The 227,308-nt window shown below is 39.8% G+C and overlaps 3 protein-coding genes, 1 long non-coding RNA gene and 2 pseudogenes across 26 annotated transcripts; 3 read left to right on the top strand and 3 right to left on the bottom strand.

The window, feature by feature from the left end:
* Positions 1-6,831: 6,831 nt before the first annotated feature.
* CD86 (CD86 molecule) lies at positions 6,832-87,290 on the top strand. 18 transcript variants are annotated; one of them, XR_012495960.1, is made up of 8 exons: positions 30,395-30,546; positions 41,202-41,254; positions 47,055-47,393; positions 49,692-50,000; positions 52,687-52,839; positions 60,384-60,429; positions 78,635-80,143; positions 85,556-87,290. XR_012495960.1 is itself a non-coding variant. In XM_074331090.1 (7 exons), the coding sequence occupies exons 1-6, from the start codon at positions 6,974-6,976 to the stop codon at positions 60,413-60,415; spliced, it is 900 nt and encodes a 299-aa protein (XP_074187191.1). In that variant the 5' UTR covers positions 6,832-6,973; the 3' UTR covers positions 60,416-60,429; positions 67,597-68,061. The 18 variants fall into 18 exon arrangements, 16 of the variants coding, with proteins under 16 accessions (XP_074187191.1, XP_074187209.1, XP_074187199.1 ...); XM_074331090.1 differs by lacking the exons at positions 30,395-30,546; positions 78,635-80,143; positions 85,556-87,290 and adding exons at positions 6,832-6,987; positions 67,597-68,061; XM_074331108.1 differs by lacking the exons at positions 30,395-30,546; positions 78,635-80,143; positions 85,556-87,290 and adding exons at positions 6,832-6,987; positions 62,106-63,419.
* Positions 12,591-13,224, bottom strand: LOC109435886 (large ribosomal subunit protein eL15; annotated as a pseudogene).
* LOC141571195 (histone RNA hairpin-binding protein pseudogene) lies at positions 20,619-31,109 on the bottom strand (annotated as a pseudogene).
* Positions 87,291-103,284: 15,994 nt separating the features above from the next.
* On the top strand, positions 103,285-170,351 carry CASR (calcium sensing receptor). Of its 2 annotated transcripts, none has more exons than XM_019714025.2 (7): positions 103,285-103,739; positions 141,893-142,319; positions 144,654-144,960; positions 148,983-149,867; positions 159,256-159,486; positions 166,024-166,147; positions 167,446-170,351. In XM_019714025.2, exons 2-7 carry the CDS (start codon positions 142,135-142,137, stop codon positions 168,936-168,938), a joined length of 3,225 nt encoding a protein of 1,074 aa, XP_019569584.1. In that variant the 5' UTR covers positions 103,285-103,739; positions 141,893-142,134; the 3' UTR covers positions 168,939-170,351. The 2 variants fall into 2 exon arrangements, with proteins under 2 accessions (XP_019569584.1, XP_019569585.1); XM_019714026.2 differs by lacking the exon at positions 103,285-103,739 and adding an exon at positions 103,758-104,072.
* LOC109435883 (uncharacterized) lies at positions 149,948-227,012 on the bottom strand. Of its 5 annotated transcripts, XR_012495954.1 has the most exons (6): positions 204,522-204,648; positions 185,303-185,436; positions 182,291-182,370; positions 180,538-180,671; positions 152,329-152,490; positions 149,948-152,218 (listed from the first exon to the last, which is right to left on the bottom strand). It is a non-coding gene; the product is annotated as an uncharacterized LOC109435883 (long non-coding RNA). The 5 variants fall into 5 exon arrangements; XR_012495953.1 differs by lacking the exons at positions 180,538-180,671; positions 204,522-204,648 and adding an exon at positions 224,266-227,012; XR_012495950.1 differs by lacking the exons at positions 180,538-180,671; positions 204,522-204,648 and adding an exon at positions 213,090-213,221.
* Positions 204,466-219,644, top strand: CSTA (cystatin A). Its single transcript, XM_019714034.2, has 4 exons — positions 204,466-204,604; positions 208,562-208,728; positions 215,869-215,970; positions 218,846-219,644. The coding sequence occupies exons 2-4, from the start codon at positions 208,663-208,665 to the stop codon at positions 218,972-218,974; spliced, it is 297 nt and encodes a 98-aa protein (XP_019569593.1). The 5' UTR covers positions 204,466-204,604; positions 208,562-208,662; the 3' UTR covers positions 218,975-219,644.
* Positions 227,013-227,308: the final 296 nt, after the last annotated feature.

Below are 227,308 nucleotides of genomic sequence, written 5' to 3'. Positions count from 1 at the left end.
CATTTTGTTTATCCATTCATCCATCAGTGGTTACTTGGGTTGCTTCCATCTTCTGGCTACTGTGAATAATGCTGCTATGAATATGGAGGCAAAGCTATCTCTGCAAGACTCTGCTTTCAAGTCTTTTTAGTATATATCCAGAAGTAGAATTGTTGGATCATATGATAATTATATGTTTAACTTTTTAAAAATGTCTACTGTTTTCTATAGCATCTGTACCATTTTACATTCCCACCAGCGATACACAAGGGTGCTAATTATTCTACATCCTCACCAACACTTGTTATTTTTTGTTTTTCTTTTGTTTAGTTTTTGTTTTTATCCTTTTTTGACATCCTAATGGGTATGAGGTAGTATAGTATCTCACTGTACTTTTATTTACATTTCCCTAGCGATTAGTGATATTGAGCATCATTTCATGTGCTTACTGGTCATTTGTGTATCTTCTTTGGACAAATGCCTGTTCAAGTCCTTTTGCCATTTTTGAATTGGGTTGTTTATTTTTTGGTGTTGTTTAAGGAGTTATGTAAATATTCTAGATATTAATCCCTTATCAGATACATGATTTGTGAATATTATCTTCCACTCTATGGTTTGCTTTTTTTACTCTGTTGATACTGTCTTTTTATGCACAACATTTAAAAATTTTTGTGAAGTCCATTTTGTCTGTTTTTTCTTTTGTTGCCTGTATATTTGGTGTCATATCCAAGAAATTATTGCCAAATTCAATATCATAAAGCTTTTGCCTATGTTTTCTTCTAAGATTTTTTATAGTTTTAGGTTTTACATTTTATGAAGTAAAATTGACAAAGGAAAATTGTATATATTTAGCTTGTGAAAATGTGACTTTTTAAAGGTGTACAACACTATGATTTAATATATGTATATACTGTGAAATGATTATCGTAATCACATTAATTAACATATCAATTACCTCACATAGTTACCTTTTCTTTGTATGTGGTGAGATCACTTAAGGTCAACTCTCTTAGCATATTTCAAATATTCAATACAGTATTATTAACTATAATCACCATGCTGTACTTTAGATACCTAGAACTTATTCACCTTATAACAAAGTTTATACCCTTTGACCAACATTTCCCCATTTCTCCAATCCCCCATCTCTGAAAACAACTGTTTCCCTCTCTAATTCTATAAGTTCAAATTTTTTAGTTTCCAGGCTGCCACTCAAGGTGAGGGAGTAGATAAATTCTGTACTTACCTCCTGCCATGACCACATCAAAATGACAACTAACCTAGAACAATCATCATTGAGAATTGCCTGAAGTCTAGCTAAACAGAAGTTCTATAACTAAGGACATACAGAAGAAGTCACATAAAGACTGGTAAGAGAGGCGGAGATGGGAATGGGCTGGCACCACACCCACATGTGGCAGGTGAAAATCAGGAGGGATACCTCAGTTGTGGAGGTCCCTCTGAGGAGTGAGGGGTTCCAGTCCCACATCAGGTTCCCCAGCCCAGAGTTCCAGTGCCAGAAAGAGGTTATTCCATAACTTCTGGCTGTAAAACCAGCTGAGATTGTGGCTGATTGTGTCTTCTGGCTGAGTGAGACAAAGAGCTGCTGGAATCCCAGGCATTCCTCTTAAAGGGCCCAAGTAAGGACTTATTTGCTGATGGACTCACTTGCTCTGAGTTCCAGCACTGGGGCTACAGTTCTAATGGCACCAGGGACATATGTGGAGGAACTGAGTTATCTGCCTTCAGGTGAGGGCTGGAGGTGCAGCGTTCTCCCAGGCAGAAGTACTAACAAAAAACATTGTTTCTTTGTCAAGCCCTCCCCCCACCCAGCCTGCCTGCACTGGTGGGGACCATATCTGTGTCTCCATCAACCTAGCTAACACCACCATTCACCCCACCTTGGTGATTCCCTGGGATCCTACCTCACCCAACTTGCAGGTCAACATAAGCTTCTTAAAGTGGCCTTTCCATTCAGCCTCTCTTGGGTCATGCTGCAGACTTTTCTAAAATCTGTGAAAGGTTCACAAATCCCAAATAAGCAGCATCTTGCCTCGTAGTGTCCCATACCTCTTGCTAAGCAGCCCCAAACTCAGCACTACGGGCAGCAGACCTCAGTTCACAGCTTAGCTTCTCTCAGACATCTCCAAGCCTAGCACCACTGGCAACTATCTGCAGATCACTTTGTAGCTCATACTGAGTGACCATAGGCAGGGCACAGGTAGTAGCTTACTTTGGCCTGCACCAGAGCCCCTCTCCCCCAAGAGGCCCCAGAATCCACACACCTGGTGGTCAGCTTCAGACTACACCAGAGAACAACCTCCACAAATGACACACTCAAAGGGCAAATTCAGCAGACACTAGAGCCCCACTAAGGAGAATCCTACTTCACAGAGTCAGCCCCTACACAACAGCTCATCCACTGAAGTCATGGCCAGTCCTCACACCCAATCAGCCTGAGGGTCAATCTCTCCGACTGACTTGCCTATAACCATCAATATTCAACTACAACATGGCACACACAGCCAACACAAGGGACACACATGGAGCTGGCTGAAGTGACCAAGGACATTGTGCCAATGAGCACCACAGGACACCTACTACATAGGCCATTCTACTAAGACCAGGAGACATAGCAGATCTACTTAATACATAGAAACAAACACAGAGAGGCAGCCAAAATGGGGAGACAAGGAAACATATCCTAAATGAAAAAACAAAGGTCCAGAAAAAGAGCTAAACAAAATTGGGACAAATAATCTAGCAGATGTAGAGTTCAAAACACTGGTTATAAGGATACTCAGTGATCTCAGTGAGAACTTCAACAAAGAGATAGGAAACATAAAAAAGAACCAATCAGGAAAAAAACAAAAACACAACAACCATAAATAAAGAATACAATAACTGAAATGAAGAACACATTAGAGGGACTCAACAACAGATTAGATGAAGCAGAGGATCAAATCAGAAATTTGGAAGATACCATAACAGAAAACACCCAATCAGAAAAGAAAAACAGGAATAAAAAAAAAATGAGAATAGTAGTTTAAGGGGCCTCTGGGACAACATCAAGTGTACCAACATTCACATCACAGGAGTATCAGAAGGAGAAGACAGAGCAAGGAATTGAAAATCTATTTGAAGAACTAATGACAAAACATCCCTAACATGGTGAAGGAAATAGACATAGAAGCCCAGGAAGCCCAGAGAGTTCCAAATAGATGAACCCAAAAAAGTCCACACCAAAGCAAATTATAATTAAAATGCCAAAGGTTAAAGACAAAGAAAGAATCTTAAAAGCAGCAACAGAGAAGTAGTTAGTTACTACAAGGGAGCTCCCATAAGACCATCAGCTGATTCCTCAACAGAAATTTTACAGGTCAGAAGGGATTGGCAGGAAACATTCAAAATGATAAAAAGCAAGAACCTACAACCAAGATTACACTACCCAGCAAAGCTATTATTTAGAATCAAAGGATAGGTAAAGTGCTTCCCAGACAAGAAAAAGCTAAAGGAGTTCATCACCACCAAACCAATATTACAAGGAATCTTAGAGGAACTTTCTTTAAGACAGAAAAAAAAAAAAAAGATTAAAAATATGGATAATAAAATGGCAATAACTACATATCTATCAACAATTAAATGTAAACGGATTAAATGCTCCAATCAAAAGGCATAGGGCAGCTGAATGTATAAGAAAACAAGACCCTTACATATGCTGCCTACAAGAGACTCACTTCAGATTGAAAGATAAACATGACTGAAAGTGAAGGGATGGAAAAAGTTATTTCATGCAAATGAAAATGAAAACAAAAGCTGAGGTAGCACTATTTATACTAGAGAAAATAGACTTTAAAACAAAGAAGAACCCAGCAATTCCACTTCTGGGTATTTATCTGAAGAAACCCAAAATACTAACTCAAAAAGACATATGCATCCGTATGTCCATTGCAGCATTATTTACAATAGCCAAGATATGGAAGCAACCTACATGTCCATCAATAGATGAATGGATAAAGAAGTGGTACATACATACAATGGAATATTACGCAGCCATAAAAAAGAACGAAATCTTGCTATCTGCAACAATATGGATGAACCTAGGTATTACGCTAGGTGAAATAAGTCAGACATAGAAAGACAAATACCATAGGATTTCACTTATGTGGAATCTAAAAACAAAATAAATGAACAAACAAAACAGAAACAAACTCATAGATACAGAAAACATTTTGATGGTTGCCAGGTGGGAGGAGGGTTAGAGTTTGAGTGAAAAAGGGGAAGGGGTTAAAACACACAAATTGATAGTTACAAAATAATAATGGGGGTGTAAAGTAAAGCATATGGAATATAGTCAGTAATATTGTAATAACTATGTATGGTGTCAGATGGGTGCTAGATTTATCAGGGTGATCACTTTGTAACTTATATAAATGTCTAATCACTGTTATGCACCTGAAACTAATATTATATGTTAACTGTAATTAAAAAAGAAAAATTTATCAAAAAAATTTTTAGATGCCATATATGTGTATAAGTGAGATCAGACAGTAGTTGTCTTTCTGTGTCTGGCTTACTTGACTATGCGTAATTTCCTTGAGATTCATCCATGTTGTCTCAAATAGCAGCATTTTTTGCTTTTTTATGGTGAATACTATGTGTGTGTGTGTGTGTGTGTGTGTGTGTGTGTGTGACATTTTCTTTAATTCATTCATCCATCAATGGACACTTAGGTTGCTTCCATATCTTGGCTATTGTGAATAATGCTGCAATAAACATGAGAGTGAATGACAGGTTCTCCCAGCGCAATTGTTGTCTAGGTGAAGAGACAGATTTCTAGTGCTTCCTACTCAGCCATCTTTCCAGAATCCTCTCTATCACCTGTTATTTTCAAACCTCATTTAAAATAATATAAGTAATATATTTATAATAATTCTTTCTTAACATTCTGATCTTTTAATTTACAATAATTGTCTAGTCTTATCTCTATATGTGTAACTAGCTTTCAAGCTAAGGACTTGTTTGTTTGTTTTTTTCCAATCATAGCTTCTCCATTCTTAGGGTTTCAATTTTAATTCAGTTTTATTATTCTAGAGCACATCTTTAACTAATGTATTTTCGAAGGTTATCTTGATAGTGATTTGTTTTGTTTTGTTTTGTTTTGTTTTATTTTTTGTCTGCTTGGTAATCTATTTCTATTGACTTTACCCTTAAGTGGCATCTTATCTAGTTAGGAAATGTTATTCAAAACTGTGCAGACTACTCAAAACTATGTAGATATAATTCTGTGGTTTTCTGACATTTAGAGTTGAATAAGAGGCCACACTGGCTTATCTTTCTCTGCAGTCAGCTTTTTTTTAAAAAAGATTTTATTGGGGAAGGGGAACAGGACTTTATTGGGGAACAGTGTGTACTTCCAGGACTTTTTTTTTTTTCCAAGTCAAGTTGTTGTCCTTTGAATCTTAGTTGTGGAGGGTGCAGCTCAGCTCCAGGTCCAGTTGCCGTTGCTAGTTGCAGGGGGCACAGCCCACATCCCTTGCGGGAGTCGAACCAAACCGGCAACTTTGTGGTTGAGATGACATGCTCCAACCAACTTAGTCATACGGGAGCTCAGTGGCAGCTCAGCTCAAGGTATCATGTTCAATCTTAGTTGCAGGGGACGCTGCCCACCATCCCTTGAGGGACTCGAGGAATTGAACCGGCAACCTTGTGGTTGAGAGCCCACTGCCCCATGTGGGAATCTAACCAGCAGCCTTCGGAGTTAGGAGTATGGAGCTCTAACCACCTGAGCCACTGGGCCGGCCCCTCTGCAGTCATCTTTTTAAATTTGTTTTTTGCTTTCTTTTCTTTGGAATTTAAAATGTTCACAATATTTATCTGGTTGAAAATTCATTTTCATAAGTCATTTTTTTTGACAATCTGAACCTTTTGAGTTCCTTAATAATGTCCTTTTTAGTTCATATGCAGAAATTTCTTTTCTTCTGATAATAGTTTCTGCTTGATGAACTTTATGCTTTTCTCTTAAGTATATCTCTTAATTTTAGAATACTGCTTTTTTCTTTTTTCAGGCATCTATTTCATGCAGCTTCTCTTTGACCACTTTAGTCTTTGGCTATAGTAGTAATGAAATGAAAAAAGCAGTAGTTTTGTTTGCCTTCCTTGGTTGTACAGCTCTCGCAGACGGACATCCTGCTTTCCTCCAAAGTTCAGTGAAATCTTCCTCCATTTTGGTGGTGGAAATCAGCAGGGGAGGCCCAAGAATGCTAACATGTATTAAGGACATATTTACGCAGAAGCGAAAATAGAAACACAGGGAGAAAGAGTGATCTGTGCTATGAAGTGTTAACTGAAGTCCCAAAGCCATTCTTCCCTTCTTGGAGCACCCACTCTCTGTTGATTCCAAAGCTCCAAGACAGAGAAGCTTTTAAAAAAATTGTTATCAAAGACATTTGACTGCCACTCAAAGGTGAGAATTATTGAGCTGCCAAAAATTGTATTGTTTGTTGGTTTTTCACTGCCAATCCACATCCGTAATAAATCACACTTTTTATTATCTTACCAAAATCTGTAGAATGCTCTTTTATTCTATTTTATAGAGACAGAGATTCCCACCCCCTTCTTTTTAATGATCATATTTTCTAGATTTTCAGAGGGAATTTCTCGAGGGGGTACTTTTACCCCACCTCATCTTAATGGTGTGTCTGGAACTTAAGCCACTGAATTAACATTTAAAAATATATTTAAACCTAAGTCAAAGAATTCAAATGCAAGGAATGGGTTAAATTTCTTCTACAAGTGTCAGCAAAATGACAAAAGACAAAAGAGGAACAGCCTTTAGTAAAGAAAGTTACAGGGTATACAGTCATTGTGGAGGAAGGCTTTCACAGGCGAGGAACGTATTGCCCCTCCTTCCACTTTAACTCGGATTAATACACATAGACAGACAGACAAGCAGGGTCATCCCAGACGTTAGCCAACAGCAGACGCAGCCAAGATGGATTTCCGATGGTGAGTGATATCATTCTTATTATCCTTTGAAATTCAAATTTGAGTTAAGTTACCTCAGCGGCAGGCTGAGGTTGACGGTACTGCTCTCATTTCTGTCCTTCCTGCCCAAGAGTGCTAATATGTATTAAGAACATATTTATGCCGAAGCCAAAAGTAGAAACATCGGGAGAAAGAGGGGTCTATATGAAGTGTTAACTGAAGTCCCAAAGCCATTCTTCCCTTCTTGGAGCACCCACTCTGTTGATTCCAAAGCTCCAAGACAGAGAAGCTTTTAAAAAAATTATTATCAAAAACATTTGACTGCCACTCAAAGGTGAGAAATATTGAGCTGCCAAAAACTGTACTGGTTGTTGGTTTTTATAAAGTGATTAATTTTGATTTTGTAAATTTGTTTCAAATATTTCAATGTTGCAGTTGTTGATTTTAAGAATCATGAAATTTTGAAATGTCTGCATAAGTAGGGCAAATGATAGTGAATAAATTTTGTGTATACCAAGGTCAGTTTGGCCTGGGGATGGGATAATGAGATAGAGAAGGTAGAAGAAGACAAGCCAAGGAAAAGGAAGAGGAACGAGGAGTTTAAGAAGAAAATGCAGAACCCAGATGATGAGTCACAAACAGGCCATGGGAGATTCTGAGCAGAGTGAGGTAGTGGAAAGATATAGAGTAATTCAGTTACCTCCTGGTAGTGAATGTGCTGCGTGTGCTGTGTACTTTACTAGTGTTGTTTCACTGAATTTTAATCTTTGCAATGACCCGCAGGCAGATACTATTATCATTGTGTTCTATGAATGAGATAACTGTGGCTTAAAGAGGCTAAATAACTAGCTAAGGTTCACACTGCTCGTAAGGAGTGGAAATCTTTCTTGCTGCTTTGCTCTACGCCACAAGGTTTCTCCATGCCCTAGCAGGCCTCCATGGCAGTGACTTACTGGCAGGGGTCACACCCATTCTTCTCTTAGATGGTGGCAGCTGAGGTCAGTCATCATTTATTATTGCTCTTTGAAAATCTAAGTTACCCTAATTTACCTTGTGCTTCCTAGTTTGGGAAACAGCTTAGCTGTTTTCATTTCAGAAGATTAGAATTTAATTTCCAAGTAAAGATTCTTTTCCCTCCAGTGGAATTTTGAAATGTTACACATGTATAAGAAAATTTTTTCAGAATTTGTAATTTTTGTGGGACCATAGAGGAGGTACCCCTTAATTATGTTAATACTGCCTGCAGATATCTATAGAACCACAGGCATCTGTCTATATTGTTCTTGTTAAGATTCTCTTTGTTGCGTAGTGTCTGAAAATTGATCATGAGCCGGAAATTTTAAAATATAAATGACCAAATTTTAAAATATAAAACTAAATAATGTTTAGTTTTATCTTAAATAAAAGAAATGCAAATTAAAATGGTGAAATATCATTTTTCTTTAATCAAAGTGACAAATATTTTGTTTAAAATGAAGCAATCAAGCAAAAATCTTATCTGTTTCTAAGGAAGGGGGAACATGTATACCCTCATTACCAGCTGATGCCAATATAATCTTTCAAGACAATAATCTGGTGATACATATTAAAAGCCCTCAAAATGTATATGCCTTGTAGCCAAGCAGTTCAACTTTTAGGAATCTATTGTAAGGACATAATCATATATGTTTGTATGGTTTTAGTGACATGGATGTTTTTCTTGCCATTGTTTCTAATAGGAAAAACCTTAGGAACAACTTAAATGTCTAAATATAGGTAATTGGTTAATTAGGGAACATCCATAATGGAATACCATGCAATTATTAAAACTTCTATTATAGAAGAACAATTCTTACGGTGTTTGGCTTAAGAAAAAACAAAGCAGAATATACAGTGCTACTACTTTTATATATGATACCTGTCTATGTACAATATTAGTCAGAAATACAGATTATTTCTATTGTCTACTTTGTGTTTTTAAACTTGGATTACATCTATAGACAGGAAAATAAAATTAGATATTTAAGAAAAAGAAACCAAATAACTTGTAATTTGTAAAATTCCATTGTTAGAGCTTTGGCCCTTTGTCTTTAACTTTCTGTCTCTTCACTCCTCTTCAAAATATACTCACTCCTAAAAGGCTTGTTTTCATAGAATGTTGTATGTGGAGGAGCTTGGAGCACTCATTTCCTTATTTTAAGATGTGATGGCTCTAGAGTGGGAGCAAGAACAATGTAGTGGTTGAGTGGCCTCACGTTGGAACCTGAGTGCTGAAGTTTGAATCCCAGCTTCTCTCACTTTCCAGTTGCATGACCTTGGACACATTGTTTAACAACTATAATTCTTAGTTGTCTGTATAATCAGGATAATTGTGGCTTGTCATAAGGTGGTTGTGAGATTTTCATGAGACAATCCATGTAAAGTGCTTAGAACCTTGCTCTGATAAGTACTCAGTAATTACCAGTAGTTGTTTTTAGAAGAAATAGAGGGAAAGTAGTTTGTCCAAGATTACACAACTACTTGATGGGCATGCTAGGACTAAAATTCAAGGCTTTCTTTGAGCCTGTCAGGACAACCCCAGGCTGGGCTCCAAAGGGAGCTGACCTGAAACAGGCAGAGCCCAAGGCCAAGGCCAGCCACTTCCAGGGAATGACTGATCACAGTGGAAAACCAAATGCTGGAGAGGAGGAGGAAGGCTAAGGAAGCTGAGAGCCAGGTTAGGCGTAGAGATAAAGCCAGGAGCAAAGAGCTAGTGCAGAAGGGAAGAGATGCCTCAGAGACACTGCTGAGGCTTTTAGAGACTATCAGCTCTAGGCTTCATGGGGGGTCAACATGGTTTAAAGCCTCAAGTTCTGGGTGAATAAATAGACAAATACTGTGCCTGGGGGAATTGCAACTCTAGCTGTGAGAAGATGCCTGATGGGTAGTGATAAAAGAGGATAAGGTGGGAACTGGGAGGGATCAGGACCAGGAGCCCCAGGCATCCAATCATGATTATCCTAAAGTCACAGCCTAAGTTTAAAGAGTCATAAACAAACAAAGATAATGATAAGCTTTGCTTTAAAACATTCCTCTGGTAGCAGAGTGCAGAACTGATTTGGGGTGACAAGGAGATCTTTTAGAAAACTATTGTAATAATCCAAGAAGAGGTGTTGAGGACACGAAACTGGGCAATTAGTGGTGGAATCAGAGAGGAGAGGATGCATTTGGAAGATTTTTAAGCTCTAAAATTGACAGGATTTGGGTTTTGACAGATGTGGAGCTTGGAAGGAGAGATCTAAGCACACAGTGGCATCCTTTGCAAAATGGGGAGTATAGGCAGTGGATTGGGTTTGGGCCAGGGGCAAAGAAAGGACAGAAGTTGAGGTCATTTTTTTAACATGCTGAATTTGGGATCATGTGGAGCAGCTGGATGGTGACATGTAAGTAGATAAGTGGATACACAAGTGCAAAGCTCAAGAAAGAAGTATGAGCTGGAGTAGGCCCTAAGAGTCTTTAGCATAAGTACAGCAGATAGTGGAAATTCTTCTTGTGGGCGAGATCACTAGGGAGAGGGGATGGTGGAGTGAGAAGTAGCCAAGGATGGAACCTGTAAAACTTTGACATTTAAAGAGGTAGATGAGGATGAAGAGTCCAAAATAGACACCAAAGCGGGACTAGAGATTGGAGCAAAGCAGGAGAAAGTGATGCCATAGAAACCAAGGGAGGAGAGAGATGCAAGAAAGATGAGGACATGTCCATGGAAAGACAAACCATATTTACATTGAGCACATGAGATATGACAGAAAAAGGGATTCTAGGGACTAAGTGTTAAGGGTTAAATTGTGTCCCCTAAAAATTCATATGTTGAAGTTGTAACCCCTAGTACCTCAGGATGTGATTGTGTTTTGGAGATAATCAGATTAAAATGAGATCATTAGGGTGGCCCCTAATCCAAGATGACTGGTGTGCTTATAAAGAAGAGGAAATTTGGACGCAGAAACACGCAACACACAGGGTAGTCACAGTGTTAAATTCTGCAGAAAGGTGAACTAGGAGAATGACTGAAAATGTCAGTCCAGAAGCCTTTGATGACCTTTGCAGAAAACTCCCAGTGAAATAGAAGGAGTAAGATCTCAGGGAGCTGAGAACATGGAGACAGCAGATAGATCCCCACTGCAAAATGTTTGGTGATGAAAGGGGACCTCGTCACTGAACCAAACTTACCTCTACTGTCTATAAAGAGCCACAAGGAACCAGACGTAGAGTCTCCTCTAACTTAATACTAGCTAAACACAGGAGAGAAAAGTCAATACTTCTTATTCTACCCAAAACTGGTTTAGGAAGGATTTCAGGAAAAAAATATTTTTTTACAGCATCATTTTACATGCTGGGTTTTGGTACTGACACAGATCCATTCTCTTTTGTTAAACCATAAGAACGTAGTGATTCAAGGCTTCTCAGAGATGAATGGAGAAGTATTAAAGCATTTTCTTAGAAAGCTTTGAAATCAAAATGAGCCTAAATTTTTCTTTCATAGTCTCAGGGGTATTATTGGTCAAACAACCCAAATGTCACAGTTCTATATTAAGGGTTCAAATTAATCAGATTTGACTAAAAGATGTAATAAAAGACCTAATAAAAATAAGGAACACGTTGTTAAGTAGACCAATTTGTCAACGTCAGCCAAAAATTAACCACGGAGTAAAACCTGAAGTAAATAAATACCCGAAAGATAAACCTAAATTGTCACTTTCCTCTTAGAACTATTTTCAACCAACCAAACAATCAATCTTTATCAAGAACCTAATAGTTTTTGTTTGTTTGTTTAGTTTAATAAGCATTTATTCCTTTAGTTGAACAACCTTTACACACAAATAGATGGTTTAAGATTTTTGACTGGAAAGGAATTTGGGTCTCAAGAGGTTTTATGAGTATGCTACATGTTTCCTGGAAATCATTTAACTGAGTCTTTCAGTATTCTGCAGATTCCGTGGAGTAATGGGATTGAATCAGGAGCCTCACCTTTTGTCAACCTCAGTAGTAGTATTGTGGATTTTGTTTAGGTTAACCAGGATTTGTTTCATTTGTAAGAGAACCCTCTTGCAATAGGATTGTTCAGGTTCCCTAATGGTGGCATTCTTTTAAACTTTTCTCCTTTCAGAAGCAGCAGCTATGTAAATAGAATATTAGGTTAAATCTAAAAATGTGGGCTGCCTAGTGAACTTTCATTTTTCTGTGTATGATCCTCAGAATGGATTAGGATATCCTTCACATTTCCAAGCAAAATTCAACTTAAAATGCCCTTTTCAAACTCTAAATAATAGCCCCTTGAGAGTAAACCAGCAGAGCGTTGAACTACCCCAATAAAGCTGTAGGTTTTATCACATGCACCAACAAATTTACATGCCTAGTTCTATACTCCTCTTTCACAGAATTTATTTTCCACCTATTAAGCCAAACAGCATTTTAAACACTGACATATAAACTCCCTAATAAGTTAAAGCAAAGATAACAGTGTTTACCTTATGAGAAACACAATATACCATCACTTATAGTCTTCAAGCATTATTGCACTTTAACTTTCATAATTTGACGTGCATTCATGAAACAATCTGCAGACGACTAGTTTTAATAGACAAATAAAGAACACTTTCAAGCAGACATGACTGTCCTTAATTGTTTATTAGGTAAGAATTCTACCAACATTACTCGTATTAGCAGTAACGGTGGAGCTGGAGAGTGTTGCGCCTTCTCCAAGCCGCACAGCGAGAACCACTAATAGTGTGGTGGTACTTGTGGCCCTTGCCAAGGCAACTGGCTCTTGCGGCCTGCAGATGTTCGCCATCGCATCTCCCTGTGTGTGTGATCCACTGGGTGTCAGGCTAGCTTTATGGTTTGGATCAATGAGGATAACCTCAAAGAATTTGTACATGAAATCTTCACCAACCCAGTAAGAATTCAGGACTCTCAGAGCCCCACGGTGGCATCCAGTTCTCTCCTTGGCAAGAGATTGAAGGCTTTGAGCAAACTTCAGCTGGTTAACATCCTGATGGACAGACTTGCCATAGGTCACACCCTTAGGAACTGGGCGTTTGCGGCCACCATGATGCACACGAATCTGATATATGACAAACTTGTGTGGCCTTGTATCCCAGCCTGGGTGCTTTATCTGCTGGGTGGGGCTGGAGAGCATAGAGAGCTGGTGGTATGGCCAGTAGCACATCCTGAGAAGAAAGCACATTATTACATCGACTGCTTCTTCCTCCATAGCTCCTGGATGTACCTCTAAGCGCCCATCTTGGCTTACCTGATGGCTGTGGCCAGATGGAAAGGGAAGAACCTGATACTATTAAGGCACTGTGAAGAATGCAGAAGAAATAGCAACATGTAGTTTTTATAGTCTAATTAGCAATAAAAACCAACAATTATAAAATGACAAAAGCAATCTAATGCAATTAATAATTAAGTGATTTAACAAATAAATATAAATGTCAAAATATATTCATTCTCACTAGATGCTAAAGAAACAACAATTAGATATTTTCATTTATCAAATTAAACAGTAAACAAACAAACAATCCAATTAGAAAATAAGCAAAAGATATAAAAAGACATTTCCCCGAAGGGGATATACAGATAAGTAAGCACAGGGAAAGATGTTCAATGTCATTCACCATTATAGGAATTAAAATAAAAACCATAGTGAGATATCACTACAAACCCCTCAGAATGACTAGAATGAGAACATAACCCCGTTGTAAGCTGAGAAGCATCTGTACAAGCAAATACCTATTCTGGCCACTGCCTATTTCTCCATGTTCTACCGTAGTAATTTTTTCAGTTCATTCAGCATTTTTTTCCCAGGCACTGTGCCACCCAGTAGTGATAGACAAAGATGAGTAAACATGATTGCTTTCCTCAAGAGGCTCAGTTTAGTGATAAATATATCAAATGTGGTGATTTCTTTTATAACAGTGAAGTGTGTGAGGTTCCAGGAACACAAAGGTATCTGTTTTCCATTTGTCTATTGACAGTACTGTGCCTTGGGTAAGTGCCAGAGTGTTGAGTCAGTCAGGCTGGTTTCAAATAATTCACTGATAAGTAGTTCTATATTTATTAGTAGTTTTATATTGATAAATAGTTCTATGTTTATTATCACCTTGGGGAAGCTCTCCAAGTTCCCTGAATGTTAGTGCCCCATCTGTAAAATGTGGCTACTAGTACTTACCAATGCCATGAGGGTTATAAAAATTTATAATGGATGTAAAGTCTTGTGGAAATAAAATATTTTAAGCTTCACATTCTTTTCTTTAAAATCTATTATTTCCTATATTTTGAATTAAGTCTTAATTTTCTTTAGCTCTTCCTTTTCTGATTCATTTCTAGCAAATAGATTCCTACCTATAAGAATCTGTGGTAGACCTCCTAATTGCAAATAAGAGAAGGGCAGTTTCAATGAATGTGAAAAGGAAAGCTATTTACAATCTATTTTATGTAAGGGTAGGATGCCAAAAACATTAAAATAAAATCCCGTCCTATGATTGTTAATCATACGAGTGTCTTCATAAAGCTGTCTGTGGAAACTCCTTGGTAGCCTTCTGGGCTTCAAATATTTTATGTCTGCTATGTCTGCTTTTAATTTTTAAAGACTTTTTTACTCATTAGTCATCATGGGTAACGTATTCAAATTTACACTTCTAATTCTGGAAGATGTATAAACTACCATTTTTCTTTATTATAAAAAATGCTTATTTCTCTTGCTCTAATAATTTTACTTTATGGATCTAGAAATTAAATAACAAGAGAGATAGAAACAGATATGAGCACAAAAATGTTTATTACAATATTATTTAATATAATGAAAAATAAGAACCTAAATTTTTTTTTTAATTAAAGTTTATTGGGGTGACAATTGTTAGTACAGTTACATAGATTTCAGGTGTACAACTCTGTATTACATCATCTATAAATCCCATTGTATGTTCACCACCCAGAGTCAGTTCTCCTTCTATCACCATATATTTGATCCCCTTTACCCTCATCTACCACCCCCCGCCCCCCTTACCCTCTGGTAACCACTAAACTATTGTCTGTGTCTATGAGTTTTTGTTTCTCATTTGAAGAACCTAAATTTTTGACATTAGGTGAATGGTTAAGTATATTAAAAATGAAGTTGATAATGACATTTTACTGACAGAAGAAAACATAAGTTTATGAAATTAGAAAGAAAATAATGCATAGAAACAAGATAGTGAGCAAATATGTCAAAACAGTCATAGTGGTTACCTCTAGATGGTGGGATTACAGAAATAGGGTTTTTTCTTTGACTGAAATTGCTAAATCTACAGTGAATTTACATTGCTTGGCTAAGCAGGATGAAATTGAGTTAAAAAGTAATCTAGTGGTGAGGTATAGACTCTAAGTCAGGAGTGGCAAACATGAAATACCTACGGAGACCCTCAGATAACAGAAGTGAGTGATGCAGGCCTGTGGTTTATTATACCCGTGTGATGCATGAAGCATGGAAGCTGCAGACAAACCCTATTTCGAGTGATGCTGCTGGTTACCACTCTGTTGTCCTGTATGCAGGAGGGTGATTCAGCACAACCTACTCTGATTTTTCAAGAGAATTCAGAAAAGTAGACTTATAGGTGAAATCTGGTTTTTACATATGGCATGCCTCAATACCTGGATGGATGGGGTTGGCCCAGGCCACCAGTTTTTACTTCTGACTTGTGTTAGTGCCATAGAGGTTCAGAGGAAAGGAGATAATTGTGGATGGAGTGCTTTAGGAATATATTATATTCTAGGCTGTAGTGAATCAGAGCTAGAAGGGAGGGGGTCTGGGAATATTTGTTTATTAACTTATTCAATAAAATTTTATTTAATGTTGAAAAAATGAAGATGAGTCAGATAGAGCTCCTATTTAGAAGCTATTAAGAGAGGAGGTTTCACCATAGCTAATATGTCTTACCACATGGCAGGCAAAATGTATACCATATTGCATCACGTATTATTTCATTTAATCCTCACAACTCCAGGAGGTAGCTACTATTATTAGTTCCCATTTTCCACGGGTGCAAACTGAATCTTAGAGATGGTAAGTAACTTGAGCCAGGTAACAGAGCCAGGATTCCAGACCCCAGTTTGATTCCAGATCAAAGCTCTAAACAAGCATATTATATATTATGGGAGATCAGGGGAGGATGAGATTACTCTTAGCAGCAGAAAGATTTATACATGGAAAGATTTGAACTTGGAGAGAGCTGTTTTGGGTCAGAGTCTAAACAAGCTCTGGCAACCAAGTGATAAAGGTAAGAGTGAAGGAGCCATTGGTCTGGGGCAGAGGTTGAAAACTAAAGGCTGGTAGACCAAAAATAGTATATTAACAGACAGTAGTCTTTACAAATTAAAAATAATTATAATTATTTTCCAATACTTTAAAAACCTGGAGAAGCCACATAAATTTGGATTTCCAGCTCCTCAGGGAAATCAGAATACCTGGTAACACTGGGCCCACATTCCCATATGGTAATGACTGGTGAACCTGGCAGAGGCTGCTCGATTTCCAATGGGGTATAGAAGTTCTTCCTTTCCCACGTGGCCTACTTTGCTCATTTAATTTCCTGCCAGGAGCCTTTAGGCACTCAAGCTAGTTAAAAGCCTTGGTCTAGAAAGTGAAGCATTAGCATGCAGGAAAGAATAACCAAATGGAACAAGGCAGGTGAGAGCTGGGAGTGCAGAAGCTAAGGGTGTTTGAAAGTACGGACCCAGAAAGACACTTTCTGAGGATGCCAGATCCTAACGCAGAGGTCGTTGATCTTGTTCCCACCTAGTTGGGTTGGAAATGGTCCCAAGATCTTTGCCTGAGGATTGGAAGGAAGTAGACTGGAGGTGGCAGGGACTTGTCTGAGGGCTCAATGGAAAAGATAGAAATTTGAGGGAGAATTTAGACCGCAGAGAGTAAAAACGTTAATGTGACCATTCAGTGATTCACCCACGGTTCTATTTCCAAGAGAATTTTCTGGCTTACTAAGTATTTATGGTTGCCTGGAAAAAAAAAAAAAAAAGTTAGTAAGAATGAAAACGAAAAACCTAAACCTGGTTTCTTTAATGCCTCTCAGTGTATTTTCACAAATATAGGCAGAGTGATCCCTTTACATACTACTTAGGTATTGATCTGAGGGTCCCATTCAGTTCTGGGGGGCCTTAGGAAAAACATTTCCTTAGATTAAAGGAACTTTGAACAGGTTACTTACTTCTCTAAGCCTTGGTTTCTTCCTCTGTTAGAAGGTTTAATAGTTTCAAATTTTCACAGGGTAAGGATTAGGTGAGTGAATGGAGCTATATGAAGTACATGTCTCAGAGTAGGAAGGAGTAAGTGATTGCTGTGATGAGCAAGGATGGCGCTAGAATCCTTATAGTTGCCTCTGAATCCTTACAGTGACCATGTGAGCTAGGTATTATTTTCCCCACTGAAAAATAAAGTGAGGAAATTGAGATTTAGAGAGGTTTAGAAACTTACGTTGTCTGACAATTTAGTTCGCGAACTCATCCTAGAAAAAGTGCTACATACCTCAGTGCTGAATATCACTATGGTTACCTTTGAAGTACTCCCCTTGGGAGGCTATGCAACAATACCAGCACCTAGTCCACCCTTCAAAGCAATTTTGGAGCTCATTTTATGGAATGGCCTTCAGAGCTCTCATCGTATTACCTTGATGTCCTGAATGTCATCAAAATGTCTTCCTTTTAATATTTCTTTTACCTTTGGGTAAAGAAAGAAGTTATTGGGGGCCAGATCAGGTGAGTAGGGAGGGTGTTCCAACACAGTTATTTGTTTACTGGCTAAAAACTCCCTCACAGACAGTGCCGTGTGAGCTGGTGCATTGTTGTGATGCAAGAGCTCCTTTGGAACCATTTTTGCACGCACCTTTCTCGTGCCAAGATTTTCAGTTAAGATTTTCCTAACTGTTTCTCTATCGATGTTTACTTGGTCTGCTATGCTTCTCTCAGTCAGCTGATGATTTTGACGCACAATTTGGCAAATTTTTGCTCATTACTGGCTGCCCTGACCTCTCTTTATCAGTGACACATTCTCTCACCTCAGAAAAAAGTTTAATCTATTTCTACACTGCCATTTGCTTCATGGCATTATCCTCATAAACTTGGACTAACATGTCCCTGATTTCACTTCCACTCTTGCCAAGTTTAACAAGAAATTTAATGTTTGTTCATTGCTCTAATTCAAACTCAGACATTCTCGCGACAGCACACAAAACATGCAACAGCAATAATGAAGGCCACTCAGCAAGACATCACCTCATGTCAACACAAACACAGCTGTGAGACACTGATATACCAAGATTATGAAACCTTACCGAGCTGTTTGTATAGTGTTGCCAAAGTAAACGCGCGGTGGCAAGTTCACAAACGTAATTGTCAGGTCTCATGCTCAAGGTCACATAATCAATAAGGGGCAGAGTGGAGAGACTTACTCAAAAAGTCTCAAACCACACCAAAAAAGTATGCTGACATCTATCTGACATTCCAAGGATAATCATATAACATTCTTGGATAGAAATTAAAACAGTTTCAATTTATATCCTGCTAAAACCTTGAGGTCACCAGCCGTGTGTTCCTGGGTAAGTGGCCTAACCTCTCTGAAACTTAGTTTTCTCATCTATAAAAGTTTCTGTGTTTATTGATAGATTCAGTGAAGTAATGCATTTGGAGTACTTAGCAGTATACTTAGCTTATAAGCAATCAGCTAACAGATATTAATTTTACTAACACTTACTAGACCTGTTACTGTACCAGGGATGCAAAGGGGCATGTAAAGGGGAATGCAACATGTTTCCTGCCTTTGTGGAACTCAGGACCAGACAGCTATAAGAGCAGTGAAATTTTAACACAGTTAGGAAACTATTATAATGGAAGAATAAACTATGTGATTTGGGAGGGAGAAAGATATAGATATGGTGAAAAGAGGAGGGAATGATGGCAGGGAAGGTTTCAACTGTGAACTGTGGAGTGACCTGGATCTGAAAGGAAGAGTAGGGTTTTACAGACAGAGAAGGCAGAAATGAGATTCCAGGCAGAAGGAACAGTTTGCGCTAACTCAGAGAAGGCATAAAGTCTAAAAGTTCTGGGAGGATCAGGAAATAGTGAACAGTTCAAGTATGCTAGAGGGTAAGTTACATGACTTAATTAATAAAAGCAGAAGATAAAAAATTGGATTCAGGCTGTGAAGGGCCTTGTGTGTCTTGCTAAGAAGAGTGACCACAGCCCATGAGGAACAGAGAGCAAGTCTTTAAAGCAAGAATGTTTTGTAATCAGATTGTTTTTGATGAAAGACAGTAGCAGGGTAAAGGATAATGACAGGAAACCAGACGGGAGCCTATTGCAAATAGTCTAGACAAGAGGTGACGAAGACCCCAAAACTGGCCGCTGATGAATTGGAAGTGGGTGGCGAGGAAGAGAAAGTGAAGGGTGACATCAACACAGTGTGTGAAATCCAAGTTATGAAAATGGCTTGGTCCCTTCTCGCCACAGTCACCCCCAAAGGACCAAAACAAAAACAAAGAAAACCTCTTTTAAAAATAATCTCTTTTGTTTGTATGCAAATAAGGCATGCATAGTGAAAATGCAACTCAAGTGAGATGATGACAAATGCAATATTTTGTCTCCAATCCATGAAACACAAAAATTGAATGGGTTTACTAGTGCTGTCCTTAAACATTCCAACTCCTCACATTAAAAGTGTAGCCAAGTGCAAGGCTTACGTGTGATTATTTTCGATCTTAAACCAGATTTGAGGAAAGCTTTTTAAGGCCCTTTTCAACAGAGGCTATCCATTCCGTACATCATGGAAGAGTAGGAAAAGCACATCTTGTTTTACTGGAAAATTTCTTTCAAAACTCCTCTGGGGTTGGACCTTTGGAATCTTACAGATAAAAATGTGCAAAGAGCGCTATAAAAATTACACCTCTGTGGTTCTGCACCACCAACTTGAAAATTGCAAATCAAGGTTGATAAATGCATATTTTAAGGCTTCTCAGAAGTCTTATGTGCATTGCTTTTGGTTGCTAAGATGCCACAGGGAAGTGAGCCTTTGGGTGTGCAATGACCCCACCCTCCACCCTGTTGTGAAATGGAAGCTTCAAAAAATCCAGTGGTTTTTTTTTCAACAAGCTTAGTCATATTGGCTGTGTTCTGTATGCCCCAACCTATTTTATTTTATGTTGTAGTGCATATTTTATTTACCCTCTTAAATAAATAGTTTGCATAAAAAGGTGCTTTCACAGATCTTCAGGCCTTCCTAAATTTGAAATACGCTGCCATTTCTTAAAATGTGTTAGTTTTGTTATGTATTATAGTCCATCCTTTACACACATAGGAAAAAATATGGACTTAACTCTTCAAGCAACTTCTACAATTAGAATATTACCTCGTTTTATTTCTTCTGAGGTTATAAAGGAAACGGCAAATGTCAGAGGCTTTGTGAAAGAATGACAGTTTCTCAGAATGCGTAAGTGCATACCCTTAAGCAAATGAGTCACTTAAATTCAGAGATCACTGTCTTCTGAATTTGAGTTTAATGTTCCCAGTTAACAGGAAAAAATTGCAAATCAGATACTTTGTTGAATCCTGAATTTGGTATCAATTTTTAAACTTGCTGCAGTATGTATTTCACTTATCTTGGAAATGTTTTACACGGTTTGTTATTTGTTAACTAATAGGATAGCTCTTGTGTAAACTATCAGGAAATCCTGAGATTGTAAGATTGTATTGTAAGCCTTGTGGAATAGCTAGAGTATAGAATTATTAAATAAAAATTAAGGATCACTTAGTTTACCCTTCCCTTGAGTGAGTTTTCTCTATTGTGCCATCCATGACTGATGGTCATGCAGACACCATGACCATTTAAAGCAGGGGTGTCCAAACTTTTTTCAACGTTTTTCACCAAGGGCCATATACGGTAAAATACACAAACAGCCGGGCCACTCACTCTAGGTGAAGTACGTATTGCCTTACCTGGTTTATTTAAGTAAACTAAATATATTTTTGGAATTTGCTGCAGGCCAATTAAAAATGGATTGCGGGCCGCAATTGACCCGCGGGCCGCAGTTTGGACACCCCTGATTTAAAGTATGAAGTGAAGGAGAACCGATATCCCTATTCCTGAGATGGAGGGCCTGAGGAATTTTTGTTTTGTTTTAAGGTTCTTTACTTTTTATTTTTGCAATGTCATTCCATGCAAAAGCAATAGAAACATAACAGTCTTAACAAGAAGTTTACAATTGACTATTTGAACAGAAAATCTGTGTACATTATCATTTCTAGCAATTTTACATGGTAAATTGATTATAAAAAAAATATTCTTTCTAATCCCTCTGCTGCCTTAACTCTTGGAATAGTATTATTGGTAGAAAGCCCACCTAGTACTATTTACAAGTATCAAATTAAGACTGTATAACTTATATAAAATCTATTAATTTAACCGCTCAGTTTAATATCTTTGATTATTCAGTGCTCTGTGTGAGGGGAAAAGCCACCTTGGCATATTGACAAAAGGCCAAAAATTAAGTTTCCATAAAGATATTCAAGATATCGCCTTTTAAGAATATTTAGTCAGATACCAGTAAAGAAAGCTGATGCTAGTTTGGCCCTGTCAACACAAGGTTAAACCCAAACTAGCCACCAAACAAGCGGCATCTTGTGGAACAAATTGCAAACACCTGTGGAAACAAGTTAACGTGTGCTTGTTGGGTTAACTTGGAGGACGGTGGAGGTTAAGCAATTACGTTTGTTGCAAGATTGTTTCAAGTTCAATTTTCATTGGATTTAGTTCTGTTTACGATTTGAAACATGCAAAATACACTCACTGTACATAAAATTGTTTCTTAAGAAAATAAGGCAAGAACAATTCACCATGAGATAATAAACTATTAACAGAAACCACACAGCACAAATGTATAAGGCATGCATGGCTGGCTCTCCACCTAGCCAGGTAGAGGTCATGTGCTCTAAGTGGCCTCCACATGGCACCAGTTAGCTCATGGCCCAGAAGTCTTTCAAGGGTTCAGTTAAATAAGCTTCCAAGTCAAACTTGTCCTCCACTTGGCAATTCACATTTCTGACTTTGGTGAGTGTGTCAGGATAACATATCAAAGTTACCCTGAGAGCTGGTCTGCGACTCAGGGCTGCTTTCCGTGGATTCGGTCTCCATTTCTCTGAGGTCTACAGGATGTATGTCTTGAAAATCATATCCTTCTGCAAGTGGAGGATGCCAGAAATGCAGAGCCACCTCGCAGAGTTTGAGCTGCTGGTCCCACAATGGTCCACTATACTCCTTGAATTTGTTGGGGGCCTTGGGATGAATGATAGGTTGTCGAAGGTGTCTTGGGACTTCTTTAATGCAAGGATCACAGGCGATGGTGTTCTTTCCATAGTTGATTTTCTTCTGTCTTTTCATCAGGACACTCCTCTGTCTCCAAGACGATAGGCACTGCCGAAGTAGACGCCCTCAAATCAGAACTTCCCGATGATGATTTTCTCTCTCTTCCAAAGTCATTTATGAGGAGTTTCCTTTTTATATTTTGCTGTTTCTTTGTTAGTGCTGGCCCTCATTTCATCTTCTTCAACTGCACTTCCCCACTCTGTACACCTAGAATGAGGCTTTGGGCCTCGGGTGGTAAAGCTGTTGGGTCTGTGGTCGCCTGCTGGCTTCGTGGCGTTCTCAGCTGTCCACCGTCCTGTGCCTGCGGTCAGCTCTGCGCTTTGGCCCCTGCTTCCATCCCGCCGGTGCTGCATGGGCTGGCGTCTCAGTCACTGAGGCTCCGGTACCTGCGGGGCGGGGACGGGGAGGGGCGGTTTGCGGGCGGCAGGTTATGGCAGCCCACGCGTTCCCTCTGGTGGCGCTGACATACTGTTGCGGGAGTGGGAATTTTTTCTTAATTATGGCCTACATGACCTAGTTAGAATCTACCTCATGCTCTTAAGATGGTATTTAATCATTAGGACGTCATGCTTAGCTGATGTTTATGTTGAAAATCACTTGGTGGCAAGTACCTTGACATTACTCGATTGGTGTAGGTCTCTTACACTCACCTGCAGGCTCTGGGAGGGTGAGGGCCCTCTGTTTTTGCTCATCTTGGCTCCCAGGACCAGCCCAGGCCCACAATCGGGGCTGGTCACGTATTTGTTGAATGAATGAAAGCAAATTAAAAAGTAGAAATTCCAAACGGTGTAATGACATCTGTGGATGTTAAAGTATTATTGGGAAAATGGGAAATAATACTGAGATACAAAGATGGATTGGAACAAAGGTCAAGCATAAAAATGTGTGTGTGTGTGTGTGTGTGTGTGTGTGTGTGTGTGTGACTAGAGTCTGTAGGTACTACCAGTTCCCATGGATGTGCTGGCACCACCCCTGCAGCCCCGTTCATGAGATGTTTGTTCCCAGGCAGGCAGGCAGGCAAGGTGGGAGGGCTGCTCTGAATGTGGTCTTGCTGCTATAATCCTGGTCTCCAGTGTCCATGGTGTGAATTGTGAGTCTTTCAGTTCTGCAAGCTGTAGTCCTTTCCTGGCTTAGCCTTGTTTCTTGACCTGTGGTCCAGTTCCCTGTTGTCTCCTGGAGCCTGTCCTCCAGTAATAGACCTTGTTCTACAGGAAGAAACAATGAAGTGTCTCTGCCCACCATACTCTGGTTATCACACTTCCCAGAAACTCCTGATTCTGGGGGTGCTGCAGCACACCCTCACCCCAGTCTGCCATGTCTCCACCAGACCACGACCCCTCTCAGGCCCTGGGTATGGGAAGCCTGGCTCCTCACTTGCGAGGGGGGTCCCTAGCCTGAGCTCTACCTACCCCCACCTTCCTCATCTTGCCCACTTGCTCATACCCCAGCTCATCTAAAGGCTACAACCATCCCCTCTACATCAGTATTCCTTTTTCTGAAAGACATACATCGTGAAGCTTACCCTCTAGACAATTTTTTCCTTAACCTCCTTCTAATACGTGTTACTGTAATCTTCAATCTTCAGTCCAAGCAAATGATTTTGAGAGAAAGATCAGACAAGAATCTTTTGCATTCACTTGATAGAAACTTACAAATAACCATTGGTGTCCCTTGCCTTTCAGACTTTTCCTTAGAGGACATCGAGGCAAAGGCGTGTCACTGGGTCCTAGTTTCCCTGTTCAGGAGTTGATTGAATACAAGTTAAGAAAAACTACATATTGCCTCTTCTTTAGCATGCATGAATGATAAGCGTGAATTTGCATCATGAGAAAGTGAGTAAAAGAAGGTACCCCAGGGCAGTTAGGGAGATTGAACAAGCCAGCCTAGGACAAGAGGGGAGCCTGTGCTACAGGTTGGAAGAGTGAGGGTCTCTTCCTATCTCGGTGACTCACTTGTAGGATATAAATACTGAGGCTGAAAAATTTGGGCTCAAAGAAAAAGACTCAACTGACTGTAATGCTTAACTGTACAAAATTTGCTTTTAAGTGTACGTCAAGACTGTATCTCCCCCTCAAAGAAAAAAGAAACTTACTACATTTCTAAGAATGTTCCTCCAGAAACATGGAACTGAAAGCTATTTTTTATTGATCTGGCTCTTAGAAAACAATGGGGCTTTTTCTTTAATTCACCTAAGGAATTGACATAAAAATCTATGGTTCTGTACCAGAAAGCTGCAGAAAGTGTCAAAATAGAGGGCAGAAATACAAAAGTGGAGATTTTTTCATATTATATGTATGGCATTTGATTAAAAGCGTGTAACATGGAGAAGTGAAACTTTGGACTGTGAGATTGATGCTAATTTTCTTACCTACTAGTCTAGAACCCCTCTAAAATGTCACATCATTAATTTAGTTACTTTACCAGGAATCAGTGCATGTGGTTAGTGTGTGTAGTTTTTCTTTTAATTAATGGATTTTATTTTTAGAACAGTTTTAGATTTACAGAAAAATTAAGCAAATAGTACAGAGAATTCCCATATATCCCCTTCTACATGCAGTTACCCCTGTTATTATCATCTTGCGTTAATGTGGTATGCTTGTTACAATTAATGAACCAATATTGGTACATTATTAAGTAACATTTATATTTTACGTGACGTTTCCCTTTCTGTTCTACAGTTTTGTGGATTTTGACAAATTTATAACAACATATGCACCATTACAGTATCATAGAGAATAGTTTGCCCTAAAGATTCCCTGTGTTCCACCTGTTCATCTCCCCTCACGTCCCCTGGCAACCACTAATCTTTTTATGGTCTCCATGGTTTTGCCTTTTTCAGAATGTCATCTAGTTGGGATCGCACAGCGTGTAAACTTTTCAGGCTGGCTTCTCTCATTAAACACAGTGCTTTTAAAGTTCCTCCATGTCTTTTCGTGGCTTTATAGTTCATTTCTTTTTATCGTTGCATTATGTTCCATTGTATGAATGCACCATAGTTTGTTTATACACTCACCTATTGAAGCGTATGTTAATTGCTTCCAGTTTTTGGCAATTATGAATTAAGTTGCTATAAATATTTACATGCAGGCATCTGTGTAGACATAGGTTTTCAACTCATTTGCATAAATACCTAGGAGCATGATTGCTGGATCGTATGGTTGGCTTATGTTAAGTTTGGTGAGAAACTGCCAGAATGTGTTCCAAAGTGCCTATATCATATCATTTTTTTTACTGCTATAAGCACCAGCAGTGAATGAGAGTTCTTCTTGTTCCACATCTTCGTCAGCATTTGGTATGGTCAGTTTTTTGTATTTTTGCCATTCTAATGTTTGTATAGTAGTAGCTCATTGTTGTTTTAATCAGCGATTCCCTAATGACATATGATACTGAGCATCTTATCATATACTAATGTGTCATCTGTTGTGAGGTGTATGATCAGATCTTTTGCCCATTTTTAAATTAGTTGTTTGTTTTTTTATCTTTGAGTTTTAAGAATTCTTTGTACATTTTGGATGCTGCTCCTTTATCAGAGATGTGTTATTGCAAATATTTTCTTCCAGTCTGTGGATTGTCTTTTCATTCTCTTAGCAGTTAGTATATTTAGGTTTTAAGGAGAAAGGGTTCTAAAAATACAATTTTACAGTAGCAGTACAAGAAAAATTCCATAGCAAATATTTTATGCCCTCTCTCGGGTTGTGTTAAGGAACCCTGTCTGTGGACCCCGCAGAGTTTCATTAAAGGGGATGAGTCGGGTCCTGGAAGCTGTGATTGACTATCCTGCATTATTAGAGGTTGTGCAGCAGGGCTGGGAATGAAAACAGGAACCAAACCTGAGTTGTAGCGCTTCCAAATTAAGAATAATTTGGGAACTGTGTTTACAGTCCAACCCAAGGCCCCCTGGCCTGGATTATACTAAGCATAAGGTATGAATTTCTGCCCATGAATCCAAGTATGTAAGAGATTATCACTTTTTTGTTACCTTTAGCCTAATCCACCTCTGAGCCTCCGTTCGGCCATTTGGACGGGAGACTCTATCTTCATCGTATAGGAGAGCCTTTCCCCTCCTGCAGCCCAGTCAGAAATTAGGAAGCTTTTCCACCTGGTGCCTAGAAAGTGGTGGAAGGGCCTCAAGTCCCAAGTCTGTCCTGGTAGCCATTGGCACCCTCACTATCTAGCCCATCGAGTCTGTGAAGTCTGGCAGCTCTCTGCCCCACGCCATAGTGGGGAGTGAGATGATCTACTGAGGCTGGGTCCCCTGAGCCCAGGACACCTCCTCTCTAGGCATGAGCTTTCACCCCTGAAGTTGTTATCCCCTGGGGAGCACTGAGAAGGGGTGTGTGGGTTCCACTGCTCACAGGACCCACACACCTCTGCCCTTCTCTTATCTTGCCTCTCAAAAGTACTCTTTTCTCTGATTTTTTAAGGCACTTGTATTGTCTCTTCCACAGGCTTTCACAGAAGTACCTTTGACTTTAGCTTTCTTCTGCTTTCTCCCCTACAAAAATCCTTGTGTCAAGAAAGCTCAAAAAAAAACCACTAATTAACCTTTCAATAAATAATGCTGCTACAATTATTTGTGGAAACTATTTTATCCTGTACGGAGACCACCACCAGCACCTGGAATACTTTTAGACTGCCTCTCGACCGACCACTGGCCACAGGAAGCCATTTATAGATAGCAACAAATACATGGCTGGAGTGGAAAAATTCAGCTAAGTGTTTAGATGTTTCCAAATGCCTACAGTTTTCTAGTTTTGCCTCCCAGAGTCGATCCTAACTACTCCTGGGTGGTCCCAGGGGAATCTCTCCTGGGCAACGTTGAGCAAGGACATCTGGAAGATATCTGTTTCCCCCACCCAGCTACCATCTATAGCCACTCCCCTCCTGCTGCTTTTCCTTAGAGCCTTGGCTTCCTCAGACCTGAGAACATCCGGGCGTGAGGCACTGGAGGAAGCCGCCCCACACAGACAGTAGCTTTCTGGTTCCCAGCAACTTCCTCCTTGCTAAACACAAGGAACCGACCTTGATTCTATTCTGCCTCCTCTCAGCATTTGCTACTGTTGATCACAGTTTGACCACTCTCTCTGTTCTTGGCTCTGATGATCCAGTAAATGCCTCCTTATCAGATTTTCAAGTGGCACAAGGCTTGGAGGGATGACTAATACAATGGATGATATATATGAGATTCAGAGTAATTTTGATTGGCCCCAAACACTGACACAGAAACAGTATGGGGTTAGGGTTTAGTGATCTGACTTGACGTGTGAAAAAAAGAAACAAAACCAGTTATGGTCAGCTCCCAGTGCAACTGTTTACAGGTTAATTTGATTTCTGACTCATTCATGCAAGTGAGCTTGTCATTGCCAGTTCTATTCTGCGAGCCCTCTCTGCGAAAAATTATGCTGACAGGCTCAGGGAGGTGCGTGGCAGTGGGCAAGCCACCAAGTTGATGAGGTCTAGAGACCATATCATATGAGGAACATTTGAGAACAGTGATTATATTTAGCTGAGCGAAGAGACTACGAAGGACATTTATAGCATCTGCATTCAACTATTTGGAGGGTTTTATATAAAGGGGTAAAATAATACATATTCTGGTAGTTCCAGAAAACAGGACAGGGACAACTAGATGGTATTCATGGGGCTGGGGAGTGAGGGGTGGGAGATTTGGGATTATTACAAAGAAGACCTTTCTCTTATAACTCTCTTATCAGATAGTGGGTTTTCCAACAGAAGTGAGAAAACAAAGGTTGGATATCCATCGAGATGACATCAAAGGGGTCCTTGTTTGAGTGAGAGACCACAATGACTTCTCAGGTCCCTTAAACAACTTTGCAACTCTAAGTCACAGAGGAAGAGAATTCCGTGACACCATGTCATCCTTGATTTCTGCTGCCTGGCTCACGGCATTGGGGGAGGCTTCTTTAAGAAGAAACTGAAAGGGAGAAGGGATATGGAAAAGAGAAAACAATAAAACAACATTTTTTTTTTTTAAAGAACCTACTATATGCCAGAATCTGTGCTAGGCACTACGTATATGTCATCCTATTTAATCCTCCCACGAAGCGTATGAGATATTTAATGTTATTTCTATGTGGAAACTAAGGCTCAGAGAAGTTAAGTGACTTCCTTAAGAACACACAGGCATTAACTAGTGGAGTTTGAAGGCAGGTCTGTGTGATTCCAAAGCCCAGTGTTATGTGTTAATTTTACTCATCCTTTATTTGTGGAAAATTATACTGTTTTTTAAAAAAATATTACTAACATAAAGATTCCTTTTAAAACAAGTTTACTTAAATAAAGGTAAGAGAAAAACATTGTATAAAGAATAGTACACATTTTACATGGATATGAAGTGGTACTAACAGCTAGAGTGACTGAAGTTTCAGAAATACTATTCCAAATATTTTGATAGCAGGATTTTCCAATTTAACCTATCTTTCTCGTATATTTTGACTGCTGAGTACAAGGAAACTTGAAAACTAAGTTGAATGTGAATTAATTCTCCTGTACTCTGATGGGTGGGTAATTTCACATGTTACAATAAGGAAACCAAATAGACCCTTTCAAAAAAAAACACCGATATGATTGTGAAGTCCAGAGGAAAACCTCAGGTGCGGCCTATTTGAATAAAGGATGAAGTTTGAGGGGAAGTGATGACCCTGTGAGTCAGGGTGCAGGCCCCACCTAGAAGCCCTACGGGTTTGAGGGGCCCTGGGTGGAAGGTGATGGGGTTTACAGCCCTGTTTTAGGAAGAATGATCATTACTTTTCCAGTGATAGAAGGGAGATCTTTGTGGAAAGGTCAAATTGAGAATTGGAAAGTCCAAAAAGAAGGTAGGAAAATAATTATGAAGATGAGCCGCATAGCGTGCTCGGTACCAGGTGATTTACATGCAAAATCTCATTTGTTTTTTTTACAACAATGCAGCCAGAAAGCTATTACATTTCATAGATGAGAAGACTGAGACTGAGAGATGCTCAGTAACTTGCCCAGGGTCCAGTGATCAACTCAAGATTTGACGTTGGACCGCCAGTTCCAAAGCTGGACTACTTCCTAGGCACCACTTGCCCTTGTTTCAGTGAACCTGCTCAGTGCAAACAACAACAGCTTTCACTTTGTCATTTTTAATTTCTCCAGCCCTGCAGGGCATCTAGCCTGAAAAAGAGCAGGGTAGGCATGCTTGGCACTACCTATCTCCTGAACTCAAGTGCTACAGACTCAGAGGCACATAACTGTCCCCCACACTGATCAGAGGGCTTTGCAGGGCTTGATCAGGTCAGAAAAAGAAGCCATGCATTTGGAGACAGGATTATATATTAAAGCCTGTCCCTGCTGAAGCACTAGGCTTAGAAAAAGTCCACTCGGCATTCACACACCTTTCTCACTTCTGCTTTGACTTGTCCCCAGACTCAAGAGTACCACCCACTTCCAGGAACCGTGGACAAAGGTAATAGAAACATTCTAGATGAGGACATTGAGGATTGGATTGGAATAATATGAAAATAGGAGCTGTATGTTAATTGGATTGGAATAATATGAAAATAGGAGCTGTGTATGTTAATTGGCTTCTAGAAGGATCCGTGGAGAGGTACTCAATGAAAGATTTGGGGGGAAGGTGGCAAGTGAATGACCCGGTCTCCCTGTTCTGTCTGGTTGAGGACTGTCTTGCAGCCCTACTGAGCCAGACAGAGTGTCTGGCACGAGGCTGCCCAGTAAAACATTTGTTGAACTGAGCTATGGGTCTTCCCTCTGGTCCCTAAAGGCTGCACTCCTGGATCTGTGCATCTCTTACAGAAGGTATAATGTTTGTGGCTGGGGCTCTCTTTGGGGGGTTTCCTCAGGGCTTTACATTCAATCACTCTCTGAGAGTGCATTCACAGTCATTGTGACCAGTGGAATTGCCCACCTGCCAATCTTATCTAGAACCAGGGCCCAGCCCTCTGTGGTATTGTTTTTTTCTAGTAGTTCCCCTTTCTGCAACTTTCTGAGTTCTGGCTTCAGCCCTAACATTATTTTCCTCTCTGCAAGGAGTGTTAGGAGAAATGCGGGTCCTCTTCACTTATTCTTAATCCCTTCCTTCTGTGTTCTCGGGAATGCCACGAGGCTTGTATCTCTGGTCTCTAGGAGCTGCGGTGGATGGGCATTTGTGACAGGTATGTTCTTATGAAGCTTGTATGCCTGGGGAGCGTGGTGTGGGATAAAGCTGCATCGGGGGAAGACGTTCAGAGGTGGCACTGACGGCCGGCAAGGGAGTGGGTAGGAAGGAGTGTGGGGTACATTCTTAAAACCTTTGACCATCAGGCTCCTTTCTCAGATTGCCTACGTTTGAGGTAGGACATTACAAAAACATGTCTCTTCCAGCCAGAACCCTTCCTCTGCTTTTTTCGTGAGCTAAGGGACAGGACAGGCAGGAATAGAAGGCACCACTTACCAAACAACCAACAGCCTCTCTTGACCTTAGAGTGCTGGGGACTCCAAGTAGCTCTGCTCCAGGAGAAGCTATCCAAGGATACTGGCCCTGCCTGAGCCTCTTGTGCCAGTGGGAGGTCCAGAGGATGGGGGCAAAACACACAGACTCTGCAGTGGCCTCTGCTTTCTTCTTTGGCTTTTCCCTTCTCCGGTCCAGAAACCTTTCCCCATTTCCTCTTCCCCAATATTGGCCCTTCTTGGCACCAGAGATCCCAATGGTTCATTTGGAAAGAAATAGGCTTAGGTCAAAAAAGAGCCCAAGCGGTAGTTTACTGTGTTCTGTATACCATGAACATATTTGCATTTGCAAATAGGCTTAAAATAGTGCCTCCACTAATAGTTATTTAAGCTTCTGGAGATACAGGTGAAAATAATTTTTGGCCAAGGGAACTTCCCACTCCTCTCAAATTGTTATAAGTAAGGAGGGGACCTATTTTGCTGATATGCAACCTCAATCTGGGGACTAAGGCTCTGGACTAAAAATGAGTCTATTTAATTATGCGCACAAGTTCATAGTTCTATTATTATGTCTTCTGTTTGCTGCTGCAGATACCATTCATGCTATGTGCATTAGCTGTCCTGTATGTAATGGAAGCTGTTATAAATCTCTGTCCATGCGTGTGCTCTAAATATATTTGTTGGGTGCTTACTATGTCCCAGGTACTGGGTTTTTAACAGGGAGCATAAAAGTCATGATCCCTATACACTTGAGGCCTCTAGTCCAGTGAGAAAATAGTCACACTAAAAATGTCTGTATAGCGACAATACTTTGAAGGGAAGGAAATGGTTCTTTGTGATTGTGCTCACTGTTTAATAACGATGTCTTTGAGCTTGATTTTTTGGTTCCTCTGGTATCCCTGGATGGCCGATGTCCCTTTCTGGTGGAGGTGAGGGTTGGATTTTATGGAAATGAGGCAAGGCAGAGTAGGGTGATGTAGGGGGAAAGGTGAGCCAAACCAGATTCTTTAGGAGAAAAATCAAGGTTCAAATACCATGTTTCAAATATCATACAGAGGTGGGAGTTGAGTTTAGGGGTCTCTGGGCCAGGAGGTTGAAGCTATGAAGGGGCAGAACTAGAGCAAAACATATCTGAAACAAGCAAGGAGGGTGGTGGGGAGGTTGCTGGATGGGTATCCAGAGTCCAGGCAAGTGCTGACAATTCACCTTTCGTGATCTGGCAGATAAGAGTGTTTGGGAGGCAGGAAGGATGGATAGGGCCATAGGCTGGGTACACAACCTTTATTGGACTCTTATCCTCATCCTCATCTCCAATCTAATATAGAAACTTATTTCTGAACTATACATCAGCGTATACTCAGACTGAGGTTTGGGAAATAGACAGATGCCCTTTGGAATATGTGTCGAGGAAGAAAAGTATGTCTTCAGTGCTTCCTATCTCCCTGTCAAGATGGGAAAGGTCCCATTCCCTCTTCTTTTCCCTCCTTTCCTTTCTGAATTCCATTTCCTATTTAGATAAATTAACTTGAACTTAACATTTAATGGCTAAAATCAAGAACCATTTCTCCCTTCCAGCTAGCATTTGCATTTTTACAGGGGCTTTCAAAAATACCTTAACCCAAGGAATGAGTAATTTGGGAATTCCAAGCCCAGGGTAGGGCTGGTACTTGAAATGGGGAGAGGGGGACGCCCCTCAAATTGTGCCCTTGAAACATTGGCTTTCTCTCTTTGACCATGATTCTAGTTCTGAGAAAACAGGAAGGGGTTCCCTTAGGGGGCCAGGATTGGCCTGGCTGCCTAGTGAGTTCTGTGGGTTTTATTCACAGCAGGCAGAACCCTTGACTGGATGTGCACAGACTCAGAGTACCTGTAAAACTCTGCATGATGCTTACCCATAGGTACTTTTTGGCAAAATGGAAGAAATGTTTTCCAAAATCATTGGTAATTTGAAAAAGGCATGCTCCTTAACTCAGAAAGGTCTGATTCTAGATATGATGAGGAGGAATGGGCATCTGTCTGTATACAGACTTGCTGTGGATAATAGGAAAAGCTAAATGCTATTGCCATGCTATGCTCCTTCTTCTGCGCGAGTGAGGAGAATCAACTCTTAATTTCAATACTCTAGTTACCTCCAATACCAGGGGTTGGATAAAAACATCCTCTGCTCCTTAAGAATCTGCAGACACATTTCTTGTTTGTATACGTTGGTGCAAAAGTAGTTGTGGTTTAAGATGGTCATGGGGGTTTGAAAATTAATTTGGGGAACGTACAGAGGGATAGTGGATGGGGGGAGGGGGTTCACACAGTGTGAGGGATATAAATGATAAACGTCTAAGTTTTGCTTTGTCTTGTGCACCTGAAACTAATAAAAAAAAAAAAGGCAAAAAAAAGTAGTTGTGGTTTAAAAGGTGATAGATGCAAAAACAACAATTACTTTTGCACCACCCTATGCATCTTTGATGCTGTTCCTTTCATATCTATGTGGAAACACTGTGCTCCCAAATGGGTGAGTGAAAAGACAGCTCATGAAAGGAAGGCGTTGTTAGGTAAGAAAATTCTCCACAAATGGAAGCCCAGGGGAGTTTGCTCGAAGAAGGGACTGGAAACCAAGTCAGATATATGATCCAGTCCGAGTTAGACGTGGCTGGCAGGGGAGCTCAAGTAAAGCAGAGCTCAGGATGGGTGACAACATATCTATAGCCAATCATCTCATGTGTCCACCAGACAACACGAAGCATTCATGTTTTCATCAATGCATCACTCACACTCATTTCTTTCTATTTCTGCCACTACCATCTTAGACCAAATGGCCATCTTCTTTCAATTAAATGACTGCAGTAGCCAACTAATTGATCTTCTGGCATCTATTTTGGCTTCCCTACTATCCATTTGCTGCACAGTAGCCAGAGTCATTTTTTAAAAATGCAAACCTGATTGTGTCACTCCTCTTCTCTGCTTTAATTTCTTCAGTTTTCACATTGCTCTCAGAATAAAGACCAAAATCCTTAACTGACCTATAAGGTAAGTATGTTTTGCCTCTTGCTGACCTTTCCAGCCTTGTCTCCCACCTCTCTAGTCATTTTAGCACATCAGCTTTCTGCCTCAGTGCCTTTGCACATGCTATTTCCTTTGCCTAGAATCCTTCCAAGCCACCCCCAACCCTACACCTACTTTGAACCTATTCAATCTGTTCTGTTTGCCTATTGGTGAATTACAAACTGCTCCCAAATTTAGCAGCTTAACACAATGAATATTTTACTCTCTCACACACAATGTCATGGGTCAGAAATTTGGACAGGTTTCTAAGTGATTTTTCTGTTTCCCTTGGCATCATTACGGTCACTTGGTGGAATGAAGCTAATGAATGGAATAGTCTAGAGCTGCACTCTCCAATTCAGTAGCCACTAGCCACATGTGGCTACTGATCACTGGAAGTATAGCTTGTGTTAATTGAGATGTGCTGGAAGTGTAAAATACCCACAAGATTTTGAATATTTAATGCAGAGAAAAAGAATGTAAAATATCCATTAATGTTTATATTGATTCCATGTTGAGGTTACAATGTTTTAGATATATTGGATTGAATAAAATATACTATTAAAGTTAGTTTCACCTATTTCTTTTTAATTTTTTAAAGTGGCTACTAGAAAACGTCAAATTACATATGTAGCTTGTGTTATATTTCTATTGGACAGTGCTGACCTAGAGCAAGGTTACTTTTTTCTACAAAAGGCCAGATAGAAAATATTTTCAGTTTTGCAGCCATATGGTTGGTCTGTGTCACAGCCACTTAACTCTACCATTGTAGTACAAAAGCAGCCATAGACAATAACTAAATAAATGGGTCTAGCCATGTTCCAACAACTTTATATATAAGTATAGATGGTGGCTAGATTTGGTCTGCAGGCTGCAGTTTGCTGACCTCTGATCTAGAGAATCCAAGATTTTATTCACGTATGCCTGGTGGCTTGTAGAGATGGCTGGAAAGATGGGCTCAGCTGGAGCTATTGACCCAAAGCCCTACACATGGCCGCTCCAGCATGGTGATCTCAGTGGAATATCTTACACAGTGGCTCAAAGGCCCAGAAAGAGTATTTCATGAAAGACAGAAGCTGCGAGGTTTCTTATGATCTAGCCTTAGAAGTCCCAAACCTCCCTTCTATGCATTCTTTTGATCACACAAGTCTGTGAGGCCAGGCCAGATTCCAGAAGAGATTAAATTCCACCTTTTCATGGGAGGAGTAGCAAAAAATATGTGTCCACCTTTAATCTACCACATCATTCTTCAAATCTCAGTTTAGACTAGTCATATTGTAGGCTCTCAAAGTACGATGACCCTCTCCTTTGTAGCACTTGTCACCATTATAATTTTACATTTATTTGTGTGATTAGTTCATCATTATCTAGTTCCTCTACCAAATTGTAATCCACTCTATAAAGAGGAGCTGTTTCTGGTTTTACTCATAATCATATTCCCAGCATTTAGCACAATGCCTGGCTCAACAAATATTTGTTGAATGAATGAACAATATTATGACACAGCTTGTCAGCCAAGTAACTGTACTAATATTGATCCCACATTTCCCCCTACTGCTCTCAAGCATACCCTGTGACACCCTGGCAGAAGCCTTGTGAACATTCAGGTACATTCCCAGCAGCCTTCTTATTTTGCATTTCAGAAACTTTATAAAAAAGGAAATAAGCCTACCCGAATCCTCCCAGTACCTTAAAGGTAATCACAGCTGCTCTAAAGGGATAGCTTCAGATTCTGGTGGTCCGAGGAGTAATCCATGCAGCGTTCACACCAGAGGCCAACCAAGACCCTGGGCAGCTTTGACCCCTCCTCCGTGTCACTCTCCTCTCACCAGGCTAACAGTGCCAGTCCAGCGAGCCTGCCTTCTCCAGTCACAGTGTGAACTGGCGAAGACAAACAGCCAGGCCCTGAGACCGGGCCCTGGTGGCTCTATTCCTTGTGGTGTCTCCTGCTTTGTTTGGAGCAAGGACTGTTGTATATGCTGAGGGAGATAAGCATGGCTATCTTCGACACTGGTCCTGCAGCTTGAATTGTAGTTATTTGTGGACCTTATCTTTCTTTTTAGTACTGGGTAAGGGACCAAGGCCTACACATCTTTACATTTGCCCACAACCCCTACAACAAGCCTGACACTGAGTAAATTCAGTTAATGTTTGCATGAGAGATGGTCTCAGGGACACTTCCGAAGACACCAGTACACTTATCAGCACTTTTTCCTGGTACCCTGATCACCACTTATATTTTAGACAAAGTTGCGAAATGGGGAACATTTTTCTTTGTTGCTCCCAACTTCTGCCTTGGAATCCTCTCACTTCCTGCGTCGTCATGTCTGCACTTCCCTGTCTCACCCCGTTGCTGGTTCCCACCACTCTACATCCCTTCATACTGCCTTTTGCCTGAACTAGGTCCCACGTGTCCTTCAGACCTGAGACACAAAAGATCCCTTCTTTATTCCCTGCTTTTTCTGCCCAAATACTATTTCCTCAGAGCTCTCTTGGGTGAGGCTTAGCTGGGACACAGTCACGTGTGTCTGGAGCTAAGCCCACACCAGGAAACTGATTATCTGTCCAGGGCTGGAGGGGAGACGAGCATTCTCTGCCTGGCATATAATGGGTGCTCAAGCAGTATTTGTGGAATGAATGGAAGGTCAGCACAGAAACTACCCTGATACAAAGGGATACTTTTGGACCCCTCCCACCCCCATCCCAGCCTGTTTCCCTGAATATCACACTCTGATTCCAGGAGCCACCTTCACAGTTGGCCCTGGGACTGTACTGCTCCCCTGTTACTCTTAGAGTGGGTGGAATCAGAATCCTTTCCACTTGCTGCCACAGCAAACTGGCTGGCACTACGTCAGTCTTTAAAAAGAACACAGTGGGTTTAAATCTCAATTCTGTCATTTACTAGCAGGGTAGCTAGAGCAAGTTCCTTAATTTCTCCAAGACTCTATTTCTTCATCTGTAATATGGGGGCAAAGAATCCCACCTTATTGTGAGGACTAATAGTATAATTAGTCATTCAGCTGACTCTCACATTCTATGATGAGCCAGACATGTAACGTAAGAGAAAGTGGTGTACAGTGGGTACTCTTCTTTGGTTTCTGAAGTGAACCTCCAGCTATACGGAGGCTGCTCATTTCAGGTTGTGACCAGTTCACCCACTTATAGACCTTATGCTGCTCACAGCTGACAGAAATCTCTCAAAGAATCTCCCCCGCAAATTCTTAGGTTCTTTCCTCTCCCATTCCCCTTTTTGCTCTCTCCCTCCAAAAGCCAGAGTTTCTTCTTCTCAGGCCCTCTGGAGAGAGCTGTGACTGGTGCTTGTGGTTGAGAGTCCATTCCTGAGGGAGCAGTGACATTTCTGTTCTCCTTGAGAGCCAACAACATTGAAGAAACTGGCTTGCTAACCCAACCCCCCACTCACTCACACAAACACACACACACACACACACACACACACACACAATGGCTAGAATTGAGAGAAATTCTTCGCTCGGGCATTTATACTTTTTATAAAAGAAGATCATGTCGATCACATGTACTTTAGCACCATATTTTAATAGGGTCTCCGACAAACTAAGTGTCCAAAGTGTTATCCAAGACTGTGCATTCTCCAAATTAATGTTAGTGACGATTACTAGGACTGTCACTGCTGGGCCAGGATTTTGAAGAGGGACGTGAGCACTGTCCCCAGATCCTTGAAAGGCTTTGGCAAAGTGTGTTAGGCTTATTCTGGGTAGTTTCATAGAAGGTCTCCAGTATCAACGAGAAGAAGTTCAGAGGAAGCAGTTTATCACTTAGTGGAGAGCGTTTGCAAATAGAGAAGTCAAAAAAACAGTGTTGACTTCCTCGTATACCCGCTGCTCTTCCCCCCTGAAGGACATTTATAGGCCATTTATCCAAGATTTCCTAGGGCTAATAATTTCATGTCATTATTGGAATTCAAGGTGATTTGCTCAATTTCTAGCAAAATACAATTTGATTTTGTCCCCTTGTTCAACACATGCCCGGAAATAAATACCTTTGATTAGGTCAAACATGCTGGTTTTTGGTTTGCAAAAAATGGGAGCGTCCTCTATTAGGTGGGAGTTCAGGCTCAAAATGTTCTCAGTCCTGAGATTCTATGATAAATAGGATGGTGGTGGTGATTTAATATGAGGAAGTGGCCAGAAATCAAATGGAGAACTCTCTTTCCGGGCTCTGTCATTGAGTGGTGTCAGCTTTGGCCCAACAGACAATGCCCAAGCTCTGAAACCCACTGCAACCCCTGGAAGGGAGGGAGAGAGCCGTCAGGAGGGTGTGAGGCTCAGCTGCTGAGCATCTAGATTGTGCTTTAGCGACTGGATGTATTCGCAACTCATCACCACAATGCACTAATTTTCTAATTAGTTACTAATTTGCACTCATTTAAAAAAAAAATAGAGAGCTCCTACAAATTAGTAAGGAAAATAAGAAAATGGCAAAAGACCCAAATTAAAAGTCGGCAAAAGAAATATATAGACAGTCATGGAATAGGAAATACAATCTGATTCCAGGATGGGGAGTTATTGTGTATAGAGTTTCATTTGAAAAGATGCTGATGCTCCTAATAAAAGAAATTCATTTTAAAATTACAGTGAGAACTACCTCACACCCATTGGGATGATACAAAAAAAAAAGTGTTAGCAAGGATATGGTGAACTTGCATCTCTTGTGCACTGCTAATGGGGTTGTAAAATGGGGTACAACTGCTATGGAAAACAGTATGAAGTTCCTCAAAGAAATTAAAAGTAGAATTACCATGTGATCCAGTAATTCCACTTCTGAGAATATTCCCAAAAGAAATGAGAGCAGGGTCTCGAAGAGTATTTGTACATCCATGTCCATTAAAGCATTATTCACAATAGCCAAAAGTGAGAAGCAACTCAAATGTCTAGCCACAGATGAATGGATAAACAGTGTGGTGGATAGATAGATAGATACATACATACATAGATCTAGAGATAATGTTGAATATTATTCAGCCTTTAAAAGGAAGGAAATTCTGACACATGCTACAACGTGGATGAGCCTTGACTACATTATGCTAAGTAAAATAAGCCAATCACACACACACAAAAAAATACTGTATGATTCCACTTTATATGAGATACCAAGAGTAGTCAAATTCATGGAGACGGGGTTGGGGATAGAGGAGAATGGGGAGTTATTGTGTACAGAGTTTCAGTTTTCTTGGAGATGGAGGATAGTGGTGATGCTTGCACAACAATGTGAATGTATTTAATATCACTGTACACTTAACAAACTAGTAAGATGGTAAATTTTATGTATATTATACTACAATGAAAAATGGTTTTTAAAAATTAAACAATGAGATGTCATTTTAACCTTCTATTGGCAAAGATCACAAATTAGAAAACATACTATGTTGGCAAAAGTGGCATGAAAATAAGCACACTCATGTTTTGTTGGTGGGAAACACAAACATATGATCTTGGAGGAGAACGATTTTTCAATATTTGTCAAGATTAAAATTGCAATTACCCTTTGACCCTTTGGTCAAGCCATTGTACTTCTAGGAAGATAGCCTACTCCCACATATATGATTTGACATATGATCGAGGTTTTTCATTGCAGCAAAAGACTGGAAACAACCTCCATGTCCACTGATAGGAGCAAGTAAAATAAATTATTACTATCCTATAGAATACAACAGAATAACATGCAACTGTTAGAATTAGGATACCCAGTATATGCTGATACAGAACAATCTCCAAGGTAGTGGTAATTATGCAAACATGTATATACTGTGCTACCAGGTGATTAAAAATAAAATGAAAAAAAGAATACGGGTTTATCTTTTCATTTTGTTTTGCCTAAAATAACTGCAAATAAAGGCAAGAAACTGTTAACAGCTAACAGTTGTCACTCCAATTATGTCTATGAGGGAAAACTAGACAGCTAGGGGACCATATGCAGGTATAATGTAGTCAATTTTTGTAATTAAAAAAAAGAGAGAGGTTATAGTCTAGAAGGGATGAAACATCAGACACTTTTTAGACCAAAGCCCTGCGCTGAATGATGTGGGAACAGAGGAAGGGTGTCTAGCATAGACAGGGATGGGATCTAGCATAAAGGGCCCAGGGATGACTTCTAGACAATCCATCCCCAAGGAAGAAATTTCTGCTATTGGGTCAGGAATAGTTGTGCATTTTCTCTTTAGCGTTGGTTTGTTTTTATCTTATAGACAGATCTATAAATTAATTCACCAATTAGGTTTTCCTTTCACTTTGGCTGTTAGAAACTACAAGCCATACTCATTACCTGCACCATGCATGGTGGGCAGATTTCTATGGTAAGCATTTAGCATTTACCTTGTACTTGGCTCTATTTTGTATTCCTGCATTTGGTTTGCATTTCTCCTGTTTCTAATATTGGTCATCTTTCCTTATTCTATGCCTGTAAGCCTTTTTGGTCTAAGTTGGGATAACTGGGTGAGTGCAGAAAGAGGGAGGCAGGGAGAGGAAGAAAGAGAAGACAGAGGTTAAAAAGCAATGCCTATCATTTTCCTCAGCTCTGTTATAAAGTGATACTGTAGTGCCGTGGTTCTCAAAGTGGGGTCCTTAGACCAGCAGCGTTGTCATCACCTGTGAGTTTGTTAGACATGAGTTTCACCCAACCTACTAAATCAGAATCTCTGTGGATGAGGCCCAGGAAACTACTTTAAGATACTCTCCCAGAAGATTTTTATGCACATTTAAATGTGAGAACCACAGAGAAAGCAAAGGAATGTTGATTTCTAAACCTAACCATTTTGCATTTGCCCCATCATACCCATTGTATCGGCCAAGATAAGCAATGCTACTGTGATAAACAATGCAAAAAATTAAAAAATCATTAGCTTAACACAATAAAAGTTTATTTTTTTGTTCATGTCACAGTCCAGTATAAATCATTGGGGCTGGAGAGAGCTGTCTTGTTTTTTGTTCCGCAAACCAGCTTCCTTTTAAAGTGAGGCTTTGCCATCCCTTAGGCCCTTGGACTCCTCCTCTGAATCCTCTGCATTCAAAAGGCAGGGGAGGAGGGGAAGAGAGAGCAGTTTTAATGGCAGGTCTGAAAGTAACATCCATCTTTTCTGCCCGCAATTCCATTGGTGGGAACCCAATCACATGGCCTTTCTAACTGAAGAGGAGGCTGAGAAATAGGGCGTATCTTTGGAGCTAGGAAGGAAAAAAAATGACTTTGGTGAACACATAGCATGGTTGCTGCCACACCTATGGACCTGAGTGAATCCCAAACTCCACTTGTCATGTTTTGGTTTTTGATTTCATTTTCTAATCACATTTTCTTTTTTCTTTTTTCGCTTTAGCACTATGGAACTGAGTGGTACTCTCCTTGCGATGGTCTTCTTCTTCTTCTCTGGTAAGAAACTTTGGCTTTGTAAAGTCCTAGATTCCTTCCACTGTCTCCTGATGAGTCTGACCACTGCAAGCCCCCGCCCGAGACTTGGCCAGGTTTCACTCACTTTCTAGTCAGCGTTGCACAATACCACATGAAAAAAAAAAAAAAAACTTTTCTGGAGAAGGAAACATCATGATTGGGAACAGGTGTCTTGGCTGATGGCAGGCCTAGCCTGGGATGGAGCCCTACACCCTCTGTGCATCTTCCTCCTCTGCCATCTCATACCCATGGTGCAGTATTCACAAAGTAGGGCACACATATTTGCTCCACACATATTCCCTTCTGGTCTTCTCTGTTCCCATTTCTGGCATTCTCAGGCTTTTTGAAATAGCTGATGGGCTTCTAAAAGTCTCCTTCCATTAGGGAGCATTGGTTTCCATGTTCCCTACCTTTCCTCTCCCCTCCTCTGTCTTTCCCACCAGCCAACACCTGTAGATCATACTCGCCACTGCTTGTTGGGAGGAGCAAAAATCCCAGCCCTGCTACTACCTACTTCAGTGACCATCAGCTAGTTGCATCAGGTGATTTACCATGAAGCTAATGAAGCTGAGCTGCAGGGTTTCACATTTGCACAAGCTCTAGCCAAAGCCCTCCAAGACTCTATGAAGGGCCCTAGCTGTGTGGTCACGTGTCTCATGCTTTGGCAAAACCTTCAAAAGTAAGGTATTTTAACCACAAGTTAAGACCACTGCCTCTCTTTACTGCGACTTTGCTCTTCATCACGTTCTCCTTTTCTTGGGTGGTGTTGTAGTAGGCATGGGCATTTTGCACTTGAATTCTTCATTCCTTTTCTTAAAGAGCTCCTCCCCACCAAAAAAAAAAAAAAAAAAAATTAGAAGTGTTAGGCCTCACAGAACTTGTGTCCTCCCTGTTCGCGGCTCCTCTCTGAGTTTCAGTTTCTTCATCTGCTAACAAGTTGGTGGGGTTCCTATCACACATCCTATGACTGGGTGTTTTTAGTTTCTCCTGTCCCAACACTTCGTGCTGCTCATTGTCCCCACCCTCAGCACTGAGAGGGAAGCCATCCCACACGCACATCCTGGTGTGGGGCAGACAGGGAGGGTGAGCCTACAATTCAGCTACAGCAGCACGCAGGCTGACCCTGACTAACCAACCCAGCCGGAAGTTCGGCTCTGGCTGTAGTACCATCTTTCCCTGAAAATAAGACCTAACCAGAAAATAAGCCCTAGCATGATTTTTCAGGAGGACATCCCCTGTATGGAAGCCCTACTGCATCTTTTGGAGCAAAAATTAATATAAGACCCAGTCTTATTTTCGGGGAAACACGGTAGTTCTAGATCTCAGCCACACCTGTGCAGACCCACTTTGGGTGTTTTCTATAGATGATTCAGATGGTTACAGACACCAGCAAGTGGGGAAACCATTCACCAAGATAGAGGACAGGAACGTTTGAAGGGGAGGAAGAGAGTATCTATTGCTATTTAAATAGCAGTATCGAGCGGGCAATTGGATATGGATATCTGGAACTCTAGTGAAAGTTTTTGGCTGGAGATAAGCATCAGTGAATTATTAGTTTATATTTGGCAGTTGAATCCATGGAGATAGAGGACAAAAGTCAGAAACAGTGTGGAGACTAAGGAGAAGATCAAAAGCAGGCACTCGAGATAATCATTACTTAAGGAGCAAGCAGAGAAAACTGACCAGGAGGTCAGAGACTGGGAAAGAATAGAGTTTCAGGGAGAGATGGCCAACAGTTTGATATTCAACAAGATTAGGTCTGAAAAGCTCTCTGCTTTGGGAATGATAGGGAGTCACTGACCAACTTTGCCAGGGAAGGTTTGGCAGAGGCTGGGGACGAAGGCAGTCATTGCTGCTTACTCTTCCCTGGAGCCTGACTACAAGAGAAAGACAAACTAAAAGCAGTAGCAGAGGAAACTGCTGAAGTCTCTGCTGTGCGAAAGGGAGGGTGGTAAGCAGAGTGAGCAGCCCAGAGGTCAGGTTAAGTGGAACGGGAGACAACAGGTTTGTAATGTCATCAGTCTGAACAATTGAATGACTTCCTTCAGGAGTGCTCAACCATTCAGTTGTAAGAACAGATATGTAGATCTAAAGTAAAGTGTTCTTGAAATAAATTCTGCACAAAGGGACAAGTTTATTGAAGTTGCTGGCAAGAGAATGACTGAAAAAATACACTATCACTGTGCTGTCCAATATGATAGCCACTAGCCACATGTGGCTATTTAAATTACTTAGAACTAAATAAGGTTAAAAATTCAATTCTCAGTCGCACTAGCTACATATCAAGTGCTCAGCTAGTACAGTGGCTGCTGACTACCATACGGGTGAGCACAGATGTGGATCACGTCCATCGTTGCACGGTTCTTTTGGAAAGCCCTGCACTGTAGGGTCTAGACTGGATCAAGTCGAGGTCTTGATGAAGTCAAAGAACAGACATAGGTGAAGTAATGAAGCGCAAATCTTGAAGGAGGCTATCTTGTGGACAGAGACAGGTACATCGAGGTTTTAGATTCTTAGGGCAGAGTTATTCTTGGTGATAAGATTCACAGTCATGTCATGGGAGACGGGCTGCTAGTAGAGCCTGTGGATGAATCTCTGAAGTGGAGAAGTTTCAAGAACTTTGAGGCAAGGTTGCTAAACTCATCCATACTGAAGTCACCCAAATAGATAGTAATAATTGGTTGGAAAGAAAGATCTTGCCTCCAATGCCAAAATGCTCAGTGAGCAAGGAAGTATTGACAAATGAAAGGCTTTACTAGGCTTCCAGGGGACCTAGTAAAGCTTTGGAGGAAGTTTAGTAAAAGAAGAAAATGTCATGAGTACAGATAAGCATAGTACTAGGAGAACTAGATGATCCTTGAATACATAAGACGTGCATGTGGGAAAGTGGCCAGGGAAGACTCAAGTCCCAGGTCGGGTCAGAGACTGGGTTAGAAGACAAGGTTAGAAGACTCTAGTTTTTGTGTGACATTCATACAATATATGACTAAAGAAGTCCTCAAGCATCATTTGAAACAAAGTCTTCCAGCTGATTTGGAAGGTGTCTAGATGGATTCTTGAGTGCCCGGTTCCTGACATCATCATAGCCCCCAGTTATAGCTAGACCCAGACCACATGTATTACCCAAGAGCTGGGGAGCAGACAGAGTCTCAATGCTGACCCATCACTGCAGTCCCAGTGAGTCCAGGACCTGGGTGGCCTAGGGTCTGGTGTTAAAACAGGGGAGGCCTAAAGCCACTTAGGAAAAATAGACCTTGAGCTAAATCTTTCCCATATGTCAGAGAAGGGATTAGCATGCGTAGCTCTGAGTGACGTCATGGAAGCCAGTGTTTGGGGAGGAAGTATGGAGTATAAATTGTGAAATACTTTCAGTTCCATTCAGAATGGGCTTCAGAGTGATTTCCACCCCAGGGTGAGAAGAGAGGGTTTTGCTAGAAAAATATTGTTCCTGTCATTTTCTCCTCTGTTCCACTTGGGAGGCAGAGGTAGAGATCTCCTACTGCAGCTTCTCAAACTGGAGCTCTTATTAAAATACAGATTCTGACTCAATAGGTCTGGAGGTGGGGAGGCAGAAAGTATGCATTTCTGACCAGTCCTCCTCGCCCACCCCCTGATGTCCATGGCTTTAGAACACAGACCACACTCTCTGTTGGTAGGTGAGGAGGGGAGCAGTTAGATGGGCAGGGGGAGGAAAAGCCCTTATAATCCTTGGGAGAGGGGGTCTGGGTCAGAGAAGTTAGTCTATGAGTGAAGAGAGTAGGTGGGAAGGAGAGAGAATACTGTGAGACTCAGCAGAAAAACAACCATAGATCAGGAAGCCAGAAGCCAATGGCGAAGTCATTTTCAGGCCCAGAGGGCACAGATGACCACTGAGTGATAACAACCTTGACCGTTAACTGGCAGAATTTCCAACTCTGTGTTTGGTTTCTCCATTAGGTCATTTGCCCTATATCATATGGCAAGTTACTGGTATAACCAGAATCAGTTTCCCCAGAGATAGTGCTAGAAGCTTTTACAGTAGGTGGCACTCTTACCTTATCATTCAGAGTTTAGCAAAGGAATAGCAGGAGCCTCAGGATTGTCTTGAAAGGTAATTACTGAATACAGTATATTTTCCTTAGGTCCCCCTTTCACTGTTTCAGATACCCAGGTAGATTTTCCCACCTCTCTCCTCTATGGGAAATGTATCCTGTATAGATGCTGCATTTTATACTTTTAAGTGCTTCACAGGATTCTACTGAGCAGAATGCAATAGGCAGTGATTCAAACTTGTGCCAACTCTCACTGATGCCTGGAGTCCTCTTCCCTTTGAGTTCAAGACCACTGCCAACTCCCCTGATTATTTGCTCTCACTGGGCCACTCTGCACACAGTTCAGTTTAGCCAAGTGCATGGCACTGTTATTTGTCCTTCTACTTCCTCTTAGAAGAGAAGCTCATTGATCAGATCAATTTAATTTCTTCTCCTACCATCCTTCAAAGAACACCTCAAATGAAACTCCTCTCATCTCTCTCGTCAACCTACTCCCCTTTCCTCCTTGGTATCGGCACCCCTTTACTGAAGTTCTGAACGATGAAACTTTATTTAAAACCCACCCTAACTTCCTCTTCAAGGTGGCATCTAACATCATATTAACTAAGAAATAGCATTTCCCCCCCTAACTCTGCACTTCTCACCCACCACTAATTTCTTGGCCAAGTCTTTCTGTGACCTAAAATAAGTCCTGCAAAAACCCTATAATCAATCACATTTAAGAAGTTAGGTGGCCCAAATCCCTTCCACAAACTCTAATATGCCCTCAGGTTTCATCCCTTTCCCTGAACTCTCCCAGAGACTCACCTCCTTCAGGGGTTGTAAAAATTTCCAAGGCAATGCATACTGGGAAGAGCAAGTTTGTGGTAATAGGGATTTCCCCAATACTCCAAAAGCACATCCTGACCTTCCCATCTATGATTCATTACCAGCATTTCATTCATGTCCAGCATTTCATTCATGTGCCTTAAATCATCTTTGGCCACCACAATCCCAAAACAACCATCACATTTGCCCAGTTCTCTTTCTGATCCCTGAAAGAGCTTAGAGAGGTCACTGAGATTAGAGGCATTGGGTGACTATTTGTGTCATTTCCAAACTGTTTTATATCCTTAGGAGAGCTGGCCTTGACAGCAGCAGTCATGAGGGAAGCTCTATAAAGGGAACTATTTGAATTTCAAAGGTATTACTCAATGTCATGTTCAACTATTGAGGCATAATGAAAAGGGGGATATCAAATTGTTACCATTATCAGAAATCTTTCCACTATAGCAGGCCAAGGAATCAGGGGGTAGGAAAGAAAAGGGAAAACTTTTGGAGATGGTGTAGAAGTAACGGGGCCTGTAACAGCTACGGTGAAAAAAAATCAATATTCAGATTAAAGGAAGATAGCAGATAAGTGAGTTGTCCAACTGCTGGTTTTCCCTATTCTGGGATTAAATTCACAGGACCCTAGTACTGGAAAGATCCTTAGAATAGTTAGTTCACCCCTTCATTAAGCAGATAAGGAAACAGCCTCATAGCAGTTGCATTTGGATCAGGTCGCACACATTTGGTTAGCAGTGGAATGAGAACAAAAGTCCTCTCTTCAGATGCCAAGATGTACGCACCATCCCAGAGTTAAACATCTGCTTCTTCAATCTCATTACTGACAAGATAGCATTCGGGTATTGTAGAAAGAGAAATGGAGTTGTTGTTTTTCTTCCTTCTTGTTTCCTTCTTGTCCAACCTTTCCACCTTTCCTTTTTTAGATGCTGCTTCCACCATACAGTATTTGGCATATTTCAGTGAGACTGGAGACCTTCCATGCCACTTTATTAAGCCTCAAAACACAAGCCTGGATGAGCTGGTTGTGTTTTGGCAGGACCAGCATAATCGAGTTCTGTATGAGCTATATAAAGGGAAAGAGAAGCCGGAAAATGTTAATCTCATGTATAAGGGTCGCACCAGCTTGGACCAGGACAATTGGACCCTGCGACTCCACGATGTTCAGATCAAGGACAGGGGCTTGTACCAATGTTACGTCCATCGCCAAGGGCCCAATGGACTCGTTTCCATCCACAATAAGAAAACTAACCTATTTGTGCTCGGTATGTTGTCCCCGGCATGTTCCCACCCATGGCACTTCTAGATGACACTGCGATGAGCAGAGAAACATTGGTGGGGGAGGGGGCAACCTGTAGAGAGAAGGCAGAGGACAGCCATTTCTGGGAAGTCCACTTGAAGGGAGTGCAGGCTTTGGGAGTAAGGAACTGAAAGTCCTTTGTACTTTTTATAGTTTGCTTCTGAAGGATCAGTAAGAATCTGCTTTGGGGACAAAAGAGCTAACTGAACAAAAGGAACATGGGTAATTTGGCTATTACTAAGGTTTACATAACCAGATAGGCCTCAAATCTCTTTTACATTATTTTTTTTCCCTTGATCCAAGATTTCTTACCCACTAAATCTTTGGCTGGAGCTCCTAGAGAGGGTGACAGCTAACTAATTTGGGTTTTCCCTTCGAGCTCCCAAAGTTTGCTTATGAGTTGTTTGCTGCCCAACCATGAGCCTGGTAGACAGAAGGGAAATAACCCAATGCACACAGTCCAAACACTGGCAAACCAACTCCTCTGTTTCTCCAGCCCTTGAAAAGCCCAAATGTCACTACAGATTTTTCTAAAATTATAATGTAGTAAAATTAATTGTTTTTATTTTGGTGTACAGGTCTGTTAACTTTAACTTAGGTATAGATTTTGTAACCCCCACTCTAAACAGGATACACAACATTCGCATCACCCTAAAAACATTTCCTCTTGTTATCCCTTTATAATCATACCCTTGCCACACCCATAACACCTGTTCTGCATCCTGTAGGCCTGTCTTTTTGAGAACATCATGTGAATGGAGGTGTTAAGCTTGTAACCTTTTACAACCAACTTCTTTTATTCAACATAATGCCTTTGAGATTCATTCAAGTTGTTGCATGTAGCAAAAGTCTGTTCCTTCTGATTGCTGAGTAGCATTCTGTTGTTTATTCACTCAACCCATGAAAAGAGATTGGATTGTTTTCAGTTTGGGGCTATTATGAATAGAGCTTCTGTAAACATTCCAGTACAAGTCTTTGTGTGAACATAAATTTTCCTTTCTCTAGGGTAGATACCCAGATGTGGGATTACTAGAGCCAGATTAATTGATGGACCTGGAAAACACAGATTAATACCAATTCCTAAACCACAGGGTAAAGCAGAGGCAAAAATAGGAATAGAATGAGGAGTTACTCCCTTTAAGCCCTGTGTGATTCAAACTAGGCTGCAGGGCTTTTAGAACCTTTAACCAAAGTCTCAATCAATGTTTTGACATTTCAAAGTGTTATAGAGGAACATGATGTGTTTGGGGGGGGGGGGGGCAGTGACAATCATTTTTGTTTTAATAGTTTTATATTTATTTTAATATGTATTAGAAAAGCTTTAACTTATGAAACCTGTAATTTCACAGCTATTGCTAATAAGACTATAATGCAGGAGCCTTCTACCTTCTACAGACCACACATAGTACAAGCAGAGTGAGTGGTTAAATAGTGTGTTGATATAGCAAAACTTGTAAAGAGGGCATGCAAGTCACTGAAATTTCAGCAACAATATACTAAATTACAGTATGTAGACCCTGCAAACAACCTAGTAACTATAGGAGAGCAAGGATTTGGCTGGCAGAAGGGGCTAGGTGCCAGTAGTCCATAAAAACCTGAATGGCAAACAAGGCAAGAGCAGCTCTGTGTTTATCAAGATCATACATTTTTTCCTAAAAATAACTGGGTTTGCCCTTCATCTCATCATATATGATGAAGACACCTTGACAGTCATGCCCCAAACTAGTATTTGGAATTTCTAAATCCAAAATCCCCATCTGCCCACTTACTACCATCTTACTTGAGTTTCTGGAAGATATGGTCCAGAGCAGGCCAGCACCATGAACTCTGTTAGTCTCAATCCTTTTCTGCTCTCTTGGTCTCGCTGGAAGATACCGCATGGGACACTTGGATCCTAAAGTCAGACCACTTTTCCTTCCAAAGACTTTATTCCCTAGAACAGTGGCCTCGTTGTAAATCTTCGGTGACTCAATTGCAGCCCTCCTATCGCTCAGAGAGCATCCCCTTGATTTGGGTAAGCAGGAAGTAAGCATAGCCCCAAACTCCATTATTGAAAAATAAATGTGAGGTCAGTATATGGCTCTCACCATGGGCTGAGGCCCACACTTTAAACACCCCAAGGCTCCCAGGTATGCCCCAGAGAGTTCCCAAGTCAGGTACCTAGTTATTTGCTCTTCTTTTCTAGATACATCTAAATGTAGACTGAATTTCTTTCTTTTGTTTTGTTTTGTTTGTTTTTTTTGCATCTCTATTCTGCTTTCAGCTAACTTCAGTCAACCTGAAATCAGCCTAGTTTCTAATAGAACAGAAAATTCTGACAACATAAATTTGACCTGCTTATCTACAAAAGGTTACCCAGAACCGAAGAAGATGTTTATTGTACTAAACACTGAGAATTCAACTACCGAGTATAATGCTGTCATGAATATATTTCAAGATAATGTCACAGAACTATACAACGTTTCTGTCAGCTTGTCTCTCCCAGTGTCTCCTGAAGCAAATGTGAGCATCTTCTGTGACCTGGAACCTAAGCTAACACAGACACGGCTTCGCTCCCAACCTTACAATATAGGTAAAGCTGCTTCCTAAGACTATTTCTTTTATCAGGTATTATATACAAATGGTTATGGCAGATCGTCCAATGTCCCGAGCTTACCAGGAAACTTCCAACTGAGCCATTTGATACTATTAGGAAGGACACAGACAGAGAGTTCCTGCTTCCTCTGAGTGCTGCAGGGGCCAGGAGGCTACGAACTTATGGTGCACTTGAGGAAGCATGTTCTTAAGCCCTGAAATAATTGATCCAGTTTTTTGGGGCTACCTTTGGATAGAAGATTCTGAAATTTAGGTCAAAAAATGCAGTATTCCTCCTGGCTAGAATTCTTCCATTTGTTCCATTCATTAACACACACACACACACACACACACACACACACACACACACACACAACATGTGTACGTACATACAGCACTTGTTATGAGCACAGACATTGTTGGTTGCAGGGCTGAAAACTGAAAGGTAGAAGGCCCTTGAGGACCCTCTAGTAGAATCAGAACTCCATGATGTACACATATGAAAAACTGGATTTTAAAAAGATTGGTTGGAATCTAAATTATATCATGTGGAAATATGTGACTAAATTTGAAAACAAGAGTGATTGATAATCAGTTCTATAGGCAATCAGATGTAAGCAAGTTCTTTGAGGGCCTGGGAAGTTTTCCTAAAAGAAGTGGGATCTGATAGCGCAATAAAAGAAATAATTGGCTTAATAAGTGTGGTGAAGTGATAACAGGTATTCAGACTTGTGGTGCCTTCTTGAACAGGAAGAAAAATTCTGACACAGCCTCCAGGCTTAGGAAGTGAGAGGGCCACAATCGATGAGCAGTATCTAACGTGGGCACAGGTGGTGGTGGTAGGCATCAGTATATATGTGTTAAGGAAAGACTCAGAAGCAGAAATTCTTGTGGCGGGTTGATAGTGTAGTATGGAGACCAGTCCAGCTGGAGGAAAGGGTTGAAACTAAGCAGTGTCTGCTAATAGAAGCCTGCGTTTTAAAGTCACGGCTTTGCGCTTGAGGGAATGCATGCATATTTGAAACCCCACTTTTGATTAGCAGTAACTACAAGATTTTTTCCTGGAATAAAGGCCCTCTGCCCCGACACTTGTCCAATTACTGCTTGTTCTGATCCTGACCCCTCGCTGCCCCTATTTGCCTTCTGCTTGCATTGGCCCTTGTCCAATTATGGCCCTTGGCTTTGTCCCCTCCTAAATCACCCTTCCCAGTCCGTAGTCCATCCTCCGGCTTTGCTGCCTCCTCACTCCTGAGGTCTCATGGTTCAAACATAACTTGGCCCGTGGACACATTCTTATGTATAGCCTCAGGGGCCAATCCTACCAGCCAACTTTACTAGTGGGCCAATCCTCTCTCCTGGTCCTGATTTCCTCTGCTCAAACACCTCTGCCTCTGAGAGTCCAGTAAATGGTGAGACCCCCCCAGTCTGTCCTGGTTGCTTCTACTGTAGCCTCTCTTGGCCTAGTAAGAGGCCTCTCCCAAGCTATCCCTGAAGTTCAGCACCTTCTTGAAGCCACCAGTATCACCACACATGATATGCCATGGCTCCCACAGTCTATAAATGAATAGAGCCTGGCCACCACTATAGCCTCATCATGACTCACCTTTCTGCTGCTTCTCAGATATTGCCCAAACCTTCCCAGCTATACCATCTTCAGAAACGTTTCAGCTCTAGCTACCTCAGGAAGACAAGGCTTGCCTCTCTGTGTCCCTATTCTAGGGCTTGATCAGAAGAGGTTAGACCCTGAGTCAAAGAACCTTTTTGGATATCAAAAGGTAGAGGTCTCCATGTTAACAAGCATAACCCCCATTTATTAGGAATGCCAAACAGGCTCAAGTAGGATAAACTGGGACTCAGAAAGTGTTGAATAAGATCTGCAGTGCCAACAACTCCTTAATGTCTCATGAACAGGGATTGGGTCCACAAATTGCAGCTAAGTTAATGGAAGGTCAACTGGTCCTGTCTTCCTAAATAACTACTAGGACTGTTTCCATAAATGTTTATAGAGCAGACCACTCTCTCTAAGTTTTTGCCCCAAATCCTGTTTTTCAACTTCCTAGAGACTTATGAGTCTCTGTGCAAGGAAGTAAGTCAGTCTTGACCTCCCAGGAGCTGATTCTGATCCTGATAACTCAGAGCATGAGGAGATAGCAAAGTTTTTCTAGTAGGTGAGACATGCTGAAAGCCATGCTTGAGGAAATCTGCTGTGGAAAAAACTAAACAAACGAAAAAACAAAACTGGACATAGGAGGCCTATGCGGAGGCTGTTATATTTGTCCGGGTGAGAGGTGTCTGGAACCTGATCTAGAGATGATAGTGGCTGGAGGAATTATTACAAGGGAAACGTTTGGACCGGGGGCTGAGGGAGCAGGGCATCACGCAGATGACTGTACATTCAGAGCCTCAGCACAGATTCCAGAATCTAGGGCCAGGTGGATCCTCTTCTGGATCACAGTCATCGTCAACCCAGCTCCGGGAAGGGAAGGGAGCTCAGTCCAGGCATTTGGCCAGAGGCACTGGCTTGGTTCTTAGTTAGCTGCTGAAGACCCCGTGACTGGGATTTCAGGCTCTTCTGTCATTAGAGCCGTGGGGAGATGCTGGCATGTAAATAATAGAACAGCAGTAACTATAAACCTTTTATAATCAACCTTCCTGGCTGATTGAAAACTTGTGGTCATTTCTAGATGCAAAGTCACGTAACACACGCCAGCTTTTCACAGACCATGGCATCCTGATTACAACTCTACCTGTACTGTTGTCCATTGTGTGCGTGATGGTGTTTTCTCTAATAGTAAAGAAAAGGAAGAAGAAGCAGCCTGGCCCCTCTCATGAATGTGGTGAGTCAGTGCTTGTTCTCTCTGCAGAGTGCAGATACTTCCCTATCAGCTGCCTTCTGGAGCTCATTGGCTGAGCCCAGACTGGCAAAAAAGTCAGCAAGTGGTTAGAGGAAGAGGTTTCCCCTCAAGGTTTGGAAGCCATGTAGATGGGACTCAGCAACTGATAATGTTCCTCTGGATTTCTAGGAATGGCAACATTTCTAACCTCTAAGGTTTACAAATATACTTCTGGTTTCCAGACAAAGCGGATTATTCCTTGCTTTACCTACTTACTTCTTGAGGTTACTGTGAGAATTCAATGAAGGAAACTAGTGAAGATACTTCTAAATGTTAGTGATTAGGGATCTGGTGGTGTTCAAGTAGGGGAAGTGAGGAGCAGAGCGTTAGATAACCATGAGATTCACCTTCTCATCTCTAAAAGTCTAGGTTTCCTGAGAAATAAGTTAGGTGAATTGTTCTCCCCTGATTTTTAAAAATAACATTAACTTTTGGTGATTACCAAGTATTACACATCCATTACCAAATACATGGAAAGTAAAATCACCAATAGTCCCACTAGTAAGAAAAAAATTATTATGCTTACAACATTTTAGTGTGCCTTGTCCAGATTTTTCTATGTATAAATGTATGTTATTTTTCATAGGTGGAATAGTATTATAAGGACGATTTTTTACAATTTGGATAGTATCACTTTTTTATAGCTTTCTTGTACAAAACACAGGAAGAAAATATTCAATGTCATTACATATCATTCTACAGCATCATTTTAATTGGCTGTGAGATAATCTATTACGTGGATATCCCTTAATTTATTTAACTAACTCCATATTGTTGGACACATGTGTTGTTTCCATAGTTTTCCCATTATAAACAGCATTGTATTCATCAGCCTCCCTACATCTGTTGTAAAAGCGGCCTGTGTTTCACGGGGTAGGGGTGGGGGGGCACAGTGATTCCTTTGTAATAATCCCATGCCTGTATGTGGTTTGGGCTGGTTTGAGTGAAGTTGTAAGACAAGGTTGGACTTTATCTCAGTAATTGCCTCCAGTAGAAGTTTGGTTGGTGTTGATAATTAAGGTAATCTTCTTACTCACTTATGGTAAAAAGTATTAGATGAGTAATGCTTCTGGTCAGCACCTTATTTAAGAATTCAGTGTACTAATTTTAAGATCCATTGAGAAAACAGATGAATGGTATTAGCACTCATTCATTTCATCCTGCTGTATTTTAAAAACAGAAAATTGGGGAGTGATTACCCAATTTCAATAAATTAACACCAAGCATATGACAGAGCAGTTCACACTGCCAAAGTAAGGGGTGTGCTGAGAAATTTCTAGGAAGAAAGTGTAAACTTCAGAGCACAGGATCAGATGCACTGATGTACTAGACTTGTCCAGGCTTTGACTTTTCAAGGTGAGAGTTTTGAGCTTCTCTTTCTTTCTATCTTATGGCCCTTAAAATTGGCTAAATGTGTAGAAGCAACCTTCAGCTTGAGAATAAGCTGTCCCCTAAATTTGCTTTTACACTGGAATGGTTAGCTTACAAATGAAACAAAGAAGAAGGGATGAAGAGAAAGAGAGTAAGAATGTTTCTTTCCTCAATAGGCAATCAGAGAAATTCAGGAGACTAGATAAGGGAGTTAAAGAGGAGGATGTATGTGTACACATGAGAGAAGTTGGAAGGGGGTGTAAGAAGCTATGTGTGTATATATGAGATGGTCAGATTGAGCTATGAGTGGTAAAAGGCAGAACAGCACAGCACACGTATGACCCCCAAGAATGTGATAAAGAATACTGGTAGGAAAAAGTTGTTTGGTCAGACAGTCACCTGTGCCAATGAGTTTGGTCAAAGAGAAGAGCCTTGATATCACTGGAGCAAAGAAAATATACCAAATAACTATGACATGTGGATATGATATATTTGTAAGTTTGGGTTCTATAACTTCAGCAATGTCTGAATTTGCTTTGCCAGTGACTACCTCTGGCATTGGCTATATGATAAACAGAATAATGCCCCCCACAAGGTGTCCATCTCTTACACCCCAGAATCTATAATATGTATCTTACATAGCAAAAGGGACTTTACATATGTGATTAAGGTACTGACCTTAAGATGATGACATTACCCTGGATTGTCCAGGTAGACCCAATCGAATCACATGAGTCAGAGAACTTTCCCCACCTTGGTTAGAAAGGTGAGATGGAAGAAGGAGAGATCCAAAGCTTGTGACAGGCTCAATCCACCATTGTGGGCTTTGAAGATGGAGGAGGGGGCCATCAGTCAAGAAATGTAAGCAGCCTCTTGAAGCTGAGAAAACTACACACATCCTTTATGAACATAGATGCCAAAATTCTTAACAAAATTAGCAACTAAATTCTAGCAATATATTAAAAGTATGATATGTCATGATAAAGTGGGGTTTATTCCAGGAATATGAAGTAGGTTCAACATATAAAAACCAAGCATTAGAATTCACCATATTGACAGACTAAAAAGAAAAACCATGTGATCATGTCAAAGGATACTGAAAAAGCACTTGGCAAAATTAATGCCCATTCATAATTTTAAAAAAGAAGGAAAAACTCTCATAATAGTAGGAATACAAAGGAACTTCCTCAACCTGATAAAAGACATCTACTAAACTTTTTCAGTTAGCATCATATTAATGATAAAAGACTAAGAGCCAGCAAGGAAATGGGGATCTCAGTCCTACAACCGCAAGGAACTAAATTCTGCCAATAGACAGACATGGAAGCAGTCAGGATCTATCTACAGAAACACAAGCTTACTGATAACAAGTAGGAATTTCTCCAAAAATGGAGCTTCCTCCTAATCCAATATTAATCTTTTTCTCAGAGGAGATGGTTCTCAAACTAACTTGGTGTCAATAATCCTTTCCAGCATTTGTTCAGTAATTATAGTGGGGTTTTTTTGCCTCAACCATACATATTTACCCTGTTTAGGCTGTTAAATTAATAAAAGGGAAATGCCATGGTTACTCTAGCTGGTTTCTAATCTCTCTTCTCTCTTTTTGTTTTCTCAAATAAGGCAGATAGGGCATGAGAAACTGTAACCTTGAATTACTGTATTTTCCTAATCAGAAGCTACCCTGTCAGCTTACCCATTGGGGAGATAGACTAAAATAGCTCCTCCTGAAGTTTTACTTCCTCTTTTGGGTCTTGTGTGACTGAAATCTGTATGTAATACTGCCTTAGCAACCAACAGTTTTTACAACTTGCCTCCCTCCACCAAACCTGAAAGAGTCTCAGCTCTTTCAGGAATGACTTCTTAAAGGGCAAGTGTCTTTTCTCAAATAAATCATTTCCACCACCATTTAAATAGAAACCTTCACAGGGCTTAAAAACTGAAAGTTGGTGATATCATCACACCTGCCCTTCAAAATGATAAGTTTGTAATTGAATCCAAAAGTTTAGACCCAAAAAAATAAACAAACAAACAAACAAAAAAGTTTAGAACCTGTGTTTTTATTGTCTGCTTTTACTTTAACATAAAAGTTTTTTTGTTTGTTTGTTTTGTTTTTGTTTTTTATTGGTGATGATTTTGTCATGGCTATAAAAGGATGATTTAATTATTCTGTGTTGGTCTGCAGACATCTGAAATACTCTATTTAACTATAAGTACCATTATTTTTAAGAGGAAGATTGGCAAAAATAGAACCTGACCAGATTTATTATTTCTGGAAGCACAGTCAAATAAGAAATAGGTCAAGTAACCAAGGAAACTTAGCCAGAAAAATACCTTGGAGAGGACACAAGTACTGCCTTCATATATTTGAAGAGCTGCCATAGGGTACAAAGATCATATTTAACTGTGGCCCCAAAGGATGTCTCAATGGATGAAGTTTATAAGAAAGTGTAAGGAAATAAGAGACTTTTCTAATAATTAAAGCTCTTTTTAGTAGACAGAGACTTCTCCTTCCTCACATGAAGGATTAACTGCTACAGGAATTGCACTTCTGCCATAAACAATAGAAATCAGACAAACTACATAAAACAATTGTTTTCAGACATTGGACAATAGGCTGCAGAAAACCGTAGTCCCTGAGAGAAGAAAAATGATGAAGTGAGCCCTGTGATTGCCCCCAATTTACTGCCTAAAGCAGTATCCAGGCTGCTCTGAAGGTAGGGGGAGCCCTGATACCAAAACTAGAAAAAAAATTACAAGAAAAGAAAACTACACACATCCTTTATGAACATAGAAGCCACAATTCTTAACAAAATTAGCAACCAATTTCTAGCAATATATTAAAAGTATGATGTCATGATAAAGTGGGGTTTATTCCAGGAATATGAAGTAGGTTCAACATATAAAAACCAAGCATTAGAATTCACCATATTGACAGACTAAAAAGAAAAATCATGTGATCATGTCAAAGGATACAGAAAAGGCATTTGGCAAAATTAATGCCCATTCATAATTTTAAAAAAGAAGGAAAAACTCTTATAATAGTAGGAATACAAAGGAACTTCCTCAACCTGACAAAAGACATCTACTGTGCTTTTTCAGTTAGCATCATATTAGTGATAAAAGACTTATTGCTTTCCCCCTAAGATCAGGAATAAAGCAAGGATGTCACTCTCACTATTTTTCTTAAATATTGTACTAGAGGTCCTAGCCAGTGCAATAAGTCTAGAAAAAGAAATAAAAGGCATACATATTGAAAAGGAAGACGCAAAACTCTCTTTTTTTGGAAATAATATGATCATGTTTATAGAAAAGCCTAAGAAATCTATTAAAAGCTATTAGAACTAATTAAGTGCAGCAAAGTAACAGCATACGAGGTTAATACACAAAATCAAAATGAATTGTATGTCTATATACTGACAACAAAAAATTAGATCCTGCAAAAAATTTAAATACCATTTACAGTATCATCAAATATTACTAAAAGCTTGGGAATACATTTTTAAAAACAAACATAAGAGTTGTATACTAAAGCTGCAAAACATTACTGCTTAACAGAAATTAAAGTGACCTGAATAAATGGAGTTATATTCCATGTTCATGGATCAGAAGACTAGATATTGAAATACCAGTTTTCCCTAGATTTATTTATGGATCAAAATCCTGGCAGGCTGTTCCATGAAAATTAAAAAGCTAATTCTAAAAGTTATGTGGAAATGTAAAAGACCTACAATTGCCAAAACAATTCTGAAAAATAAGAACAAAGATGGAGGACTTAAACTACCTAATTTCAAGATTTTCTATACAGTTATAGTAATCAAGTACAAGAGTAACAAAGGAGACAACAGTTTGGAATCTGAAAAGTAGATAGATGGATGAGTGATAAATAGCAAGGCGTGACAGCCAAATCTTATCTGTCAGTTGGAAAACCCAAGAAACAACACAGTTTATACCCCAGAATCATCAAAAGCAGCTGATAATCAATCAACTGAACAAAATGGAGAGTCAAAAAAATAAACTCATTGGGGTAACCGGATGGCTCAGTTGGTTAGAGCGTGGTGCTAATAACACCAAGGTTGCTGGTTTGACCCCCACATGGGCCACTGTGAGCTGCTTCCTCCTTAAATAAATAAATAAATAAATAAATAAAATACTAAAAAATAAATAAATAAATAAATAAATAAACTTACATGGTCAACTGATTTTGACAAATGTGCCAAGGTAATTCCAGGCAGAAAGGATAGTCTTTGCAGTAGATGGTTTTAAGACAGTCAGATAGACACACAAAAAAGTATGAACCTAGACACCCAAAAAATAACTTGAAGTGGATCGTATATCTAAATATAAGAGCTAAATTTAAAAGACTTTTGAAAAAAAAACATAGGAGAAAATCTCTGTAATCTTACCTTAGCCAAATCTTAGATAGGACACAGTAAGCACAAACCATATCATTAAAATATAAAATTGATAAACTGAAATTCATCAACATTAAAAATGTTTGCCTTGTGACTTTGTTAAGAAAATGAAAAGTCAAGCTGCAGTCTGGGAGAAAATGTTGCAAAAATGTGTATCTGATAAAGGACTTATATCCAGAATATATAATTATATATTACTACTCAGTAATAAGAAGACAATCCACTTAACAAAAGGCAGGGAGCAAACTTGAACAGATACTTAGAATAAGCAATATAAATGACCAATAAGCAGTTATACAGTCGCAACAGCACTAATTATTAGGGATATACAAATTAAAGCTATAATGAGATACCACTACACACTCACTAACATGGCTAAAATTAAAAGGACTAATAAATACCAAGTTCTGGAGAGGATGTGAAACAACTAAAATTCTCATGCACTGTTATACAACCTAGCAATCCTAGATATTGACCCATGAGAAATAAAAACCATATATCTACACAAAGGCACACACCCAAATGTCCATAGCAGCCTTCTTTATAATACTGAAAAGCTGGCATCCTGAATTTTTATCAATTGGTGAATGGATAATGAATGGTGGTATATTCATAAAATAAAATACTGCGAAGCTATAGAAAGGAATGGACGAGTGGTAAAAAGCCACAGTGTGGATGAATTTCAATAGCATTATGCTGAGTGAAAATGCCAGGGCACAAAAAGATTATGCATTATAATGATCCTACTTATATGAAATTCTAGAAAAAGCAAAACTATTGTGACATTAAGCAGATCAGTTGTTACCAAGGGATTGGCTGGAGCAAAGGAATTGATTGGAAAGGGGCAGGGAACTTTTGGGGCTTATATAAATGTTCTGTGTCTTGGTAGTTACATGACTGCATATATTTGTTAAACTCATCAAAATCTATATGGAAAATGATTGGATTTTATTATATATTATTTATATCTCAATAAAGCTGATTATTTTTTAAACACATATGCACGCACACACATGAACTACCAATGATGTTCAGGAAATGTTCAAAACCATCAGGAATGTTGTTGAGAAGATTCCAATGGTCCTGAAATTCCTCCATGGACACCCAGGTTAACAACTCCTGCTGTAAGGCTCTGAATGGGGCAATAGCACTGTCACAACAGTCAACCTAGAGGAATTTACACCCCAGGTTGCGTCAGTAGCTAGCCCATACCACTAGCAACTCAGGCTTTGAGAAGTCTAGCCAGCTACTTGGGCCCATCCACATGACACTGTGTATGTAGTATTTGGTAGTGCCAGCTAGATGACCCATTGTGGTGTCAATATCTTCAAGATTTCCTTTTCCTCCTAAACCTTGCTTTCAGAAAAGAATTGGAAACTCTTTTCCGATCACTAAATGATTGCTAAAACCAAATGTGTTACCTGTCCCAGTAGCGTTTTTATTTTAGCAAAGAGTAGAGCTGTAAGTGAAAAACCTCTTTCCAACATTAGAAGTTTGGGCACAGTGAGCAAAGGAAGGCATTTGCTTTTTGGATGCAAGGTTCTCCTTCTCACTGCCTGAAATTGCGTCAAGTAACCATCTATTCCACATATAAGGTTGCAATGATTTTTCTCTGAGTCCTAAAACTGTGCAGCCTTTTCAAGCTTTCCTTCTTTTAGTATAAATGGGCAATACATTTTCTGAGGTTGTTTTGGTCTCTTTCAGAAGTCATCGAAACGGAGGGGGAAGAGAACTAACAGGCCAAGCAAAGGTGAGTCCTTACCCTACAATATTGTTGAAAGTGGTCTGCTTCCCAGAGGGTCTGTAACTTGATTAGGCTTAAGTCTGAGACATACTGAGACCTCAGCAAATGAACTAATGGAGAGGGAGAGAAAGTGAGACTAGATAGGACCTAGAGAAAAATGTCCTAGCTGTAAATGGATGGCAGGGTGTCCCATGCACAGTGCTCAAGGGGCATGACAAGTTCAGTCATAGTCAAGTAAAAAATCAATACCACAGTGGTCTGATGTGGTGCATCTTATTCAACATGGTAGTCCCAGTCCCTAGCACAGTTCCTACTAGTGGATATCCTACATATGTGGAATGAATAAATGAATAAGTGAGGAGTGATAACGTGTTCCCTCTAGCCTCTGTGTCTTTGCATCTGCTGTGTCCTCTGATTGAAATGTTCTTCTGCCACTTCTTTACCTCATTCTTCAAGTCTTGGCTCAAGCAGCACTTTTTAAAAATTTCTTCCCAAACTAGATTATGTTAGCCTAGTATAGTGTCATGTGAATCCCTGTCATTTTTCTTCATAATACCAAGTATGTTTACATATTTGTGTAAATAGCATATTAAACTCTATAAACTGAACTAAATTAAACTCTATAGAGGGCAGGGATCATATAGTTAAGCTCATCATTGGGCTGCCAGCACTCAGCACAGTGCCTGGAATGTAGTAAGTAAGTGCTCAATAAATATTTGTTGGAAGAATGAATGTGTGCATAAAGGAATGCACAAAGATTCCTGGTGATCAGTCCTTTTACAACATGATGTGATCAGATTGTTCATACCTCCATTTTCCTCTGAGAAACTGGGCTTATCAAGAATATCAGGGTTCTGGCTGCATTGTCATGGGGTCAAACAACCCTCAGTGAAGAGCGTCGTCACAGAGACACAGTTAGGACCCCAGAGTGCCAAGCACTTATCTGGATACACTAGCCACTGTGAGTCTAGGGATCTTGGAAGGTGCGCCTGGAAGCTGAGGTCTGGCCTGCCCTGTCAGTCTCAGGTCAGAAATGGTGCAGAAATGCCTGCAGAGGGAAGGCAGCAGGGACTCAGCACACAGCAGGGGCAGGCCTAGAGAAAAATAGAGGGTAGTCATTAAAGGAAGCATGGATGACACTTCTCCACCTCTCTCTTCATAGTTTGCTTCCCCTTGTTGCTATGGCCCCTTATATTCTGCCCTGCCATCGAAATCTAGAAAAAGAAAGTGACTCTACTGTGAAATCTCACCCAATTCTCTTTTCTATTTTTTTTTTTTTTTTTAAGAGTAGAAAACCATGTACCTGAAAGATCTGATGAAACTCAATGTGTTGATAACATTTCGAAGACAGTCTCAGGTGACAAAAGTGCTAAACATTTTTAACTAAAGACTAAAGTCCATTGGATTATATCCATTTTTGATGTTTTCAAGTTTTTGGCTGAACTTTTCATTGTGTCTCTAAACAAAATATTACTATTAATAATAGTGGGGACTCCAAGATGCCTCCCTAGAATGCCAGCTCTGCTCCATCAGGAGTAGGTTTTAACTGCTTCTTTTAATTTCAGAATTTGTGGGCCAAGCCCACCTGACTGGCTCCGAGCTCAGGAATAATGTTTAGGACTAACACCTCCTGTTTCAGATTTGGCCTCTTTTCTTAATTTTATAAATTATGTTTTCTGTAGAACTCCCATTTCCAGGAACAGTGACTTTTATCCACCGTGAATTCTAAGATAGTGAGTGCCTCAGTCCATCTTGCACACCTGTGATTGACCACCTACCTCTTCAGTCTGAGTGGGAGCTACAAACTTTACGGCTTTATAGGGTTAATATTAACATTTTGAAATATATTTGACTATAATAATGTAAATACACATCACTATAATAATATAATTACTATGCCCTGAGACAAATCCATCTGCTAAGGACTCCTTGTCCTTCTGTGAGGGTCAGTCAGTAAGGATAGCAGTGGCCTAGTGTGCTGATGACAATGAACAGACGAGCTCAAAATTTGGGAGACTAGGAGAGACGGAGCTGGAACCAGCTCTAGACCCTGGAGCCATTTCTGTATGGGTTGTTGCTGATACTGAGGAAGACCTGTGTACCTAACACACTATTGATAAGCCTTAGCAGAGAGCACTGGATTGTGCATCGTGAGCCCTACTTCTCTTCTTTAAAAAAAAAAACTGACGGAGACAATGACCTGGGACAACTGTGCAAGAACCAACGGACAGATCACAATATTCAAAAGAGAAAACAAAGAAAGAAAGAAAGATCTTGACCAACAGAAATGTACGTGCATGTCCAGTCCGTCCAGTCCTTCAACACGCCTTGGGACAAGCAACAGATGGACAATCTGTCCAAATGGACATAAAACGGATAATAGTGTCCTGGGTGGTTGGTGAGGGGTTGTGATGATACCCAGGATGCTGTGACATCTTACCTGGCTGGAAGCAAAGCTTGGGAGAGCAAGCCATCATCTTGATAATGGGATGAACGGAAGGAGGCTTAGGACTCTTTCAATTAATGGCCGAGAGATAAAGAGCTGGAGTGAAATTAGGAAGACCAGGATGTAAATCATCCAGAGGCTGATTTAACCTGCAGGTGCTCTAAGGAGATATCGGCTGGCCCAGAACAATGTTAGTGAGTTTGCGTCTGAGGATTGTCTATGCCCATCATTCTCAATGACTGGAAAACTGGGTGCAGGAGAAGAATATACTAGCCCAGGGGAAATGAGTTAGGAGCCCCTCGCTTTAAGGCAGCATCACTGAGGGATGGAGCAGCCTTAGCCCAAACCTAAAGAGAACTTTGGGAGGCCAAGCTATAGTAATAATTCTGTAGGCCATAGAGGGCTATAGACAGCTGTGCTAGCCATGCTCGTCCTTGTAACATTACCAGTTGTGTGTTCTACCCATCCCCTGCCTTCTTTAGATTCTAAGCATCTTGTTAGTTCCTAACATATTTTGTACCAAGTAATTCTCAATAAATTGTCAAATTGATTTCAAAGTCTACATTTTCTGCTTTTACTTCAGCAGTACTACTCAACCTTGATAGCCTGATGTACGAGGTGTGTCTTCCTAATGTACGAGGTGTGATCAAACAACATGGTAAATGTTTAAATAAAAAAAATTATTACAGAAAAAGGCACATTGCCATAATCCCCCTCAAAATATTCCCTCTCACTTCAAATACACTTATCCCATCCTTCTTGCCACTTTCTGAAGCAGTTCTGGAAATCCTCTTTCATGAGTGTCTTTAGTTGTGCTGTCATGGCTGCCTCAATATCCTGAATTATTTTGATTTTGGAGAAGAGCCAGAAGTCACACAGTGCCAGTTCCAGTGAATAAGGTGGATGAGGACACATTGTAATGTTTTTATTTGACAGAAATTGCCATATACCACAAGTGATGTGTGACACGGAACGTTGTCGTGATGGAGGATGATTTATGGCACACTTTAAAACATACCTTCTCTCAACTGTAGCTCACACCTGACTGACTGCACCAAACAAGTTGAAACTTGTCACACATTGTTACCTGTTACTACAGTTCAACGTGCCATCTCCCATATTGAAGATCACTGCCTTTCTGTTGGATGGCACTTGGCAGCAGCATTCACATTATTTGCTAATCACAATGGAAAGACTCTGTGTCACACATCGCTTCTGGTACAGCAATTTCTGTTAAACTAAAACATTATGGTGTGTCCTCATCCACCTTATTCACCAGATCTGGCACCGTGTGACTTCTGGCTCTTCCCCAATGTCACAATGACCATGAAAAGTAAACGTTTTGAATCCATTCAGGACATCAAGGCAGCCACAACAGCACAACTAGAGACACTTACGAAAGACACTTCAGAAAATAACAAGAAAAATGGGATAAGTGTGTTTGAAGTGAGGGGGAGTATTCTGAGGGGGGTTAATGGCGAAGTATCTTTTACTGTAATAATATTTTTTAATTTAAACATCCACTGTATTTTGTGATCACACCTCAAACGTTCTTCCTCTTAACGTCTCTGTGGTAGCCACATTCGCCAGTCACCCTAACTAGAAGCCTCTGACTCATCTCAAACCCTCTCCTCTTCCCTTTCCCCTAACCATTGTATGAAAAGGGGTCTAATATAATTCTATGTTTATCTCAGTAGTGAGGCATAAAAGATCCAGTGAGAGCGATTGTTTCTGAGGACAACTGGGAAATGTGGAGTTAAGGAAGGCATAACTGCTTTTCAGTTTGTAACCTTTTATACTATGTAATTTTTAAATTACTTGCCTGTGCATACACTGAACAAAGACTAATGTGAAAGTATTCCTTGAAAATACCTTCATTATAGAATAAATTTATATAACTATAGTATATATTTGAATTGCTAAGAGAGTGGGTCTTAAAAGTTCTCATTATAAGAAAAAATAATTTGTAACTATGTGTGGTCATGGATGTCAACTAAACTTATTGTGGTAATCATTTCACAGTATATATATATACATATATATGTATATATATATGTATATCTCAAATCATTATGTTGTAAACCTAAAATTAATACATTATATGTTAATTATATCTCAATTAAAGATAAATAAATACTTGCACAGGAATTCTGGAAAAAAAGAAAGCTGTCCAGTCTCTGTGAGGGCAGGGATGTGTCCACCTTCTTCACCAATGGATCCCAGACACCTAAGATACTGCCTCAAAACTATTTGTTTAAAGATTGAGTGAAACATTAATATGTCCTCTGATAAAAACATCCCTCCTTTGTATATTAATTTCTCTAGACCTTCTGTGTTCCAAATCTGGGGAAAAGAAAGCCAAGGATGATTAAAAGAGGTCCTTAGGTTTAATAATAGTAGTATCATTATCGGTGTTTACCTACCTTGTACTGGGGACTCTTCTAAACCTTTAAATTCATTATCCCATTTAATCCTCATACTGACTGTGATGTTGGTATTGGGATACGCTGTCCATTTTGCTGATGAGGGAACCTAGGCACAAAGCAGTTTACCCAAGGTCGCTAACTTAGTAAGGGGCAGAGCTGGGGAAATTTTGTGAAGCGTCCCCCTCCACTCCTTTATTTCCCAGCCTCATGCTTTCTGGCCATAGAAGAGACAGCGTTTGGGTTGGTTGCAGATTGAATTCCTGTACCACATCTCACACTGTACTACCTCAGCCCTCCAAGCCCTCCAGAGGACCCACGACGGAGTTTTCCAGAAGACATTCCATCATCTCATAAGGCCTGACACTGTGGATGATAACGCACATGATGTGACCGGGGAAAATGAGTTTTTGGTCAGAGGGAAAGTGAACTACAATTGCTGCCTCCAAATCCTGCCCCTCCGTCCCTGCCCCTTATTGTTCTTTTGCAAATCACCCTCCTTTCTTTGCCATTATGAAGCCAATTTCATCCATTCAGTGCCCTCACATTTATTAACACAGGCTAGAGAGCACAGCCATCTCTGACTACTGCCCTCCAACTCTCAACACCTACTGCCCACCTCCATCATATTGCCACATCTGGTCATCACCAGGCCAGGCAAGGATCCCTCTAACTTTAGCATCCACCCCTTCTTTCCTCATGCCAAGAACATGACAATCACCACCCAACTGACCCCAGTCTGCTGTTTCTTACCCCACATTCTGTGTGAAACATAAAAAAGGAACAAGGCGGTATATAGTAAAAGGAAGATCTTCACATTCTTTGCTCCTAACCACACAGAGGCAACTCCAATCTCCAGCTTTTTATGCATCTTTCTGTAGACACACTATGCCTACATATAATAAGGGTGTGTGTGTATATTGTGTGTATACATATTCATATCTATTGTATCAGTTTTCAATTAATGCCAGCATGAATGGGGATCTTATAATAAAAGTGAGAGTCCATTGTCTTTCACCATGGCAACCTGTTCACTCCAGGAGGAAAAACACATACAAATACAGAATCCCGCACTGTTCTTAGACACAAATTTTCAAACCTGCCCCAATCTGAACAAGTTATACCATAGGCCTGGGGGATAATAGTTGCCCTAAGCTGGATCTCCTATTTCCTGCATTTCATAGTTTGTCTTTCTTGACTTACTCCCTCACTTTGGTTGTACATATGCACCAGTAGCTTTCTGAAAAAGGATATGTGAGAATTTAACGAGATTTTGTATATTCGAAAATGTCTTTGTCCTACTCTTCTACTTAATCGATCATTTGGTTTGGTATAGAATTTTGGGTTAGAAGTTATTTCCATTGCCTCCAGCTTCTAGTTGCTCTTGAGATATCTGTGTTTTGACTCTTCATCTTTTTATATGAAAGCTTTTAGGACCTTCTCTTTATCTTCACTGTTCTTAAATTTTGTAATGAAGTCCTATTCATCCACTGTGATTAGCACTGTGGTGGCCTTTTCTATCTGGAAACTTACATCTTTCACTCAAGAGAAATTTCCCTGAATTGTTTCACTGATTATTTTTCCCCTCTGTTTCTCTAATCTTTCATTCTAGGATATTGGATTTCAACGTTGGATCTCCTAGGCTGATATTCCTGTTTTCTTATCTTTCTGTCCTCTTTTCCATCTTTTTGTCTTTCGTTCAAATTCTTAAAGATTTCCTCAACTTTATCTTCCAAAGTTTCTGTTGTGTTTTTGAATTTCAGCTGTCATATTTTCATTTCCAAGAGCTCCTTTTGTTCTCCAAATGCTTCTTTTTTCCAAGGAACCTGTTCTTAATGGTTGCAATGTCACCTCTTAGCTCTCTAAAGATATTAATGATAAGTTATTTGTTTAAATTTTATTTTTCCTGCGTTGTCTCTGTAGCCTCCAAGTTGTTTCTTCCTATTTGTTTGCTTTGTTCTATATCATCTATATTATCTATGTTGGAGGCTTCCTCAGAGGTCTGATGATCCTTGATTGTTCACAATTAACAGTGAAGAACTAAAAATTTGTTTGGAGGATCTGAGTCCATAAATGGACTTGCGAAATTTAGCTATACTGTAAAGGGGTCTGGGTGGGCCTATATTGGCAAACAATCTTTAGTTCTTTCCTCTTGGGCTGGTAGTTTTGCCTGTAAGGGAGAAGTCTAGCAATCAGCATTTTGGGAACCAAATGAGAATAGAGAAGGGTGTGTGTGTAGTAGTAGTGGGGTCTCTGTAGTCTTTATTCAGTATCCATAAATTTACTTAATCCATGTGTTTTCAGTATGGTGACTCCACCCCCAAACATGTGAGATGTCTCTCAATGTGAACACTCTCGGCTTCACCTCTTCCAGAGAACAAGACTTCAGACTTCTGCCCAGGAGAAGGAAGTTGACCAGCTGCGTGGCGTGAGAAAGGACAGCTCAGCTCTAACTGCTTCTCAAACAATCTTTATTCAGTCTCCTTTATTTTGGCCCTCATCTTTCACCCCAATCTTCACCCTCAATTGGTTACCAGTCCTTCCAGTTCCTGAGATTTTAGATGATTCTGGGGTGTATATTGTGTTGTTTCTTGGGTTTTCCAACTGACAGATAAGATTTGGCTGTTCTGCCTTGCTAAGTGATTTATTGCTCATCCATTTACCGTTCAGATCCCAAATTGTTGTCTCCTTTCCTATTCTTGTACTTGTTAAATTTGTCTCTTTAAATGGAAGTATTTAAATATTAAATATTAAAAATATTAAAAAATATTTTTTCTTTAGTTTTAGTGGAATTTCAGGATGTAACGGAATTAGATGTGTATTAATCTACTATCTTACCTGGAACTTCACTACTCAAATTTTTCAAGAGCTCCACCATTGACTGCCTTCAGCCTAAAAATCCAAAGTCATCAACAGTGTGACTCAAAACGAACTCAATTCTTTTCAACCTTATTTTCCCCTCTTCTTTTATTGGCAAAACATCTACTAATCATTTCCAAAATATAGCTTATATTATCTGTTTTGTTTTTTAATTTATGCTATTCTGGAATATTTCTCCCTGTCTCCCTCTGCATATCACTCTCTTGTTCATCGTTAAAGACCAGCTCAAATACCTCTGTTGGTCCACGTATCTCACCACTACCCAGGCTACACACAATTGACACCATATCCTTGTGATCAAAGAACACCCTTTCCAGCAATCATTCATTCCTGTCCCAACACATTCTTTTCCCACCAAGCACCATGACCCTGTCCATGGGCCAATTTATAGAGCAGTTCCCGGTTTCCTCAGGGGACCTCCAAGCTACTGAGAAAGCACGTGTTCTTCTGTTGTGCACAGCCTTAGTCCTAAACCCCTTGGTCTGGGCAGTCATGCTCTACAGGCCAACTTCTCCCCCACAGGCTTAGCTTTCAACCACCCAATTGCCTCCTGCCCTTGCCACCATTTAGCCTTGACAACCAGCTTCTCCTCCCAGTTTGGAACTTTAGTTTCCCACTCTTAACTGTGACTTGGATGGACACTGAAAAAAAGCTGCCTCTGGCCACCAGGATAATCATCCCCCTCACCCGTCTCAGCCTTCAGAACCCATTAGTTTGGAGTTTTCATACCAGACCTGCTCTTCCCAGCCAACAGGAAACAGAATTCATAGAGTACGTGGTCCTACACAGTAGGTTGAGATATGCCCTGCATCTACCTCTCAATTTCAGTAGACATTCTTATTAACTAAAGTAAAAGCTCTTATTTTGTGAAATCAGGTAATTTTAGAGCTTAAAAGAAGCTAAACAGCCCTTGTCCCTCATGGGGGACTGATGGAGACTGGTTACCACAGGAATTAGGAAGCAGGGTCTGGAGAAATAGGAAACAGAAAGCAAAGACTTAACGAGGGTGGGGTGGTATCAAGCTAAAAGCAGAATAGAAAATGAAAAATGTTCGTTTATAGCAACATATCTGAAGCTTGCTACACTTTAAGTATCAGCATGTAGCAAAATGTTTCCAATTATGTAGGCAGTTATCTCTGTTCCTTATACATTTCTTAAGAAAATATTTTCCTGCAAACAAGTATTAAGGATGAAAGGCACAATAATGAAGGAAACAGGAAAGAGATCAGAACCAGTAGTTTTCACGTCTGAAGAGGAAGCACATAAGATTTCCCACTTTTCAAATTATTTCCTATTAATCTACACTTTCGATTGTGGTGATTAGTAAGTTTTTTGTGTTGTTTATTTGTTAGTGGACAAGGAAAGGGAAATACATCTCAATATTTGTAGGACTCTATAACTATACAGTCTAAATCAGAATCACAGAGGTGGAGGAACCATAGAGGCTGTGTCTTGGGTCAAGGCTGTCTACTAAGGATGTTTTCAGAGGAAACTGAATACCCTAGGCTTCCTCCTCCTGCCATCAATTATGTTGTTTCCTAGTCATATGTACACAAGAACAATGAAGTACTTTTTATAAACAAGTGGAACTTGACCAAGATTAGAGTGCTCCATACTTTCTACATGTTTTTATTATAAAACATATCCTCTCAAAATATATATGAACTTATGTCAGAAAGTAGCTCTCCATCCTGGCATTGGTGCCACCTCAATACTACTCATATATGGCATGTGGCAAAGAGGCTTCTCTTCCCATAATCTGGTTGTGTGTCATTGTTTCTGAGACTAAAAGCTGTGAACTCATTGGTTTCCTAAATATATATAGTACTGAGTAAAAAGTCACTAAATTGTCCTAACGGTCTATTAGAAATGGAAGAAATGTAGAATGTAGAAAGCATCCCTTTTATGTTGCAAACGAGAGGAGAGAGAACGGGGATTCACCAAACATCAAAGAGAGCCATGACCAGAACTCAGGTTCCCGATCTTCAGACCAGGGTGCTTTCCACCTCACCGTGCCCCTCTCCTCTTCCTGTTAGCTGGGAGAGCTGGGAGGTGGGAGTCGACAGAGTATAATGCTGCAAGAGCATAGACTTTGGGTCTGAGAGACCTGACATGGCTATAGTTGGCATGTGACCTTGTGCAAATTTCTTAATACATGTCTGATTCTCAGTTTCCTTACGTGTAAAATAGGGTTAATATCTATATACCTAATGGGATCAAGGGCAGTCCAAAAGATATGGGGATTATACAGTTGAGAAGAAAAGAGGGTGGGGAGGGAATGGGAGGAGAGGAGACGGGAGGGGAGGAGAGGAGCCTCAGCAAACATGTAATTGTTTAGTTTGTTACAGCAGGGTGGGGCTGGGAATGGGGAGGGAGCATCAGTAGTGGGAGAATGAGAACAGGAAGCCATCGTGGAGTAATAGGGTGGGCATGGATTCTTTCATATAACCCTCAGCCCAGAAGTCCTTCACACCCTGCTGAAAGCCAGAAAGGCTCCTACAACTCCTGCTACATCAGCTTCACTGGAAGAAGTCTCTCAACATCTCAACCCAGGGACTGGAATGATTCATGCAATCACCCTAGGCACATGAGACTTTTCCATCCTTTCTGTCTGAGGCCAAAATTATCTTTCTAAGACCTTCCTTATCTTCCTTTTCTCAAGATTATTTCCAGACATTCCATAATATATACTTCTCTGTCATGGTAGCAGAGAGCTCTGTCTTTACTAAATATAACAGGAAATTCTAAGCAGTCAGGCTGAGATAAAAAGTGGGTCTCTCATGAGCCAGGAGCTCCCAGCCAAGATTTTGAAAGATGTCTGTCTTAGAGGGCAGCCATGCAGAGGATGGTTTGTTGGTGGGAAAGGGTGTGCAAATTAGAGGCAGGGAAACTATCCAAGTATGGCTTTTCTAAGGAGCTGAACTAGGAGAAACCTGACATTTCCAGATTGGATGCTGGTGCCCAGGCTCATCAGAGCTGGGCCAAGTAGACTCTACTACAGAAACTGATCCAAATGACAGAGAAATGGGAATTTAAGGGAGTCGCTTTAGGAGACATGGATGGTAGGAGTTCTCTGCACTCAGAATGAGAGGAAAGAAATCCTAAAATATGATGTCGAAAAGACTAGATGATTCAGGCATAACTGGCAGACTGAAACTAGTATTATACATCACACTCTCTGATTTAGTCACCAAGGTGAAAAGATCTTTTTCTATATCATAGACCCAGCATGGGGTTAGGGCAAAGGTTAATCTCAGATGGAGAGACCAGAGACACAGAGCTGGAAGCAGGGGCTCTTTGCTTCCAGATCACTGGCTACCAAATAATTAAAACTCTTTCTTAAATTCATATTTGCAACCAGAGCGTATAACTGAAGCTTAAAACATGCCAGGGTATGCTTGCCGTGCTGACTGGGGCACAAACTAGTTATATGCTGTTTCCACCAGTCCACCTGCCACTTTTTAACTGCACACATCAAGTATTTGCCCTCAGGAATCAGGCCTCACAACCTCTGTAAGAACAGTTGAGCTGTGTCCCCTTGATGGGAAAACATGAAGTCCATTCCATTAAAAAAAGAAACAGCCAACCCAAACAATCAAATCAATTGTTTCATATTTTTCTTTTTTTACCTATTTAGTAATTTTTCCTCTAGCTTTCAATTTATTTGTTGAACTCTCTTAGAATCTGAGTTTGAGACTCTCATTATCAACTAGAAAGAAAGAAAAGGAATGCTTTTTTTAATGTTAAAAATAAATCTGTTCCTGTGTCCAAACCAGCCATGCATAGTAACATGTGTGAATGTCCTCAGGGTTTAAATAGCCTTGGATGGAAAAAAAAAAAAAATACTGTAGCAAGACTTAAAGAAACAAGATGGCAGATTAATGAGAATTTTAAGAATTTTCATTCTCCCTGAGTAATTACTTATATCCGGAACTTACTAGAAATGATTTGCAGCAGGAAATATAGGTAAACCATGAAGAAGATCTTGCATCAGGGTGTTAAGCATTGGAAACAATTGTGAAATCTTCCCAAACCTACGTTAAGGAAGTGACACTGTACCATGGTCGCTGCCATCATCATCATGACCAATATTTATTGAGCATGTCATGTGCCAGGAACTGTGTTAAAGAGCTTACATGTATTATCTTGGGAAGAAGTTAAAAAAGGCTGTATCCTCTTGCAGAAGTTTAAGAACTCTTTTTTTTTTTTAATTTTATTGGGGAATATTTGGGGACAGTGTGTTTCTCCAGGGAGTTGTCCTTCAGTCTAGTTGTGGAGAGCGCAGCTCAGCTCCAAGTCCAGTCGTTGTTTTCAATCTTTAGTTGCAGGGGGCGCAGCCCACCATCCCACGTGGGAATTGAACCGGCAACCTTGTTGTTGAGAGCTCGTGCTCTGACCAACTGAGCCATCCGGCCGTCCCTCTGGAAGCTCAGCGGCAGCTCATTATGTTCAATCTAGTTGTGGAGGGTGCAGCTCACTAGCCCACATGGGAATAGAACCGGCAACCCTGTTGTTCAGAGCTCGCCCTCTAACCAACTGAGCCATCCAGCCGCCCCAAGAACTCATTTTAAGAAGAGAAGAGAGAACCCAGAAAAAGCATAATGAAGTAAGGTAGTATGAGAATTTAGAGAAGATTTTTTTAAATTATGAAAGCAGCAGAAGTGTATTTTGTTATATTGGGACAGGATGGGAGGTGCAATGTGGACCTCAATTGTCCTGCACTAAGACTCTGGTATAAATGATCATGTGAAGAGAATGGTCGGGAAAAAATGGTGGTGCTCGGAAATAATTTATCCTAAAGAAAGAGAGACTTTAGGCATGGGTGTTTGATTCAGGAATCATGGAACTATTGTCAACAGGAGTAAGTAGATTTTGAGGAAAACAGAAAATCTGTCGCTCAGCATATTGTCTGATTGATGTTTAACCCTAAGATGGAGCCAGTCCTAAGAAGGCAGATCCAAGGAATCGGTCATGGTGACGTCAGGCAGGCTCCTCTGGCCAGCCCTAAAACAAACGTACTCCAGGGCTCTTCAGTTACATAAGCCAATAAATTGTTCATTTTTCTCGTTCCTCGTCCTTCTCTCCTCCCACCCTTTTTTCCCCCTCAAGTTGGTTTTATTCCTTAAGTCAGACTTTCTGTTCTAGACAACAAAAATATTCCTCATTGGTACGTCATAGAACAGAAAAGCCTGGGCCCAGCTGAGTCCAAATGCACAATCAATGTTTTCAGACCACTCTCTTTCTCTCTGTAGCTTTATTTTTGGTTTAGATTTTCTTTGCATGTTGATCTCCTTTCCTATTACAGGCAGATTCCTTCCACACAGCTGGGAAAGATGGCCACAAGCAGCTCCAGCTTATGTTGTCCAGAGCATCTCCTCTGTACCTCCAGCAGAAATATCCTTGAGAGAATGCAGGTTGGGCTTGTTTGGGTCACAAATTCACCCCTAAAGCAATCACTACAGCCAGGAATTTTTGACTTTATTAAACAGTTGGCCCAAGTATTGTTCTCCCCTGCTCCCTCCCCCAAATTCTAGGGGAATGGAGTGAAACCAAACTTGTGGTTGGTGCCTCACCCAGGTCCCCTCTACCTTAGCCAATGCACCCATTCTCCAGATGATCTCAGTGTTGACTGATAATCCGCAGCTGCACTCTGTCTGAGATTTGCCCTTAGTCACATAGGAACCTCCTCTCCTAATTCTATCTTTATTTAAAATTTGATTTTGTGTATCATGACTTTTTGGATTACCTTTAACTTATTTAAAATATTGCATTAAAATAGATTACTGAGTTTTTTGGCAGCCCTCAAATTTTACCCTGTTCATTCACCCTAGTCCTGGCCCTGGCTAAGAAGCTTTCCTCCAGCCCTCTGTCACCCCTTCCAGGGACAGGTGTCAGCCAATAATTATCTGATATATGGGTACAAAAGGTTGGCCCCTTGCCTCCAAATAGGGCTAACTCTGTAGCATAATTTGGTTTCTAGACCTCTTCACCTCAGATCAGAGTCTCCAGCTAGACCACATCCTTGCTGGTTTTCTTCCTACCCTATTCCTGACTGCTTCACTCTTTTCCTGAGAGCATTCCTGGCAAGTCACTTGGATAAGATTCTGTTTTCAGCTCTGCTTCTACAGAACCCTACACAAGCCAGTTGTCACCAGGAAGGGTCCTAGGAAGTAAAACCTAAGGGTGAGATTTTATAGTTGGATTCCTCACCAGTTGGATGACAATGGGAGGTAGGTTTTTATACTGCCTGGATGTTGTGGGAGGTGATTACTAAGACTTACCTGTGGTGAGCTGTAATGGGATAGAGGTACAAGGGGATGAACTAACTGGTACAATGTCCTAGCATGAAAGTCACTTGGAAATGTCTTAAAAATTCCTACACTCAGACCCTACCTAAGACTAATTACATCACAATTGTTGGGGGTAGGACACAGATGCCCGTGTTTTTAGAAGCCGTTGTGCTGACAAAGTTTAGGAATGACTGTGTCAGGCCATTGAAAGGAAGGGAGCAATAGCCACTGTGGGAAGGAAGGACTGTGGGATCCAATCGTTCTTGGTAATCACTATGGATTCTTGGCAGAAAGAAAAATCACAGCTCTATTAACCAACAACTTTCAGCAGTGAACCAGCCAGATATCCCCCTGACTGCATTTGAAAAGATGCTCATTTCCTGCAGCCAGAGGAAGACACAGCTGAAGATTAGGCTGAGGATTTAATGAGAACTTTGAATCGCCTAAGCCCTCTGGGCCTGCAGAAGTGACCAGATTTACTCTTGTTGGAAGACAGAGCCCTTCTGCTGCTTAATGGCTATAAAGAGGTCACAAATGAGACTGTGCTTTACAGGTAGGGTTGCTAGTAGATAAAGTGCAAGACGCACAGTCAAATTTGACTTTCAGATAAACAATGAATATTTTATAGTATCCTAATCCTGTATTTTATTTGCTAAAACTGGTAACTCTATTTTCAAGTCTCTCCTTGCCCTCTTCACAGTCTTCCCCCACCTCCCACTGGCTACTAGGTGCTTAGTTAAGGTCAAGTCCCAGCAAAACCTGACTGGGACAGTACCAGGCTTGCTCAGGAATGAGAGAAAATAGAGCTGCAGGACTTGGCTAGCACATACCAGCAGGAACTGGGGAAGTAGGCCTGTGAGTGACTCCTGGGGGTGCTGGATCAAGGGATGTGGGCGGGGGAAAAATCTAAATAAGGGATTTAACACCTGCCTGCAAAAGGGACCTGTGTGATACTTCTAATACACCACTGGGATGGTGCTTGAAGATTGGAACAAAACAGGCCCCGTAGTAAATGCAGTAGAAGGGCCAGATCTGCTATGGCAAACTGTGCAGTAAAGGCTCACAAGGCTTAGAGAAGTGGGAAGGCTGGAATGGGCATACATACACCTGGAAACCCTACCACTGTCTATGTTTCTCAGGAGGGCCTGGGAGATACTTCATTGGTCAAAGCGGTAAGAAATATGCTGGTGAGAGAGGGACTTTCATACATTGTTCAAGGTCCCGTAAAATCTGTTGTTTGTGGGCCAGGACGGACAGCAGAAGATGCTGTTACAGAAGTGGGCTTTACAGTATCAACAGGGATGACAAGCTTCTGGAATAACCAGAGGCCAGGGGTAGCACTTAAACATTAGAGGTAATGGGCATAATTAATGTAATGGGGAATAAGCAGCCAGGGGCTGGCTAACCTACTGAGATACCTACGGGTGGCTCATAGAACGGGGCGAGGAGATGGGCTACCATCAGGGGTCCTCCTTAATATATATAATTAAAAAGGATCAAGAACACATGAAAAGGATACTGAGCTCACAAGCCCACTATTCGCCCCAGAGGTCGTCTTTATTCTACCTTTGTGAATCTCCCTTTTCTTGTTTGATTTATTGTTTTCCAACCTAAGTCAGCACCCTAAACAATATAGTTTAATTTGCCTCAGTTTTCAAAGATTTGTACTGTATGGTTTTTGTGTTTGTGACTAACTTCTTTCACTTAATAATGTGTTTGTGAGATTTCTACGTATTGTGTGTGTACCAATAGCATCTTCATTTTAATTTTTACATCTTTTTACTGAGGTATATAATTGACATACAACGTTGTATTAGTTTCAGAAATATTAGTTTCACAATCACTGTGTACACCATGATTTGATACACGTGATACATGTATGTATTGCAAAATGGTCACAACAATCAGTCTACTCAACATGCACCACCATCCTTCGTTACAGAATTGTTTTTGCTTGTGAGGAGAACTTTAAGATCTACTCCCTTAGCAACGTTCAAATTTGCAATACAGTATTATTAACTGTAGTATAACTGTAGTCACCGTGCTGTACGTTACATCCCCATGACTAATTTATTTATAACTGGAAGTTTGTACCTTTTAAGTCCCTTCACCCATTTGCACCCCCACCACACTCCTAGGCCCCCAGTCCTCTGGCAACCAGCAGCGTGTTCCCTGTATCTATGTATCTTTGTGCTTGGTTTTTGTGCTTGTTTGTTTTTGATTCCACATAAAACTGAGATCATGTGGTATTTGTCTTTGGGATAAGGCCCTCAAATTCCATCCATGTTGATGCAAATGGCAAGATTTCATTTTTTCTATGGCTGAATACACACACACACATATATATATAAAATCTCACAACTTCTTTATCCAATCATCTGTTGATGGACACTTAGGTTGCTTCCATGTCTTGGCTATTGTAAATAATCCTGCAATAAACACGAGGGTGCATGTATCTTTTCTAATTAGTGCTTTCATTTTCTTTGGGTAAATATCCAGAAGTGGAATTGCTGGATCATATGTTAATTCTATTTTTAACTTTTTGAGGAGCCTCCATACTGTTTTCCACAGTGGGTGCACCAATTTACATTCCCACCAGGGCACAAGCGTTCCCTTTCTCTACATCCTTGTTATCTCTTCTCTTTTTGATAATAGTCATTCTGTAAGGTGTGAGGTGGTATCTCATTTTGGTTTTGATTTGCATTTCCCTGATGATTGGTGATGCTAAGTATCATTTCATGTACCTGTATGTCTTCTTTGGAAAAATGTCTATTCAAATTCTCTGCTCATTTTTTACTCGAAATGTTTGGGGTTTTTTGCTATTAAGTTTTATGAGGTCTTCATATAGTTTGGATCTTAGTCCCATATCAGATATATGACCTGCAAATATCTTCTCTCATTCAGTAGGTGGCCTTTTCATTGGGTTGATGGTTTCCTTTGCTGTGTAGAAGTTTTTTAGTTTGATGTAGTCCCACTTGTTTATTTTTGCTCTTGTTGCCTTTGCTTTTGGTGTCAAGTAAAAAAGCATCACCGAGACCTGTGTTAAGGGGCTTAACACCTACATTTTTCTTCTAGGAGTTTTATGGTTTTAAGTCTTACAGTCAAATCTTTAATTCATTTTGACTTAATTTTTGTGTACGGTGTAAGATAGTGGTCCAGTTTTATTCTTTTGCATATGGCTGTCCAGTTTTCCCAACACAATTTATTAAAGAGACTGTCCTTTCCCCATTGTATATTTTGGCTCCTTTGTTGTACATTAATTGACCTCATATATGTGGGTTTATTTCTGGGCTCTGTATTCTGTTCCATTGATCTATGTGTCTGTTTTTATGCCAATACCACACTGTTTTGATTACTGTAGCTTTGTAATATACTTGAAATCAGAGAGTGTGATGCCTCCAACTTTGTTGTTCCTCAAGACTGCTTAGGCTATTTGGGATCTTTTACAGTTCCATATGAATTTTAGGATTGTTTGTTCTATTTCTGTGAAAAATGCCATTGGAATAGTGATAGGGATTTCATTGAATTTGTAAATTGCTTTCAGTAGTATAGACATTTTAACAGTATTAATTCTTCCAATCCATAAGCATGGAAAATCTGTGACTTCTTTAATTTCTCTCATCAATGTTTTGTAGTTTTCAGTGTACAGGCCTTTTACCTCCTTGGTTAAATTTATTCCTAAGTATTTTATTTTTATGCAATTGTAAATGAAATTGTTTTCTTAATTTCTGCCTGATATTTCATTATTAGGATATAGAAATGCAACAGATTTTTGTATATTGATTTTATGTACTGTAACTTTACTGAATTAATTTATTCTATTAGTTTTTTGGTGTAGTCTTTGGGGTTTTCTATATATAATATAATGTCATTTACAAATAGTGACAATTTTACTTCTTTCCAATTTGGATGCCAGTTATATAGCACCTTAATTTTAATTGTTCCATATTATTGCATTGTATGAATATGCTATATAGGATAGACTTAATGAGCCGTGTAACCAGGAAAGTCATACATGGCTCCACACTCAGAAGGGCCTGTTCTTAGTTTAATAACTTTATCTTTGAATTTGAGTTTTGTTATGAAAGTCCAGTTGAACAGTGCAGCATTTTCTGGGGGCTTGGAGCTTTGGCTCAAAAGTGATCCTACCTCCTACTATTTTCCTGGAATAGGTTCTCGGTCAACCACTCCCCACCGCTGGAACCTCCTTCTGGATGTCTCCCTCGCATCCCCATCCAGCACCTGCTGCTGCCCTGTGCCCTGTTGAGGGTCTGTGTGAAGACACAGAGAGGGTGTACCTGGGATGTAATATGGATCAGTCCCTGCTCCAGGCTGGCAACACCATAGCAAATTCTGAATTGATTTGGGTGGGAGGGGTGGGAGGCAGGTGCGAGCCTTTCATCCACCTGTGCTAGGAACCTAGCATGTCCAGGCATAGAGGTTGTAATACTCTGTGAGTTGGAGTGGTGGGTGGCCCATGGGAAGGGGAGATGAATAGCTTCTCTTTCTGAGTCTAGGTCTGGCAGCTGGTGGGAGGGGTAACCCAGCATTTGATGAGTTTCATGACTGCACTGGTGTGGAGTCATGAGGTGGGTTCCCCAAGTGCCTGGGAGGACCTACGCTTGCCCCAGGAGTATTCCTGAGCCCCATGAAGCATGATATTAAATAGCATATCAAAAGCACCATGACATGTGAAGAGAGACCACAGAAGAAAGGAAAACGCTTTCTCCCTCCTTTTGGAGCAAGGCACCCACATTTTTATTTGGTACTAGGCTTGACAAATTATGTGGTCAGCCCTGATCCTATAATTTGTTTATCCATGTACTATTTAAATCAATTTGTATAATTTACAAACTATACCCATGTAAAAATGTATAATTAGATGCATTTTGACATATTTATACACCCATGAAGCTGCTACCAAAACCAAAATTCAGAACATTTCCTTCACCCCCAAAAGATCCTTCATGCCCTCTGCAGTCAATTTCTCCTTCCATCCTCGGCCCCTAGACAACTGCTGATCTGCTTTTTGTCATTAAAGATTAGTTTATAAATCATAGTATGCGTGCTTTTGTGCATGGCTTCTTTGACTCAGCATGATTTGGAGAATCCACTTATTTTTGATGGACAGTTGAATTTTTTTCCAACTTGGGGCTATTATGAAGAATACTGTTGTTAATATTTGTTAAAAAAGAAATAACAGGCCAATAAATGGGGGCTATAAAAAGGGAGTCATTAATCCCCATGATAGCAAACCAAGACTTAATTGCAATATTCAACCTCTGCCAGAAATGTGAACTTTAAACAGTTAATCTGGAATTTCCTGATTAGCTCTAGTAAGGTAATTTGCATAATAAGACCCCTGTCATTCCCTTTGCTCCCCCAATAAAGATCACCCACCTGAAACAATCCTTTCTGTTGTTTTGCAAATAACTCCCTTGCCCCACCCTCTTTCTGCCTATAAAAACATTCCATTTTGTACAACGCCCAAGTAATGAATCACCTAATAAAGCCAATTATATCTTCAAATTTACTTGGTTGAATTTTGTTTTTTTAACAGATTTGGTGGCAGTGATGAGATCAAAGGAGACTTCCAGCAGCTTCAGGGACAAGGAACACAGGGATGGCACCCACAAACCCTTTGGAGGCCATAGTCATTCTCACCATATCTAGGGTCATTTGTAAGTTCCTCTCGGTTTTGAGCTCCACTCTTTGCATTTAAGCTCCTGATCTAATTGATTTTCCTTTACAAAACAGATCAGATTGAGCTGGTGGACGGTTTTGCCTGGAGCCCAGTTGAGCTGGCAGATGATTCTCCCCAGAGCAAAGCACCTAGCCTTTCAGAAGGCAATTGCCAGGACAGTAACATCTCTTGGTTATTGCTGATATAGCAGAAAAGCCCAGCCCTTGGTTCTATTCCCAGACTCCACACTAGAAACTGGGTTTAGTCTGCAATTCCCAATTGTTTGGAATCCTTCCCCAGAGTCTATGTTGGGAACTGTTGGTGAAGTGGCAGCTGCAGTTTTTGTAGAAGCAGTCCACAGTTCCCATTCCTGGGGTTTGCTGGTTCAATTCTTTCCCCAGTCCATGGTTCCACAGGAATTGTTGGTGGTGTGCACGCAGCCTTCTTTTGTCCATGATGCAGTAACATCTCTTGGTTACTGCCAATATATTAAGGTGCACATGTCTGTTTGCCTTATTTTGTATAGATAAAGGTGAAGAAAAATGGGATTCTTTATATCCCAAAATTTGAGCCTGCCACCTTCTGGCACACCTGTTTAACAACTACAGTCCCAAATGCTGCAGATATGTAGCAAAATGACAAAGTATTAATGATGGTCATTAAGGGGAACATTCCAATCAGGCAGAATTGTTCATTTACGAAATGAACTTGAGAGAAAAGGATCCCAGTTGAACAAAAATAAATGGGATGCCTACTTTAATTGGTATGCAGAAGCTTACCAAAGATTTCTAGATTCCAAAATAACCTACATTGAAAGATTCATTGCAACAGGCTAATAATAAAAAAAATTAAAGACACGAAAGGTATTTAAGAGATCTAACCAAGATGGTGGCATAGATAAATGCTGTGCTTGCCTCATCCTGTGAACACATCAAAATTACAACTAAATTATAGAACAGTCAACCTGGAGAAACACCTGAAGTCTAGCTGAACAGAAGTTTTATAACTAAGAATATAAAGAATAAGCCACGTCAAGATTGGTAGGAGGGGCTCAAAATGGGTTGGTCCCACACCCTCATGTGGCAGTTGAAAATCGGGAAAGATATCTCAGCCACAGAGGTTTCCCCTGGAGGAGCAAGGGACGCCAGCCTCACCAGGTTCCCTAGCTTGGAGTACTGGTGCCAGGAAAAGGAGCCCCCAAAACATCTGTCAGTGAAAAATAGTGGGAATTCCAACTGTCCGGGTGGATGGAAGGCTTCAGGTAACCCAGATGTCTTCTTAAATGGCCCATGCAGGCACTCATCCTGGGCTGCAGCAGAGGGGCAGTGATTGGGGACATATGGGAGGAGACTGAGTTGTGTGACCTCTGGGCAAGGACTGGAGGGACAGTTGCCATGTTCCCTGTGTAGGGCCCTTCTCCCATGCAGCCAGCAGGTGGGTGCCATCTTTCCTGAGCCTCTTTCCCATGCCCATGGCCAAATCTGAATGAGAATCTGAATTGGTCTGGTGAGCTCTGATTGCTCCACCCAGGTGACTCACTGACATGCCACCACACCCAGCTCCTTACTACAGGAGGCTTTATCAGTGGCTGAGCCAGCAGGTTGCAGCAGGCCTTGGAGTATCCTGGATTTTTACAGAGCTACTAGACCCAGTACTGATGGCAGCCATCCTCGGTTCATAGCGTGTCCTGTCCCACGAGCCTCCAGGTCCAGCACAGGCAGCAACCAACTGTGGATCACTTTGTAGGTCCTACCAGGTTCTCAATGGCTGGTCACAGATCATGGCAGACCTGACCCTGCATTGGAGCCCTCATGAGAGGCCCCAGAACCAACATACTTGGAGGTTGGCTTCAGACCACAACAGAGCACCACCCAATTAGCCCCACAAGTGGCATAGCCAAAGGTCGGTCTCAACAGGCACCAGAGCCCACTAGAGTGAATCCCACTCCATAGGGTAAGCCCCTCCCACAGCAGCCCGTAAGCTGTGAATGTGGCCAAACCCCACTGCCTTTCAGCCTGAGGGTCAATACCACCCACTGATGAGCCAACAGCAATCAAGGCTCAACTATAACAGGAAGGCACACACAACCCATGCAAAGGACACACCTGGAGCACCCAGCTCAGGTGACCAGGGAGACTGGGCCCCTGGACCCCACAGGACATCTACTACATAAGGCCACCTGGCAAGACTGAGAGACATAGCAGATCTACCTAATGCAAAGAAACAAACACAGAGAGGCAGCAAAAAGGGGGAGGAAAAGAAATATATCCCAAATGAAAGAACAGAAGAAAACTCCAGAAAAAGAACTAAATGAAATGAAGGCAAGCAACCTACCAGATGCAGACTTTAAAACAATGATTATAAGGCTGCTCAAGGAACTTAGTGAGAACTTCAACAAAGAGGGAGCAAGCATAAAAAAAGGACATAGAAACCATAAAAACCACTCAGAAGTGAAGAATACAATAACTAAAATGAAGAATGCACTACAAGGAATCATCAGCAAACTAGATGAAGCAGAAGATCGAATCAGTGATTTGGAAGACAAGGTAGCAAAAAACATCCAATCAGACAGTAAAAAGAAAAAAGAATCCAAAAAATGAGGATAGTTTAAGAGAACTCTGGGACAACATCAAGCATAGCAACATTCACATCATAGGTGTACGAGTAGGGAAAGAGAGAGATTCAGAACTTATTTGAAGAAATAATGACTGAAAACTTTCCTAACCTGGCAAAGGAAATAGACATACAAGCACAGGAAGCACAGAGAGTCCCAAAAAAGATGAACGCAAACAGGCCCACACCAAGACACATTATAATTAAAACAGCAAAGGTTAAAAATGAAGAGAAAAACCTAAAGACAGCAAGAGAAAAACAGTTAGCTACCTACAAGGGAGCTCCCATAAGACTGTCAGCTGATTTCTCAATAGAAACTTTGCAGGCCAGAAGGAATTGGCACAAAATATTCAAAGTGATGAAAAGCAAGTACCTACAACCAAGATTACTCTACCCAGCAAGGCTATCATTTAAAATCGAAGAACAGATAAAGAGCTTCCCAGACAAGAAAAAGCTAAAGAAGTTCATCAACACCAAACCAGTATTACAAGGAATCTTAGAGGGAATTCTTTAAGACAGAAAAAATATATACATGAATAATAAAATGGCAATAACTACATATCTATCAACAATTATTTTCAATGTAAATGAATTAAATGCTCTAATCAAAAGCATAGGGTGGCTAAATGGGTAAGAAAACAAAACCCTTACACATGCTGTCTACAAAGACTCACTTCAGATTGAAAGACACACACAGACTTAAAGTAAAGGGATGAAAAAAGTTATTTCATGAAAATAGAAAATAAAAGCCAAAATCGGGGGTAGCAATATTTATACCAGACAAAATTGACTTTAAAACAAATGTTATAACAAGAGACAAAGAAGAACCCAGTAATCCCTCTTCCTGGTATTTATCCAAAGAAAACCAAAAACACTACTTTGAGGGGATGTGTGCGTCCATATGTTCATTGCGGCATTATTTACAGTAGTAAAACTGTGGAAGCAGTCTGGGTGTCCGTCAATGGATGAATGGATAAAGAGGAGGTGGTACATATATACAATGGAATATTGCTTGGCCATGAAAAGGAATGGGTTCTTGTAATCTGCGGTGGCATGGATGGACCTGGAGGGTATTGTGCTGAGTGAAGTATGTCAGAGAAAGACAGATGTATGTGATTTAACTTATATGTGGAATCTGAAAAACAAAATAAGCAAACACACAAAGCAGAAACAAACTCATAGATACAGGGAACATTTTGATGGTTGACAAGCCAGATGGGAGGGGGGTTTAGGGGACTGGTGAAAAAGGGGAAGGGATTGAGAAGTACAAATTGGTTGTTACAAAATAGTCATGGGAATGTAGGGTATAGCATAAGGAGTATAGTCAATAATATTGTAATAACTATGGTGTCAGATGGTTACTAAATTTAATTGTGATAAATGGGAGGAGGATTGGGGGCAGGGTGAAAAAGATGAAGGCATTAAGAAGTACAAATTGGTAATCATGGGGATGTAAAGCATAGGGAATATAGCCAATAATATGATAATAGCTATGTATATTCCTGTGTGGGTTCTAGACTAGTCAGGGGGATCACTTCTTAAATTATACAATTGTCTAACTACTATGCTGTACACCTGAAATTAATATAAAATAATATTGAATGTCAGAAAAAAGAAAAAATGCAAAAAATCAATGATTTTTCTAAATTAAGGAAAATTAAGTACAAGGTTAAAATATAGTTTTAAAAAGGTATTTAAAACAAAACCTAGGCCTCCTGCATTACACCCTCCTAACGGTCCATTATCAAAACACTGGCCCAGAAATTGATGTCTCGGTTGTAATTTATCTAGGACACTGGAGAAGAGGTTGTCCTCAAAGGTCCTATGCAAATTCTTGAATGCCTTCATATCTACCTTCAAAGGACAGCCCCCTCACCCACCACAGGAGCCCATCCCAAAGTTGATGGGACTCTTCTGAAATTTTCTGGAAAACTACTACATTATTCCCTTAAACAGCCACAGGGAAACAAAAATTAAAGTTAATGGGATTGTGCAGTACTGCCAGAAATATTTACTGTCTGTCCTGGCTAGAACCTGAAAAGATATCTGAAAGGATTTAATAACATTTTGATCAGAAATTTGGTCAAATTGGAAGATAATATTCAGAGCCTGATAGGAATTTTTTTTTTTTTAATGCCTTCTTCCGTGCTAAACTATGTACCCAGAGGGAAAGAAACATTCCAACAGTAGGTAGGTAGATGGTGCGTCAGTCCCTTGATGTTTTCAGGCCGCAATCCAGTTGTTTGGGGAACTGGATACAACTGTCTTTGTCTTGCAAATCTCTGCAGGGTCAGAGGTGTGGGTCTGGTGGTTCACAGTTCACCTGCAGTGACCTTTCATTGCCAGACTTTTGCCATCCTGATGTTCTTACAACATGGCAACAGTCTGCTCCAGAAGTAGAAGATTAAGATGGGTAAACAGTGGCTGTAAATTAAATGGTCAGGGTTATGGAATACAGCCTTCTGCTGATGCCTTGTTGACTCATGCTAGTACCATGTTTCCCCCAAGATAAGACCTAGCTGGACAATCAGCTCTAATGCATCTTTTGGAGCAAAAATTTATATAAGACCATGTCTAATATTAGACCTCTAATATAATATAATATAATACAATGTAATACAATATAATATAATTAACATAATATAATATAATTAATATAATACCAGATCTTATATTAAATTTTGCTCCAAAAGATGCATTAGAGCTGATTGTCCAGCTAGGTCTTATTTTCGGGGAAACCGGTATGACCAGCTACTGTAAGTCTTTAATGTCTTATGCTCACACCTATCATCAACAGGTGAAAACTTCCCCAGATCCCAATTTGAAGGATTGTATTCATTACAGTCTAGAGCCTGGTGACAGTATTCTGAAAGTATCATCAGGGGAAGACAGCCCACGAGCCCCATTGGAAAGACCCTTACCAAGTACTCCTGACCACTGGCATGCTACAACTAGAAAACATTGAGTCATGGATACACCTCTCAGGCTGTGCCTGACATCTGGTCCTGTAGATGCTAGAGACGTCCAAATCAAATTGATGAAGAAGGGAAGACTGCTTCCACCCAAGACGGAGTATCAAGACTCCAACCTTAACTAAACATGAAACACTTTCTCCTTTCCTTTCCTTTACTCTAACATTGGCCTGGAAAGATAACACCATCATCTGTTTCTCCCAGGCTATTGCTCAAGGAGGTAACATTTCCTATTGGTCAAGTTGTCAAAGATTCCGATTTATCCATAATTATCTAGCTCAGATTTGTCCCCACTCACTAAGAGAGCTCAACAGCAGCACCATCTTTACAAGGCATTTAGGATGACTCTTTGTTTCAGGCTAGGACATTCTCTTCCTATATACACTAAAAACTTGACTGACCCCTGGCTTAAACAGGTAAATGCAGCAATTCCTGTGAATAAGTCCATTCACAGTGCCACCTTGGTGAAATGGTTTGTGCCCAACAGGATTTATCTTTGTCTGTGGTGGCTATCATTCTCCTTGGGCCTATGAATGCTAGATAGCTGGTACACAACCAGGCAAGGCCTCTTAGCTTATCTAACTGTGCCCCTAACTGTTCACAGATGAACTGAAACTGCTCATTGGTCAACGCCCCTGAATTTACAGTGTCAAGTTAGAAAGGATTCACTTCCTTTGGCAGGTCCATACTTCCCTAGTCAGGAATAAATACAAATGAGTCTATCATAAGGAAACTCTCCTTAGCTCTTGAAAATATTGCAGAATCTGCTGTTAAAGCAATAGCTACATCCCCAAATCCTTAGATTCTCTGGCCAAAGTTGTTCTTGATAATGGAATAACCCCTGATTATCTTTTAGCTGAGCAAGGAGATGTCTGCTGCGGCCAACATCACCAGCTGTACCTGGATTAACACTTCAGGGAAGTTTAAATACATGTTCACAGCGGCTAACTACTAAGCAAATGATCTCCCTAGGATTGGAGTGCTTAAGAGGGAACAAGAGAAAGCGACAGCCTTGAAAGTTGTGAACCTGGGGGTCTTGGCCTGAGAATGTTCCAAGATTTAGCAAAATATTGTGACCTACGAATACCACACAGAGGATCCACAAAAGCTGCAAGACCTACCTAGCCATAGCTGAGACTAACACTAATGCCTTAATTTTTTGTCACATGTCTCAGGCTGAGAGATTAAAAAGGGGGAAATTGTTAAAAAGGAAATAACAGGCCCAAGATGATAGCCCTTATGATAGCAAACTGAAACGTAATTGCAGTATTCAACCTCTCCCAGAAATGTGAACTTTAAACAGTTAATTTGAAATTTCCTTATTAGCACTAGTAAGGTAATTTACACAATAAGACCCCTGCCATTCTCACTCCCCCCAAAAAGATGACTAGGCCTGAAACAATGCTTTCTTTTTTGCAAATAGCTCCCTTGCCCCGCCCTCTTTCTGCCTATAAAAATCTTCCACTTTGTACAACTCTTCAGAGCACCTTCCTGCTTGCTAAATGGGATGCTGCCTAATTCATGAATCACCCAATAAAGTGAATTAGATCTTCAAATTTACTCAGTTGAATTTTGTTTTCTTAACACGTTCTTATACAGATGTCCTTGTACACATGTACACAAGTGTCTCTAGGGGTCACACATAAGGTCATGGGATATGCTTAGCTTCTGTTTTGTTAGAGAAAGCCAGACTATTTTCCAAAGTGGTTGTGACAATTTAAATTCTCACCAACAGCTATGACAATTTCTACTGCTTTACATCTTTGTCAACTCTTGGCATTATCAGACACTGTTAGTATTTCGTTTATGGTTTTAATTTGCATTTCTCTGACTACATGTTTTTACAGAGTTATTGGCTTTTATATTTTTCTAGAAAGTTGTCCATTTTTTCTAACTTTTCAAATGTATTGGCATAAAGTTGTTTACAATACCTTGGTATCCTATTAATGTGTGCAAGATGTGTAGTAATGACTCCTTTTCATTCCTGACATAGGTTATTTATACCTTTATTTTCCCTCTCTCTTCCCCCACCCCCACCCCTTTCTCATGCATGCCCTCAGGTTCACCAGAGGTTTGTCAATTTTATTAGTCTTTTCAAAGAACTATCTTTTGGCTTTGTTGATCCTCTCTATTATATGCTTGTTTTCCATTTTATTAATTTCTGCTCTTACATTTATTTTTATATTTACGTATTTATTTATTTATTTCTACTTTCTTTTGGTCTATTTTATTCGTTTTCTAACTTCTTGAAATCGATGATTCAGTCATTTATCTTCAAGTGTTCTTCTTTTCTGATCTACTTACTTAAGGTTATTTATTTCCTTCTAAAAACTTTAACTGTCCCCAAACTATGCTATGCAGCATTTTCATTATTGTTCAGTTCAAACTATTTTCTAAATTCCATTATATGATCCGTAGGTTACTTATAAATGTGTTTCTTATTACCTATACATTGTAAATATCCTAAATTTTTGTTTTTTTAACCAATTTTTAGCTTAACACGTTGCGTACGGCGGGGTTTAAATCCCTTGTGAAGATTCTCGTGATCCGTATGCAACGTGTTAATTACATTGTGGTCAGAGAACATGATCTTCATGATTTGCAGTCTTTGGTTTTTTTTGTGACTTCTTTATGGCCCAATATATGGCAAAAATTTTAATATGTTCCTTATAGGTTTGAAAAGGAAATACTTTCTGTAGTTGTTGGGTACAGTGTTCTGTGTATGTGCATTATGTCAAATCTGTTAATCACGTTAGTTAAGTCATTTAAATCCTTATTCATTTTTTGTATTGTTATTCTGTCAATAACTGAGAGAATTTTTAAAATCTCACTATAGTTGTGCATCTTTCTATTTCTTCTTGTAATTCTATTAATCTTTGCTTTGTATATTTTGAGACCATGTTATTAGGAGCATTATAAATTTTAAATTGTAATATCTTCCTGATGAATTCAGTCTTTTATTGTTGAGTTATTCTCATTACAATCCAGGTGTTCCTTGGCTTGTGGCTGCATAACTCCAATCTCCCCCTCCATCTTGTGTCTGTGCCTTCTCCTCTTCTGCCTCTTATAAAGACACTTGTCATTAGATTTAAGAATCTGGATAATCCAGATTCTCATCTCCTAACGATTTCATCCCACCACTTAATTACATCGACAAAGACTCTTTTTCCAAATAAGGTCCCATTAAAACTTGGACATACCTTTGGAGGCCACCACTCAACCCACTACGCTTACCATCTTTCTTCTCTTGTGATTGGCATCTTTTTTTCTTGAATCTTGTTTTTAAGGAAGGGGAACTTCACTAAATTTGGGCTATTTCCAATAGAAACCAACATCCATACCCATACTGATTTTCTCTCTCCCCTCTCAATCATTACCTGATCACCACTCTCCACCCTTCACCATTCAGCACATCCCCTCTGAGAGGCAACCCCTGGTCTTTCTCTTTTAGGATAGAATGGTTGCCATTCATTCATTCATTTGTTCAGTTAATGCTTACTGAATATTTACCATGTGCCAGGCACAATGCTAGGCCTTGGATATACAATGGTGAATAAAGCAGACAAGACCCCTGCCCTCGTGGAACTCACACTCCAGTGGAAAGAATATACATTAAACAAGGTATTAAACATACACACTCATTGCATATTGTAGGAAATACGATGCAAATGAAGAACAGGTTCTGGGAGAGAGAATGAGTGTTGGAGCTTCACTGTACCTGGCTTATCTTCACGACAGCTCTCATGATGATTTATTCTGATTATCTGATCCCTTTGGCTTTTATTCCTTGGCTGCCAACACATCTTTTGTCCACACCATTTCTCTCAGCCATCATCCCTAACAGGAATAGACTCAGGTTTGACTCCACTTCCCTCTTTCCTGACCACCTTGCTGACTTAGCATGGCATGAGTCACTCTTGCTCTGAGAGACAAAGTTATGAGGAAAATTAGCCAACAAACAGGTGACAGAAAAAGAAAACTCCTAGCGTAAGGGATTTGGAGCTTGTAGGGGTGGAAAAATCACTCTGGAGTTGTCAGATGAACCTGATCCAGATAAAATACTCTGTGCTTAGATGAACAAACAGATAGTAAAGTAAATAAAAGTACAGTTTGAGCCCTGTTTGAAACAGTGGCATGTAAATGCCTCCTATACCTAGAGATTGTGTCACAAAAACAAATCTAAATATGTGGACTGTGAAAAAATAGAAGACAGAATACGCAACCAATGAATTTACATTTTCCCTCTCACCACAGTCTGGAAAATAAATCATTATATCCTTGGGGTTTCAGGATCTTAGAAGAAGTCCTAAAATGACAGGAAAGGACCTTCCAAAGTCTTCCTCAAGCTCAGGGCCCAGCATTTACAAACAAATCTCCGCCCCATCAGCTGTTCAGTCTTAGGTAGATTGTCTAACCGTACTCTGCCTCAGTTTCCCCATTTGTAAAATATGTAATAATAATGGGGCTCTCAAGGGGTTTTAATGCTTAATATATGGTAGGCATTATAATATTATAATATAATTTTTCCAGCACCCAGCTCAGTGCGAGCACATATCAGGTGCCCAATATATATTTTATTGTTTGATTAGCTGTGCTTTTATTATTGGGGCCTCTCTCAAATAGTGAGAATGTATCTCTGCAATAAATGGGTAGGTGTTCTCTGCAGCCGCACAGAGGCTTTCAGAGGCCTGGTGATAGGTCTGTGAAGAGTGACCCAGAGGCATCCCAAGGCAGCTGAGCCCAGCTAAGCCCCCAAGCCTGGAAAGGAAGAGACGTCCTCCACTGGTCCAAGTGCCTTGCTGGACCTATTATCTTCCACCTCCCTAGGCAGACATGATCAAGAAGCAGAGAGCACATTGGATATTCGTTATTTAAATAAATATATAAAAAGCTGGGTAATGCTTATGAACATTCTTAGTCAAGCTTAGCTAAAAGGAAACTCAAGCTGGCTAGGAAGGCTTTGCCAACCACCTGCTCAGCATAGAAGGTAGCATAGCATTAGCTTTCCCCAGCAGGACGTTGCCCCGGTCCCTGGCCCCACACCAGGATTCAGAGCTCTCTTTCCTGACCAGAGTTCTATCTCACACCCTGGGGTCTTTTGTAACCTCACCGTGTTTTAATTTCTCTGGTAGAGCAGCAGAAACTATCTTCTCTATTCTGTCATCTGCTTCACCAACCCCAGATGTAAAAAGCCAAATCATGAACTATAAGAGGATGGGGTGGGGCCCTGCCTGCAACGTCCCCACTTTTGGCTGCTTCCCTGCGTGTTTAATGAAAACTTCAGCTCTGCAGGGACTCTGCTCATGGGGGCCTAGTACCTCAGGTAAAAAGCGTCTCAGTCTGAACTGCACTAGCTCCCAATCTACGAAATGGAATAAGAAGGAATTCTCAGGGAAGAAGAGAGCCATTCTGCAGGACTGTCTACCTGAAAGGGTAAGGTTCATCCTATAAATTTTGATGGAAAATTTGATGGACCCAATCAATTAAATCATCTAAAATTTGAGGAGATTTGTTTCTACCACAAATTAAAATAAGGCCAGAATTTTTATTCTCAAAAGAGCCTGAGCCACTATTTGGAAAGGAAGGTTGATATTTATTATTATGGGTTTTTTAGTAGTCAGCTGACAACAATTTTAAAAATCGAGAATTGAGACAGAATTAAGCACTCAGATATGAACTTAGTCCATCACAGTTAAGGTCAATACTGTACACTGGTTAATCTTGGGTTCACAAGCTGTGGGGATAAGACAGAGAAAAAAAACATTTATTTCCTGAAAGCTAAGAACTAACCTCCCTCTCTAATCCCAGACCGCATTATCCTGATAAATAAGGAAGTTGTGCTTATTAACAGGCGCTTAATAAGATTGCAGCCCCTTTTAAATATCCTGAAGACACTGGCCGCTTTCCTCTCCAGCAGTAAACTGCAGTGAGCAACTCAGGGTCATTTCCTGCTCTTCCTTGACTACCCGCTGCAGCCTGCAGACATGGCTGACCAGGGCAAAACGCCACGAGTCATCTTTCTTCCAACACATGGATATGAGAGCAGCACCATTTGCAGGAAAGCTCAATTTTGTTTTATTTTGTCTAATGTGGTGCTGGGACAGAACAGGCTGTCCCTACTCCAAGGCTGGAGAATTTAATTTCCTCTCTTGCCTGTGGAAATGTGATCAGCATATAACCCTAGTGAAGCACAGAACATTAACATTAACCTAAGATGGTCCCTTAAGGCCCTCCCTGGGTCACTGGAGACAGCAGCGCTGTTCCTTCTGGCCGAACCCAGGTCCAACCTCAGAACACAGAGCTCTTGACTAGCCCCACCAACCACAGTAGGCATGTGTGATTAAAGCCACCATGAATTTCCTTAGTTGAAAGATGCATATTATTTTTTCAGAAGGAGAGAAAAACACATTGCTATTTTACTGTTGGCACCAGAATACCATTGAGGGAAGAGAATTAGATCTAACAACGGTAATGTACATTCATTTTGATGCTCTTTTCAGTGCTATTTTCAAATTCCCCTGTTATCTCTAACCCCTCAGTAAGTGTCTAGTATAGACAACCACCTTGTACTTCGGAAGTCTTGGGGAATGAAGGAAGAACGGTGGTGCTTGTGTGGAGTGAAACACGGGGGAGAGAGGACCAAAGCTGCAGATGCTGAAAGACATGGTAGAAGCACGGAAGCAGTAGACAGGCAGGCTGCAGTGTAGACAAACTCAGAGAGAGGCAGACACAAGAGAAACCTGCAGAGAAGGGGCCAGGGAATGGGGAAACAGGCAGATGGGAATAAAGGACCTTGGGGCTGTTACATGGAAAGAGGCTTTCCAAGCAGTAGACATTTGTTTAACACACCTGTTGTCATTCATATTCATTTAGTACCCTGACTTTTTTGCAAAATGTAATCTCAGAAGCACTTTTTAAATTTTTTTTATTTCCATTTACTTAAAGCTCATCCGTGATGATGGATATTTGCTATGATTATTTTGTATGTGCATTAGAATACACGAAGTATCTTTCAGAAAATTTTTTTTCTTTTTCTAATTAAATTTATTGGGGTGACAATAGTTAGTAAAATTATACAGGTTTCAATTGTATCATTCTATAATACCTCATCTATATATCACATTGTGTACTCACCACCCAAAGTCAGTTCTTCTTCCATCACCATATAATTGACCCCCTTTACCCTCTTATATCACCCCCCCATCCTCTGATAACCACTAAATTGTTGTCTGTGTCTATGAGTTTTTATTTCTTTGTTTATCTTGTTACTTTGTCGCTTTCAGTTTCATATATATGAGAGAAGTCATATGGTTTTCGACTTTTTCTGTCTGACTTATTCCCTTAGCATAATAATCAGAAGCACTTTCTATATTAATAATATATTATCTTCATAAATATCATTTTCAAATGGTGTCATACTAGCCTATTAAGTAGATTTGCCATGAATGATTTAATATATCCCTATCTTTGACTTTTAAATAAATTCAAAATTTTAGCTATTAAGGATGATGATGCTGTGAATATCTTTGTATAAAAGCTTTTATCAGAGGATAATTTCCTCATGATAAATTACCAGTAATGGAATTTACTGAGTCAGATGGTATAAAATTCTCAAACTTTTGATAAATATTGGTAAAGTAGTTTTTTCTTCCATCAATACTAATGAGAATCCCACTTTCTCTGCACTTAGCAAAGCTCTCTATTAAGTCCTACTTATTCTCTGTCTCTGGAGGGAGACTGTAAGACTGACGGGTTTTTAGAGGCTACCGGTACATTCTAAGATATTGAAGTTGCCTTCCAATTAGGCTATGTCATTTAAACTCACACCAACTGTGTATGAAAATACTCAATCCTCCACACTGTCTGCAACCCTGGGTACTATAAAACTTAAAATAACTATTTTTTTGGTCAATCTGATAATCAAAATATCTTATTATTTTAGTTTACATTTCCACAACTGCTAGAGAGGCTAAATATCTTTTTATATTACTAGCTACTTACATTTTTTCGTCTGTGAATTACCTATTCACATACCTTGCCCATTATTCTATTAGATTGTCCATATTTTACTTGGTGATTTGGAAGAGGCCTCTAAATACTACCAAATTATATTGCCTACTATTTATCTGAAAATATTTTCTTCCTGTCTTCTTTGTTTTTAATGCTTTTTATTGTACAGAAATTTTTAAGTTCTGTATAATCAGATCTGTCTTTCTCTTTCGGTAACTGTTAGGAGGGTCTTACCCATCCCAAGATTATAAATATATTCTCAGAAGTTTTATTCTAATCATTTTGTTTTTTAAATTGGCTACTTAATCTACATGGAACTTAGTTTTGTATATGTTGTGAAGTGTGATTTTATTTTATTTTTCCAAAAAAAGGTTAGCAATTGTCCATTTATCACAAACTGAATCCACAGTCTTCTTGGATTTAGTTTCACAGTCTCTAATTATTAACTTCATAATAGCTTTTGTTCTACTAGAGCAAGTCACTCCTTGATATTTTTCCTGTTTTAAAATTTAATTAATTTTCTTATATATTTACTTTTGTACATACACTTTAGAATCATCTTGAAGAGAATTATTTTTAAAAGCAATTGATTTGTTATTGAGATTATACTGATTATATTATATTAATTTGAGGATAAGTTATTATTTATACTAATTTATACATTATAAATTATAATTTGAAGATAAATAGTTCCTTGGTAATAATATTAAATCTTTTTATGCATAAAATGGCATTACTCTCCATCTATTTATTTGTTTGGACTACTTTTCTATTTCTTCTATTTTTATTGATATCGAATATTTCACTTTGTCTTGATTAAATGTTTTAATAAGAGTTTTATTGAAATACAATTCACATACCATAAAGTTCATCCTTTTAAAGTATATAATTCAGTGGTATTTAATATCTTGATAGCATTGTGCTATCTAATTCTAAAAGATTTTTATCACTCCTGATAGAAACTCCATACCCATTAACTGTCACTTTCCATTCCTTTCCTCCCCCTGCTCCTGGCAATTAATGATCTACTTTCTGTCTCTATGAAATTGCCTATCCTGGACATTTCATATAAGTTGAATTATATAATATGTGACCGTTTGTTTCTGGCTTCTTTCACTTAGCTTAATGATTTCAATGTTCACCTATGTTGCAGAATGTTATCAGAACTTTACTCCTTTTTATGGCCAAATAATATTCCATTATATGGGTTTATCACATATTGTTTATTCATCAGTTGATAGACATTTATGTTGTTTCCACTTTTGGTTATTATGATAATGCTGCAATGAATGTTTGTGTACAAGTTTTTGGTGAACATATGTTTTCAATTCTCTTGAGTATATACCTTGGATATAGGTATATATGCTTATACCTATATATATACCTGGAATTAGTGGATCATATAACTCTATAACATTTTGAGGAACTGCCAAACTGTTTTCCATGATAATCCATTTTCACCAGCTATTTATGAGGATCCCAATTTCTCTATATCATCACCAACACTTCTTATTGTCTATCATTTTGATTATAGCCATCTTAGTGAATATGAATTTGCCATCTTAGTGAGTATGAAGTTGTATCTCATTGTGCTTTTGATTTGCATTTCCCAAATGATTAATGATATCGAGCATCTTTTCATGTGATTATTGACTACTTATTCCTGTTTTATTCTAAGAGCTTTATAGTTTTAACTCTTATACTTAGGTCTATGATATATTTTAAGCTAACTTCTGTATGTAGTGTGAAATCGGGATCCACCTTCATTGCTTTGCATGTAGCCATCCTGTTTTTTCAATATCATTTGTTGACAACACTACTCCTTCCCCCATTTAATGGTCTTGGCACCCTTGTTGACAATCAGTTGACCATAGATTCATGGATTTATTTCTGGACTCTCTGTTCTATTCCATTGATCTGTATGTCTATCCTTATGCCAGTGCTACATAATTTTGATGATGACTATAGCTTTGTAGTAAGCTTTGAAATAGAGAAGTGTGCGTCCTTAACCTTGTTCTTCTTTTTCAAAATTGTTTTGACTGTTCTCAGTGCCTTGCAATTCCATATGAATTTTAGAATCAACTCATCAATTTCTACCCCAAAAAAAGTCAACTGGGATTCTGACAGGGACTACATTAAATCTGTAAACCCATCTAGGTTGTATTGCCATCTTATTAATATTAGCTCTTCTGATTCATGAACATGGGATGTTTTTCCATTTATTTAGGTTTTCTTTAATTTCTTTTGCCTATGTTTTGTTGTTTTCAGTGTATAAGTCTCGCACTTATTTGGTTAAATTTATTGCTAAGTATTTCATTTTTTGATACTATTGTAAGTAGAATTTTTTTCTTAGTTTTATTTTCAGATTGTTCATTGTTTGTGTATAGAAACAACTTGGTTTTGTATATTGATCATGTATTCTGCAACCTTCTGGACTCACTTATTCATTCTTATAATTTTTGTACATTTTGTAATATTTTCTACATATGTCATGAAGATAGTTATATTTCTTTTTTTCTGATCTGAATGCTTTCTATTTTTTTTCTAGCCTAACTGCCCTCACTAGAACCTCCAGAACAATGTTGAATAGAAGTAGTGAGAGCAGACATACTTGTCTTATTTCTTATCTAAAGGAAAAAAATCCAGTCTTTCACCATTATGTGGATTTTTCAAAGATGCCTTTTATCAGGTGGAGGAAGATCTCTTCTATTTCTAGTTTGTTCAGTGTTTTTATTTTCACAAAATCATGCTGTATTTTGTCAAAAACTTTTCCTGCATCTATTGAGATGACAATGTGGTTTTTGTCCTTTATTTTCTTAATATAATGTATTACAATAATTGATTTTCAGATGCTAAACCAACCTTGGATTACTGGGATAAATCTCACTGGTCATGGCATATAATCCCTTTTATATGCTGCTGCTGGATTTGATTTGCTAGTATTTTGTTGAGAATTTTTGTTTCTATATTCATAAGGAATATTGGTCTATAATTTTCTTTTCTTGCAATGTCTGTGAATGATTTTAGTATCAGAGTAATACTGGCTTGACAGAATGAGTTGGGAAGGATTTCCTCCTCTCCTCTTTTGGAAGAGTTTGTAAAAGGTTGGTGACAATTCTTCTTTCAATATTTGATACAATTCATCTGTGAAGCCATCTGGGCCTAGACATTTCTTTGTAGTACCTTTTTTGATTACTAATTTAATCTCTTTACTTATTATAGGTCTATTCCAGTCTCTATTTCTTCCTGAGTCATTTTTAGTAGTTTATGTCTTTCTAAGAACTTATTCATTTCATTTAGGTCTACTTTTTTTATTTCTGTAAAGTCAGTAGTAATCCTCCCTCTTTCATTCCTTGTTTTAGTAAACTGCGTGTTCTCTCCTTTTTCTAATTAGTTTAGCTAAAGTTTTTAAAATTTTGTTGATCTTTTCAAAGAACCAAATTTTTATTTTATTGATTTTCTTTATTAGTGTTCTATGCCCTATTTCCACTGTAGGCCTTTATTCCTTCCTTCTGCTTGCTCTGGGTTTAGTTTGCCTGCTTTCTTCTGTTTGTTTCTCATGCTGAAAGGCAAGATTTTGTTTTGAGATCTACCTTTTCCTTACAGATGTTTACAGCTATAAATTTCCCTCTAAGCACTGCTTTATCTATATCCCATAAGTTTTCGTATGTTGTTCATTTTCATTCATCTCAAAGAATTTTATAATGTACCTTATAATTTATTCTTTGACATACTGGTTATATAGGAGTGTGTTGTTTAATTTCCACATATTTGTGATTCCCCAAATTTCTTCATGTAATTGATTTCTAATTTCATTCCATATGGTCAGAAAGCATAAGTTGATTCTATTCAACAGTACTTATGACATGTGTTTTATTCCAGGAACCGTTCTGGGCATTGGGGATAAAGCAATAATCAAATAGACAAAATCTCTATTTTCACAAAGTTTGCATTTTGTAAGAGAGACAGACAATAACACATAAATGTATATGTCAGATAATGAGGTGATGATGTATTTTAGGGGGAAAAATATGGCAAGGTATCAGCAACAAGCAATTAAGAATGAAATTTTTAAAGGATGCCAATACAATTACATCAAAAAGCATCAAAAACCTAAGAATAAATTTAGCAAAATATGTGCAAGGCTTATACACTGAAAAGTATACATTATTAGTGAGAGAAATTAAAGAAGACTTAAATAAGTGGGAGAATATGCCATGTTGGTGGATTAGAAGTCTAAATGTTATAAGGATGTCAATTTTCTCCAAAATTGGTCTAGAGAGTCAATGTAATCCCAATTAAAAATTTACTGGGGTATGTCTGTGTGTTGACAAACTGATTCTAAAAATTTACATGGTAATACAAAGGTCCAAGAGGAGCCAAGATGATCTTAAAGAAAAACAAAGTTAAAAAATTTACTGTACCAGATTTCAAAACTTACTATAGTCACAATAAATAAGACAATAAATAAGGGTTGTATTTTGAAAAAAGAATAGGAAAATAGACCAATAGGATACAATAGAGAGTCTAGAGACAAAACTACACATATATGAGCACTTTATGACAAAAGTGACAAACAAAACAGGAGAGAAAGGTTGATCTTTTCAATAAATGGTGACAAGTCAATTGGATAGTCATTGGAAAAAAATGAAAATTGACTCAGGATGACTGTAGACCTTAATGTAAAAAGCAAAACAGTAAATCTTCCGTAAGTAACACTGGAGAATATATTCATGACTTGGTGTCGGCGAAGATTTCTTAAGCAGAACCAAAGCATACTAACAATAAAAGAAAAGACAGAAATTAGGCTACATTAAAGATAAGAACTTTTGTTCATGAAAAGACACTACTAAGAGAGTGAAAAGGAAAACCACAGAATTATAAAAGATATTTCCATTATCAATAATTGACCAAGAACCTAGAATATTTTTTAAAAGCCACTTATATATTGATAATGAAAATGAGAGATAATCCAATATTTAAAAGGGGTTGGAGGAAGGACACATAAACGGATATTGCACTAAAGAGAATATCCAAATAGTCAATAAACATATAGAAAGGGACTCAACTTCATTGGTCATCAGGGAAATGCAAATTAAAACTAGTTAATGTGATACCAGTGAACAACCATAAGAGTAATAAATAATTTTTTGAAGATAATGCAAAGTTTTGGTAAGAAGAGGAATAAATAAAAACTCTCAATGACTACTGGTGGAAATATAAATTGGTATGACCACTTTGGAAAATTCTTTGACAATATCTTCTAGTGCTAAACATATGTATACCTTTTAACCCAATAATTCTACTGCTACGTATTGCCCAACAGAAATGTAAGCACATGTACACCGAGAAACATATACAAGAATGTTCATGGGAATGTTATTCATAATAGCTAAAAACTGAAAGCTACTCAAATGACCAATCAATAGTAAAATGGATCAATAAATTGTGATATCGTCATATGCTGGAATAGTACACAGCAATGAAAAAGAACAGTACTGAACAATATGGTTGAATTTCACAAATTGTTGAGTGAAAGAAGCTCTATGTACCTAAAAGAGTATTTACTGAATGATCCCATTAGTATAAATGTAAATAATCTATGGTGCTAAAAGTCAGGATAGTGGTTATCTTCTGGGGGTTTTACAGAATGGAAAAGGGTATGGCGCTGGTCAGATTGTACATATTTCTAAACATATGTTATACTTCAATAGAGTTAGTTAATTAAAATAAAAACAAGCAAAAAAAGAGGCCCCATTTGAGTTTTTTAGAGTATCCTGAGAGAGGTTAGAGTAAAAAGATGACATGGGATACAAGTGAGAGTGTGAAAAACCCTTCAGTAATAAAACAGGTGACTGGGAACCAAAAAGGAAAGAAAGCCAATAAGAAGTTCAGAGTAGCTGGATTCCTTAAGTGTTTTAAAGAACAAAGTACTTAATATTCATTTTTAAGTTGTTTTTTGTGCTGCAATTTGCTCTAACCTCTCTGTGACCCCATTAACTCCACCCTCAAATTGCTCTCAAACCATCAGTGAAGTTTTTAACACTCTAAAAAACAGTAAAGTGGGATAAAGAAATAGTAATGGAGTGGGGAGAAAGGGGGGCAATGCTATTAGGGGATAGACATCCCAAAGGAATGTCTCTCTGAAAAGGTAACATTTGAATAGAGAGCAAAGGAAGTGAAGGAGAGTATTCCAGACACAAAAGTAAATGCAAAGACTCTGAGGCATTATATGCTGGACACTTTGAAAGACCAGCAAGGAAACCAGTGTGTGGAGCCAAGAAAGCTTGTAGGAAATGACATCAGAGAAATAGCCAGGGGCCAAATAATGCTGGCCTTTATGGGCTATGATTTTACTCTCAGAGAGATAGAAAGCCATTACAAGCAGGGTTTTAAGCAGAGAAATGACATAATTCAAGTTGTTTTAAATGTATAGCTCCAGTTGCTGTGGGAAGAATAATAGACTGTAAAGGGGCAAAGGTGGATGCAGGAACAGGTAGGAGGTTTTCTAAGAAAGGTGATGCTGACTTGAATGAGACTGCTAGTGGTGGAGATAGGGAAAAGAGGTTGATTCTGGATGTATTTGGAAATTAGAGCCAGCTAGACTTGCTGGTGAATTAGATATGGAACATGAGGGAGAGAGGCATCAAGGATGCCTCAGGAAAGAACTTTCTAACCCAAAGAGCTCTCTGACAATTGAATGAGTTTTCCCTTGATGCAGTTATTCTAGGGGCGGCAGTTATTCCTTCAGAGGGCTCTTCTTCCTCTAGCTTACCTGCCAAATAAGCTCCTAAGAGGTTTTCTGCCCTTACAGGTCATAGGCCCAGGTGACCTGTAAGATAGTTCATGTGCCAAATATTCTGGAACTTTAAGGCAGTCAGACCATGGTTCTGTACATCATAAATTTTTAGCCTAAATGGTTGCAAAGTAAATTTCCTACACCAAATTAACTTTTTAACTGTTGTGTACCTTTTTCACCACACGTGTGTTTTTATACTGGTCAAAATGGGTTAGAATGAACTGCAGGGGCAGATGCTTTGGTATAAGCAGACATCGTGCAAAGTGATGCCTGGGGGTGGGAAATGCTGATGTGTGAAAGGAAGGAGGAGCAGCCCCATCCTCTTGCCCTTAGGGATGGTTATGAATAGAGGCTACATCAGAAGAAAGTGTAATTGTAGAGTAAATAATTGATTTGTAAACAAACACTCTAACATTTTCAAAACCCCAGAATGTTATCTCTTCCAAAGCAACCGCCTTGGGAGTAATCTGCTAATGCTCCATAAATTATACAGTTGTCACAGTGCTGTTCTTGCTCAAAGCTTACTTGGAACTCTTCTTTGGGGTTTGTCCTGGAAATGAGTTAATGTAACTTCCTCCAAAATCCAGTGTCTCCAGTGGTCAGGTCCCTGAGAAGCTGAGCTGTCAAGGATCTCAGATTCTCCTAGTTGGCAGGAACGTTAAAGCTTCAACCCTAGCTGGTGTTTGACCTCCCATGACGTCACTGGTGCCAAGCAGGCATCTAATCTGGGGCAAACCTTGGAGTGAAGGGAATGTGGTTAACACCCCGAAAGCAACACTTTCACATCTTTCTAGATAGCTCTGATTGTCAGAAAGATCTCATTCATTTTGAACCCAACTTGCCTCACCATACCTTCCATCCACTGGTCGTAATGGAGTATGGGGCAGTATTTCCTATGTGCCACCTCCACCATTTTGCCATTTTTGTCATATCCAAATATCACTGGTCCTATTAGTTCTTAATATCTTTCTTTCATTCACATTACCCAGTTTTCACACATAAGATATTTTACTTTAAATGGAAACTACATCACCTAGTAATTGGAAAAACTGTATCAGTCAGAAATGAACAGCATAATGAATAATATCAGAAAGAAGAGAAAGTGATGATATTAAATTCTACTTAGGAAGCGTTGCCTAGCAAAGGTGCTGAGCCTGAAGCAGGCTCTCTTTGTTAAAACAGGAGATTAGCAGATGTTGAGAAGTGTAGAGACAAAGTACCACAAAAATGATACTTCTTCCTTGACATAACCCATAGGCTCAAGAGAACGGAAAAGGGCATACATTTTTCATCACGTGATCCACTGTTATTGAACCTCACTATATGTGTACCACTCAAAAGCATCTCCTATACCCATAGTGGGAGATGTACACACTGGGACCCACTGGCGAAATGGTCAAGCACCTTGGCTGTGGTCAAGCTGATCAGATTCAGGTGGTAGTTCTGTCACCTCCTTGCTGCCCAAGCCTATACACCTTAACCTCTGTCAGCTTCAGTGCCTTCATCTTTAAAATGAGAGTAATAGTAGCTCTTCAGAGTGATTCTTTCTTTTCAAGACATTTGAGCATTATATCCAGGTTGTAAGATGAATATTGAAGAGTATAAATTCAGCGTAAGACTCCAGGTTTGGGGCTGAATTAATTCAGCCTTTGGGCATTCATCAGGCTGTGCTTGTAGCCAACCAAAATCTCTAAGCTATTTTGATATGTTCTGCTACTGAACCAAATCCCCCATTGTGAACTCGTATTGCTGGGCATTTGGGCCTGAGGGAGAGCTTGGCGTTTATTCTTATTATAATAACTAGAGTTTCCCCTTCTCTTTAACCTGAACATTTGTTCAATTCCTTCTACCCTGCATTTGAAGGGAAGGAAGTCAAATGGGCAGAATTGCACTATGATGGGGATGGATGTGAGATTCCAGGTGTGAGTCTGCATTCTGTTGAAACATGAAAATGGAAACTTTTGGCTCAGTATCCGCTATGTATCAGGCACTTTCCTCTAGTGTTTCATTTAATAATCCAAGAACCAGTTAAGGTAGGTGCAATCCCCATTTTACAGGGATGAACTCTGTATTTTTACTTGAAGTTATTAAGCATGGTTAACCATGCAATTTTTTACTTTCTTGGCTTAAAATTTTGTGAATATTTTACCTACTTTATCATGTTGCTTCATCTCCCTCTCCTTTTTTTTGCTTTTGCTTTATAAATACTCCCTCTTTGTTCTAAAAACATTTTGAGATACTCTTGCCTTGATGTTTATCATTTTAACGGTTGTATAATATCCCATTAAGTTATCCTACCATAATTTATGTAACCAATTTCCTATTGTTGACAATTTGGCTCTGTTTGCTTTTTGTGGTTTTTAAAATATTATTATTTTCTGTAATAAATGATCCTATTATAAACATCTGCACGACTATTATTTTGTTCTGGAAATTTCCCCAGGAATGGAATTACTACATCAAAGGGGATTTGTGGCTGTTTATAGAGACTAGCAAATTGGTTACTCAAAGGAGTGTGTGGTATTTGAGAGTAAAAAGAAAAATCTGGTTTTCTACAAAAGAAATGAATTTTCCACTTATTCATAAAATATTCGAGAGCTTGCTAGGTAGCGGGCGCCATGCCAGGGGCTGGGGACAGGGATGAGCACGGCAGGCCGGGTCCCGGTCTTCAAAGAGAGCACGGTGGAGTCTGGTAGAGGCAACGACGCGCTCCAGGTGCCTGCCTCTGGCCGGGGTGGACCGCGCGCCCTTTGGCGCAGGCGAGTGGGAGGTTGCTGTTTGCAAGCTCCGAGGTCTCGTAGAATAAGCAGCGCTTGAACTGAGTCTTACAGAATGAGTAAGAGTTTTGGCACGGGTGTTATATTTATTTTCCTGTGACTCTCTGGCCTTCTATAAAAAAAAAAAAAAAAAGAATTCCCATTCTTGGCCCAAAGAACGTTGGCGGATTCGTAAGCCCCCAACGTCGTAAGCCTCTTTATATCTCCAAGGAGGAGGAAAGGGGGTGTCTTCGACCGCAGGTGCAGGATTTGTGGTCCCGGAATTCCTAGCGCGGCACCCGAGAGAACAGGAGAGGACCCGAGTTGCAGAGACAGCCGTCCCCAAGGAGCAGACCCGATGAGTGGCCCTCGGGGGAGGGAAGACGCGCCCTCCGCGCCAGGCTCCTGAGAAGTCAGTTCTGCTGGATCTGGATTGGGAAAACGGTAAGGAACTCGGAGCGGCTCGGGGTGCAGGGTTAGGGAGCCTCCTACGAGTGGGCTCCGAGGGGAGCGGAGACTGGCAGTCGCGGACCCCGAAGGGACAGGCGGGCGGGGAACCGCAGAGGGGCGGAGCTCTGAGGCCCCGGCCGCGGTAGCGGCCCAGAGGGTCTGCGGGGGCTGCTGTGGCGGGACCCGAGGGCGGGCGGTTCTCCGAGATCGTGACCTTGGCATCCGGAGCCGAGCCAGCGCGCCGTCCTAGCTCAGCCACGAGCCTATCCTCGTGGAGACACACAGCCGGCGCTGCCCCCGGTGAGGGAGCCCAAGCCTGAATGCCAGGTAGGACCAGGAGCCGCGAGGAGGGCGGGCAGAAAGCGCCTCAATGCGGGAGGGGCAGTGGTGGGTCTGGGGGCTGCGGGCTCGGGTGCCAAACGAAGGGCACAGGCCGGAGCAGCTCAGCCCTGGGAATACTGGGTGCGAGCCGTGGGGCAAGTCAAATTACAAGACCGAAGGCTTCCCAGGCGCAGGACCAGACGGCTCAGTGACCCACAAGCGGTGGTGGGTCGCCCTCACGGATGACCGGGAGTGCGCACTGGGATAGTATCTAATGTCTGTGCCTGAGCCTTGTTTCTGCCTGTAGTGTTATTAGAAAGAACACCCTTTCCGCGTGTGTTCACAAGGGAGCAGGCAATTTTGTAGTGTGTGTGCATATGGAAGGTAGGGCCATGGCCTGAGTACCCATCCTGCTGGGCCATGAGCTCTTTTGGAGGATCCTTGGGTCAAACCTCCAGGTGCTTTGGGGACCTTGTCTCGTTGACACCAAATTAAAGTGTCAGTCCCTGGCCTTACTCACCAATCTCCATATTCCTCGGTGGGGAAAAAAAGAAGAAAAAAAGTACCAGATTGATGGAGACTATTATTATTTTTAAGTTACTTTAAAATTGTAATTTCAAAAGATGCATATGGTTTTAAAAAATCAAATAATACAAACGTTTATCTTTTACAGAAAATGCCTATACTAGCATTTGTGTCTATTTATACCTCCCTTGTCTTTTTTACCCATATCGTTTCCTACTCTTCTTCTTCAGTCCCCTCCTTTTGATTCTGTATTCCACCTTCTGCTTAATGAAAGTACCAGTAGAAAATGACGTCATCACCACTGCCTACATCCCTTAAACTCCAGTATTCCCCGCTGGCACCACCCCTGCTGTCTTCAAAGTCTTTCACTGTGGTGGCCCTTGGGGTAGGGAGCCCACTACCAAGAGGGCATTTCATTTACTTGCCTTAACTTTCCCAGCAAGTTGAAGAAAGCAGCGTTGGGGAAGAGTCCAGGAGGAGTTCTGTACTATCTGTTCTTTTCCTTAAACTGGAATTTCCAAATGCAATTTAAGTAGAGTCTGGTACTGAGGAGAATTAAAGGATATTTCCTAAAAATGCTTAGATTTCCAAAAATTAATACTACACTGGTTTGGATTCCTGAAAGCAAAACTTTACCAGTTACACCTTTCTATTGCCCTCCCCCGCCTCCAGAACCAGCAGGGGCACCCATAGGATTTTTCCTCTGTAAGAACTCGGAGGGTGGAGGTTTTATACTTGTGAAGAGGCTCAGGGCCTGTAGCTTTGAGGTGGTGGTGGTGGGGGGTGATGTAAAGGAAGGAGTTAGAGAGGTGGAGGGAAGTAGGACAGGGGGAGCAGGCCAAGACCCCTGAGTGGAGAACAATCCGGGGCACAGGGCCCTGTCGTTCAGAAACCACCACCAGATAATTTTGTTGCCAACAATCATCACACTCAACTCTTTTCCAAGGTTTTTTCTATGCAAAGCCAAAACATACTGAGAAGTGGAAAAAAATCAGCAAATAAACACATTTTTATATGATAAAATAGAAGTGGTTTAAATTACTTTTACTGAATTAATAAGTTTCTTAGGAGCTGTGGAGAGTGTCTAAAATAACCTAATGGCTACTTCAGTCACCACATTTTTCTTTATTTTGTTCATTTTTTCATGTTGCATGACCTTGACTTAGATCCCACACATGTCAGAATATTCAGGTTGATTAGAAGCTTCCACTTCTCAGAAGCCTTTTTGAATGGGAGGTGGGGAGGGGAGGGGAGGGGAGAAGATTTGAAAATAAACACTGATCCTTGTGGTAAGGTAGGGAAGTAATGATGTAGAATGGACTGAGTATCAGCTTGAGTCTGGTAAGGAATCAGGCATAATTCTTAAGAGAACAGGAAAATGAGTGAGTAAGAGGTAAAGGAATCATTCATCATTCATTCATTCAAAATATTTATAGAGTGCCTGGCTGTGTGCCATTTACTGGGGAAAGAAAGATGAATAGAACCAGGCAAGGTCTCTGATCTCCTGAAGTTTACAGACACTTTGGGGAGGCGACCATTGATAAAAACAACTAAGTGTTGAATATGTAATTACAAACTAAGTTAGCTCTCCAAAGGAGAGAAATGAAGTTCTTTGAGGTTGTCTACGCACTACACTGCAAGACCAAGGAAGGCTTTCTCAAGGAGATTTCCCTTGAGCTGATATTCAAAGGTAGGTGAGAATGTTGGGAATATATATGGTTTTGAGGTAGGACCAGAATGTATAGGTTAGGAATTGCATTTGGCTGCTACCGTGTTTCCCCAAAAATAAGACGTAGCCAGACCATCAACTCTAATGCATCTTTTGGAGCAAAACTTAATATAAGACCCAGTCTTATTTTAATAAAATCTAAGACTGGGTCTTATAATATAATACCTGGTCTTATTTTAATATAAGACCTGGTCTTATATAATAAACATATATAAGACCATATTAATTTTTGCTCCAAAAGATGCATTACATCTGATGGTCCAGCTAGGTCTTATTTTCAGGGAAACACGGTAGTAACCAAGAAGTTTAGTTGCCATGTGGTGTTTGCCTTACGGCATGTAGCTACATGTAGAATTGGCATTTCTGGAATTTAGGGAAAGGATGTTTTGTTATCACAGTATCCCTTATGCTGTCTTGAGTTGGTCATGGTTTTCCATTGCTGTTTTTCTTTTAAATTAAATGTTTAAGTTAACTTTATTCTTATCAGTCTATTTTATTGTGCATAATAAAATATGTGCATTGTGGTTCAACTGTGAATCATCCATACTCTCATTACTAAGGTAGATATGTATATAACTTCCATATCAAATTTAGTGTGTATGGTGACAGTTTATTGTTATAACTGAGTACTTTCCTACGTGAAAACAGGTGTGACAGGTAGACTAGAATATCTTCTCTCCACCCCTAAAGCTGCATGTACCTCTTCAGAGTTCCATATACAGTCCTTCAGTAAAGAAATAAAAACTACTAATTGCATTGATGCTGTAAGGAAAACTAATTACAGCTCACAATGTAGTGCATGGGGTGCTCTGGCCAAGCAGCACATTTCATGTGCAAACAAATCTTTTCATTCATTCAACAGTATTTACAGTAAACCTTCTCTATGCCGAGAATTGTGCTAGATACTATGGATAAAATGAGTGAGTAGGACAGTCCCAGCATTCAAGGAATTCATAGAAGTCTAAAAGCAGGAGACATACTCATCCATGTAAGGGGAGGAAAGTATTGTGGTTGCTGTAATGGAAGCATAATTAGGGTACAGCGATGCACAAAGAATGGAATGATCACTTCTACTAAGGAGAGGAGGGGTTGAACAAAGGAAGAGTTAACACTTGAGTTGAGTCTTGAAAAATAAAGGGGAGAGGGCATTACAGAAGAGGGATTTGTGTGCAAAAACAAAAACAGCAGCATGAAAAAGCATGTCAAAGTCCAGGACCTGCTAGTGGCTCAAAGAGTTGAAGCATAAAAAACAAAAAGGGGCGCGTTAAGAGAGAAGGCTGGAGTGGTAGGTAGGCCAGGTCCCAGAGAACCTGCATGCCATCTCATGGATAGCATGATGGTTAAAAGATGCACTGTAAGGTCATAGGGACCCAGGTTTGAGTCATGGCTCTGCCACTTTCTTGATGTGGGGCCTTTGTTAAATAACGTGGCCTCATTAAGTAATAGTAATGAAGGTTGTACCTCCCTTATTGAGTTGCTGTAAGAATTGAGATAAATCATGTAGTACCTGGCACAGATTGTGCACCCAGTTATTGTTGGCTATTATTTTCATTATTTATCCTTGGGCAAAGAAGCCACTGGAGCGTTTTAAGTAGAGGAGTGACTTAGTGAGCGTTTTGTTTAGAGCACAATCATTCTGGCTGCATGTGGATGCTGAGTTAAAGGGGGGTAAATTTAAAGCAGAAAATCTACTTAAAGAGATTATAACCATTGAGATGATGGTGAAGATATGAATGATGGTAGCCACGATACTGGCCATGGAGACAAAGAGACAAATGCTTGAGATGTGTGCGAGGTGGACTCCACTGAGCTCAGTTACTCATTAGATCCCACTCAGTTAATCCCCGAACTGGGATTCTGGTCTGTCATCCTCTGGTTCTATCATCCAAGGGATCTTAAGATAAACAAAAGAAAGTCGGTTATCAAGTAGGACTGGGGAGCCAGTATCTAGGAAGTGCTTATGTGAGAGGACTTAATGAGAGGTACCAAACACGCTGTCTTTCTAATTCAGAAGACCCCTTGACAACTTCTATCATAACATAAAATAGGAATCTTAGTTGATCCATAACAAATAAAATTCTCTCTTTCTCTCTCTCTGTCTCTCATCTCTGGGAGGCTTTTAATTCAAGGTAAATGAACATCAGATGTCATGTGCTAGCCATTGTCATAAAATGGCACATATAACCCTCACTCATGCCTGGTAGATTTGGTTCAACTCTTGCCTGATACTAGCCTGATTGAATTTTTTTCTCAAGTGTCCTCTCACAATCCACTAAGCACTGGCTGAGGTGCCTTTGTTAAAGCCAGTGAGAATTAGAGGATTTAGGTAGTCCCTATTTTATAATGCAGTGTAGTCTTGGTAATCACATCATGCATTCACAAGACGGAAAATAATCCAGACGTATGTGATAGTGTTTGCTGAAAAGTTGCTGGGAGCTTTATGCCTGTTTCCCCCAAACATGGATCCTGGGAAATGCTGATTGAATGTAGTGCTGGGGTTAGTTGCTTGAACAACTGTATCACTATTCAAAGCCACAGAAATGAAATGACATGATAATTAGGCAGAGCCAATGAGTGAGGTGGCCAAATGTGAAATGAGGAAAAATAAATTCTGCCTGTGCCACGGACAGCCTAGAAACTGGATAAACGTGGACTTTCCATCTCTCTGACCTTTGGCAACATATTTAACCTCTCTGAGCCTCATTTTTTACTGGTGGATATTCTTTGATGTCTGTAAAACTGAGGTAATGTCTCCTTCAAAGGGTGGTGGTGATGGTTAAATATATATATGGAAAGTGCTTAAACACAATGCCTGGCATAGGATGGGTGCTTAACTGGCCGCAGTGCTTTGGCTCAACTGTCTCTGAGGTCTTTCCTCACATTGAAAAAAAGCAGGAAGAATAAAGATTTCTTAGGGTAGTTAATCTGAATTAATTGGCTTTTATGTTTTTCTCAACTGTGATTGATTTTTTTCCTCTGAGAACCAGGGTGGAAACCTGTTTTCCTCCACCCTCTGGGAATGCTTATCCATGACAATGGGGGCAAAGGTAATATGATACCTGCAGAGAGGGAGCTAATTTTAGCTATTCTCCTTTCAACAATCTTTCACATACACGCAAGCAAAATTACTAACAAATAGAAAAATGAAGCGATTTGCCTTTTTTATCCTGTGTTTTTTGTTGGTGGAGTTTCTAACAGCAGTTTATTTCTTGTTTTTCATGTAGAAAGAAAGAAACAGGCTCAAAGAGATTGTAAATGTTCCCTTCAATAATCATAAGCTCTTTTCCCTTAGCAAAAAATTCGGTTTTTCTCCTCTTAATAGAAGTTGATAACTGAAAGAATTACCATATCCTCCATACAGTTTTTCTAAATATTCTGTAATTTGACAAAAGCCTTTAGTTTAGTTCGACAAACATCACTTGAGCTCCAGCTGCATACTAGGTGTTGAGTCGGCATCGTGAACTCAGACACGCCAGCCGTGGTATCCCAGATCTGTAGTTTGGTAGCCCTTGCAGAAGAGGATGGGTAGGGAGAGGAGGAGAGATGGTGCCAGTTGACTTGGGAGAGCCAGTGAGTGGGGAACGCTCAGACCACGGTTCTCCACCACAGCTGCAGACCAGCAGTCCATCAGATCATGACGTCCTGCAGGTCATGTTCCAGGTGTGCTCATCCCTATGCCCCAGGCTGGTGCCACCTGAGCCCTTTAGTGCTAAGTGTTTCTCAATTTAGAGATCAGGAGAAAAAAATAGTGAGGAGGCCAAGTGCCTTCTATTTCTGCATTCTTAAAAATCCACTATTCCAAATAAAGATTTGCTCTATGCAATTAGCTGATTTTCACCCTTATCTTTTGAGAGGCAGCGCAGTATAGTGGTTACAAGTCTGGGCGCTGGAGTCAGCTTGGCCCTGTGTCCCAGCTCTACATTGTACTAGTTGTGTGACCCTGGGCAAGTTGTTTCACCTCTCTGTACTCCAGTTTCCTTATCTATAAACTGAAGTGACTAATATTACCCACCTCGTTGGTGATTAAAAGACTTTACGTAAGCTAATAAACATTGTTCAGGTTAATCCAGCACAGTTACTATGTCTTATTCAATGCTAAAACCCCAGAATTTAGCATGGAGCTTGGTACACTGGAGAAGCTGAATGAATGAACAAATCTTGATATGTAGGCTGATGATACAGCAGTCAGTGATTGACAAAGCACTTACGTATCATTAACTCACTTGATCCTCAGCATCTCAGGAAATAAATAAGGGAAATGGGCATAATAGGTACCATCACCTCCATTTTACAAGTGAAGAACCAGGGCACGGAAAGGTGGAGTGACCTGACAAAGAAAGCACAATGATAAACGACAGACGTGAGTCATGCTCTTAATTCCACTTAATTTCTAGCCCTATGATCTTCTCACTACCTGGCTGCCTCTCGATGTTATGCAGGTTTCATGGAACTAAAAGAATGTCCACCAGCAAAAATGAACACACATAACTATTTAGCTTTCTGAAGAAATGAACTTTTTACTGTAAATACACCCAGTCAAATTGTAACTTCAAGTTAAAAGTTGAAGTTTGGAAAGTTTGTATTTTGGGGGATGGGGAGAAAAGCAGAGGATATTTTATGGGAATGAGGAAGTTCTTTCTAAGTGTGAAAGTAGCAGAGAAGCATGAAGGAAAAGATTACAGATTTTGTTACATAAATATTTAAAATACTTATATACAAAACGTCATAATTAAATTAAAAGGAAATTAAACATTAAAAAATGCAGAAATATGCCAAAAGGTTAAAAGTTTCAATATCTAAAGAGTTCATAGAATGTAATAAGAACAGAAGACCTTAGTTTCAAAAAAGTGGGCAAAGGATGTAACAGTTTTCAAATGAGGAAAAGCACATGGTTGATGAACATATAAAATATTTTAATTTTACTTGAATGAAAGAAACAAGGATTGTAAAGATGATATACCAGTTTGCTTATCAAGAATATTAAGACTTTAACGATAATACTAATGGAGGGGGATAAAATGGTTTCCCTCATAACAAATTATCTGGAAAGTAATTGCCTTAAAATTGTTTATAGTCTTTGACCAAGGAATTGAATTTCTCGGCCTCTATCCTAAAGAAGCCATTAGAAATATGGTTTTACACGTATGCCCATGCCCAAAAAGAAAGAAGATATATAAGAAACTATAAAGAAAAAGTGCTTGGTGCTATTGAATGACCAAAATAACTAAAGTGCTGAAGAAGTGTAACAGAAATCTAAAAAAAAAAAAAAAAATTTTTAAATAAAGAGACTTATGCCTAAAAATATTCTTCACAGTGTTTATTTATGAAAGTGAAATGATTAAGATTCACGATAGCCACAGAATATAGTCACAGAAAGCAGGATAAAAAGTGGTGTCAACTCAATCAAGTTTTGCTGCTAATAAAGTTACAGAAAACCTTTAGGTTTGTAGAACTTCGAGGATTTTGGAATTATAGGTCTATATTGATTCATTTAACCCACATAAACTATGCTGTGGGTACTCTTGTTATCCCCACTGTATGGATGAGGAAAGTGAGGCATGGAGAAGTTTCCAAGGTTACAGGGCTAATATTCATTTTTAAAAAAAATCATTTTCCATAGGTTTACTTTCCTTGCAGAATCTCTCAAGTTCTCTTATGAATTAACCCTCATGCACATGTGAAAAATTGAGATCCATGCTAACTGGAGTCAGGTGTATCTTCTTTGAGCTAATCTCTTGGCCAAGGACCTTTTCCAAATCCTCCAGCCTAGGACTTTCAAACTTTAAGCTGGGGTATTATTGACATGTAGATTGCTGAGCTCCACCCCCAGAAATTCTCATTAAGTAGCTCTGGGGTGGGGCCCAATGCCTGTAGTTGTCACAAGCTCCCAGGTGATATGTTAGGTACCCTGCTCTAATCTATCCCTTTTTCAGTTTTTATCACCCCTCACATTGTCCCTTTCTTATGTGAACATTTTCGTTTCTAGAATACTTGTTTTTTTATATTATTCTCCTATCTTCTCATTTCTATGCTGTGCTTTCATTTCTAGGAATAGTGTCATAATAAAATTGTCTGTTACTTTCTAAATACTTATCATGTACTAGAAATTGTGCTAGTGCTTTATTTTTATTATTTTTTCATCTTTTCACCAACCCTGAAAGGAGGGTATTATTATCCTTATTTTAGGGATGAGAAAACTGAGGTCCAAGGACTCCCAGCAAGTGGGAGAAACAAATCCTCTTTACCCCAAAACCCAGGCTCTTTCCATTTTACTGTCCCGCCCTTCTCACATGGTGGTACATGTCACCAGGTCGCCAGTCTACATGCTTTCTCAATCCTCCCTCAGCCTTGTAGCTATGGCCGGTGAGTGTCGAATCTGGAAGCCCCTTCTCTACTCATCACCTATCCCCATCCCAGCTAGGCCTTCTAGGCAGGAAGCATTACCAGCTCTGCCTGTCCACAGCCCACGCTGCACTGCGTCTTTTGTTCTTACCTGGCCATTTACCTTATGTGTTTCCTTTTTTCCATACCAAAGGATTTGTCTTCCTAACTGGATTTGGAACTCCTTGAATGCAAGGTTCATCTCTGGCATCTCTAGGTCCCCCTTGAAAGAGCCATGGTGGGGACTGATTGCCTCTCTTACCCCCCTTCCTACTTTTCTCCCTCCCTATCCTCCTATCCCTACTACTTGTCCCTTCTTGTCTTGGTGAAATGAAGCCACACCAACAAGAAGGCAAAACACGGCCAGGTTTGAGCCTCCTTAATTCCCACCCCTGCGTTGCAGCTGTGGGTGGTTTGCAGCATTTGCCCTGCTGTTCCACAATATCGTGAGGAGGAACTTTCCATGAGGCCCTGCACTTGGCACTTGGTTTTTCTTGAGGGTTTCCAGACACCCCTCCCCTCCTTCTGTATTTACTCAAATTCCATTTCCATTATTTTACTTCCCAGTTTCACTTTGCGTCCTTGTCTTTATTCAAGTATATGCCAAGAGCTCTCACCTGCCCGTTCCCAGCTTGTGTATCTGTGGAGCTACTTCGCCCTGGTGAGGTCTGTTAGGACCAGTATGGTGGGACACATTCATTTGGGCTGTACACTTTGGTTATTGTTCTCCCCTCCCGTCTCCTCCCCCTCCCCCACCTTTCTCTCCCTTCCTCCTCCTTCTTGAGGTCATTATTCCTGTTTATGATTTGGTGGTGTTATCAACCCACTATGACAGCTTACAAATCTCAGGGCTTGTAATCTTCCTTTTGTAATTTTCCCAAAACTTGTCGTTGTCTCCTTGGAAGGGGTCTGATGAGCAGCTGGGCCTCATAGTCAAAGGGTGAGATTTTCCATAGTGCTTTCATTTCCTCCGTTAGTGCAAAAGTGCTGGTTGTGTTTGGGTTACAGCCTCGTGTAGCTGCTCAGCTAAACTGATGCCATCCCTAGTACATAATTCCAGATTCAATTAGTTTTCTTGTTTAGAAGGCTTTTTTTCTAACCCACATTTATGAACCAGCCTTGTGGTCGTCCTGATGCTTCCTTTCGGTGTCTCCTGGGATCTGAATTTTTTCTCTTTCGTGCCTCATTTCATGTGCTGTTCTTGGTAGCATTCACGGTGAAACAATAGTGGGGAAAAAACCATTCTGAGGAATACCATTAACTGTTCCTTTAGTGTTTACAATGTATTAGGCAATGTGGTCAGCATTTTTATGCCTTGTTTTGTTTAATCCTATCAAAACTTTTACTTAGGTATATTCCAGTACAATGGGAAAACTGAGGTTTAGTGAAGTTAAGTGACTTGCCTGTGGTCTCATGACCAGTAAGCAGGACAGCCTAGATTCAAGCGTAGGTCACATAATTCCAAAGCCCATAGTCAAAATGTAGTTTCTGAGAGCTTTCTTCCATCCTTTAAAAATGATCAGGGGTGTCAAAAAAAGTGTATACAAGTAGACACTTTGGTCAACGTTGCTCAAGCAATAGTTCACCATAATCACAAGTGTCTGTGTCTATGAGTTTTTGTTTCTTTATTAACCATTGTCACCCTAATAAACTTTAATTAAAAATTTTTTTAAAAAGAAGTGTCTGGATGCTGATGGTAACCCCTATGAGTACCTCTTGTAATTGCAGAAGTCACACGTGACTTGCATTTATCTTTTGTTACAAGTATATATTGAGTATTACAATTTTAATAGTTTTCCTTTCTTAAAATGTGTATACATTTTTTTTGGCATCCTCTGTATAATGATTTAGCCGAAAGCTCTCTCATACACGGCTGTGACGGTGTAAATGGATACACCCTTTCTGGAGGGCAATTTGGTAATCCATATTAAAAGCTTTTGAATGTTCTTATCCTTTAACAATTCCCATTCCTGAGTTTTTACTAAGGAAATGATCATTAATATGTGCAAAGATTTAACCTAAGGAAGTTCAGGGTGGCAGTATTCATAATATGAAAAATTTGAAACTGGTTCCATGTCTAACAGAAGGAAATTGGCTAAATATAGTGTGATACAGAGAGACAATGAAATATCACATATTCATTATAATTTATGTAGAAAAAGAATATTCAGTGACATAGAAATGTGTTCTTAATATAAGAAGTAACATACTGTAGGATTTCCAATGAAATCCATTTGTGTAAAAACAGATAGTACAAAACAGATTCAAAGAGAAATGATATAGAGCCAGAGACATAGATATGTATGTGGTATATGTAAAAACAATGTGAAGAGTTGTGAGATTAAGGAGATAAAATTCAGACCAATTTTTATTTTCTTCTTTTATCTCTTTTACTATGTAATAATTACTTTTTAAATTGACATCGAGGGTGTTTTAACTTTTTGTTTCAGTTTTGTGTGTTTTTTTAATTGGAAAAATGTCTGGATGTTGTTTTGAAGATGTAGAGTCCTTGGAACTCCATCTTGGCGATTCCCTCTGTTGATGTTCTTATGCTATCGATTTCTGGGCTTGTTTTTGCAGGGCTGAGCTGGGGAACTGATCATATGTATTGCAAGTATTAATAGTTGCATGAAACAGCTTTGTCTGGCATTTCATATCCTTGTGTGATTCAGGTGGGAAAATCACAGCTTACTTGATCCACATCTAAACTACACTAAACATCCCGAGCTAAACTAACTAAACGTCCTCTCCACGCCCCACTGCTACTTGGTTTTGTGACTCCAGCAGCCCCTATATTTCCCTCTAGAGTAATAGCTATCTTTGAGAACCCTCACTGATACTGTAAAGGAAATTTCACACTTCTTTCTTTCAAATTATAGATCTTTGACCATTGTTCACATTTACCAGTGCTCCTATTGTATATTTATAATTTCCCTCACCAACAAGCATTTGTACAGACACTGACTTCTGTGTTCTCAGTTTCTTTAATGACTTTGTTTTCTTAATGCAGGTTTTTATTAGTCTTTTCCTTTTGACCCAGTGTGCTTTGGTTTCCTGACCAGGTCAACTCCCAACTGCCTCGTGCCATTGACTCTTATCTGTTCTCCTATACTCACCACCTTACCTCCCTTCTTTCAGGCCTCAAGGTGTCTTTGAAAAGTTCCTTACTCTTGCTTCAGCTTTCTTGCTGCTCTCATTGCTTTGATCATCTCTCTGCTAGCTTCCTTCATTGACTCCTTCATCGACCCCATTTCTGTTTTAAGAGAGCCCACCTATCTGTCTTTCATCTATTTATTCTCCATTCAGCTGCTAATTCTTAGTCTAATCATTGCAGCCTTTGATTTAGGCCTTCCCTGAAGCTTTTTTTACTTTAAAAACAAGTTCCACAATTTGACTCCTGAGGGGCGCAGAGCTTACTGACTCATGTCTTGTTTTCTGTTGTTGTTGTTGTTTTTAGGGCATACTCAATTGTGGAAGGAATAGTTTAACCTCAGAAAATAAAGTGCTAAAACAAAATATCAATTAGCATTCCCTCTATTAAAACAAATAATATATTTAAAAGCAAGTAATCTTTGAAAACAGCAGTTATCCGTTACTAACCAAAAAAAAAAAATAGAAGAGTTCGCTACAGATTTCCACCTCTAGGAATGAATCATAAGGAGATAATTGGACAAATGTTAAAAAAGTATTAGAAAATAGGTTAATTGAAATGTTGTTTGTAATAGTAAAAAAGAAAGAAATATCGTAAATGTCCAGCAGTAGACCACGATTGGTTGTGTAAATTTTGACTCATATATACCATGAACCACTATGAAGTCACTAAACATGATTATTATGTATTTATGACAATAAACACATATTGTTGAATGAAAAAAACAGGTTGTAGACAACAATGTGTAATATGATCCCATTTCTGTAAAATTGTATATGTATGCATATATATAGTCACCAAAACGAGGTCTCTTGGTGATGGACTTTTGGATGATTTTTAATTTTATGTTTCTTTTCATTTTTTTATACTTTTCAACATTGCTTGTGTATTTTACAGTTAGCAAATATTGTTTTTACACCAAAAAAAGTATTCTTTTTAGTAAATTTTACAACAAACTTTAATTTTTGATTGTTCATTTTACGTTTCCCTTACATTTTGCTATGAAAATATCAAATATTGTTTGCTTTTTATTATCCACACTCACCCAGGACCAGATGCCTTCTCTGCTTCCGTCACCCTGACCACCCAGCCTTGTTCTGCACGCTTTTACACCCTCACTTTGGGAGACATCTATTTCCGCTATTGCATAGTCCTAATTGTTGTAATAGGAAAATTTTCTCCTGCTATGCTGGAAACCTAAGGCATTGTTGTACAGTTCTGATGTTTAGAAAATTCTTCCTTACATCACAACAAAATTTATCTCCTTGGAATTTCTGTCTGTCTGTTCAGTCCTATTCTCTATACCCACCAAAAAAAAAAAAAAAAATCAAAGACCTCTTTCTTTCAGCATCCTGAAAACCTCAATCATGTCCCAAGTAAGAGTTCTTTTCTCCAGGCAAATCCTCATGGTTAGTTCCCCCTGTTGTTTCCTCCTCATGGCTTCATTTCCAAGCTTTCATTGTCCTGTTTGTCTTCTCTGGATATAGGCAGACTTGTCTGGGTCCCCTTCTCTAATAAACATTCATACTAGAGATAATATGTAATATATAGGTGTGGTTTAAAAAATAATAATAAAATGAATACCTATGTGTGTACCTATAATCCAGCTTAAGAAAATTAAGTCTTTGGAATCCCCGTGTGCCTCTACTCAAGTATATCCTGCTCCCTCAAAGAGGTCACCACTCCCAAATTTGTATTTCACATTCCCTTCCTTTGTAGTTTTATGACATATATGTGTTTAGCTCATTATGCCATAACTTGGGTTACTATAATGCACATTAGTTCATATGCAATCTGTAAATAAGGGAATTCTGTCAGAATACACAGAAGTCACATTGTTTATATGAGATTTCCCCCCCATATAAATGTTCTGTACCACTAACGAGCAGCAAGATGGCTGCAAAGTGCACTAACACAGCTGAGTACAGCAAGCTGTGAATTTCTGTCCACAAAGCTCATCCATTTCAAGTTCTTCCTCTTGTCTCACTGTGACCTTGAACATTGCCTGGGAAGTGCTTGTTACACAGTTCTTCCTGATCTTTGGATGTTTTGTCCTAAGACTGCTTCCTCAACCCTTCCTTAAACCTTCTCCTAAGAAGCTATCTTCCTCTTTTCTGTAAGATGAATTTTCATATTTGCAGTAGTATTTCTTTATTAAGAATGTAACGTATCTTCTAATTATCCTAATGTTTTATTAGGATTTTTATTGGTTTTATTAATATTCTGGTTACAAAGTCATGTAGAATTTCTGTGATTTTTTTTCCATAGGAAAACAACCCATAATCTCAGTTATTTTTAATGCATCGTTTTTCACGAGAGCATTTTTTATACATATATCACATTATATCAGAAATGCTTGTATCCCTAAACAATGCATTATTTAATTTGCATTGTTTTGAATTTTGTACAAATGGAGTCATGCTCTTTGCATTCTTTTGCAATATGCATTTTTTTAAACATTGTATTTGTGAAAGTAACTCAGGTTAATGACAATAGCTGTGGTTCATTCATTTTCACTGCTGTGTAGAATTTCATCGTATGAGTGTACCAAAATTTATTTATGTATTTTCCTGTCAATCAGTAATTGGTATTTGCAGGTTCGTGCTGTTATGAAAAAAATGCTGTTATAAACATTTTTGTACGTGACTCCTTGGCACATATGCAAGAGTCCTCGGGCAATCTACCCAGGGTAAAGGTGCTGGACTTAGGGTATGCAATCTTCATGTTTACTAGACAATGTAAAATGGATTTCCAAAGTGATTTTGCCAATTTAAACTTCCACTATTAGCGTATGAGAGTTCTCATTTATCCACATCCTTGCCAACAGTTGAGTTACTGCCAGATTGTTGTGGTTTTAATTTAATTACAGGTGTGTATGTGTTTCTTTCCTTGTCTATTCATATTCTTTTTCTCTATGAAATGCCTGTTGATGTCTTTTGCCCATTGTTTTTCCATGGAGGTTTCAATTTTTCTTTCAGTAGGAATGCCATACTATTCCCTTTTCAGTTACATTGCTGCACTTATCCTCTTCCAGTTTGCAGCTTGTCTTTTCACTTTATAGGATCTTTTTTGTGAACAGTAGTTCTTCGTTTAATAAAGTTGAATTTATCATCTTTCATTGTTTGCACTTTAGTTTACTTTTTTCTTTCCTTCGTTCTTTCTTTCTTTTTTTTTTTTTTTTGAGGAGGGCGCAGTTCACAATAGCCCATGTGGGGATTGAACCAGCAACCTTGCTGTTTTTAGCACCATGCTCTAGAGCTAATCAGCCACCCCTACTTTACTTTTTTAAGAAACATTTCCATATTTGAAGTTATAAAGACATTTCTTTACTGTTTTTTAATAAAATTTGAAATTTTCTCTGTAAAGTTCTTGCACATCTTTAGTTCATTCAATCCTTAAGAAAATTAATTTTTTTCTATTATAAATTGTACCTATTTACAAAATATATATATTCTGTTATTGATGATTAATAAAAATGCAGTTGAGTTTTATATACTATATATCTGGAAACTTTGCTAAATTCTCTTATTAATTCTAATTACTTGTACGTAGAGTCTAAGATTATCATGTTGACTGTAATGAATGATAATTGTATTTTTCTTTTCTAACTTTACACTTTTGATATCTTTTTGTTATGCTCCTAAACTGGCTAAAACCACTGGAAAATGATAAAGAGAAGTGAGATGGGGCATCTTTGTCTTGTTTCTGATTTTGAAGGAAGGGCTTTTAACATTCGATCATTTAGTGTAGTGATTGGCACCTCTGGCAGCCAGTTGCCATGTGTTTTGGAGTGCATTGTTCTCATACTTGATTGGGAAATGCTCAACTCTAGGTCAGCCTTGGAGAAAGAGGCAAGATTGCATGCTTTAGATCTAAATTACTTCGGCTACATAGTAGGAAAAAGGCTTCTGCATGTAGTCCACCCTCTGTCACTAGAGTTTGACATTGGGTTTAGGGCCCAAGCCCCAGCTAATATTCTCTGTGCTTGCATTTTCTTCTGAAACCTAGAGGGCAGGTTTCCGGTAGTTCTGAGTCCCCAGCCAAAAACCACTTCCTAAGGCAGTGGAGTAAGTAACAGAATCATACATGGTTGGACCCCACCCCAGAGTTAATGACTCAGCAGGTCTGGGGTGAGGACTGAGAATTTGCTTTCTAAGAAGTTCCCAGATGATGCTAATGCTGCTGGTCCTTGAACCACACTTTGAAAAACACCGTCCTAATGTTCTCTCCTTAAAACATCCCAACAGTGGATAGTCCAGAGACCATCAAACAAAATTATTAAAGTGCCTGAGAAGGAATGAGGAAGATTGCAAAGAATGCCAGCAGCTGCCTTGAGTTCCACCTCTGGAGAGTGACAGATAGCCACCTCCAAACACGGGAGAATGGAAGGAGAGGGAAACATGGGAGAAAATAGGAGATTCGGAAAAGAATGATGGAGGGAATTCATGGGAAAATATGAAGGGAGACCACAAATAAGCAAATACATCAGGTGGGGCTGATTATTCAGTTTACATCCCACAAAGAACATAGAGGGGAAGAATGACAGTGATACCTGTGTAGCTTTGGGGAGGGGAAGTGACAGGACAGTCATTTAAGCAACTGCTCCTTGTGAAAATCTAGTCCACGTAGAGATGGGCCTCTGCCAAGTAAGACAGTGAATGCTGGATAAACCAGAAACCCATGCCCTAGGAGGTAAGAGAATTAATGTAAGCTTCCTATTAAGCAGATAAACTGGATTTATTCTTAAAGTAGAAAAGAAAAGGGAAAGTAGGACAAGCAGACAAGGCTTAAAGTAAAGTCATGTTCTTCACAGCAGGATCTACAATTCCTGCCAGAGCCTCTTTGACTTGGGCTCAGGGCCAGCGAGGTGGGACAGGAAGAATCATGCAAGGAAGAAGAGGTTGAGGCCATTACCTGTTGGATGGAAAGCAACATCAGAGATGCCAGGGAGAGCCAAAGTCTAACTCTGCACATGGGGCTGGAATCATATGATGCTTTTGATACTGGTTTTTTTCTACTCATCAACAGTGTGAATAAGCAGCTAAAAAAAAGAAAAAGTAGGAAAGGCATAAGTTCTCCATTCCCCTTCCATATCTGCTGCCAGCCATCTCCCTGTTAAGGGCTAGCTGGCTCTCTGTGACATCATGTATTAAAGCTAACTCTGGTTTGATAATTCACGTCCAATATATCAGAGCTGAAAGAAATGGTAAAGGATCCTTGCTGGTCGAGTTGGTCCCATACAGTAGGAGTGGCTTGCCAAAGGTCAACCAGAGTAACTGCATTCATTTATTAATGCTTTATTTTACATATTTGTCAAAGAAGTATTTTACGTATTTGACTGTTTGATTCAATTAATTGACTTTTATTAAAACATATACCTATATCAATAGCCCATATTTGTTCTATAAAATCTGAAAAGCTTGCCTCAGATATATATAGTATCTTACCTCTGGGTAAAAACTCAAGTAGCTTCATATGTGTAAGTGTATAGAAACCAATGAGAATTATACTTCTAGGAAGGGTTTTGATCCCAAAATAGCTACAAACCATTTTTCAGCATTTTCAGCATTGTTCTGTGATCCACTGACTCTTGTGAGACTAAAGGTAAAAGCACTTTAAGTTCCAAGAAAGATAGGTGCAATATAAATTCAAGATAGTTCTGAGAAGTGCAGATTCTTCTAGTGGGACATGCAGCTCTCATATCCACACTCACCCAGGGCCAGATGCCCTCTCTGCTTCCGTCACCCTGACCACCCAGCCTTGTTCTGCATGCTTTTACACCCTCACTTTGGGAGACATGTAATTTCCACTGTTGCATAGTCCTAATTGTTGTAATAGGAAATTTTTCTCCTGCTATGCTGGAAACCTAAGGCATTGTTGTACAGTTCTGATGTTTAGAAAATTCTTCCTTAAATCACCCCAAAACCTATCTCCCTGTCTGTTCAGTCCTATCCTCCATACCCACCTAAAAAAAAAAAAAAGTCTAAGACCTCGTTTGGCATCCTGAAAACCACAATCGTGTCCCAACTAAGAGTTCTTTTCTCCAGGCAAATCCTCAGGGTTAGTTCCCCCTATTGTTTCCTCCTAGTGGCTTCATTTCCAAGCTTTCATTGTCCTGTTTGTCTTTTCTGGACATAGGCCAGCTTGTCTGGGTCCCTTTCTCTAAGACTGAGATATACATATACTTGGAGACATACCACATGTGAAGTCTAGACCACAGCTGAGTGTGGTAGGACTCCCTCCTGGGCCTTGTTAACAACCCACTGCTTTAGCAATCACTTGACCTTGCAGCTCATATATTGCCTATAGGTACTATAGACCACCACCACCACCCCTTTTTTTTTTTTTTGCTATTTGGATACAGTTGCTAAGTCAGTGTCAAAAACACCTATCTGAGTTATTGAAATCAACATTGATTCTTTTATCTGCCATTTTGACAACTTCGGCAAAGAGAAGTCAAAGATAATCTAGAGTGACTTGGGCAAACTGGTTCATGACTATTTCAACTGTGGTTTCTAAGAGGTGCAAGACCTCCACGTGAAGATGTATTTCTCATTTCTTCCATGTGGTTGCTCCTCCTGACCAGGATCTGCTCATTGTCCTGGACCTATATCAGTGCATTGTCTGCCCACATTACCTCCTCAATACCTGACGCTGTGTCATCCCTTGTTTTTGAAAACTCCAAGTTGACTTTTGGAAGTGCCTGCATTTTTGTTGTGGTTGTTGTTGTATACTATTTTCTTATCCCTCTGATCTCTGTGCCAGATTCTGTCGTTTGCTCTTTTAGGTTTGTTGAGTCTACTTTATGACTCTGCTTTCTTATTTTCTACCTACAGTATCCACTTGAAAATTTCTTAAAGATTCTTTGGTGGTGAATATCCACTTTAATCATGTAAGTCTTTGATTCATGCTGTCTTCTAAAAACAAATGCTTTCTTCAGAACTTTAAAACTATGCCACAGTAGCTTTATGTTACCTTACATTTGAGGGTGCGGGAGTGGAGAAGCAGTTTCTGAGCTGGAAGAAAATCTAGTTCTCCATCTCTCATTTGTGGGGCTCAGACAAGAGGATGGAGACACAACATTACTGTTTTCTCTTAGCTCAGAATGTTCATAAACCTCATGGGGATAGTGGGGCTGGGTGGGAGGGGGGACCGGGAACATCAATATCATCTAATGCCACAAGTTGAACACTTCTGAGTTGCTACTCTAGCCCAATAGGGAAAGGTGTACTGCCATTCAGGTAAACTCAGTTGTCATTCACTTTGTACTTGGACAGCATAGGAATGCTTGACAATCTAGACTCTACTCGTTAGAATTTAGCCAAATAAAATCTCTCTTGGTTGCTAAGGAGTCTTTGGAATGAAAGTGACCAAGAAAAGACCATGTTCTCTGACTAGACACATGGCAACAGGACAGTAAGACTAATTCCTTATTTGAAAGCACCCATTGCACAATACTTTTTGCTGACTGGACCAAGGGTCACATGAAAGTCCATGATAAATGACTTGCTTTTCTTCAGAGTCATTTATTAACCTCAGGAGTGTGGCATGCATCACCAAGAGACTAATCGGTGCCATTGAAAGGACGTAAACCAGAGTTTTCTGGACCATAAAGGGGAAGATGGAAGAAAGGAGGGAGTGGGTTTATCCTTGCCTTTGCTACCATCCCAAACATGGCTGCCTACCACCTTGAATAAGAAATGGATAAAGAGTCTTTGCCTACACATATGAGAAAGCTGGGCCATACTATGATTTTAGCCCTCTGCCTCCAGGAGTGAACCAAAGGCACAACTGGAGAGCTGGGCTATGCATGAGGCACAAAACAACTTATTTATTTAGTTGACTTTTTTTAAACCAACATACTGGTGTGTGTACAATTAAATGAGTGTGGTCTCCTATGTAAAGTCCCTTGAAAAGCTTTTCATTTTTTCCATGATGTTTCTGTTGCTCAAATGATTGTTGGGGAGTTGGGTGAAAGAAAACACACATACACACACACACATGACAACCACCTATATCTTACAACTCAGAATTAGCTACTGTTAATATTTTGGTATTTTTGCTCCCACTAGTTTTTTATTTAAGAAATCTCTTTCTACTCTTTCTCATTAAAATGAAACATGGCTTTTTTTTTTTATAGAGATTGCAAATAATGTAGAAAAGAACAAAAATGAAAAGTTTTTTTTAAACACCTAAAAGTCCATCATTAATGTTTAGTGAACATTATTCCAGACATTTCTCTATATATCCCATTCGAATTTTGACAAAGTTTACACCTTAGAGGAAGGATTTGTTTTTTGGAAATAGGTCAAAGTTGCCGGGAGCAAACAAAGTCCAGTGAATAAGGTAATGATTAAGCTGAGTAACAAGATTTTGGTGCCAAGTCAGGTGTAATTGGTTTTCTTGGACAGCTCAGAAATTGGCTCCAAGAGAGGCACCCATGTCAGAAGTGTTCTGAGCACCCACAGGGACTGCCCTCTAAGGGGCTCTCTCTGAAGGACGTGTACATGGAGATGGAAGAAGCCTTGGAAACTATAACCTCTAGAACGGTGCCAGGTCCTTATCTCTGTGGATGCTCAGGTCCTTATCTCTGTGGATTCTCTGTTTGCTCATCTTTAATGGGATGTTCATAATATCCACTTTTCACAAACTGTTATGAGAATCAAATTAAGTCATAAACATGACAGTTCTATTGCAAACTGTCAAGACCTATACAAATGTAAGGCACTATTATTTAAATGTGTTTGTCAAATCAGTCTTGTTTCTTGATGGGCACACCTACAGACGCAATCACTCCATAGATAGCCACATCATCAAATCATCAGTGAGTAGGACTATTCTCTCCCCTTCTGCTCTCCTTAGGCTACAGGTGTAGCCCTTCACAGCTGCCTTGCCCTTGACCTTGTGGTCATTTTACCTGATTTTTCTAATACCCAAGTGTAGACAAGGGAAATCAGAGACGGGAAATCCAGAGTGAAGGGGGAATCTGTTAGGGATACAGTTTGAATGACCACTGCTGGCATTTCTAGCTTTCAGCACTGAGGGTTGGGGTGAAGGGGTCGGATGAATGATTTCAGTCTAGTGTGTCTATTTTGGAATTTTAAAAGGATCTGATCAATTTACTGTTTACCTGAAAGTTCTTTTGACATTCGAAACTCATCAACTCATCTTTCACAGAACAAAGGAATCTGAGACCTAGAAGATTTCTTAGGAGTTCCCATGATCTATTAAAAAAAAAAAGGAAGGAAGACTTAAAACTACAGTTACCTCATCTATAAAAATGGGGGTAATAATAACTGTACCATCCTAATAGGTGGTTGGGATGACTAAATTTCAGGCACTAGTATAATCTGGCACATAAAACTGCTCAATAAATGTTAGCTATTATTTTTGGTGCCATTATTAATACAAAGATTGGAATTTATGACTCTATAAGTTAGAAAAGCATCAATATATGCCATCTGTGACTTTGACACACGAAAGAATGTTTCATCAATAATGAGCTACTGTTACTAATATGTAATTTATGGATATAATTTCACCACTTGTAAAATCTGCATTTTTATTTGTATTCATTCATTCATATATGTATTGAGTGTTTGCTATATACAAAGTGTTGTGACATCTACTGAGATGTAACAGTGAACCAAGCAGACATTGCCCTCATCCCCATTACTTCATTACTGCCTAATGAAGAAGACAATCAATAAACAATTACGGAAATGAGTATTTGATTATAACTTGTTGTAAGTGCCATGATGGGAAAGTATAATTCTATGAGGTTGTGTAGCTGAGTGGACCCCATCTTGTGTGGATGGATGGGGAATGGGAGGGAAGATTCAGGGAAAGTTTCCTTAAGTAAATGACATGTGAGCAGAGAAAGAACAGGACTAACATAGCAAAGAGTGAGGAGAAGCCATTCCTGATTTAAGGAACAACAGAAGCAAAGGCCATCAGAAAGAAGCCATTGAAGTGATTTAAACAAGGACATGAAATGACCAGATCTCTGTATTAAAAACTCACTCCCAGTGCAAGGAGAAGAATGGATTGCAAGGGAGTGAATGTAGGAGATAACGTAACAGGCCATCACAGCAGGCAAGAAAATTAACAGAATGACATTAGTTTTGTCTTCTTAACTTTCTATTTTGTTTGCTGGGTTCTTTTGTTGGAGATTCTACAATGCACATTAGACTGTTAAAGACGTCCTTCTGATGTAAGGGTCAAGAACACGGTTCTTACTATGACCTGTAAGGCCCTGCCTGGGTTAGTGCCCTTCAGCCCCAGCCTCATTTTCTGCTCCACAACCCATCACTCTCCCTACTCCAGTTGTGACTGACTATGTCCTATTCCTCCCAGCCCAAGGCCTTTGCTTCTGTTGTTCCTTAAATCAGGAATGGACTTCTCCTCACTCTTTGCTATGTTCGTCCTGTTCTTTCTCTGCTCACATGTCATTTACTTAAGGAAACTTTCCCTGAATCTTCCCTCCCATTCCCCATCCATCCACACATGATGGGGTCCAGTCAGCTACACACACTCATAGAATTATACTTTCCCATCATTGCACTTAGAACAAATTATAATCAAATACTCATTTTCTGGAATAGCCTCTAAAAGACAACAACAGATTTCAGAGTAGATTCTGCAAAGTGAGGTAATGGGGACTGGAGGAGGCCCTTGGGAGGGTCCATTCCCAGCTGGGACAGTTCGCTTGGTCTTGACCTTTGGTTTTCTCATTTACTAAGTAATTCTCAAGGCTCCACCAGCCCTGATAGCCTAGGTACACAGCGTGTATGCATACAGTTCCTGGTAGCTGGCCCATACCACTTGCCTTGGAGAGATTCAGGAAGCAGGGAGGTTGTCTGTTGAGCACATCACTGCATCATTTCTTAAAGAAAAAAAAAAAAAAGAAAACTGTTTTTCAAAGGGCACCTACATGACTCTGCGGCTGTGTCAATAGGGCTACTTCAAAGTAACATGTCCTTCCTGAGGGTGAGGAAAAGTCTGAGGAAAGAATGGATTAGAACGGCCAGTGGAAGAACACTGAATCGGGAATCTGAAATCTGGTTTCAGCTAAGGCTTTGCCAGTTACCAGTTGTGTAATATGGGGCCAGTCACTGAATCCCTGGAACCTGTTATCATGTTGTTGTTGCTGTTGTGGCTTGTTTTCAGCATCCTGGGACTAACACTAGTAATCTCTTCCCCATCTAGCTCACAGGGGTGTTAGTAATGCTCCATCTTTTCTTCCTATGTCTATTCCTATTTTTAAAACAAATTGGTTTCACTGCACATCCTGTTTATAAGTTTGTTTTTTAATTTATTTAACAGCATAGCATGAGTATTATCCCATGTCTCCTGGTCGTTTTATGACGTTTTAAACGAGCACACAGTCTTCTATTATGAGACTATACCATCTTTACATGCCAGTCCTCAGTTGTCGGCCGTGGAGTTCCATTTTTTGCTGTTAAAAACAGCGTGACCATGTCCAGAGAAAAGGAAGGAATCTGGGCTCCTCAAATCGAGGTCAGACCTCTTGTGTTCTCCTTATATAGAGCCATTTGTCTCTGGCTGGAATTGACACCCTGAAAAACAGAGTGACTGAAGGGCAGGTCACTTAGAAGACAGGAAGGGGCTGAGTAAAGCAGGGCAGGGATTGTGTCTGTTTATTGGGGCTGATGTGACAGGCAGTTTTACATGTGTTAGAACAACCCTATGAGGTAAGGTTAGGGCTGAAGTGAATCCATGCTCACAGCTACCAGGTTCAAAGGGGAACCTGACTAGGAGGGGACCAGAAGCAGCACTGTGTCACCCTCTCCTATGCTTCACCTCCTCTCCTCCTCTCCATCAGATACCCTCCCCTCCCTCCTCCTCCCCTGTCCACACCTTCCATCGCCCAATGCCCCACTGCTCTTAAATACATCCCTCAGATACTCAGCCTGTTTCCCCGAAAATAAGACCTAGCCAGACAATCAGCTCTAATGTGTCTTTTGGAGCAAAAATTAATATAAGACCCGGTATTATATGTTATGTTATGTTATGTTATGTTATGTTATGTTATGTTATGTTATGTTATGTTATGTTATGTTATGTTATGTTATGTTATGTTATGTTATGTTATGTTATGTTATGTTACATTATATAAGACCCAGTCTTACAGTAAAATAAGACTGGTCGGGTCTTATATTAATTTTCGCTCCAAAAGACGCATTAGAGCTGACTGTCCAGCTAGGTCTTATTTTCAGGAAAATACGGTATTTATCCTTTCTGGAATTCTCAATCACATATTTAGCATTTTATTCTAAATAATCTAACTCGCAGACTCTTAGGGTCACCCTAGTTGATTTACATAGCCTTGCCTGTGTACAATAAAGTTCCTACAAGAAAATTATTATTAAAATTTAATAATCCCACAATACCATGAAGATATTCTATGCTAAGTGTATATTTTATTGTAAACAATCTTATATTTAAAATACACATTTTTACATCTGCTAAACACTTTTTGCCAGCCTCTATGCTTTTCCCTTCCACCTCCAGCCCACTCTCAAAATCAGGACACACTAGAAAGAAAAATTTCCTACTGGAGTGACTCTGTGGGGTTTATTTGCACTTCTATTAAGGTGAGTTTCTTTGTTTATTTAATAACAGCTGTGGCAGTGAGCAGGGCCCCTGAGAGTCTACATGCTTCCCTGCCACTAAGCAGTCGGTAATTGAAATGAGGGAGTGAGCTAGAAGACTCTAATATCCTTTCCAAATTTAAAATTCTATGTCATTCGGACATAGTATTTTAATGTTCCAATGGGACGGATCTTTCTTTTGTGGTTTACTTTCTTTTGTAAAAAGTTTATACACTAAAAATTAAAAATAAGCTTCCCATTCTCTACCTAAGTAAACTCTATGAAGTGAGAGGAGCATTCACATTCTACACCTAGAAATGCTGAACTACTCCTAGTCTGGCCGTGTGCTCTTGGCAAGCTGCTTCACCTTTCTGAGTCTCAGTTTACCCGTTTGTAAATGTGAGATTCAAACTAAACGTATCCCGGTGTTACTGGATTCTAATTATGTATTCATTCTGGTCTTAAATTATCAATAACCCCTTGAGGAACCTAGAACTTTGGGACAGGATCCTCTAAGACGGGCGAGGCGCACAGGGGCGGCGGTTCCGAGGAGTCGCCCGCTTAGCCCAGGCAAGCACAAAGGCCGAGGCCCCTCGCCAAGGCCAGAGAGGGCCTCTACGCATCACAAGTCAAAACAACCTCTCTTCCCTGCTGACGCCATGGCCCAACTAGGGCTGAAAATCGATCTGGGATCTTTCTGCTCCAGCACCGCCGCCCGCGCAGATGCGGGCGCGTAGACGCGCAGGCTTAAGGGCGGAGGGCTGCGCAGAAGCGGCAGGCGGGGCTGCTGACCGCAGAGAAAGGAGCCGGCTCCCCGAGGCCACCCTGTCCCGGCGTCCTCCCCTGGCCACAGGACAGTCGCTGAGCCCCCAGGGGTGGGAAGGAGGAGGGAGACCCTGTCTCTAACAAGGGGAGGGAGAGGGGCCACTTCGAAGCCTGGCGCTCTACTGAGGCTCCTCCTGCACAGAAAGGACCTCCGCGGGACCCACCGGGCTGTGCTGTCCGACTCAGCCATTTTACAGACGAAGAGACCAAAAACCAACGAAGGGAGCAGCTGGTCCCAAGGGGGAATGGCAGAGCAGAGACTAGGACCAGGGTCTCCTGACCCCTTCTCGTCCTCTGTTCCCTCCACCGGGTTTCTTCAGCTAAAGGGCTTTTTTCTTGGTTGCTTCACTAACATGATTCCAGGTTGTTACATAGACCTATCAGATTGATACATAAAAGATCAGAGGTTTGCACATTTGAAACCTGAAACCCATCTCTCCCTGTTGAAGCTACAGCACAGCTTCCTTGCATATACTGCTTGCCATCGATTCAGACCCTTTGCAGCTTTCTGAGTGCCATCATCTTGCCTGTGGTGACCTAGGGATTTCAGGAAACGTCCTGATTATGACCCCATTGCAGAAATGTGTCATACAACTAATCTCATCCACCCTGTGCACAGCATGCAAACTGCATCTCAGAGGGTGCCATGTATTTAATCTAGCTGTTGGGGGACTTGCCTGGCTTTTTGCCCCGGTCCAGTCTCATCTTCATACATTTACTGTTTGAAGGTAATCATGTTATAGGTGAGCCAAACCAGGTGCATTCTGGGAGCAGAGAGAGACAGCCAAGTGACTGTTCCGCTCAATTCGAGTAAGGGTTGGGGATCACTATCATCATCATATTAAGAACTAATGTTTGTTGAGCATTTACTATGTGCGAGGCTCTATGCTAAGTTCTTACAAGTATTTTTTAATATAATTCTTACAGCAACCCTGCTATTGTTATTCCTGTGCTACAGATGAGGAAACAGAGGCACAGGAATTGAACAATTTGCCCCGAGTCACCAACTAGTTGTTGTCAAAGCAAAGATTTGATTCTGGGTTCATCCAAACCTGTGCCTTCAACTGTTTTGCCCTGTTTCCTCTCATGATGGAATAAACACTTTTGGTGTAAGGGAAAGGCTACTAGATGAGGAATGAGGAAACTTGGCTCTACCTGTGTGGGCAAGTCACATAACCTTGTTTTTCAGATACATGAAACAAATATGTGCACATGTGCTTTTTTCTGGGAAGAGCAGCCAGAGTTTGCATCAACATCTCAGAGAGATGCATATGCCCTCCGTGCCTACCACCAAATATATAAACTTTCTGGACTATCTCATCTTTGCAGCCTTTGTCATGCCAGTCTACTCTACATTCTCTTCCAACATTTTAATGATACAAGAAGAGCTTCAGACTCCAGGACCCCTCTCTGTTTCAGGGGTGTGAAGGGCTCCTGGCTGCACGCTGGCCTTTCAAGCACACCCGCATGTTCAGATAGCAATCACAGGAAGGATGAATGTTGGAATGGGATCATCAAATTCATTCTCCACCTACTTGCAACACCTCAGCATTTTTCCATTAGCCTATCGTATTCTTTACTTGCAACCAGACTCTATGTTTATATAGAGGCCCCAAGTAAAGCTTTCAGAATCCTTTTTTGATTGTACTATAAAAAGAATTCTAGTGGTAGAGTCTCCACTGGGCTTGGGGATAAAGCATCCATTCATGATTGAGCATCTGCTGTGTCCTGAGCATACAGCAGTGAACGAGATAGACCAGATCCCTGACTGCAGGGAGACTCAGAGGGACTTCGGCAAGGAAGTAGTGCTGGGAAGACTCACAGAGCACCTAGAGCATGCAGGAGGGGCTTCCTTGAGAAGTGGTGAGATTTGAGCCAATCCCTGAAGTCGGACTGGGAATTAATTAAGCAAGAGGTGCAGGTCAGAGGGATGGAAGAGCATCCCAAGCAGAGGGAGTAGCTGTGGGAAGGGCCCAACACAATAAAGAACCTGGCTGGTTGGAGGAGCTGAGGAGATGGGCAGGCTGGAGCGCAGCAAGAGTGAGAGTGGTGTATTGTCTCCCTACACCTGCAGATGAGGCTGTTGCAGGAGGTAGGGCCAGTGTATGCAGGGCTCCCAGAGTCAAGAAACATGGGTCCCAGTACCAGCTGTGACATTAATTGGCTGTGTGACATTAACAAAGCAGGTAACATCTCTGATCTTCCATTTCCTTAACTTAAACATGAGAGATGTTAGCTAGATGGTTTGTAAAGTCCTTTTTGGCTCCACTATCCTGTGACTTTGTGACTTCAAAGAAAGTGAAATGGTCAGTGAGAAAAAGAAACTTGGCCCCTGATATCCGGGAGCTGGGAAGTACTATTATCAAGGCCCTTGTGTGCTCCTGTTGAACATAAGCAATTGCATACGACATCAAAAAAGGCCACTCGGACTGCGATGGATAAAGACAAAACTAAGACCACTCCACAATCATGTCTGAACACAGACAAAAAAACATTAACATTGTCCAAACCACAAAACTAACAAAGTATCCTCCTATCCTGGCTCAGACTAATGACTACTGCTTCTTTATCAATTACAGCTTCAGCCTCGCTCTACCTTCTCCACCTTGCAGGAGTCGAGGAATTGAACTGGCAACCTTGTGGTTGAGAGCCCACTGGCCCATGTGGGAATCAAACCGGCAGCATGGAGCTCTAACCGCCTGAGCCACCAGGCCGGCCCCACTCTTAATATTTTGATGTGTATCCTCTTAGTCTTTATCATAATTTAAAAAAATTTTTTTTTATGCTGAGGTGATAGGGTTGGGAGAAAAGCTAGAAAATTGTGACTATGTGGTTTAGGATGATGGTTTTGGGTGGGAGAAGCAAAAGAATGAGATGCAAGAGGGGAACATACAAGGAGGGTACTGTTGATGTTCTCTGTTTTGGATGGTAGATTCTCAGATATTTATTTATTATTAAAAATAACTTCATAAAGAAATAAAAGTGGTTGAAGGTGGTCAAAAGGTACAAACTTCCATTTATAAAATAAATAAGTCATGGGATATAATGAAAAGCATGTTGACTATAGTTAATAATATATTGTATATTCGAAAGTTGCTGAGAGAGTAGATCTTAAGAGTTCTCATCACAAGAAAAAAAATTTATAACTATATATGGTGATGGTGTTAACTAGACTTATTGTGTGATCATTTTGCTATATATACAAATACCAAATCATTGTCATATTCCTGAAAGTAATATGTTATGTCAGTTGTATCTCAGTTTTAAAAAGTAAAAATATATCTATAAAATACTAGAGAATCAATGAACAATGAAACTAATTTAAGTAATAAAACCACTCAATGAGGTATCAGGTTATATAATCAACATACAAAGATCAATAGCTTTCATGGAACAAACAATAACCAGCTGAGGACATAACGGTAAAGAAAGCCCCATTTATAATAGCAACAAAGATGATTAAATACCTAGGAATAAACTTGACAAAAATGTGCAAAACCTATAAGAGGAAACACTCCTGAAAGACACAAAATTAGAATTGAACAAAAGGAAAGGCATCCCTGTTCTCGAATAGGACAACTCAACATCATAAAGATGTGAGTGTAACACAATCCCAGTAAAAATATCTGCAAGACTTTTATTTTTGTTTCATGGAGTTAGTCAAGTTGATGCTAACGTTCATAAGGAAAAGCAAGCATTCGGGAATAGCCAGGAACACACTAAGGAAAAAAAACTACAAAATACAAATTGGTAGCTACAAAATAGTCACAAGGAATGTAAAATATAGCACACAGAATATAGTCAATAATATTGCAACAACTATGTATAGTGCCAGGTAGGTACTAGATTAATCGGGGGGGTCATTGCATAAATTATATAAATATCTAACCACTGTGCTGTACACCTGACTAACATAAAATAATATTGGATGTCAACAATAACTGAAAAAAAAGAAATAAAAATTACAAAGGTGGACTAATTCTGCCAGGTATTAAATCATGCTCAGTCCCCATAATTAAAACACAGTGCTACTGCCACAAGAATAGGTGTACAGACCAATAGAGTAGACTAGAAAGTCCTGAGCTAGATCTAAGTAAATATAGAAATAATAAAGGTGGCCTCTTAAATCACGGAAGCAAAGATGGGCTTTTAAATAAATGTTGCTGACCAATTAAACAGCCACTTGGAAAAAAAATAAAATTGGATCCACATCTCTCACCACACACAAAAATAAACTTGTCACTGATGAGGAAAATAAATGTAAAAAAAAAAAAAAAAAAGAGAGAAAATAATAATTAGATAGAAAATAATTTAATAAATTAAACTAGAAAAAATATGGTGAATTCCTCTACAAACTCAGGGTAAGGAAAAGCTTTCTAACACTGACTCAAAATTCAAGGGCAATAAAAGAAATAATTTATAAATTTGACTACATAAAAATGTTTTTTAAAATTGCATGGTAAAATAAAGTCAAAGAACTGCCAAATTAGAAGAAAACATTTGCAGCACATATCACAGATAAAAGGCTAATATCCATAATACATAAAGAACTCTTCAAATTTGAGAGGAAAAGGACCAAAACTCTGATAGAAAAATGGGAAAGAAATACAAATAGAATATATAGATATAGCTATAGCTATAGATATAGATATATTCTGTTTGTATATAAATAACTTAATAAAGAAATAAAAGTGGACCAGGCATAGACCAATGGTGCAAATGTCATCAACCAAGGATTATGATTAATCCAGTTTTATGCACCTGAGGTCCAATTAAAACTACAAGAATTCCCATAATAGATTTTATGCTATGATTAAAAGTAAGTTTGGTCTTCTGGAGACCTAAAATGACACACTAGGGTACACTGACAAATCAGAGAAAGAAAGAAAGGAAGGAAGGAAGGAAGGAAGGAAGGAAGGAAGGAAGGAAGGAAGGAAGGAAGGAAGGAAAGAAAGAGACTCCCATTTCATCATTAACCTCACTCAGTTTTTTCAATGAGTTCTGAATTCCAACTCCTACACATGATAAACTTGGCCACTATTATGTAAACACTGATGTGTCAGAAGGTTTCAATGTGAACCAGATAAACTTCCCAGGTCCCTTCTACCTCTAAGATTCTATATTTTTAGATGGGTGACCTGATGTACCAAAACAGTCTGCTTAAATCTACCCACTCAGTTAATGAGGCAAGAATGACTTTCCCAGACCCCTTCTTCCTAATTACACAAGAAGTTTCACCTGGGGATACTTCTTATTGTCCTCAACAAAACTCCAGATTTATGTATTTGTTTGTTTTTCTGTTTATGTCCTATCATTATTTATAAAAATGAAAGATTTTGGAAATTGGGGTGAAATAAGAGCAGGAAAAAAAAGTAATACCATCAGTAATATTAAAAACACAAATATGCACATGTTTGGTTTCTATCTTAGCTAGAGCTGGGCCACAAATTTGGTTACAGATTCCTAATAGTCAAAGCAGAGAGGGAAACAGGAGGTAGGAGATTAATAATGCCTATAAAATAATTTGGGCCAGTTTTTCCTAGGAAGACCAGTATTTCCATTTGTTTAGAGCTATGTCCTAATGGTATGCTGGAGCAGGCTTCCACTGCTGCACGAGAGCCGATCGTTAAATAGCAAAGATTTTTGCCAAGTTGGTTGTTAAACCGTTGGTAGCGTGAAATGTGCCATGGTGGGAGTATTCAACAAACACTACAAATTAGGGCATGTTTTTTCCTTTGGTTTTGTTTGTTTGTTTGTTTTGCCTTTGGAGAGTTGGTTTACCAACACACCACTGCATGCTCCAGTGGTCCTTGTAAGGGGCCACTTTGCAAGGCCAGCGTTGCTACAATTGGGAGGGAGAAAGGCTTAGTGTGCAAGCTCGTAGAGTGCCACAGAAACATCCCCTGGGAGAAGTCGGAATATATCCTCAAGACCAGCCTGGTGTATGCATCAGCATTCACCTACCCCACCTCAGTCCTTCCTTCTTTCCAGTACTACTCTCTGGAATCTCAGACTTGGGCCTACAAAAAAACATGCCATGCCCAGAGAGGGGCAGGCATAGCTCTCCATTCAAAAAAATGCATCCAGAGTCTGGGAGCGGCTCCAATGAAGGATTTTTACGCTTTCCATTAGGTCAGCACTTCCCAAGCCTGTGTCTCCCAGCTTTGTAACAAGTGTCCCTGGAGCAAGAGGGGGGAGGTGGAAGCGTTCCATGCTGAAGTAAATTTGGAAATGAGTAGGTTACTATTAAACAGTTCTCTTTACTGCAGGGCTTCTCAGAGCCTTTGGGAGGAGACCGTGCCTTTGTGGTACAGAGTGCACATCAATTCCCACACTTATTTTACCCTAGAACAGTTTGTAATGGCACATCTCGGGACACCAGATGGAAAATACACCACCCTGGGTCGTCAGCACTCGTTGGTGATTTTTGAAAGGCAACACCAGGACATTATTCCCCAGAAATATCTCTTTCCTGTAGGGCTGGAAGCCCTGGCATTTTTCTTTATGACAGCATGAATTGAATGTCTTTGCTTTCCACCTGAACCATTTCATTAAGCCTGTGGGTATCCACACATCCATCAGCAGAGCTTACTTAAGGGAAACGTTTCAGGATAAGACATTTCTTAGTTTGTGACTTCTGTCCCCAGGAACTCACTGGTCATATCAAAGCCCAAAGGCAGCATACATTTCAGCTCACAAGGTTCGGGAGCAGAGAATATGCATTTCTTGTTATTTTTTAACCTTGAATTTTCACCCCACCTCAACTCCCATTCTATTTAGTTTTCTGTCTTTTACTTTCTTCTTGAGATAGTTTCATAAACTCCTAAGATGGTTTATCGTGCTGTCACTCCACACGTGCAGTCATTCACTTAACAATCATTTAGGATACCCCTCTGCTTTCCAGGCCACAAATGGGATAGACCAGGCCCTGTCATCAAGTAGTTCATAGTCCAGCATTCACGAATATTGGTTTTCCTCTCCTCCTTATCTTCTTTATGTGCTTTGTCTTGGCTCCTTCTCCCTACTTCACTGGGTGCCCCATGATGTCCCTCCTCACCCTCATTCATCCTTTCTCCTCCCTTCCATGAGAGTTTTTTCCAAGGACTAACAGGAACCCAGCTCAGCTGGTTTTTATCACGCTCCTGTCCTTGCATTTTTCCGACTCAATTAAGCCATTACCAGGGCTAAATGAGGCATGGACTCTCCAAAAGTCACACCTGTTGTCAGGGAGATGGAGGGTAAGAACCTTTGCAGCTGGCGGGCAGACGACAAGCAGGGAGGCAGCCGAGTGTGACCAGCAGTTTTTGTTCCCCCAGCGCTGAAAGAGGGCCCTCATTTTAAAACAAGATGCCCCTTGCTTTAATACAGAAGGAATGAAGTCTGACATAAAACGGATGGTCACATTGGTGATGACAGATGTGATATCCCTAATTTTTTGGCAAATGTACACCAGGTGCGTATAAAAACCCACATTGTGGATGTGTGCTCAGCAAGAGGTAAAGAAAGCTGTAACCAGAGCCAGGTACACGGGGTTTGGTCAAACTTTCTCAGGGTTTTCCCTGTCCACCCTCATTAAAACATACCCGCTTCACCTTTCTGCAAAAGTAGCTTCACACCTTACTGTTGGTATTCTTTATGATCAGTGTGACAAAAGAGGGAAAGAGTACAATCAACCAGAGACAGATCAGTGTACTTCCCTATGAAGAGAAGTGATCTCTAGTGAAAATCAATTTTGGTTTCATAATCACCTCTTTTTCCAGGCAACCCAGAATTTTTATTTCTGCCATCCAGGGATTGAGAAATCGTAACATTTGAACTTGCCGTGCCTCTGATTTACTGAGTGGTTTTATATTCCAAAGGTCTATGCCTCAGTTTTCTCTAGTTGAGATGTGGGCAAAAATCATTCTGCCCTAGAATTATACCATTTCCAAAAGTGTTAAAGCCCAGGGTTGATTTTACTTTGATGAAAATTGAAATGTGCATGGTTGACTCCTAACCTTGCCTTGCTATCCTCTGTTAATTTGTCCTTTACTCTGGAACTTGTATGAGCCATCCCAACTTGTTCAACAGATATTTTTTGAGCATCCATTTGATACCAGGTTCCTCATTTGATGCTAGGAATGCAACTGTGATCATGATGAATCCCTGCCTTTAGGAACTTTTGGTCATGTGGGGTGATCCCTTCCCTGTTCTGTCCTAGAATTGTCCAACCAGCCCCTGGTTTTTACTGGTCATGCTTCATTCATTCATTCTTTCATTCATTCATTCAGCAAATACTTGTGGAGCGTCTACTAAGTTCCAGGCACTATGCTTTGTGCCAGGCTACAAAATGAGGCACCACCCTCTAGAAGCTTCCGATCCCCCCTGGAATTAATTATCTCTCCTGGCGGCCACCAGAAAGAACATCACTCTTCCCTCTGTGCTCCCTCAACACGTAGTTCATGCCTCTACCGAGCATTTGCATCACTGTAATTATAAGACATCTTCCTGTCTCCTTTTAAACCAGGAGCAACTTGAAGGCAACAATCTCAACTTTCTTTCCTGAGTGCCTTGCACTCCCTGGTGTCTACCACGTAGAGGAGCTCAATAAATGTTTTTTGAATAAATAATGTATGAGTTTACACAAATCACAAAACTGTGGAACTATAGACCCCTCTGCCCTGACCTCCAATTCCACATCTCTTGGATGAGGAACTCAGTGATCAATAACCTGTCAATACTGAAATGCTCCTCATGATTTCAAGGACCTTCTAAACATAAACATGAAACCAGCTGGTCCATGGGTCATTTCTTCTTCCAAATGTACCTGTCATTGAGATAAAGAACAAATAAAGCTTTAGCTTGTGTTTGCAATACATTTTTTTTTCAGGAGGGCAAACATAATTATATGTGATTTAAATGAAATAAACTTATAGTAAGGAGCAGAAATGAGTTTATTTGTGACTCATGGATAAATACAGTTAATATAGCCACAATAAGAAAAAATATAACAACAGTGGTTTAATAAGTGAGAAGCATTTTTTCTCTGTCATATAAAAATCCAGGCACAGTCTGGTATTGAGGTTCTGCTCCATGAAATCCTCAGCTCCTGGCACCATCATTCCCTAGGATATGGCTCCTGGTTCAAGATGGGTTCTAGCTGCGACATTCACCTCCATGCAGCAGAATAGAGGAATGGGGGGATGAAGAGACAAAAGACAAACACCAACTCTCTCTTAAACCAAGTTTCCTGGAAGCTGCCACAGGACACTTCAACTTACATCCCATTGGCCAAAACTTAGTCATATGACCACACATAATTATAAAGGAAGTTGGGGAAAGTACTCTTTTTATTTTGAACAACCACTTATCCAGCTAAAAATTATTTTACTGTGGCATAAAAGGAGTACAGATATGAGGGATACAATTAGAAGTCTACCGTAGATACTAAAACTGAAGTGTTAGTGATTATTCAAGAACTTTTGTATTCTAATAATTGCAGGCTGAAATGACAATGACAAACTCCAACTCTTAATCCACTCTGCTATCATCATGCTTGGTACCACTCTAGTTGTCCATATCTAGGTGGTGGAAGAAGTAAGGGAGAAAGAAAACAAAGCTTTTGCAACAAGAAATTTTGGGGTGAGGGTGATGTAATGGCAACAGGAATGAAAAGGGGAAGGCAGAGTGGAGAGAGGTGGGAGAATCAACAGAAAAAAAGTGAATGGATATAGGAGGAAAGGGAGAGAGAGGATTTAGCATGATTCTCAGCTTTGAAAGCAAATTAGACCCTGGTAATTGGATTAAAAAGGGTGGTTTGGAAACTACATTAGACTGGTGGCATTAACTACTGCAAATTGACATGAAATCTCTCCTTCATCTGTTATTTCTTGCCATGAATTTCCTCTTGAATAGACTAATGAAGTTAATAAACCTCTCCAAGTAGTTAATCTTTAACAGGAAAAATTTAACAGGTCTTTGTGACTTACCCTAGCCAATTATAATGTTCCCTCTCCTAATTTAGTGCACTATATGGGACTCCTTAAAATTCTGAGTTCTTGAGGCATTCTTAATTCAAGTGCCAGAATTTCTCACTTGAGTAAGCTGACTATTTGGAGAATCTATTCCCTCAACTAGAAAGTAAAGTTGGTATTGCCCTTTATACAGTTGTAAAGTTTAAATATATTGGATGTGTAAAGGACCTGACATCATGAGTGGTTCAATAAGTACTAGTTTCTACCTCCTTCCAAAATTCTTTTTTACACATTCATTCAACAAACATTTATTCAGCAGTTACTATTTCAGATACTATGCTAAGTGCTGGGAGCAACGTTGAATTTAGTCATTGAAAACAAAGTTACAATACTTTTTTTCTCACTTCTGAATGTTGAGGTAAATTGTGATCCTCTACACCAGTGTACCTGCCCCTGGACTGGGAATTCTGAGGACAGGGAATGTGCATGTGTTTGTTACCTTATATTCCCGGGCCTTAGCACATATACTTACTATATGAATGACTGAATATCTGACCAAGGTCCAAGGAATGAAGCCAAAAGCAGGACTGGAGTCAGAGAACTAGGATGATTGTGGAAGTTCAGACATTATTGGAGGCAATTCCATGAATATTGAATGTCTGCAGGGGTGTTCCTTCCATATGGGGCTCAGTACCCTCTTCTAGAACGCTGTTGGAGATCCTAAGGGAAAAGAGGGAGTGTATGACAATGTTTAAGAGCTTAGGCTCTGAAATCAGACATCTGCACATCTAATTATAGTAAAGTGTAATAAATCTTCCAAGAAAGGAACTCCAAGTTCCAAGATGTAATAGGCTATTACAGGTGGACCTGCCTGGTCTGAGTGTTCAGGGAAGGCCTCCTTGAAGAGTCCTGTACATTGCTGACTGCACAACTGAGGAGTTAGCATGAGTGGAGAAACAGCCTATATGCCACTCCCCACGCAGTAGGTATGGCTTGCCCCAAGACTGTGTCTGCCCCAGAAGCGTGCTTTTCTCCACTCACACAAAGGCTCCACAATTCTCCAAGCCATGCCCCCAAAGTTATGGATATCTGAAAGCTGAAAGATAATGAGATGTTTTCCAGACAAAGTTTAGGCCAGAGGGACCAATAGGGGAGCAGTCTGGGGAATTCAAAAGTCGCCTGGTGTATTTGAGGAACTGAAGAAAGTTCACTATGGCTGGAGTGTGGAGTTCAAAGTGAAGACTAGCAAGAGTAAAGCCGGAAAGGTACTCGTTACAGCTGGCATTTTCTATGAGTTTACTAGTTGCACTGTGCTAGTGGATCTCCGTGCATTATGTTATTGAGATCACAAGAGGTTAAGTGACTTGCCCAGAGTCATATGTTAGGAAATCGTAGAACTATGATTCAAAGCCAGGATTAATTCCAGAGCCTATGCTCCAAACAGTTTGTTCCATGGCATCCAAAGATTTGCAAAGTGGACTGACTGCAAAGGGACAAAGCTGGAGGAAAGAGCACCAGTTGGGAAATAGTTGCAAAAATCCAGATAAGAAATGTTGGTGGACTTAAGATGGCCTTGGAAATGGGAAGGAGTGGATGGATTCCAGAGAGATTTAGGAAGTAGAATCTACAGGAGTTGGTGGTGGTTTGAATATGAAGGGCATTTATGAAGAAAGGGAGGAGGCAAGGATGATTTCTTATTTTGTGTCTTTGTGAACGGCCTGCCATTTGCTGAGATAGAAAATGGTGAAGGAGGAACAAGTTTGGGAGAAAGTGAGTTTAGAGCCTGTCGAGTTGGAAGCACCTATGGGACATCCAAGTGGAGACGTCCAGTTGATGGTTTGATGCTTGGGTCTGAAACTCAGGAGAAGCTGTATTGTTAGCTGACATCAATATGTCATTGGTAATTTACCCACAGAGTGAGTGACAAGAGTGTGGAGTGAGAAGAGCAGAGCGTTCCTACTAAGACAATCAGGCTAAGCCAAAGGACGTTTTCTTAGATCCAGCTGTTGAGCTTTGCAGAACATTACCCGACTTTTGATTTATCTGTGTCCTTTCCAAGAACTATTCTTCAGAGGTTTATGGTGTGTCATATTATAAACTGCAGCCAGAAACCTGTGATGAGGAGGCTCAAAAAGCGGGGCTATCATAATAAATAATGAATAAGTGGCCTTTTGCCATATGTTTTTGTGATTTAAAATCAGATTTAAACTTAATTATGACTCATTTTGTATTTTCTATAAGAACCTATGTGCTGAGTAAAGTATCATTAACATTATTATTATACAAGGAATTGTTACTGCTATGCCAGTTCCATGCATTATTTACACAGAAGAATGAATGAGTTTAAATCCAGTGGCAACATCAGTGGAGGCCTTAGCTGATCAATGGCCTCTTTAAAATGTGGCCTTCATAACCGAACACAGTCCTTCTCCCATATGAGCAATTAAGGTTTCCTGTATCTTCCATGAAGTGCTATAAAAATGAGATTCTAAGCCAGCCTTCTCCACCTGCTACCCTCAGCCTCTCCAAATAGAAATTCTGAACCACCTCTGTTGCAGTCATCGTAACAAGATGGTAAATCCTGAAATAAAGAGGCCATTGATTTAAACCAGCTTAGTTGAATTCATTCTGTCTCTCTTTCCTTTTAGAAAGCACCACAGACAGTCTCTACATGATGTGGCTTCGAAAGACTCAAGGACCATCCACCTCACTAGTCTGCCATGGAGAAGGCAGAAATGGAAATTCAAACACCACGACTTCCAGTCTGTTACTAACCTCTCTGTAGACATGTGCCCCCACCACAGGGAGTGAACTGCACCAAGGGGGAACGTTCTTGGGGCCCCCGAACTTCCAGCATTCCTATCTCTCTCCCTGAAAACAAAGCAGAACTATGGCACTTTATAGCTGCTGTTTCATCCTCTTGGCATTTACCTGGCTCACCTCTGCCTATGGGCCCGACCAGCGAGCCCAGAAGAAAGGGGACATTATCCTCGGGGGGCTCTTTCCTATTCATTTTGGAGTAGCAGCCAAAGATCAAGATCTAAAGTCAAGGCCAGAGTCTGTGGAATGTATCAGGTAAGGGAAGGAGCCAAGTCAAAGAGTCTCTTCTCTTCTGGGTGGTTGGATGGTTGGAGAAAAGCTGTACCTAACCCCAAATAATTTTTTGTTTTCAAACTTCGTTCTCTCTTTTCAAAAATAGTGATTGATAATCATGCTGAGGCTTATTATCCCCAACTCCCACCACCATTTTTTAAGGAAATTTTTCCAAAAGTAAAATGTCAGTGATACTGAGTAGAAAAATCCATAGCCTGTTGGAGCATGTGCCTGGTAACTGAGTCATCATCGTTCACCAGGAAACAGTATTGCTTAATGGAAGACTAAGTACCTAGAAGGAAATTAATTGTAGGTCTTTCAAACCTGAGTAGTGATATTTCCCACTGACTGTAAGTGCCCCAACGATCAGTAATAGCTGAGTATTGGCTGCCTCACTCTTATTTGTTTTTGAAGGATTTAGAGTTGAAAGAAACCTCAGTGGTTGGCATGACCCAGGCATCTTCAAAATACCCATAGCATTTTTAGAACCACTCCCATTAGAAAGTCTTTCTTATAGAAACCCGAAATCCCCCTGCTAACAGAGAATATATCTAACACAGATGGAGAAGCACGGAATCCATCTTATTCGACTGGACCCTTTTTGGCCATTTAATGACAGCTAATGTATCTCGTTGAATCATTTTTTTTTTTTTTCCAGGCCAAATAGTCTCAGTTTTTAAACAATTACTCCATGACATGACTTCCAGACCTCTCACCATTCTGGTTGCCCTCCATCTGATGCTCCCTAATTTATCATGACTCTTAGAATGTGGCATCTAAAACAAGGCACAATTCCTTCAAATAGAATCTGATTTCTGCAGAGTACAGTGGGCTGCATATCACCTCCCTTAATCCAGAGACCATTACTGTCCCCCAAGTTTTGACCCATCTTCTAAGTGAGAATAGCACATTCTCTTTGAAATGTGCGACTTCCAAAAGCGATCCAGCACTTTTCCTTGGTCTTCCTGATAGCTGGAAAATGAAAATAAAAACTAGGACTGTTCCAACAAAACTGGATTTCTGTTTATGTTCTAATGAGAGCTCACAAATTTGATAAAATGTTTCCATGAATGCAGAAAAACTAAGTGCAGAATTCCACTGATGTTGATTACATCCTCTGCATAGCCCTTGTGGACAAATATCCTCTTTGTTGTACTTTGCTGGACAGAGTTGTGCATGTGCCATATACACAGCTAAGATCAAGCAAGAAGCTTGACCTTAAATAAGATAGATTTTTAATTATATTAAACAAAGACAGCAAAATCAGTTTAGCAGCATAGATATTTTATGTAATCAAAAATTCTGTACTATCTCTTCATAACTTTGTAGGTTTAAAACAAATAATTAAATAACACACATAAAGGAAATGACTAAGAGTAAACATCACATTGAAAGTGTGACTTAGATCGGGACCTTTAGGAACCTAAACGACGCGGTGGAGTAAAACAGATTGTATTTCTCACCTCCTGTCACTGAGTTCAAGTGGTGCAACCTACGCTATGACGAGAAAGAACCTGCGGAGTTGTTCTGGGCACTGAAACCCTGATTCCGCACATTTAACAAGCCCTCACTCTGAGCCAAGTCGTAGGAGAGTGAAAATTATGGCACGGACCCTATTTCTCTTTGTTAATATGCTTGTTTTTTATTCAAAACAATGCTTTTTGAAAAGCAATCTATGCTCATTTTTTAAAAAATAGAAAGTGTCAATAAATCAAAGGCACACAATTTTAAAACTCATATTCCACCACCCAGAAATAACCACTGTTTGTGAACAGCCTTTCTATACATAATATATTTCTGCTTGTTTACAAAGTTGGCATCACTCATTTCCCTTTCCAATTTGATCTCCAGGAATGTCATGGTCTAAATTTATGACTTTGAAAATCTGAGATTATTCTTAGGCTCCCACATATTAAAATCATAATCTATTTATATTTTCCCTGGTCCTTTTTCTTTTTAAATCTCTGTATTACTTTTACTAAAGTATCTTATATCAGCAACGTCAAGTTCTTTGCTGGATAAGGCAGATACAAATTACTCGTTCTGTTACTATTACCAGTCTTCATCATTATTGCTCCCTAACGCTGTGTGAGGCACCATACTGAAAATTTTGCATAATTATCTCACGTTCGCAGCCACCGTATGAGGTAGATCTTATCCCCCTTTACGGAGAGGACTTTGAGTCTCAAAGAACACAACATCATGAAACCAAAAAGTAACAGACGCACGATTTCAGCCCAGCTATGCCCAGTCTTTACTCTAATGGGGAGGTAACCAGAAAGCCTCCCATTTTCTTCCATTTCTTTTTTCTTCTAGGTATAATTTCCGGGGCTTTCGCTGGTTACAAGCTATGATATTTGCCATAGAGGAAATAAACAGCAGCCCGGCCCTTCTTCCCAACATGACGCTGGGATACAGAATATTCGACACTTGCAACACCGTTTCCAAAGCCTTGGAGGCCACCCTGAGTTTTGTGGCCCAGAACAAAATTGATTCTTTGAACCTTGATGAGTTCTGCAATTGTTCACAGCATATCCCTTCTACTATCGCTGTGGTGGGAGCAACTGGCTCGGGCATTTCCACAGCGGTGGCAAACCTGCTGGGACTCTTCTACATTCCCCAGGTACCCAGGCCTTCTTAGATGGGGCAATGTGGGCAGGGGGCAGGAGAAGCTGGTTCGGAGGACGGCCATGCCCTGTGTCCGCACAGTTTGCTCTTTTCTTGTCTCTGGCTTTCCACAGACACAAAAGACCTTTTCATTAGTTGAGGCACTGGATCATGACCATTTGGGATTTCTGAGACCCCAGTGTCAACATCAACTGACCTTCACAACTCTCCCAAAATTCATTTAAACATACCTTATATAAAACTTTGTATATACCTTTTATTTCTTTATTTTTATACCTTGCATAAAACTTTGTCTTTTTTCCCCCCAAAGTGCTCAGTTCTTTATTTTCCAATCTATTCTTTTAGTAAATGACCATTCACTGCCTTTACTAAAAGGAATGAGACCATATGATGTAAATCCAGCCTTTCAAACCCCAAATATGTCCCTCATCCTGTTCCATTAAAAGTCTCTGCCTCCCTATCCTCTCGTTGAAAATTTAGCTCAGAGGGAGGCAGAGCCTATTTTCTCACAAAACAGGAACTTCATCACTATGTTGCACATTCTAGTACTGGAAAATATCCTACTTCACTCAACAAATATTTCTGGAGTGTATATGAAGAAGCATTTCCACCTGGCAGGAACTCAGCCAAGGTGGGGACATGTCTGCGTTTCCAAATGCTAAGAATTCACTGAAACAAGTGCTTTAATAAACATTTGTTCAAATTTGCATATTTTTTGCATGAAAAAAAAGACAGCAAACTCTAAATGCCATTTTATAACCTGATTCCACCCCCTTTAACACCATAGAGCAAACCTTTTTTCATGTTAATATTTATAGATCTATGACATCATTTTATAATACTGAAAAATTGGAAACAACCTAAATGTCCGTGAATGGGAGAATCAGCTCAATTTTGATATATCCCTTATGTCAATTTTTAAATTAAATTATAAATCACACTTTAAATTTATTTTTTGATGTCTAATATTTAGAATTTATAAAGTACCCTTGATAAATTCACATTTCTATGTTGCAAGGTCTTTTTTTCCTTGCTGATAGCCATTATTCCTTTATATACATGTGACAACTGAGAAAATCTTGTCACCATTTCCCGAATCCTTACTTCTGGGAATTAAAGGTGTTTCCCATGGGGAAGCCCTGGCTCTGTAAGTTTTCTGCTAAAATGATCTAACAAAGCCCATTATCAGCAAATGTGTTGGGCAAGACGCAAATATTAATCTTTTAAATTTGGCATATAGTGCAATATTATTTTAAATATACAGTACAGTAGGTTGTCATTATCCCATGGCCAACAGGCATAAGACATAATTGTCATCAAGTAAAAGAAAATGTAGGGGAAGGTTTTAATGTTTTGTGGTTTGGATGAAAGATTAGGTTAAGTTGAATTTAAATTATAAAAGTGATGAGATCACTATAATGACTATCAGTCAAATTAATGTAATTATACCTACAGCAATGGTTCTCTGCCATGGCTGCATGTTGGAACTATTTGGGGAGATTGAAAAATACTGGTGCCTGGGTTTTACACCCCAGAGATCCTGGTTTCATTGATGTGAGATGCAGCTTGGGCACTGGGAGTTTTGAAAGCTCCCAAGGCAATTCCAATGTGCAGCAGAGTTGGGAACCACTACTCTGCCAGCTGGAGTCAGAAACCCAGTGTTATTTTTTATGCCACTCATGCCACCAAGTGGATGGAACAAGCAGACCAGCTAAAACAAGTTGTGGTTAAAACAGTTCTCTGAATCATTCATGAAATTCTCCCCTCTTACAATAAAAAAATTTTGTGTGTTTTTAAGGGTGTTTTTTTGGGGGGGTTGCGTATGAAGTGGTGTTTATCCTCAAACTTGACAAATATTATAAATGCACTCTTCAAGAGAAACATATCCATGAAGATATTTTTGTTTTGTTTTTTAAATTTCTTTCCCTTTAAAATCCTAGTTTTCAAAGATCAAGAAGTAAGCAGTGATGGATGTATTTACAAAATGCCCAAGTAGGTTTTCCATTTGCAAAAACCTGATTCAGGAGTCTGTTGTTTGGGTCTGCAAATAGAGGTCTCTAAAAAACAATAACATCTCAACAAATTACTTAATCTAACTAATCTCATGAACTTCCATGTAGAGCAAGAAAATCTACTGTGAACTTCCATAGTAGAGCAAGATCTTTCTTTCCTGATCAAAGAAAAAAATCATCAATTTCACATTATAACTTCCAAAATCAAAGCTCTTGTTAGGAAAAAGTTCTTTCATTATAGATGATGTAATACAGAATTGTACACCTGAAATCTATGTAATTTTACTAACAATTGTCACCCCAATAAATTTTTTTTAAAAAAGGGGATAATACATTACAGGATTAATAAATGGTAACTTTTGAAAAAAAGAAAAAAGAAAAAATTTTTTCATAGACTAATGCCTTTTATGTTTTTGATGTAGAAACTATTCATTGATAAGAAGGAACGTATTGAAATAATTCATTTTAAAACACTGAACACAGAAAATTAATTGTTTCAATTGATAAGAAGTACTAAAATGGCATTCCCCCAAATTTCTTCACCTTGGTTTTCCTAAGAATTTTTAAATCTCTATAGAAAACTGGAGAACAAGAGATGTTAAACACTCCTTTATTACCTAGAAGGAATTCCATTAAGTATAAAAATGCTTTGTTCTTCAGAAGAAATGGTCCAACAACCTTGAGCTTCCTAATGGGTGAGCCAGGACACACAGGAGTACTACAGATTGGCCAAAACCTGCCAAGACATTGATCCTTTCAATGTCTGAGATGTACAGGTGGGGCTGAGGCTGGTCAGAGACATACACACACACACACACACACACACACACACACACACACACATACCAGGTTGGTCAGCCTCCTCCATCAGCCCCATCTTTTCTGTTAGCCACAATGTGAAAAAAAGTTGGGAAGCTCTGCACTAACAAATGCTTTACATAATATTTGGATACTTCTTCAGGCAATGATATTTCACCATCAACAGTAGAGCTTTCTTTCTTTGGTGGCCCACATCCATGCTCAAATGTAGAACTGGCTATGTCTTAGAAAGTGGAAATACATCTAGGCAGCTTCTCCAGGGTTCCTTTTTAGCCCCTCTGGGTTTTGGAGACTCACATCAAAAGCCTGTCAAGAGACCTCAGCCATCACTTGAAATTGAACAGAAGGCAGGGCTCTCGATGGTGATTGAACCAACCCACTGAGAAGCCAGGAGAGCAAAGGATATTTTCTTGTCTGTATTTAATGATGTAGATCATTGTTATTGTGGTACAGAGGAATTGAGCCTAATGAACCTAATGGCTAATTGAGCCTAAATAATAAACACATCTTAGGAATGACTGCAATTGAGTGTACTTATCTATAGTACTGTGGGTGGGAGAGGGGAAGCAAGGGGAGGGAAGAGAGTGAATAGCTGGAGACTAGAAACAGACAGGAGGAGAAAAACTAGGCAGACTAGGAAAGGGGAACCCCTCGGGGCTCCTCTTTAGACCTTAGCTTCATAACCCAAAGGGAACCTGATTCCTACCCAAAGTGAGTCATGGATGGAGTGTTCATCACAGTAAAGGGGAAGCTACAATGTTCACATCAGAGCCTGGACCCAGCAGGCAGAAGATATGTACGTGGGTATATTGTAACCAATGAATCAGTACAGAGGAAGTTAGGAGAAAGTATGGAACAGTGCATAAGACTTTCCTTGAAAGGACAAATAGATCCTACTGTTGGGTTGACTCTAAGGCCAGATTCATTTTTGAAGGTAGCATTGTGAAGACCCACCCATTGGGAATTAGAATGCTCCCCAATAGACTGACAGGTGTTAGGGAGTTCACACTGGAGAGGAATAGATTCTGGTTGTCTTCATTCACCCTTCATCCTGTCTGCAGTAAACAACATGTTTGAAAAATTAGATTAATGAATGTTCAACAAGCCACCACCACATAGCCTTGAGGTTCACGCGGCACCTCACTCACTCATTCATTCTGTGTTCTGTGTTCGGTGTTCTTTCCAGGTCAGCTATGCCTCCTCCAGCAGACTCCTCAGCAATAAGAATCAGTTCAAGTCCTTCCTCCGTACCATCCCCAATGATGAACACCAGGCCACTGCCATGGCAGACATTATCGAGTACTTCCGCTGGAACTGGGTGGGCACAATTGCAGCTGATGATGACTATGGCCGGCCAGGGATTGAGAAGTTCCGCGAGGAAGCTGAGGAGAGGGACATCTGCATTGACTTCAGCGAACTCATCTCCCAGTACTCTGACGAGGAAGAGATCCAGCAGGTGGTAGAGGTAATCCAGAATTCCACAGCCAAAGTCATTGTCGTTTTCTCCAGTGGCCCAGACCTTGAGCCCCTCATCAAGGAGATTGTTCGGCGCAATATCACTGGCAGGATCTGGCTGGCCAGTGAGGCCTGGGCCAGCTCTTCCTTGATTGCCATGCCCGAGTACTTCCATGTGGTTGGAGGCACCATTGGATTTGCCCTGAAGGCTGGGCAGATCCCAGGTTTCCGGGAATTCTTGCAGAAAGTCCATCCAAGGAAGTCGGTCCACAATGGTTTTGCCAAGGAGTTTTGGGAAGAAACATTTAATTGCCACCTCCAAGAAGGTGCTAAAGGACCTTTACCCATGGACACCTTCCTGAGAGGTCAAGAAGACAGTGGTAGCAGGATAAGCAACAGTTCCACTGCCTTCAGACCTCTCTGTACTGGAGATGAGAATATCAGCAGTATCGAGACCCCTTACATGGATTATACACACTTACGGATATCCTACAATGTCTACTTAGCAGTCTACTCCATTGCTCATGCCCTGCAAGATATATATACCTGCTTACCTGGGAGAGGGCTCTTCACGAATGGTTCCTGTGCGGACATCAAGAAGGTTGAGGCTTGGCAGGTACATTCTTCACTTGGATAGCAGTTCTCTTTGTAATAAAGCAGAGTTGGGCTGATCCAGGCAAGACAGATAAAATGGTTACTTCAAAAAGACAATATCTAACTAAGGTCACTAAGTGTAGCTTTGGATTCAAATTGCCTATTCAAACATCTGAGCAACTGACTTCTGAACAATTGATAGTAATTTAATTTGATCATCTATTTAAAACCTTGCCTCAACTGTTCTTTAGTTCAGTGGTTCAGAATATCTAGACTGTGGCCCCTAAAAGTTTGTAATACCCTGGAACAGATTCAGTACTGAGTGCAGGATGTTTTTCTAATGCTAAGTTAAAGATATTGTTCCGTGGTGAGTAACAAGTATTTGTTAAGTACCTATTACGTTCCACTCACTAAGGGGCATAAAACTAGTGCTACTGTGTTTAGCCACCACTTCTGCCATTGTATTATTCACAATATAATGTGCTGGACCACCTGAGAGGCCAACTAAGCTTAGGACACAAGCAAATCAAGGGAACAGAAAAAACTCACCTTAAAAGGATTTGATATTGGATATTTCAAAAAGAAGTAGTTACAATAGAAAATAATCAGAACTTAAGTGGAATTCCAACATTCATTATACTTTAGTCTTATTTTATATTTTTGAATTACACATAGGAGAGACATGATCATTTTTTTCGTTTCATAGAATTTCCAAAGATAAAAGTCTGAACTGACTTACATCGTTCATAGCCATTCATGTCTTACATATATAGTCTTGATTTCTTTATTTTTTTATTTTTGTTTAAGTATAGTTGGTATACAGTATTATATTATTTCCGGTGTACAATATAGTGATTAAACATTTATATATCTTACAATGTGATCGCCACACTGAGTGTAGTAATCATCTATCACCATCCAAATGTATCACAATACTATTGACTATATTCCCCTTCACCTTTTCACACATTCCCCCCTCCCACCTCACCTCTGGCAACTATCAGTTTGATCTCTGTTCCATGAATCTGTTTTTGTTGTGTGTTTTTTGTTCATTTGCTTTTTTTTTTTTTTTTTAGATTCCACATATAAGTGAAATAATACGGTATTACTCTTTTTCTGTCCAACTTATTTCACTTAGCATAATATCCTCTAGGTCCATCTATGTTGTTCCAAATGGCAAGATTCCATTCTTTTTTATTGCTGAGTAATATTCCATTGTGTATGTGTGTGTATATATATAGGTACATATCTATATATATATCACATCTTTCTAACTGAAGAAAATGAAAACACTAATTTGAAAAGGTATCCGCTAAAAGATAGCCCCTATGTTAATTGTATCATTTTTTTACAATAGCCAAAATATGGAAGCAAGCTAGGTGTCCACTGATAGAAGAATGTACCTTAATTTTTAAATCAGATGGAGTTTTACACTCCTTTTGTATTTTCCTCAGTTCTAGATTGACCTATGGAGAGAGTGCATGATAGCAATGGTGGGAGGGGGCGAATCCCTGATTTGAGTTGAATGATTCAGCCTCCAGCTTGTGATCCCACTCCCCCATGTATAATAATACTAGCTGCATCATCTTAGGCAAGCCACTGCTCTAAGTCAGCCTATCTATCTGTAAAATGGCCCTAATAGCGATCCTGTTTTCCACCCAAGATTCTTTTGAAGATGACATGAGATGATATATGTGACAGAAATCTGTAAATTTTTAAGCTCTAAACAGATGGTGATTATTATAGTAGGATTTCAATATGACTCTAATTAATCAATTAATTAGGCAAAAAATCATTAAAACAGAACCCAATCACCACAGACTCTTGGAAAAAGATACCAAGAAACAAAAAATGTACCACCTGTGTCAGTCATTTTAGGGATCCTCATGAGATGACGACTGACTGTCTAGGCTGGTAGAATGAGCCGGGACCTGTAAGTTCTGAGCCCTTCTTGTGTGGGGAAAAGAAATCTCACTCAGATATCATTGTTTGCTAAAGTTTCTAATCACTATGAGGTACTTAGTTTCCTTCCTTGCACTGCATCACACACACACACACACCCTTCATTAAGGCAAAGAGGAGCTCTAATGAAGGTCAAAGGCCAACAAGACTTCAGAAGCAATGATGCTAAGGTGTGGAGTTTTGAGAAGGAGGAATAAAGGGGCAGTCTTTGAGTAAATATTATTGTCTTTCCTGTCTTCCCTTCCATGTCCCCTGGAAGGAGGACTCCAGCTCTTGAAAAGCCTGCAGGACCAGGGTGGGGTGGAAGGGAAAAGAGGCTTCCAGCGGGTAATTTGACAGTTCTGCTCTTCAGTGATTCCTCTCCCAGACAAGGAAGTAAGATCCAGATGGTCAAGATCAAAGCTTGGACATCTGAGAACAAAGCCAAGAATTAGGCTGTGCTCAAGACTGGGACTTTTAGTTGCATGCAATAAGAAAACCAAACCAACTGGCTTAAACAGAAGAAGGAACATTATTAGTACCTCATAATACTGAAAATCTCAGAAGTATTCCAGGTACAGCTCAATGCTTTCATCTCTATTTCTTTGTTCCTTATTTTTCAAGGTTAGCAGTTTTCAGCCTCGGTAGCAGCTCCAGGTTCATAAAATTTTTACTGCTCAGCTCTTCTTATTTCCCAGGATCTCCTGTAAAAGTCCCAAAAGCCACATTGATTGACCAGTCCAGAGCCACATATCCATCCCTAAAGCTAGGAGGGGAGTCCTCCAAAACTACGTAGACGGAGAGTAGAGCAGGGAATGGATCCCAAAGTTAAATCAGGATGCTGTTACCAAAAGGAGGAGGAAAGAGAAGCAAGCGGCCAAAAGCAAAGTGTCTGCTACACAGACACCTCAGCTGACCCTAGTCCAAGTAAAGATGTGACCTCCTGACTCACACACGGTCTGGCACAATTCATCCAGAGGAAACAGACAGGAAAATAAGGTCAGAGCTCTGGGAAGGAATAACATGTGGGCACTGGCCAAAATGTCCTGTGTGCTTGCAGTACGTCTCCTTTGAGCCTCAGGAATGCAAAAAGTTGGGTGGGCATTCTGGAATTTAAGATCTTGGCCATGTCGCTATCTACCAGAAGATGGACCAGCAATGAGTCACACTCATTATGAAAATGTACATGGAAACCCATCACCCATACAATCTATACAATCTAATCCAAATATCTCAGCCTGGAATTCCACCCCACTTTCAATTCTCTTATAAGCTAACCTGACTGGCACCTCCCCACAAAGCACTAATTAGATTTTGGCATAGTATTTTTGCTTAGGTACTAGCCCACAACTGAAGAGTCATCAATTTTTGTCTCCTGTATCATGATCCACCACAAACTTTTAGCTCTTTCAAAATTCACTCTCTCCTGAAAATCTTTTCAAATCATATTCCCCCACATACACTCTGACCATTCTTTCTTCCTCATCTTTGCCATTTATGTACCCAGCTTAAGTTTCCACAACTCTTCAGTTGACTGAAATAGATTCTTATTAATTCAACTTCTGGTTAAATAAGATCAATTACAATTTTGTTGTGTTGACCTTTTCCCCCTAAAATTCATCAATCAACTCATATGCCTTAAAAGTAACACTAACAGGTAATTTATGAGCAAACGACACAATTCCCTCCTGGCCTCCATGGGAACCCCAAGCCCTCCTCGCACTGCTCCTCAGCTATCTTCACTCTGACTCCTCCACTGCAGTACTCTAAGCTTCCTGAGAGCAGGAACCATGTCTGTATTGTTCAGCACAGTGTCCAGAACAGCTGGCACCTGAATGTATGCAGAATAAATGAACCAATGAGTCGCAGTCTAGTTAATTTGGCCTGACAACACTACCTGGATTCCTTTGCAGAGAATGGTTCAACCTAACAACCCATCCTGTAATTGATCACTGCGGCCAGGGTATTCTAGGCTCTGATTGGATGGTGATCAGGGTGATTCTAGGCTCTGATTGGATGGTGATCAGGGTGATTCTAGGCTCTGGGCCATATGCCCAACAATCAAGTTTGAATGGAACATCATGGAAGTAAGTATGGAACTACCTTCTTCCTTCTCTCACGATGATTGTGCACAAGACACGCTCCTCACCTTCCTCCACCTTACACCAACCACTCAGTAGACAAAAAACAGGCAGGTATCATGACAACCATGGTAATAAGAAAAGCCAAACAAAATTAATCTTTCCAGGAATTGCTGGTTCTGTTGAGGGTTGGGAGAGGGTAGATGAATTGGGTTGAGAACTAGAGGAGATGGAGGAGAGACAAGAAAATATGGCTGAAGTTGGAAAAGGAAATTGGTCCAAGATTTTCCCTACACTCAGCACAGGAAGTGGGCAAGAAACAATAGGCAGGTTCCTTATCTGTGTGAATTGTATCTCTTTATCTGTGTGAAGAGGGTGCTTTGTGCATCCCATGCCACTTTCCCTCTGGCTAAGAAGTGATGCCTTGTGTAAGAGCTGGAAATCCTAGACAAGAGTGGGGGATTTCTAGTTTCTAGTCTTGGCTTAACTGAATTGACCCTTAAAGTACCAGCCAATGGGTCATCCCCATATATACTTATACTGAGCAACAGTTTGAGTTTAGAGGGAATATTCTAAAAGACCACAAGATGGAAATATTACCACATCAAAGATAATATGTGACCATCTGAGTGAGTGCATGTTATACGTATTAGTCCTTTTTTCAGTATGTCTTCCTCATGGTTTAGTTTTCCTTGTGAGCCTGTTAGTCTTTTTGTGTCCATATATTATCTCCTGCATTTGTCTTTCTATTAGCTTTTATACTTTCTCTTCCCCTTTACTTATTTTTTCTTTTTCCTCACATTCCTCCCAAATAAAAATGTAATTTAGAAGCATGTCATAGTGAATTATAATCTCAAGTAAAATTTCATATTTTCTTTTTTAATGGAACTATTAGTTCCTTCTTTTAAAATTGTAAAAGAATGAGAGTGTTCTCTCTGCAGGAAATATCTCAGTTATGTAGCTTGTCTACCTTTCTTGGTATGTCAATGATTATCCGTTTAAAGATTCCCTATCATTGCTCTTAAGAGTGAAATTGTTTCCATCTCCACCTTCCCCGTTATGCCAAAAATTTGAGGATCAAATGCAAAACTTGCAAGTAAACATGGCAAAAGAAATACTAAAAACGTCTAATGAGATGACTTAGAGATATGACTTAGTAAACAAATAATTGATTATTAATGGAGAAGATGAAATTTTTGACTCAAAAAATTCAACACTCATGATTTTATTTACTCCTGTGCTATGAGGATGAAACACTACAGTACCATGCAGGATAGGATTTGAAGTAAGGAAGACAATAAAAGATGTCATTCGATATGGATGGGCCTTAAAGCCTGGAGAGGATTTGTGGAAAGGGTCTGCTTCTTGGAGAAAGTGTCCAATGCAAAGGCAAACATACCCAACAACATAAGTGAGTCACAAAACATCATGTTGAGCAAAATTAGCCAAACTTAAAAAAAGAGTACATATTGTATGGTTCCATTTATATGATATTCTGTCTCTAATGATAGAGAGAAAACTGAGCATCAGTGGCCTAGGGCTGCAAGTGGGGGTGGCAGTGACTGGGAAGGGACATCAGGGAACATTTTGGGGTGATGGTAGTAGCGGTTACACAGGCATATACATTTGCCAAAAACTCAGAACTATACTCTTAAAATAGGTATCTTTACCCTATATTTTACCCTATGTAAACTATACCTCAATAAAGTTGATTAAAAAGAGAAAACAATGGGAAATCCCCAGGGTGGGAAAGTACAGGCCTTTCATGGAGATCTGGATGTCATTCAGTTTCAACCACCTTTCCGGTTACGACCTCTTGTGTTGTCGCAAGCATTAGACATCCCATTTTTAAAATATGTCCCTTTTCTCAACCTCAGTTTTACACTAGCTAACCTGTTGTAACTAGAGATAGACAAATCAATAGATAGACTGTCTAATCTGACTCCTGCACCTGAGTAGGTAGTATATAGTGCAATGATTGAGAGTTTGGACTCTGGAATCAGACTAACTGGATTTAAATCCCAGTTGCTACCTAATAGCTTTATGACCTTGGTGAGTCACTTAATGTTCCTGTGCCTCACTTTTGTCATCTGAAATAATGGAGATAATGAAACATAAATTTATTAGGAAGATAACACTAGTTAGTATGTATAAGGTGTGTAGGATATCTACTAAGTGTTCAGCAAGTATTTGTCTTGAGTGTTATTCTTTTGTAGGTGAGGAAAGTAAGACCCAGTGAGGCCAAGAGATTTGCCCAAAGTCACATGTCTAGCCAGTAAGAAAGGCAACGTCTGACCCAGGCAGTCTGTTTCCTCATGAGGACAAGGTAACTGTTAAAAGAACCACGTGGGCATGTGCTTTCAAGGGGGCTGCCAGGTCAGCTGATGATTTCATAGTGAAGATACTGGTCCCTAGCCTTTCACCCTGGGTGTTCACCAGAGGCAACCGATTACCCTGAAACTCTGCTTCATACACAGACACAGAAAGAAAGTACAGTGTGCAAATAAATCAGAGTGGACACAACTGACCAAGTTAGGTGTTTGCCCATCTTGAACACTATTGTATCTCCTTCCCTAAAACACTGCTTGATTGGCCTATATTGGTTGCTCAATAAATACTTGTTGGATGAAAAAATAGCTAAAGGAAGAGAATGGGACAAAAGTAAATACTGAGAGAAGACAGCGTTAAGTGGATGACAGTAGGACAGGACGTGGATACAGGCATAGGGAAGGGAGAAGAAGGTGAGTGGTCTCAGAGTCGTTGGCAGAAAACTTTCATAAAATAAAACCGCAATAATTTTTTTTTTTAAACTGCAATAATTCTGACTTCATAACTTTGGAACGAAATATGCTCCTTCCTTATCAGTGAGGTAAATGACTGGGAGAAAACACCATTTTGGTAAGGATGTTAAGAGTATAAACAGGATTATTGAGAAATAATGATCCGGAAACCACTAAATTTTAAATTCCTATTTTTTTTAATTGGCATAGGCTTTCTAAGAATCTTTATCAGGAATAGTGTATTAGCCTAATTCATACCAATGAATATGCCTAAAAGAAGAAAAGAAACTATTTTTTTTAATCTGGTTTGGCTTTTTGTTTTTAATTTAAAAAAGAAAAAAGTAAAACTGGTCCTTCGTGCAATTAGTCTGAATTAACTTATTATAGCTAATTGAATAATTCTGAGTTCTCTCTGTGTTAAGAGACTTCCAGTCTTTCATTTCAGCTGTTGGTTGCTTCCTTCATTTTCTGGTGTATTCCTGTCATTATTCTTATATGGAACAGTTGTTTTTCGGACTTACCCTTCTCTTCAGGAAACTCTCTGCTCTTACTACAACATTATTAAGCTCTGGTGATTCCAGCTTCCCTTTTCCTTAACAAAGTGGTGGAAGTTTTATAATCAGTTTTTCCCCATGCTTTGAATGTTTACTGAGAATTAAATGTATGCCCATAACTGAAAAATATGACATGCAAAATATAGTATTTAGCTGCAGCTTTCTTAAAAGACCACAAAGGAACTATTTCCCCAGAAAAATCCAAGACTCCTCTTTTGCCTTTGTGAAGAGAAAGTTAACATTTTATCCTATGAAAACTATAATTCTTCTGATATGTCTACCCTACCACTCTTAAGTAAAACCTTTTAGGACATTTTAGAACAAATTCTAAGATGTCCCTGTTTGCTTCTTTGCCTGTTTGTTTGTTTTAATCTGGAAAGTTTATTTTTCTTTTTAAAGCAGAACACAAGAACACAGATTACAGTTACACTTCAAAGAGAGAAACTGTTGGCCCCTTATCACATAGTATAGTTTTAAGTATTTTGCTTTTCAATATAGAGGTTTAAGTTCCAACCAATTATATGAAAGCCTTAATTTTTATGGTTCTCAGTGGTAAGTTTTTCAAAATGTGAATCACTTTATCTGAAAGTTCTTTTGTTTGTTTGCCTATTTGTTTTTGTTTGAGTGTAGAACTTATTATAGATCTGTATATTTTCCGTCTGAATCAGCCTATTTCAGCCCAGTTGCTCTTGTTAGAACCTCCTTACAATGTTGTAGCCATAGTGAGAACAGACATTCTTGTCTTGTTCCTGATCTTAGGAGGAAAATCTTTCACCACTAAGTATGACGTTACTGTAGTTTTTTATAGACGCCCTTTATAGGGTTGAGGAAGTTTCCTTTTATTCCTAGATTGCTGAGCATTTTTATCTGGAATGGAGGTTGAATGTTATCAAATGCTTTTTCCGTATCTATTGAGATGATCATAAGGTTTCTCTTTTATAGTGTGTTAATGGAGTCAAATATTAAACTAACTTTCCATTCCTGGAATAAACTCTACTTTGTTACAGTGTGTTTTCCTTTTAGTAAATAGCCGGGTTTGATTTGAGGTATAGTAGAACTGAATGCCCTGACACTCACAGGCTGGACCATGTCTCTCTCTCTCTCAACTCCTCAGTGACCCCTGGCACCAGGCAGGTGTAGCATAAAAGATCAGCTGCCAAGTGCCCACTACTTCCTCTTGACCCATGTCAGGGGCACACAGAAAGCAGAGCCAGGAGCCTCATGAGGCTGCAGTAGAGCACAGCCGTTAAGAGCGCAGGCTTTGCATCATTTGCCAGCTGTGTGATTCTGGGAAAGGTACTTCCATTTTCTATGTCTCAGTCTCCCCATCAATAAAATGGGATAATAGTACTATTTGTTGTGAGAATTAGATTATATGATGACTATAAAGTATTTAGCCTTTTTCCTCAAAGGTAGTAAAATGTCCAGTAAGGTTTAGTAATTATCATCATTACTTTTTTTGTACAACGGCTTTGTGACCCATAAAACCCTGTAAAAATAAGGGATTGGCCCAGACTATTACAACAGTTGTGCCAGGACTCCACCCAGAGCCTCATTTCTTTCCTTCTTCCACTCGCCTATCTGTGAATTTTGGCAGCAAGACACCTCTGCAAAAGCAGTAGGATAGGGAAAGATGGTGCAGAGCGTAAGAGCAGCTAGAGCCTCCGCTCCTTACCCAAAGCCCTTCTCAAAAAATGTCAGGAATGGGCTCTGGCTTAGCAATGCTGCCCCTCCAGCTGACGGTACACCTACGGCAGCCTTGAGTTGGCCTGTGGTGAGATGTCTCCCTTTTCCTTTCCTGACTTCAAGAAAGTGTTTCCTACCTAAGATACAATTTGAGTGCCACGTAAAGCCCCTGGCTTACCAGGGCTGCCACTAACACATACCAAGTACCCTAGTGTAAATTAGAAAAAGCTGCCGTTTCCCCAAGTCATGTTCCTTCCACTTTGTTAGAACAAGATAGTTTACTAGCTTTGCACAGTGTACAGCCTACATAACCATATGTGGCAGTCCTGTGGCTTGCACTCAGAATGTTCATCTCTGTTCCTCTTTAGGTCCTGAAGCACCTACGTCACCTAAACTTTACCAACAATATGGGGGAACAAGTGACTTTTGATGAATGTGGTGACCTGGTGGGAAACTATTCCATCATCAACTGGCACCTGTCCCCAGAGGATGGCTCCATTGTGTTTAAGGAAGTCGGATATTACAACGTCTATGCCAAGAAAGGAGAAAGGCTCTTCATCAGTGAGGAGAAAATCCTGTGGAGTGGCTTCTCCAGGGAGGTACGTGCTGTCCATCAGAACACCAGATGCCTCTACCACAGGCAGGACACTGTGCTGGGCTTTGGGGGGGCCATGGACTTCACCAGTGGATTTCCAGAATGATGAGTCCACGCCCCTCACACTGCATTGCTAGGGCTCCCTGTGAAATCCAGGAGTGTTTAGTGTATAGAGGAGAATCCTCAGAATCTAAGCCCCATGTTTATTATGCTGAAAGAACTTTATTCTTTACAAATCTGACTCCCTGGCTAGTAGTAATTTCCTTGACTAAAACTTGCCACAACCAGAACAAAATGTTAACAAAGATACACATCACACAAGGTAGGGCCTGGATAATTCACACCGAGATAGTTCCCTGTCATTCAAATAAGTCCAGGCTGACCTACAAATCAAAATGACAATTTATTTTTCTCTTATGGGAGACATGTGACAAGTAGGAGGATGCTTGTGACTAGGACCTGCCCCCTCCCACCCCCACCCCTGAATATCACTGCATCTAGAAACCTGATTAATCAGCCTGTCACTAGTGAATATGCACTTAAGGAAAAAGCACATGATGTGCCGAAATGATGACAATTCAATTCTATGGCAGTTGTGTCCCAGAATGCAATAGGCTGCTGAGGACCCAGGTCCTCTGCAGGAACAGCCCCCGGACAAGGCATCCTCTTTAACTCTCCAAAGAAGCCTGGATGAGACCTACTGCATTACACTGCAGTTTCCTTTCTAGTATCACCTTTGAGCATCTTGGACCATTTTTTATAACAGGACCAAAGATTCAACTTCATCTTTTTACCAAACACTCCTTAGGTTGGTGGGTTTCTGATCAGATGCTGCAATTTTATTGTTTCCCAATATCTGGGACACTTACTCATGTGAAGGTCTCCTACAGGGAGTGAATCTGATCCACAGTGTGTGAGTCACTGATAGCTTCTACCTCAGAGGGTGGAGTCTCAATAATAAATGTCTTTGAGCATCTTGTTATGACATTTTCCCAGCAGAGATTTAGGGGTTCTGGAGGTTATACTCCTCTGTCCATTAATTATACCCTTGTCTAAATTATCACAAGTTTCAACTAACTGGAATCTAAATTGTTCAGCTGTGCTATCGCTGATTCTCTGCTGCTGAATCATCCAGATTATCTTTTATGTCCATTAATGCACAGTTGATTGTCTCTAATTGGTGTATGTCTCATCTCCCCTCCTGCATGGAAACTATTTCCTGTACAGTTCTCTAGAACCCTAATGTTCTCTACCAGTCTGTGCACACCATGGGCTTAAATGCTGATAAATGAATAACACAGGGAATCCTCATGAATTCAGTCATTTATTATCTTGGGATAGTTGACAGAGTTATAAATTAAATCCAACTTTTCCATAGACATGTTACCTCAAACCTAGCACACATAGGGATGCAACAAATATTAGAGTCTAGTTCACTCTTTTTTTTTTCTGTGCTTTTTGTAAAAATGACCACAAATATGCCATCTATATTTAACTATAAATTACGTATTAATAACTTCCCTACATAGCTCACAAAGTTGTTATTGAGATGAAGCATGCAAAAGCATACTATAAACTGAATCATAGTATATAAATGCAAACTGTTATGAATATAGCATTATAATATCTTAATCAATGTCTCAATTTACTTTCTAATGAAACACTTTAGAGCTAGATGGGCCTTCAAATATCCTTGTATCCAATTTGAAGTTGACGACACCAAGGTTTAGGGAGAAAAAAGTAATTTCCCAGACCAGACAGAGCGTCAGTGTAACAGCTGAGATTAGGATGCAGGTGGTCTGACTCTGATTCCAGTGCTCCATCCTTTACACTATCCTCTCAATAATTATTCCCATGTTTTATTGCAACAAACCAGAAGGAAAAGAAACATCTTCAATGGGGGCTTGGAATTCAGATGGGTTTTCTTGGCCAGAATTGGATAGGCATCTTTGATGAAGCTGGTGGAGAGACTTGCAGATACTTGCTGACTTTTTGAAAAACAGATCCTTCTGGGGGATGCCTCAGCCCACTCTTTTGGTGGTGGGATTTCTCTGTAGCTGAGAGATACAGAAGATGCAGTAAGAGGACTCAGAGGTTGGCATTCTTCTAATCCTTGACTACTATAAAGAAGGGTTTGGTACAGTAAAAAGTGCAGACTTTGGAAGACTGAGCTGGGTGTGGATCCAAGCTCTCTAATGGATATGGCCTTGAGCCTGTTCTTTAACCACTGTGAAGAAGATATAAAGAGGCAGGACAGAGACTGTTAGAGGCCCAAATATTTGTTCTCCCCTTTGTGTTTAATAATCAAACTCAAGTTCAGCTGGACACATGACAACCCAGAAATAAATATGTTGTCCAGCCTCCCTTTCAGCTAAGTGTGGCCACATGACTACAGCTTGGAGAATGGGATGCAAGTGGCAGAGTTGTGTGATGGAGTCTGGGAATTTTTTTTTTAATTAAAGTTTATTGAGGTGACAATGGTTAGTAAAATTATATAGGTTTCAAGTGTACAGTTCTGTAATACATCATCTATATATCACATTGTGTGTTCACCACCCAGAATCAGTTCTCCTTCCATCACCATATATTTGATCCCTTTTACCCTCATCTACCACCCTTTCCCACCTTACCCTCTGGTAACCACTAAACTATTGCTTGTGTCTATGAGTTTTTGTTTCTTTATTTGTTTGTCTTGTTCCTTTGTTGTTTTCAGTTTTATATCCCACATATCAGTGAAACCGTATGGTTCTTGACTTTTTCTGACTTATTTCGCTCAGCATAATAATCTCAAGATCCATCCATGTTGTTGCAAATGGCAACATTTCATCTTTTCTTATGGCAGAAAGTATTCCATTGTGTATGGATGATTGGATAAAGAAGATGTGGTATGCACAAGGGAATCTTCTTTTAAGAAAGTGTTTGCAAGTATCCTTTGCTCTCTTCTTTATCCCTTCCTTCATCTTGCTTCCTGGAAACCCTATGCTATCATCACGGACTATGATGGCACGACCAACGAGGTGGAAGAATCCAGGTCTCCAGGACTGTGGAGTGCCATGTCAGTTTGGACGACCTCCCCAGACACAAATATGAAAGGGAAACTGATTTCAGTGTTATTTAAGCCAATGTTATTTTGAGATGTTTTTTGTTGATTTTTTTGTTGTTGTGTTTTGTTTTACCACTCACAGCCTAACAGAAGCCATGAGGAAAGCTACTAAACTCATTTTATGAGGCTAATACAATTTTGACACCAAAAACAGACAAGGACAGGATAAAAAAGAAAAAGACAATTATAGGCCAATCTTATTTATAAATACAAATGCTCAAATCCTAAATAAAATATCAGCAAACCTAGACCAGCAATGAAGAATATATAACGCATCATGAACTAGTAGAGTTTGCAGTGAATTTATAGGAATGTGATGCTAGCCCAACATTACAAAGTTCATAAATGTAGTTTATCATATTAACAGAATAAAAGAAAAATATTCTACTACAATCTCAATAGATGCAGAAAAAGCATTTGGTAACATCCAGTGCCTTTGCAGATTAAAAACCAAAGCTCTATAAATCTAGGAATAGAAGGGAATCTAACCTTACCTCACCTTGATAAAGGATACAACAACCATCATTCTTTCATAGGAAAAATTTAGAAGCATTCCTATTGTGGGTTTGGGAAATAGGGTCTATATCTTTCATTAAATGATCAAATGGGTTGGTAACTCAAGAAGGATTAGGAGAAAGTCTCCGATGGTGCCTTGTTACCCCAGTTGAACATGCTAATATGTACTGAGTGTAACCCTTCCCTTCCCTTCCCTTCCCTTCCCTTCCCTTCCCTTCCCTTCCCTTCCCTTCCCTGGGTGCTGAGAGTCTTAGCAATAATCAGGTCCAATACTGCCATTTCTATTCTTCTTTCATTAGAAGATAATACCAATCATCTTCTGTTCAAGTTTTTAAAAACTCTTTGTCAAGCCAGTTATTTCTTTTTTGCTAGAAGCAATGATAATTATGTTATTGCTTTCTATGTGTTTCACTTTGTAAGATGTCTCCAATGCAAGCTGGTAGGTGGAGGGAGGGGAAGAATCTGATTAAAGAGACATTTTGCAAATAGTATGAGCCCTCCTATGTACCAAGCATTGTTTAAGTCTTTGTAACTAGGGTAACAAGGTTGAGTAATATTTGCTCCCTACCCTCAAGAAATACATACATTTGTAAGATAGACTTTATTCTTATGGTATAGTATCTTACACATAGAGTGCAAGATAATAAATACTTAATACATTTCTAGAGTAAGTACTCAGTTGACTACCATGATCAGAGAATGAGATAGATGCAGGGTTTCTGAAATAGTGAAGCAATGATAAATTGGACAAAACTGTCAAAAATTTCCATTTAAGGACCTGGAAATCAACCAAAAGCATACAACAAAAGGTGAAATGATTTTAAGACTAATGAAACTTAGATAAGAACAGTGGCAATCTGCAGCATTTTAGGTTGGGGCTGCTCTCCAATTATTTCTAGTAATTTAGTTGTTGATTCTTTTGGGTTTTCTATATGGATAATCACATCATCTGCAAATAATAACATTTTGTAGTCCTTTCCAATCTTTATGCTCTTATTTTTCTTGTCTTATGCCTCTCACTAGCTAGGAACTCCAGTGCAATGTTTAATAATAGTGGTGATAATTGTTTTAGAAAAAATGTTTTTAATATGGTCTCAGATAGAATGATGTTTACTCTAAGGATTTTTTTGTTACCTTTTTTCAACTTAAAGATATTTCTTCCTACTCTTTTTCATTAAGTTTTTATCAGTAATTTTTGCTGAATTCCATCAAATACTTTTTCTTCATCTATTAATGATCATATTTTTCTGTGTTAAATTATTACTACAGTGAATGGCACTTACAGATTTTCTAACATTAAATTGTTTGCATTCTGGCATAAACCTAACATGATCATGGTGTATTTTCTTTTTTATGTCCTTTTGAGTTTGCTTATTGTTTTAGTATTTGTCATCTGTTCTCAAGTAGTGGAAAATAATTGTACTCTTCCCAGATCATTCCATATTCTTTACATTTTGTATGCACCTCCAGGACTTCTGTATATTTTTGCTTCCAATAACCAGAACTCTCGCTGCTCTTTCTCAGAAGACTGCCTACAGGCTAATGGAACCTATTTTACCCACAGGCTCAGAAAGGCAGAAGAGCCTAGGATTTGCATTTCCCTGAGATGAACCTTAACCAATGAATGGTGTGGAAGTATAGAAGCCCCAGCTCATTTTCCTTGAGGCCAGGACAGCTCTGATGCATAACTTACAGTCCAGAGTTCCCTTGGGGTATCAGGCAGAAGCTACCCTCTGAGGCACTTTGCTCAAGTTCACACCCATGCTTCTCCCACTCCCTTCTATGTCCTACTTCCTCTATTCGCTTCCTGTTTCCATTGGGAGAACTTTCTTTATAAGTCACTGGACACAAATCCCTGACTCAGGTCTGCTTCTGAAGTCAACTTAATAGGTGACATGGGCCTGTAATTTCTTTTTTTCTTTTTCATATTGTTCTTGTCTGGTTTTAGAATCAGAGCCTTACAAGAATGAGTTGGAGGGAGTTCCTTTATTTTATTTTCTTGTTTTTAATTGTATAAGACTAGATTGATGTGGTCCCTAAACATTTAGTATTACCCGCCTGGGATGAACCCAGGATGATGGCCCTCTCAGACATGAGTATGTGGTAGGAGCGGAAGTAAGGAGCGGAGGGAAGCATATAGTTAGATATGGATTGTTGTCCCAGTCCTAGCGTTCATTTTGGGTGGTAGTCGTTAAACATGACTAACTCAAAGTGATTTAAACATACCAAGGATTATGATTCATCAAATTCTACACACCTGAAGTCCTATTAAGGAAATAAACTAAAGTCTATGTTACCTAAAATTAATGTAGCTACTGCAGCTTTCTTGTGGTTAGGAATCCCTGATTCATCTTTCTGACCCACTTACTTTCAACCATTCTATGCCTGTTCTGCCTGTCTCACTAAGGATCTTAGAAATTATCCTGTAAAGACTAAAATAAAATTGCAAAATTGCAATTCACTGCAAAGTTCAGAGTCTTGTTTTCAAACAAATTTTCTCTTACTTCTGCATCTCCCCTTGTGACTATATATCTGTGTGTAGGTCCATCCCTGTATTTTTCAGTTTATCTCAAACTTTTACATCTATAGAGAGTAAACAAATGTCTCATTCTGGGAGCTGGAGAGAATGGAAAGGGAATTATTTAAGGAGGGTTTTGGTCATGATATAGACTGCCAACAATTAGTCTTCCTAGTATCCCATAGAGTGTGTGTGTGTCTGTGTGTCTGTGTGTCTGTGTGTTTTCACTTGTCCATAGGCATCTCTCCCTTTCATAGCTAATAGGAGTTAGGGCCTCTGGACCTTCCTCTGTCTGAAGTGGGCCTGGAGTCTGCTGCAGAGGTCCTTGTAACCAACTCCTCCCTTTTGCACAAGTCAAAAAAGCTGTACTGCAGCCCCTCACTTTTGTGCTCTCCGTCCTCCAGGTGCCTTTCTCCAACTGCAGCCGAGACTGCCTGGCAGGAACCAGGAAAGGAATCATTGAGGGGGAGCCCACCTGCTGCTTTGAGTGTGTGGAGTGTCCCGATGGGGAGTACAGCGATGAGACAGGTAAAGGAACAGTCTCTTGTGGACACTGTGAATGGCTTGGTCCACTTTGGGGCCCAGGGGTCAGCAAAGTCCCTGGAAGGGCTGGGCTGAGATGGTGCTTAGCACAGTTTCTCATTTGACAAGGTATGTCTGAGCATCAGTGCTGGGCTAGGCACTGAGGGGGATAGAAAAGGAATGTTAGGTGTCTTACAATACCATTAAGAGCTTACCAACACGCCTGTGACACATCTTTCTTTTACTTTGATACTGCTTTCCAATATTTGTTCCTTTTTTTATAGTTCAGTGGCCCTGAATAGACAAAGTTCTGCCTGTTCCAGACTTCAGAGTTAATAGGCCATGGCAGATTGCCTGCTGGGTGCCTGGCACTGTATTTGCTACCTTACTCATGTTTTTCCTGTGCCTCAGTTTCTTCATCTCTAAAGTGGGAATTAAATAAATTAATATTGGTAAAGCACATGGTAAGTTCTAGATAAGTGTCTGTTGAATAGAAACCTTGATTGGCATATTGGAAGCACTCTATACATATTAACTGTAATTGTTATTAGCTCATTTCATTCTTCCCCCGTCCCCAATAATGGGGTTATTATTGCTTCCAGCTCATCAATGAGAAAACTAAGGCTCAAAGAGGTTAAGGAGCCTGACCAAAGTCAGACAGCTAGTAAACGGCAGGGCCAGGATTCCAATCCAGATCTCTGACTGCAAAGCCCATGTTTCTTTAACTTTCCAAACTGCACTTCGCCAGGGACATAGCAGAGACTTAATAAATGTTCATTGATTGAACTAGTCTGCAGCTTCCCTCACTGGAAAGCCATGGACGTGAAGCAAGTAAGGCAGATGCATGGGCTACTCTGCCTTGATCTAAGAGGAAGTCTGCTCTGGCATGTCTACAAAGCCCATCCATATATCCCAAAGGAGTCAGGCGAAGCTTGCATCACTGTGTGAAAAGTTAGCGGACTATGTCAGACCTCTGGGCAGTCACCTGTCCAGCAAAATTGATCATTCTCAGCTACAAACCAACAGCAGGTAGTGTTAAAGGAAACATGTGCCCCCCCCCCACCATGAAGAAAGGGAAAACATAATAGAATCATCAAAGGTACGTGAAATTAAGTATATAATTCAACATAAGTCAGGATTTAATATATTATTCGATCATGTAAAAATCACAATTTTTTCATCAATAAAGAAAATGTAAAGTGACCACATCCAATAACCTGTGTGTACCCTCGGCATGACATTCACATTCACACATTTTAGTCTATGCCACACAGTCACTAACTCTTCACTGGGACATCTTACAGATGCAAGTGCCTGTGACAAGTGCCCGGATGACTTCTGGTCCAATGAGAACCACACTTCCTGTATCGCCAAGGAAATTGAGTTTCTGTCCTGGACAGAGCCCTTTGGGATTGCCCTCACCCTCTTTGCTGTGCTGGGCATTTTCCTGACCGCCTTCGTGCTGGGTGTCTTCATCAAATTCTGCAACACACCTATCGTCAAGGCCACCAACCGAGAACTCTCCTACCTCCTCCTCTTCTCCCTGCTCTGCTGTTTCTCCAGCTCCTTGTTCTTCATTGGCGAGCCCCAGGACTGGACCTGCCGCCTGCGCCAGCCGGCCTTTGGCATCAGCTTCGTGCTCTGCATCTCCTGCATCCTGGTGAAAACCAATCGCGTCCTCCTGGTGTTTGAGGCCAAGATCCCCACCAGCTTCCACCGCAAGTGGTGGGGGCTCAACCTGCAGTTCCTGCTCGTCTTCCTCTGCACCTTCATGCAGATCGTCATCTGTGTGATCTGGCTCTACACCGCGCCCCCCTCGAGCTACCGCAACCACGAGCTGGAGGATGAGATCATCTTCATCACGTGCCACGAGGGCTCGCTCATGGCACTGGGCTTCCTGATTGGCTACACCTGCCTGCTGGCTGCCATCTGCTTCTTCTTCGCCTTCAAGTCCCGAAAGCTACCGGAGAACTTCAACGAAGCCAAGTTCATCACCTTCAGCATGCTCATCTTCTTCATCGTCTGGATCTCCTTCATTCCAGCCTACGCCAGCACCTACGGCAAGTTCGTCTCTGCCGTGGAGGTGATCGCCATCCTGGCAGCCAGCTTTGGTTTGCTGGCCTGCATCTTCTTCAACAAGGTCTACATTATCCTCTTCAAGCCATCCCGTAACACCATCGAGGAGGTGCGCTGCAGCACCGCTGCTCACGCTTTCAAGGTGGCCGCCCGGGCCACGCTGCGCCGCAGCAACGTCTCCCGCAAGCGGTCCAACAGCCTTGGGGGCTCCACGGGCTCCACCCCGTCCTCCTCCATCAGCAGCAAGAGCAACAGCGAAGACCCCTTCCCCCAGCCTGAGAGGCAGAAGCAGCAGCAGCCACTGGCCCTGACCCAGCAGCAGCCGCAGCCACAGCCGCCCTTGACCCTACAGCAGCAGCAGCCCAGATGCAAGCAGAAGGTCATCTTTGGCAGTGGCACAGTCACCTTCTCGCTGAGCTTTGACGAGCCTCAGAAGAGTGCCACGGCTCACAGGAACGCCACGCACCAGAACTCCCTGGAGGCCCAGAAAAACAGCGATACCCTGACCAGACACCAGGCGTTACTCCCGCTGCAGTGCGGGGAGACGGACTCGGAACTGAGCACCCAGGAGTCGGGCGTGCAAGGGCCTGTGGGTGGGGACCGCCCGCCAGAGATGGAGGACCCTGAAGAGATGTCCCCAGCACTTGTAGTGTCCAATTCACGGAGCTTCGTCATCAGCGGTGGAGGCAGCACTGTCACAGAAAACATACTGCATTCATAAGATGGAAGAAGGCCAGTCCAGAGCGATCCAGAGAGGTTTCCTGGGATCACATGCTGTGACAGGCCCCGGGAGCAGGACTGCTCCCGACTCCTTTTCTCTGAGGAAGGAGGAATAATAGACATGCCAAATCCCTCGAACTTAGTTGCACTGTTTCAAATGATGGTGAATTTGAGTAATGTTCCCTTTAAAATTCAAAAAAAGAGCCATGTACTTCTGTGGTTGGATTTGTTAGAGCGTTAAGATCGCCAGAGTCGGATTTGCTGTTCATGTCTCTTCCTCTGTTCTGTCTCCACCAACAGCTCAGAGATGGAACCAGGCTTTAAGCAACCCACCTACCCCTCTTTTTTTTTCTTTTTTCATATTGAAATGCCTACCCTGAACATTGCAGACAGCCTGGCCCAGAGAAAAAGTGTGGAGAGAGACAGGATATCAGCTTGGCCACCCCTAGAGTTAAGAGTCTGGAAGACAGAATATCACCAGTGCGGCCCAGCATCTGGACAAGGGGAAGACCTTCCAATATTCAGGACAGTGGGGGAATGTGTCCCTTCCTGTGTATGAAAACCGTAAGATAGTTGGTCTCCTCCTTGCTGCTGTTATCATGTGACATCTAGAAGGTTCGCCTCCCTCCTATACTAATACATCTGGTTTTGTCCAGAGTGTAATAGTGATGCTGTGTTTAGATTCCAGGATGACAAGAATCACCTCACATCATTGGGAAGGGACTGCATGACTCCCGTGAGCTGTATCTGTAATTAATATTGCTATATGTAGCTTTCTCCTTAAGAAAACGCTTCTGTTGTAATAGTCCGTGAATGATATAAATTGAAAAAAATGTCACAGTCTGGTTTGTATAAGGCAGTATTATTGAGCTCCATTTTCCTCACCCCTCCCCATGAGCTAAGCCCTATGTGAACCCTTTCAGTACCCCAGGGGTCCAGAAGCTCCCCTATCCCTGCCTAACGGCTTCCTGAAGCCAAAGTCACACTTGCCTTTCTGGAGAATAAGCTCCCAGTCATCAGTTGCTGGGGTAAGAAAGTGTGGTTCCAAGAAAGCTCGCATGGGACATTAGCCTGGCACTCTACCCCCCAAATGCCATAGCATGTCCCCCCTCCCATAGTGGAAGTCTGCCCGTGGATAGTTAAAGCGGTTGAATGACATACTGCTGAGTATTAAGGCTCTGGAGCCAGAGAGACCTGGGTTCAAGCCCTGGGTTGGTCACTTAACAGTTGGGTGAACATAGACAAGGAACCTTAATCTTGCTAAGCCCCAAATTCTTTGTCTCTCAAATGGGATAATAATCATCCTTTTCCCTCAGAGCTCTTATGTGGATTAAATGAGATAATGTATGTAAAGTAATTTAGCGTGGTGCCTAGCACATAGTAAGCACTCAATAAATATTAGTTAATATTATTATTGATATTGTAATTATTTTTCACTTATTTAAAATACAAAACAAAGCTTATTTATTTATCACTCAGATTTGAATGACAAGTCCACTGATCACAGTAATTTTATCCATAATAACCCAGGAACTCTGGGGCCCAGTTCAAGGGGTCAGTCCTAGTTACATTGCTCATGGCGAAGAAGCTAGAAGGTCAGTCAGTCCCCCAGAGGGCCCCATGCTCTGCCTCTCTAGTGCCAGCACCCAGATGTCCAACACCAAGGGAAGACTGTCCCAGCGTGGAAGTAGTTGCTCAGATCACTCTAAATGCTGCTCTTAAGCCAAGGCCAAATAAAGCAATTATAACTGTGTGAAGCCTCAAAGTTTATAGCTCCTGGTAACTTCTTGCTCTGACCACTTTCTTCCAAAGGGCTGCCTTTCCATGATTTTTAAAGTCACCTGTTGATATGATAGTTGTTAATTTGCATGAAAAGGCAGTAGAGGGCGCCACGTGGGAGCCCAACGGTGAGACACAGAGGTCTCACACAGGAAGACCCAGCCTGCTGCTCCCAGCCTGGTCACACCTCTGAGCAAGGAAAAGAGCTGAATGAAGATTTACATTTAACATTTTACGTGGTCTTAAAACAAAAGCTGAATGTTTGCTGGCTTGGTTTTATGTGTCACAATAGCTAAGTGGACATAGCTATTAGCTATGCAAAATGTCACACATCCTTCCTGAGAGTGACCTCACTGTGCAGCTCACCCACATAGCTGACCTGTGAAGGGAGCTCATCACGGAAAACACCCACCATTTACACTGAGCTTCACTTCACCAAGTGCTTGTAAACGAAGCTATTTCTCCCAATATTCGTATCAGAAAGGGAGACTCGACATCACTGTCCTCATTTATATGTAGCAGACAACTCTCAGGAGACAATCAGGGTGTGAAATATGAACTCACATTATTTTTCTGAAGAAACTTAGTTTCTATCTCAAATTCCCATTTAACCTAGTTTGTCACCTAGTGACAGAAACTTCATCTTAGTCAAATTGGAATTTTCTCAGTAACTTCAGAGTTTTCTGAATCCATTTAAATTCGGGGGGTCAGTTCAGAGGTTTCTTTTTAGTGTACAGGGGGTTGGGCTCCTCAGACATCAGCAGCTGCTATTGACACCTCTGAGAAAATTCTTATCTGGCCCCAGTAATTGACATGCTTCCCTGCTAGCATCTTCCGAGGCATGGCATACCCATATTGACCCCAGTCTTGTGATCCGTAGTGATTTCTGTGGATGCATCACTTTGTTCCAACCACTAGGCCTCTCCCAGGCCTGCCAGCTCTCTCATGAGAGAGGGCGTTGGGGCCTGGAAACTTCCAGACAGCTCTCAGGCCCCTCCCTCCTGGTAACCTACACTGCTATATCTGCTTGACTGCTGCCTCCCATGACAGTACAGAGAATCCATGGAGGCTAACAAGCTTCCAAGTCACCAGAGGACACACAGGGCACATATGTCTAAACCTGTATAGGCATTTGTGGAAGGCTGAATAATGGCCCCTCAAAGATGCCCACGTCCTAATCTCCAGACCCTATGACGATGTTACATTACGTGGCAATGGTGAACTAAGGCTGCAGATGGAATTAAGGTTGCTAATCAGCTGACCTTGAGATAGAGAGATTATTCTGAATTATCCAGGTGCCCAGTGTAATCACAAGGCTCCTTAAAAGTGGAAGAGGGTAGCAGAAGTATCAGTGTCAGTGTGATCTGATGTGAGAAAGACTCCACCAGCCATTGTTGCCTTTGAATATGGAAGCTGGACCATGAGCCAAGAAATGCAGGAAGCTTCTAGAAGCTGGAAAATGCAAGAAAACCAATCCTCCCCAGAGCTTCTGGAAGGAATCAGCCCTGTTAACACCTTGACTTTAGCCCAGTGAGACCCTTTTTCGGACTTCTGACCTCCAGAACTATAAGATTGTCGTGCAGGGCGGCCTGCGGGGTCTCAGTTCCCGCTCTCCACATAAGAACGCAGGATATGGTGAGGCCAAAAGGGAACACCCACGGAGCCATAGGTAGGGGAGTCATACAACTACAGTCTCACTGGAGGCTGGATTCACACTACGTGCAACCTGCTGTCCACTTTTCTGCCTGCCAACCGACCGACTCCCCTTGCTAACTGCAATCCACTGTCCTAACTGCAATCTGCTCTTGCCAGCTCAGCCACCATCTTCTTGCTAGCCCCATTTTCTGCTAGCGTAGCCAAAGCAGTTATATTAGTGGCCAATGGCTCACTGGTTACAGCTGACGGCCAACTAGCCACAGCTGATGGCCATCCAATCACAGTTGATGGCCATTTACTACCGGAGTGAGCCCCTTTCCACGGGAGGGCGAGAGCCTGGAAAATGCACTCCTGGCTCTGTCCCCACAAAGATAATAAATTCATATTGTCTTAAGCCACTAAGTGCATGGTAATCTGTTAGAGGAGCAACAGGAAACAAACACAACATTTTTATTGTCATCTCCTTTCCTAAGCATTACCAGCTCAGGGAATAGGCCAGGGCCTTCCTCAGACATCCACACCTGCTCTCACTCTAGTGCTCTCCCCACCAACTTCTCCCAGAAGAAAGTTCTGACCAATATTCTATTCCTCCCAATCTGTTTGGGGAAGTATAAACCTTGCATTCTGAGTCTTTCTGGGTTTTGGTTTTAAATAATTAACAGCCATTTTCTCTCAATCTATTATCTGTTAGTCGCAGAAATCTGAAAAACAGTAGCTTCAATGAACCAGGGTTTTTCTCTTGTATAAAATAAGTCACAAGTTTTTTCTTTAGATTTTCTGGAAAGATTCTATACAGTCCTCTGGCAATGAGACACTTTTATATTGAAAATAAAAATAAATTATATAGTTATGAAGGATTTTCACTCAAATGAAAAAATTTCCTAGAAGATTTTTAAAATTTACGTTGGAAGTTTAGAGGTAACAATCAGCATATAACATTGTCACCCTGAAAGTCCCTATGAGACTGAGAGCTGCCTAATTGCATTAGTTTCAATTTTGAGGAAATTAGGGCTGCCCTACCTCTGCCTCTAAAAGTTGTGTTTCAGGGCAATGTTATTTCTCCTTTTAACCTGGCTGAAGTTATGTAAGCTATGGGCTCGTTCTGCAGGGAGCCAGAGTTTCCTTCTGCTCAATTGTACTTGAACTCATTAGTGCTAGAAGAACAACAGTACATCAATGAGGGTTGTTGGTTAATCCCTGGAGGAGGTGGCCTGCATTGGTCTGAGCCTGGCTGGCCTTTTAGGAGTCCGCTGGATACAAAGGCATCTCCCAAAGGTGGGTGGAATGGAGGCAGGTGGAAGGAAGTTGTTGTAGTGAGATCATTGGTCTTCAGGAAACCCTGGATTTCCTGTCCTGGATCATGAAAGAATACTATGGGTGGGATGAGAACTTTGCTGTTATGCAAGGAGTGGGATAGGGGATACTACAGGCACAGGGTAGGACCAGTCATGAGAACCAAGCTGTATTTCAAGGATAAGGAAATGAGTTTTAGCCTTGAGGGGAACTGCTCAGCAGTGATGTGAGAAGTGGAGAACTACTAGAAGAAGGCCAAACAGGGGCAGGAAACTGGGCAGAAACAACTTGAAGATACATCTGCGCTCTGGAGGGACAACTGTGACCCAGGCATCAAGTGGGGATAGAGGGACCATCTCCTCTGCTGGAATGACCAGCGCATCCTTGCCCTCCCCTGAATCCTGTACAAGAATGGAGGGAGTTTGGAGGAGAGGTAGGAGCACCTGTTAAGAGCTGGATTGGGGGAAGCAGGGAGCAATCACCAGCCACCTCCCTCTGACATTTGGACACTAGCTACCTGGATAACTAGCTAGCGCAAGAGGCTAGAACCAATAAAAGCAATTAACTCTAGGACTGAGTTCCCAGCACACGGAGGGCAAATGCTTGCAAGTATAGTGGGAGTAGATATGCAATCAAAGCCTGAGAAAACCTCAGAATCAGTACAGGGTTTGATCCCTGACAAAAGCATCAGGAAGAATGTGGTTGTTCTCCTTCACATCAACCCACAGATGTGGTTATTGCTCAAAATCTCCCAATTTTCTTTAAATGTTTTGTTTCTATCTGACTTCTGAAAGCATTCAAATTATAAATAGAAATGTCTGCTTGGTGGTAGACTAATCATTTCTGCTTCTTTAGAATTGTCTGTACTTCCCAAATTTTATACATTAAGCACTAAATTATATCATAAAATAAAGAATTTAAAATAATAGCCATATAATGAAGTTTTAAGATAAGCACATCATCTTGGGTAAGAATTACCCTGTTAGGTCAGTTGCCATTCCTATAAAGTTTTGCTAGCATTATAATTGGTGGATTATATATAATCCACCATATAATTGGTGGATTACATAATTTTATGGAACGATTTTTTATTTGTTTTATTTTTTCATCAACAGGCTGGGTATATGAAATAGTGGAAAACCAGAAATAGAATTCTAAGCAGTAAAACAGATAAGTTATATGTTCTTGGATAAGGTACTCAATCTTTCTTTGTCTTAGTTTCTTACATAAAGAAGATATAACATTACCTGCCATAATTACCAACTATGGTTATTTGCCAAATAAAATCATTGATGTAAAAGGGTCATATTCAGGAGCATAGGAAAACTACAGAAAATCATTAAAACCACAGGTAACTGAAGTTTAGAGGGTTTGCTTTTAGATACTTAAGAAGCAGCAAAGAGTTCAATGATTTCTTCTACCAAGATTCTTAGTTGGAGACAGTAGAATCCACTCTAGTTTAAGCAGAAAGGGGTTTGTTATAGGGTTTTAGGATGCTTCTAAACTTCTAATGATCCAAGCTTGGATGCTACACAGTCAGGAACAATGCAGCCAGGAGAAATACCTAATCTCTCCATGGGGTTGTCCTTGTAGAAACCTCACTACCTCGCCTGCCTTCCACTTAACATCCATGACACAGCGAATGAGACTCTAGAACCTTTATTGCAGCCTGAGGAACCAAAATCCTCTGCCACTGTGCTTGGTCCCATTTACATCAACTTGCCAAGTCTCTCATTGGCCATGTGCAGAACCCTAACTGCAAGGGAGACTGGAAATATAGCTTTGCTGTCCAGCCTCCATAGTATAGGAGTAATGAGGGAGGTAATCTGCAGTACCCAACACTTATAAACAAAGCATTTTTAAGATTAAACACAAAATGAAAAACACTCTTGAGGAAAAAATAAGCACAATGTGATTTCCTTTTATCAACAGCTGCAGTAGATCAGAAAAATACTGTGCTTAAAACAGAGCCACAGCTGGCATTTTTCCATGAGAGAGAGCGTGCTGGCAGATAAAAGAGAGTAAGCAGAAACAAGCATTTCAGGGGATGGGTCTGGAGGGGATGGGAGAATGGAAATCAGTATGTTTGATTATAAGCCCATTAGTACTATTTGCCTTTTTAAATTATATGCATAGGTGTGTGTGTGTGTGTGTGTGTCTGTTCAGTAGTCTGGAGAAAAATACATAATCATTTAATAGTGATTATTATCCTGGGTGTTAGGATGAGTGATTTTTCTTCTTTTTAATATTTATTGGTTTTTTTTCCCTTAATTTCTTTCCATGAGCATGACTTATAGTAAATCAAGAAAAACCTATTTCTTGGATTATCAAGTGTGATGATATTATGGTCTTATTTTTTGTTTGTTTTTATTCTTTATTTAGAAATAATTTCAAACTTACAGAAAATTTGCAAAAAATAAGTAGCACAAAAAAAATCCTTGTAGGGCCGTCCTGGTGGCTCAGGGGGTTGGAGCTCCATGCTCCTAACTCCGAAGGCTGCCGGTTCGATTCCCACATGGACCAGTGAGCTCTCAACCACAAGGTTGTCAGTTCGATTCCTCGAGTCCCTCAAGGGATGGTGGGCTCCGCCCCCTGCAACTAAGACTGAACACGGCACCTTGAGCTGAGCTGCCGCTGAGCTCCCGGATGGCTCAGCTGGCTGCAGCGCCGGCTCTCAACCACAAGGTTGCCGGTTCGACTCCCGCAAGGGATGGTGGGCTGTGCCCCCTGCAACTAGCAACGGCAACTGGACCTGGAGCTGAGCTGCGCCCTCCACAACTAAGATTGAAAGGACAACAACTTGATTTGGAAAAAAGTCCTGGAAGTACACACTGTTCCCCAGTAAAATCTTAAAAAACATCCTTGTACCCCTTCTACCCAGATTGACTTATGCATAACATTCTACCCCATTTGCTTTGTCATATGCACTGTGGTCATTTAACAAAAGGTGTTGTACACTGAAGTATAATACTCACGGTTAAATCATATGAAGCTTGGGATTTGTTTTATAATACCACAAATTGGGGAAGAAAAAAGTACATATGTAGAGAGAAGGATAAGCTAAGGAAGAACAGCAGAAAGTTCATAGTGTTGCAGCTACATCAGGAGTATATGGGACTTCATTTTGCTAATCTACTTTTATAAGTTTTTAAAATTTTTCATAATAAAAAAGTAATGTTTAAAATCAGCCAAAGGATTAAAGTTAAAAAAAAAAATCTCACAGAAGAATTTCTGTGATTTGACTGGCCCTGTTCCTCACAGAAAGTCAGTCAATCAAACACTCACACAAAAAGAGCCTAAAAGTCTGCCAAACAGCTACAATTTTAGTTGAAAAGCAAAAATGTTTAAATAAAATTAAGACCTTTACAACAGGTTCAAAAAGTAATTCTTTGAAGCATATCAGAAAGGCCTTCTTGGAGCATGATGAGAGACAAGTCTCCCTAGATTTTCTGATGTGATTTATTATGATCTTATCCTGACATGAACCAACTGTGGACTGGTTTAAATTTTCTGGATTGTCCTCTGGCAAAAGGTTTAAGTCTTTAACAGATCCTTTTTAGCCTTTGCCCCAGTAGTTTCTCTTTTATGTACACACTCCCCAGGAAACAATCTAACAGGTAACAAAATTAATTAGCACCAGTGTGTTCTGGCTAAATGTGTTCTGGGCCATGTGCTGGGAGGCCTGCAAACAGAGGACCACTGACACACTGCTGAGGTCCTGTGATGCAAACAGGAAAGAATCCAGACACCCAACACCCAAGGGATGGCTAAGGAAATTATGCTATAATCCCATTGTGGGGGAGCTCACAAACATCAGCTATAACAAGTGTGTGCATTATGTCAAAACATGTCATCAAGTTTAGGAGTAGTGTTAAAGGGGAAGATAGGACACAGAATAGTATGTCCACACAGAATAACATGAATGAAGTTGCATTGAAAAGGAAGAAGAGGGAATACAAGGGAAAATAGAGTTTTATTGTGTGTTTGTGGCTTTCTTTTTAAAGTTATATAACTTTATTGAAATGAGGAAATGAGGGAGGGAGGGAAAGAGACGGAAATGCAGCCTTACCTGTGGTATTTTAGCTATGATTAAAGGACCAATAAAGCCAAGATTATAATGAAGGGTGGATTAGAAGAAATCACTTTTGGGCTCTGGAGCTAAATCCACCAGAACTCTTGATTGGATAAGCCACGGAGAGTGTTAATCCATTTCCTCACATCCTGGCCAATATTAAGTGATTTTAGATAAGGTGGAAGGTAAAACATTCAAAGAATAATTTTTAAAATTACACTTTATTTGGTATACAGATGTGGTAAGTAAAGTTTAAACCAAATATAAAACAGACAAAATGCTCTTCAATCTCTCCTCATTTCCAGTCTTGACACTTGTCCCCTCCCCAGCATGTTAATTAAGGCAGCAGACACCTCTGTCCAGGACTTTCACAACTGTAACAATCATATTAAACGAGCAAGACTCATGAGATACAATTCTTAGGTAACTTTATTTTTGTTTCCCATGATCCATCTGAAATCTCCCTGAGGTTAGTTGTCCTGCCTCTAAATGAAAAACTTGGGTATGATTTTTCCGGTAATATTCAGGAGACACAAGGTCCTAATCAGTAATTAAAATGTCTAATTTTATATTATAGTCAAACTCTGAAAAATGTGGTTTAATTTAGGCCTCCTCCCTTTCTCTCAGCTCAGGCCTCCTGCAGAGAGAGAGAAGCCAGTAGTCAGGGAAGGAATGTGGTCAGCTATACCCCTATTTACCCCGGGTGCACCACGACATTTCCTCCCTATATATATGGTCAACCCCTCCAAGGTTGGGGCACATGGAGGGGAAAAAGTTAGTTGGACAGAAGACCCCCACACTGACTGGTACCCAGCAGGTGTTTATAGCAACTCTGTTCATGGGACCCTCAGGTGTATGTTGGAGGCCCCTTCCATTGACGAAGGCCCCGCTCCTGCAGGTTCCCTAATGAGTGTGACACTCTCCTCGCTTACTCCTAAGCATCCTGCAATATCTCTATTTTCTCTATTTGCCCCTACAGGTGGCCTTCTTGGCCAGGATCTAAGAACACACAGAATAAACTCTAAATTCCCATTGCCTTGGGGTTTTTGAATAAAATAAATAATGCAATGCAGATAGAGAAAAAACACTCTGTTTACTTCCCCTAACACAACCACTTTGGTGGGACATTCAACAACATACCAAGATGTTCTTGACCTCACAAACCTATATAACCACTATGATTTACAACCCAAGACCATGCCCTCAGGGTCACTTCCTTGTTTTACTATACAAGGTCCTCCCAGACTCCCTCCAAACCTTCCCCCAAGGTGGAGGTTGTGACTTTTCCCATTATAATATCATTCATTTAAAGAGCGGGCTTCATAATCAAGGCACCCAAATTTAGAGATTTCAGACTTGAACTGAACCTTCTAAAATAGCTGGTTCAACTCTAGCTGTTTTCTTAGCTCAACTCCTTGTTGCATACTTAAGATTCTGTAGTTTCTTCCTTCTTATTTTTTCTGACTCCCCCAATGAGGCCCCTAAATCCACTAACTTACAGCATTTCACTTCTACTAACTCAATCCTCATAATTATCCTTTCCCAGTAAACTGGATTTCTCTATCTGATCAATAATACTTAACAATTTTCATTTGCCACTTCCGAAAACCTCACCAACATTAATGGGACAGATTTTATTGCATTTAATGAGTCTGATTTTTCTTAAGTCTGAGAAAAATATTTATTTAGCCAGAAATAAAAATTGCTATTGCATTAGCAGTTATAAACACGATCATAACAAAGGGTCAGCACCCAGAGGGCCCTGTGGATGACAAATGAGCCCAAGACCACTCCAGAACCTCACCGTTCAGTTAAGTGTTAAGTCTTGACACTGCACAAGACTGGGTGTCAACAGCACAATCCACCTCAGATCTGATTTGGACAGATAACCCAGGAGGAGGTCTGTGAACCCACCTACATTTTTGGACTCTTACTATACCTTGAAGTGATGGAAGAAGACAACCAGAATGTTGGGTTGAAGTGAATTAGAAGATCAAAGCCATTTGAACTCTCTAAGTATAGTCACAGAAAACACTTGACTTCCTTATCAAAATCAAACAAAAACTAGCAAGTGAAAACAATGTGACTTCAGATATATCAGATACACAAATCAGCACTATCCTCCAGAACCAAATTGTGGATCCACCTGGTTATGAGAATGTAATTTTGTAATAAAATCTGATGCCTCTTTTATTAAACTCTCTTAAATAGGGTTCAATACAGGATCATCTTTTACTGAATACCAATGCAAAACAAACAATAAGTTTTCAGTGTATTAAAAGGATTCTCGTGAGTAGCTTACAAATCTTTGTCAGGTCACTGCCTGTTGTAGGCAGAATAATGGCCCCCAATGATGTCTACATCCTCATACCTGCAAACTGTGAACATGTTACATTACACAGCAAGGGGAAAATTGGGTGTATATGCAATGAAGATTGCTAATTAGCAGACCTTGAGATGGGAAGAGTATCCTGAATTACTCAGGTGGGTCCAATGCAATCACAAGAGTCCTTACAAGTTCAGGAAAGTCAGGATCAGAGTCAGAGAGATTTGAAGATTCTACACAGCTGGCTTTGAAGAGGAAGGAAGGGATTTTAAACCAAGGAATGCAGGTGGCCTCTAGAAGCTGGGAAAAGCAAGGAATAGAGTTTCCCTTAGAGTCTCCAGAAAGGAATGCAGCCCAGCCAACACCTGATTTAGCCCAGTGAGACCCATTTTGGACTTCTGACCTTTGTATTGTTTTAAACCACTATATTTGGAGTTACTTGTTACAGCAGCAATAGGAAACTATGTCACCTACCCTTTTGTAGTATGTCAGGGGAGGGAGTGGGCTTTCCTGCTCTGACATTCTAGGGTTGCAAGTCTTCCCCAACCATGAAAGAATCAGTCAAACCAAAAAAATTGGTGTCTGCAAACCACTGCAACTCCTGAAAACTTTAACATGATAATAGGAATTAGACTTCCAAAAATTAATTTGACAATATGCTCTTAGAATTAAAAGACATACAAGAAAAAGTCGAACAACTGTCCTGGTCTCTTCAAAAAGTCAGTATCATTTTTTTTAAGGCCTTTTTAGATTATAAAATCCTAAATAGCAACCAAATTAATGTGTGAAACTTGAATTTGAGGAAAATTTGCAAAATGTGAACATGGACTAGTTATTAGATGAAATTAAAGTAATATTAATTTTCTTAGGATAGTTACATAAGAGAATGTTCTTATTTTTAGGGGATGCTGGATGAGCTATTTAGGAGTAAATGTCACAATATCTGCAACTTACTTTTAAATGTTTCACCAAAATATATAGATCTATATTAAAATACATAGCAAAAATGTTAACAATCATTTAATCTGAGTGGTGGTATAGAGGTGTTAAATGCACCGTGTGTGTTTTTTAACGTTTAGAAATTTTGTATTAAAAGTCAAGAATTTATTTTTTTAAAGTGTCTATAAATGTTTGTTGAACAATTGCTCAGAAACTTTACATTTTGGCCTTAAATGCTCTCTGTGCATAGAACTTTCTAAAATTATTTGTAGCAACTCAGATTTGTAGCTAGGAAGTGAAAAGATAAATACCATATGTAAAATAGTTTAAATGAGTTTCCAGTTAGAAAGCTGATGGGAAAAAAGTGATGTCATTGTATGAATCAGTGGAAAGTTACTGCCCTCTAATTGAAAAAAGTAACCTGGTGGAATGGGGATTTTGGGTCTCAGCAGGTCAGAGATTTTCATTTCTTGATTTCCCAAGAGAAGAAATCAAAATGAAACTTTGAAAATAAAAACATGGAAACTCATGGTCAAATAAAAGAGGCAGACACAAAATTATTCCCTAAACCCCAACATCCTAGAACCAGTAGCAGAAGGAAACTGCAAGAAAACTGTGTCACCCAGTTTCCTATTGACATATTACTACAAGAGAACACCAGAGGAAATTAAGAAATAGCATTCTAGTCAGTCCAGAGATAATAACAGAATTACCTAGTGATAGAATGGAAAATATTTTTGTATAGTTTGCCTTTTAGACTTTTTAAAATATATACTGTATATGATTAGTCAATACTGATATCTATTTGTTAAATCAATACTTAACATTTTAAATTTTCATTAAAATACTCAATATTGTTATTTTTATTTGAAAATATAAGCAGTTAAAATCTATAATGCAATTTAATCAGAAAACTAAGCTCGTAGATGGCAGAGCCAAGATATCTGCTACCACCTAGTGGGAAATAACTGAATTACAGGAAAAAATGCCTGGGGTGAGTAAGAGAATTTGAAAATCAAAATTCTGGTTCTCTGAAAAACTAACAAAAATCAAACAAAACAATAAATTACAAAATGTGAATAACCATTGAAACACGGAAAATATGTTTTAAGATTATAAGCAATTACTTTGTACATTACCTTGCAAATCCATTTGAAAAGTTAGATAAAAAGGATAATTTCTGACTAAAATACATCCTATAAAAATGGACTCCAATAGAGATAAAAAGCTTAAACACACCAAAGTCCATATAAAAAATTTGAGAAAAGGTTATCAAAGGACTACCCACCAATGCTCCAGACTCTGTTTCAAAGGGAAATTTTATCACATTTTCCAAGGCCAGATAGTCTTCCTGCCACATAAGTTACTCTAGAGAAGAGAAAAATGTCCAAATTATTTTCATGAATTAAAACATGACAAAACTGGCACAAAGGAAATGACAGAATAATATGACTTATGTACCCTGATGCAAAAATCCTAAAATAAAATATTGATGAACAGGATCCATTGCCACATTAAGAAAATAATACATCACGTCCAATGGATTTATTTCAGAAATACAAGGTGGCTCATTATTAGAAAATAAGTTACTATAATTCACCATATTAATCAATATAAGTGGGAAAATCTTATGATGCCGATTTCCATAAAGGCTGAAAAAATATTTGACAGAAGTTAACACCTATTCCTGATGTAAAAAAAAGCACTCAAGAATATAGAAAATAATTATTATTTCCTTAATTTAATAAAATATATATATTTCAGTCCTAAAGCCAGTATCTTAGAGATAACATAATAGTATAGCCACAAAATCTTAGAGAACCCATGGTAAAACTAACCAAGCAGTAAAAGAATTTGAAAGTTAGCAGGATAGAAAGCTAACATACAGAAATCAAAAGACTTTAGGTACACTGACAATAAACAATTAAGAGATATAATAGAGGAAAAAGCCCTATTTACAATAACAAAATAAGACAACTTCTAAGGAGTAAACAAGAAGTGTGCAAATCAATATGAGGAAAACTTCAAAACACTCCTGAAACACCCAAAAATAGACTTAAACAAATGGAAAGACACTTCATGTTCTTAAATATAATCACTCACTTTAAAAAGATATCTGTTCTTCCCAAGCTAATTTATAAATAAGATTCTCCATAAATATACTAATAAACTTTTTTTTTCTGGAACTAGATAGCTGATACTAAAGTTCATATTGAAAAAAAAGTGTAAGAATAGCTGTTGTAAAAACTTGAAAAAGAAAAACTATAAGGGAGAACTAGCTGTACCAGATATTAAAATATAAAACTTCTATAATTAAAGTTTGCTACTGGCCCATGAATAGACAGATCTATGTAATAGAATATGAAGTCCAGAATTAAACCTACATACATATGGAAATTTAGAATGTGATAAATGGGGCATCTAAAAATCACTGGGGTAAACATATGGTGTGAAGACAACTAGATAAGCATTTTGTAAAAGATTATATTGGGTCCATACCTCAAACTCTCACAAGAATAAACTCCAAATGGATCAGAAATTCTAAATGTGAAAAATAAAATCATATAAATACTAGAAAAAAATCAATGATGAATTCCTTTATAACCTGAATGAGGGGGAAAGCTTTCTGTGACTCAAAATCCAGATTCAGTAAAAGAAAATACTGATAAAGTTGACTACGTAAAAATAAAAAATTGTCATATCACAAACAAGAACACCAAAAATAAAGTAAAATAAATCACTAACTGAGGGGGAAATATTTGCAACATATATCACAGATGTGGGCACTATCCCTAATATATAAATTATTTTTAGAAATCATACGAACAAAGACCAAAACCCCAATATAAAAATGGGCAAAAGCTATAAATACATAATTCACCATTATGTGAGAAGGAAAGGCTGTGAAGGCGAAAAGGCTCTTGACCTGATGTGTTGTAGGCAGAGTTACCAAGGCCACCAACTTCTCTTTTTATTAAAAGATAAATACCAGCAAGCTGCAAGAGCTTTTAATATCAGGTTGTTTTAAAACACCCCAGAGGGGTACTTAATTGAAACCAACAGAATGAGTTAGAAAGCTGTGATACAGTCTAACAAGAAGGTGAGTTTTATCAATGATTAATGACAATTGAAGGCTTGAGGATAGCACCAAATTGTATTTGTGATTGAGCATTTCTTTATATCTGTACTTAAAAGTGACTAAGTATTCTGCTTATCTTTAAAAACAAAACAAAAAACCTTTACTTTTATTTCTAACAATTGACTATACAGTATTACCATCTCTTTAACCAGTGATTCATTGTTAAGTGGTTGGAAAGTAAGGTCTGCTCCAACCATAAGACCCTGTGACACTATGATAATTCCCTAATAGCTCAGTTGGGCAAGTATAACCAAGGCGCCCTTGGCCACTTGGTGGAAACAGATCCTAATTGCCTATAAAGTTCTTAAAGTAAAGAACAGCCTGCTAATGGATTTGGAAACTCATTTACAAAGACATTTCAGGCAGGTCACAAGATGCTTTAGTTAGAAAGGTCAGTAAAATCCTCACTATCCTTTGAAAGGGTATTAGAAGCAAAGCAAAACATAACCTGTTTTTATCAATAATAGTGGTGGATATACTCTAGAATGTTCCATTAGGAAAGATCTTTGGAGCTAGAAAAGGTTTGAATTTTACAGCTTTCACATGTCATGAAATATTAGTCTTCTTTTGATTTTTTTCCTAATCACTTAAAAATGTAAGAACCATTCTTAGCTAGCAGGTCATAGGAAAAAAATAGGCAACTGGGCTGGATTTGGTTCATGGGGGCTGTAGTTGGCTGTCCCCTAGGCTGGATGTCTCTAAGCTCCCTTCCAGCTCTGTCTCTGTTCATTAAACTGCTATTGATTCTCTACTTAGCTAGCATTGGGGCTATACTTCTTTTATATTATATCTTCTGGAACCTTATTTTACAGCCTAAAGCAGCTTCTCCAGTTTTACTTACTCACATTCCCATTAGAAAAGAATGAAAGATGTCACATCATATGTTGCTCATATCATTTTCGAAGTAGTTGTCTTTGGTCTTCCAAACAGATTTACAAACATGGGTTTTCAAACCTTACCTCTCCTTCCTCTGTCCTCACCACAATGAGATTCCCAGACTTGTCTGAGAATCTGTGTTTGAGAATCCCTGCCTTATAGCTGCTTTGACTTGAAAATTCCATTAGAAAGCCCCCAAAAAACCTCACTTCTCCTTTCTGCTGGAAAAGAACATCAGTTTTCCACGAACTCTGCTGGAAGTGAGGATGGCTAGCGTAAACTTACTTGATGGGACAGCAAGTTCCAGGCAACATCTCACCTTGACTTCCTCACAGTCCTTTATTTCTTCCACATGGTCAGAATCCAAAGTGTGAAAGGGGGAGAAAGGACTCCTGCATTTGTCCTACTCCCCTGATCACCTAAGAACACCAGACAAGATCTGATCAGCTCGATGATATAACTGGTTAAAACAGCTACAAGAACAAACACTGGGAATCTGCAGTTATGGGCAGTTGTATCAAATGTCTTTAAATTGTGGAGGAGGGGAAGAGAAAGAAGTTCGCTGCTTTTAGACCCACACCTGGCAACGAGCAGCTTTAAAACTTCCCCTGGAGGACACAGGGATTATAAAATGGCCTAACTCGGTAAATAATCTTTCTCTGTTAAGAAGCCTCATCAGAAAAGAGGAGGTGTGAACACCGAGTGCTCATAAGGAGATAGGTCCCTTGCAGCATTCAGTCATATCATCTCTCATCTGAGCCTGTCCACCATGTGAAGTTAGTGGAGACTATTAGCACCCATGGGGCACATGAAGAATGGGGGCTTCCAAGTTTAACCCACTTACACCAGGTCCCAGAAGTACCAAGGAGAAGCTAGGACTCTAATTTAGGCCTCCAATTCAGAAAAGCAGTTATCCATTCATTCTATTTGTCTGACTCTAGCCTATCCATCCATCCATCCATCTATCCATCCATCCATCCATCCAATCATCTATCTCATCTCCACATCTCCTCCCTGGAAAGCATTAGGTCACTTATGTTTGAATAAAGTCCCCTGGGAGTTAGTTGGTCAATCAAGCCAGGTTAAAAGACTCCAAAGAGAAATTGCCACTGGGAACTTAACAGATAATATAACTTATTTTGCTGTAATATAAGACCGGGTCTTTATAATATAATAATATAATATAATATAACATAATATAATACCAGGTCTTATATTAATTTTTGCTCCAAAAGACGCATTAGAGCTGATTGTACGGCTAGGTCTTATTTTCGGGGAAACACAGTATTAAAAAAAAAATCTAAAGTATGCTTTTACAGTTCTAAAGCAAATTCTAACATTTCTAAATATTATAAGTTAATTCTCAAAATGCCCAAGTCACTGCTTCATTCCTTGGAAATCGTGTGAAGGAATAGCATATATATTTTTAAAACTCCATGATATTATCAGAATTTGCATGGATTACGTCCTCCAATTCTGCCCAGAAAAACTTTATACCCCCTAAAAATATGTGCCTGGATTGGAAACAATGTAACTGAAAATGACACTGTTTCCCATTAGCACTCTTGTTCGGATTTTTTATAATTTTATTAATTTCTATAGAAAAATAGAAAATGAATTAGAGTGGACCTAAATCTCAAACCATAAGCCCAAGTATTAAAGAAATATCATTTTATTTTCTATATTTCTGTTTCTATTTTGAGCTTCCATCTCACAGGGAAATAGCCTTAACTCTCTGGGGGTTCCTCTTACTCCCTTTGGGTTGTGCATTGTTCCAAAATCTTACATGGTGCCAAATATGGGGGAACACAGGTCACTATCTGATTCCAAGTCTCGAGTTTACCTGGTTTGCGATGGAGATGCCCACCATTCCAGTCAGCATTCCCCTCTACTCCCGCCCCACCCTTGGGCACAGGGATCTTTGCAAGCCTGCCTAGCATCTCATATGCCCAGATGCACCTTAAAGTTAATTCCTTTTTAAGGTTTTGCTACTACCGTCCTTTGCTCCAGACTCCAGAGATCTCTGTTCATATATCACTTCCTTTCGCCTTAGCCAGAACAATATTTTCAAGTCTCACTTTGGTTTCAGACAGACACCTGTCTACCCTTTCCCTATTCCAGAATTTAACCTCTTAGAAACAGAAACCAGAAAGTCTTGCAGACTTCCGCTTTCTAACGTGCAACGTACGTCCCTCAAGACAACAAGGAGAGGGTGACCGCTAGTTGAATGGGAAGGGAAGCATATAAAAAGAGTAAAAATATAGGTAAATATCTGAAATACTATCTGGACACACTTGTATTTTTCGGTATTTACGTGGGTTCTTCAGTGCCTTGCCTGTACAATTTTGTATCTATCATTGTCATCCCATCAACTGAAATAAGTTGGCAAATTTATTTTCTACTTCTAACCCCATTTTCCTCAATTGGAGTATTTCTCTTTTCTGTGGCCCTATGTTTCCATAATACCAAGGATCCTGGGACTGGAAAGTATAAACTAAACAAACCCAACCCACCAAATCAGGCAATCTGATCATCTTCGTTAGGGAAATTGAATAGTGACATCCTTTAATCAATAAATATATGTGGGCAGGAGTTTATATAGAAAAATGTTTATGCAGCATTATTTGTATTGGCCAAAAAAAATGGAAACAACCTAAATGCTCAATAATAGAGAATTGTTTAAACAGAGTAACAGCACATGATAAAATTCTATACACTGTTAAGTGTCAGGTTATAGAAGAATATTTGATAATATAGGAAAATATTCACAATAAAAATAATAAACTATGAGCTGTGCAATCACTATTTTATAAAGTACATACTTGAATAGAGCCTATAGCAAAAAGCTGGAAAGTTCCTCACCAAAACATTAACAGAAATCTCGTGTGGTGGAATTATGATTGGGATTATTAATGATCATTTTTTTCCGTATTTTCAAATTTTTCTACAGTGCTCATATGCTGTTTTTATAATCAGAGAAATAAAGTAATGTTATTTGAAAAGCTAAAAGCATTTATTGGGCTTATGATTTGTGCATCACATATATGCTATAACTCAATAAAAAGGTTTTCAAAAATAAATGAGCAGGGATCTTCAACAACGAGAATAAGAAAGAAAAGAAACACCTCCTGAGATCATCTCAGCCTTGATTGGACTTCCTTGCTCAACAAAGAAATCTTTTGTACTAATTAAATTTCTTACCCGCCAATGGAAAATGTGCTGCTTATTTTTTTCCCTTTAATTCTCAAATACTAACGTGCTTAATAAAAGTGTTTTGCCTGTCATGCATATACTAATTGCTGATTCAAGGAGGACATTGTGCTGCAATTGTACCGTCTCCCCACAGTTGACTGCAGAACCAGGAAGTAACCTGAACATGTCACATACGTTATGAATGTCCTGACTCAGAGGTTAAGTGAGTCATCAGGAGCCTGTAGGGTAGAAATCTGGTCTGACTACTTGTCCTGGACTTCAGAACTCTGACTCCACCCTCTGTCCCCAGGCTCTGCTCTGCCTGACAGCCCCACCTTCTGGAATAGGCTTATAGTCTAGATGAGGCAGGGCAATGGTACTCAGAAGGAAAAATGGGGCTTGACTGAGGCATGTCTAGTGAAGAATTATGCAAGATTACCCACCTGTCATTGCTGAGTCTGGGCCTGACTTCACCTATCCCTACTTTATTTTTCTTCTTATATCTGAATCACTTATCTTTATTTAGCTCCATTTGGAGTTATAAAGTACTTTGCATCAATCATTCATGCCATCCTTTCCTATCTTCTGTCTTTTTTTAGAATTGCTGTGTAACCAGAGTAGTAGAGGGGGGATGATTTCTATGATTTGTGCTGAGAACCGTAACCCGGTTAGTGTTCTTTTAATTAATCTCTGACACTAAATCTCCGAGAAAGCCTCAAAATTACATCCTGGGTCTCTAGGTCTAGGTGATTTCTGATGAACATTAGTTTAACGTCCAGGATTTAAACCATCTTCAATGTGTTCACTCATTCACACAACTGTTTATGGAATGTCTGGGATGTGTAAGACACATGCTAGGCTGGGGATGAAATGGTGAGCAGACATAGTCTCTGCCTGGGAAGTTTATGATTTACATAAGGATACAGACTGGAAAACAAAAGCAAAATAAGCAATCAACAAAGGCAAAACAGGCAATTACAATACACTGTGGTAAGAGCTCTGGTAAAGAGATTATAAATATATTGGGCTTGGGTCTTGAATTAATTTGCTAGTGTTGCCATGACAAAGTACTACAGACCGGGTGGCTTAAACAACAGAAATTTGTTTTCTCCCAATTTGGGAGGTAGAAGTTTGAGCTTCATGTGTTGGCAGAGTTTGTTTCTTCTCAGATCTCTCTCCTTGGCTTATAGATGGCCATTTTCCCCCTGTGTCTTCAATGGTCTTTCCTCTGTATGTTTGTGCTCTAATTTCCTCTTCTTAGAAGGACACCAGGTATATTAGATTAAAGCCCACTCTAGTGACTTCATTTTAATTCAATTACTTCTTTATAGACCCTGTCATCTGAGGTACTGGGAGTTAGGACTTCACCACATGAATTTTGGGAGGGGACACACTTCAGACCATGACAAGCCTGAAGGATAAAGAGGAATCAGCCAGCCAAATGGAAGCACAGGGGAGGATTTCCAGCATGAACAAAGAGGCAGCAAGAAAGGCACCCTAGCAGGAGTTTGCAGGAACCAAATCAAAAAGGGCTTGTGAGCCATACTAAAGAGTAAGAACTGTATCCTATGGACAATGGAACACTACCGAAGGGTTTTAATTAAGAATACAATATGATCAGATTTACTTTTTAGAAGAAATGTTTGAGTGTTGTGTGAAGAATAGATTGAAGAGGGGCGTGGTTGAAGGGGGTAGACAATTGCTGTGATTCCAGAGAGAGGTTATCGCGGCCTGAATGAGGGTGATTCAGGCCAGATGGAGAGGAGTGGATAGTCCAGTGTAACTGACAAGAGCTGGTGATTCCTGGATGAGAGAGCTGAGATGGAGGGAACAATGGAGAATGACACCCATCTTTCTGACTTGGGAAATGGGAGGACCAAGCCACGGAATACTGAAGGAGGAGAACCAAAAAATGAAGGAGTCAGTCAGAAAAAGACCCTGCAACCAAGAAACCATCTAGCATTACCCACTCAACAACTCCACTAAGGACCACATTTGATATCAAAAAGGGAAAGCAGGAAAATGTACTTAGGTACCCAGCCTGGTACGATTATAATGATGAGAACTTTTACTTATTTGAGTATTAGAAATTAACTCAAAAATCCAAATGTGTTGTTCTATCCTGTTTTACTTTCTTCATCTCTCTTTACATTCCTAGATCCTCTAAGAGGCAGCTGAGAATGCAAAATGTAAGGATGGTTGCTAGGATACTTGGAAATGAAAATGCAACTAGTTTCCATTTATGGAACACTAACTACATATACATATGAAACAGACTGAGGGAAAGATGGTTGCTACATTTTCTATTGACTCCTCACAGTCCTGTGGGGTACTTATCATTATTTACATCTTACAGTTAAGAAACTGATGCTCAGAAAGGCAAAGTCATTGCCCAGGGTTACAGAACTACACAGGTTCTTGAACCCAGCCATCTCTGACTCCAATGCGCATCACATTAACCACTGTGCTATTCTATGTGCAGCAAGCCTTCCTTTGAGAACCCATGAGCTTAAGTTTATCCCATAAAAGGCTTCTAGCCCTTTACATACATTTTTATGGACAAATAAGAAAACATCCTTTGTGAAAACATCCCACAGACTTGAGCTCCATTTTAGAATACAGTATGAATCATGCCCCTGGAATTGGGCAACCTAGCAGCCTTGTTTCTGTACCAGCCTGGGTCAAACTACCAGGACTGAAGTCCGAGACTGCCAAACAGGTATACAGACTGCCAAACACTTCATTTATCAGAACAGGTTAGATAAGTGACTGGCCAGACTGTCAAACATCTGTACCAGCTCTTGGCCAGCAGTGCAGAGAATCAGAAGCCCAGCCGATCATCAGGGGGTATAACCAGGAAATCCTGGCTGCCCCCCTATGAGAAATAATATTTATGGAAGACAGTCTGAAGGAGATCTAATAAATTCATTTTTCTAGACACTTAAGATTGTATTTTTGAATTAAGCTAGTTCAAGGGATTTGCACACTGATAACTTTGCTACTCAAAATTGCTTTTTCTGAACTGAACTTCAGCCCTTCCGTATATAAGAAACAGAATTTCTAAGTCTTGTGGAACTTGCAGATGCTGAAGACAGCCCTCACTATTTTACATATCTCCTCTCTCTAGGACCATGTCTCCCAGGCCTTACTACCAGGACAGAGTTGTATTTATCCGAAGAAGTTAGTTTGTTCTTATTTTCTTGTCTCCCTGAATTGTGTAACTGATCTTCTTTCTGTCTTTGCTTTGGCTTCAATAACCTTAAAAGCCACATTTGTAGCTTGCCCCTGGCAGCTAACCCTACCTTATAGAAACCTGCTGGCTAATAACCTCACCTTGGCTTCAATTTCCTTCTCATTCTAATTTTACTTTTCTCCTCCATTCCCAAGTTCCTCAATTACATATGGTACAAGTTTATCTTGTCGCTGTGTTTTAAGCACGTAGGCATTCTGATTCAAATCCTGTTTTAGCATATTGCAGGGTAGAAATAGATAATCAATTCCAGACAGAAAACTGTTTGTGATTAGGGTTGTGGGAATTATATTTAAACCCAGATATATAAGGAATAATAACCAGAGTCAAATCAGGGTTCTGTTTGCCCTTTTGAAACCTGCTTCAGTTATTCTACCAGTTTCTCAATTCTGGCCTGCTTCCTGCTCATCCTCAGATGCTGCCCGTGACAGAGATCGTCAAGGCTCTAGCTACCACAGTTGGCAGAAGTACCCCGCTTTTCTTGCCACTAAGCTCTTTGTCTCTCTAGAGCCGAGCCATTTTCTGTATGAAAATACAGAAAATATTTTCCAGCTTATCTGGAAAATACACGGCCAGTTTATCTGTATGAAGTAAAGGAAAAAAAGAAAAAAAGAAGGTTACGCTTACCATTCTTGCATATGTAGAACTATGTTTTATCGTTAGAGAGGCTCAAAAAAGCAGGCAGACACCAGAAGGTGTTACAACCTGCTGACAAAGAGATTGACTGGATTTTTCCTTATTTTGGATACTTAAGACCATTTAAACTGGTGGTTAAGTCTAGTCCCAGTTCTATGATTAACAAGCGCTCTGAACCCAAACTGACCCTCAGTTTCCTCGACAGTAAAATGGAGAACTTGATCAAGACATGTTCAGCCAATACCTTCAGGAATCTAGGTTGGTTACTTGCCCCTTCTCCCAATAAGAAAGTGGTGAGACCTATGGATTTGCTGGATGGGTACTGTGTTTGATAATCTAGGAGATACCATGGGCAGCAGCCAAGACAACAATCTCTGCATGGAAGAGATTACAATGAGATCATGGAGAAGATAAACAGAACATAAGTGTAATAACTGAGATAACAGGAATATATAGTGCAAAGCGAGAGCTAAGGGGAACCACAGGTGGCTCTGGGTGGTGTGGATTTTGAAAGCACTATGGAATGTAATTAGTTGATGGAGAAGAGGTGGCATAACATCCCTCTCAAGGGGCATGATATGAGCAAGGCCATGAGGCAAAAAGGAGAATGAGGACGAGGTGTGCGAGACCTGCTGGAGGGGAGGTCTGAGAGAGAAGGCTGGCTCAAGAAGAACCTTGAATACTCGAGTGAGATTCTTAAGAATTTAAAAGGGGGCCGGCCCTGTGGCTCAGGCGGTTGGGGCTCCATGCTCCTAACTCCGAAGGCTGCTATGTGGCAATTCGAATTTCCACGTGGAATTCAATTCCCACATGGGCCAGTGGGCTCTCAACCACAAGGTTGCCTGTTCAACTCCTCAAGTCCCGCAAGGGATGGTGGGCTGCACCCCCTGCAACTAGCAACAGCAACTGAACCTGGAGCTGAGCTGCTCCCTCCACAACTGAGACTGAAAGGACAACAACTTGACTTGGGAAAAAAAAAAGTCCTGGAAGTACACACTGTTCCCCAATAAAGTCCTGTTCCCCTTCCCCAGTAAAATATTTAAAAAAAAATAAAAAGGAATTTAGAAGACATTTGATAGATGACAGGAGCAACAGTGGGAGCAACTTGCCCCAAGTTATGGAGCAACATTTTTTTAAGGTATATGAGAAAGAGTTTGGGTTTCAGAAAGAACTAGAAGGGAGAACCCCAGCCAGGAAGTGTCAGCAATAATCCAGGAAGGGAGTGAAGAAAGCTTTGATAAAAAGAGGTACCTGTAAAAACAGCAAGGAAGGGTGAATTTGAGAGATGTTGTGAAATCATAACTACCAGCGTATTTGAGTAATTCCTAGGAATGTTGCCCTTGGGTTTCTGTGCAATGAGCCTTTAAGTTGGAGGTTTCCAGCATCTCAGAAGTATTATGCCAAGGTCTCATTTATTCAGGTTTAATGTAAGGCTTGGGTTGCTAATGCTCTATTTCAATCTTTAGAAGGCCCTGTATAACAACACAGTATTTCTAAATATCACTGGATGTAAAACCAGAGAACACTTAATGTCTAACTCTGCCTTCCCTTCTTTCCCAGGATGGCTGGATCAGTGCTGGGGGTTGGGGGTGTGGGGGGAGGGAACACTAGAAAAGTTAAAATGGAAACATCACAGAAGGCAAAGGGACTCCACAGGTTACAAAGAAACATTGATCAGTTTGGCCTTTGATTGAAAATGAGGTGGTGGCTGTGGCCATCATCTGTCCCCTACTGATTAAAGAGCTCCTCCATCTGCCCAGGCACACAATCCTCAGCTAGGATTCGGGGCATGGCCATTGGGCAAAGACAAACACATTTCAGGAATAGAAACAGCTGGATGTTTTATAACATGAACTAGGAATCAACTGGCATCTAATTTGATATGAAGATCACATGTTACCAAAATTGGCTTTAATTCTTTCCTTGGGCTGTTTTCATTCGTTTTTTCCTTTGTAAAAATGGCTTTCATGTAGCAATGGACTACGCTTCCAGATTTCCACCTTTTCACTTCCCTACTGCATCCATAAGCTTAGGACGTGAACTTTGTAAGTTGTTAGGCCTCTAAATTTAATGCACATAAAAATCACTCAGGGATTTTTTTGGGGGTTTCTTTCTTGTTTTGTTTTGTGTTGTTTTTTTTTAATGCAGTTTCTAGGGCTCACCCTAGAGATTGCAATTTAATAAATGTGGATGGGGCTCAGGAATCTGCACTGAACAAGCGTCCCAGAGGATTCTAGCGTAGGTGGTCCCCAGATCCTATGCTGGGAAGCACTGCTAAGTTGAACCCAGCAACACAATTAATCTAGGCCAAAGCCAAACTCATAAATTAACATTTATCAAGAAACCTTCGAGAGCATAGCCTTATGTTTTTGTGTGAGTCCATTTTTCCCAGGGCATGATCATGACAAAATCATGCTGGGAGACTTCGATGATCCCAGCGTGTGCTTCTGGCAGGAACAGAATTTTCTCCCTAGGGAGAGGTGCAACAACATTGATTGCATAACTTTACTCCACCCTGGCATTTATTATTAGTCATAAAAATTGACTGAGCCAACTTCAGTATCACCAGGTCACTTGATGAGTATCTAGGGTGGGTAAATCCCATACAGTTCCCGTCCCTGTTCCCTCAAAGGGCGAAAGCACAACTCCCCTCACAAACCAGGCTACTGACTAAAGGTTTGCATGATCCCTGAGGTCATAAAGCATTTCTGCATTGTTCTGAGAGACCCAAAACCCACAGTGGTTGCTGAGATCACCTGTTCCTTTTTCTTATAGAAAAGGAGGAGAATATGACCACTGCTACGCTCACTTTTGAAGTGAGAAAAACTGCAGGTTGCTGAAAGATTTTTTCTTGAAGGATGTTTGACAACATTATTGTTTCTATAACTCTCCGAACTATGCTTCTACCCTCATCCTTAGTGTCCTGGCACCAAGAAAGGTATCCTGGAGCAGGCGTGACACCCAGATTTATTGGTTTTAGCTACTTTAATCCCACCTTCAGTCTCAGCACATCTGTATAAGCCTCACCGAAATTAGCCAAGTTGAGGACCAGAGAGGCAGATATGGATTAAACAGCCACCTTACATCCCAATCTCAGCCTTCGCTCCCCCTAATGCATCTCTGTCCTTAACCCACTATTAGGTACTAACTTCTAACTCATGGAGGCTCATAACCCACATTTAGGGGTCTCTTTGGGGCCTCCCTCTCTGCCCATTACCAGAAACCACATCCAATGGAAAGCCAGAGACTTCTGTGGCCAGAATTATTTTATTCTTTGCCTGTCTTGGCTAACTTTTTTGTTACCTTTTGTAATAAAAAGAAGTTTTTCTTGCAGTTTCAGGAATTTTCCATGACCAGGGATGTCCAGGAAACCCCAAGTGGCTAAAATGCCATAAGCCCAATAAGAGATATAAATTCAAACGTACATTCTATTTTTAAAAAATAACTATGAGCTCATTATGGATAATCATTACATGTCATATTCAAGGTGAAAAGCTGAAAGCATTTCTTCTAAGATCAGGAACAAGACAAGGGTGCCCACTCTTGTCACTTTTATTCAACATAGTACTGAAAGTGCTAGCTAGAAAAATTAGGCAACAAACAAAAGACATCCAAATCCAAAAGGAAAAAGTAAAATTGTCTCTGTTTGCAGATTATGTGATGTTATATATAGAAAACCCTGAAGACCACCAAAAAAACTGTTAGAACTAATAAACAAATTCAGTAAAGTTGCAGAATACAAAGTTGCAGAATACTAAATCAGTTCTGTTTCTATACACTAACAATGAACTATCAGAAAGAGAAATTAAGAAAACAATCCCATTCACAACTGCATCAAAAAGAATAAAATACTTAGGAATAAATTTAACCACGTAAACAATCTGTACACTGAAAACAATAAGACATTGATAAAAGAAATTAAAGCAGGCATATATACATGGAAAAATATTCCATGCTCCTGGATTGGATGGATATTGTTTAAATGCCCTTACTACCCAAAGCAATCTATAGATTCACTGCAATCTCTATCAAAATTCCAATGGCATTTTTCACAGAAATAGAACAAAAACAATCCTAAAATTTGTATGGAACCACAAAGAACCATGAATAGACAAAACAATCTTGAGAATAAGAGCAAAGCTGAAGGCATCACACCTCCTGATTTCAAACTGTATTACAAAGCTATAGTTATCAAAACAGCATATTGGCATAAAAAAGACATAAATCAATGGAACAGAATAGAGAGCCCAGAAACAAACCCAAGCACTCATGGCCAATTAATAAATGAGCCAAGAATATACAATGAGGAAAGGATAGTCTCTTCAGTAAATGGTATTGGGAAAACTGATATCCACATGCAAAAGAATGAAACTGAATTCCTGTCTTACACTTTACATAAAAATCAGTTCACCATGAATTAAGACTTGAACGTAAGACCCGAAACCATAGTAAATGAAAAGGTGCTCAACATCACTAATTAACAGGAAAATGAAAATCGAAACCACAATGAGATATCACCTCACACCTGTTAGATTAGTTCTTATAAAAAAGACAAGAAATAACAAGTGTTGAAAAGGATGTAGAGAAAAGGGAACCCTTGTGCAATATTGTGTAAACTGGTGCAGCAACTATGGAAAACAGTATGAAGGTTCCTCAAAAAAGTAAAAATAGAACTACCATATTATCCAGCAATTCCACTTCTGAGTATATCTCCAAAGTAAATAAAACGACTATCTCAAAAACTATCGCTGCACCCTCATGTTTATTACAGCATTATTTATAATAGCCCAGAGATGGAAACAAACTAAATGTCCATCTACAGATGAATGGATATATATATATATATAAATGAATGTTATTTAGCCATAGAAAATAAGGAAATCCTGCCATTTGCAACAACATAGATGAAATTTGAGGGCATTATGCTAAGTAAAATAAGTCAGATAGAGAAAAATACTCTATGGTCTCACTTACAAGTAGAATCTAATAAATAAATAAGTACCAAAACTCATAGAAACAGAGAGTAAATTGGTCATTACCAGGGGAAATATGTGAAGATGGTCAAAGGGTACAAACTTCCAGTTATAAGATGAATAAGTTCCGAGGACATAATGTTCAGCATGGTGATTATAGTTAACAATACTATATTATATACTTGAAAGTTGTTAAAAGAGTGTATTTTAAAAGTTCTCATCACCAAAAAAAAAAAAAAAAAAAAAAAGATATGAAGACAACCTGGGTGTGTGTCCCTGAACGGATAAAGAAGAGGTGGTACATATGCACAATGGAATATTATTCAGCCATAAAAAAGAAGGAAATCTTGCCATCTCTGACAGCATGGAGTACTGTGCTGAGTGTAATAAGCCAGACAGTGAAAGACAAATGTCATATGATTTCACTTATAAGTGGAATCTAAAGAACAAAATAAACAAACAAATGAAACAAACAAACTCATAGACACAGAAAACATTTTCATGGTTGCCAGATGGGAGGGGGTTGGGGTAGGTGAAGTACAAATTGGTTGTTATGCGGTAGTCATGGTGATGTAGGGGATGTAGGGTACAGTATAAGGAATATAGCCAACAATATTGTAACAACTATGTATGGCGTCAGATGGGTGATAGATCTATCGGGGTGACAGATGGGAGGGGGTTGGGGGTGGAGTGAAAAAGGCAAAGGGATTAAGAAATACAAACTGGTAGTTACAAAATAGTCATGGGATGTAAAGTACAGGGAATATAATCAATAATGTGGCAATAACTATACATAGTGCCAGGTGGTACTAGTTAGGGGGGGTCACTTCCTAAATTATATAAACATCTAACCACTATGCTGTACACTTGAAACTAATATAAAATAATATTGAATGTCAACTCTAATTGAAAATTTAAAAAGGGGGGGAAGTTCAATAATATTGTGATAGCGTGGTACAGTGTCAGATGGCTGCTGGACTTATCATGGTGATCACTTCTTTAGCACAGGGCATATAATCAATAATGTGGTAATAATTCTGTATAGTTCTAGGTAGGTACTGTCGAATAACTGTGATGTACACCTGAAACTAATATAATATTGTATGTTAGCTATATTTTAATAAAAATCTTTTTAAAAATGGTAACTGTGAGATGATGGTTGTGATAACTAACTTTATTATGGTAATCATTTTGCAATATGTAAATATATAAAATTATCACATTGTACACCTTAAACTTACACAATACTGTATGTCAACAATATCTCAATAAAGCTAAAAATAAAAGACAAGAAATAACAAATACGGGTGAGTATGTAAAGCAAAGGGAACGCTTGTGCACTGCTGGTGGGAATGTAAACTGCTACAACCACTGTGGAAAACAGTATGAAGGTTCCTCAAGAAATTAAAAATAGAGCTACCATGATTTTGCAATCCCACTTCTGGGTACATATCCAAAGAAAACAAAATCACTATCTTAAAGAGACATCAATACTCCCATGTTTATTGCAGCATTGTTCACCACAACCAAGGTATGGAAACAACCTAAGCGTCCATAACAGATGAATGGATAAGGAATATCCACACACACAATGGAGTATTATTCAGCCTTAAAAAAGAAGGAAACTGTGCCATTTGTAACAACATGGACAAACCTAAGGGGCATTATGCTAAATAAAATAAGTCAGACAGAGATAAACAAATACTGTGTTGTATCACTTATATGTGGAATGTTAAAAAACAAACAAACAAAAAATAGTTAAACTCATAGAAACAGGAGTCAAATGCTGGTCACCAGAGGCTGAGGGGGTGGGGGTGGAGAACATGGAAAGATTAGTGAAAGGGTATAAACTTTCAGTTACACAACAAATAGGTCTGAGAATCTAATGAAAAACATGTGACTACAGTTGATAATTCTGTATTGTTTAACTGAAATTCTCTAAGAGAATAGAACTAAAGTGTTTTCACCCTGCCCAAAAGCAAGGTAAATATGTGAGGGGATGAATGTGTTAATGTGCTAACTCAGTGATAGAATCCTTTCACAATGTACACATATATCAAATCAATGTATACTTTAAATATCTTACAATTTTAGTCTCCGATTATACCTCAATAAAGCTGAAAAACATCATTAAAGGAGATTTAATGCAGATACTCACCAATCACTAAATTGTATATTTAAATAGAGTTTATAATCTAGAGAAAATTTAAGAAAATATAAACACCTGGGGACAATTTGATACATTTTTGTTGAGTTTTTCAACTCTTCTCTAGAATTTTTGAATTCGACATTGATTTTCCCAGGGAAACCCTGATTTTCCCAAGATTTACCTCCTCCCTTGTGAGCAACTTCTGCCAACTTTAAACTGTTGGAATGGATACAGGTGGATAGAGGAGGATCCCTGGAGACAGATGAAGATAGAAAAGATTCCTGCTTTTTAACAAAGTCAGAACAAGTTCTTGAATCAAGGAAACACCAGCTTTACCTATAAAAGGAGGAAGTGATCACCTAATGGATATGATTAATGGATACTATAAATACCCTATTTCTCAAAATATATTTGTACGTCTCATGCGTAATATTTCACCATTATATTCCTTTATCTCAAAGTGTTTACTCCAGCCAAAATGTCAATATCCATGGAAGGTTTTTGTTAGTCATTTATATATTTTGGTGACAGATTTGCAGATTCTTTCCTAAGAGTAAATTTTAATAGATGAGATAGGGCAAGTTGGTGAGTACAGTAACATCCAAGGGGATCGGCGAAGGATGGAAATCTGAGAGCCTCACAGTTTTGGTTACAACATTCCCTAAATGCACATAAGCTGGTTATAAGCCTGGCATTCAATGCCCTTACCAGGAACTATATACACAATAGGAATATTGTTCTTAGGGACAGGGAAGAACAAACGTAACAACCACATACCATTTCCTTCCACATGCATTACTCTTTGGATCTAGACTTCCTTGGCAAGATACCTGAAATTTACTGCTTTTTCCCCTTTCTCTGAGCTTATCAGGACCCGAAGGGAAAAAGACACTTAACAATAATAAATGTATAAACCCACACTTCTATAGTCAATTTATTTTCAATAATGGCATCGATTATATTCAATGGTGAAAGCAAGGGTTTTGTGGGGGTTTTTTCCAGTAAGTAGTAGTATTAGAGCAACTAGTCGTCTGTAAAGAAAAAAAAAACTTGTCTTCCCTCCCTCATAGCAGACCCACCATACAGAAATAAATTCAAGAAGAATCATACATTTAAGTGTAAGAGCTAAACCATAAAGCATCTAAAAGAAAATATAGGAAGATATATTCTTGAATTTGAAGGTTTTAGAACATGTCATAGGCAATAACCATGAAAGAAAAATGGACTTCATCAAAATTAAAAACTACTGCTCATCAAAAGAACACTCATTGTGAAAGTCAACAAACAAGCTACAGACTGGGTGAAAATACAATAGATAAGTAGATGACAGATAGATAGATAGATAGATAGATAGATAGATAGATAGATAGATAGATACCTTATTTCCCTGAAAATAAGACCTAGCTGGAAAGGTTAGGTCAAAAGACGACCTAACATCTTTTGGAGCAAAAATTAATATAAGACCTGGTCTTATTTTACTATATTATAAGACCGCATCTTATATAAGACCAGGTATAATATAATATAATACAATATAATATAATGTAATATAATACCGGGTCTTAATATAATAAAATATAATGTAATTTTGTACTGGGTCTTATATTAATTTTTGCTCCAAAAGATGCATTAGAACTGATTGTCCGGCTAGGCCTTATTTTTGGGAAAACACAGTAGATAGATGATAGATAAATAGATGGACAGATCTGACAAAAAACTCACATCCAGAATATATAAAGAATTTTTCTTTTTTTCTTTTTAAATAAAGTTTATTGGAGTGACAATATTAGTAAAGTTACATAGGTTTCAGGTGTACCATTCTGTACTACATCATCTATATATCACATTGTGTGTTCACCACCCAGAGTCAGTTCTCCTTCCATCACTGTATATTTTATCCCATTTAACCTCATCTATCTTCCTCTCCCAAAGACCTTTCTCAATACAGAAAAAAAAGTGGGGGTAAGAGGGAGGGATAAGCAAGACTTAAGTAGGCAGTTCATGAAAGAAAATATCCAAATGACCAATAAGTACGTGAAAAGGTGCCAATAATTATCACTCATCAGGAAAATGCAAATTAACAACACAGTAAGATAGCTACATTATATACCCACAAGAATGGCTAAAATTTAAATGACAAAATCAAGTGTTGCAGTGGATAGAACAACTAGACCTCTCATGAATTGTTTATGGAGTTTAAAATGGTATAACCACACTGATACTACTTTCTAATACACCTTCCCTTTATCCCAGAATTTCCACTCCTAAGTATATACCCAAGAGAAATGACTTGTTCATAGCAGATTTACTCAAAATATCCAAAAACCAGAAACAAGCCAAATGCCCATCAGCAAGAGACTAAATAAACAAATGTGTCAATATTCATAGAATGCAATACTACTCAGCAATAAAAAACTATTGATAAACGTAACATGGATGAATCTCAAAAATATTATGCTGAACAAAAGAAGACAAACACAAAAGAACATTAACAGTATGATTTCACTTATATCAAATTTGAAAGCAGGTTGAGCACATTGTAGCCACTGAGAAGGGGCAAGAGGGAACTTTCTGGGATGATGGAAATATTCTATAACTTATTATATAGGTGTCTAGGCACATATTAAGCTGTGCACTTAAATGTATGCATTTGCCACACAAATTATGCTTCATTTTTAAAAAGGGGGGAAATTCCCACCTGGAACCCTAATACATGTGTAACCCAGATGGGAACTAGGAATTCCCCAGCTAAAGAGACCTAGGTAAGATTACTGCAACCTCCAGGATGGAGACCAGAAACCCCAGGCCCGTCCAAGAGTTTGGCTGAGCCCTAAAGGTTCACCCTCTTGATTCCCTTCTGTTCACTCTGTTTTCCTCCATAGCAATTCAGGCGTCAAGCAGGGAGATCCTCTTAAAAAAAAAAAAAAAAAATCCACTCATGCCAAGCATTTTGCAAGTTTAGTCAACTTCCTGAGGGTTTGAGGTTTCAGCATGGAGCACAGGCAGGCCCTCATGCCACACTGCTGGCTAATTTCCTCCCTCTGAAAGCAGAGTAATAACTACTTTTCTCAAGCCATAAAGCAGCCAGCACCCAGGCCACAGGGTCTCAGCTTTCTCCCTAAGGGGGCTTGACAAGGAAATTCTTTTGTAAGAATAGAGCACTCCTTCTAAAAGGAATTCTGGGAAATGCAGAATTCCCTTCTCCTCCTGTCTCCTTGGTGTGTAGCCAAGCCACTCTGGTCGAAGTAAAGAGCAGAGGCAAAGCCTCTAGGGGCAGCTAACTGCTATTTCCTCTGCCCCCATTTCCTCTTACCCTTCACCACCAGGCCCTGACAGAGCTCTGAGAAACCTTTAGAATCCCTTGAGGGCAATTTGAAAACCACTGCACTAAGCTCTTGGGGAAGAAAAAACTGTGACAAAAATGGAGTTTTAAAAAGAGGCCATCAGCCATGTGTATAAAGAATTGGAGTAGAGAGTAGCTAGAGCAGAGATTCTAGTTGCATGAGTGTTGACAACACTTGATGCTTCTGGGTCAGCAATGGTCACAGGCAGCCACCCAACAACTGCCTCCATAGCTCATGTGCATTGCTAACATACAGACACCCACTGGAAAGGGGCTGCTGGCAAGTGAACTCCCCTTCCCTATGACTGAGGTCTCCTCACCTTCCTCCCTGCTCTTCCTCTCACCATCACAGCCCCAGGCCTGGCCCTGCTTTGATTTTAGTGGTAGATGCTATGGGCTCCCTCCATTCCAGCTTCTGCCAACCCCTCCCCAGAGGCTGGCTGTGCAGTTCCACACAGGGCCCTTGTCCAGCCTAATGATAACAGGGAAAGCCTGTGCTTTGTAGTCTTCTGAAAAGTATGAGAAACTTTATCATTTACGTGTAAGAAGCACCCACTGGTCGTTTTGTCTTAACAACTTAGAATCTGAGTGGAAAATTAGAAGAGGGAAACCTGAAAAAGAAATGGTTGAGTGAAAGGAAACCTTCTTGTCCATTTCTATTATTATTAACACATTTTAAAAACTAAAACTATAAAACAAGAAAACAGAGGAAAAACCTTTGTGAGTTTGAGTTAGGCAAAGATTTCTTAGATATGACACCAATAGTATGAACAATGAAAAAAAAAAACAAATTGATCAACTGAACTTTATTAAAATTAAAAATGTCTGCCCTTCCAATGACATTGTTAAGAAAATGAAAAGACTAGTTATAGACTGAGATAAAATATTTGAAAATCACACATCTGGTAAAAGACTTGTATCCAGAATACACAAAGAACTCTCAAAATTCACTAGTAAGAAAACAAATAACCCCCCCCCAAAAAAAAATGGGCAAAAATATTTTAATAGCCCTGTCATCAAAGAAGATACATGGATGGGAAAGAAGCACATAATAAGGTGCTAAACTAAGTATTAGGGAAATGCAAATTAAACAGCATTGAAATACCACTACATACTTATTAGTAGAATTCAAATTAAAAAGAATAACTATATTAAGTATTGATGAAGATGTAGAGAAACTTGAACCCTCACATGCTGGTGGGAATGTTAAACCACTTTGAAAAAACAGTTTGAAAAAGGTAAACTTGCACCTGTCCTAGGTTCCAGCCTCTCCACTCCTAGGTATTCACCCAAGAAATAAAACCATACAAAGACTTGTTCATGACAGTTTATAACAGCTTTATTTTAATAGCCAAAAACTGGAAACGGGTATCCATAAACAGGTGAAAAGACCATCAGTGGTATATCCATTCAATAAAATACTACTCAATAATGGAAAGAAATGAACTATTGATACACGCAATAACATTTCTGAGGGAAATGCCAAGTTCTGTACCAATGATTTATAAGCAAATTTCGTCATCAGTCGAGAATAACCTGTTTCTGAATATATATACATTGGTCCCACGAGTGAGTTAAAGCAAGCAGACCTTTGATCATCCCCCTACCTCAGAATTTCTCAGCAAGAGCCTATCTATAGGGTGATAGTAACCACATTTACTGACCTGTTACAACCTGATGTGCTCACCTTGGCTCGTGTGTACATTGGATCATCCCGCCAAGCTTATGTGACTTGGCTGGGCACTGCAGCAGCTCAGAGCTCTGTCTCAGGAAGTGCCCAACCTCTAATGCTGGTTGAGCGACAAAAGGGTTATTTGAGTGCAATGGGAGTCTCTCTGTGCCCCAAAAATCATTTCAGGAGGACAATCACCCTTCTGCCATCACAGTGCACACACAAAACCAGACCTTTCTCTCAGCCCACATCCTAAGGTCGATCACCCACAAGACAGGCCAGAGAGTACCATGGGAGATGAAGAGGTCCAGTCAAGAGAGCGCGGAACAGGAATCAGTTGACCGGGACTCCCGCGAGCTCTGTCACTGACTGGTAGGTGACCTTGAGCAGGACACTTTGTTCTCTTGGCTTCAGTACCCTTGTGTATAAAAAGAAGGGCTTAGTTGGAATCAGTGGTTTGTGGGAAAAAAAAAATTGAGGGTTGCAGACTTCCTAATTAATTTTCATATAGAACTATAGTTCACAAGACAAATAAGCATTGCTCCAGGTAAAGCAGGGGTGAAGAGCCAGTGCCTCATTTCTCTGCCTCTTTGCTCCATTGCCATCCTCTCTTGAGGGGGCCCCCAAACACGTACAGTTTCCACTTTCCATATTAGATAAAAGATATGTTGGACAGACCCACAGTCCAATCCAGATGGAGAGCTTGAGTGGAAGCATTTATTCAAGAAATATTTATTGAGCATTTACTGTGTGCTGGGCATTCTGTTAGGCACCAGGATGGCAACAAGGAAAAAGCCAGGGATCCTGCCTCCACACAGTACTTATGGTCTAATGGAAGAGAAAGACAAGTAAATGAGCAATTATTTATTTCTTTAATAGGTACTTATTGAATGCCTCCTATCTGCCAAGCATTGTACTAGGCTCTGAGCTCTGGGAATGCAGCAGTTATTCCAGACAACAAAGAGTGCAAAAGTACAAAAATAACCAAAAGTAGCACAGATTGTGAACAGTGCTATTAACAAAGAAGATGACATAAGAGAGACCAGAGGGGTGGGCGGTGGAAGAGACGTTCTCTGTTATAACATAACATTTCTGCTGAGATGTGATGGAAAGGACTCAGTGAAGAACCTGGGAAAGAGCATTCCAAACTCAAGAACATCAAGGGCCCAGAGGCAGAGGTGGGGAGAAACTTGGCATGTTCTGGGAACCAAATGAGACCAGGGCATCCAGAGAGCGTTAAGGGGGAAAGTGTCATGGAGTGAGGTTAGAGAGTTAGGCAAAGACTGAGTTATGCAAGGCCTACTGGTCCATGGTGAGGGGTTTAGATTTTTTGTGTGTTTTTTCCTTAATCCAGCAGGAGGATATTAAAGGAATTTATCCAAGGGAGTGACACCATCTAATCTGTGTTTACAAAAGACCACTCTGATTATTTTGTGGGGAACAAACAGCACATAGTATTTTTGTGCAAGAATTTTTCTGTGTAGAATTTTCGGATGGATTGGGTATGGAGATAAGGAAATCGGCCATGGCTTCATGGCTTCTGCCCTGAGCAGCTGGATGGGTGGCAGTGTCTTCCTGGAAGGCAGGAGACTTAAGGAGGAGGACTCATTTGCAATGCAGGGTGACGTCTATACTACAGCTATGACAAAACACAGAAAATTATTCACAGCCAAAGCCAGATGTTGATGACCTCAGACCTAAATCACTCCAGCAGCCTCCTGACTACAAACCGTGCTAGCCTAACCTCCTGCCTTTCCCCACCGTGGTCCTCCATGATTTTTTAGTTTTATGTTTTTATTGTATCACAATAAAAACAGACACACATGCATAAAATGTATAATTTTATTCATTTTAGGTGTACAGTTCAGTGGTATTCAGTACATTCACATTGCTGCACCGTCGATTTTTATTTTTTAATATTTTATTGTTCTCATTCACCTCTCTTCTCCCTGCCAATCTCAGAAAAAAGGCTGCCTTGTAGCTTACCCCACTTATTGATTCGCTTCCTTGTATGACAAACTACTGAGAAACAAAAGCTGATATGGAAAGTTTGTCAGAGAGGCGTTTAAAACTTTTACCCACAGAGTGTAAAAGGAATAACTAGATCCTTATGGTATATCAGGAAGAAATTTATAACAGCAAATCATTTTAAGATTGCAGTTATTATAATTCAATTGAGTTTAACATATTTTATAATTTTAAACATTTTATTGGAACAGTAATAATTTACCACATCCATAGCCAGTGTAAGAAATTTTAAAAGTTCAAGTTAACCAGGCTTTTTATAGTAAAGCAACTAGTTATTTTATGAGAAAATAAGTAGGTTTCCATAACAAGTCTTAATTCCATTAAAGTTCATCAAAAATTGCTTAAGTATTTTACCAGGAAATCTAATTTCTTCTCAGAAATAGATGAATTATATCATACAAAAAGGTTCTGTTTTAGACCATATTTGAAAAAAATTATATTTTATGGTAGGTGACATCTGACTCTCATGGGAGAGATTCTTGTGCTTCTTAGTAACAAGACAAAAATTTTAATTATTGATAACATATTATGATGGCATTGACTCAAGCAAGACCTTCATCTACCCAACATTGTTTTCTGCTGTGTGCCCCAAAGATCACTGGTACCTCCTCTCCTTCCTCATCTTTACTGAGTATAGCATTTTTTATTTCATAAGACTTTTTATGAAATATGATTGAAAGGTAAATTTCTGTAACTAAGGCCACTGGACTAGCAAGGCTCATTATTTCTGATTTTCACATTATATTCGTAAAGCCTTGATTAAATTGTTTTGCTAAGATATTCATTTGCCCCAGGATTTGCCTGGAAAGAAAAGAGGTGGTTTTCTTTTCCCAGTTATATCTTTATATTTTCAATATTGACAATTTGCTTAAACATGCTCTTCCTCCTATATTCCCAAGTTCTATTAATAGTACAATTATTTTTCTGGACAACCAAACAAAAGCTCCATCATCCACCTGGCTCCTTTTATCTTGTCCTTCCCTACCTCCTAATACTATTTTTATAAGTTACCCATCCCATGCCTCTCTAGTCCATCTGACATAACACTGGATCAGCATTCACTTTTCGTTATTCCATTGTGGTAACTTCTAATCAATCTTTCTGTCTCCAGGATCTGTCCCTCCAATTCAACCTACACATTGCTTCTAGTTTTATCTTCCTAAAGCACAAGTGGTTTCTGTACAGTTCAAAAATGTTAGTGACCTCTGTTACCCGACAAGTAAAGTATAAAATATTTCACCTGCTTTCCATGACCCATTCATTTTCAATGAACCTTACCTCCTACTTTTCCCTCACCCTGAGGATGACCAGGAGGAGAAACTTTGTCCTCCCTTTGGGCACACACTTCAAGTGGGGGCTTTGCAACCTCCTTTAAGGCAATATGTTAATACAGTGGTAGTTAAGACTCTAATGAAAAACATCAGAGAAAGCAGTATAAAAGCAAGACCAAGGGACATAAAGAAGGTATTTAAAAGATGATGCTTTTTTATCCCAGCTTTTTGGGGGTATAACATATATAGTAAAGTCCACTCATTTTATGTGCACAATTTGATGAAGTTTGGTAATTCTATACTTAAAAGCATGTTAAGTAGAAAAAAAGTATAATATAGAATATATGTTTAGCATACGATTTAGGTAGATTTTTAAAAACACACTAAATAGAAGTATAAAAATGGGTTAGAAGGACATGAAACTCACAATGCAGTTTCCCTCTGTGGAGGACCAAGTCGGGGGTGGGGTTTGGGGGCGGCCTGTAGTATTTTATTTCTTAAAAACAACTACCAAAAAAAAAGATAAAAAGCAAATATGTTAAAAGTTTTAATTCTAGGTGATAGAAATACAGGTGTTTGTTATTTTATTCTGTGTATTTTCCTGTACTTTAAACAGTTCTAGAAATATAAACAAAAAACACAAATACCCAGCACAATTCTCCAGATAGATCCTTTTACATTCTTTATAAAGTCAAGTAAATTCTAAACAATCAGCCTTGACATTATTAATAAATACTCCTTTTAAAAAATAAAATTTTGTCTGAGAGGTTTTAAAACATTGGGAAACTGGCTGTGGCTTTAGACTTCAGATGCAACAGGATGGAACCATTGTCAAAAGGAATGAAGGGAAGTTTGATGCTTGCTCCTGTTTGACGCCTAGTGCAGACCCAGTTGTTCATTTCCAGCCGCTCATTCCTCCAAATTCCTGTTAGCTATTCTGTTGAGGAAGCAGGAAGACTTACCTCAGAGCATACTCATCTATCCCTGTGCCTTTTTGCCCTGTGTGAAACATAAAACCTTCTTTCTGTAGGCGGAGCTTGTGAGCAACACCCTCTTTAAAACCAGAGTCTCCACGCTAACCTGATCACTTCAGTTCCAGTAACCTGCCCAGCAAAGGAGCAATTTGCCAAAATGATGCCTGGAGGTTTAACTGAAGCCAAACCTGCCACTCCAGAAATCCAGGATATTGCTAATGAGGTGAGCTAATGCACCCCACGAAAAGGTTTGATCCAAAATTTGAGTTCCTGGGTTGGTCCTATGCTAAGTGTGTGGGTGAACATGAAAGCCAGAACACTGGGAAATGTGTAGTATTGTTCAGACTTTCTTACAACTTAGTCTTTTGAGATGAAAACTCTAATAACCCCAACTGTGAGCGTGAACTTGAGCCAAGTCCCATCCCTCCTCTGTGCTTTAGTTTCCCCATTGGTAAAAGAAGGATTTTTATTGGATCATCTCCAAAGCTTTTACAATGTGTGATTTTAGGATTACTAATTCAGTTTCTGATGAAACTTCTAATCTCACCAAGTAGAACCAACATGTAATTAAAGTCTGAGGTTAACAATTTGATGAGCTAGACTTCAAATGCAGTGCAGGGAAATTTTTTAAATGGGTTGAATGAAGAACAACATTGCAAAGCCAATGCCCTTACAACTTCCTACAAATTTGACTAAATAGACAATGTTTCAGTCTTTCAGTATGTAGAAGATGATTAAACTAGTATAAAAGAGAAGTGGAATAGTCTATGACGATTCCAAAATTGATTATGGTGGAAATAACTCAATGTTTTTAGCAAGTTGATACATTTTAATGTGTTGTTTGATTAGCTATCACCTATATAATAAAAATATATTATATTGCATGTTTTATGAAAAGAAAATACATATAAATTACTATCATAGGTTTGTATCATTCTCTAGTTTCTTGTATCAATCCTTCTTGCTATTTCTTGCTGAAACTTCATTCTATGACACTGTTTGCCCCCAAGATCAGCTTCTTGTGGGAGTGGAAGAGATGAGATGCTTCACGTTCGGGCGCTGGAAAGCTCTCTAAGAGATCAGATGTCTGGAATTCTACCACTCATTCTTTGGGGCTAAATATTTCCCTTCCAAGAGTCCTTTTAAAAAAGAAATACCTTGGAGTTTTTCATTTGTTTGTTTTTTGTGGTTTAGTCTTGTGGAAGAGAATACTGACTTATTCATACCTTCCTTTGAAGCCTGTATAGGGTCAGTGTTCTTAAACTTGAATGTGCACATGAATCACGCCTGTTAAAGTGCTGATTCTGACTAAGTAGGGCTGGGGTGGGCCTGATACTCTGCATTTCTAACCTGTTCTCAGGTGAGGCCCATGCTGCTTGTCCATGACCTCACTGACCTTCAGAACCAGAGAAATGTGATATCCTAAGAGGACTGTAGCGATGGGCTTTCTAAACTCAGAGTGCTGCAAAACAAATTCTCAATTTCATTCGAGCAACCAAGATAATACCTCAGAACTGTAAAGACTAAATGAGATCATTTGCATAGAAATGACTTGAAAACAAGAAAGAAATATGCGTCAGGGAGGCATCACAATTCCTTATTTCACATTTTTGCCTGAAATCATCCCTGATCCTAGAAAATACTCCTGAGACTCTCCAGGGACCAGAGCTGTAAGGGGGATGGGAAATAACAGATTTGAAATATACAAGTACAGAAATTTTTGATGATTTTTTTAAAAGCCTATCTTGGTGAGCAAGAATTTTTTTTAATACTAAGAAGTTACCAAAAGGCCTTGTGTTTGTAATACCACCCATCTGTGAGCCACATATTATATTATAAATTAATGTGAATGTGTGACTTTTGCTGCTTACCTCAGGCTCCAACCTGAGAAATGAATATCAATGAATCCTTTCCTGAATATCTCTTAGGTGTCCCGCAATGTATTAAACGTTATAGAAGATACATAAAGACTGTAAGATGTGGTCCCTGCCTTCAAGGAGTATACTGCCCTTGTAGGGAAGTCAAGATATCTGGAACATATAAAACCATCTCCAATTAAGTACTTTTTCATAATCATAGGGCTTGGACCAGGAAGGACTTCAGAGATTGCTTATCAAACCTCCTTATTTTCAGGTGAATAATTATTGTGTTCAGCTTCTCCAGTGTTAAACTCCTAATTATCATTTACCTTCCCTCTCTCACAGGAGACAGCCTTAGGGAACAATTCTCAGTTAAGTGTTGGAAGATAGAGGAGTAGTCAATCTAGGAAGCACTTTCAAATCAATTATATCATTTATTCCCCCACAAACAACCCCAAGAGGCAGGTATTACTATAACCACTTTTAGGTATGGAAATTTAATCAACACCTTCTCCAAGATTACAGATTTAGGTCCCCAGGCAGGGCCAGGCACATGGGTAGGTGTTGGTAATGACATACCTAGTATGATTTGAGAGAGTCCCAGGAAAGACCACCATAACCTGTCATTTACCTTACAGTTTCAGTCCTTTGATTTTTTAAATGTATTTCTATTTGAAAAATCACTTGCTAAAATACAGGTATTTTTGGAGGAGCTGAAGTTTAGCTTTCCTTGTCCTTATCAGAGAGCTTCTTAGTGGAATGCCAATGGAAGGAAGAACCCCATTAGGCAGGGAGGGGAGGGAGAGGTTATCACACACAGAGGAGAAAGCATCAAAAAAAAAATTATAGCTGTAGGAATTTGACATCAAAATGAAAGAGGAATGTTGGATGAGGTCAGAAAGAGAAGATCAAACAAAGAGCTTGCACTTGAAATGACTTGAACATTTTGAAGAGAGAAGAAAAGAGTTTCCCTGTCCTAAAACTAACAGAGACTGGATGGTAATGTGGAATCATGTACCAAGGGATACTAACGGTACTTGGGGCCAGAGTACACCTGAAAGAAACCTCCTCTTCCAAGATTCTCTATATTAGTTGAGCGTCTTTGCTATACCTCTCTTCTATCCTCTTTCCTATTTGGGGAGACAACTTGTCATGAATCTCTGCATTCAGAAAACATTGATTGTGTAAACAGTACCATGTAAATTGCTATAGGGAGGGAAGGGATATAAAGATAGTCTCTGCCATTATGGAAACTGACAAAATAGATTGGAAGTAAGAGATACACACAAGGAAATAAAGAGCCATACATGCCCCCGTACATGAAAAGCCATAATACACATAATTAAGGACCAAATGAGTGGCCCTACCAGCAAAAGCTTCTGGACCATTATTGCTGATCCATTATCTTATGTCAAATGTAAAAAAGACATTGGATGAGAATTCTGACTATGTTTATATACAGGAAAGAAATATTATTCCAATAATTATTTTTAGAAGTAAGGGCTATTATTACACATGCACAGGTGCATACACATAAAACACACACACACACACCTAAGTCAAACCCAATTACTGAATACCGTCCCTGTTGTACATAGAGATCATGATCTTTGTCTGCCAGGACACCACACAAACACCCAGTCTGCATACCATTAAGGACACACCCCAGGCCTTAGCGTGGCATGGCTCTCACTCACCCACAGATTGGCATTCTACTCTCTGACTATAGCTTCCTCACCAGTCACCTCTCCCACTGCCCCACACCTGGAGAACCAGCCATTCAACCACACCGGAATCCTTCAGGCACTCACCCTCCCATCTCCATCAGAACACACATAGGCCTGTTCAATCACTCACCCAGCCTGGACTTGGGATGGGTGATTCTATACACTCCAGCACCCCAGATTTCCCTGACGCCATGGACTTGTGGCATAACAATGCTAAATTAGAGGTCACTCCCACTGCTGCCATTTCCTCCTCAGCTTCTGCCCCAGGTTCAGAAAACTGCTCGAGGAAGATCAAAACCACAGAACACTCACCCATTGTAAATCTAAGAATTCATGCCAGCAAACAACCGCACCAGGACCGTGGGGCTGCCAGAACAGCCTCTCAGTCATGTCGTGTTGGTCCTTTCCCAGAAACCGCACAGAGCTGGAGCTGGACCCTCTCCCTCCTCAGTTTCTTAAACTCCATCCCCATGGCCCCTCCACCTGGGGTCTCTTCTCTCTTAGCAGACTGCAGTCATCCTGTAAGAACACCTGGTTTACTTTTCCCCGCTGATCTTATTCCTCCTTCCTGTCTAGCACTTTGTCCTCCTTTCAGAAGCCAGCCTTCCTCTTATACCAGGTGCCATCACTTCTTGCACATGCGGTGCCTTGCCCCATACTTCCCCCTGCCTCAAAACATAGATGACAAATGTCCACAAGTCACTTCTCAACAGCCCTACTGTGCTTCCATGCTGCTACGCAAACTCTCTTTCTTTATTCTGTAAAACTTCCCAAAATATGGCCTATGTTGCCACGATTACCTTTTATCTGTTCTTTCCTAAATTATGCATAGCCCAAATGTTTCTGCAGAATGATTACAGATAGGAGAAATGCCTGAAATACCTGGGTGTTGGATGCACCGTGACTCAAATCCTAAGATCCCAGAGAGCTAACTCCCCAGGAGTCAAGCACTGCAGCAATAACGAATACCTGGGCAGCTCTGGGTAAATGTATTTTACCTGGTGGCATCCTTCCCCGGGCTGGGGCCCAAGCAATCAAACTATACTGTTTCTTCCAGCGCCTCATCTACCACCATGCACGCATGGCAGACTCAGAAACCTGAACAGCAGCTGTGTTCAGCTCAAGGTCTGTCTGTTTACCACCAGGCTTCTGACTGCCACTTCCAGCTGGACTTTACCCTCTTAGTGCTCTGGGTAGAGGAGGGCAGGAAGTCTTGCAGCACCAAGCTGCCTTCTGAAACTTAAGGTTTCACTGACCAAGCTCCTTTTTACTCTACCCCTTTTCCTGCTCCTCAGCTTAAATTATAGCATCTAACATTAGAACAATACAAATCTGTTTTACTGGAAAAGGAGAACAAGACTACAGGTTATAAATACAGTAAACCCTCCATATCCACAGGTTTCACATCCGTGGATTCAAACAACTGCAGCTAGAAATATTCAGAGGGAAAAAATAATCCCAGAAAGTTCCAAAAAGCAAAATTTGAATTTGCCATGCACCAAGCCCTATGCCAAATCTACATGAATGAAGTATGTGTAGGCGTACCTGCTGTCGTTTATATGCCGATATAGGTTATATGTAAATACGTACTATGCCATTTTATATAAGGGAGTTGAGCATCTTCAGATTTTGCTATCTGCAGAGGTTCCTGGAATCAATCACCTGTGGATTCCAAGGGACGATTGTACAGTGATCCTGAAATCAGGGCACACAGTCTGACAGGTGCCAGTGCATTGACAGAAACAAACCAGGACATTTGAAATCAACTCTCTCAGGGAATTCTGGACTTGTAGACTGCATAGATACAATGGAAAGTTGACAGATTTAGATCTATTTCTAGGACAGATAGAAATAAAAACTTCTGATATATGGTAAAAACATGACCAAAAGACTGGAAACCAGAAGGAAAACAGGTAGTAATTGCAACGGATAAGTCAGATAATTAAGTTATCAAGCAAGGGATTTAAAACTTTAAATAACTATAATTAGTAATTTTTCAGCCTTAAGCAGTCTTGTTCTCACAGCCTCAGGTTCCTCATTTGTAAAATGAGGTTTAAATAGATAATTTGGGGTTTAGTGTAGGGATTAACCCTTTCCAACTCAGCTCCTAACTTGACTGGTGCCCAGTGTTGGCTGAAAAGGGTTAGGAGACGGAGGGGCAGCAAGAGGACACAGTAACCCCTTTCCTTACTTGACTTCTTTCTTCACCCTTTTCTACTTTTGTCCTCTGTCTCTCTGGCACCCTACCTCTTCTCATTCCTGGTTTTTTCTATTTGTCTTCTTACTTTCTCTACCTGGAGCTTCATTTCCCATCTCAAGAAAGCAGTCAAATTCTTCCCATCTATTCTGAAGGTTACAGGAGAAATGGGTGGTGGCCCAAGAAGTGTTTGCCCCTCAAAAGTGATCTGAGGATACCTAGTCTACAAATTTCTGTCTCTGAAAACAGTTCTGGTACCCAAACTGAGGCATCAATAGAAAAGGATTCAAAACATTTGAATGTGGGAAGGATTGTGGGAAGGATTGGATGGGCTCGAGAGCAGCCTAGATGCACGAGAGGCCTGACGGAAGCTGTACATGCATATGCCCATAAAATGTTGCAGTGAAGGGCAGGGAGGTAACTTCCCAATAAATAAGGCATATGAAACACACATTTATTTCCTTTTCCCGCTAAATGATAGAAGATTAGGGGTGGGAAGGGCACAAACCCACAAATATAAAAACACCAGGAGATAGGCAAACACCACCTCAGAGATATCGACAAAACTTTGGAAGATGGAAAACAGATGAACACTGGAAAATGAGCCATGTAGACAGTGTAAGCCACAGAGGGGAATGTCTGAGCCAGAAGCAAGCGGATTTTTGCGGCAGAGCTCCAAAATGCCACAAGCACTAGTAACACCAGAAACTTATGAAGATGAGAGTGAGGCATGGGGCTAAAACCAGGAGGGTTGATGGGAGATCTGTATGAGGAGTCGTCAAGGACCTGCCCCCAGATCCTTCTCTCTCACTATTGTCGACCCTGGAAGACAAGCTGTATTACCTGTCCCCACCCCTGGGCAGAGACTGGAGTTTTAACTCGTAGCAGAAATTGCATCAGAGAGACCATAGTGGATACTAGCATATCAGGCCCAGTTGAGGGCAGGAATGAAGGGCCTACACTGAAAACTGGTGGATTCAGTAAGTTTACATATTGAATTTGACTCACTCACTCCCTTTTCATCCTTGGTTCAGGAATGCTAGCATCTAAGCTTATATCCCTCTGTGGGAGGCAGAATGATGACCCTCAAAGATGTCCTCATCCTAATCCCTGAATCCTATAAATATGTTCCCTTACATGGCAGGACTTGCAGAAGTGATCAAGGATCTTGAGGTATACGATACTAGTTTTGCCATTTTGAGTCTGAAATTACGCGTATTTCAAAATAAAAACTTTGTAATGAAGTAGTAATTATTGCTCTCCTATTATATTAATCAAAGACATATGTAACTATTAGCGCTTTACCAGTCAAAACATTACCATGTTGCCATATTACCATATTACCACACTGAGCTGATGTAAATTCAGCCTAAAGCAAAAGAATTTGACATTTTACCAGTAGTTAGCTCATGAAATCTTATTAAAGATAGGTGTTTTCCTTTCTTTGACATAATGAAAATAGCTCATAGATCTCATTATCATCTTTGAGGACTTTTAGGAACGTGAGGTTCCCAGATTTGTAAATCACATAAATGGAGTCCAATGTAGCCTTGATAATTTGTTTCTTCTTTTCTCTCAAGGTTAAACCACAGCTTGAAGAACAAACAAACGAGAGTTATGAAGAATTTGAAGCTGTAGAATACAAAACTCAAGTGGTTGCTGGAATAAATTACTACATTAAGGTTAGAGTTCAACATCCACTTTGGCATTAAAAGACATTGTATTTCTCACTTTTGTGATGTTCCCTGTCACCTCTGTCATATAATTTGTTCCTTCTCCTTGTCCTAAATCAAGATGCCTACCGAGTATACTTCCCAAGTGGTAGACTCCCACATCTAGCAGATGGTGGTATATTTATATTGTCTTATTCCTGTTAATTTAGAAAGCCTTCTTGTATTGATTCTTAACTTAATTTCCAGAAGTTATATAGAGAATGATTTCAAAAAATTTCAGATCATATTTAGGTTGTGGCTGTGGTCGCCTCATATGTGAAGTAGAAGTCTAAAAGGCCCAGGCTGGACCAGATGCTGACTTGAGGCTTTGTGATTCTACATGGATAAATTAAATGGATTTAAGGAGTAACTTCAATCATTAGCTGGGAAAATAACTTAAACCACTTGTGCCCTTTAAATAACCATTTTGATGAATAGAACTTAAATAATTTTTGCAAGTCAAATAAGTAGATTCAATTTGTGGCACTATAGGTATAGTTTAAAGCAGTGGAACATTAAAATATCTTTTAAATTAACGTTATACCTATATCAAAAAATTAAATGATGTACTGATCCAGTTCTAACTGAAAAAAAAAAAAAACTTGTGTAGTTATTGAGAAGGAACCAATTCAACAAGTCAACCTTAGATAGTTGGGAGCCAGTTTCATCCTTTTGTATTGAGAAAATGATAATTCTGATTTAATAAATAAAAACAACAGACATTCAAATGTATTTACTTAATCGTTACTAAATTATTTGACCAGGGTACCGTCCATGTTATTTCTCTTTAACAAACAATTAACTACTTAAGATATAAAATTTTTTTAGCAAAAACATAAGTGGTGCTAACCAGCGCGGCATGAGAAAATTACAATACTGGGTTATGTAAATGGATTAGCCCAGTTCTACCAAATTTGTGTTCCAAGAATCTGCCGGGCCCTGGGGTGGTGCACACGAGCCTGCCTTGTGCTTAGAAAGCATGGCATTGTCTCCTCCTTTCTCCGTCTACTATCTTCATAGCTGGAAAAGAACGTTTTCCAATTAAAAAATGATTTTGTTCAAAGGTAAGAAACATTCCATCAAAATTGGGATCATTATTTTAATAATTTATGATTAATCCAAGTGCATAACTTTCACATATTAATTAGCTCATGTATTTCTTTAAAAGCTCATGAGAAAACGATCTTGAAAATTTCTTCCCTTGAGATCACCTGCCTGGTCTTAACCAGTCTCCTCTCTTCCCTTCCCTTCCCTTTCTTTCTTTTCCCTTCCCTTTCCTCCCCCTCCCTATCTCCTTCCTTCTGGTATCAAATTTCCCCTACTGGGTCATAGCCGCTGACCCCAGCTCCCTCAGTACTTAGTCATTCTAGCTGTTAATTCTTTTGCTCTGAGCCACTCTCTGCATTTAAGGTCTTGCTGATGATGTGACCTTCTCTGTTCTTTCTCAAGTACCTATCAAGAGGCAGGTAGTGAAAAGGAAGGATTGCAAGCTTTGGTGTCAGACAGTCCTGGGTTTGAACCCCTGCTCAACTTATTCTACTCGTCAAAACCTGTGTGATTGTAGCTCCTCATTCCCTTATCTGCACAATGCAGATAATAACCTACTTTACAGAGTATTGTGTGGAAAATTAACTAGGAATTTCCTGAGCACTTACAATGTACCAGACACTGTTGTTAAAAGCTGGGTGTGCATTATTTCATTCAATCTTAACAAATCTGTGACATAAGTATGCTCATTTCCCTTGTGTTACTCATGAGACAATTGAGCCCAGGAAGGTGAACTAAGAAAGGTCACACAACTATAAAAGCAGAGCCAGGATTTGAACCCAGGTAGTCTGAGGCTTAACTGTAGGCTGTGCTGCATCTAATAATGTATGCAAATGCTGGTGCACTGTTCCAAGCATAGAACAAATGTTTTTAAAAGGTAACACCATAGAATGAAAGGAACACAGATGTTGGAGTCTGGATTTGAATTTTTGCTCTGTCACTTATTAGCTGAGAGATTTATGGAAAAATTACTTAATCTCTTTTAATCTGCTTCTGCATCTGTATAATCATCATTGTTCCACCTTTCTTCAGGCCCATAAGAAGAAGTAAGTATAATCACATATATAAAATGCTCATCATAGTGTCTAAGTCATAGTAAATATTTGCTAAATGGCATTTGTTAAAATTAGGTTAGACAGGGCCATCAGAGCACAATAAAAATTATTCTAAAACAAATGTTTTATTGTCTCAACCCAGGACAAAAGTGGAAATTCTTACCATGATTTTTCTAGGTCCCGGATTCATGCCCAAACTACCATTTCAATCTTCATACCAATGACTTCCCAGCAAGATCCCCTTACTTTACAAGGGCCATCCCCTAGGCCCTGCTCAGTCCTTGCAGTGGGCATTTATAAAGATGGTTGTGATATAGATATGAGAACCACAAATCTCAAATTTTCTAGGGCAAGTCTGAGTTCCTTCTCCCTTCTTAAACCATGTGGCAAAGAAAGTTGTCCCAATTTCGGAATCAGAATAACCAAAAAGGCTGTCATTTGTTTTCTTGCTCTATGTATCTTTGAAATTGAAATGCAACTCTGGACTTTCATTTGTGCCCAGGTAATAGTAAAATACAAAGTAAAATAAACCTGGGACCTATGCCTCTTGCCATGTTTTTAGCCTGCCCTTTCTCCCATAAAATAAGGTGGTAGATTTATGAAAACCAAGGGTCTAAGAATGCTGGTCTAGGAATGCCATTCCAGAAAAGCTTATTTCAGTGATGTCTTCAGATGTCTGTAGATCTTGCACTTGTCGTAGATCCATGTGAATGACTCTCCTTTTTCTTTTTTTTATCTTTCAGGTCCGAGTGGGTCACAACACTTATATTCACATGAAAATATTCAAACCTCTTCCTCAACAAAGACAATCTTTGACACTTACCGGTTACCAGACTGACAAAAGCAAGGAAGATGAGCTGACGGGCTTTTAGCAGCATGTTCCCAAAATAGTCTGATTCCTTCCACTGGCTACCGATGAATGATGCCTGCTAATAAATGCACTATCAACTATCACTAAAGAAGCATTCCTCTTTATATGTCTTCAACTATTTGTCTATTGTATTAAATAGTAATTACCTTTTCTTTCTCAAAATCAATGTCATTGGGCCGGCCTGGTGACTCAGGCGGTTAGAGCTCCATGCTCCTAACTCCGAAGGCTGCTGGTTCAATTCCCACATGAGCCAGTGGGCTCTCAACCACAAGGTTGCCAGTTCAATCCCTCGAGTCCCGCAAGGGATGGTGGGCTCCGCTCCCTGCATCTAAGATTGAACACGGCACCTTGAGCTGAGCTGCCGCTGAGCTCCTGGATGGCTCAGTTGGTTGGAATGCATCCTCTCAACCACAAAGTTGCCGGTTCGACTCCCGCAAGGGATGGTGGACTGTGCCCCCTGCAACTAGAAAACGGCAACTGGACCTGGAGCTGAGCTGCGCCCTCCACAACTAAGACTGAAAGGACAACAACTTGAAGCTGAACAGCACCCTCCACAACTAAGATTGAAAGGACAACAACTTGACTTGGAAAAAAAAAAAGGCCTGGAAGTACACACTGTTCCCCAATAAAGTCCTGTTCCCCTTCCCCAATAAAATTTTAAAAAAAATCAATGTCATTGCTTTATAGCAGAAATTTCATACAAATTGATGTCAATTGTAAAAATAAGTCATGCCTAATGCAGCTGGCTAAAGGATAATACCACTACCACCACCACCAAAGGCGGTAACACCATGAGCCATCAGTGCCCTGTGGTTGCTGAGAATCCAACATTCCATTGCCACCCTTGTATTTTAAATTTTAATCAAGTATTTTATAAAATATGTTTATATTTTTAAACAATCTCAAACTTACAGATAAGTTGCAAGGAAACTTTTTTCCTGGATATTTGAAAATAAGTTACCTACAGTGATGCCCCATCACCAACAAATACTCTAGTCTGCCTTTCCTACAAACAAGTATATTCTCCTCCATAACTGAAATACAATAATCAAAATCAGGAAATTAATATTGATACATTTGCTAGCATCTAATCCCCAGACAACATTCACATTTCCCTACTCATCCCAAAAGTGTCCTTTACTGCAAAAATATTTAGTTCAAAACCATATATTTCATTTAACTGCCATTTTTCTCTTTTCTATCACCTATATTGTGATATAATTTACATACCATACAATTCACCCAATTAAAGTATGCAATTCAATTATTTTTAGTATTTTCAAAAATGTATGCAACAATCACCACAGCCAATTTTAGAACACTTTCATCATCTCAAAAAGAAACTTCATACCCTTTTGCTATCATCCCCCTTTCTCCTCCATTCTCCCACCTCTAAGTAACCACTAATTTACTTATGTTCTGTCTGTATACATTTGCCTATTCTAGACATTTCCTATATATGGAAGTATATAATATATATTCTTTTGTAACTGGCTTCTTTCACATAGCATGTTTTTAAGGCTCATCCATATTGTAGCATGTACCAATATTTTATTCTGTTTTATGGCCAAATAATATTCCAATAACTTTTATAGATATACTATTTTGTTTATCCATTCATCAGTTGATGAATATTTGAGTTGCTTTCACCTTTTGACTATTATGAACAATGCTTCATAAACATTTGTGTACAAGTTTTTGAGTATACATATGTTTCCATGTCTCTTGGGTATATACCTAAGAGTAAAATTGCTGGTCCATGTGGTAATTCTATGTTTACTTGTTCAAGGAACCTACAGACTGTTTTCCAAAGCAGCTGCACCATTTTACACTCCTACCAGCAGTGTATGAGGGTTTGGATTTCTTCACATCCTCATCAACATCTGTCATTACCTGACTTTTTGAGTCTAGTCACCCTAGTGGGTGTGGAGTGTTATTGTGGTTTTGATTTGCATTCCCCTGACTAATGATGTCAAGCATCAGTATTATTCCCTTATTATCCACTGACATATTTTCCTTGGAGAAATGTCTATTCAGATCCTTTGCCCATTTTTTAATTGGGCTATTTGTCTTTTTATTACTGAGTTGTAAGAGTTCTTTGCATATTCCTGATACAAGTCTTTTATCAGATACATGATTTGCAAATATTTTCTCCTATTTTATGGTTGTCTTTTCACTACTTGAGGATGTCCTTTGAAGAACCAAAGTTTTTAATTTTAATGAAATCCAAATTATCTCTTCTCTTTTGTTGCTTGTGCTTTTGGTATCCGATCTAAGGATCCTTTGCCAAATCCAAGCTCATGATGATTTACTCCTATGTTTTCTTCTAAGAGTTGTGTAGTTTTAGCTTTTACATTTAGGTCTTTGGTCTCTTTTGAGTTAATTTTTATAAATAGTATAAGGTAAGCATTCAACTTTATTCTGTTACATATGGCTATCTAGTTGTTCCAGCACCATTTGTTGAAAAGGTTATTCTTTCCTACATTGAATGATCTTGGTTCCCTGTCGAAATCAATCGATCATAGGCACATGAATTTATTTCTGGATTCTCAATTCTATTCCATTAATCTACATGTCTATCCTCATGCCAGTTCCACCTCTCTTGATTACTGTTGCTTTGTAATAAGTTTTGAAATAAGTGTGTCCTCCCTCTTCTATTTTTTGGAAGAATTTGCATAGAATTGGTATTAATTCTTCTTTAAATGTTTGGTAGAATTCAGCAGTGAAGCCATATGGGCCTGAGCTTTTCTTCAGGATATTTTTGATTACTAATTTGATCTTCTCACTTGTTATAGATTGACTATTTCTTCTTGAGTTGGTTTTAGTAATGTGTCTGTCTAGGAATATGTATATTTCATCTATATTATCTAATTTATTGGCATACAGTTGTACACAGTATTCCTTCCTTGGCCCTACCTAATGGATTTTGGACTGAATTGTTTAGGAAGGAGAAGGGAAGAAGAAGTGGAAGAGAAGGGAAGGAGAAAAGAAGGAAAGGGGGAGGGGGAAAGAGAAAAGGAAACTTGTTTTAAAGATGCCCTAATGTCTGTGTTCTGCACTCTGCTCACCACCCTACTAGTGTCACTTGTCAATCCCTCTGTCCCCAAATAATAGTATATATTAAGTACTTATCATACACCACAGAGTAATAAAGACTTTACACATATAACTCATTTAATTCCCATAACAACTTCATGAGGTATATATTGTTATTATCCTCTCTTTACAGAAATCGGACTGTAGAAAGGTTGATACTTGCCCAAGGCCTCACAGCTAGTTAGTAAAGTGAGGATATGATCCCAGGCTATTTGCCTCCTGGAATAATGCTCTTAATCCCTACACTCTACTAACACAAGCTCAGAATTAATTTGCTTAACTCTTCTGAAGCAGTGGGAACTTGAAATAGAGATTTGTTTTTTATAAACACTGCCAACTCTAAATGCTTCATAATAAAATGTCCTATTCATCTGCCTTCTTTATCACCTAGCACATAGACACTTACTGTGTTTCCCCGAAAATAAGGGGAATTAGCCAGACAATCAGCTCAAATATGTCTTTTGGAGCAAAAATTAATATAAGACCCGGTCTTATTTTACTATATTATATAAGACCCGGTCTTATAGTAAAATAGAATCGGATATAATATAATATAATATAATATAATATAATATAATATAATATAGGTCTTGTATAATATAATTATAAGACCGGGTCTTATATTAATTTTTGCTCCAAAAGACGCATTAGAGCTGATTGTCTGGCTAAGGTGTTATCTAGGTGTTATTTTCAGGGAAACATGGTAGTTCAATAAGTAAACTAAAAAATCTCCACTAGCTGGCTAGTATTAATGACAGGGCTAGTGAATAATAGGGAATCATAGGGACTACCAGAGATGACCCCACTGGCCTAATAACAAGAATCTTTTTCTGAGCAGTGCAAACATGAGCACAAATATCTATAGCTGTATACACACAGCAGCTGGACAAACATATACAAAATGCCATAATCAGGTTGATTAGATTTATTTTCACTTTATCCTGATGTTAGTGTAGAAAGTCTGAATACATCACATATTTAAGAATTGATCTAATAAGGGACATACAGAACGTACACAAAGACAATTACAGCACTTCACTGTTGAGGAAATAAAAGACTTGAATAAATGGATAAAGATATCCTGCTGCTGGTTAGGTAGATTTCATGTTAAAGAGAACACAATAAGTAGGAATAAATAGGAAAGAAGATCAAGTAATGTGTGCAGTAATCTCCCTCGTGCCTGTATATTACAATCACTTAATTTACTTTTTAAAAATCCAGGCTGGTGTCCTAAGGCAGAGGAATTAAATAAGAATCTCTGGGAAAGAGTCCTAGTAATTCTAGTGTCAGCTGGGTTGAGTACTGCTGTGATTTAAAAGGCTTAATGGAAATACTTGCCCTAATGGAATTGAAAATATATTTCAAAGTTAAAAATGTATAACAAAATATTTCACTGAGAGTAGGAGAAAACAGAATAAATGGTGGGAACAGAAAAAATATATGTCAGAACTGTAATGCAAATCTGTGTAAGCCAGGTAAAATGAAAAAATCGTGTGAAAATAATTTTTATGTACCAAATGCTATTGAAAATTTACATTTTTGGAGGGTAGATGATCATTTGGACCCATATTTCATATATATATATATATATATCATAAATAATTACAAATTGGTCAAAAATTAAAAAACTAGAATAGCTTTAAAATAATTTTAACCTAGAAGATGGCTTTAAAAAGGGAGTGGCTTATTTTAAAGGATAAGGAAGTGGTATTTGAACAATAAGACTTATTCTCCAAGAATTGCTGGGATTCCCAGAGTAACATAAAGAAAATAGAACTACAACTGGATAAACCATTGATGGAAAGGGTGTTCAGAAGTTGGTTGGCCATTTAGGGCTTATCCAAATACAGGAGCAAGTTTCTCCTCAAAAGATATGACTTCCCTTAGCAGTACCCTTGCAACCAAAGAAAAAAATACATTTCTAAAGCATTTCCCCCACCAAATTTGAAATTGAATCTGTGAGCAAGAATTTGTACTCTGTTGTAAAAATTATTTTGTCTAACTCCAAAGAGAGAGACTGAGAGAATGTACTCTTGTGAGGGACTCAACCCCAGCTGTCTAACAGGCCCTCCGAGAATTCTCTGCCACAGAACATGTGCTTAAATAACTGGAATTGGGCCAAGTGAAGACTAATTCTGCCGAGAGTTGTGGGCAATGCCTAGTTGGTTGTCGTGGGAAACAGGTTTCTCCACTTACCTAAAGGAGTGAATTGATCATTTTCTGCGTGGTTTTTAATAGGAGAAGGCCCAAGATTCTTCCTGGGTCCTGGAGGCGTCTGCGGCTTCCTTTGCTGGAACTTAAAGTTCAGACACAGTGAAAGTATTTCAGGAAGCTATCCAAGACATGCCTGGTGCTCTAAACGATAATATGAAAAAGTATTGGATGAGGAAAAAAATGTCCTAACTATCAGTGAATTAACATGGAGATATTGCTTGGCCATCCAATTCACTGAATGTCCTTGATAGGCTAATTTGGTTGAAGAAAACTTAATTTACTCTGTGTAATGCAGGGATTTATCACAAAGATGCATGTGCTTAGGAATCTGGGGAATGCCAAACAACCAGGCTTCAAGGGGAAGAGGGACCCATACAGAACTGGGTCTCACAGCCAGAACCAGAAGCCAAGGCAGCTCTAAGAACCTGAGGAGTCTGGTGGTGGGGTTTTACTCTTGAGCTCCATCACTAGTGCGTCTCAGCTATTCTTCAAGCAGCTGTCTGCATCTCGGTCTCTGTCCACTTTTCTGCCAGCTCCAACCAGCATTCTCTCTATTCTGTCTTACTTCTCTCTGCCTCATCATTTCTCAGTTGAAAGCCTTGGAGAATTGGATTGTCCAGATCACCTTTTTGCCCCTAGGACATGTCACAAGACACTGGCCAACTTAAGCTTTGGCAGTGTTGGGGTCAGTTGCCCAGCCCTAGTCCAATCAGCATAGTGTGAAATGGGCTACCATGGGGTACTCTCTCAGTAGGAGCTGTGAGCCAAAGAGTCTCCCCTAGAAAGGGCTCTGTTGTGGCAGGTATCTGATCCACGTGACAAGTATATGGATGGATGGATGGATGAATGGACAGTGAGACAGGAATACTTTGTGCTCAAAGTAAGGCATGATTGATTAGGAGTCAGAGATTTAATGTGGGTTGAACAGCTGAGCAAAGAGAGAACTGCATTTGCATGTGAAAACATTTGAATGAGATCTGACCCTAATCCTTAGGAACCGAGTAAATGGACAGGTCCTGGTTGAGCCCGCTATTGATGCCAAGTATTCCTTCTTAAGGAAATGAGATGAATTTCCCCCAAATTCCTTGTTCCTTCATATAGGGCCTGGTCTGCTCTAGCTTTTCCCTGTTAGAATCTCCCAAGATTCATCTCTCAAATCACATAAAGTTTTTAGAATGTTGCCTAATTTGTAGTAAGAACAGAGAATGTTAGTAGTAGTAGTATACTCTTCCTTCATTGGACAAATATTTGAAGAGTGTATCACCTATGGGCAGCATGTAACAGAATCCTAAATATAGAGACTTAATCAAATAGGTTAACCACTCCTGTTACATTCCTGCCCTCAATACGTTTGGAGACACAGCCCGGGACTGGAATGGCAACCCACAATGCCATCTAGGAGCCATTCTCCCCCTTTCTTCCATCTAGAATCCAGCCATCCTTAATGTTTTTGGTTTCTGGTTTTCTGAATCTTCGTGTTTGTCCTACACAGGCAAATAGTCCCCATCCTTGTCACTTCTAGCGACCCTACCCTTACTCTAGGTAGAAAGAAGGGACAATGCTTTTGTCAGGAAAATAAGTTCCTCAGCTATGCCCCAGCGGTGGTTTTCTGCTTCTGTCTCAGTAGCCAACTGCCTCACTGCTCTCTGGGGCTGCCAGGGAAGCTGGGCACACCGCCTCTTAGACAAAATCGGGATTCTGTTGGTCAAGACGGGGAAAATGGATATGAGTGCTACCCATGCCAGCACTGAGAAGTACAGCACCAGTCCTCAAACGCTGGTCGGGGCGAGGTAAACTAGCAAGGGAGCCGTGTGACAAAGGTCACGAGTGAGGTGTTTTTTTCCTGGGAGCATACAAAAGGACACGTAGTGTGTGTTTGAGAGTCAGGAAAGGCTTACCGAAGGAAGTGATAGCTAGGACATGAAGCTCAGGTAGGAGTCGGCCAGCGGAGCGCTTGCGCAGAAGTTCAGAGGTGAGATTGGGTCTTTTCTGGGAACAGAAATTCCTAATTGTTGGGGAATAGAGTGCACTGCAGAGAACAGTGAGGTTGGAGGTAAGGAGGAGCCAGGGCATGAAGGACTTCACAAGCCATTTTAAGGAAATGAGGCAGTGAGAAGTCACTCGGGGGTTTTAAGGAGACCGATTTTACTTATTCGTTTTAAAAACTGGAGTGGACAAATCGTTCAGTCCACAGCAATTATCTTTCAGTGCCAGTGGATTTGCTTTCTTAAAGCACCAGATCCACAAATTCACCTAGGCCCACCCTCTCCCCTTTTTACAGGGGTGCCCTCAGCTGGCTACTGTATTTAGAGGCTGGGAGGTCTTTGCTTAAACATTTTGGGTTTCCTCACCAACAGAATGCTGTGGGGTAAATTAGGCTTCCTCTGTAAAAGCTGCCCTATCAGGAGTAAGCACTTTTTGACTATATTCTTCAGTGTTCAAGCTCAACTATGTAAGTTTTTTTTTTTTTCTTAGAGTCAATCAAGGCTTAACTATCAGGTTAAGTACACACAGAAATCAGAAGTAACTTCTAACGTATCTGATTGGCTCTAGGCAGAATATTCATTTTTGTCTTGACTTGAAGTGAGACCACAGATTTGAATGAGATCTGACCCCAAGCTTACAAGTTATTCCTGCAGGGTCTGAAGCAGGTAGTGTGGTATACGAGCGGAGATCCCTGCGGTAGCCCTGGCTACATTATGGCTCCATTTCCCAAAGTGATATCTTTGGAGCCCAACTTAAAAAAAAAAAATGACTTACTAGAAAACTTCCTTTTTATTACTGAACTTATTTGGTATATTTCAGTCTGTACTTAAATCATCTTTTCAAAGACAAGGGCACTATAATATTGTCTAATCAGCTGAAAACAGTCATTTGCAACCCACTCTCCACTCCCCATTCCTAACCCCCTCCCTATTTTTTGGCATGGAACTTTAGCCCACAGCATCTTACTTCTTTACTATTGTCTGTCTCCCCTCACTACATTTAAGTTCATTAAGAGCGGGTATTTCTTTCTGTTTTGCTC

The sequence above is a fragment of the Rhinolophus sinicus genome, linkage group LG01 (genome assembly GCF_036562045.2).
Source record: "Rhinolophus sinicus isolate RSC01 linkage group LG01, ASM3656204v1, whole genome shotgun sequence".
NCBI lineage: Eukaryota > Metazoa > Chordata > Mammalia > Chiroptera > Rhinolophidae > Rhinolophus > Rhinolophus sinicus.
Note: the sequence above shows the minus strand (reverse complement) of the source record. Positions and strands in the feature narration are given on the sequence as shown.

What these genes read in the sequence shown, in the direction of transcription:
- CD86 (XM_019714041.2), top strand. An exon ending in GGTCTTCTTCTTCTTCTCTG is followed by an intron (nt 41,255 to 47,054) that starts GTAAGAAACTTT and finishes TTCCTTTTTTAG; the next exon opens with ATGCTGCTTCCACCATACAG. An exon ending in TGGCCCCTCTCATGAATGTG is followed by an intron (nt 52,840 to 60,383) that starts GTGAGTCAGTGC and finishes GGTCTCTTTCAG; the next exon opens with AAGTCATCGAAACGGAGGGG.
- CASR (XM_019714025.2), top strand. Translation starts at nt 142,135, where the DNA reads ATGGCACTTTATAGCTGCTGTTTCATCCTCTTGGCATTTACCTGGCTC. An exon ending in GGAGTGGCTTCTCCAGGGAG is followed by an intron (nt 159,487 to 166,023) that starts GTACGTGCTGTC and finishes TCCGTCCTCCAG; the next exon opens with GTGCCTTTCTCCAACTGCAG. An exon ending in GGAGTACAGCGATGAGACAG is followed by an intron (nt 166,148 to 167,445) that starts GTAAAGGAACAG and finishes GACATCTTACAG; the next exon opens with ATGCAAGTGCCTGTGACAAG.
- CSTA (XM_019714034.2), top strand. Translation starts at nt 208,663, where the DNA reads ATGATGCCTGGAGGTTTAACTGAAGCCAAACCTGCCACTCCAGAAATC. An exon ending in TCCAGGATATTGCTAATGAG is followed by an intron (nt 208,729 to 215,868) that starts GTGAGCTAATGC and finishes TTTTCTCTCAAG; the next exon opens with GTTAAACCACAGCTTGAAGA. An exon ending in GAATAAATTACTACATTAAG is followed by an intron (nt 215,971 to 218,845) that starts GTTAGAGTTCAA and finishes TTTATCTTTCAG; the next exon opens with GTCCGAGTGGGTCACAACAC.